Source organism: Strix uralensis, chromosome 5 (genome assembly GCF_047716275.1).
Source record: "Strix uralensis isolate ZFMK-TIS-50842 chromosome 5, bStrUra1, whole genome shotgun sequence".
Classification (NCBI taxonomy): Eukaryota; Metazoa; Chordata; class Aves; order Strigiformes; family Strigidae; genus Strix; species Strix uralensis.
In genome coordinates, this window is record NC_133976.1 from 25,172,119 (window position 1) to 25,460,476 (window position 288,358).

Here is a 288,358-nt window from a genome sequence, read left to right on the forward strand (position 1 = left end):
TTCCTTAAGAGCTGCAAAACAAGAATTGAAAACAATCATAAGATTCCTTAGTCAAGCCACCAGATGGAGTTCTGTATTTGTCATTGATGTGACTATCTAATTGTGCTTCTAAAATAACAGACTTTGCACTTGCCCAAGTCAAAGCTGATCTGCTGGTGGTGTTTATATATTTATTTATGGATTGACTGATCTAAAAATGCATATATAAAATATTAATTTATACATAGATTTATATATAATATAAATGATATATAAAAGTTGTATATCATTTACAATGTGTATATATAAATTGTGTGTGTGTCTTCTAATGCATCTTAACTTTTCAAACACAGAGGTAATAGTCTGGTAGTTTTGATACTTTTCTGTTTTAATGGGATTTTTACTCCCATGCCTTCCAAAATATGTTTCATTTCATAGCAATGCCACCTGACATGCCTTCAACTCAAATGAGTACTCCATGTGATCACTTAACAGCCTGTTATACCATTCAGAGCTTGCTAGGAGACTTTTCCAGGAGTCTTATGGAAAGCTTATGTTGTTGGAAGGTATCAAGAACAGCAGTTTTGGCTCACTAAACTATGTCTTAGTGCTGAGAGTAGTACACAAAATGTTGTCTAACAGCTGCAAGAAGAGGCAACAGTATTCTGCTCTTCATTACTCGGCATGAAATGCACTGGAGTATACAGACAATTTCTGAGTAAGTGCATCTGGAATTCCAGAGAGGTGAAAGTTTGGCTCCAAATAGAGAATGTACAAAAGCTTGCAAATGTACAAAATACCTAATAGAGAATAGAATGAGGGAGAAAGGCAGAGAAAGAATTATTGATGTGTTGTATTAATCTTTTTAATATGGTTTTCATCTAGCTAAATTCTATTTTTTTTTTTTTTTTAGTAAATTAAATTCTTAACCTTAGGTTAGGAAGAAATTACTATAATTGGTTAATTTCTCTGGTAGACTTACTTAAATAATCTCTCCGTTTACTTCTTAAACTGATCCCAAATAGTTCCCCCGGTAAGCAGGGTGAACACTGTTTCTCTTCTCAGTGCTTGCAGTGTAGTACATTCTCACTTTGAGTATTCTTGCATGTAGGTACTGTTAGTTTTTATTATCTTGTCTCAGAAATGTTCATGTGTGTACACACACAACTGTCCTCTCCACATCCTTAGCACTCAGCCATAAAAGGGGAGCAGAGACTTGTAGAACAGAGCCTTGTTCTTAACTGCCTTTCTGAAGTAGGAGGCTTCTTGACTAATTTTTATGGACTGCATGTAGCTCATGGATGGGAGCTCTGTTAGCCCTCTTCAAAGCTGCCTTTTTCCTCCACAAGCTTTTAGCTCCTGATGCCCTTCCTAATGCACTTCGTAAGCTTCAAGCTGGATTCTTAATATGGAGAGCTATTTTTTTTTTCTGTCATCTTTGGTCACAGCTTTTGTTTTTGCTGCTTGGGAGACAAAAGCATCTCTGAAGTCCTCAGCCTGCATTGGATTCAAGTTTCAGCAGAGATCATTCTTGTTTCCAGGAATATTTACTGAAGGGAGCTGTGGTTTTTGGACATAGGCAGCTGGTGAAGTTGATCTCTTTTGGATCAGTAGGCATCTCCATCTTCAAACAGGGAGAAATCCACCACTCTCCAGTCAGGTCATTTGCACTTCAGAGCAGGAGTTCATATTTTCTACTTAGCACTGGGAAACAGAAGAACAGATCTGGACTCTTTGGGCCACAAATTAATGTTTTATATACCCAGCAAAAATTACAGGGAGTCTTTAAAATGTCTTCCTTTGTTTTCCGCTATCTTTTCTCTTGAACTCTCTTCTAATGAAAATTGTAATGGATTCCCATGATTTGGCACAAGGCCACTTAACACTTCCTGTGAATACCTCCTGCTTTTGCCAGCTTCTCATCCTGTACCAAATGACTTGCAGTCAGTCCTGCACTCTCCGTTGCTGTCTCTGAGTTTTTGAATAAAACTAAGTATGTTGCAAAAGTTGAGTTTGGGTTGGGGTTTTTTTTTTTGGCAGTACAACATCAGTGGTTTCTTAAACTGAATATTCTAGGAAGAGAAAGTGCAGTATTTGGCCAAAAAAGAGTTGGTTTTGGTTTTGTTGGTATTTTTTTTCCCCCTTCCTCAGACCTGATACCTTTTGCTGAGGCACCCTTGCAGAGGTTCTCCACCTTTGTGCCTAAGGCTAACCTTCTGTGAGCCAAGAGACAACTGCTTGTCTTTAGAAGGCTTGCTCAGTAACAGTTCATTCTCAAGGGGTTTTGGTCACCTTCCTCTGAAGTTTTGATGACCATGACAGCTTCTTTATTCCTACCTGAAGATTAGCTGACGGATATGAGGCTGACTTGCCTTGCACACTTAGGGTTGTAGATTTTTTTTAAATATTGCTATGGCAGGGTCAACACTATCTGTGGAGGCCCCTTCCCCTTATGTTTCTGTGTCTCGAAAAATATAGTAAGTTACCAGTTTTTCTGGGGCTTGCTGAAGAGTGAAATGTCTGTTATGAATTCTTGCTACAAAACTCTTGGGAGTACCTGTTAGATTTCAGATTCTCCAGATCTGAAAGGGAGGGATGTACAGCCTTCCTTATGGAGCCATGTTTTTTGGTGCAGTAAGATAACAAACTGCTTGCCCATATAGGTACTGCTAAATCCAAAATTCTTGAGAGTGAGTGTGTAGGTACACAAATAGCGTAACTGTGTACTGGCAGTTTTGAAGGATGGTTGCAGGGTAGGCAAATGTTATTTGTGGTGGATAGGAATTAATAGTGAGGGAAATCTCCTTTAAAGAAGAATTTACTGTTATAGGTGGAGAATACTGGGGTGTGAAATGTTTAAAACTACATTTTAAATCATCAAGTCAAATTCTTCATGGTCTGTGAAACAGTTTGGCATTGTGAATAGAGTATCAGATTAGTACTAAGGAGATTCTAGTTCTGTTCCATATTGTTCAGTTACTGGTTGGATAACATAGGTGAAGTGTCTTGCCCCTCTGTGTCCTATTTTTCTTTGCATAAAACCAAAAATAACTATAATATATTTCAGGTTCTGTGAGAGAACAATACTGTATAAAAGCGCTAATTATGTTTCAGAGAAAAATGAAGGAACAGTCTAGTTCCGTGGAAATCAGAAAGCATAACGCTTCAAAAATCTTGCTGTGATAGGTTGTACCAAAACAGCTACCTTTTGGGTATTTCACCTTACTTTGGAGTCAAAATGTCTGAAACCAGTTCAGCTATTTCCTTATGCTCCTACTCTGTTTACTCACTTGAAATCAGTGCTTATTATTTAGGATTAGGTTTTTATTGTTCTGTAATGCTTTTTTTCAACTGCACAACAACAAGGCTTTAAGAATATTAATAGATTCTTAAGTTTGAGTTCAAGGTCATTGAAAGCTTTGCTAGAAACTAACATTTAGAATGATTTTTTTTCTGTGATACCTATGAATAAATAGCTCTTTTTTCTTTTTCAACAGAAAAAAGACGAGACCCACCAAATGGTAAGCTTTTTGCATGAATCACTGCATTTTGTTTTTTATTACTGCTCTCATTTACTGTTTTTGTATAGATTTGTTTTGGACTTGTTCCAGATAGTCATGTGGTGGCAAAAGCAGTAAACTCTTACTCATAGAATTGTATCAATCATAGAATGGTTTGGGTTGGAAGAGACTTTAAAGATCATCCAGTTCCAACCCCCCTGCCATGGGCAGGGACACCTTCCACTAGATCACGTTGCTCAAAACCCCATCCAACCTGGCCTTGAACACTGCCAGGGAGGGGGCATCCACAGCTTCTCTGGGCAACCTGTTCCAGTGCCTCACCACCCTCACAATAAAGAATTTCTTTCTTACATCTAATATAAACCGATCCTCTTTCAGTTTAAAACTGTTACCCCTCATCCTATCACTACACTCCCTGACAAAGAGTCCCTCCCCATCTTTCCTGTAGCCCCCTTTAAGTACTGGAAGGCCGCTATAAGGTCTCCCTGGAGCCTTCTCTAGGCTGAACAACCCCAACTCTCTCAGCCTGTCCCCATAAGGGAGGTGCTCCAGACCTTATTCTGGAGGTTAGTATATTTGTTTTGTTTCTGTTCTTTGGCATTTGTCTAGTTGTAGCTTGAAAGATTTGTGGCTTAGCTGGAATTTATAAAGAATGCTTTTGGAGGAGCATGTTTTGTTGTAAATAGGACAGAGACCCTTCAGCTTAAACTGAGAAGAAAACTTTGTACCTTGCAGTTGCTGCTTGGTCTTCAGAATATGCATATATAGGATCACTATGTAGAACCTTGCTGAAACTGAAAGTTAGCCTATTTGTCTAAAGGCAGGCATAATGATGACAGATATAAAACATCCATAAAATTTCAATTGCGTATCCAGCTAACCATGTAACATAGCCTTTTGGTCATACGTCATATGTTTGTCAGTATTAAACGTTTTGCATGAAGGATTATTTTAATCTATTTGCCTCTCAGGAATACATCTCACTGGCATGAAGATACATGTTCCTCAGGAGATGCCCTCATTAAATTGATGGAAGGAATCAAAACTGTGTATCAATTTGATCCAAAATTTTTTTACCATCTAATTCTAAAATCAAATGAAAAATGTACATCAATGAATATCAAGTTTGGAGTCTCTGTAGTTCTGAATTCACACTGAAGTTAAAAAGTGTTTTTTCCTGTGATATTTTTGTTGGTGATCCAGATAGATCATATCACTGTATCTGTTAGTTTGCTGCTTGAGCAAGGGTATAGTCAACTGATCATCTGAGGTCCCCTTACAGCCTGAGGAGGTAGTCTTAAAATTGTACTAACATCCAATCCTTAACTAATACTGAATTACAGGAACTGCTGATGTCTTTTATATCCAAATAAAGCCTCCCTCATGTGAAATACTTCTCAAAAAATACTCTTTTCGTAAACACTCAGTTTTGAGGAAGTTCAGGCAATCATCAGTTTAGGCCAGGCATTTTTAGTATCAATTCTTTCAACTGGGACTGGGTTGTTTAGTTTCTAAACAATCATAGTAATACCATCCATGATCATCTTACCAGCTTTTCTGAGCTTTCAGAAGGTTTTAACTGTTCTGCATCTTGAGTGACAGTTGCTTCTGCTCACCTAAACACCACATCCCTGATGGCAATGTCTGCAGAGCAGGTAGAATTTAAAACAGCAGTGGTGACTGTGTAGTGCCACCTACCACAAAAAATTTAGCCTTTGTCTCTACTGTAAATGTTACCAATAGTAACACAAACAATTTGTTTGTCTAGGTTGCTATCTGTGATTGGAGTAAGATTTAAGAAAACTAAATCTGTAAAAACTTTTGTGCTTAAAATACTCTCATAATTAATCCTGTAAAATATCCCGTAATCCTCAGGCAACGATTTTTTTCTGAGAAAAATATTGCATACCAAACTTGCATCCATTGCCTTTATTTTGAATGTTCTGTGGAATACATAGGTTTATGACCAGTGTTTCAGGTTTATAATCACTAGTCAAAGCTCTGAGCATCTCTTCCTTTTTATTAAACTGTTTCACTGGGAGTCCCTGTACTCTTTCATGACCTGTCTTCTTTTTCTGATTCTGTCCCAATTCTGTAATGTGTGGCTTCTCAGCTGGCAGAGTTAGCTGTGTTTGTGCCCTCTGTAGTCATAGGTGAGACATGCTAAGGGCATGGGTTATAGCCTCTGCATTTCAGCATTTGGAATTCAGACTAGAGCAGATATATACTATCAGCATGTAACTGGGAAAAAACTATTGTAGTATCAGCTGGTTTTTGTTTTACTCTCCATATGCAGTGAAATTCTATGGGGGAAGAGAAAAAAAAGGGACACCTGCTTTTTTTGTACTGAGTATCAATGCATAATGACCTTTAAAACTGAAAAACAAGAACAGACACTTCTGTACTGACATGATCCGAGCTTGAAATACTGTGGGAAATTCTGTTTTAATGGGTCTTGTTTGTCTGGATTTTCTGCATACGTTGAAGCTTCATGGAGAAAGAATTCTGTCTTTTCGTATGACGTTTTCAATAGTGTGGATTTAAGCTTGGTTGTGTGGTTTTTTGGGTTTTTTGAGTTTTTTTAGAATTGCAGGATTAAAATCAAATTGGTGTTAACAGTTATGTAAAATGTATTAGTCTGTAATTTCCTGGGATTTATGTTCTACTCATTTGTAATAGCTAGGTCTATCTATGCAAATAAAGAAGAGTCATTATAGTTGAACTGACCTCTTAGTGAAGTTCTGGATGAAACAAGGATTTGTCAGAGAATTAGGTTTTGAGGGAATCTTTAAGAACCATGCAGCAGAATTTTGTTTCAGCTGTTAACTAGAACAGCTGCATTTATTGTAGGGATGTCTGTAGTCTGGGACAGATGCCTAGAGAGGTTCTAAATAAAATACCGATAATTTCGTAAAATTAAGATTTCAGAATGATCTGCACTGCATTTTCTGGAGCCCCTTCTGAAGATGGCACAGATATTGATAACAGTGGATGCTTAAGGCCACTGTACCGTCAGGTACTTCCTAGTGATGAGCTCTATATGCCCCTCTCATCTTCGTTTGTTGAGCTATCTACACCTGATGGGGAAGGTGCATGTCTTATGATGGGAAAAATTTTACTGGATTATAAATATGGCAGTTCTAGAAGAGTATAATTCTTTCCAAGGTTCTTTTATCTCTCGTGGACATCTAAGGTCTAAACTTGACGGTAAGAAAAATTTTCAGCTCTAAGAGTTTACTATGATCACTTGTATGACTATTACTAGTATCAAGGGGAATCAGGCTATCAGTCCTTAATTTGAGCTCATCTGAATAAAACTTCAATTTGCAAATGGCTGCTGATTCACATGGTTAAAACCATGTATGGTTAGTTCAGGATTTTACATGTAGAAAGGTGCATTTTCACTGTTAGGAATTATGAGAAGAGTATCACAAACTTCCTAGCATTGCAGAAGTACGTCTTGCTTTTTGAACATCAGTTCAGCTGCTGAAACTACAAGTATCAGTATAATACGTAAAAATAGAGAGGATATCATAGAGAAAATGTAATAGGTGGTTAAAGTGAAAATGAACTCCTACAGTGTGTTTTGGTTTTGTATCTAATGAAATTAAGACTGTAATTTTCAATTAATTCTGAAGATTTTACTTAACTCCACTTGTTAAGTTTTGGGTTGATGTTATTTGATGATTAGTGAATTTAATGCTAACTTTAAGTGGAACTTTAACAATGCAAATTGTTTTGCATAGTTGTATGTGGTCAGTTTGTGCTTTGGTGTTCTCAAAGGACAGTTGTTTAGATTATAACATTTCTAGATCAAAACATTTCTGCTTAGCAGAAGACACTTTAGAAACTCTTCTTCCTGCAGTTTTAAATCTTGTTCTTTGACTCCTGCAGGAAGGTAGTTGTCATACGTTTTTAGATGAGTTTTGTCTAGCCCAATGTCGTGTTTCTGTTCTTGTTTCTTGTTCTGGCCAGTACTAGGTGCTTCCCACTGAGGTGTTAAACTGCAAGTGTCAGCTATGTTATCCATTGTATTGTCTGCTTCTCCTTTCTGAGTTGGACTTTGGACTGTAAAACCTAAGGCTTGTTAACAAGTCCTTTCTGAACGCTTGTAGAACTTTGAATTATCCATACAAAATTCAGTTATGAAAAAATAGTGTCAAAATAAGGTTCAGGTTTATCAAAGTCTACTTAGGCTTTTTTATCATCTGCCCAGTAACAGTGGGTGCATGAAGCTTATTTTAATTGATTTGCTAACCATTGGGTGGTAACTCACAGGCAAGAAGTGGATGTTTTCAAACTATTTCTGGGTGAACTGGTCTTAAATTAACTGCTTAATCTCATTCTTCCAAAACTAAAATCACTTATCCTCTTTGCAGGTTTCTTTAAAAATACATATATGTACATATGTATATTTATGAAAGAGGCATAAATTGCCTCTTAGTATTTAAATTCTACTATCACTTGCTTATGTCAAGAGTTATCCTCTGTCAAAGCTAAAAGACTTGTGTGGAAAACATGCTACTATTACACAAGAAACATAATGCTAAAATTGGCATGAGTATAATTCAGATGCATTTTAAATAACTAGAGTGATAATTCAAAAATCGTTTATAATGAAGAACGAGGTTTGAGAACATTATTCGTAATTTCTGTTTAATTTGTATTTCTGGTGCTGTTTTTACTGTCAGTCTTCAAAACTACTGTTTAGTCTTCAAGCTCTGTTTCTTATCTGGGAGTTCAATTATTTTGCCAATCTGTCAAAGAGTAAGACATAAGAAATCCTGAATAGTTCCATAGATATTGTCCTATACCTGAAGACAGGAGTGTGTCCAGAGCAGCCCTCTGAAGTTCTTGTGATGTCCAGGTTCTGTGTGCGGTGGCAGAAAGCATTCCTACTTGGGGCTGCTTAAGCAAAGGTTTCCTCTCCTTTAAAATCAGTTTACTGTGCTGCCAACGTCATGGTGTGCTGAGTGTTACTGTTTATGGCACTCACTTCTTTGATCTTGTCTAGGATTGTAGCTATGCTGTACCTTAATGGGTCTCATTCCATGTGTCCTGTGTACAGAACTACTTAGTTTAAAATTACTTTCTTTGCCAAATTTGCAAAAAAAAAATTCTAGTTTAGAAAATTTTTCTGCCATTGCTCTGCTCTAGCAACATTTATTTTTTTTTTTCTTCAGCAGGTAACTTAGTCTATGTATTTGACATCCAGAACCCAGATGGATAGTGGATTCATGTAGCATGTAGAGCTATGGCTACAGTATTTTACCACTCAATTAAAAAAGTTTCTAGGTTAAATATGGCTTTCTTGAAACACAGTAGTAAAAATCCTGTACTTTACCTTCACAGGCCCAAATCTACCAATGGCAACTGTTGATATCAAAAACCCAGAGATTACAACTAACAGATTTTATACTCCACAAGTCAACAATATTTCATATACCAAAGAAAAGAAGAAAGGAAAGACTAAAAAGAGAAGATTGACAAAGGCAGATATTGGAACGCCATCTAATTTCCAGTAAGGACTCTTTTGAGTTTGTCTCTGGTTTTTGGTGGGTGGGGGGTTTTGTTGGTTTGGGAGGTTTTTTTGGGTGTGGCAATTACACTTGCAAATACTCAAGACTTGAATGTGTGACTGTTGTGTGTAACCTGAACTACAGTGAATGCTAGCTGGCATGCTGTGGGTTTTAAAAGCAAGTTAGCTTCTACACAGGTGAGGAGTTTACTGTAACAGTAAACAAAAAGTAACTTGCTACCCTAAAATAGCTTAGAAAACAATTTAGCTGCATAAGAGATGCCTTATTGGAGTAGTCAGCTCAGTGCAGACTCGTATTCAGCCTCAATGGTCAACTCTTTAACACTTATACTTACAACTGTGCCTGCTTATCTGTGCTTTGTCATGCAAAATACACGTGCAGGTCCTGACTTGTAATAACAGCAGAAGTGACATAGCCATATTTGTATCTCTGGTTTTCTGTTTACAAACTTACTTATTCTGATATGTGGGCTGGTACCCATATCTTGTGATAAAAGTACAGCATGCATGTATACACCTCTTAAGAACAGGTTGGACTTTTTGTAATACAGTTTCTTATGTATCTTCAATCTTTTAGGATAGTTATGTATCACTTTAAGCTTCACTTTTGTGAAACTTGGTTTTGGTCACTACTGAAATAACTGTTGTTTTACTGAACTATAATTTGGTATTTAATCTTCTGCCTTTTAAAATAAGTGTATTTTATTTGCTAAAGCAACAGGAATTTAAAGAGCTTGAGTTAGTTACAGGAAAGTTAAGTTTCTGTGAAGTATTAGAAAACCAGTGCGAGGTTTACATCCCAAGTGAATGTGTTGTTCTTTTGAACCATTATTTTGCATCACTTCACTGATATGCTTTCCCAGAATAAAACTTCATAAAAGTAATGCTGGTGTTACCAGTTACAGTAATGTTACTGCACAGTGGTTTGAGAGACTGCTGTGTAGAATGGAATAGTGGGCAGAAAGTAAAAGGAGAGATGGGCTAAAATGCTTCCCTGACCAGACTGTGCTTAGACAAGTCAGACATCAACTATGTTCTCTCTGATCTGGGTATCAGTGAAGTGCTGCATCTGTTAGTGTCGCTTAAACTGAAACATACAGGAAAAGAAGGAAGAGTGAAGTGAAAATTGAAGAGTGATTGGTAGCTGGTCACTGTTGTGGCTCTACTGATGCAGACTTCATACACGGACAAAATTGCAAATAATGATTTGCATTAGTGTGTCTTACCTCTGATCAGAATTTGTGGAAGGAGTTGTGCAGCAGTGTAGCTATAAAATTAATTTGAGACTTTGTTTATAATGTCTATCAGGTTCTGACCTAGAAAAGCTGAGAATAAGATGATTAAATATTTAATGAAGTTCAAACAAAGGATACATTCTAGTATCATTAAATGTAACATTAAATTATAAGTGGTGAACCTTCGCAAAAGAAGGTTGAAAGTCTGTTTGGTTCAGCTTAAGGTCTAGTTAAGTTTCCAGTAGAGAGCAGCTATGTGTCATCTTACTGTGTAAAATACTTCAGTTGCTGGTTTTGTACAAACATATGGGAACTGGTGTTTGGTATTGTTAGGCAAATATACCAGTAGGATAACTTGTATATAACTTGAGCTATGATACTGGTGAAGACCAACACTGTCACTGTTTATGCTAAATCAAAGTTGCAATCAGTACATAAAATTTTTAAATGCCTTCTGTTAGACAGATGTGGACTTCCAGTGTTCTGAGAAAAAAAATAAAATTCTAATATTAATATAACTTATTGCTGTATACATTCTTTTGAGTAACATAAGAGTTGTAGTTATGTGGTAAGTATGCATTTTCATTGAAAAGACCTCTGAAAACAAATGTGTTGCAGTCAATGTGTACAAGTAACTTATTTTACTCCAAGGGATGAAAAATAAATGAGAAATAATGCTAACACTACTCCATATGAACTTCAATATGAATTAAGTGCACTAAGCTCTGAATTGTATGCTCACGACCTCTTAAAAGAGCATCCTGAGTTGCACAGATTTACAGAAATATGTGGGTAAGATTGTACTGGCCAGTAAATTTCTGTCAATTTACATATGCCAGTTAATACATTACAGTCAGATATGAGACTGTATTAGGAAATGCATGTCTGATGATGTGAAGCAAGCTGTACAGAATTCTGTAATCAATAGATCATCCCATATTTTGATAGTGAAAGTCATTTAAACATTTAGGCAAAACAGGGGTCTTTCCTCTTTTTTTCCTTTTCTGTAACATAATGTCATTTTAAACCAGATCTTTTCTTCTTACCCCTCAGGCTAAGTAGTTAACTAATCATAGTTACACCAAGACCAAAACTGATCATTGAGCTTCAGTGTTCTCATTAAGAAAACTTGTGTTGGTGGTGGTACTAACAGACCCAAGCAAGTTGCTCTAGGTACTGTATAAGGACAGTGAAACAGTCCTTGTCATTTGACAAGTTTAGCCTAAACTTCGTTGGCTACTAACAGCTCACCTGGTATTCTTAAAACTCTGAGTTGGACTTCCTGAATACTGCATTTGGTTTCTAGAACTGGCCATTGGCAAAAAGAAACCCAAAACATGGAGTGCTGGTAACATTATGGTTTTGTCTTCTATAGCCAACAGATGTTGCATGAAGTAGCTTGGAGGGGCACAAACTCTTCTTCCTTTTTAGCTGATTATAGTATCACATAAAATATTCCTCCAGTAGCCACATGAAATGGCTGTTAGAAGCCTAGGAAGATGGCAACTGAAAACAGTCCTGACTTTTCTTTGAAAGAAGTGAATGGGAAAAGGGCGATGAGAGAACAGATAGTGATGACAGGGAGGAAGTTTTCCAGCTGCATGACACTGAAGACCTTGGCAGTAGCTTCCAGTCCAGTTACTGTATAAAGGCTGAACTCCTCCCTTGATCTCTGTGCAGTCCTTCCATCACCATCTATGTGCACCACAGGGTGGCATGCAGCCTTCATGTTTTACCACAGACCATAATCTAAAGGGGGGAAATGACTTCTCCACTTGGTCTTTTGACACAAGACAAAAAGTGTGAATAAAGGAAGTTTTAATATTCTGTTCTTAAGTGGGGCACTGAGGAGTAAGAATTGCTTAGTGTCTTAATGAGACTGGAGGTTAGAAGCTGATGGTAATCTCCAGTTACATTGGTGTCCTGTTATTTTAGTTAACAAGGTCTTTTTTTATGCTGATTAAATGGACTTTTCTGGTTTTTTTAGACACATTGGACATGTTGGTTGGGATCCAAACACAGGTTTTGATGTAAGTAATTTAATAAGATATTCAATACACTGAACGATTAAAAGCTTTTGAGGCTTTTTAATGCAAGTTGTGAAGATTGGCATTAAATAAAAAGTTAACTGTACATCAAAATAGTTATAAATTGTGATTTTATGATGCAAACATTGAGAGATGTTGGAGTAGAAGGGAGTAGGAGGGATCTGGGATTGAGGGGAAAAGATGCAAAGCTTAAGTTTTTGTGCTAGGTACTTACCTCTCCTAAAATAGTCCTTTCTGATTGAAAAGTCAACCCAGAAGGATATGTATTTGGCTTTGCTGTTCCTTTTAACTACATGGTTTGTGGGCTTTTTCCAATGCAAATTATATTTAAAAAAAAAAAAATCTTCTATTTCAAGCTACTTAAAACTAATGTATCTGACTTGCAGGTGAACAACTTAGACCCAGAACTGAAAAACCTGTTTGATCTGTGTGGAATTTCAGAGGCTCAACTAAAAGACAAAGAAACTTCAAAGGCCATATATGATTTCATTGAAAAAACAGGAGGTGTGGAAGCTGTTAAAAACGAACTGCGCAGACAAGGTGGGATTCCTTTTATTTCCATGTAAAAATTAGCAGGACATTTTTTACCTTAAGGATTAGAGTAGAAGCAGTTGATGATGAGCAATTTTTGATTCTCTTTTCTGGACTTCATGTCACTGCAGTTGCACTGGATTTCATAATGTTTCTGTACACCATATGCTATGTAAAAATGTTCATGCATGACCTATGAGAGTACTTGTTCCCTAAAGAATAAGAATCTTATCTATGTCAGTTATTTCCAGTAGCACTTTGACTGCAAAGCTATGCAATATGTTCAATATAGATTCTTCAGACTGTATGTTTTGCATATTTATTTATAATCTCAGTCTTATAAATAAATTAAAGTCTTAGAAGCCATATTGCTGTTGTTAATTGTAATAGTAGTACATGATTGACCCGTGTATGTATGGTGCCTGTTTACCCTGGCAGCACTGTGTAATGAGCTTTGCAACAGCTAGAGACCTGCAAATTTTATATGAATTTTTTTTTTTAAAGTAAAAAGTGCTAGTTTTGAGAAGGCTTCTGCTGCAAAAAAATTCTCAAATAAACCATTTCCTGCCTAAACTTTAAATGTGATCTTAGCTGATGCACTATCTAGTGGAACATAGCAAGTCAGTCTGAAAATTACACTGCCAATGTCAAACTTTCAAAAATTTGCCTAGAACACTTCTCAAGAGAAATAGGATATAAATGCCATTGAAATTATAGCAGTTTGAAACTAGTGAATAAGTTGTTGGAGTGACTGAAGAGATACAGATTCAGGGTACAATGACTTGTTACATTTATTCCTTAGGTCCCCCACGGTGGAGTGGTATGTATTTGAGCTGGTGTCTAAGTATATGCTTCAAAGTATTCATGCTGCTGTGTGATTTCTTTCCTAGATGAGAAACCTTAGTCTACATCTGTTTGACTGCAATACTAAAAATTATAGTCAAACTTCTTAGTTAAATTGCAAGCAAAATTTTATTTATGATATTTTTTTCTCAGGAAGAAATCTGTCAGTTTCTTTATATAATCTTAACTCTGTTTAAATGTTTACGGAGTTGTTGATCCCAGGCTGCTGACCATAAAATTGGATTGAGAAGACTTGCTTTGGAGTCTTATGACTAGCTTAAAACACTTTTAAAATGTCTATTTTTCTATTATATATGTGTTAACTTCACGTTATGGTCACTTGCATGTATGCAATTGAAAGAAAAGCTGCCTTATCTTTAACATGCATGATGATAATGTGCTTTTTGATAGAGGTAGATAAATTATTTCAGTGGGTTTATCTGCAATTATTTTATGTGTAGGCTTGACTGCTGTTTGAAGTGTTCTTTCTCAACTGAAACACATTTTTCTGTGTTTATTGCAAGAATTTCTGTGCTTGCATATTCAACCTGCTAGGATGCTAACTAGAGAGTTGCAGACACATTCTGCTCAGATAGAAGTTAACTTTCCTGTTTTTCCCCACTCTTTTGCTAGTTTTGGTGCTGTTGGTTGTTTTTTTTAGTGGCAATACCATCAGTAGAAGATTTTACAAAGTTTTTGTTAATAGCAATCTTCAGATTAATGTGCATTTATTAAAAAAAAAATAAATATTTTATTGCTTTGCTTGTACCATTTGTTTGGGGGAAAGGAGAGAGGATGAGGTAATGGTGTTCCCTCCTTGCTCCTCCTCGCTCATTTCACTTCATTTGAGTGCAGACAAGCCTTATAAAAACTCCTGAACTCTGTTTCCACAGATTTGATGTGGCATAGCGCTCTCTCTAGAAATGATGCAAATAAACCCCTTTCCCACAGGAAAACTTAAAACTTGTATTCAAAATCTGCAGACACTATACACTCTGGAGTATGATCTTTTCAGTAATACAGAAAAACTGTCCGTAGTGCTTGAAAATACTGGCCTCCGATGGCCGAAAAGGAAACTACAGTCATGCCAGCCAAAAAGTGGTGGGTTTTTTTTTTTTTAAGTCAAGAATGTTGGCAGTATGTCTCTAGGTAAATATACGAAGTCTGAGAGGAGATTCTCCCCATGTTATTCTTCTGAAGAGATGGAAAAAAACAGAGCAGTTTGTGGAACTTAAGAATATAGCACATAAATTTTGGAGGGGTATGTTTCTCTAAAATGAACAGGGAAGGAGGCACTGAGGCACTAGTATCTTCTACTTTCTCAAAATCCCTGTTTTAGGAATATCCCCCCTCTATTCTAGTGAAAACAGACTGCTTTCTCAGCATGTAACAGGAATGAGATAATAGAAGAGGTAAAGAACTCTCTTCCTGAGTGTTACCCTTTTTGTTATCAAAGGATATGAAATCAAATGTGAATTTTCATAGTTGTATGACAGCACCTGGATTATTATGTAGTTGCGTGCAACAACCACACAACCTGAAGTACCATAAGCCATTAGATGCTTAATGGAATAGGAAATGAAACGGTGCTATTTAAAATGCCATTAGCAGACCAAGTACATTTAAAGGCCACTTCATATAGAAATGATCCTGTGCGTTGAGGTAGCCCTGAAGTTCTTTCCTTTCTGCAGTCCCAATAAAGATATGGTTGGAACTAATTTTCAGTAAAAGGGACTAAGGATCAGTTTACTCTGCATTGTAATGCATTAGTAGGGGGGTTTTTGTTACTAGATGATGTTGCTTAAAAAAATATTTGCCTCTAATTCCCTAATAAAATAATGGATAGATTATAAAGTGGAAATTCTGTATTTCACTCTTGTGTATTTTCTAAAATCTTTCTCTTGCCTTGTGTCCTAGCTGAACAAAATTTTAGAGGATTCTTTTGAAATTTTTTCTGCATTTTGTCATGAGAAATTGAAACACTGACTTAGCATACGCTTGGATTATGAAGAAAATTACTACTATAGGAACAAACCAAAATTAATGACCAAGCTTGGTTTGTTACTTTCATTAGGTTTTTTATGTATTGCACTTGCTTCCTGCAGTGTTGATTCTTTTACAAAATACACAACAGACATAGGGGCTATATTCAGCTTGGTTTGCATTCATATAAGCATAGCTTATATTCAGCTACGTTCAACTTAATCCAGAATTGGTAAAATTTGCACAGGCACAGAGATCCTTGCAAAAGGCAAGGCAGAGCCTTTTGTCTTTTTCTGCTAGTCTGTGAAAGACTTATGGGTGTTGAGTAGCATGTAATTGTAAATTGTTTTGTTTCATTTCAGCTCCACCTCCACCACCACCGTGCAGAGGAGGACCCCCTCCACCTCCACCACCACCTCCCCATAGCTCGGGCCCTCCTCCTCCCCCTGCTAGGGGCCGAGGGGCACCACCTCCACCTCCTTCAAGAGCTCCCACAGCAGCACCTCCACCCCCACCTCCATCTAGACCTGGTGCAACAGTGCCCCCACCGCCTCCAAACAGGATGTATCCTCCACCACCACCAGTGCATTCCTCATCTGCACCATCCGGCCCTCCTCCACCGCCGCCACCACCCGCAACTGGGTCATCTGTTCCTCCGCCACCCCCTCCTCCTCCACCCCCTCCTGGTCCTCCTCCACCACCAGGCCTTCCTTCAGAGGTTGATCACCAGCTTCCAGTTCCTGCAGGAAACAAAGCAGCACTCTTGGATCAAATCAGAGAAGGAGCTCAGTTAAAGAAAGTAGAACAGAACAGTCGACCAGTGTCCTGCTCAGGAAGAGATGCACTGTTAGACCAGATACGACAGGGTATACAGCTGAAATCCGTGAGTAAAAGCTGTTTTTCACCTGTGTCCCCTTGGGACTTGCAAATGGCTGCAGTATTGGAGTGTGAACGGAAAATTGTGGCTCTGTTTTTGGCTGGATCTTAACTTTCAGAAGTGTTGAAGTGATGCTTTAAACAGTAGTACTGAGAAAATGCTTAGAACACGTATTTGCTGTGAATGAGTATTGGTGCATGAAATTATTCTTGTTTTCAAACTCATTTCTCACTTTACTGAAAAGCTTTAAGCATAAATCCTACAACGATGATACCACTGTAAAGAACTTTTGCAATAACTGTGAAAGATCACTGGTCTGAATACTTCAGTAAAATTGTCTGAACAACTGCAGGGGATGACTTCAGCAGTAATGGTAGTGGAAGACAAACACTAGATTTTTTTATTTTTTTTTTTTTCGTCTTAAAATAGACCCATGGTCTGCAAACATTGAGGCTTGTAAGAAGGTGGCTGCCTGTGTCTGGAAAAGTGCCCCCCGTGAGGGATACCTCTGCTGTTCCTGCTGTAGCTCAGGCTATTACTATTTCTTCTTGATGTTACTGAATATCTTAAAAATAATTTACCTGTGGGTATCTTTTTTTTTTGTCACTCTTCTGCACTTGAGGCTTCTGAAGTAAAAAGTGTGAGGGCATGTTAATATTTATTTGTCATTACAGGTATGCAGCATCAAAGTCCCCTTCAGAAGGGATTATCAGCCTAAGCAGACCTGGTTAACACACCCAAACAAGAAAAAGTATTTTGTGGTATATAGCAAGGGCAAAATAAGTAATGATTATGCAGCCACTCAAGTCATGCCTGTACAACCATATTAAGAAGCTTTCTTTTAGCTGAGCGCTCACTTCATGATAGTCAGAGCTGAAATATTTAGTCTTGAGTATGGACTAACTACAGTTGCGTTATATGGTAAAAGAGAAAAGGTTGTCTTTTTCCTAAATAAAATCTTAGCTTGAGCTGAAGAAACAAACTGGAGTTTCACTCTTCCTTCTGGCTGAAAATAAACTATTAATCTTATAAGGAAGTTTGTCTCAAAATACACAGGTTCTGTTTTGCTAATTGCATCTTTCTAATGTATCCTTTTTTCCAAGGTATCTGATGGTCAGGAGAGTGCACCACCTACACCTGCACCCACCTCAGGAATTGTGGGTGCATTAATGGAGGTTATGCAGAAAAGGAGCAAAGCCATTCATTCTTCAGGTGAGTCTGATGGAATTTTTCTGACCTCACTATGTTGGGTTTTCAAGAGTTAACACTTCAACATAAAATATTGTTGGAAAAAAGCATGGATTTCAGCATATAGCTCAACACAGAATGTGATGGGTTGAATGGTTATTTCATGTTGCTTTGAATTACTGGTATTATAGTAGTTTGCAGTAATACTGAAATAAAAATTACTAACCAAGGTTAATATCCTTATAAAGATTTTTTTTAATGACTTATTTTTATCCACTAGTTGTCTGATGAAACAAGTTGTCAAAATATTTTGAAAGGAAGGTTTTTAATGCTTTCTGTTTCTAGAAGCCAGTGCTCTTTAAAAAAGATTCATGCGCTTAAAACTCTGGCTTCCAGTGTGCTTTGGATGCCACCTGCTGGATAATAATCAGATAAGTAGTGTTACTTGACTAGTCCCATACTAGTACTGAATCAACTTTTCACACTTCAGTGCTCAGAAAAAATAAGGCTGCAAGAGGGTTTGCATTTCTCAAATACCAGCTTGTAATAAATGCAGTTCAGTAGCTGTAGTGCAGCTGTTCACATCTCTTCTGTTTAGGCTTTGATATATTTTTCTCCAAGAGTTGCCTTAATACCGAAACTGCACTTGCAGGCTGCAGCCCATTTGACTAAGTGCAATAGAGTTTGTTGATTTGCTGCCCTATGTAGTAATCTCCAATTTTGGTCCTTTACATAATTTAAATACCAGAAGGATGCTAAATACAGCAGTTTCTTAGCGAAGGAAATGTTCTTGACTAACCAATTTTTAAATTATGATACATATCACAATAGTAGAAGGCTGAATAAAGTTAACAACAAACATTGATATTACAGTTGATGTGCATTACACAACTTAGAATATTCTGGTTACCACAGCAGTCTTTAGCTCACAATTTATTTTTTTTATCTGCCTGTACAGTAAACAGAAATCCCATTATGTAGTAAACCTGGGGAAGCAGTTCTTACATTTCATTAATTAATCTGTCCTTGAAGTTTAAAACCCAGTCTAGAACAAGCTGGCCACTCTCATATTATCTAAGAAAGAGTTACAAGTAGTAAGTGTTTAAATGAGAACTTCTGATTCTTTTTCTCATAGCAGAAAACAAGATACATTTTTCCTAGCTGGGGAAGGGAGTGAGAAAGGAAACAAACTAAATTTAACTTTCAGGCAGTATCTATCTAAACTGAATGTCATGTGTAGAAATCTTAAAATAGAGTATTACCAAATATATTGTCGTGACCTCCTTGCACTGATTGCTGTTTTCAGAAAGTTGTGGGAGAAATCAATAACAGTTTTGTCATGTTAATTCAGTGTATGCAAGTGACTTGCCTTTTTTGTCTTACAGATGAAGATGAGGATGAAGATGATGAAGAAGACTTTGAGGATGATGATGAATGGGATGATTGATCATATATTATTATATATATATATTTTTTAAGGTGAATGATATACTAAACACTACTTTCTGTCTATGGATTCTGTAAAATTATCATGTAAATGTTCTACCAATTTGCTGTATATTTTTGTTGCCTTTTGCTTTTTTATTAATCTGTGCAATACCTCATTTAATCTGTAAAGGTTTGTCATAATCCTCTACAAAGCTACTCCCTGTTAATGTGTGCAAGTTTACACCTGGATGATCATGTACATGTGAATACTTTCCATTCCATCAATAAGGGAGTTTAAATGTAATATGTGAGACTGACAAAAACCTTAATGTAATTTAGCTATAATGCAAGAAGGAAAACACTATTTTCATACCCTACTTTTTCTGTATCTAAATTTTCTTATTAAAACCTAGTATAGCACTATGTTCTTTAAGTGATGCAGCTCTTAGTTTATTTAGCCCCTTCATTTCAAATGCAATGCTACATGAATGTGGAGGCTGGTTTATACTATTGCATGGTTTCAAATACATCACAACATTGCAGTTCAAATCTTAGCAGTATGCTTTACATAGAAGAAAATCACTACAGAAATGCACAGGTAGTTGTGAAGATTACCTTGCCCTAACTCTAGCAATACTGACTGTTACTGAACAGCAGTAGTAATTAAATCCTTAAATTAGGGAACTCTCTATCTGAAGTTAAACAGGGTGGCTTTACATTGTAATAGTTGTAAAGGCATCTTTGATGCAGACAAGTTCAGTCTTTTTTTTTTTTTCCCAGCTTTTACTTTCAGAATGAAGAAGTGTAAATTACTGGGGGCTATACTGGAGGCTGGCAATTGCTACAGTTTGATTTATTTTAAAAATCAATTTTATGTGGTTTTCAGGCTGAAGGGCTGCGTTTAATGCTTGCTTCAATAATGTTTAATTACTTTTTAAAATTTGTAGGACATTGGTGTACTAATAAAGTAAACATAAGTGGTATTACTTTGCAGTCTTTGCGTTATGGTACACAACAAATGCTGAAACACCAATCCTACATCCATAAAGTTGGAAGGCCATTAACTCAGAATATACACTTTGAATAAGTACTGAACTTTATGGCAATATTCTGTCTTCATATGTCGGCTTTAAGACCAAGGGTTGTGATGAAGATCAGGAACCCGATTCACAAGAATAGTATTTGAATAAATGGACGGAAAATGGGTTTCTCATTTCACAGCTTGCACATTTAGATAAGTTGTACTTTGTAGTGCAGTAAACATTGGCATATCTGCCTATTACAAAATACTAATCTATGCTACGTGGGTATTTAATATCTGCAGCATTAATTACTGTACTTACTGTAACTTTCAGGTAGAAAATCTTTTGAAAAACCACATTATCTGACACAGAATGTTTAGTTAAGTCAGTCATACTTGGAGTGTAGTTAATGCATAGTGTCCTGGGTCTTTGACTGTAGTCAAGCTATCAAACTAAATTTATCGGAATTGTATTGACTGAAACCCAGTGTTGACCTGATCTTGACAGGCTGGACCTGCATGATACGGCTTGGATTTCTAACTCAGTTATAACCTAGTCTTTAGACAATTAATTTAGTCATATGAGAGGAAAGGAAAGTTGCTGAAAAGTAGTGGGAGAGGTAAGGTTGTAGTTAAATTATTCGGAGGATGCTAACTTCCTTCGAAGAGTAATTTAAGCACATAACTTGAGGAAAAAAAAATTCCAAGTGGTCTCACTTTCTTGCGGTAACTTTTGCATTGCCCTCTGCTGCTAGAAACACTTCCTTCTAGCTTTGCTGCTGTAATGGCTTGAGCACTGGATCAAGTGCAAGTGCAGCCTGGGGTGGCTAATGGCAGTGGAGTTAAGAACTTATGTATAAGGAAAATATTTGTATGGCTTTCATGTAACTTCTGGCACTGCTCCCTTATTTTTTACTGCATATAGGGCATTTTAAAATTAAGGAGATGAGGCCTAGAGGTTCTAACATGCTACTTACTAGATATGTTTAGCTGTTATGTTCCCAGAATTGGAAGCTCTGTAATATAGTTAATAATTAAGCATCACAGTTCATTAATCAAACTTTTATTCCAGGTTTTGGGAACTCTGAAGTTACCTTATTGAATAAAATTTTGATTTGTAGATACTGGCCAAAGAAAGCTTTTGGGTTTTCTATTTCTTCAGACAAAAAGTACACTCACATTCTGTGGTGTCCAGGTCAATATTTACTTTTAAGTAGTGTTTGTACATGATAAATTTCAGGCATAAAAGACTGCAGTGGCAGTTAAGTTAGTCATAACTGCATGCTTCAGCACTCTGCCACTTGCACTATGAGCAGAAGATAACATTTCATGATACTGGTGCACTGTTGCTAAACATTGTAATGAAGGCCTCTCTTATATATTCTGGTTAAATGACTGTCCAGATAGCCTTAGCAATTAACAAACTAGCATGAGGCTTTTGTATCTCAACACTCTATGTGCATAGACAATATCAGCTAGCCACTTGTACGTATGAAATCCGTAAGAACTTCTCAATCATTCAGTTTTCCATTTATCAAACTGAAATTTTTAGTATGTGAATTTTTGAAATGTACAGTGAATAGGATGTTGCACTGGTGGCAATTCATCATGGAGCATAATAAAATTAATTTGACCCAACTAGTGTAAAACTGTGTGGTTTTTAAGTGCTAATTGTGGCATAGCTTTTAAAAATAGGTCTGCATATTGATTACACACTTTAAAAGTAACTTTGGTTGCCTAGCCAAGTTCACAAAGCAGTAGTTTTTATGTCTCTGGAAAGTTGGATTGTGCTAGTGAATAAACACAATGAGTAAGAATGTGACACCCTGTCCTGGCAGATCTCACAGCTGCTCAGCAGCTTCTCTGGAAACAGCTACTGCTTCAGGCAAGTGCCATAATCCAGTTCAAGGTCAAACAAACATGGCTTCATTAATAAACACTCTAGAAGTACTAAATAGTTAACTCCTGTTAATGAATGCTCTAATTTAGGAGGGTTTTACAGATGTAAATCTTTGTCTTGCTGTTGTAATGTTTGAGCTCAGGACACTTCAGAACTGGTCTGCTTTCCTTTAAAGCAGCTGAAGATTTTTATCTGGTGTGCGCTTTCTTTTGAAGTTTAGCACTTACCTGATTTTTAGGCCTTAAGTGCAAGGCGAAGTTGGAACTGTTACGTACCAGGTCTGCTGAGTTATATAATTATTTCCTCTCCACTTAGTAAATAGAAGCTTAAAACCTGCTTTTGAAAGGAGGCTTTTCTTTCAATTTTTTTATTTGACAGTGGTTACTTTCCCAAGTAAGATGTATGTAAAGAGGAAAAAGGAGGAGAGATCCTTTTGTTTTTGTTTAAGACTGTTAACAATCCATTACAACAGCCTTTATCTAATCATTAGAGGAATTCCTGGTCTAATTAAAGTTCCTGAAGCTTAAGTACAGTGATAAGCAGCTTTATTTATAGAAAAGTGAAAATGGTGTAGGGAAGCTTAGAAGATACTAAACCTCTGTCTCTCAGAGGACCAGTGTTACCCTCTAGCACTCAGTGAGGACTCCTGTTGCTAGGTATTTGTTTACTGCCTGGAGTTTTCTTGTAAGTGAGAAGGAAAGGGTAGGGGAGTACAAACTAGAATGTGAGCTGCGGAGGTTTAATGTCCATGTTTAACCCTAACACTTCTCTCTAAGGTGGTGTTTGAAAGTTTAAGGATGTTTATACAGTTGTGGAAGAGACTTTTTAATCACCAAACTGCTATGGCACATGTGCTATTTTGTGCTTGAAAAAATAAACCATTAGTTATTTGAAATCACAGACTTGAATGCAGATACGTGTTGAGAAGTTGAATCATTGCATCAGTATCGAAATATAAAAAATTAGTTGTTCTCTGCCAAATTTTATTTTATGCTGAATTTTACAGTATTTGTTGAGTAACCTGCTAAAATGAGCTAGAACAGTAATTTATCAGGTATTCAAATTTTTCTCTTATGTAGTTTTAGATAATACCTGCAGGACTTATCCATCTATAAACAGCTTAATACACACCTGAAATTCTGAAGCGTGATATATTTATTGTTGGTTTTATCTGTTAGTATAATAGACTGGCAAACATACTTAAAGGCCTTTTTGCTAGTGCTCTGAAGAGTTTTTGGAGTATTTTTGGAGTGAAATTCTTGAGCGATTACTTCATGTGTGTGTGGTTTCCCTCCCTGAAGCTTAATCATCTTTTTGTTACTCAAGCAGTATGAATTTGAAACTTACTACTTGAGAATTAGATGAGAGGGTATAAGGTTTTCGGAGGAAAAAACTTCAGAGAACTTTTAAAAAACAGAACAAGTTCAAAAACAGCCCTAACCCACATTACATTGTGTGTGCCAGCTGGGGGACACAATACGATCTGGAGTTTAAAGTGTAAGAAATATGATAATGCTTGTATCATATATCACACACAAAGTATTTGCTTAAATGGCATCAGCAGGCACACAGATTCGGGAACTGGCTCTTCTGGATGTTGATGCCAGAGCAGTTGAGCTGGATTTGGAGCCTTTTGTTGGTAGATGGGGCTTTCCCAGATGCTTAGGACACAAGTTACACAGACTGACTGACTGTTGAGAAACCTGCATTCTTCTTTTCTTCCCTTTGTTTTTGTTACTAGATGCTACTATAGAATTTTTCTGGTCAGAATAATCTTTTGGACCCAAACAGTGCTTATTTCTTCATCAAGGGAAGAAATGATCTTCAGCATATAGTGCTTTGTCAGGGTTATGCCTGTTCAACTGTCAGCAGAGAATCTGTCTTTACTTTTAAATTCAAAATGAAATGGAAAAGTCAGTCTTAGACCCAGTTAACATAAAACATGTTTTCTGTGGTTAAGTCTCCTGAGGGTAATGTGTGTAAGCGTGAAAGGCAAGTGACTAAAGCAGAAGTCTTCTAGGTACTAGCATTCTCTTTCAAGGTCCTACATCAGGAATTAAGTTTGCACCAGTAGTAGCTTTAATACCTAATCCTTAGAGAATATATTACTAAAACTTACCTGCTGCCCCCAAGACAGGTAAGAGGAAGATTAGTTTTGGAGAGCAAGCGAGCCCCTCTGCTGTCAGTTGTGTTAAACAGTGCTCAGGCCTGTGGTTTGTATTTTTGACCTGGCTAATAGTGGGTCATCGGGTACAAAAACAAATAGCAAGCACTTTGTATCAAAGTTGGTGCCAAGAGCACATGACAGGGAAGATACCATGATACCATGACATTGCTGTTGGGTTTGGTTTTGAAATGGGGATGCTATTAGTTCTCAGCTTCCCATCCAGCTCCTATGTAGGTTCTGTGCTGCCCTTTTCATATATGAGTCAATACAATTCCTGGATTAAAAGTATAGCAGGATGGTATCTGGACCTTTTCATTTATTCATCATGTCTACACTTTGCCAAGCTGAAATGATACATCTTCAGAAGTGTTTCTAGATGACTTTTCCAAAAATTCTGTCCGAATGGCATACTGTGGTTTGGAGAGGGAAATACTGATTTTCTTGGCAGGAGGTCTTCCTTCGGACTGTGTTCTTGGAAAAGTGTTTGAATACGGCACAATACATTGCTAATCTGCTCCTCAGCCAGGCAACCCAACACATGTGGGTTACTCCTTATGGAGAAAATAGTTCTTAAAAACCTACCATATATTCCTTATGAATTACCCTAATTCTAATGCAAACTATCAGATAAAGCAGAATTCTTACTAGACTAGAAAGAAAGGAAAGCTACCAACAAAATTGAAGACCTTAACCAGCAAAATGCCTGGGAAGAAGGCACAGCCCTACCAGGGTTTTTAGTGGCCAAAATGGAGATAAATACATACCAAGAGTGTTCACAGACCTTAAAAAAAAAAAAAAAAAAATCTGATTACAAGTCTGCAGAAGGACCAATAGCGTCCAGTAAAGCAAGATGAAGACAACAAAAACTGTATGAAATTACTCTGTAATGTTTAAAGGATCCCTTCTGTGCTATAACACCTTTCATACTTGCCTTACAGGAGCTAGGACTTACAGGAGCTTCTGACTCCTGCTAAACTGATGTCCTACCCAGATAACAGAACATTATCACATCTCAGCCCTTACTACTCTCAGCCATTCTGGTCTCCACTACCGATGTCTTATTCCTGGACAGCTCTCCAAACCTCATGATAAAAATATAGTTAGCACCATTGCCTAACACATACCTTCAGCAGCCTACAGCATGCAGCTCTAGTGTAACACACAAGCCATCTCAAAGTGAACAGTTGTCCTGATGTGGATTCCTCTTTGGGTCAAAAATGGTCTTGCCTACATACTTAGCTGAAATATTAAATGACCAATAGAGAAGCTTTGCTCTGATTGCTCCAATAAGCAACATGAGAGATGGGTGGCTGGTCAAAGGATAGCTGTAATTCAGGATGCATTCTCCAAGGAGTCAACCCATCATAGATCACTGCTGGCATAGAAAACAAAAGAATACTGGAATCTTTCTTTGCTGCTGGGCATGTAGCCTGGTCCAATAGCATCCTGAGGCTATGGACCTCAGGAAATCACAGGGACCTTGGGCAGCGTCTGCTCAGGATGATCATCATCACTGGTGAGGCCGCACCTCGATTACTGTGTTCAGTTTTGGGCCCCTCACTACAAAAAGGACATTGAATTACTCGAGCGTGTCCAAAGAAGGGCAACGAAGCTGGTGAAGGGTCCGGAGATCAAGTCTTATGAGGAGTGGCTGAGGGAACTGGGGTTGTTTAGTCTGGAGAAGAGGAGGCTGAGGGGAGACCTCATCGCCCTCTACAACTACCTGAAAGGAGGTTGCAGAGAGCTGGGGATGAGTCTCTTTAACCAAGTAACAAGTGATAGGACAAGAGGGAATGCCCTCAAGTTGCACCAGGGAAGGTTTAGACTGAATATTAGGAAGCATTTCTTTACAGAACGGGTTGTTAGGCATTGGAATGGGCTGCCCAGGGAGGTGGTGGAGTCCTCATCCCTGGAGGTGTTTAAGAGTAAAGTTGACTTAGCGCTGAGGGATATGGTGTAGTTGAGAACTGTCAGTGTTAGGTCAATGGTTGGACTGGATGATCTTCAAGGTCTTTTCCAACCTAGACAATTCTGTGATTCTGTGATTCCACTATTTAATGTGAGGAATCTGCCTCCTCAATCAAGCTGCCCATCCAGTCTAGAAATGATACTTGGATTTAGAACGAGTTTAGAGCAGCATTCATTGTACCTCGTGCTGTGGATGCTACAGGTTACTTCAGCTACACTGCAGTGCAGAGGATTTAGTAAGACTGTATTCTGCCAAGTGGAAACGAATTGTCACACTGTTACCTGTAGAGATGTGTCTCTGTTTCCTGAAAGGCTGTAGCTGCATTGATATCAAATGCTGTGATAGTTGAAGTTGTTAGTCATGTTCCTTGTGTTTTCACTGTCAGAACAGCCTTTCTGTTGGTCCTGAAATCCTTCAGAAGTGTGATATGAGATCATTACAGATCTTCGTGGTTCCTGACTTTCCAATAAAACTAGGTTATATGCTTTCTTATGCCATTTTCAGCACTAAGCCTCTTACCTTTGGCCCATTCTTCAGATGTTCCCTCTCTGCATAGACAGAACTAGTGCCTTCTGGAAGACAGTAAAAAGTCAAACTATCTGAACATTTGCCATCTTGTCCATTCTTTGTCATAAAATTCATTCAGGTTGTTAGCAGGAGGACAGTGCCCTAGATGAAGCTACTCCTGTGTGTGGAAGAAGCATCTTGTCTAACCTCAAGCGGATTATCTCTTGGTGTTCTTTTGGAGGTGACTCTAAAGAGTGGTGGCCATCAGGTAGCAGAAACCTATAGCGTGTACAGAAACCTATAGCAAACATCATGGGGGTCAAGTCCCCATGCAACAGACCCCATGGCTCAGCATTCAAGAGATTTAGCTGTATTCTCAGAAATAGATGATATGTTACTGAGAAGTCAGGGTTGGATGTATCCCAAAGTCAGCTTCTACATTTGTCCAACTCAGTCACTCTTCAGACAGTTTATCTCCACTAGCTGTAATGAGAGTGTAGACATCCATTGAGCAGGTAGACATCCATACTTCAGACACTTAAATGTAGGTGTCTTAGCCTGAAACCAGATCTCACCCCAGCCTGCCCTGTGCTTTAGTTGCCCATCTGTGTAATGGTGGTAACAGCATATCAAAAGCAATGTATGTAAATACATATAGACTGTGGTATTGCAGTCCAGACATGCGACACTTTAAGTATTTTTGAACGACATTTTACTTGTTAAAATTTAGTTATCTCAATTCTCAGAACAAAAACATTAGGCAAGACTTCTTTATTTCTACAAGGCCTGTTTTTCAGAATCAGCAGCTATTTTTAAGCTCTCAAAAAGAAAAACAAACCCCACCTGAATCATGTCTGTAAACTAGAGTTAATCTGAGCAGTTCAGTCATCTGTGTGTGCAAATACTGGATCACACTCTAGTGTTGTCTTAAACTGTCCTTTTGCATTCATTATGTCCTTTGTGATCAGAACACTGGAAACCCAGCCACAGCATGCAGTTCCCCATGGATTTAGTTTTAATAAACTAAAAAAGTTTTAACAAACTATGTGAAAGACGTGAGGTTTGGGACTTAATGTTACAGAGCAGTTGCTAATCCTCTGGTTTACAAGCCAGGTTTGCAGCACACCCTCTCACCCCTCCCATCCAGAGCACTTCACTGTGATTGACGGTGTCAGGAGCTTAACTGATCCTGAACAGGGAGTCCTCCCCACGGCAAGCCACCTGAGCCTGAGTGCGTGGTTATTGTAGGCAGCGTTTGTACGAGCGGCAGCAGCTATGTATGGCCCTATCGTATGGCCGTTCAGCTCTGCCTATTTAATCTACCACACTTCTTGCTGCTTGGCCACGAACGGTCACATGTTTCTCCCAAAAGATGTAAAGAACATTAGTTTTATGGGTGTAAGTCTTAATAAAGTCGCTGGAATTGGTGCCTCTTCTGAATCCCTGCAGGTCTGCAAGACCAAAGGGTGCAGCAATGCTGCTGCCACGCTTTCATAAAGCTCAGGGGCCTCAGAAGATTTTAAGTACAGGAGGTATTCTGTTTATGTCTGGAATTTACTGCAGCTCTGTGTGTGCTGGCTCCTGCTGGTTTCATCTTGCTGCGTCATCTGTCTCTGTCATCCTGGTTTGAAAGGGGCCATCCTGTTTTCATCAGGGTGCACCTTTGAGGAAAGGCAGCCAATAGCTTTGAAGTGTGTGATAATATTTTTGCTGCAGGATGACAGTCACACTCTATATCCCCCAGCCTCCCAGATCACCATGGGACATTAGGAGAAACTGTGGCTGGACACCGCTGAAATCAGATTGATTTACTTTCCTCTATTAATTTTTTTTTTTTTTATTTTTTGAACTTGGTAAATACTACAGCCACAGGGTAAAAATGTGTCAGCTATTTCAGCTGAACAATATGATCCATGCTTACTTAAAACTGTTGAACTTGCCATATATTTTAAGATCCCAACTAAGATTTTATGAATCTTTCTGCATAATTTTCAGTGAACAGTTGCCCTGTCAACTTAGAGACAGAGAGGTCTTCGAAGAAACACACAAGGGCAAATGTGGCTCTTTAAATCTGACCTCCTGTTTTATTACTACAAAGACAGTTGGATTCTAATTTAGCAGCATCTATTTTACAGCATTAAATAAGGGAAAAAAAAAAAAAAAACAAAAAACTTTGTCTTTTGTGTTGCTAATTAGACTGAAATTGGCAAAATGTTTCTGCCCAGTGCAACCTCTCAATGTGTTGCTAGAAAGAAGCTCATCAGCGTACTAACCCCAAAGTTTTTCATTCCATTTAAATACTGGTTATTCTCTGCACGCATGTGCCAGCATTTTGTTCAGGATCTCTAAGCATTTTCCTAACACTGAACAGATCAAACTGCGAGAGGTTCTGTAAAGTGTTCAGGCAATAAAATATTACGGCTCAAGTTACAAATGGGGAAGGCTTATTTCACCAAGGCTTTTGCAGAATTTTGTGATAAAGGTATGTGCTTTACCCATTGTTCCTTATTTCCAGCAGCATTAAATTTCATCCAGTCATGAAATCTCTCCACCAGGCTGTATTTAGAACTACTAAACTGGAGTGAAGTCATGGTATGGACTCAAATCAGTCAAACTGTTGGGATGTTCTGGAAATAGATGGGATGGGAGCTCTGCTACAGCAAATGCAGTGGTATGGGGGTACTTAACTGGCAGTAGTCCCAGTCTCAGAGAAGTATACGTGTTTAATTGGTGTAATACTTCAACCGCAGTTTTGGTAAGCAATAGAGCTATTAATTTTTAGAAAGTGAGTCCCTATAGGGTTAGTTTTCATAATGTTCATTGAGCATATCTCATGTACTATAGCTACCTGCTGGGGACAGATGGTATAGGGTTGTCTCTGTGTGTCATCACTGTTTCCTCTTAAATGTATGCTATCTCAGAAAAGAACATAGCTGATGTACAAAATATAAGGTCACATTGGAGACGGGAGCATCTGAAGCAACCTGCACAGTATGTACAATCGAAGCCCCCAGACTTCTCTCTCTGGGGCACATGAGCATTTGGCAGAATTCACAGAGCAGAAATGACTGGAATTACAGGCTTGAGAAGGGATTTGTTAGGCTCTCTGAGGCAGTGCCCCATTGCACAGAAAGACATCAGTGTGTACAAGAATATATCAAGAGATCCATGAGTTCATATTACAGTTTTGGCCATTCTTGCAAGCTGGCAAAACATTTGGCCTTTGTAACAGGGGTGTTTGGCTACCCAGAGGCTGGAGCTGCATAAAAAACATACCCCTATGGTGCTGGAAAAAGCATTTAAAATAAAAATCAGGCTGATTCTTATCAAATTCTTATGATGGAGAATTTTTAATACCAGAACAAACTTTCTCCTCCAAGTTGCATTTAAGTATTTTATATGTGGTGCAGGTGATTATGTAGCTGCTTTCCAATAAAATCTGTAAAAGAGATTTTTAGAATACAGAAAAGCAGCAAATCTACACTAAAAATGCTTTGTGGATTTTTTGCCTTAGAGAAATTAATGCTGAAGAACATTTATTTAGATTCATTGTGGAAGGTTCAGTTTTATCTTTCTTTATCCACCAGAAAAATCTCTCATTTATTTTTACCACATTTCCAACCACCAGAACAGGACCCTCTACCTGAAACACATTCAGGGATTTTAAAGTCTGTGTGATGTCTGCTAGGAAGTATATTCTTCTTTGGTAGTGAGACGTAAGATGAAAAGATGTCTTATTCTTTGTTATGATTCAGAGCCAGTGCGGAGGAAAAGCAGCTTGATGGAGCTTTGATTCAGACTGTCTTGATGGTTTAGGCTTGGCTTTTCCTTACCTCATATACTTACATCTCCCATGACCTGAGCAATGCCAGAAAGGAAAGAAAAGGTTGCAGGGTGTCTTTTGACATGACAATGTGGAGTCCAGCACAGAAACATGTGAGGAAAGGACTGACAATGATGAGAGCATCCTGAACCCAAGCTGATAACACTTGGATCACACTGAGTATGTCTCTGAGAGAGTTATTAGACGAATATCCCAAAACACAGATGGAAAAAAGCAAGCCTCTTCTATGCAAAACACAGAAATGAAAGGAAGGGTCAGCAGGAGAAAATAGAAGTGATGGGGCATGCTTCCTCCATAATTTTGGAAGTGGTAATTGGAAGAATGGGAAGAGACATGGAAAGAAAAAAGAAAAACTGACCACAGTTAAACCTTTCTTTGTGCCATGCAGTGTGGAGGCCAGGATGGTGAGGCAGCCCTTCAAGTGAGAAGTCTGATCACTGCCAGCTGGTGCCCACCTCCATCTCACAGCAATGTGCTCTCTCACATATCTCTTGCTGGAAAAGCAAATAAAGGGATGTAGCATCCTTAGTTCCTCATATATTTTATGCAGCCTTCCCCCATGTACTGCAATGGGAATCCTGCTCACAAGCAGACGTGCTGAGAGCGTACAGGAAATTCTGCCACTGGTTAGCTCAGTGTTTGAATTTTAAAGCATTATAGAATATCTGGTGTAAGAGGCAGGAAATCAGGGTAGAGCTACAACTTCAGCAGTGTTTCCATACTAAACTCCTAATTTTACTTAAAAGCTGACTGTAGTAAATTATGCAACTCCTGATCTGCCTTTAGGTCATTCCCAGCTGCTTTCAACTAAATCAGATGTGCTGCTTTTAAAGTATGATGTTCTGTGTAGAAATAACATACCCACGTCCATTACTTGCTTTTGAATGCTACCAATGGCCCTGGAGACTGACTGGAATGAGGTGGACACATTTGAATCTTCTCTCTTCTTTGCACATGATCAGTGCAGCTCTCCCAGTCCCTGTGAGAGGACTGAATGGCCCTGCAGAAGTTTTCTATCCCATGGCTTGTTGAAGAACTGAATGGTTTCACCATTTGCCCGAGGAAGAAATGAACCCTTTAGACTTCTTCATGAAAAGCAAATGAGAGAGACACCCGGAATCTGCCCAAGAGTTGCATTAACCTTGAATTTCAGATAAGGAAATATCCTATAAACAAAGCAAATTTAAATTCTCTTGAGACCACCGCTCTGTCTGGAGAAGGGGTAAACACTTATCAGCTCAGAAAGAGGCTGATTTGGCAATGAGGTCTTTAAGCATTCATTAAAATATGACAGAATGAAGTTCGCATCTTTGTTTTGAGCGGTCTTGGGCATGTGAGTCCCACCACAGCAGCAGCACTCGAGACCTGGAGGGTCAGGTTGGTTCTCTCACTCTGATCAGAACTCCACTCTGGAAGTGACGAATTGGCCCATACCTGATGAAAGAACCACCTCTACACCTATGACTCCATTCCCACTTTATCCCAGGTGGCACTACCAGCATCAACACAACGAGACAGTATCAGAAAACTGTCAGATGAAGCAAGTGGTGGGAGAGCAATCTTGGGTCATGCAGACCCTCAAATGTGATAATGACCCCATATTCCCAGTTACTCGCCACCACGTCTCTTCTGGCCGGGAATATAGCTGAGGAGCTGCAGAGGAGCACACTGCAGGGGGAACAGTTGACTGCTTCAGAATTAATCATGCTTTTGATGGGATCACAGCTAGCTAACCATGCAATGAACTGTGGGTCCTATTAGCTCTTGAAAGGATGACTGTCAGAGGATCCAGTACCTTTAACATTGAACAGGTCTGGTCACCCTACATGTAATTAAGTGGTAGAATGGGATACAGCATTTTGTAGTATTAACATGCTATACAGTCACTCGCAGATGAGGCCACGCATTGCCATTCTGAGGTAGCCAGACAATGACTATCCAGTGTGAATAGTCCTCCATGTCCAATGTGGATGGTACAAGAAGTAATGGGCTTGCTTTCCACCTGAGAAGATGATGAAGCACTAAAGAAAACTTTCCAACGGATGGTTATTTAGGGAGACTAGGAGCTTTATCTACTACGTATTTTTAAGGACTGGTTTAATTATATTTGATGTTGTCTTGGAGCAAAGGCAACTCTGGAAGTGCTTTCTATAATAATTTTAATGCTCTACAGAGATAGGAAGCTGGCACAACCTGCCCAATGCCCTTGAGGCACACCGTGTCTCATAGCACTGAGCTGGCAGAGCGGAGTTAAAGCTCGGGATTGTCAGACACCCAGCGGTGAGCTCAGTTCTCCATGTGACCTCTGGGATTCATCTCAGTGGGAATTTGGGAGCAGGAGCCAACGACACAGTGGGGTGATGCAGGCTGCTCAGCTGTGCTGGGCTATCAACATCCACGGTTCTGTTGTCACAAAGAGCTTAGGGTAAGGATCCAGAACAATTTAAGCCAAGCTAAATCCATGCTGCCCAACACTGTCCTCCCTCTGTTCCTGGCCAGAGGTTCCCACCACCTCACCTGCACCAGCAACACAGCACTGAACCTACAGTGAGAGGTTTGGGGAACCAAACCAGAACAGTCTTCCTTTTTGTTTGGTTTTCTTTTTTTTTTTTTTCTTTTTTTTGGTGCTGGTTTAGCTCCCCAAACTGACTGATGGCAGTTTTGGTGTGAAAAAGGGGGCAGCAACACACAGACAGGCAGGCATGAAGGAGACAACAGGGACCACAGCAGTGCTGATCCAGAGCTGCAAAATTCTCCTGGAGCTGCTCCTGGTGTTGCAGCTAAAATCCAGCAATCAGGATGTTTGGAGTGATTGGATCTCACTTAGACTGTTTGGGGACACTCTGAACTGAGAAGTTTGGCTCATGACTGGCTAGACAAAAGATCAGCCTGTCATGGGATGTGACAGGGAAGCTGTTTTGCTGATCAAGGATGTCAATTAAACTCAGACACCAGAGTGGAAAGAGTAGGCTTATTTTACTGTTAATAATTAAAGGATATAACCAAGTAAAACAGAAAATAAGCAATAAGAAAAATACAGAATAGTACACTTAATTATTACTACATACAGTTAATTATAGAAAATAAGAACAAGCAAGGTAATGCACCTAATCATTACTACACAACAGGGAGAATAGTGATTAAGAAAGATCCATCACCACTTGCATATGTTACCAACATCCACATCTGCAGTTGCTGGGGACCCCCAGTTACAGCGAGGATTTGGACAATCTTTCCCTGCAAGTGGGAAATCCTACGCGGCACGTCCATCGGTAGGTGAAGCATCCAAAGTTGCGGGGTCCAGCCTTACATACTAAAAATCAGCAAGGCAGAATAACTGGCATCTTTTCTTTGAGCGGAAACATCTGGTTTCATCCTCCTGTTGGATTCCACCCAAAGACTGGCCAGGGCTCAGAGGGAGAACCAAGGGAGTTTCTAACAAGGCCAAACACTTGGGTTCTCAGCCTTGAACAAGGCTAAACAAGGGAGGCTGGATACACATTCTCACAACATTTCATCCTCACTACTGATTATATTTTGTCTAAGCTACATCTTTCGCTAGTGAGCATACATATCAGATGCTAATAATAAATGCTAATGGTAACACAGATTTTACTAATTAACAGATACTAATAAAGGATAACATTTGGTTGTGAGGTTCACCTAGAGGTCAACTTTGTTTCAGGGTCTATTATTCAGGCCCTAGCACTATAGAAGCCTACAGAGCCCACTGCAGATGAGTGAAAGCAGACCAAAAGTCATGTAACAGGGGCTAATGAGGCACCCAAACCTGTGCAATAAACCCGGATGAAAGACAAGAATATTTGCAGCGTCTGAGAGATGCCTGTGCAGTCACACACCACCTGGACTGGCACTGGTGCCTGTCTCACCAGCTCACAAAACAGGCAGAGTTTGCCTGTATCTGCCCACCCTACACTATTGAGACTAACCTGCCATGGTCAGGGCAGACTTGGTGAAGAGGAAAACAAAGAGCTGGAGTTTGGCAGAAGTGTTCAAGAGCACATGAAACATGAGCACTCTTGCCTTCCAACTTGTTTGTGAAACACAGCAACACGGGCATGTATCATTGATTTAAAGAGCAGTAAGCTGAGACCAAGTGAAAGGAGTGACCCCACTCTGTGTACACATAAACATTTCGTTCAGTTACCTGTAAAATTCACTGCATTAACTGTAACTCATTGACAGGCCTCAAGAACAGTCATGAGTATGTTAATAAAAAAATAAAGCTATGGCTCCAAATGTTTCCCAGAAAAAGCCCTGGAAAGAAAAGCCCAGGAAATATTTAGCCCTTTACGGGTGGATTGACCTAATGCTCTCAGCAGAAAGGCATAACAGGGTGCAGAAGTGACGAATTTTTTACCTAAGGAATTGAAACGTCAGGTATCTCCCACACAAGAAAAAGTCTGATGGATAGAGGTTATACTTGGTTAGTCTGGTGAAATTGTCTCCTAGGCGACTGCTAGGGAGAAACAGCCCCAAATTATCCTCTTTAGGGTGCGTAAACATCTCTGAGTGTCCCTTCTGTTCCTCATATGCTTATTTCTTAGGTGACTAAATGACAAATGGCATGTCTTCCTTTTGATAGCATTCTTGCATGGCCAAGTCAGCCTCGGGATTCCTGTCCTCATGGCTTGCTTCATCTGCATTTACAAAGTTTCCTGCACTGGGTCATGGGCTGTGCTTCTCTTACTGCTTAGAAATACACTGATACTCATCATATTCACTTGTATTCAGCCAGTCAAAACATACCTGTTAGCAAAAATAAAAATAAAATTAAAATTAAAAATAAAAACAAAATAATGATGTCTGAGGATCTTGGAGCACAGTTGAGTCTATATGAACATAGCCTTGCAGTATTGTGAGGCAGATCAGTACTGATATCCCCAAGGCAAAGTAGAGGCACAAGAGATTAAGCAATATACCGCGGAGTACACAAACAGCAGAAGCACAGCCCAGGACATAACCTTCAGTCGTGACTCTGGGATACATGTTCTGGCTCCTACCAGAAGCCCACTGAGAATTTTTACTGTGACAATATTTTAAGGAAAGAGAAGCATCTTTCCCTGTGTTAAGAGTTCTGTAGAAAATCATTCATTTTTTGCCATTAAAAAGGCTTTATAAAATTTGTATTAATTTGAAGCTGAAAAAAGTCAAATGTTATAGATAGCAATAAATACACCTGGCAGGCAGACTGTTGCCCTGTTTTCAACAAGGGCAGAATCTTTCCATATCTCCATTTCTCTTTCGGACCGATCTGTCCTCTTCACACAGAACAGTTACATCTGGGGTTGACAGTGCACCAGCTACCCCACAGCCAGTTGGTGAGAGTTTCCCTATTTTTCCACTGTCTTCACAGAAAGAAAGTAAGCCCTTCAACTGCTGCACACTAACTGCAGTTTGCTCTTTCACCTTTCAGTTTCAGCACAAGGCTACGACCACTCAGCAGACCCAAAGCTGCAACGGACCTTCGGCCTCCACTTCCCTCACAGGACAGCCCTGGCAAGCTGTGGAGGAGAAGGTTGGTTCATGCTGGGGGCTACCCTGCTGCAGCTAACCCTTACCAGTAGCCCATTGACTTCATCCAGATTCATTCTCTTTGCCTACCCGAGCTGTGACAGCACCCCTTGCCCGTAATCCTCCTCCTTCATGGCTCTGGGTCTTGGCAGCTTGGGGTGAGGCTGAGGACTGGGAAGCCCAAGTCCCAGCTGAGAGGTGAGATGTTGAGATGTCTCCCCTCAGATGATGAAGGTGTTTTCTCGGTAGCAGCTATTAAACATGAGACCTCTGTGCTTCCAAAAGCAAGAGAATTATCTGATAAAACAAAATGATGAAAATACTGCAAAAATCACAGTCCGGTTCAGAAACTTCATTTACAAGTGCCTAACAAAACTGTGTTAATGTGCTGACATTTTGTACATCTGAAAAGAAAAATATCCCACACTCCTTATATAAAAGCAGCCACTCCAAATCACCAGGTCCTTCTAAAGAGTATCTTCTCAGTAGACAACGCACACAATTTTATTTCTGAGCAAGGCTTTGTCTCCTGATAACAGGTTTTCTCCTAGCATGTAGGGCACCATGATCACTATCCCATTTAAGAAAATAACATTCAAAATTAAGTCATTGAACAGGCAACTCAAAGGAAACTTCAGTTGTAACTTTTCAGGAAGGAGTCTGAAAATTAATTCTGTCTTAAGTACATTGTTTTGGAAATGGAGATCTGCCATCCAAGTACAGTGTTGGACTTCTCAATATATGAACCAAATTCTGCTCTCTAAGTATTTGGTCCCTGTTGGTATCAAGTGTAGATGGTATTAATCCAGCACCAAGCAGAAGACTTTGGCTTCCATGTGATAGTCGTTTCTAAAGTTGACTTGCATGGATTTGAAAATAAAGCATCTTACTACAAATTGTAGGAGAGTTTTACAACTTTCAATACTATTCTGGCTTGCAGACCCTGTGGAGTTATCACATCTAAGAGTGAACAATGACAGGAGCTTCTGTGTTATCACAGTTTCAGGCTTCTGCTGCTGAAAGCACCATATCATATTACCCTTTTCATAAGCTTCTTGCATTCTTTTAACAGTAAGGTGCTGAATTATTTTTAATGGGAACGCTGTTCGAAGGATCTTCTTGTTCTGAGAGTTAGGAAATGTTTTCTAATTTCTGATCCAAATGCAGCCATGCACAGTTTCTGTCCTGTTTTGTTTTGTTTTGTTTTGTTTTTCTACTGCTAACAGTGTGCTGTAGCTCTTTCTCCCTTGCAGTATTTATAGATGTGAGCTGAAATCCTTCTGAGCCTTTGTTTGGCTAGACTGATCCCACCACCTGTTCTCATGTCTCTCATAGGACAGCCTCTCCATTCCCCAATTATCCTAGCCATTTTCTGCCCCTCTTCCGATTCAAAACAATTTTTTCCTGGCTGTTGTTAGTTACCAGAATTGTACAGATGCTGTTTCACTTGGGCCTGCACCCAGGAATAGTTCTTGGAGCTACCTCTCCTCTTATACCCAGGGACTGCAGGTAACCCCCTCAATTTAAGGTGTCACTCTCTAAACAGCCTACAGACAAATACCCTCTATTTTGGCTGTGGAGCTGCTCTGCCTTAATCATTACTTTCATATATCTCATGAACTTCTGAGGAAACTGTATGCTGTATGAGTGGTGGTGTAGAAGTCCTGAATACTCCCATCTTCTCTTCTGTGCTGGGAGGGTTTCACCTGTGCTGTGCTGGCATGCGGGCAAGGGAGAGATCTTGGCCGTAACTTCCCCCTCCCCTCCACCTCGCCGCCTCCCAGGCCCCAGGCCATCCATCCTCCCACCATGCCATGCTGGGACTGTGTTGCACCAGCTCCTCTGGCTTCCTGGCTGCGTGCAGCACAGACTCAGCCCACAGAAATGGATGTGGCTTCACCTGGAAGGAGCCTCGTTGGCCACCTGCCCTGTTTGGTAGGAAGGAAGCACCTCTGCCAGTTGAAGGAAGCACCTCTACCCCAGCTAAACCCCCAAGTTGCAGAGTAACGTGGGTCACTATCCAGAACATCTAACAGGGGATTCAGCAAGAGGCAGGAAGCTTCCAGAAGATGTGGAAATAAAATCTCTTGGGCTTTTATGAACTCCTTTTCTTTCTGTAAGTTCAGACACTTCCCTAGGTGACAAGGCACAAACTAAAGGGCCAGATACTGGAATTATAGGTAGCAGTCAAGCTCTTGATATTTCTGGTGCTTTGGTAGGTCAGCTCTTTCACGCCATCTTACACAACACGGATGCTTATGTGGACACATGTTATGGGAAAGGGCCAAAGCATGAAGCTGCAGTGGAGGCAGTGCCTCCTTCTCAGATAACATGGAGCATGGGGCTTCACAGGGTGGCACAGCTTCCAAACACCACATGAGGCTGAAGCCCTTGCCCAGTGCAGCTGGTGGCAGATCACCACAGTGGCACACAGGAGAGGGTGGTTGTGATGGGGTAGGAGGATCCCGTGTTAGTCTCAACCACATTGTGAAGCTTGTGTAGTCTGTACAGTACCCAGCCCTCCCTTCTCACCCCCCAGCCCAAATTTGGGGGAACACTCACAGGAGAGATTTCACTCAGTGTAAATAGGGAAGGCAGGTTTTGGGTTTTTTCTTCCTTGGGAAGCTACAGTATTTCTGCTCTTCAATGGACTGGTTATTTCTGCAACTCATGAAGAGATAAATGATGTTCCTAAAGACATTGTAACCCATTATCCTCTCCTGTCTCTTTACTTCTTCAGTGACAGCAAGCACTTGGTTATCCTTTGCAGCTCTTTTATTGCTGACCAATTCATTTTGACAGATTTTGGTGTGTTTGTTTCTCTGACTGATCTTTGAAAGAAAGTGGATGGCCACTCACTGCAGGGAGCCCTACGTGTCCAAACGATGAGCATCCTGGGGACTCCCTTGTCCAGACACCACATCCAGCTCTGACGGGGGCATAGCACTGGATGTGCAGGAGCTGACCCAGGGGCCACCTTCCTTACAGGTCAATCAAGAGGCAGTCAGGCCTTCAAAGGAGATGATTTTCCTCCCTGTGACTCAAGGGAAAGGTACAGAAAGTGAACTGAGCTTACAGGCAGGACCTGGGCCCCAGGGGAAATGCGCAGTTGTGGGGTGTTTGTTCCCCAGGCAGGAACACGACTTGGCACCTCCTGACTCCTGCTAAACCATCTTCCAGTCCAGGAAGTACCTCTCAGAGGGGGTTTGTATGCTTGTCATAGTGCTCACTTCCCTATTTGGAAGGAAAACAGGTTGCTCCTTGGAAGCATTCATGAGGGAGCTCAGCGCTGTCGGCAGCAGGGCTGACACCCACCCTAGGAGGGAAGGGGGCTGCCTTTCACTTCAGAGGGGCATCAAAACCTTAACAACGTGGTTTTGGGGGCTCTGCCTCATGAAATCTGCAAATAGGAGTCAAGCCTTGAAATGCCTCCAAGAGAAACTGCTGTGAAATTTATGTAGGCAGAAGGTAATTACCCAGATTAGACTTTGGCTAAGGCACAGGACTGACACTTCATGCAGGAGCTTAAATAACCACACACGGCCGCCACTTCCGTGACTACATTTTAGCTGAAATACTAATCTCCATCATCAGAGCAGGCCTCACACCAGAGAGAACTGATGAGCTGCTTGTCAGCAAGCACAGTCAGCAGCTCTGGCCGAGCCTTCATCAGGGCTGTGCCCATCACCCTCCCCCTCTGCAAAAGAGCAACTCCAACAGCTCTTACTGACCTGAAAACTGAATTTTGCCTTCCTTTTTTCCTTTTCCTATGTTTTCTTCTTCTTCTGCATTCTTCTCTTCTCTCATCTGCCACTTTTCAGTATTCATTTTCTTCTATATCATCTTCTTTTCCCATATCAGTTTTCACCTCCCATGCAGATAGTTTCCTCACTTCTCACTCTCCCTCTTTCTTTAAAGGTTTTGTTGTGTTTTTTTAAAGCATTTTCTTGTCTTCCTCCAAATCCTCTCCACTGTGCTTTCCCTGAGTTCCCACTCTATCTTTCGTTCTCCCTTGCAACTGCTTAGCTGCTTCTGGCATTTGATTAAACATTTTGCTGTTTCTCACCCTTCACAAACCTGCTGGGAACAAGGTCTGGGGTCATAGGTGTCCTCCTGACTGTGGTCTGCATTCCAGCATTGCTTCCATCCTCAGAAGATCCCAAGCTTCAGCTTTCATTTGGACATGGGAGACGGATCATAGGTTGATTTTTATGCCATGGGAACCTATGCAATTATAAAGGCAGCTAAAGACTAATTGTACGTACCATGTTTCCTGCGATACTGGGCCTAGAAATACTCATGAGTTGTGATCCTGAGGCAAGAGGAAAAATGTTGGAAAGTGTTTCAGTTAGTTATAAATTACTTGTGGTATGTTGTAGTCAGTAAATAAAAAAAGCAAAAAGATATCTTCACCATTTTCTTGCCGTAACAGTAACACTCCTGACAGTTCACTAATGGATCCCCTCTTCGTTATACTTCATTTCCCTCCAGTAGTTTGTTCCTCTTTCTGGGGAAATCTGTCTCATTAATATTTCTAGATACAACCTTACCTGTATTTTTTCAGTACCACTGCAATGTTGGGTAACTTTAACTAACTACTTCTCTTTGGTGTGGTTTTATGTAAAAGAAATACTAATTCTGTTATTTATTGTTGAAATGAGCAAACCAATCAGTATTTAGTAGTGCTTCTAAACATGTATCTCCTCTTGCCTTTCAACATTTTGGCCACTGCTCAGTTTTCTTCATGTTATCACTACCTTCACACTAGCTGAAGCACCCAGAACCATAACTAATCTGACAGAGGGAGATGTCTAGTACTACACGAAGAAGGGCTACTCATGCCATCACCTGTGATGTGATACCTCCAGCCGTGCATCTCCAAATTATCATTTGGCACTGCTTCCACCATATCATATTGACAGTTCACACCCCGCTTGTTGTTGAGCTGATATCATATGAAAGTTTTTTTTCATCTGAATGCTAGACTGATTTTTAAGTTTCTCTGTCTGACCGACTGTCTGCACTGGGGTTAGTTCTGCCTAGATACAGCAGTGTGCACTTGTACTAAATGACTGAAGTTGAATGCTGCATCCTTAAAATATCTACATTAATGTTTAACCTCTAAGTCAACATGAACTGCAGCTCTATTCATCACCTTTTCTGTTAGATCAAGGTTGAGGACCTGGTACACAATATGAGTGACCTGACACAACCCACAACTTAATTTTAGTTGTGTATAGACTTATGAACCATTTTTTCCTATGTCAGTATGCAACTGAACATATGGGCTTGGGTACTATCCTCCAAGCAGGCCTGATGGGTGCAGCTGAGAAAGATCTAAGGTTCTTTTTCAGGAGACTTCCCTAATGCTCATGAACTTGACGCAAACATCTGATAGGTTTTACTCACAGAAACCCAGGTCTGCTTGAAAGCTTCAAACCACATTTATTGTAAATTAATGGAAAAAAAAAAAAAAAAAGAAGAAACCACAGGTTGGTAAACTATTACATCTCAGTGTGAAGATCTTGTCCAGTGACGTGCAATCAGATATTGAAAAGAATATCTAAATAAGCAGCAATTTCTCAATAGAAATCTCATTAAATAAAAAAGAAAATTATTTCCATATTTACAGATTACAAGTCAAATGTATCCTTAAAGCATTGTTTTGTATTTAGCGGGTTTATTTCTTTGAAATAAAAGAGAAAAGTTTTGAATCTAAGAGTGTGCTTTGGAAGCAGCTTGCTAGACAGTCTATGTTACCACCAGTGAATGGACGAGTAGCCTCTCCTTGACCACTGCAGTGCTCTGCCTCTTCTGTATTCCAGGCTTTCACCGAAGGGCTTCTGGTACCTCCACCTAGGAAAGGGGGGTGGGGAGGGTGTTCATTACATTTGCTGTACAGTCTGTATGGCAAAATTCCTACCAGAGACACACTCCAAAGAGCCCTGTGTCATGCAGCATCTCCCGTAACAAGCCTGAAGTTGGGGAAGTACCCTACTTTCTGTCAAAATCACAGTTGAATAGAAATCAGTATGCTGAGAAAAGCCCAATCAGAGAAGAGCCTCCTTCCAAATGTTTTCTTATGCTCACATTTCTAAGAATTTTTTTTAATTAAATGTGCATGCACTAAAATTAATGGAGCTTGTGCTATATCTGAGCCACAATCAGTTACTTAAATATAATCTCTTACTTACCCGCCTTAATTGCTTTATGCTGCTTGCCCGAATTGCTTCCATAAGGTTGTCATGGAGAGACCTTTGTGGGGTGGAGGGACGGGTAGAGGGTCGTGAACCTTCCTCTGATTTTCCGTCCGAGACTGATTTTAGGGAATCTTTAATTTCTTTCAATATACTGTTCTCATGTTTTTTGCTTTTTTTGCCTTTTTTCTTTTTCTGTCCATTCTGTAAGGCTTTTTTTGAGCTTTCTTGCTGTTTGATGACTTCAGCTATATTCCTGGTTGGTGCCTTCTTCTCTGGAATAACTGGGGGAGGAGGAGGAGGAGGAGGAGGTGGGGGTGGAGGGGGAGGTGGGGGTGCAGGAGCTGGAGGCTGACTTTTCACTGGCTGTGCTTTCTTAGGGAGCTTTGGAGAGGACCAAGGTGAGCTCTTAGGTGACACATAAGGTGAGGACCGAGGAGTCCCCTTCTGCAAGACTTTGGTCTTTGTGATGGCTCCATCACAACCAGACTCTTGTTGCCGCTGCTCCTGCATACGCTTTTGTCTTTGTTTATCCATATTTCTTGTCAGGATACTTGTCATGCTCATTCTTGGGCCAGCAAGGTCAAAGTGGTATCCAAGCTTGACCAGAGTGGTGTTCTCTTTCAACAGTTTAACTATGTCCATTTCCACCTGGCTGCCCATGATGTGCCTTTGATTGTGGAACCGCAGTTCTGTTAGAACCTTATTGTTCTGCAAAGCTCTCATGATGGCCAGCACTCCTTTGCCTGTGATAAAATTTGACTCAATATTCAGACTAGTTATATGCTGATTTACCTTTAACATACCAGCAATAGCTATTGCAACGTTGTCATCAGCATGCGTGTTAGCCAAGCTGAATGACTTAACCACCGTGTTGTCCCTCAGGGCTTGAGAAAATTGTATAAGCATCTGTGAAGTGATGTTTTCAATGTTGTTCAGATTGACCTCTGTGGTGTCAGGGTCATTGCTCCTAACTTTTTCCAAAGCATCCTCAATAACTGTTGGATTTCCACAAGGGTGGATGGCACTGCTTTTTACACTCAGATTATCAGTGTCTTTTCCATCATGGCCATTGAGTAAGTTTTCATCGTCCTTTGCATCATTAGAATTTTTGCGTCTGATGTGGTCAGAACTCCCGCCATCGTCAGGTCTTTCACCAGCTGCAGCATTTTGCTTTTCCTCATCCTCATCATCACTGTCATCTTCATCTTCCTCCTCATCTTCTTCTTCTTCATCATCCTCTTCAGTACATGCCTCCTCAGACACTTCACTATTGCTTTCTGTAAAATATTCTTCTCGAATGTCTTCTGAATTGTCGTCTTCTTGCTCAGTATCCTGAACAGGAAAGTAGGTGTGGGTGTTAAACTTGATTGCAGTAATGTAGCTACTGCCTTTTTGCACAAAACTAATTATCTGGAAAGTATGTAAGTTAATACTGAAAGCTAAAAATAAATTCCCAGAAACAGAGACAGTTAGGAGAACAGAAAATGTCTCAGTACCTAACACCTTTTTAACAGTATTTCTTTCATATTCTTTAGAAGAGAAATGCTTAGCATAAATTGGAACAGATTTAATGACATGAATTATTTCTGCCAAGAGAAAATTTGATACAAGATATTGCGACATGGACATAGTTCATGCTTTCTATGTGTTGGCACGTCCACAAGGGGATGTTATTTGGATCCTTGCCAGCAGAAACATAAGACCGCAATTTCAGAATGGACATGATCTATGAGCAACAAGTTTCTTGATTTCATAGGATTAGACATCTGTGTCTATGCTCAGACTCCCTTGCTTATGTTAGTACATCTAAAAAGGCTAAAGACTGCTGTGATTTAGAACACCAATAGTATTTGCACATGTAAACATGGATATCAACATGCAAAATAATACAGAATTGCAGGAATCATGTCAAAAAGACTTTAGATGTACTGCATGGGCTATACACACTTAGAAGTTATTTGTGAAGAAAAGATTCAGACACATTCCCGCAGGTAACAAGTAATCATACGTCAGTAATCCCCAAACGTTTGCCAAGAGCTAAGACTGTGCTCACTGACAGCTGTCACAGGTCAGTTGCCATAGTGTAACTCATTATAGCTCATTGCCTGTAGAGTAAACTGACTTTTTCTAAACCCCAAGGTTATTTTAGTGTGTTTGATGGGCACCAAAATGGCAAATTTGGATCTGCTTCTCAAAGTTCTGCCTGGTGCCCTCAGCAGTTACGGTGGCAGAAGACAATTCTCTGTGTAGGAACAGCAAAAGGCCTGCACCCCAGGGAAGTCTCACTCTCTATCCGGAAGACTCCAGAAGCATGTAGGCCATGACTGAACCCTCACACTATGACCAACCTTAAGCCTCTTTCCCCAAAAGACCTCCCATGTCCCTGTTTTGTCTATTGGACAAGCCATAGCATATGCCTTTTTATGTACATTTGTAAATGTTTATAAATTTTGGATGAAATATAATTGTTCTGTATGCACTACTTTAGCAATATTCATATTTTAGTCTTTGTAAAATACTAGAGGGTATTTTACAAAGTGAGTACGCTCTGAGGAGACACAGCGATTCTGTTTTGTGCTTTTGGAAAATGAAAGTGTTACTAACATGACAGCCTATTTTTAGAAAACCCGTGCAGTTTTAGGTTTGCTTAATTATCTGGCTCTAAAAATGAAGGGAAAGGTCAAAATAATAGTAATGACAGATTGTACAGTACTGTTTCACAATCTTAATCAGATTTCTGTGTTGGGACACATGCAAAACAGACGGTAATTGTAATGTGTGCAGAAGTGTGACTTCAATGAAACCGGACATCGAGCTGTTCCAGCCTGTTGTTCATGAGCATTCAGCAGCTGGAGGGCTTGTAGGGCCCGGCCCCGTTGCTTTTCCTGCAGATCATGTGCATGAATGCCCTTACCCTGAGAGACGCTGTGCTACATACAGAAACAGGGCTGTGTTTCAGCCAGGCTTGTTATGGGACTAAGATTTATATCTGTATCCTCTATACGTATATGCAGACTTTTAAAAGCTGAATACACAAGATATCCAGGAACCTGTCTTCATGGCTATGCTTTTATCTATCCAAGAATATATACTACAGCCTTCAACACAGCTGCAGATGAGCAGAAGTTGGTGCCTCTAAATGAACTGTCAATATGCTTGATGACATTACATTAATAAAAAAAAAAAATACTTGGGTTTTGTTTTTGGAGTGGCATTTCTGGGGTCAAAGGGGGAATTTAGTTTCCTGTCACATACATCATTTGGTGTCATAACAATCTGCATGATAATTTTGAAATCAAGTACTCCTCTCTTTACAGATCCATAGAGACATGCTCTGTTATTGTGGCAGCATTTCCATACAGGACTGATGCAGGCAGCCTGCAAGGCTTCATCTTACTTTGTAGCAGTAACTCAATGAAAAGTTAGGACTAAGATAGTCAATGCAGAGAGGTATCTTTGGAGGGCAAGTCATTTACCCTAAAAGGCTATCAGCAGGATGTTTGCCTTCTGGAGGGGCTGACCTCTTACCACTAACTATAGAAGGAGCACAAATAACCATCTTAGATGAGGTGTCTGATTTTCAGACAGTTGAGGGCAGCAAGAAAATTGCTATCAAGAAACGCAGAAGGAGTTTTCTTACTGCCTTCAGTGCCCTCGACATCAGCGTGTCAATATTTTCATATTTACAGATGCATTTAGGAAGTTTCTTCTCAGATCAAAAAGTACAGAGGTTTTGCAAGTGCTTAAGAGTTTTAGCCAGTACCCATTGTTAATGCTGTATAGACATGGAAAAAGAAAAAACAATCGTGCCATTGTATAAGACACAAAACTAGACCTGTTCAGAGGGTTTTTTGGAACTGTCCAGGTTTTGAGTTCTAGGCTCAGCTGAAAATAAACATTAATCTTGCCATTGCCTCCCTAGGACTTGACAAACAGGGAGTGAAGTCAAAATCTGCAAGCTGATACTAACGGTCTGTTGACAGCTAGTGGTCTGTGTGCTTGCCTACAAAGACATTACACCACCATTCACCAGCAGGAGAGAACAATTAAGTGTAAAGAAATCCTGGATGTTATTATTGCAGGCTAATTTAACCCAGGTGGTTTTTCTTAAAGAGAGTATTATATCTAATGTACAAACTGCAATTATTGCCTTGCAAGTGAACTGAGCTCCTGAATCAAGATTGTTAGAAGTTCTGAGTCCAGTTTTGCTGTCTTTACATTTTTGCATTATTTTCTACTTAAACATGGGAAAACTTGTCCTTTTAAGAAGAGTCAGAGCTTGGTATGAAGCAGTGCTTAAAAATCAAAAAGCTACTCACATCCCCAAGTCCTCACTTTGCTTTGAAATTACATGAAGCCAATGGGAAAACAGAAGTTGCTTGTTGATAGAGCTCAGTCTCACAAATTGTTTTAGCAAGGGCCTGGGAGATGCTGACATGGACATTGGCTTAGACTGAGAGTGCTCATCACCTGCTAGGACTGAGCCCTTCAGTCCTGCCCAGCTGTACTGTTCATTTCCAGTTTAGGGATCCAATTTTACTATTAAAATTTTTATTCTGGGGGACAAATCGCCTAACAAGCACTATTGATTGTTTTTGGGGGAATACAGATGAATGGTTTGGCTGATTACTCTACCCCAGGCCACTTTTTAAATAACTTACAGCTACTCTCTGACAACAGTTGCCAGAAGACTCCCGTGCCGTGCCAGGGATCCTCAGCATGAACAAAGCAACATAAGCTGCTGAATGCAATGCAGCTTCCTTCCAGCGAGCACGAAGCCTGGAGTCCGCTTACTCAACTTCTGACATAACATGTAGTCAAAATTATCTTCCTAATATGCTTCTCAGCAGTCAATACAGATTATTTTTTTAAAGGAAAGGAAAAGTCAATTTTTTAACTTTTAAACCGAATCAAAAGTTACCCCAAAGTCCACATCACTACCTGGAAATAATTTGTAACATGCTCTTTAAAATTTATTCCTATTGATTTAAAATTTATTCATATTCCTATTCCTGTTGATCACTAACAATAGTTTGTACATGATTATCTTCTGTTCTTAACTAAGCTTTTAAGGTACCTCCAGCGATAGAGAGCATAACCTTCCTGAGCTAACATGTAGTGCTTTAGCAGACACAAAAGTACGGCTAACAGTGTTCCTAAAAATGCTACAAGGGGCTGAAAGAAAATGAAAACTGTGAGCAAGATTATACCAGGGAAGAACAAGCCCAAATATTTCAAGGAAACAGCAAATTCCTTAGCATCTTACCTTGTCGCATGCACCCAATCTCTCTTCTTCTAAGAGTTTCTTGGTCTCCCTCTCCCAATAGGCCATCAGCGCTTCCCGGCTGAAAGTCCCCGTTGGTGTTTTCTCCGTCAGGCTCTTCTGCCGTTGTCCCACTGGAAGGTTACGGTCAGGCTCTATGTCCTCCAGCTCCCGCTCCAGCTCCTTAAGCTCCTCTTCAGTGAGAGAAGCAAGGAGCTCATCTTCATCAATGTCTTCATATTTACTGAGCTCTCTTCTGTAGCCAAAGGTAGACATGGTCCCGCTTAGTCAGGCTGGTACAAACCTGAAGTGACTAGGCATTCAAGAAGGCTGAAGCAAGCAAGCTGTGTCTCGTTTGGTCAGCAACTGTTTCCCTGCGTAGTGGAGGCACCCTTTTAAGAGTAATCATCAGGGGCTTACGACAATGCATGGAGGGATGAAAGCATGCTCCGTTTTAAGCATCAGACGTCAGCTAGACATCTGAACAGTAAGAATGTCCCAACACTAGTGTTTGCAGGTCCCTTAAAGAGGGGGATTATTGACACACTGGCCATGGCCATATTTAGAGCAGGCGGCTAGCGGGAGAATACCAGCCTCACAGACGGGGGGGGCAGCAGCAAATAAAACCCTGGGCACATTTACACCAACTTCATGTCCAAACTGCAGTAGAGAAAGAACAATGAAAATCCATTTAATCCTGAGCTGCCACAGGGGCTGGAAATAAAACACCCTCGCTGTTGTTCAGCAGACTTCCTCTCATTCTCACGGTTTTCCAGCGGAACCGCACTGTTATCCTGCCAAGGCGTTTGCGGGAGGTTGGGATCGGTGGGAAGGCAGCCCGAGGGGAGGAGGTCAGCATGCCTGCGCCTGTGGGCAGCACTGCTCCTGCAATGTCACGCCACGCCTGTAACAAATCACACAACTGGATTATTTGTTAATTCCTTTTTTTTTTTTTTTTTTTTTTATTCTGAGGATGATCGGGGGGAGAATCAGCTTGACATGTCCATTTGGAGCGCCTGTGAGATTTTTTTTCATGCGGAGAACTGTGCTCTGCTGGGGGAGTAAGTAGAGTCCCCCAGAGCTTTAGGGGGAACCAGTCCCGGGTGGGCAGTGGGGCTCTGTCTTCTGACAGCCCCTAACAAATGAAGGCCTCTAGTGGCTATTTTAGTCAATGGCTATTGCTTGCTGTAGCTGACTGATGTGCAGCTGGAGAGTGCCCCTAATTTTAAATGTCTATCTACATTATCATGTCTGCTAATAAATGATACATTATTCTGATATTATTTTTATAGATGGGTATCTTCCAATGTAAGAAACTACAGAATGAAAGGTTAAACTTCACAATGTTTTATTCTTCTCTCTATTAGCAGTGAATGATGGTGAACTAGCAACATTTTCTGAAATATTCAGGTCAGCAATACCTGCAAACCTGTGTTAAGAGGGAGAGGAAGACGGAAAGACAGAGAAAAGATTGTTTTTCATACAGGGAAGTAGGAACACATCTATACCAACATATATCAACCTTATTAAATGATAACATACAGAGGGTTTATTTTTAGATAGTCAAGTCAGTATTTAATGGAAATGTAAGTGAAAATAATTTGAAGTATTGTTCTTGTCCAACATCATTTGTTTTTGGTTAGTATGGGTTGGAAACCTGATGCATGATGTTTAGCCAAATCGCTCATTCAGTTTTATTATTATGCATATTGCTTTACTGGCAAGGGAGAGAGGAGATTGAGCATGATTTTCATAAACAGACTTGATAAAGAAATTACATTTTTCTTTTGGTCATTTTCCTATATGAATTTCATGCAGTTTAGCTTGCTCAAGAAGTGGGATGAAAGCTTACAAGCTTAGTCTTCCCTAACACAAGAAATACATTAATAAAGCAGACTAAAGAATATTGTGAATCTTAAAATAAAATAAGTATTTGCAAATCATTTACATTGGCCAAATCTTTTCATAAAATAAAAAGGAGGAAGATGCAAACCAGTTTGGCTTATGGAGCTAAGAGTGTTACCTTCATGGTATAAGATCCTGTGATGGGTCACCTGTGCCTAGAGAAGTCAATGGGCAATGGGTCAGCAGAAGTTCTGCTCACTTTCAGCTGCACTTACAGAAATGATGCTTAGGTCAAATTCTCTAAAATGTGAAACAACAGAAAAAAATAATAATAAGTACCTTTTTTCTTTTACTTTGTGTTATGAATGCTGACTTTGGCATTAATTAAATGTATATAACAGGACGCCAAACAGTTTTATTCCTTCAGTATGTCTAGGGCAATGGTTCACTTTGTTATCATTGGAGTTAGAGAAGCAGCACAATAAAATTGATGTTCTTGGGTGCATTTTTGCAGACAACATTTTGCTGAAAACCTTTTTAGATGGAGTTGATTAGAAAATTTGCACTCTGTTGGAAAATGCTGATTGAAACTGAAATGCTTTTAGAAATGTGCTATATTTTACTAGTACAATGTTGACATGTACAACACTGATATGTACAATATTAAAAGCAAAAACATCTGCTTAAAATGAAATCTATTCAGATATACTGTTTCACAGAAAATTCTGAGCTTTCTGCTTTTCCTTTTTTCCTCAGATACAACAAAATTTGTAAGTCTCTGAATTTTCCTGGGCTGAGAGTCCGTAATACAATGTTCAAACATACGGATACCTGAATTGTCTATTTAAAGTTTTCTATGTATAATTCAAATTTTCCAAACTCAAAGGAACTTCAAAAAGCAACATGCACTTGTAAAATAATATTCCAAAAGAAGACTTAGTCCAGCCCTTGGCAGCAATATGAATGATACTATGAGGCATGATACAACGCTGGGACAGTGGTGATGTTTTTTTGTATATAAAATATCAGTGATGTCCATTCCAGCCACGAGATAAGAGAATTTAAAGATGCTACTAAAGATGGACAAGGTATTTCTCCCCTGATGCAAGGGAGAAATTGGCAGTTATAAGAGGTTTGGGATCCTTTCTTAATCCTGTACATGTCACTCATGGTAATTTAGGACCCATTCTTTATACGGAGATGGCCAAGGGTGAAGACCCATCAACAGTCTCTAGAACAATTTTAATAAAAGTAATAAGGCTGTAGCACATGCCAAATTAGACAAACAAAAAGGATGCTAAGACTGTAAAGCTAAATACTCACAGGTAGAAAATGCTGGGATAATATTTGTCCTTGCTTGTTGATGAGCACTGAAACACGGTCCTTAATTCCATAATTCTGTAATCATGTACTTTGATCTTAGACCCATGAGTGCCCAGGACCTTTACTCTTGTTCAGTAGAGATCATGCACATTTAACAGCCTTTCAGCATTCTGTTTTGCCCCGTTCTTCAGCATATCAAGACTAACAATGGCTTTATTTGTCCAGTGGCCCCTTCAAGAGATGTGAAGGTGTTACTGCCTTCGTAACAAGGAAGAATACAGGTACAGAGATTTTAAGATTGAAAGTACCCACTAATCTGGAGTTTAGGATTCCTTGTTTGGGGGTATTTGGCATTATGCAGCACTTCAGCTGGTCAGGGCTCAGTTCCTGTGGGCACCAGCAACTGCTGAAGCTGCCCACCACTTCAACAGTTCAGATCACAGGTTAACACTCAAATGATTTAATTACAATTAAACTGACTTGTCCAACTTCTGAGAGGAACTTTGCTGCAAAGACAGGAGTGATTGTATTTTCCTGTTATTAGCATTCCTGCCTAAAACTTTTTGTCATTCCACAGTCCCATTTCTCAGGCATTATATATGTTCGTATTTCTGAAAAAAAAAAAAAAAAAAAAAAACAAGTAAAAAAATAGCAGTTTGAGCATCCTGTTACACGTCCCATGCTACATGATCGATCACACCATTATAAACAGCTTAGGAAGAGACCTTGTGCTAGTGAGGTGGCACAGTGAACTTCCCTCTATCACAGAAGGCTGGAGAGCAGAGCGTGAGACGTATGTAGTACATGAGGGCAGGTTTATACTGGCTGTGTTGACAGCTGTTTAGGATGAATCCTCTGAGGTGCTTCAGCACCTCCCAACAGAAAACCCAAACTCATCTCCATAATGCCCTGCTGAAATTCTGTATGCAGGGAATAAACTGTTTCACATGTAGGCCATAAAATCTCTTCACTCAATCTACAGGATTATTAAAAAGTTCCTTTAATAATTTTCCTTTAAACCCTTCAGGACCTGGGATAAGATGAGAGAAAATAAGAACTGGGAGCACCCATTTAATAGGAGCAGGATGCACTCTGCCATTGCAGATACATGGCACCCACGTTCCCAGCTTCGAGTGGGATGGACCCCACTCAGCAGCAGCTAGATTGCAGACAAGACTTCCAATCTTTTCTAGCCCGGGGGATCTATTTTCCTGGTTTTAAAAGAAGAAGCACTTCTAAATGTGGTGGGTTTTTTTCCCTTTCCAAGAAATTAACTATTTCAAGCTGCACCCTACGAAACTTTGTTCTGCTTCTCACACGTTTCCACACTTTGGGCACGTTGGCCCAATGACTGAAAGGATGCAAACAAAACCCAAGGAGTGGTACTCACCCCCCAGCAGGACAAAGCCCACAGTTTAAATTTTACTTCCACTCTGATGAGTGCAAGAAAAGCTACAGGGAAGGAGAGAGGGCTGCACAACCTTGTCCTCAGGCGCAGGACACAGCCAGCCCCAGGACAGTGGCTATTTCAGTCACGGCTCCTGAGGACAGCCTGTCAGACAGATGCGTTGGCTCGTACTGAGCTGCAGTCCCACGCTGCAGGAACAGGTCCAATTGCCATAGAGCACATTAAAAACAATGCACCACAGCATGTCTGGGCTTTCCTCATCTCTCCTGCTGCCCTTCTGCCTGCGGTGTTTCCTCCCACCTCCCCCATCACTTTTGCACCCCTCATTTCTCAACCAGCTCCTTTCCTCCCACCATCCCTTCACGCAGAACACAAAGCGCCAGCCCCTGAGCTCTCCCATCAGACCCTTTCCTGCCTCCTTGTTGCTGCGCCGCTTTCTCCAGCTCTCGCCCTGCAGACCCCCCTCGCCTGCCCTCTCTGCTCAGCCGATTGCTGTCCTCTCCCACCTCTGCAGCCTGTTCGCTGACCTCACCTTCCCTCCCCTCCTCACACATCCCCTGTCCTGCCCCCGTGCTCCCGCCTGCATCAGTTGAGAGAGGTATGTGTAGTGTGTCTCAGTTTCTGTATACTGCTTGTACAGGCCCAGGTTGAATGCAGAGTCCAAATCGGCCTGGAGAGACAAAGGGTCAGCAACCTGGCATCTAAACAGGACCGCGAGGCAGACTGATGGGACAAGCTGTAGCTCTTTTCCCCAGGAGATTAGCATAACTTGTGAAAATTGTGGACACCATACTGTTCCTGAAAAGGATGTGTCATCACCTACATTTAACAGTGGTATCAGCAGAGAGAATGGGATAAAGCATGCACTGAAGGCATTTGAAGGAACAATTTTTCAGCTGCTTTTCTCTATGCCAGATGATTCTGTTGTCCAGTCCATCTCTCTTGGTGATGTTGTAAACAGGGAGTCACGCGGGAGAAAAACATTTTTCCCTTCATCCATGCTGGGGAACCAAAAAGTGGGGTAAGTTCAAAGGTGACCCTGATCCAAACCCAGTCTTTGCTGGGGAAACAAACTCAGCTTCCTAACTTAAAGATGGATTTTTCCCACTGTTCCTGTGTAGTGCACCCCAGCCGACCAGGAGGGCAGATTCCTGGTCCAGATTGTAGCTTAACAACTCAGACCCATCACAAACAGTGATCAGCTTTCACTCAAAAACATGTGCATGTGGGCTGCCTTACCGCTCAGATTAGTTTTGAAAACAGCATTCCCAACAGCTGCTGCGGACATAACCAGAAGTCAATATACAACACTATATACCAACAAGCCATGGGGCAACCACTAATCTAATGTGTTTTGATGGTAGGGGTGTTTGGGTTGCCTTGTTTATCAAGAAGACAGAAGAGTCATACATAGTGAGTGAAGAAGTGAATGCGCTCTGATAGTGCTGTTGATGGGAAAAGTGTAAAGATGTGTCTTGGAAGAGGAGTCAAGAGGTCAACCTGGCTGCAGGGAAGCACCAGGGGAAATATTCATCTGGGTGCCAATAAGAACATTCTAGACTACCAAATTCCTCAAGCTTTGATTAAAAGAAGGAAAACTCACTGCCTACATTGCACAGGCACCCAGTGTCCTTCAGGCACAAATCCTGAAGGTCTATTTGATTATACAGAGAGGCATGCAGCTGGGTGCCAAGGGTGCAGCAGACTTGGGGTTTATTGCCCCTTTTGCCTACCTGAATCACACTAAAATAGGGAAGGCAAGGGGTACAAATAAATTCTACTGAATAAACATGATTCCCATTCCCAGTTTTCTTTTCTTCCTACACAGCCAATACTTTTTAATCATCTTGTGTCAGTACAATGTCATGTTCTGTAATAGCAACATGAGATGAATCTGCTTATCTTTGACAGCACAAACTATTCCTGCCAGCGTTTTGCTCAAAGCAAGTGTTTCTCCACATCTCTGTAGACTGGCTATTTCCTCGGTGCCAGTTTCTGCCACACCAAAAAGATAAACTGCTTTGTACACAATGATGATCTTAATGCTCTTGCTTTCATATAGCTGTTCTTATCCCTCCGGAAGAATCTCAGTGTGCTTCACAAACATTGCCAACAGATTTACAAACTATATATAGAAATCATTTCAGTCTCTACTGATGTACAGACATAGGGTGATCACAGCAGCTGTTTGGAATTACATTGCGATATCGCTCAACAGGTTTGGACAGGAAGTAGAGGCCACTGTATTGCAAAGAAAGTAACAGAGGAACTGCTGCATGCACAAAAAATGTGGGTTTTGGAAGTACAGTTTGAATGGGATGCTGTTTAGACATGTGCCGTTAGCCTATTTCCCAAAAAAGCATGACAGAATAGGTAACATCTGCCAATGTAAGCATTATATTATTCATGGTGGTATTTGCAAATATACCGTATTTGCATGTCCAGGTCAGGTAGTTATTCAATTATAAGCAATTATAAAAAGCGTATGGACTTTGTCCTGTGTTGAATGCCTTAGTCTGAGAAGGTTTGCCCACGTAGCTTAGCCAAACCTACAGTTTGCCATTCAGATAAAAAAATTTGCTTTATTTCTTTATACACAAAAAGCAATACAGGTACCTACTTCTATATTTAGTTTTGGTCACTTTTTTTTTAACAGTGTGTGTTTTATGAAGATTTTTTTGAAAAGGAGATCCCAGCAATATAAACAAGTGATGTAATTCATAGGGAATGAAATACAAGCAGCAGTACTAAGTAAATTGTCTACTTTATTGTCTTTATTTATATCTATTTTTTAAATAGTCCATATTAATGATGATAGGAATTCTGGGCACCATATCTACCATGTGCAGAATATGCAGACAAAAGGCAATGGTTTTGCGAGATCGAATGTAGAGGTTTCTACTGAAAATGTGAATTTAGAAAATTAAATGTAAATGCCTTGTACACGTCACCAGAGCTACACTGTTATATCAGACTTATGACCACTAACAATTTACTAATAGATTTTTACAGCTTTTCAGGAGAACCACAAAACACAGGTTCCTCAGGGAATATTTTTCCTGATCTAAGTACCTCTTTTGCTGGTGCAAGTGACACTTAAGGGAGCATTTTAGAGAGAAAATGCTTCCTATTGCAATATACACTTTAAAATATTTATATAGTAATTTGGTGCACTTACCCATGTACTTCTTCCTGATTTATCCAGCATTTGTCCTGGTAAAGAATCACGATGGATTTCTCTGAAGACCGCTCCATGCATTTGGAGACAGCCAGCGTATTTTTGAATCAAGGTCATTATCTGTAGGGTGCAGAAAAGGCCTCCAAAGGATAGACAACTTGGATGGCAATGTGCCAGCTTTAATTACTGCAGCCTAAACAAACAATTTCCATTGGAAAGGTCAGAGAGAGAACAGGCCAGAATAGGGCCATTAAGGTTGAAAATCACTTTGGTTGAAATTACTTTTCTTGATACCATTTTCCTGAGCAGAGATCTACCAGTCCTAAGGCTTGCAGGGAAAAACAGTGGGGAGAGGCTTTAAAAGGACTGATTCAGCAGGCAGAGTACACCAGGGAGGCAAAGCTGGCTACACAGAAGACACAGAGATGAGGGCAAGAGGCTGTTGATTAGGTCCATATTAAAGGGAGTGATCGAAAAGCAAAAGAGGCGAAACCTGTTCTACAGAGATAAGCCCTCATAAATTTATGCCATTTTTCTCAATGCAAAACATAGCTAAAAGCTGGATATTTTAGAAGACTTTTTCTGCCCCAAGTAAGGGTCATAAAAAATTCCTGTGCTCTACCCCACAAAAGAGCCCGTGGCTTTATGACTGTGTTTTTCCATGCATGACTCCTGTACTAGCAGTAGTCTGAGAAAGGGCACAAAGGGCTCAGGCACAAAGAGCCCCAGCCAGAACACCGACTGCCGCAGTGGAACAGTAAAACTGCCCCCCCCCTTAATACCCAGAACAAGGATCTGCTGTGCCAGCACCCAAGATTAGATGGTAGCCAGTGCATGGAAGTTTTATGGAAGACACACAACATTATAGTCCCTAGATAGAATAGCTGGTCATATACAGAACTCATAGCTATGGTTTGGTCCTTCACCGAGCTATGAAAACACTTACAGCTACAAAGTCCATCTCGCTGGTGCTGCAAGGGCTGACGTAACCACTGCTGAATGTCTGGCTCCTTGGAGAGCTCATCAGTCTGGTGCAGCTGCTTGTGTCAGATTTTATGAGAAACAGAGACCAAGTGATACCTCTGCTTTCAAACATTGTCCCCAAACCGATAGGAGTCCCTACCCCAGAGCATGCCTGAATCAATGCCAGGGCATTTAATTACTTCCAGCCAATGTCGCCCATGGGGTGGGCATGCCATGGAATTGGATTGCAGTGGAACACCCCACAAGTCACACCCAAATAGCAGAGAAAATGAAATCTCAGTGTTGTAAGGGTTCAATCACAGTCCAAGCAGGGAAAAAAATAAGCAGTTTTTTCCTACTGATTTCTTCTTCCAGCTGGGGCTGCTGCCTTTGCCTCTTTTCACACAACCACCAGTCGTGGACCAGTTACATTTCCTGCTCCCACCACCACCTACTCAACACCAAGAAGGCAGTATTCAGTGATCTGGCTGCAAAACATGTGAGTCGAAAGACTTGTGTCCAATCCCTAGCAGTGCCATAAGCATGACATGGGATAAATATCTCCCTTTCCATGTCTATCTCACCTTATATTCCATTTAAAACAAAGTCTTGCCCCTCATGTTTCCATTCAGTTCACAGATGCCTTGAAAGCATTAAAGATGCTTTCTCATAATGTTGTACTTCCTTTACCATCCGGAGGGAGGGGGAGGGGAATCTTCAATAAATAGACAACTTCAATGTCGAAGGACAGAAAAGCTTTAGAACAGGATTAGGCCACCTTCTATAACAGGCTACCAAACAACAAAAATGCCCCGGATGTGTTGTTTAAAAGATAAACACAATAATATCATGTCTTTTTAGCTTACCTAATGATATTCTAAGGACAAGCTCATGATATGTTAAAACACTGTCCTAGAGCTGAATGCTTTGATGCCACAGGCAATGTAACTATTGCCTGAAGTGTGTATAAAGTCCTAAATATAAACCTTGGCCCATGAACTAAAATTACTAATGGAATTTGGCTCTAGCCACAGAAAGGGTTTAAAATCTCCTGTCTAAAGCCCTATTTGATCATGTTTCCTCTGCTGGTTGCAGTATACTGTATCAGATACGTGACTACCCAGATTCTTGTGTTGTGCTCACTGTATTCATTAAAAGTACCTGTATTTCTGCTTAGGAATTATCACATAGAAATACCAGTTTATAGGTTATGGAGCATACATGCATTTAGCTCGTTATGTCCCGGATGTATTGGCCAGTGGAGCCTTACTGCTGACAGCCATGCTGGGTTCACAGGGCACTCTGTGCTCAGGCCGTGCCTGGAGTCACCAGCCACCTGGGGCATCCTCCTGCCAGGGGCCTGGCCCAGATGCCAGATACCTAGAAATGTTTCACAAGTGACCAAATTATTCTTTTTCATCCTGGTCAAAATTTATGGCAAAAAAACCCCAGGGGACACGTCTTGGAAAGCCAGATGACTAGTAGCCCTAGTGAGAGCAGAAGCAGCAATTAAGCCTTCTGTTCAACCCTCTACATGTCCCAGACTAGTAATTTTCACTCCATTTGCTCCTGTAAATCTGTTGCGAGGAAGGACAGACCCACAAAGGACTGATATAGCTGCCTTTGGGAGTGGAATTTATATCTCCGACTGAGGTGTTAATAAGTTATATATGACAATGGCATCCAGTAAATAAGGAGAAGTTCTGAAGAACAGAGAGAGCCAGTGTAGGGAGCAGGGCAGAAGGATGCTTGAGCTGACCTTTAGTTTGTGTGAGTGTGTGGATGTGTGTCATAACCAGCATATCTCTTAAATTACATGTTTAGCTAAACTCTGACTATGTGCTATGTAATCCTGACATCCACCAACTGAAATATTTTCTGCGTTTAGAGGGTTTCGATTCTTCCCCCCCCTCCTCCCCGAGATGGAAGGGATGGCAGAACAGCAAAGGGAGTAAGTGCAATCCACTTTTAATAGAATAATTTAAAGAAGATTTAATTGGATGTGTTTTTCTCTAGACATGCAGAAGCATACTGCCAAGTGCATCACAGCATGAGTGAGGGTGTTGTTTAGTCTGGTCAAGAAGTGATCTGTCAAAACTCTGTGGGAACCATAATTAAAGCTACAACATTGCAACATTTCTCAACCAAGTGGATATGCTGCTCCATTTCCTAGTTTGGTTGTCCATCAAAACCTACTCTTTCTTTAAAACAGCCTGCTTAAAGTCCCTCAAATTTTGCCAAGCCTTGAAACATGCAGTACTGGCACACACAGCAGTCATATCTGGGAGCAAACACTTTGCAAAAATAGCTAAAAAGAATCTTTTAAGTGTTTGGAGAATTTTATAATAGGACCACTATCTTCAAAGTGTTACATTTCAGGCCAATAACATGACAGATGTGAAGTTAATGGTTTAACTTTCTTTGCCAAGCTAAATTAGAGATTTACTTCCTTTTATAGATAAACTAATGCCACAAAATGAGAGCAGCAATTGTATTTTTCATCTTAATTGGCAAGTCCATCATGAAAATTCTTCTTTTATCCTTCATTCATCTGAATTCCCATTTAGAGTGTACTGTTCTACATAATTATTATAGTGTCTTTATTATGATTTTAGTCTATATTCAGATAGTACAATGTTGTGCTAAAACATGAGCTTTAATGTGCTAGTTTTGAAGAAAAATTTGTTCCCATAAAACAACTATTGACAAATATCATAATGTTGTGAATGTATCTGAAACACCAAGCAGCTCTTTAGCTAGTAAAAAATAGTGAAGAAATGAGTCAAATTACAGATTATACACAGTTATTTTTAAAAACTATTCTAAATGTATCCCTTTTCCATACAGATCATATTCTTTATATAGGATATAGTTCTTGAGAACTGGTGGAAGTGGAAACTTCTTCATGGATGACAATTTCTGGAGTCTCCTTAACCCCAAGAGTTTACGTATTTTCAGGCGACACAGATGTTTCAATGGGCGAGGGTTATCTAAAAACAATAGTGAGAGAAAAAGGGTGAGAAAATCAATGACATTAACAATGATCGTAAGCTAGTTCACAATCTCAAAACATGCTCTGATAAAATTAATATAAAAATCTATTTCCTTGGGATGTTACTATTTTGCCACTTCTGAATAAAATACCATTCTTTTCACATCAGAATTGTGATGATACACAATGATGTTACTAGCAAAACTTTTTCTGTCAGGTGTCTGTTTAACATTACTGTCTCACTTTGGAAATATGCACACTGTACTCTGTCTCCAAAGTACTCATCTGAACACCTAAACCAGGACTTTATTTAGCATAATCAATGGTAACTGATGAACAATCTCTCCTTTCCCTAGGTGCACATCTTAAAAATTGCATGTTGAGGCCAGACACAGCACCTTCCATTTCTGCTGTATCAATAAGGCACCAGGACCAGACTTTACCATGCTTGGGCCTGTTGAGTCTTCTAAACAAATACATCTTACCAGAATATACATCAGTCAAAATGCTCAGCTTAATTTAGCCTTCCTGAACATAACAAAAACTTTCACCATAGTTAAGATTAGCAAATTATTTCGATGTTCCTGTGACACTAACAAAAAGGAGTTCCTCAGCATGCCAATGTAAATTACTGAAGCAAACTTAAATACAGGGTACCAGTTTTAAACCTAAATATTTTGGTTTTTAACAGCTGATGTTAAATCAAATTCTATTTAAAATTAAACAAAATAAAAAGTCAAATAAAATTAATTCATGCAAAGAGAACATTTAATACATTCCCCAACAGATTTTTTTACGTTAAGATAGGTGAAACCTGGTCATTTCACCTAAGGTGGGTGACTCTGGTGTCACCAATGGTAGAAGGTCCAGACTAATGTGAAGAACTTCAAAAGTAAAGTTATGCAATTATGCATATTACGCAATTATAGTACTAGTAATGGCAACTCTAGATGTCTATCATGTAAATTGGAGTTAGGAAATGATGGTACACAGATTGGTGATGGCACACTCTTTGTCACCACCTAGCACCTTGAACATAATGGGATCTCAAACATGCTCTTACAATAATCCTTGAATGATTAATAGACTTGAGAGATCAAGGAAGCAAAAAGAAGGATGGAAGTATGAGCAATATTCCTCAATAAAAAAAGTTGTGTCCCATAGCTGTGCAATGACTGGTGTTACATGGGTTAATGAGTTTGAGAATTACCTCAGTGGTCTTGCTTAACTAAAAGGGCTTCCCACACAACAGTGACATTCCTTATGACATTAATTCTCACCAGGTGCATGTTTGCCATATTCCAGTCCGATTAACTAACTTATGACCAGTGGCAATAGGTAAAGATCTGTCCCAACGTGAGGAGTGGATAACAGGCACAACCTGGTTCTTAGGTAGTACACATTGGGACTGCTACAACACTTTGGATGAATGTGACCTCACATAAGCAATTAAAGTCACCTATAATAAATCATAACATCAATAACTGTAAGTTAGATATTTACCCAATATCTGACGAATCTCTGTCCATTCTTTCTGTGTTTCTAAGACAAACTTAATTTTTGTGCATAGAGGAACGTAATCCATGTAATCTATAAAAACACGAACCACTTTTCCTGCTAAATGTTTCAACCAAGGAACAGCAATAAAGTCACAGAACTGAAAGGGAAAACACATCAAGTCGTAATTTCAAAATCTGTGCAGAGGAATGCCAAAATAACACATCTTAAAGCAATTACACAGGATAATTTCAAGAAAGTATTAGCAATGACCTTTAACAGTCATAAATTGATGCCTAGGTAGGTTACTTTAAAAGCAATTTTCTTCCATGCTTTTGTGATACTTTAGTTTGTCTGGATAGGCCTGAAAGCCAGTAATAATTATAACAATGCTGTAAATTGTGGCACTGTTTTGTTCAACAACGATACCTATTTGGAAACACACCTACTCTGTTGGTTAGGACAGAAACAGAAATTCCAGAATCCTGCCTCATGATTTCTTAAAATGTCTTTCCTAAATCTCTAACATATGAACTTCAAACTAAAACCACTCTATGAACATAAATTTCTCTATCTCAGAGTAGAAAATGAAAAATGGCTGGTTTGTTTTTAGAGTGTTTTAAAAAAGGATTTTGCTAGTATGCTAATCTTAAATTCTGCACAATCATCTGGAATGTTTAAAGCTGGCTAATGAAAAGAGCAAAATGAAGAGAAGGAAGGAAGGTTATGTATTTACTGGATTATCCTTTACTACAGAAGAAGTCCACCCAGGGAGAATCTCTTCCTCTGGAGTTGACCACACAAAAGAATTTCCAAAGATATCTTGATGCATACAGTCAAAACACATCTCCACATTATATCCATGATTGAGCAACAGCCTCAGCATCACCTCATCATTCAAAGCATACTGAATGGCGCTGGGGAAATGTGTATCATTAACCAACATAAAGTAGCAATTGACGTTTGCTCCATAAGACAGAAGCAGCCTTACAACTTCATGGTTGCCAGCTCTCACTGCCACAAGAAGACAGTTTAAAGGATCCTTGTTTGGATTTGACCCTGCTTTGAGCAATATTTCAGTGCAAAGAATGTCATTGTTAGAAACAGCAAAATAAAGTGCGGTTTTTCTTTCATCATCATAACTATTTGAAATATGTTCAGCCAAGAGAGTATTGACATCAAAACCATTTTCAATGAGGAGCTCTAGACATTGCGAGTTCTGACCATCTGCTGCGGAGTGAACAGGGCTTAACCCACTTTTCTGGATTGAGGTTTGGGACGTGACCGGAATGAGATACTTCAGGGCCCTAAAAAAAAGTAAATAAAACTAGTTAGGCATCGCTTCCCTGCGTGAAGAAAATGACCCTCATCCAGCTGTATACTAAATTACCAGCTAGACACTTTACACAGGAAGATCCAAACACAGAAATGCCAGTTTTGAGAACTGTCAAATAGGACCTTGTGTTTAAGTTGTTTCAGCAGTTTTAACTTAGTTCTAAGGAGTATGTTTTGCATTTTGCTTTGTTTACACTAAAAAACACTTAGAAGTTAAATCAACCTGATATAACGGGCACTCCTGAAATATAAATGATCTATACATTTGGAAGTTTATGACAATCTTCTTCAATGTGACCTTGTGCCACACTGCATCTTAAAGAAAATGTAAGTCCAAGCTCATACTCACAGGTAATGTCCTTCATAAGCCGCTTTGTGTATGGGAAGCAGTCCTGCCTTAGTAGGCACATTGCCACTTCCTCCATATTCCAAAAGAAGGGCTATGCAGTCTGGATTACCACCTCCAGCTGCTTCAAACAGTACTGAGGCACCATCATCTGCTAAGGCCTGGACATCTCCACCTTGAAGGAGGATACAGGGTTTATAATTATATCCAAAATTATTTGCAGATCATCAAAAAAACAAGCCCAGAGTACTTTCCTCTTAGTTTTCAGACATATTTAAGTTAAAACTTCACTAAAACAAGACATACTTCTTATGACAAATTTAAAACTCAAAGGCAGAACAAGAGTTGTACAGATACATGTTCAAATGTTCACCTGAACAGGGTCTGCTTTGACCATGTGTGTTATAGTTGAGGATTTCAAAAATTCTGGCATATTTCAAAAATACTTAATTTCATTAATTAATACCAATATAATTCTGTACAAGGAATGAAGGAAGGAAGAGAGGAAGGGGAGGGAGGGGAGTAAAGAAAAATAGAGGGCTTACTGTATAGCAGTAAGTCCCTCCTTGACTGAAATGGATTGTTATCAACTCTGCCACTCCTCTCACATGCATTATTGGAAACGTTTAAGCATCACTCCAGTCTAGCAGGAAAACTCATATATGGTTCCTCTCCTTCCAAGAAAGCAAATCTTCTCCTTCATCACTACTCTTTCCTTCCTTTTCCATGATCACCCTAAAACACCTGAGCAACCAGGCAAGACGAATGTCAGTGCAGAAGTGTATTTCCCTTTTACCTGACTACATACCTTTATGAATAAGATGCTCCAGCACATCACAGTGACCATATTCAGCAGCAACACCTAATGGTGTTACTCCATATCCATCCTTAAGGTTCACATTTCCACCATTCTTCAGAAGAAGAGCAACAATGTCTTTGCGTCCCTGTTTTGCAGCTTCATGCATTGCTGACCAACGTTTTACGCACGGCTGGTGGATACTACAGTTGTGTTTAATCAGAGTGGATACCATTTCAAAAGAGCCCCTTCTTATAGCTTAAAGACATTTAAAAAATGAATAATAAAATTACATTTTCAGTTATGCTGTCATGAAAGTTAAAGACATCTAGTAAGTTTAGAAAAGCTTTTCCTTGTGTACTGATATGAGGAAATTAAAAAGATTTCCAGGCCTAGAACTCTGGGAATCCAATTTACTGGTAAATAAATGCTAACATCAGCTGCTTGGGAAATCAAGGTAAACCAACACAAGCTAGAAAATACGTCAGTTTGGATCATGGAGGGCAAAAGCAGCACCTCTTCGATTCTGAGAAAGCAGTCGGAGGTGTATCACAAGGAAAAGCAACAATAAAAATAACATAATATTCGAATACGATCCTTACTTCTAAAGTTGGTGCAAACATTCTAGTGTTCCCAGAAAATTCCACTTGTGACTTTGTCACCTGGTAACTCTAACCCTAGCATGTATTGTTGTCAGCCAAATTACAGTTGACATTTGTCATATTTAAAGGCCATGTTCTGCCCTTTTGAAGTTCCAGGTTTGAAATTTTCATGGATAACTACACCTGCAAATTATTTACATATAAAATAGTGATCCTGAGTAAGAGTCTAATTTTACTTCTGAACTACCCTTTGGAATAGCAGATCTCTCTACTGACTGGTGGGGCAGCTGAAGGAGATCAGAGTCATAGGGTTAGTAAATTTAACTTTTGTTAATGTCCCATTATACAAGTAAGAAGGTTTTTACAAGGTAACACTCTTCATAATTATCCACAACTGCTTTGGAGTAAAGTATTACTAAATGTACCTGGAAGCAGAAGCCATCCCACTAGATAGATACCTCTTCAGCATTTAACTTTGTTCAGAAGAGCCCTTTATTCCAGAGCTTTAATATTAAAAGGAGTAACCAAATCATGAGCATCATCTATTAAGTGTTAAGCACCTGATCTCTATTTCACTGAGACTAAGATTGAAATGTATGATGAACGATATCTACTTCCACATTTTCAGTGCTAAGTGACACAAAAACATAAAAAGGATCACATAAACAATACAGAGCTGACAAACCTCATTTTCAGGAGTTTGTACAGATAAATATTTAGGAAAATAAACTGTCATTACAAGGGAGAAAGACCCTTTGCATAAGCTCTAGTTAACTCTTTCCAGGATTCATTAAAAGCAAGGGCTGAAAACAGCTTAAAAGTTTCGCAGACTTACAATTATTGAAAAGAGCTGAAACAATGCAAAGCAAGACATTGCAGAGGAACCCTCTAGAAATGCCTCAGGGTCTTAAAATGTTAATACGGTCATCACATCTGGAGAAAGTTAACAATTCAGAGAACTGAATATTTTAATACTGATAATTGTATTATATATTGTATTTTCTTATATTGTATTAATTTCACAGATTGATTCTCTTCAGAAGAATAAAGATGTTTTGACATTCAACAGAAATTAAAGCTAATATAGCTAAATTACTCTTGTACAGTAAAGCTTATTTAAGTCTACTAATACCATAAAATCTTTCAAAGGAATCACTTTTCTTTAGACTGGGGTATTACCTAGAAACGTAGTTGAACCTTATTTTCAGTGCAAGAGGGGAGGGAAATAAGATGGGAGATTTTGAAATTGAAAATAGCTGTCTCCTGAAGAAATCATCTAATAAAACTAAAAATCTCCAATAAACTCCAGACCTCCAGAAAAAGTACATTCAAGTTAGAGCAACAGCTTATTCCTGTATCGTACTTGTACCTTAAGATGGTCAAATAGGACCAGGTTGTTAAAGGTCTTATAGCACCTGAAGAGACAGGAAGGTACCTTGAACAAAAAAATAGGTCCCATTTTCTTAGGAGAAGCTCAACAATCACCTGAAGGAGAATCTTTAAGATAAGAAAGCTTAATGAGTGCTGATCTGAACGTTGGGTACATTTCACCAAGTGCTGGGCATTTAGTTTCATCTAAAAAGATGACCAGCATCTAAACCACACAAGCCCACCGGAGTACTCAGGTGAGTACTCAGTAGAGGGGAAGTGCTGCCATTCACTCTGCTTAAACCCAGGGAGAAGAGGCAAATACCGATAAGAAGTGGAGTTTCTCCTTTGTCATTTGTGGTATTGGGCCAAACACCCTTTTCCAGTAACGTTCTTACATTTTCCACAAAGCCAGTTTTTGCTGCCAAAGTTAATGGTGTTTCTCCATCACATGTTTTGTATTCCCACATTGTTTTATAAGATGCTAGAGGTAAAAAAGTGAGAAAAGATAAAACAAAATTAAAGCACAAAGCTGTTAACACAAACACATATACCAGAAATCCTTAAATACTAAGCCTTTATGAAAATTACTTGTAATTATGTTTAACTTAACCTAACTAGTACTTCCAAACACACTGAATGCTGAACATTAATTTTTGCTGTGTCTGTAGGTTTCTGAACAAAATGTTAAAAACGGTCCAAGTTCTCTGCTGGTGTGAATTGATGCAACTTTCCCAAAAGAAAATTTGCCTGAATATTTAAACAACATACCCAAGATGCTCCATGGAGGATCTGATCGTACTTTTTTTAGTAAACACTTCTAGCCTATTGTGGATGGCTGTTTATTGCTCTCTGTTTCTGTACTGCTCCCCTTATCTTGTGGGATATTTTTACCTTACTCACCATCTAAAATGATTTCAAGTATTTGCTGAATTGGCTGAGCTGCAGCCTCATGCAGTGGAAACCACCCTCTTTCATCAGCTTCATCCAAAGCATATTTGTGTTTCACAAGTTCTTGGAGCCCAAATACTTGACCTTAAAAATCCAACAGATAAATGAGATGCAGTTGTAAAAATAATATATGGTAAGCTCAGTCTTGTGAAGGGACTACTTTATTTTAGGGTTTTTACCTTGCTTTATGGATGTTACAATTTTCCTGTTTTCCTCACTAGGTGGTACAAAACTATCCAAAAAAGAGCAGAAAATAGAAAATACAAACAAAAAGTAGATGCATTATTTATTCAATATTTTCCATTAGGTTCTCATCTGAGCCAACTTTCCTTTGAATATATCAACTACAATCTTGATTAGCCTTGTGACCTTACGTTACACCTGTTCTGTGGACCTTCAGAGTATCCAAAGTTCTTGAGTTAGGCACAATTCCTGATGCAGGCTGATGTGATAAAACTCCTAATTTGGCAAAGAAATCTGACATGGACTAAAAAGCTGTATTTGCCCCACACTACAGAAACAAGCCCTTCAGATTCAGAAACCTTAGACAGTGAATGAGAATGTGATGGCGTCAGAATGTCAATATTAACCAATGAAGGGGAGTTTGATGGCATCAGTAGTACCCTTTTCCCTGAAAAAGAGTTGTAATGTTTTTAACAATATCATTTAAACCTCCATGAGATGGAATTTAAAGGCTGGTGTCTGCTAGTTCCTTATTTTGATGATAAAAACATATTAAAAAATAGATCAGATTTAATTAAACAAAAAAGAAGCTAAGTAACATGAGTACCCAGTGGCTCTGCTGAGAGCTTTCAGTGAAAAGGGAGATTCCAGTCCTACAACAGCAGCCCCATGACGACCCAAACCTTCATGCGATCCCACAGGAAATAAGGAAAGGTTAACAGTGCCCCAAGACTTACAGTTCTACGTCCTTCCATTTCAGACAGAGCAATCTACAAAATGTATTTATGGCATTATTGCTGAACAACTTAAGCCAAAACTTAGCTTTGCCTGACACGTACACTTTTCATAAGAAGGTAAATGGCCTGAAAAGCCAAGGGAAGTATTAGTTTAGCCACGTGAATCTCATTTCCCTAAGCTCTCATCACCCCACATAGCTCAGCTGAGCCCTACATTTCCTAATCCTGGCAACCACTCTTAACCATAACATTAATGTCATATATGAAACCCTGCTTGAACACCCCTGTGGGTTTTGCTGTTGTTCTGGTTTGGATTTTTCCTGTACATGTATGTATCCAAGTGCATAGGGAAAGACTGGGACAATTACAGAGCAGACAGATCACTAAGAAATCCAAATTTATTGTCTTTAAAGTTTGAGATTTAGAAATGTTTGAGAAAAACAAAATCAACATTTCTATTTTGTTTACTCTTTTCAATCATTGCTTCAGACTGCGCTCCACTGAGAAAAAGGAGTAATAGTCAAACTAGGAACATAAGGCACTAAATATTGACGTCTCAAAACACTGTTAAAATATGGCATAATCTCTAACACATGGAATTGACAGTACCTGTCATTACAGCTGGAAGACACTGGTGGTTTGGCCCCATTTGATTCTTGAATGCTAAGCTGTATGGCATACTCAGTGAGCAGATCTTCAACCAAATCTTCTCTTTCATCCATCATTTTTTACAGTGAGCTATAATGATGAGCTATTTTGAAATACACACAAAAAATACTGCTAAAGATCATATCTTGTTTAAGGTATTTTTTATAATAAAATCAGGTGTTTCCATAAATTTATTTTAATATAATAATGTTTTGGTGAATTCCTGTTTAAAAATGGTGATAGAAATCAACCCTGGAAACATTTAGTCTAGACACACCATTTGGGAAAAGCTCTTTATTGTTCACACACTACATTTGTCATCTACTGACAAATACTGGACAATTTGTAAACCATAAAAAGAACCTTTTCCCTTTAGAAAGCTGTGGCCATCAAGCCAGTGAATATATGATTTCCATACAAGCACGAATAATGAACAGTAAACAAAGTTACCACCTCATGAATGATTCCTATCAAACACAGGCATTCACAAAGAATTAATGAACACAAACATATACATTTTAAAATTTTAGACACAAAAAAGAAACACTCAAATTGTTTAAGAATTATTTACAGAGCATCTGCAATTCAGAATTAAACACACAACCAGTTTTAAGGGTGTTCACACATTGTACTTATTCAGGATTTACACAAACATCAAATTATTTCAGAGAAATTCTGAACTAACTTGGTCTTTTGTATGGGGAAAGAGCATTTTTTCCCACTTCCTTCACACAGGGTGGCACTGGCAGCAGATGCAAGATGGATCCACCAACCAGTGCCATTAGGACACAGCATTTCGACGTCCCAAAGCCCACAGCATGTCATTACAGTTTAGATGGTGACACAGCATCCAGTTCTGAATGCAGTTTATTATCTTTTAATACTTAAAGGGGGCTTATAAGAAAGATGGGGACAGACCTTTTAGGAGGGCCTGCAGCAATAGGGTACAGGGGTAATGGTTTTAAATTAAACGACAGTAGATTTAGACTAGATATAAGGAAGAATTTTTTTACAATGATGGTGGTAAAACACTGTAACAGGTTGCCCACAAGCATGGTAGATGCCCCATCCCTGGAAACATTCAAGGTCAGGCTGGATGGGGCTCTGAGCAAGCTGATCTAGTTTGAAGATGTCCCTGCTCATTGCAGGGGGGTTGGACTAGATGACCTTTAAAGGTCCCTTCCAACCCAAACCATTCTCTGATTCTATGAAAAGTTTTCAGCTGTAACCTGTATTCACTTCTCCTCTCCTGGAGCTGAATGCGGATGTTTTCTCAAATGAAAAAATAAGGGTTTTGAGGGAGACAATACCAAATGCAAAACCTACTTTATGTTACTGTAATAGCATACAAGATTTTTGGACTTCACAGACAGGTAGTTGTACAACAAAACATTACAATGGTCTCGTGTCATTATCACTTTTAGTGGTCATTCATATATTAAAAAAAAAAAAAACCAAAACACAAACCAAAACCACAAGCACTTGCAAATCTTGTTTTATTTTTACATTGCTAAAGCATGGTCTATCAAAGCAGACTAAGGACTTCGAGTCTCTGCACTACTTCCGCAGTCACGAAGTTTAATGGACATTCACAGGAGTTTGGAACACAAACCCGGGTGATGGTCAAGCCATGCCAGTTATTATTTTCAAGGTGTGAGAGTAGATGGAAGGCTCAGTGGATCAGTAACAGAATATGTCAAACCTTTTAACTATAGTCACCAGCTTAAATTCAGTCTGCTCATATCACCAACTTTAACTGTGGCTTATGTTCACTATGCTTTTTGCTACTGATATCACATCAACTGAATGCCTTGCTAGTAAATTATAACTATAATTGGAAGCTCAGTAATGTTGCTCTTTACAACATCTTCCTGTAGGTTCCTGAAGTGTAAAATGTAGTATTTATATATCATATATATCATAAAAGATATATAAGGAACAAAAACTTAATATATGCCTAGCTGTACCTACCTAGGTTTTCACAAGTGGGCTTTGCTTTGGGTTTTGCCAACGTTTTTCTGTTTGATTTGATCTTAGTGGCTTAACACATTTGTCCTTTAATCAGACTTAGGACACTAGATGCTGAACTATTTTTTTAAAAAGTTTTCAACTACTAGTCCTACAGTTTACACAGTAACGTACTGTATCTACCACACAGAACACTTATCATCAAAGTGTTGCACAAATATTAATTATACTAAGCATCTATGGTATGTTTCTCACAGAACGATCATTGTGTGCTGTCCTAGACATTTTGCAAATAGAGGAGGAACATTGTAGAAAATATGTGGAGGCCGTTTTCTGAAAATGATCTTCAAGGGAAAGTGCTAACCAGACTTCTTTTTAGACTGATTTCTGCATTGTCCCCATAAATAATAAGTCAATCAATGTACCACAGCCAAGGTTATAATCCCATCCACAAATACCTTACTACTTGGTGTATTATTATACAGCTTGCAAACCAAAATGAAATTAGTAAGGACGTAGAGTCAAGTTGACTCAGAAGCTAAAGGTCTCTTGGATTCGGATTCCCACATAACGTTTCCTCACCTCTTTCAGTAGGTGCTGGAACTGTGGCCCAGGTTTTTAACTGCAAGGATGGACAATCTGAAGGAAATTGGACAAAAATTTCCACTTCAGTCCCGTTTTCTTTGAAGGAAAAAATATACAACTTTGGTCTTGAACTGCCACCTCTCATTGTAAAAATCTTCCACAAATAATAATAAAAAAATATTCACAGACACATTTTCTTTTGAGGCTTAGAAGAATAGACATTTATGTTGTTCATAAAAGACAATGCTTTTCTGAAGGTCTCTCTGTTCCTTCCTTTTGTGAAGGCTTCAGCGTAACAGTCCAAAAGATTTCACACACAAGTCAGACTGATGAACTGGTCAGCACAATGCAGACACACGTACCAAAATCTTACACATGCTACCTGACGTTAAATCTGCTGCACAACATATTAATGCTTAGAAGTCCTCACAGTTATCTTCTGGCATACTGAAGTTTAGGTGGAACTTCTCATACAAAAAAGATTTCTGAAATTACAGATAATGCTGACTGACTGACATCCTGTTGAACAGGATGGACAATATGAACTTCTCTGTAATTCTAAAAAACAGTGATAACGATGTTCTGAAACTCTTATGATCCAAACAAGCTTATGACAGCCTAGCAAGTTTGTCGCAGAAAAAAAAAATTATTAAGAAATTGTTTTTTTTTTTTAAATATAGTTTGCTTTAGCAGAAAGGAAGATATCCCATGTCAAACTCCCAAGGTGTACTACAAAGCAGCAACTTCAAAAAGCTATACAAAACAAAGCAGCTGACCATCTTTTTTTTTTTTTTAAATGCTGCCACAAGTTTCTTCTAAATCATAATGTAAAATTCCCATCATCAGTAAGGCCATGAAACTGAGACTCTTTTCCTCATCTCTTGCTGGCAACGCACTTTGCTGACAGGCAGGAGAATTATGAGTCAAGGTTCTTTTGAGCGTTTATCTTTACATTTTCATAAACACTTCTCTAATTCTGATGGCACCTGAAGGCTTCCATCATTTAACCCACAAATACGCACTGTTTTGAAGACTGACAAACCTTTTAGACGGCAGATAAAATCTCTCTTGGACTAGCAGTTATAGAGGTGTATCTAAATAAACATATCTACAACCTCTCCTACCATCAGCTAAAAGGAAAGTACATTTTAGAATAAATTAAACATTTCACTGGCAGCTGGGAGGTGCTCCAAATGAGACCAAACAGTTAATTTATGTAAGAAAATTTATTAAGGAAATTTGGGAATAAAGAAATTAAGGAATTTACTAAGAAAAAATGTAAAATTCTTAATCTATTTCCTCAACAACAGCTTAAAGGCAAACAGAAGCTATCTTCCCTTTCTTCACACCTTTTGTTTTGAAAACCCTCCATTTGAAGACTTCGTGCCAGTGCTGAAATTCTGAAGCATCTTTTTAATGAATCACGCTCACCCTACCAGATTCACATGGGTGGATCTTCGTGCCCTGCAAGCCCTACTGAAGTTGCTGTCCTTAGGAGAACTGAAACTGAACATTATTACATTACAGTCAATCATATTATATTTATCTTTGAGCCTGAACCAAAAAGACTCCTGAAGACTTATATAGGCCTTAGATTAGACCCTCACATTGCAAAGTCTCTGAAAAAAGGCTCTTCTGGTATATTACAGCATCTGTATGAAGATGTTCACTTATAGTTTAGTCCTGTGAGGTGATCAATACCCTCCAACATCACTGATTCCAAGAAGAGTTAAGAGCACATCTTGCACGACAGTAATTTAGTAAGAAAATCCTTTTATTTTCAGAAAAAATGTATTGCCTTTCTACCTCACCTTTATCTCCAGATCACAGGAAGAAATCAGTTTCCAGGTCATCATAGAAACTTGCTTTCTTTTTTCTGGTCATACAACAACCATACCCATTTGGTCAGCAATCTCCTGCTTTGCTGTATTCCCCAGACTGACCATGCTCCAGGCAACACAGAGCTCTGCCTGAATACACACTTAACCAGAAAGGTCTCAGATGAGCAGTGTTTCAGAATTGTTGGGTGTACTGTTTTCAAATTATCTTAACCTACAAAAATTAAGAATATACTATAGAATGAGAAAGCCAGTAAGGTAGCAAGTGGCTGTGATATGGTAGAGTAAGTGTAAGGCAAACAGCTCACCACAGCACAAGTGCTGGACACACTGCCAGGGGTCTATACGTGCTTTGAGAGCCTGATTTGCTGTATCACTGCTGGTAATACACTGTGCTGAGGTGACAAGGTCTGACTGAAGCATGGATGTTCCACTAGGATCACAGAGGAATATAACAGCACGGCTGGTACACTGACCAGCAGCAGAAGACATCCCTGGCACATTACCTGATGTGGCAATGGAAAGGCTGAAAAGCTCAGCAGCAAAATCTTCTTCCATTCACCTATGGAAGTTTCGCATTTACCAGACCCAGGCACTAGATCACTAGAAACAATGGCAGATGCTTAGTCTAAGCCAGTTTTACTTTTTGTATTACCAAGAATATTTTCCTTAAACAACATACTAAGTAGTCTGATATTTTTCTGGTATTTTTTCCATTTATGCCTGAAAAACTAGACATTACTTCTTGCTGTTTTCCTTAAAAAAGAAAAAAGTTTTGCCCTCTTAAATTAAGTTAGTGTTTCTTAATTGAAAAAAATCTGAACTACTTGCTAATCATGGAAGTTGCATCTTTCCTGTGAAAGAAGTGTATCAAGCATTCATTGCTTTTAAATGCATAGATATAAAGTTAAAGTTATGTCAGTGTTAATGTTATTCTAATTTCTTATCCTTAAAATAAACTAGACAATCCTAGCTTTGCTCTCTATAAATAGAAGGCCCTTAGGCATGCAAAGAGCTTATTCATAGCAATAAATTAATTAATAGCAGTCTAAATTTGGACTCAAGTCTATTAAATATTACAGTTTTAAACTATTTCTCTGTTAGTCTAATTGGCGAGCATATAATATATTCTCACCTTTTCAACCCATTATCTTGCCACTGTTACTCTGGGGCCTGCATTTTGAACCGCCAGGAATGGTGCCCCGCAAGCTGATGTGTCCTGTGATACTTCTAAAATTAAATACGCAGTTGCTAGATAAATTAAGGTCTGACCTTGTACAACTGTAACATAAGCAGACTCGACCCACAGGGAAGTATTACACATGACTTCTCTAAAATCTCATCAAATGTAACACAAGGTCTGAACGGTATAATAAGATTATCTGTGCCCTCATTGGTTCAACAACTCTCATTAAGAAAATAAATTATTTGCCAACTTAGTCTCAAGGGCTACATTAACAAAATCTGGTAACATATTCACCTAAATTAAAACAAATCTGTGAGAAGGTTTAGCGTTTAACTAGTTGTAGATCCCGCCATATCACATCACCAAACACTAATCTCTCCCTCTGAGGCTGCTATGATGCAAAGCTTCATAGATTCAATGACAGCCACTTATAGTACTTATTTGACTAGATTCAGTAACTTGAAATTGGACAAAGAAGCAGGAGGCACAGCACCACAGCGAGCAGTGATGCAAAAGCAGAATAACCCAAGTAACACTGAGAATAGCAGTATCCAGCAAGTTAAATCACAGGCACGGGATGTGGAAGAAGCTCGATACGTATCACTGATGCAATACCTCTGTCCTGTTTTAGTTTTAACCAATTAGTTCCTATCTTTACCAAAATGAACAGACAATAAGGGAATATAACTAAGTGAAACGACAAACTTCCAACTTATCTTTAATTGTTCTGATGAAATGAAATTGTACACTGTGAACTCTTCTGTGCCCCATGATTCACTTGCATTTATAGAACCGTAAAACTGTAAGCTTAAGTCAGGCACTACATGCATCTCATCTCTGGACACAAGATCAAGAAAACCATTTAATGACAATAAATACTCATTGCAACTTCTTTTGCCAGTGCAACCTAAGTAAGCATGGAGAGCCTCCAAAAAAAATCAGAACAGACGCAGACAGAAACAGTGCTGAGACCCTGCTCTACTGTTGACTAAGAGGTAAGAAGAGAAATATATTCTTATATAATAAAAAAAAATACCTAAAATGTATAAATATATATACAGATAAACAACACAAATGTTTTAATTGCTTACCTTGAGTTCTTTCATTTCCTTTACATAACCAGGACACTATCAGAACTCCTACATGTCCACATTAGGAGCACAGTATTGTTTAGCTTTTCAGATATTTTTAATATTTTGCATTGCTATGTAAAGTGTCTGATTCTGCTCTTGCATAGTTAAAAGGTATAAATCCATCAGTCAACTATGTTCCATGCACGTAAAGCCAGAATAAATGAGACTCTTCTCCAGATACCAAATCATATGGCAATTAGCAAGACTTCCCAGTGAGATAAATTCATTGGTGAGACCAAAAAGGGAAGAGAAGTCACAGCTATAGCAAGGCCTTCTTAGGGTGCCTACGCGCTATGTATTAACACACAGGATAATACTCTTAACAGAGTACCCAGTGCTAAACAGATATTATCTGTGAAATGCTGTGTGGGTGGTTTTGGGGTTTTTTTTTGGCTTGTTTTCAAAACCAGATAATTACTGAATGTACTCTGACAATACGTCTTAGGTCTTGGAGTTGTTATATTTTAAAAAAAAATATGTATTGAAACAGAGTTTGGCAGTTTGAGGAACTTCCTACTGTGTCACTCTGGATTGATTTCATGAACCATCTCATCAACATGGCTTACTATTTTTTACTCTTTGTACTAGGGTCTGTCAAAGACACCTACATACTTGGGTTGTCTAAACAGACAGAACTACTGTTTGAACGATGCTAACTGAGCTAATTTGGCTAAAGATTGACAGGCACAGAACAATTTGTGCTGTGGTCGGTTAGTGTAATCACGAGATAGATCATCTCGTTGGACCATCACAGAGAAGGTAAAAATGCACGGATGATCCAATAAAAAAGGCAGAAATTTTTAAACAATGTAATTTTCACATGAAAGAGAGATTCTCAGTGCCTTGGAAAGAAACCCCAGGTCTCTCTGATGCAATCTTGAAGAACACGTGGAAGTGGTGAAGCACAAACTCTGAATTCTGATATAAACTGTATTAACAACTTTGCTTTAGTTGTGGAATGGCAGTAGTGCATGTCTTATTAAAAGACTGGCTTTCAGGGAGAACTCTACGATATTCTGAAACTCAGTTTGTTGCATTTGCTTACCAGTTATAGAAAAGAGGACCTCAGGAGCAGGCCAAAGGAATTATAAATTTGTCCAGAATAAATACTATATAAAGTTACACCACAATTATTATCAAATCTTACTCACTATGCAAAATTCACCCTTTAACTTAGCAGCTAGGCCATAAAGGTAAGACAACTGGATCTTCAGATGAACACCGTGTTCATCTCCACCAATAAAGTCAATTAAACTGTCTTTTTATTGCTGTTTTCTCCCACTCTATCTCAAGTCCCTTAATTAAGTTTTCTATTTTCCATCAGTATTTTACAACTTTTTTCACTTTAACTCATTCCATTAACTCAGAAATTACCTATTTGCCATATTCTATTACACTGATCCTTAATTTTGATTCTGCAGTTAATTACCTATTTTTAACACAATTTCTTGGTCAAATCAATCTCACAGTTAAAATTCATAGAAGGTATATGCATGCTTCTGCTTATTAAACAAATTCCAGAATACTTATGACTAGTCTCAGAGGTAGAAAATTATCAACCTCGGGAAGACTTGACTGATAGCATACATGCAGTTACAACCTTTTAATATATGAATTTTGCTAAAAATATATAATCTCCTGATTGTTTATAAGTTTCTGCATTATTTCTAAATTAGACCCTATTCCCAGGCATAAAAATGTTTAGTTACACACTGTATCAGTTATCAATCAGAAAGTATTTATTTTTTTACATGTATGTTGCAGAAAACTATAATTCATGTACTAGAAACTTCTACAAACCCTGAACATGTCAGTGTTTCATGAAAGAATGACAGAAGCTGACACATATTCAAATCACATCTACTACATGAAAATCTCACCTTGTGTGGACATAAACAGCTTTATTTCCAAGTACGTATCACACAAGACTGCTCTGAGCAGCAGCCAAACATACTTCTGAAGCTTTAAGGCTTGACACAACTGACTCACGAAAGGGAGCTTTGAAATCAACTCTGAAGCTTGGACTACACTTGGACTCTGCAAAACATTTGGAAAATAAATCAGAAATTATAAACTTATAGTAGTTCTGAGAACTCATTACTGGCAGTTATCACTTGGCAAAAATCAGCTGATTCCGAGTACTGTCACCAGCCACACAAAACACATCAATCAAATGCATATCACATCTTTACTAGAAACATGCTGAAAATCTAAATACAACATACAGCACTTACAACTCCTCTGCAATGCATTTCTAGTAAGCACATCTTTCAAGAGAGCATTCCTCATCTAGAAACTAACTTCTGCAAACTGACCATAAGCTACCTTTAGCACTTTCACGCAGTCAACCTATACTTAAAAAGGGATATTCAAATCTACGTAAGTGCAGCAAAGCATTAACTGTAGCATACTGCTATAGCATACTCAGCACATCTCAAAGCACTGGGCTTCAAAACTTGGGCTGCCTTTCAATCAGACGCCTCTCCTGAATAAACACTGCAGACGGGCCAGTCTGTGATGGTTTCAGAGGCGCGGATCTGCGAGCAGGTCTGGCACCCTCTCCCCACACCGGGACAGGCCACGCGGGCGAGGCCAAGCCGCGCCCTGCCCTGCCCTGCCCTGCCGTGCCCGCAGTTCCACAGCAGGGGCCTAGCCGCCTGCCCCCAACAGCGACCGCCACACCACACCACACCACAAACAGACTTTCTTCAGAGGGTGAAACGCCGTCGGGCCGGGCCGGGCCGGTACCCTCCCCCGCGCCCCCGCCTGAGAAGGAGGCGGCGGCGAGCACCGGGCCGGCTAGAACAGACGGCAGCCGCACCGCGCTCGCCGCTACGCACACGCGCGCAACCTCCGCACCACCTTCAAACGGCGCATACGCCGGGGGGATGCCCTCGCCTCGGCGCATGCGCTGGTAGGTGCACATGTTTCGGCGCATGCGCGTTTTCCCCATCCTCCCGCCCTGCTTCGCCTCGCTTCGCCTCGCTGTTCGCCGGGATCGGGAGCCGGGGCGGCTGCGGCGCATGCGCGGTCGGGTGTCCTTTGCCATGTCCTCTAACGGGCGACCGCACGCGCCCGGCACCGCGCATGCGCCCGGCGGCGGGTGGCGGAGCGGGGCGTTTGGCGCGGCGCAGCCATGGCGGGGGCGCTGAGGAAGGTGAGGCGCCGCAGGGGTCCTTGAGCCTGGCAGTGTGCCGCGGCTTCGTCCTGCGCTGCGGGCTCTCGCCTCGCCCCGCCCCGGCAGGTTTCTGGGGAGGGGGTAGGGGGCGCCTGAGGGGCGGGGTGAGAGTGGGGCGCCCCGCGGGGAAAGGGCCCGGTTCCCTTCCCGGGCCCACGGGGGACGGCGGGCCCGGCGCCAGCTGCTCGCGGGGCAGCAGCGACCCTTAGCGGAGGGGGCTGGCTCGTTGTGTGGGGAGGAAGGAGGTGGGTAAAGTGGAATGCACCCCACCCGGGAGGCTTTGCAGCAGCCGCTTTGTAGTGTGAGTTGCTCCCTCTCATCGCGCTGTCTCTCCCCTTCGTGTGCGCTGGTCAAAACGCAGCAAATTTGTGGGGTCCCGTGCGTGTGGTGGGAGGCAGAGGCTTATGTCCCAGGACGGTCCCCGTCAAGTGTATGTTGAGCCAAACCAAAATAAGCTGTATGGGATTCTATGCTTTGGTATGTTAGACATGTTTATGCTTTCTGTGCAGACCACTGGACTTGTAGGATTGGCTGTATCTGAAAACCCTCATGAGGTATGTCACGTGTTGTGTTCTGCATTTAATGGGAATTGTCACGGAGATCAAAGCTTTTTGTTACATATTTGTGTATGTAGGTACGCTGTGTACCTTAAAGCGGTGGCAACTTAATGAAAGTGTAAAAACGTTCCAGAGCGATAAAAGGAAGCAAATTACTTCTTAAAGGTTTAATTCATATCATTAGGAGTTACTTTGCACAGGTACTTTTTGTTGCATGTGCCGATTTCAGAAACCTCCTTTGTATAAGTACTTTTATGAACTGGTATTTAATTTCTCTTATCTCCAGTGCAAAAGCAAAGAAATCTTCAAATTTGGTTCTTCATAACTGTAATTTCTACATCACAGGCATACAGATTTTTGCTGCCTTGCTATGTTGTGTTTCCAACAAGTACTGAAATAACTTAGACCTATACTAAGAGGATAGGCTAGCCTTACATGATAGAGGCTAACCATGTGGTGCAAAGCCACCTCAAGGCCCTGTAATGGCAAGCGCTGTGGAGATTGGAACACTTAAGTGCTTCTCAGGAACCACATTAAGTGATTCTTGTAGCAGTTTAGTACTTTTTTTTACCTCCACAGGCTCAGTAGTGAAACTATGTTTGCCACATCTTGCTTGCTTATTCAGGAGGCATGAGCTTTGAAAGGACTTCAATAATTCATTCATTTCTTCATGCTTTGACATTTCCCACCATGCAATGATTCTATTTCAAAAATGCTTTTGCCACCAAAAGTTAAGAACACTATCAAAAAGAACCATAGAAAAAATCATTACTGTTCTGTACAAATGAATCCAGCATAGTCCACAGCCTTGTCAGACACCTTCTGGCTGAACTTACTACATTTTTTTTTTTTTTTTTTCAGTGACATAAAGCCATGAGTAAAGAAATCAACAGTGCTTTAGTTGAAGTATAGATTCTGTGCCAGTCCCCTTTTCATTTCCTGTTTTTTCTTCTTTGTATTTCTTTGACTGCAGTATCTGCTTCTATTTTTTATTGTTCCTGTATGATATCCATTCTTCTTCAGTTAGATACAGTTATGCAGCCAACATATGGCCCAAAAGCTGCAATTTCTTCAACCCAATGTGTCCTTTATCACTGCATTTAAATCCAGCAATAAAAGTTTCACTTTTTAGTTTAATTCAGATCTGTCACTCAGAGCTTTGTACCAGCATTAGAAGTGCCAAAAAAAAAAAATCTCATTATGCTTTGGTAGCTTATGTGCTTCTTTGTATCTTTCCCAGGTAATTTTTCAGAAACTGATGGTTTAGACATGAATTCGCCTCATTTTTTAGAAGTATGGTTAGTATTAGAAACACAGCTTTTATTGTTTCCATTTTGCATCAAATGTACTTCAGATTGCAACTTTTTTTTTTTTTTCCTTTTTTCTTGAGGAATCTGACAGTGGTAACTTCCCAGTCCTGATAAATCCCAGTCTTACCCAAGACAGTTCTGTGGTTCAGACTTAGTTATTTTGTTAATCCTACATTTCTGGATTGAATACCATAATCCTCTATATTTTGTGTATAGATAGTTAGCTAGTAGGTTAAGTAGGACAAGAAGTTGAATAATTCTAGTTGTGTATTCTAACAATGTCTTGTGGTCACTTCAGCGCCTACGAATACTGTACACAAAAATCCTTGGTGTCCTGCAAAATATTCCTAAAGATGCAGCATATAGGAAATACACTGAGCAGATTGTAAATCAGCGATTTAATTTGGTGCAAACGGTAAGTACAGTGATGTTTCATAAATGTTACACATGAAAAGATTTTTAGGATGAGAAGAATGATTTTCAAAATGAGTGGGTGTTTTTCTGGAGTATATGTAACTTTCAGGTATCAGTTCTGAAATAATTGGAAGTCTTGAGGTTTATTTTTGTTATTGAATGGAATATTTTGATGGTATATTAAAAAGAATAATTTCTTACTGATGTTTTCTGTGAAAATTAGAAGAAAGCTTTTTTTTTTTTTTTAAGATTCGTAGAACGGTGGTAGTTTCCACACACTTGCACTAAAAGATGCATGTTCTCTTACCAATGTAGTATCATAGCACAGTCCTTGCCTTTGACATTTTAAAGTTCTTTTTGGTACATTAAACTGTGCTGTACTGGTATTGTATATTTAAGGTGATAACTGGAAGGTTGCATATCATTTTATAAAAAGCCATGATCAAAATTTTCTTACAAGATATATACTAAAGCCCTTAGCTGCTAATGCTTCTTTGAATGTCATTTAATAGTATGTTTTTCATATTTTTGATGTTTGTTTTCCAATAAGAAAAGTGTGTGAGATTTCTTTGATAATGTAAAATGACAGAAGCCAGCTAATTTGATGGTAGTTCTGAGGAAGACTAGAGTGTGATCTGGTTAAATTATTGTTTTCATGCTTTATCTGAGCTTTCTACTTCTCAGTGAAACAAAGCATTCATTTATACGTGTTTGAATACACAGGAGACTGATGTGCAAAAACTACAGGACAAACTGAATAGTGGTCACATAGAAGAAGTCATTGTGCAGGTAAAATCTGAAAATGAATCGTCATGTAGTGATTGGGATGACCGTACTAAAACTGAACACGTTTTCTGTATTATGTTTACATATATAGCATGCATACCTTCTTACAGAGTCTAAATCAGTGTAAAGGGCAGATGATTGAATAATATTGGGGGATAATCCAAATAGACTGGGAGTATGAAGTTGTCATTGGGAATGACCAGGTGAAGAAACCTGTCTTTGTATTTGAGGGTGATTCAATATGTTTTTTAAAAACAAAATCCAAACCCCCAAAACACACAGTTCCTTTTGCTGTTGATAGATTAAATTGGTGGTAGGCTGTGACTGTGATAGGTAGTGACATCACCGAGATAATGAACTGAAATAGAGGTCATTTAATACTTTGGCAATTGTATAGAATTTAAGAATTTGTGTATGGTGTTTATTAACAGGCTGAAAATGAGCTTTCCCTGGCAAGAAAAATGGTACAGTGGAAACCATGGGAGCCTCTAGTTGAAGAACCTCCTTCTGACCAGTGGAGATGGCCAATATAATGTTCAAAATGGTGTAACCTCTTGAAAGTTAAAAAAAAAAGTTAATTATTAATCTATTGTTACTGACAGTTGTCTTTAAATTAAAGATAATAACTTGATAAAAACATGTTTCGTCCCAATGTCCACTTACATTTAGTAATCTAAAGACTGCTTCCAATTTCTTGAAAAAATAGTTTTAAGAAAATTCGCAGCTGTTGTACTACCCAACCTTTGGTTTATTTCCTTTTGTAATTTATTATTAACAGGGTATTTGCATCCTTCTTATTTTTTTTAATCTGTATTTGTATGTTAACAAATACAGGTATTATAGGCCATTTGAAATCAAAATCAAAGCTGTAGAGAAGTATGATCCTGCTCTTCTCTCCCACCTTTGGTTGCGTATTTTTGCCAGCCACTGCCAGGGTCTTTATGACTATGCAGATACTGAGATCGGGGATCTGATGTAATGAAAACTAGGCTTACCAAAAATAACAGTTTTTTAGATTTCGGCTGAATCACTGTCTTGAACTGGCTGACTTCGCGGCCCACATAAACACTAATTCTGACTCAGGGGAAGCACTGGGAAGACCCAAGATTGGAGGGGCGAGGGGGAGAAGGAAGACCACCCCTTAAGGTGACAGCAGGAACAGGTTTCTTGGTTAGCTGGTAGTTTACCATGTTAGCATCATACACATGGTACAAACTTTAGTACTGGGGTCTTACAAAGACTTTGTATATAAACATGTGTACTTTATAGATTTAATTGTATATTATTGATGACCTTGAATGTTACTTAGTAGTATGAAAAAAATAGTGGATCTTTCTTGACACATCTAGGTTCTTTCAAACATTTAAATGGAAACAGTGCCTGACTCTTCTGAAAACTTCTGTTTACTTAGCTTACAAGCTTCTGTTTACTTAACTTACAAGCTTATAAGCCCTGATTAAAATATCCAAACTAAGCTCTAAAGATACTTTGCGAGTTTGCCTTTACTCATGTTTTTTCAGTACCATTAATAAAGTTCTCGCAAGTTTAAAGGTAGGAATATAGCTGTATGACAAAAATCTGCAGTTTGTTAAACGTTTATGATAGAGCACCACTGCAGTACCTTACATATTTTGTCATAGCCGTTTTTCATAGTCATTAGGCCTATAAATTTACCTGTCACATCATTATTATTAATGATTACTTACATCTTTATATAATATCTCATACAATCGAGGTATTGGGGAGGACAGTAGAAGAGAAAAACAGTATACCTAAGGTATACTCTAGCAACTATTTTCACTGCATTCTTTAGCATTTTTTTTCAACTATTATTACTATAATTACAGAAATCTTTAGATTTTGAAAAAGTGGAAAGTAATTTGCCTCATTGTTTGGTGTTGAAGGCTTTTTCAGCCTTGGAAAAGGCAGAAGCTGGTCTCTTCTGAGAGAAAACCACTAGATGGCATTCCATAAGAGGACTTCGCTAAAGTTAACCACAACTTTCACATTATAAACATTAAAGGATTACAAACTTTAATGAGGGCGAATGATGTCAGATGAGAAATTGTTTTAGGTAATAACTATTGAGCTGATGTGAGAGAAAGAAAAATAAAAAATAAATAAAACTCCCTGAAGTCTAGTATGATACTGGCATGCAATACTTGGGGGGGTGGGGGAAGTTGCCAGAATAGTGACAACTATTGGAATTCTTTCTGTTCTTTTGTAACTGAGACATCAGCTGAACTCTTTTTGCTCATTTTCTCCACTTCAAAATCATATTTGTCATGTGTGTGAGAATAGCTTTCCTATAAGCTCATGGCAGGGGAGAGGAAGTTTCTTGGCCAATTGCTGCTGAAATTTGCTATCTGGTCTCTTAAAACTGAGTTTCACTGATCAAAACTGTGCCCGTATCTTCTCCCTTTCTCAAATGCACAGATATGTCCTCAGTACAGACCCTAATATGAGTTGTTTACTACCTTGAGGGAATTTATTTTTTTTTAGCTCTATTTCCTCATTTATATTCCCAGTGTTTTTTCTGGTCTATATGTGTTTCTTTCATGTGACTCAAAATAGGATAATTTTCTAAATCTTTCTATCTGAAACACTGGATTAGCTTTTACAAATGCTTTAATTTAGGAATCAATTAACTTGAGTCTTAAAAAGGTTCTACTGAAGCCAACTCTAGGAATCATTAATAAGGATTTTTCATCCTTCTGAGCTTTTTATCAAATTCTCAAAATGTGTTACTTCATTATTTTATCATTGGTTAAATTTCATTTCATTATCTTAGCATAAATTAATCATCTGTGCTACATAAGATTGTTAAATTAATTAGTATTATGTTGTAGCATCGACTTTAAATAGCAGTTATTGAGAACAAACGGAGGAAAGAAAATGCATTGCAGTTCTGAGATGTCACGGTGTATGACTTTCGTACAGTGTTGTGTAGTTCACGTCGTCCTTGTTCATGGCTAATTTAAAAATACATCTTTGCCAGGAAGGGAAGCAGTAATTTTTACCTTGCTATTAACTCTGTAACTGTGTATCTGATATTTAAATCCACACTGTAGCAAGAAAACAGTGCACATATTTTACAGGCAAGAGAGAATCTATATTAGAAGTACTATGTTGCAAATAATTTGTTTTAAGATGAATGTGCTAGCAAGGCATAATTTGGAGACTACCTGTAATGATTTTACTTGATTTTTCACCATTACCAATGTTGGAAATACATGATGATGCCAAGGATGTCATCATTATCAGCTGTAATATGGCAAGGTAAATCACTGAAAGACTTAAGAGTTAATAAACTTTAGATCTTTAAAACACTTTGAGATCATCTGATTGAGGTCATTATGGGAGTGAAAATTGCCCTATTTGCAAGGATGGGACATAATAGAGGCAGAGCCTGTAAAACCAGAAAAACAACTTTCAGATTGCCAGGTAGCAGTAGTACTGAGGTTTTTGTTATTCCTAAAGTGCTATCTGCTGCTTAATCTATTTGGAGTAGTTGTGTTCTGAAAAGGACTCCATTTTAATCTCTGAAATAATTTCTGATTGTGTTCAAAGGGAGGATGAGTGAAAGCAGCTTTTTAAAAATTTACAGCATGTATGCTTTTCTTTAGAAAAAAATGTAAAATCTTGCAAACTGAAAATGTGTTTGCATCTTTAATCAAGTTGACTATATAATAGTGACAAAATGACACACTGTCTTTCTAGAGTTACTCCCGGTTCTGTTCTACCCTGAGTTCAAGTTTGATCCAGGTTTTAGAGAAAAGAGCATAGGAAAGAATGAGAATGAAATTTAGAGAAAAGGTAGTAATGGGAAATTTCTGTCCTTTTGATGGGAAGCAGGCTATGTTCAAATGCCTGACAAAGTCTGTGAAACTTGGTAACAGTGATCATGGGATACTGTTACCAACTATGGATATGCTTTTATGGATATACCTGCTGAAAGAGAAATTTTTCAGGATTCTCCTAGAGTTGTGACACAGAACTGTGTATTTCAGCTCTAAAATGGTTGTGTGAATTGAGTGTAGTCTGTTTTCCTGTAGTGTGCTGAAACACTTGAAAGAGTTGTCTCAGAAACCACACATTAAGCACCAAGAAACTCAGTTTCATGTGGTTTTAATTCTGGTGTGTCTTTGCTTCCACTCAAAGCTTCCACTTTGCTTCCACACCAGAACCGCAGACTTGCCAGGGGAGAGCACCACTGTTCAGCTGAACACATCGTGCGGCGACGTGCTGACACGGAGCTGGGAAGCGATGGTGGGGATTGTCAGCATCCAAACACACCTGCTCTTCCTAATATCCAGGAACAGTTTTGCGTATTAGCGCAATTTCTGCTACAATCTAGGGAAAATGGTGTTTTCTTACATTAAGGTCACTATAAACCCCTAAGAGTTGATCTTCACCTTGCCGTGGATCACAGCGTAGGCCAGGGCAAGTGTCGGGAGCGTGGGTGTGCCCACACTGGCAGGTGCCCGGCGCAGTTACCGACCCAACAGAGGTCGGGCAAGGCCGCCCCGGAGGCAGCAACCACAAGCTGCTGCTGGTGCTACGGTCTGAAGACCTGCGGTAGCTCCGTTAACCGCGCAGGAGTGGAATGGAGCCAGGAGGGTCTGTCAGCCTCTGTCCGTCCCACCGCTTCCCTTCCCCCCTCTCGGCCTTCCCGGCCCGTGCAGCCCCGCGCGGTCACCCCCGCCCCAGTGCGCATGCTCGCGGCCCCCGGCCCTCCCCGCCCAGCGGCCCCGGGCTGCGCGAGGCGCCGCCCCCTCCGGTTGCTATAGCTACCGCGACGCACCGCCGCCAGGGAGAGCTGCGAGGCGGGAAAGGAACGGGCGGGGGGCGCGGGGCGGGCAGGGGAGCCCCCCCGGGCGCCGAGCAGCGGCCGCGGCCCTCCGGCCCCCGGTGCGCCCCGTGCTAAGGGCTGCTGCGGGCCCCGGGCGGCGCGCGGCGGTGCCGGCGGAGCTGGGCGCTCGGTAGGCCATCACCCGTTTGCTCGGCTCCGGCCGGGAGCTGCTTCCCGTTTGCTGCTGGGTTTTTTTGTCATGAATATGGGTTTTGGATTCTTCCAGCCCATGTCACGTCAGTGGCAGCACGGAAAGCCTTAAAGGTGTGCTGTCAGCGGGTAATACTGCTCTGTGGAGGCTTGCGTTAGGAAAGAGTCACGCTGCCTGCCTGCTGGCAGCGCTAGGGAGCGTTATGTTTGACACCGGTGAGAAGATGTCAGGTGTATTGCGTTTGGTGGAAGCAGAGACCTCACGCTGTTATTCTAAATAGGCTACGTGGGAATAGATACAGAGAAAGCTTTTCAGGATATTGAGTCACCCATACGTGTGGTAGTAGAAATGTGCTAGTATGCAATTTTAAATAGATACTGTGATTATTTTTCCAGAAAGGTTAAAAACGTGCAACTGATACTTTAGGAAATGGAAGATACATCGGATAGTTGCGTTGAAGTTGTTATAACGGAAAGGTCAGGTGCAGAGCAGCCACCTGCATCCTCAGAAGAAAGAGCAGTCAGGGAGGCCGGGAACGGGGACCCCGCACAGAAGCCTCTGCATTCAGAAGCTACAGGCACGGCCCAGTCGGAGGAGGGCTGTGGGCAGCAGTCTTCTCTGGAGCAGTCAGCTCTGAAGGAACAGGAGCAGTCAAGTTTAGCACAGTGGGAGTTACCCAGCGAAGGACTAGGCAATCAAGAAGTGATCAGAAAAAACGAGCAAGATGTATTTGAGCCAGATGCCCCATTCAGCGCATCACCTGAGAGCACATCTCCTGTAACAAATGAGAATTATTTTACTTTACCCGAATTAAGAAATTCAGAAAGGGAAGAACAAACATCTCAAAACTCAGTACTATCAGAGAATACAGCAAGTGGGACAGTGACAGGTAATGAAGTTATTAAAATATTGGACATTAATGCTTTAAAGACATTTTTTTTTCTTCAGCTTGATCATGGCTTCTTGTACCCCCCCCCCCCCCCCCCCGTTTATGGTTTTTGGTCTTGAAGTGACTTTTAAAATTCTTACATAAAACATGCTCGAAAAGGTGAAGAAGGTATTCTTTATCTCAAAATGCAGTAGCAGTTTATGGACTAATACAGCATTTTATAGTGATCTTCATTTTCAGAAACGTGAATACGTATATGTCTTTTGTACACACATTTGAAAAACAGCAGTGCATAATTCATGAGTACATGGGCTACTAACAGTTTAGACTAGATCACAGCAATCACCTTACTATTTTACGTCTCTCAGATTCCCCTGTCACCTGCCACCCTTCCATTCTTCATGCCTTTCTCCGGCAGTCCCTGAAACACTCTGTCATTTCCTGCACTTGTTCCTCTCCATTCTGGGCGTCCTGTGTTACTTTCTCTTTCGAATTCAGTGCCCCGTTTCCTTCGGTCTTCAGAGCAGACAGTAGCACATCCCGTTCAGCAGGCGAGCACAGTGAGTGACCTTTGGAGGATGGACCTGCTGACCGCCTTCCTCTTGGCTGAGCTGCCTTCAGGTGCTCTCATTCTCAGTAGCTGGTGATCGCTTCCTGGGAAGGGCACTGTACCAAAGCCAGATAGACTCTTATCTCTAAATCAGAAAGAAGTAGTTTCTGGAGCTTTAAGTAGATCTGGTTCAGAATGTAGTCTTTGAATAAACACCATGTCAAGTATTGTGTGAAAGACAACAGTGATTCAGCTGTTGTATACTTGGATCAGGTCTAAACTGGAGCAGGTTTAGTAAGTTGTGGTATGAATGACTTTTTATGTGGTGGCAGTATTATGTTGGATAGCTCTTTAAAAAGTGTTTCAGCTTTCAAGTAGACTGTCTTTTCAGCTCAAAAATCTATGGTTATTCTGTGTTGCAGTGTTTCAATAAAATCATCTCAGGGTAAACTCGAGTTATTTTATTTATTTGTTTGTTTTGAGAAGCATATTAGGAATTAATTTTTATTTTATTTTTAGGAAGTATGATTGAGGATGATGAAGCTCTTAGGAGGACTAGGGCTGACTTTGATGAAACTATCCAGTCTGAGAAGTTATGTCTTGATCAGAAATATTTTCCTGGGAAAGCAGTTCAACAGGATTACCACATGCCTGATGTCGTAACTGTCAGAGTACAAAGAGGTAAATGCTGCTTTTATACGAGTGTCATTATGTATAATCATGCTCTACTCTCAATCTGTTACTAAAAGAAACAATATCCTGGAATTTCCATTTTAACAGATTCTGATTCATTTCAAGATGTGGTTGTTAAAATTGAAAGACCTACCTATCATAAACCATTTCTGGGTGGATTTAAGAACAGGATAACAGGAGTTGAATTTCATAACGCAGGATCGCAAACGATACCCAAAAAGCAACCCGACAAAGGAATTCAGTTATTTTGTAGGGAAACACAGGTAATGGCTTTGTAGTGTCTTTTTAGAATGCTGTTTTTACCAAACAGAATAGAATGTTGACACAGTTATTTCCCATAGGAATGAGGAAGTATATCAGCAATAAGTGTGCAACTGAGTCTAAGTATTTAGTGGATGAATATCATTAGTCTTGTGATTTTTGTTATAAATAGCCAATTTTGCCACTTACTGTAATGAGGAAAAAAAATCTAATTATATCTTGTTATAATCTGACATGCATTTTTTCCCCAGACGGCTTTTGAAAAAAATAAGACACAACAAACAAAAAATACAACATCAACACAGATGGCTAAAATTGGCCTGTATGTGTCAAACATGACTGACAAGTTAATAAGTCCTGGGAAGTATCTTACAGCAGAAGAATACCATAAACGTAGACTTGAAGCAGTAAGTTCTCATCTGTTTGAAACTGTATTTGTAAAATGAAGTATTACAAAGGTTATCTGAATATTTAATGAGTGTTCAGAGTGTTCAAAGAGTGAATTTAACAGTGAGCTGCAAAATGTCTGCTTAATCTTCCCCTTTTGTAATCTTTCAGATATGGGGGAAGCGTGTGTCTGCTCACTTACAATATTAGTGTTTTTAATGACTTTTGAGACCTTGTGGTTTTTTAAATGTTAATAATTGTGATTTTACTGATTTCTGACTTACAGTGACAGTTAAGCTTCCATATAGAGCATTAGGGATTAAAATAGGCTTGTCCCTATGGCATTCTCATCATCTCTTTAGAAGGACCTAAGGTACAGAGTAGATATAAGGAAGAATCTCTTTAGGACGAGGGTAGTGAAACACTGTAACAGGTTGCCCAGAGACATGGTAGATGCCCCATCCCTGGAAACATTCAAGGTCAGGTTGGACAGGGCTCAGCAACCTGCTCTAGTTGAAGATGCCCCTGCTCATTGCAGAGGGGTTGGACTAGATGACCTTTAAAGGTCCCTTCCAACCCAAACTGTTCTGATTCTGTGATTCTACATGCTTAATATATGGCCTCAAATGGGTAAAGTATTGGGTTAGGATTTAGGAGACCTGCATTCAGCTTATGGGTTTTGTGGTTTTTGGCTTTAACAGGCCTGATACGTTACCTTTGGCATACTGCTCTGTTCTGGATTGTGTTCAAGCTCCTGCTTTGGCATTAAGGTAGAACATGGCTGTTCAAACACATGCAACAGGCCTGTGGAGTTCTTTGGTGCGCTGTGTCGCCTCATGTGGGCGATTCTGATGATGGATTCTGTATAGTCATTGTGCAGAAGATGCCATTTAGGTGTTCCAAATTGCTTTTTGAAAACCATGTGTTCGGTGACTGCACACCTAAGTACACCCAACATCATTTACTGCTTTGTAAATGGTCTAGTTATTAATTTGATTACTTAAAATAGTTTGCATGTAATTAAATGGTTCCCCATGTGTCCGAGGATAATTATATTGACATGATTGACATTATTCTGGGTAGAAGTTTTCTGTAAGAACTTACTTGGTCAGCATCAGCTGACAGCAATAAGGGTCTTGTAGAAGTGAAACCCAGATAGGTAGCCGTTTCCTCAGGAATGCCAATATGTTTTACTCTGATCATTACTGCCACTTACTGAAATCTGTAAGGTATCTGTAGGTAATCTATAATGCACGGTAGAGAGACATCATCTTGGTGTTGGTTCAAGTTGATGGATTTGCACAGTGCAGTGTAGTTCCATATTGTAATACTAGCTGAAGATGTATTCAAGAGAAATGTTAGGTTAAGATATCTCTAGAGACAGCGTAACTATATTAGTGTGGGTTTGTGTTTGATAGCCTTCAATGCTGAACAATGCTTATTAGCTCATGGTATCAACCTGGCTAAACTGCTTGTGGTGCAAGTGCTAACTCAGCTGGCAGAAGCTCAGGCTTGTGCATTGTGCACCCTTAGCTTAGTATAGACATTTCCCTAGTTTTTAATGGCCACAGCTTTGGAAGGTGGATTTTTAAATTTTCTTTTTTAAGTTCTGTCATAACAGCATTGGTAATTTCACTTTCATTATTTGTTTACAAATAAAGTGCAGTTGATTTTTGTGTGTATGTGTGTTGATTTTTGTATTTAGAAATTTAAAAGAAATTTTGCAAACATGTCTATATTCCTAATCTAGACACTATATAAATGGATAGTAAAATGAGAACCTCTGCCCGCAAGGCTGAAAAGAATAAAAACAATACATGAAAAAGGTGTTTTTTAAGGAGAGATTTGAAAAAGAAAAAAAAAGTAATTGCAGTTTATACATTAACTTGATTACTTGAACCTACTTTCTCCACTGTACTCACTGATTAAACTCCTGCAGTTACCTAAATAAGTAAGCATACTAGTGTTTAGAGTAACAGTACATGACTGTTTTTGTAATGTTTAAATTAGTTTGAGTACCAGATAAGTATTAGAAAATGTGGTTAAGTAGGTAGAAAAAATAACTGTTAAGAAAAAAAAACCCATTCTGTATTGTCATGAATTCATGATTCTTTGGTATTGTGTCACATATAGGTAATAGTATTACAGACGTATTTCCGTCGTTGGCATGCTATAAATGTCGTACAAAATCTGAGGGAAAAAAAGAGGTTAAGGCTGTCATGGGAAGCACAAGAAGAAGTACGGAGAAAAAAAGAGAAAGATGAAAAACTGAGAAGGGAACAGGAACGAAGACTGAACCCTAAAACAAAAAAAGACTTTGAGCTACTGTACCATGCTTTAGAATGTAAGTTTTTTCTTAAAGGGATACTCTTAAATCAGCAGAAGAGTACAGTTTGTTTAAAACAAACTCTTCTGGTTTTGACATGTTTCTATAGATACTTCCTTGATTTTTTTGACTTACAGTGGAATTTCTTTCATTTTAAAAGAATTACTTGACTTTCATATATTTCTAGAAGCAGAAAAGGCCTTGACACTGTGTAAGCACTGTTTAGCAATAACTAAAACGTCCCTATGTTATCAACACTGTTTTCATCACAAATCCAGAACATAGCACTCCACAAGCTACTGTGAAGAAAATTAACTCCATCCCAGTCAAAACTGTCACACCTTTTTAGGAAATAATCTGCTTGTAGAATAATGCTATTTGGCAGGGGTTTTTTCTGAGGTTGTTTTTTTTCATTCATCTCTAGTGTTCAGGTCAGCTGGAGGAACAGCAACTGTTTTTTTGGATCAGAGTTACTTTAATCTTTCACTCTACATTTAGGATGCTGAAAATAATACTGTGAAGAAATTACTATTAAGATCCATCTTTCGTCATTTAATATAGACATTTCTTTATAATGGATTAAATTTTTGGCCAGAATTTTACAATACATGACTGAGGTTATCCCTTTTGTCCTAGTCTTCTTTTCCTTCTGTTTTTTCTCTGCTTTAATTTATTCCATGTTTCACGAAACGCCGTGGTCAAAATTTTAAAATCTGTTAGGTATCCTACAGGGCGTCCTGAAAGACTTACTTTTCCTGTTGGAGAGGATGGTGTCTAATATAGGCAAGCATCTCTAAATTTTCCTGGAAAAATAAGGTGAATACTACAGATAATTGACATAACTTACAGGAGAATAATGTTGCAAATGTAACAAAAAACCTAGAGAATGTGCTTTTGGAAAAACAAAGTAATAGAAAGAAGTGGACTTGCACCAGCATATAATGTAATTGCAAGAGTTATTTTTTAAATGTCTCCTTTCAAACAAGATGCTTGCATTGTGACTTGTAGCAACTCATATGTTATCCAAGGCTACAGTACTTGCTTATGGTATAACTTTTTGTCAGTTTGGACATTACTGTCCCTATAGTAGAACTGGCCTAATGGATTACCTGCTTTATTACAAAGCCACATGACCTACCTTAAACCATTCCAGCTATTTCTTCCATGATAAACTGAGCATAAATTTGGTAGTGTGTGTTATTCATAGAGCTTAGGATCATGATTCAAGAATTCCCAAGTTATACCCTAATCTTTTAATGCTCTCATACTTTGTGGGGCATAGTTTGTCTGAATGTATAAATGACTTACAAATATTACTGTTTGTGCCAAATATAAAAATTATTACTGTTCTTAAACTTTAGAATTCTGGGAATGGTATCTTCATAACATTTGTGGTTTGTTAGGGGTTGTTTTCCCCACCCCCAAATTTCTTCATAGCTGGCTAGCTTTTCACTCCACAAGACTCAAGCCCTGTTGAAGGTGTCTGACTAGGTAATCAAAAGCCAAGGTACTAAAGTAACAATTTTTTCCCTCCCTGCTTATGGCAAGTGCTATTATTTGGTATCTGATTTCCTGCATTATTTTCTTTAAAAAACTGCTTCCTAGCTAATGTGCTATCAAATGTATGATCCGCTTTTTTTTTTTTAAAGGGTAATGACTCTTATTTGCAATAGAAACAACAAAGCAGACAAAATTGTGAATGAGTGCTGATATTCCCAATATTTTCAGATTTAAAACTTGTGTTTATTTACGTGTCTCTTTTTGCTTAATTTAATGTCATTTGATTCACAAATAATGAAACTTTCAGCTTTGCATACTCAGGAATTTAATATCTAGGCAACCTGAAAAAGCATGTGCCACTTCAAAACTGGAACAGAACAAGCCCCAGTATTTGAAAGTTCTTAACATTTTGTTAAAAATAATGGTCTGCTATCAGTCTTTTTGGTTTGTGTTTTGTTTACTGGTGTTGATTAGTTGCTTCTCTACATGGAGACTTGTAGTCACGCTGTTTATTTTAATAGAGCTTAGTGGTTCTAGGAAGTTGGGTTTTTTTCTACCTGCATCTGAAACTACTTTTACATTCTTGTAGTGTCAGCAGTCTATACAAGCTAAATCATTGTGACAGTAATAGAATGAGACTTGTCCTCTAGAGAACTGTGAAGGTTATTGCTCCTGATCACAACAGGGGGATACTATTACAGGGTCAACCAGTACAAGCAATTCCTGTTGGTACAAAAAATTGCCTGTTGACTGTATGGTGCGTCTGTATATTCAGTGTGTCTGCATATAGAGACATTCATTATTTATTTGAAAAGCATGAACTACTTTGTTTTATAAAAAATGGAATAAAAATGATAATGAGTAAAATGTCTGTAAAACATAATCTAAGAGAAATGCTTTTAACTTGATTGCATGTACATGGTGAATCAGGAGGTGAGTATTGATGATAACTGACAGCTTCTTCATTTCTGTAAGTACAGAATTGCTTACTGTATTTATTAGCTCTACCTTTGAAGTTGCTGCCCCCTTCAGGCATATAAAGCTTCATGTAAATTAATTCTATACAGTGCTTTTGTTTGCTGAAATGGCTTTATTTAAAAATATATCTCTGGGTACTGAGAACTTGTCAGACAGCTGTCATATTAATACCAAAGCTTGGAGAGCCTTAAGGAAATTAATTAAAATGTTTTAAAATGGAAAACATAAGGAAGCACATGCAGAAAATAAACCTTCCTCTTTTCTCTCCTCTTGCCTCTAATCTTACCTGATACAGGATGTTATAGGCTTTTTCAGTAAGTGTGCATCACTTATTAGATTGTTTCTTTATGTTGGATTTTGCTTTTGCATAACTGTTCTGGAACGATAACAACACTTTGAGAGATTATTCAGGAATGTTGAAGTGTTGGATCTTATAAATTTCCCTGCAAAACTCCAGATATGTTTGGCTTTCAGAAAAGCCAAAAATTGTTACAGTGTATGCAAAGGAAAACACGATTCAGTAAACACAGTTTGATTTTGCTAACAGATTTCTGTAAGGGCATATAGTCTGTGTACTAGTGCTTCTAGTAAAAATATGAATACTACAAAATAAACCCTGATAGAAACACATCTGTATGTTTCTGTCATTAAGTAGTCTTAACTTGTAAGTGCAGCATGTACCTGTGGTTTTGTGATTTGACCCTAAGAGTCAGAAGGCCAGATTCTTACACGGCGTATACTGATTCACGTGCTGCTGTCATTATTATCTTGTGGTTTGCATGCCACTTCCATTTGAAGGGTTCTGCTGTAGAAGAGGAAAGGGAGAGTAAAGCAACATCTGTCTAGTTATTAATGTGCATCCTTCTGCCTTAGATAGCAAAAGATAGATGCCACTCAAACATTCAGTAAGACCTGTCAGTCAAGTTTTATCTCAGTTTTGGAGGACTTCAAGCTTCTTTAGGTTTTACTCATTTATGCAGGGAGAAGCAGTAATATTGTCAGCACTGAGTACTAGTGGTACTACAGTAAGATGCTGTCCTTAATCTGTTGAGAAGATCTCCATGGTATCTTTTCTTGTGACTTTGATGAGCAATTGTTTGAAAAGTTCCTATTGCTCATACCTTTTGGAGCTGTTTGAGTCTGAAACAGTTATTTTAGATGCAAAATCGTGAAGAAATAATTTAATCACATGTTTCCACAGGAGCTAAATTCTTTTTTTCACATAGAGCTCCTTTTTATCCTAACCCATCTTTGAGTTTGTAGTATGAATTGGCAGTTTGGAATTGATGTACACACACATACTTTCACAGAACATCTGTATAATTTACATTCATTTCTGGGCCTTTTTGAGTGTATTAAAACTCTGCATAACAATCAATTCCCTAGCATAGAAACTGGCTTTTAATGAATATTGAAAATTAAGTATTTCTTAAATATGAAAGTAGACGTTTCACTGGAAAACATCTTATAAAAATACCCAAAATATTTGTATCTGTAGTATGGAGGCAGGAGGAGACCGAATGGATTAACAGAACTCTTACTGGAGCTGAAAGAAAGGCAGCATTTTGTGGACTTCTGGAAAAAGAGACACAGCTGATTGCTGCCATTGGGAGACACAAACTAAATGCAGATGAGGAGAATCAACAAAAAGCAATACTGCACTTTCTGGATAAGGTCAGTGATGTAGTTTAAGCTGAACATAAAGAATACCAAAGTAACTTTTGTAGCTTTAACAGTTAGTCATGTGAATGCTAATGTTATAAATATCCAGATTATCTAGTTTTTCATGTCAATACAATTCAGTACATTTCTTTTTCCAAGCTAAGAATTTCTTAGCCCTGTGACTGGCTGAAGGACTAACAGTGCATCGTTAAGACCGTTAACTACCTATGTCTATGGTAAATCTCAGGTGTGTATATATAATATAAAACAATAGCGCTGAGTGGATGAATTTTGTATTATTCTGCATAAAGAACATGATTCTGATGGCACTCTTAACAATATTAAAGGCTCAAATTCTAACAATTCAGAATGGTTATCTGAGGTTATAAAGCATCAGGATATTGCATACCATTCTATATTTTGTATTGTGTTCATTGCAATGATGTAGGAATTCATGCATGAAACTATGCTCTTTCCTACTCTGTTTTTGAAACTTTAAAAATCTGCCTATCAGCTTCTTTCAAAAACACTCAGTTTCACTAATCAAAACTAATGACTAAGTGATTTTCCCTCTGGTTGTTCATTGTTCTCTATAGTGAAAAGTTTGCTATTTCATTTAAACTTATATGCAAATGTTTAAGCAAGTATTTGCAAAATTAAACTTTAACCCTCCAGAATGATTAATTGATTCTTTTTTTTTTTCTTCTTCTTCCCTCAGAAATGTTATCCTTCAGAAACTAGATTTGTCATTTGATTCCCCATTGAGCACAGGCCTGGTCATCATATGTCTGTCTTTAAAGAAAGCATTTACTCTGTTTTAATGTACAGGATAGAAACCCGGAAGAGCTTTGACTGAGTCTTATATCATATTGAACTCAGTTATTAATTCACTAGTTTCAGTTGTGTTAGAACTTGAGATTTTATTCTTGAAAAATCTAGCGGATGAAATTTAACACAAGTGTTCTTCAGGCTTTTATCTATAAAACAAGGATGAGCATTCATACACAAAGATGATTTAGAATGGCATTAGATACAATGGCACCTTGATGTAAAATACAAAAAAAGTCCTTTTTAGGTAGATGTCCCAGCAGTCCACCCCCTCAGAAAAAAGAAACAGTTCATTTTCTGGCTGTTTTCATAGTATGTGACATAATTGTGAAACAAAATACTGCAACAGAAATAGTTTATTTATTTATTTATTTATTTTTAAACTTTGAATATTTAGTGCTCAAAAGTAAAAGTGGCTGTTTTGGCCAAAAGAGACTTTTTTTCATTCTTTTTATTATTGATGTATGGGAACTGGGCTGTAAAAAGTGATTTGATAAAATCTATTACCTTTCTTCATTACGAACAAATTACTTATCTGAAATGTTGGTGGAAGTATTACCAAGTTTATTGCTGTGATGTTACTGCTTTCAAGAGTGAAAAAAACCAGAAAACTAAATATTTCGATATGATATCAAAACCTGGAATCATTTATATGTTAAATGTTTGCTTTTGCTATTTACAGTCTATTCTGTTATCTTCTCAGAAAAAGAAGCCTGGAACAGTGAAAGTAAATATATTTCTCTCTTAACTGAGTCTCTATTTTTCCTTTAAGGACTGCTTTCCACTGTCCTAACGTATATAGTTTACTTCCAGTATATATTCTCACAAGTTGTACAGTTTTCTTACCTTTAGGAATCAGAAGCAAAATGTTCTTCACTACCAGAATTCTTAGAGACAATTGATGTTTGGAGATTCAGGAGACACAAGAGAGACAAGAGATGCTCTCTTTTTCCAAACAGTGGACACTTTTCTGCAGCACTTACTACTAATTTGTTTATACATACTTTAAATTTATAAATTATGTTTTTCATTAAAGAGACTGGTTTCTTTTTAATTTGAAAATCTAGTGAGCTTCTGAACTAGTGCAACTTTTTCTTTTCATGTTTTTTTATCATGTCAGCTATAGGGTTTTTAGTGTTGTACTAAAATGTTGACATAGGTAGCAGCCTAACTTAGAGGTAAAGAAAGTAACCATTTCTGCATTTCTTAAAAAATAAAATAAATAAAATAGATTTTTGGAAATCTCAAATGGTTTGTTATGACTATAACAATGGAATTTAAATACTTTAAACTGTAGTATGAAATTTATTGTTGGAGTGCTAGATTATAGCTTATTCAGTTATTTCTTGAACTTTGAGCTGGTAGTGTTAATCTGGACACTTGCCAGTTAAAGCTGAAATAACAGCTTTCACCTCTGAAGACTGCAAGCATTTCACTTTGCTGCAATAGCCAATGTGGTATGAAACTTGCTTCTCCATGGAAACCTTCGTTCCCTTCTTTGCTACTTAAAGCATATTCCTCCTCACGCATGTGTGCTTTTACAGTGGTTGCTACTGGTTGTGTGTACGCTACATTCTGGGGGCTTCTTTTTTTATGCTGAGCTCGTTCTTCTTCAGCATTTGTATTTTGAAGAGGAAGTACTTGATTAAGCTTTTGTACAGCAATAATATTTTCTTAAAGGATTTTGTGTAATTATTAACTATCACTCAGTTCATACCTTTCATGCTTTGTGCTATTTCTGCACCCAGCCTATGGATTTTTTTAACTTTTCTTACCTTTTTCTCTTACCTTTTTCTCTCTGTGTCTGTGGTGGTGTGTTTCTCTCCTCAGGTGCTTTTCTTTGCTTTCATGCATTGGCAGCAGAGTGCAGTTGTAGTAGTCTTGCTCTCTGAAGTAATACAGATAACAGGATTATTGTAAATTCCACAGCACTGCCACAGACTAAAATGCAAGAAGAAGATGGCAAAAAATCTTGAAGTTTTAGTTTTCTTGCATTAATCCTGAATATATGAAACTAGTCCTGAAATCAGAAAGCATGTGATTCTTTCTGAAATACTGGAAATCTTTATATTGATGAGACCTCTGTATTTTTTTTTCAGTAAAAGCTGCATAATTTCTAATTTATTTTATTTTATATAATACCCAGTTATGATGAGGTAGTAAGAAAAAATACAGAAGTTACAGATATGATATCTTGCTTTGAATAATTTAGATGTTATCATAATATAATTTGACTGTGTTAACGGTCATTTGCAGAGTGGAATACCAAGACTGCTAGCTCATATATGGTTTGTTGCAAATTTATCAGAAGAACCTAGTTTTAATAACCATTTCCTAGGGTAAACTCTGCCCATTGACTCTCCCTCACATAAGCAAATGACCTTTCTGTCTTATCATGAAAGTGATTTCACTGAAGAGAATCAAATGTAGGTACAGTCCACCATACAAAGGAGGGAGTTACAGCATGATATAGCTTCTAAGTTGGTGGGGTTTTTTTGCTGTTTGCTTGATTTTTTTGTTTTGCTTTGTTTTTTTAGAATTTCTAGTACCGTACAAAGATAGTGAAACAAAGTCATGAAGTTATAGTAGAATGCTCCATTTTCATGACAGAGAGAAAATCGCCTCTCTAATTTTGCAGAAGTTCAAAGATTTTACTGAGGAATTAAGAGTTTTATTTTTACTAATGTCTAGTTTTGATATTGCATTTCTTAATCAGTTTTGGCTCTCAACTGTGACCTCTGATTAGCAATACCTCCTTTAATTAGAGTTCTACCCCCACTGATAATGTAATTAAATGTCAGTTATTCAGTGTTAAATCCTTTTTTCAATTATTTTGTCCTTCTTTTGCTTGCCTAACTTTGTAATTTATTTATTTAAAAGTGAGGAGAGCTCTATTTTGATTGTGGTGGTGACTAATCATATCTGTTCTAACTATCTAATATTCTTGGTATTTTTATGACTTATCACCATAGCAAGTCTGTATATTTGGTCAAAATAATGATTACGTCAATGCTGGAGTCATATCCAGAAAAATACTGGGCATGTGAATGCTGCATGAAGTGCTGCTGTAGTTAACTCGCACTGAGACTGCAAAGTTCACAAGTGCTTGTGAACACTCAAGTTGCAAATACAGTGAAAGAGAATAATTAATACACAGAATGAGTATCTTTCTATTTGTTTTAGATACCTGGCTCCCTATGTAACAGTGTGTTTTGCAACCAAAACAGCCCTCTTGAAATGGTCAGACTTTTCAAACTGAGTGGGGCAGCTGACACCGTGTACATCCTCACAGTGTATAAAAGTTAAAGGTGTGCAGAGAGACAGTTGAAGTAGTAGGCATATGGTATGTGGTTAAGTTGGCAAACAAGAAGCTAGGTGAATTATACGATAAGCTGTAAACTCATACTTTGCCTTAGTCAGCTTTAACAAAGTCTATGCCTTCTATCCAGCTGTATAACTAGCATAAATAGAACAGTTCCCTGGAGATATTTTGTACCGCAGTAGACTCTGAGGCCTTAAATTTGCAATCTTTACACAGTCAACAGTCCCATTGATTTTTACTGATAGTTTAGAGGGATTTATGACTACAAGATGAAATACAGAGCAAATGTATTCTAACACTACTGTCACTAAATTCACTTCAAAGAAGTAGAGCATATCCCTGTAGGAGAATATTATTTACTTTTAATATACCGTAAGTCAAAATTTTCATGTCCTGCAACTTTAAACAAAGTGTGCAATTGACTACTTGCTCTGGTGGAAAAGGTACTGTATAAAAATCGACAATAGAATTAGCCTTTTGTATTAGTCAAGCATTGATGTTAAGTCCCTATTTCCTGTGATGAAACTTGATGTAATGTAATGCACTTGTTCAGCTGGCGATCAGATTATAATAGCTCAGAGTTATATAAATTGTTTCTGAAGTGTGCACAACCTAAGAGATGGAAAGCATATGATGGAAAAATCACTGAAATGGATACACAGTACACACTCCATGCCAGAGAACTATTTGAAATCTACCGCAGCATTAGCATGAACGACATCCCAAAAGATGAGAGAATAGATGTGCTGTTAACACTCAGACGTACAGTGAAGGTATGTTTTATTTTTCTATTTATGTTTAGTTTGAAGCTGTACTTCCTAAAGATACAGTCACTTAATTATGTTGACACATAAGCAATCCTTCTGGCAGACGGGTGCCAGGATGATCAGCTGGCAGCAAGAGAAAGCGTAGTGTACCACCTGTCATAAGAGTGTAATTTACATTCTAGTTAGATATACTCTAAATTCATATTTCATTTTGTGATGGGCACATTTTTCTTCAAGTTGTGTTAGAATTTTAACCCCATGGTTTTAGACTTTTTTTGTATATTAATAAAGAATACAATTTTAGTACAAAGTTTAGCTTAACATTTATAACAACTTGATGAAAACCATGGCAGAGATTTAAGTGGCTATTTCTGTTTCTTCTTCTCAGTTCTTTGAAATGTCTGTTTAGAACCTTATCTCTCTGTTGGTTTGAGTTACCAGTTTTATGGGTAGCAAATACTGATTTTTAATCATTTTTTCCTTTGCCTCTCAGTCCCCACTCTCATTGCTGCTGCCAGTGTTCCCAGCAAATTAGAAGCTGGTTGCATTTCTTTTAGTCTTTCATATTTGTTTTATTTATTTACTTATTCTTGTACAAAATAATAATATGAGTTTCAAGGTACTTTCAGGATGATACTGTTGATGTCAAACTAGAATAGAATGCTGCTTCCTGGTCTTATTAAATAAACATCTTGCTGTTTACTTTGGTAGTACCAGAATTTGATCTAAAGCCAATATAGCACTGGGAGCACTGCTGGTTTATGAACTCCTACCTGTCTTGATACAAGTTGATATTGCTGTAGTGAACAAATTCTAGAATTCCTGTAAATTAGTGCACTATTTTAGGTGAGAAAACATTGAACAAATTTACCTCTTATCTGACTCTGAAAAATCTCCTCCTAAGCATTTGAACTATTCACTGATTTCCAAGCATACTCATAAAGCCCCTCATGCCTTTTGTGGGGTGGGGGTTTTTTATATGTTTGGGGGTTTTTTTAACCATTACTTTGTATAGACATTACAGCTCCCATCACATAGCCAAAGGAAGCTTCTTAGGGAGGTATTTCTTGGGGCTTTTGGAGACTGCAAATTTTGCATACATTATGTGCCTCTGGTTAGCATTTTTTATTGCCTCCAGGTTTACAGTGCCTCACAGCTTTGGTTATATATACAGGCCCCTTAAAGCAGAATCTGTAAGCGTTCTCAGTTTTGTAGTTTACATTCATTTTCTTGAAGGTTGTTCTCCTAAGACACTAAGGGGTTCTTCTATGAACATATTGTTACGTGAACATACAGAGGTATGAATGATGATTGGTATCGAATCCCTAGTTTGCTTTCATACCTGCATTAGAATTATTTTGTTTGTTTGCTTCCTTGTTGTGGAGTTTGTGTTCCTTTTTCTTTGTGTTTTCTTTCAGGAACATGAATGTAAATTAACACAGGAAATAGTGGAATTAATTGACAGGGAAATTGATCTTATGTCGAGAGAGGTGAAAGAATGCAACTTAGAAGGACTGAGGAAAAGAATTTGTACGTTATTTCTTCAGTATATTAAAACTCCAAAGTTCAACCCTGAAGTTGCTAGGATACTTAAGGTATTCTTATTTTGCAGTCTGACATAGTGGCCATTGAACTAAGGTTGGTGTAGAAGGGGAATGGAAAACAATGAAAGGTTTTTATTTTACATTTTGCTGTAGAATCGCTGGAGGAGTTCATCAAGATGTAGAATGTAGCAAGTACACAGGCTTCACACAAATAAGCTTATATAGTCATATAGGAAGCATGGGGCATAGACGTGGGTATAAGAATCTGACAAGTGGCTGATAGCACTGAGAGAGCCCAGGAGCTCTATGTATGAAATAAAAAAATCTGAGAACTATAAATGGTAGATTTTATGGGATGGTAACAGTAAAATGTAATAGCAAATGGGGAACCAACAGAGAGCGCAATTATCTTCTTACCACCAGACAAGGGACAGCATACCATGCATCCAGAAACGAACAACATTGCCATTGTCAAAGGGATGTCTAATGAGTTTGCACCTAAGCAAGAACTGTTACGAGCTTCTGTTGTACAACCAGTTGCTACTTTGTGAGAAAGTTTAGCTAGGAAGTGGAGAAAGTGATAGACATCTCTCAAGTCATGTGATTGTTTTCCAACTACAGATTACAATTAAAAATATAATTCACTCTTGTATGTTGCAGCTTTAGGCAGCAACAAGTATTCTGCATATGTCAGAAGAGGATTCCTCTTACAGTGGTTGATGGTATCTCAGGAATAGAGAATCTGTCAGTAACTGTTAGTCAGATTTAGAACCAACTAACAGTTATTTTACACTAGGTTTATGAACAGGGTTACCTAGATGTGTCATAGCAGAGACTGGAGATGGGAGATCTTTGTCTTCTGTACCTTTTGGTTAACTGTATGTTGAGTTGAAGGCTGAATTGCACCTATATTTGAATCTTGTAACCTTCTCTAGACCACAAAAAAGATGGCAGTTCATCAAGAGACAGTCAAAGTGACCAAATCCTCAGGCTATTTTCAAAAAAAGGCAGATGACCACAATAGGTAGCTGGATTATCAGACTACTCAGACTATCCAATTACAGACTTGGGCCCTCTGCACAGACTACATTATATTCTTTTGAGAACCCATGAAGCAATATGAGGATGAGGAAGTCATTAGCAAGTTTAGTTTATTATCTTCCCCTATATTGTTTTTGGACATGTGGCTCTGTTGATTTTATGTTCTTATGCCAAAATATTAATATGCCCATAATCTCAGGGTTTTATCTTTGACATAAAGGGCAGATTCTATATGAGAAATTAAATGCAGAATAGTTAGTTTCTGTTTCCTCTGTGTGGTCATCTTTCCAGAATGGCTGACATTCTGCATACATAAAAGCTTTTACATATTAGAATACTTGCATGAATATATGTAAAATGTGTGTCACCCTAGCTCTGTTGGAATACAAGTAATACAAACATACTTTGTGGTAAATTAACTTTTTTTTTTTTTTTTTAATCTTTTAGGTTCCACCAGATCCCTTAAAGCTTTATAAAAATGTTAATTTCTGTCATAGTTGTGAAAGTTACTTACCATCTACTGAGTTTCCTGTTCCTGCTAATTGCCGCACCATTGGCAGATGTCGCTTGTGTTGCAAACTTGATAATGAGGCTCGGCGACGAGATGCATTTTTGACATACAAACTTATACTAGAAAATCTCAGAAAGTCTGAAGCTGATTATCAGGATGATGCTAAAATTGTTTACTTAGTTCAGGTACTGTCTGAAAGAGTACTGCTAATAATGGAAACCAATGGCTTTGACTATAATTTTTCCTTTATTTTGTGTATGCTGTTGACAGGTCGAGAAATAGGCTAAAAGCTACAAAAACTTCTTCCCGTGATATGGGATGTTCCATACTGTAAAGAAGAAGCACTTAAGCTCTTGAAGTATAGCTGTACTTTCAAAAGTGGTTACAAGCTATGCATTAAAAGAAAGTAGAAGTCTAGCTGACCGGTCAAAGAATCAGATGATCCAAATAATTCTTCTGGTTCTACTATGGCCATCCTGTTGCTTAAAGACACTAGCATCATCAGTAAATCAACAATAATGCTTTTGTGACTATTGTTCAATACATAATGCTAGTAAAAGATTTTGAACCCCATTATTTGGACTCTTTTAGTAATATAACTAAATTGTTTTGTGTTCTCAGAGGGAAAAAAATAAAAGAGCTGAGTTTTTGACATTCCTGTTCTATGTCAGTAGAATATCTGTATAGTTGGGATTTTTGTGTTTATTAGGAAAGGGATTCACTAAATATTTTAATCTTCTAAATTTTTTACCATCATCTGTAATCTTCTGCAATATTATTAAGTAGCTAATGTTTCTTAATAATCATTACTGGTACAACTCAGTTTAAAGCACTTCTTGCCTCTGTCTTCAGCAAATTCTCTCTTTTAGTTGTTATTACTTATTTTGTCAACAAAAGAATTTGACATCCAACATCCACCGGGAAAGTTTTAAATCTGAGGTAATTGCAAACTGTTATTTATTGAAAATATTGAACAGCATAGATTTATTTGAACTTTCTGACACTTAGTAATAAAAATCTCTACAGCATCAACATTCATAGAATAGATTTTGAACTATATTTTTGGTATGTCTGAAACATCAACCAACCAAACAAAAGCCAGTCATGAATATCCCACTGCTATCAAAACAAGCCATGCTGTGGTTTGGCACTTTGCCCGTGGCAGCTGTCAAAAGGAAGATTGGGATTCTTTAATTATCATGCCTCTTTAAGAAATATTCTCAAAGAACCTGGATTTTGTAGATGTTGTTCAGCTATATTGGTTTTCACTTAAGCTGAAAAGTTTTTTGTCTGTGTCTAACTTAGTTTATCTTAATATGTAAACATCCTCCAAAATCTTTTAGAGCTCTCTCACATCACATCATATCACATCAATTGTGATGGCTGGTGGCCATTGATGCACTGAAACATGACTGCTGCTTAACTGCTGACACCGAAAGCCCTCACTTGCAGTTTCGTTTGTGGTTGTACCACTGCAACAGCTCTAGATACTGTGTCATTTTCATCCAAATTAACTTCTTTTCTTTAGAGCTGTAAATATCTAAACAACAGAGGTTTGTATCTTAAATCATTAATTTCCTTGGGTTTTTCCCTAACATTTCCTTAAATTATTAATTTTTTTCTGAGCTACTTGCTTTTTTTTTCCTTCCCCTCACAACTGTCTGTCCCCTTGTGTACTTATATCCAGAAAACATCTCTGGGCATCTAGAAATTACTTGGACACAATTAAAAGTCTTTTGGAGCAGCTATGACAGCTTTATTCATTGTCCAGTGCAGTACCATTACTGACTCTGATTATATTGTCTGTGGATAGATGCAAGACTTTTGTGATAAGATAAAAGATTTTTCTTCAGATCTCTTGCATACTGATTCTGTGTTTGGGTTGACTACCTATATGAGTGCTGATAAGGTTTAAAATGCAAAAACCCGTTGGTGAGAGTTAAGGTAGTTCCAGTAAGTTCCACTTACTGCAGCTAAAGACCTTTTTTGTATCAAAATGAACTAGTTCAGCAAATATGTCAAGGCCTGAGGCTACCTTTTATTCTTTCAGAAGGTTTAACTATGCCATACTCTTTACAATCGATAGTACATACTATGGCTTTGATTTTTCTTGATGAGCTACATCCCAATGGCAATGTCTTATTCATTTGAAGTTACAAATACACTTAACTCCTTTATCAGTTTGCTGCCTACCCTTGTTTCCTAGTCTCACCTGCTGAGCATTCAATGATACAATAATACTTGCTCCCAACCTGTCAGACGACAGTACTTGAAGGCCACTTCTGTTTCTTGTGAGCACAGAACAAATGGGGGGGAAACATAATTTGAAATGAATTAACTGTAAAATTTCACAGCAAAATGCATGCCTACCTTTAGAAAGTGCAGTAGTATCTTAAATCAAACTCTTTCACATAACCTGAGAAGTTTTAACATAGAACAAGCTTTTGCCTATTTTTCAGGGAGAAAAAAAATTGTAATCCAGGAAAAAGGAAGAGTAAAATTGTGGATCTGTTCTACATGGACCCTTATACGCCTCAGTATAGATTTTTGCAAGTTCTGATAACTTTTGAGATGTGTAGCTTAGCACAAAAATAGTAATAATTGCTACTATGTCTGCTTGCAAATTTCTGTCTTCTGAGAAGATACAGAAGTTATTTGAAATTTTGTGAAAAGGAGGAAATACTGAAAATAGAAGCTAGTTAGTGAAACCTAATAAAGGAAGCCCTGTGGAACCAGATTTAAGACCAGATGTAGGACAAGTCCTATGTTCTTGGAATCAGTAGTAGTAGTAGTTTATTACCAGTGGAGGGTCTAAGCCCAGCTTTTATCTTACATTTTCTCTGGCAAGAATTTACATGGGCTCCTGGATTTTGGAAGCAAGATGGATGAGAATACATGAGGCTGCATTTCACTAAAACACTGAGTTGGTATAGTTTCATTCATCCTTTGTCAGGAATTTAATAAGTAACATATAATCACCATTATTTAATTAATTAAGTCAAGATTTCTTTTTAGAAGAATGAGTTGTCTTCAAATGGCTAGCTTGGAGGAAAATCTATTTAAAAGTCTGTTGTTTACACAGTCCTGTAGATAAAAATCTTCTAATAATTTTCCATGACTAATACAGAGAAGAACTAATGGAGAGTGACAAGAAAACTTGCCAAAGTTCAGTGGTAACTGCCATCCCAATTTTTTTTTCTTTCATTCAAGAGGCTGTGTTTATCAAGATTTAGCAGTGATTTCAGATGACTAGTAGTAAATGAAACAAATTAAGATTGACATAAATTAACCTTAGACATAGGTTAAAAGTACATTTAAAGGCCTTTCTGTACTGGAGAACCTTTACAAACAGACCTTCTATTATTTTTTGTTAATATTGTAGCATAGCTACCTGATCTTATAATCTTATTTGGCAACAGTATCATGAGCGCAATGAACTCTCCATATGTCAACAGCAGAGTGAGGGGAAGAAAGCAAAGCAGGCAGTGATTTGGGGTCTGTCACAGGTGGAAGTTTTTCTTGTCCTAATTTCCCACATTTTCCAGGGCAGATTATTCTGATTATATGTAAACTTTAAGTAATTTAGTAGTGTAATAACTCATTTGTTGAATAACATTAATTCTGAATCCCAGAATGAAATGGGGAACTCATCTGAGTAATGACAGAGATGGATTACTGTTATTAACCAGAAAGGTCTGAACAGGCTTAAGCATGCTATATGAGAAAAAACATGAGATTTAAGAAGCTTTATAAGAGCAGTTAAGCATTGAGGATGTCAGTGGAAGATATGAATTGCCATTGGCAGAGACAATCAAAGTAAGAATGTAATATTTTAGACATGATACAAGAAAAATATAGTTAACAATTGCCACACCATGCTAAGGGAAGATGTGTATGTCTAGACATTCTTTAACCAAGTGATTATATGATATATGCATAGAAAAATTTTTTACTCAAATTTGCATTCTTTTATGGTTACAATGCTTTTGTTGTAGAATGAAACGTGCTTCTTCCTTCTTAACCTTGTTTTCCATTTAAGTATCAAGATCTGCAGTACCTGACTGAGAACATATGGGGCTGTCGGTCAGCTCTCAGTGCTTGCAGTGACCTCTATGATTTGGTCATGGTCAGATGGGATAAGCACCGTGAGTGGTCTCCCTGGAACACTATTCTCCTCAGTAGAGACGAGGCAGATGCACATGTTAAACTGTGTGACCTTCAAAAGGTAAAATTTGATGGGATTAATCTTTTACAATATTTATGTTGTGTTTTAATAGAATCCTGTGACTAAAGATGTTTGGCCAAATTTAGTCCTTAAACTCATCCATGTTTAAATTGGCCCATTGTGACTATTTAAATGATTACATCTGTACTATTAAATAAACCAGGCACTAGTCCAGAGGGCAGCTGGCACGTACAACTTGCATCCATGTACCTGAACTCTGCTTTGCCCTGATTCTCCCTCCAGAAATGTAAGAAGCTAAGTGGCCTTATCCATGCTGCCTACTGAGAACAGTGCCATGCCTATGCTACTCCCTCAGCTGAGATCAGACAAGAGCTGGCCTGGATGAAAAACACATTAAAGACTAACCATATGACAACTGTGTGCCTGTGCTCTTGCACATGCTCTGGCCTCATTAGTTTCTGGCCATATAAATTTCTCATCAAATAACAGAATGGCGCTTTGTCTAGAACTTAAACAGTTGTTATAATAAAATTTGTCTCAATTCATTTTCTTACATAGATGTCATTTAAGTACCCTTGACAATGTAATCTTACAGTTTGCAATTAAGCAATAAAAACATAATTGCTGTTCTGAATTAAAAAGCTTAATAATTTGTTAAAGAAGTCATTGAAACTGTATTTTTACACCACTCTCCCCAAATTCCATACCTAAACGTGGTAGTCTGATAAATATTTCACTCCACTGGACAACATATGGTAGAGTATTTAGTTTTCTAAGGCATGGGAGAATCCAGTGAGCTGTGTTTGTCCTGCAATTAGTAATGGATTATTAAGCCTTTCACCTCTCGGTTATTGATTTATGTAAGTAGTGATCTGAGGGCATTGTTGTATAGTGTCCTTTTATTCAGGGTGTTCTTAATTCAATTTCTAACACAAAATGTGTGCATCACAAATGCAACTTCAGCTGTTATGCATTGTTCTTCTTTTTGGAATTCTTAAGAGTATGTGATCACTAAACTGACAGAGCAAATGAATTGCTCTCATAATGAAAGGTTTGCTTTGGGGATGAAATATATCAGTCAGGGAATTCTAAAGGTAAAGGGAATTCTGCTATGCATGATATTTTCTCTGTGTGTGCCCAGCCTGTGTCTTCAAGCAGACACGTGTTTATGTGAGCATTACCTTTAAAAGGTAAAATCAGTTTCAAGCTGGAAATTCCTGTATTGACTCCTCTGTCTCACTTTCAGTCAGCAAGGCTATTCAGGCAGTCTGAATCTAGTGATGCTTCTCTGCATCCATAAATGTATGTTACTAGAATTACAGCAGGCAAAGTTTCTGATTATGCACTTACCTGGTTTAACTTCATAAGTCTGGATGTCATAGTCAAAGAGATGCCATTAACTTGGTTAGGTCCAGAGCTTCAGTGGAGATGGGAATTAGGCCAGAAGAGCAACAGGTTAGGTATGCAAGCCTACCTAAAAATCGTAAGTATTTTCACTTAGCTCTTGCTACAAAAGTAGAAGTGGACCAGCTATAATGAGGAGTCACCTTTCTTCACTGGTAATGGCCAAACCTTTCTTAAAAAAAAAAAAAAAAAAGAGAAAAAAGAGTGTGAAATAAGGAAAATGAAACAAAGTTAGAATGTCATACATGAGTGATGTTTCTCATTCGCTGAAACAAAAAAAGGCCTCTCAAGCACTTTCTTTAATCGCAATTATTCATAACAATGACTATAGTGATAGCAAAGAGCTTTTTCAACTAAATATTCTGGTTATTTATATTACATCATCTGAGCTACTACTAATCACTAGAAATTTAAGAAAACATCACCACTGAACACAAAGGCTGACTGCAATGTGGCAAAATACTTGCTGCCATGATTATTTGTAAATAATCACTCTGATTCTTATCAAGGAAATTTCCTATAGTCATCACCTTGCAAATGTTGATATCTAAGCATTGCCTTTTTTAATTTTCAAAGGTAAGTACAAATGTTCTTACCTGAAAAGAAATAAGTAAGTTTTATCTTGAACAGATAAAAAATGCTGGAAGTTTTTCTGTTTTCAAAAGGTGACTAATATTTCACAAGGTATAGTTAGTCATTTTCACTACTGGGCCATAAGGTAGCAGTATAGAACTACAAAATATTTCATTAGGTATCATATATGAATAAATTATCTGGCTTAGTTTATTACAGGGTCACTGTTCATGCTGTCTAAAATATGAAGCAACATGTAGATTGCTAGATATTTTAATTGTATTTAATGGGATTTGCATTTTTTTTCCTTTCAGGCTTATGAAGCAGCATTTATTCAAAGAATAAAACATAAGCATATCCAGGCAAAAACCTATTTTGCTCAGATTCCAGTGATGACATCGTTTTTGCATAGGAGTGACAATCAGGCTAATGCCAATTAATTTTTAATAGCTACACCTATTCCTACTGGTACAAAAACATAACTCTTAAGTGAAGTTAACTGAAGTTAAAGAAGTTAGCTGTATTATTGATTAATATAATTTCCTTGGTTTTAAGGAGATGTACTTTTTCATCAATTAATTGTTTTACACAGATCAAAATAAACTTCTGAGGTTAAAATAATTTGATCTTGACCAGTCAATATAACTGCATTTCATGTTTTGTAACCTCATTATTTAAAAAGTAAAGTGTTGTTGATGGTCTTCGTAAATTCTAAATTTTCAGAGCAATGACTTTCTTTCTGTTTATGCCTGTGTTGTTTGGAACATTCTGTCTGTAGTGTAATATTCCTGTTGGGGGAATGTAGATAATTCTTTGTCACCTTTTAATTAGAAAAATAATACTATAACCATTGTATTACATTTATTTCTCTTATCTTAGGCATATAAGGCAGAAAACCCCTCAAACCCTAAATTCGTACAGAACAGAATTGATATGCCCTTCCAAAAATAGCTGTTTTGCTTTGAAAATATTTGTGCAAAAAAATATCTTCACATTTTATAGCTCATCTCGATGGTCATAGTGGAACTTCCAGCATGTAATTATTGTATCCAAGATCTTGAAATTATTGTAAATCAGACTTATAATTTGAAATACACAATGAAGACTGTTTCGAACAGTCTTGTGTTATTTAAAGTAGAAGTCAATTCTCTCCATAACCTTAGTTATGTTTATGTTTGATTATAGTTACAGAGAAAAATATTATATGGTCTATATTCAATAAAGTCCTACAAAAAATTGCAGTGTTCTTCTTGAAACCTCTATTCTATGACATGTTTTTGACCTAGGACAAAGCCTTTTTCTCTGACAAATAAAACTGTCTAGGAAAAAGCAGTAGCATTTGCAAACAGAAATAAGCATATATTTGGCAGCAAACAGCTGTAAAGTGGATTGACTCCCTCAACAGAACATGAACTGTAGAACCAGTAACTGAGTGACCAGTGCATTCTAACATCAGTGGAGTCTTTCCATTGATTTTACCATTGCATTCAGATTCTGGATTTTAGTTCAGTACTGAACCAATCAGTTCAAAGGCTTTACTAAAGTCTAGGTAACAACATCTACAGCCTTTCCCTCATCCACTAAGCGGGTCACCTTGTCATAGCAGGAATATACAGAAGCACAGAATGATTCAGGTTTGAAGGGGCCTCAGAAGTCCACTTCCTACTCAAAGCACAACCAGCTATAAGGTCAGACTGAACTGCCCAAAGCTTTATCCATTCAGGTCTTGAAAACCTCAAGGATGAAGAATGTAACATGTTCCAGTGCTTGACTGTCCTTACCTTGACAGAAATTTTCCATTTCAATAGAGTATGTTGTCTCTCATCCTCTAACATGCACACCTGTAAAGAGCCTGGCTTTATCTTCTTAATAATATCTTTTTAAGTTTTGGAAAGCTGCTAGCAGTTTTTCCCCAAGCCTTCTTTTCTTCAGGCTACACAAGTCCAGTTCCCTCAGCCTCTCCTCACATGTCAAGTGCTTCTGCCCCCTGATCTTCTTGGTGGACCTCTATTGAACTTGCTCCAGTTTATCAAAGCCTTTCTTGATTTGAGGGGCCCCAAACTCACACAGTATTACAGATTTATGCTTGAAGAGTTCTGAATACTGATTCAGTTCAGTATTCTCAAGCAAACTAGTGTTTTGGCCTGATAGACAATTGCTCAAACACACAAATTTTTTGGTTCCTGCAGAAGTCCAGAAGGTAGTCCCTGATAACGGCAGTGCCATTTAATCACACTGTGAAAGCTCTTGTATAAGTAGTTAAAAATTTGTGTCACAATTATAGTGAATTGGATACTTGACTAATATTTGGGACATGGCTGTCCACAAAATGAGTGACTACCTGTATAAACTGAAAACTCATGTCTTCCTTCAAGTCAGTGTCCAAAAATGGCTTTTGAAAGCATGGAAACTGAATGTTTTGGAGGACATGATGTATTGAGAGTTGCTGAAAAATTGAAAAAGTATTTTCAATATTTTGGATATGTAATTGAATCCTTTTGTTAGGGAAAAAACAAGTAAAGCCAACATAATTCAAAAATAGGATAACACTTTAAAAAAAAATCTAGTATAATTGAAATTAGTACAAAATCCTTTATGTTAGTTTTCTTTAATTGCTAATTTCATCATCATAAATGTTTTGTTGACATTGTTACTGAATTTAAAAACAATTACTTTTTACGCCTTTTTGTCCATAGCATTCATAATTCTATTACATTTTGAAAAGAAATTAATTTAAAACTTTTCTTTAGTAGTTACTGTGTTGCTTCGCTTGTTTATGTAGCTTACAAATGATACTAAAAAAGGTACTGGACAAGTACGAAGAATGAAAGCATTCTCTGTATCAGCCAGTGATGAATACTGGAAAACCTGACTGAAAGGATCAGAGTCAGATTAAAGATTATATATATATCCTCTAGTATATATACTTAGGATGCTATATATCCCAAGCACAGTTACAGGCTGGGTGGAGAATGGATTGAGAGCAGCCCTGAGAAGAAGGACTTGGGGGTGTTGGTTGATGAGAAGCTCAACATGACCCAGCAATGTGCATTTGCAGCCCAGAAAGCCAACCAGATCCTGGGCTGCATCAAAAGAAGTGTGGCCAGCAGGTCGAGGGAGGGGTTTCTCCCCCTCCCCTCTGCTCTCGTGAGATCCCACGTGGAGTACCATCCAGCTCTGGGGCCCCCAGCATAAGAAGGGCATAGATCTCCTTGAGCGGGTCCAGAGGCAGGCCATGAAGAAAAACAGTCGTCTGGAGCACCTCCCGTATGAAGACAGGCTGAGAGAGTTGGGGTTTTTCAGCCTAGAGAGGAGGAGGCTCTGGGAAGACCTTATAGCGGCCTTCCAGTACTTAAAGGTGGCCTACAGGAAAGACGGGGAGGGACTCTTTATCAGGGAGTGTAGTGATAGGATGAGGGGTAATGGTTCTAAACTGAAAGAGGGCAGATTTAGATTAGATGTAAGGAAAAAATTCTTTACTGTGAGGGTGGTGAGGCACTGGAACAGGTTGCCCAGAGAAGCTGTGGATGCCCCATCCCTGGAAGTGTTCAAGGCCAGGTTGGACGGTGCTTTGAGCAACTTGATCTAGTGGAAGGTGTCCCTGCCCATGGCAGGGGGGTTGGAACTAGATGATCTTTAAGGTCCTTTCCAACCCAACCATTCTATGATTCTATGATTTCTAGGAGAAGTAGTTGCATTTTATCAGGAAAAGAAAACTGTTCAGATAAATGGTCAAATCTGACAATTTCCATTAGAACTGAGTAAATTCTTTAAAAGCACAGTTGATCATCTTTGCTTAAATTTCAATGAAGTACTCACAACATGGTTTTGGAATCTGTTGGTAAAAAGGCCTTGGCTTTGGAGCCTAGATCTTGCCAGTATAATGAGAACAAATGATTGCAAAGTATCAGTGCCTCTTCAAAGGAGAATAACTGTAAGGTGAAATTCTAACCCTCTCTCTTCACTTCTGAGAAGTGGCTAAAGTAATAGGCTTATAGAGTCTCTTAAATTGTAGCTTAGAGGTTGAGATCACGAGGAGTCCACACTCCTGAAACACTGATCAGAAATGCTGGGTTCATCTCAGTTCTTTGGCAGATGTAGATACTCACTACCAGGAAAAGGGGATCAGTCCATGTGGCTTGTATTTCTCCTGCAGTAGCAGAGACACGTGGCCAATTAACACCTGCAGCTTACCTCACAGGACTCTTTTGTGAGCAAGACTCTTCAAGCATGAAGCAAAATATGCCTTCTACCCACCTCCAATGCCACTAATCCTTTTCCAGAGGGAAAGGTTCTGGCTTTCTTCCCACATGCACAAATAGGTAATAATAGCTAATTTGGCAAAACATTCTGTCTCCCCAGTCCCAAGATGAAAGTTCATGCTATTTCCAGGATGTAATTTTCTCTATTTATGTCTCAAAGGAAGAAGAACTCAGAGTAATTTCTCCCTTCACCTCCTTGCCCCAAAAAGATGTCCCAATGAACAAAGCATTTAGTCCCCTCTTACATAATAAAATTATTGTAAAAAGTGATAAAACAGGATTATAATTTAAATGTGTGAGGGTAGCAAAGTAGTTGCTGACCAGTATTTGCCATATGGAAAATACTTTTTCAATAGGAAATAATACTAATAGTAACTGAGATTTTTTTAAAAAAGTATCCAAATCTTGGATTCTTTTAATTATTATTTATTTTTTTAAAGAGCCTAAATTTGAATATGTCTATTAGTTGAGCTGGGGGAAGAGGTTCTTTAATATGCTGCTGTAGTACCATGTTATCTCTCAAACCTATTGCTCAAGGATCAAACTTGCATGCAAAATGGATGGCACTTATTTTTGTCACCTATCTATAGATAGTTCTTCTGGCTTATCCTGCACTGTAAATTGTCCTTGTTACAACAGTCATCCCTTTTAGCCTGACTTGCAGTCTTAAATTTACCTTCATCCCACACAAATCTGGAATTCACACTTCTCTTTATTAAAAATTTTTTACATCAGGAATGTAGAATTCTGAGGTTGAGATGATTTTTTTCTTTTTTCTTTTAAAGAAAAGGATTCATAAGAAAAAGTAATTAAGCTTCCATCATATTGGTCTTTTCAGTTATTTTTTATGAGTCCTATATTTCAACTTGGACAGGATAAGAAATACATAGGATATATGAGAAGCATACAGTTGTAAAAGAAAGCATGTATAAATCCAGAGAAATGGGTAGGACTAGAATGTTAATACATGGTATGTCAATATTACAGCTTCTCTTAATAAAATTATTTTAGTTAAGCTGAGATACATGGTAATGGAGGTATTTTTTTCTTCATTGCAGTTAATGATTTGACAGCAGTCTGAGTTTCAGTATTTTGAATTTTTGCTGGATTTAAAAAAAAATCTTCATGTACAAACAGTTCTAAACCTGGACTCAGATCACCTATGGGTTTTCAAGGAAAAAGCCCTATGGAAAATGCAACAGTAAACTGTGTGTGCTTTTAAGTATACCAACAGACATCTATCAAAAGCGGTTTTAGGTTCCTGCTCACAGGTAAAAGAACCACTGTGATCTCATCTCATTTTAATTAAATGAAAGAAAGGAATTGTTTTGAAAATTCTCTTTTCAATAGGTATTTTTTTTTCTTTTCATTTGGCAAAAAATCTTTATTTTTAGGAGTGAAGAAAAAAAGAAAAAGGAGAAAATATATGCAGATGCATTTGTGAGCCAAATTTACTGAGGGAGCGAAATTAAAATCCCACTCAATAGGTTCTTCTCATTCCTTTTTTTCAAAGCTTTCTTCATTTCAGTTGTTCCCAAACTGTGGTTTGTGGAGAAATATTAAAAAGGAAAATTCAGTTTGTTTTCAGTTAAAAGTTTGTTCATAAGTAATATGGTAATCTGAGAGAAAACAATCTGGGTTTGTTTCAGAAGTTCTAAGACTGTTTCTATAAGGCAGAATACAGACAGTATACCCACCAACTGTGCTCCATCTCACTTGTGTGTGATTTGGTTAGTGTGTGCAAATACCCTCCAAAAGATATAGCTTAAAACAAGGTATAATCTAGTTTTTGAGATATTACCAGCTGTAAAGAGGCAGGGACGATATACCTTTCTTTCATAATTGTCTCCCTAGTATTAGCTTCTCTTTTTTCCCATTAACCTACTTTAAGTCAGACACTTTGGATGCAAGAAGCCAGGAATCATAGAATCATATCATAGAATCATATCATAGAATCATAGAATGGTTGAGTTGGAAGGGACCTTAAAGATCATCTAGTTCCAACCCCCCTGCCATGGGCAGGGACACCTTCCACTAGATCAAGTTGCTCAAAGCACCGTCCAACCTGGCCTTGAACACTTCCAGGGACGGGGCATCCACAGCTTCTCTGGGCAACCTGTCCCAGTGTCTCACCACCCTCACAGTAAAGAATTTTTTCCTTACATCTAATCTAAATCTACCCTCTTTCAGTTTAAAACTGTTATTCCTCATCCTATCACTACACTCCCTGATAAAGAGTCCCTCCCCATTTTTCCTGTAGGCCACCTTTAAGTACTGGAAGGCCGCTATAAGGTCTTCCCAGAGCCTCCTCCTCTCTAGGCTGAAAAACCCCAACTCTCTCAGCCTGTCTTCATACAGGAGGTGCTCCAGACAACTGTTCTTCTTCATGGCCTGCCTCTGGGCCCGCTCAAGGAGATCTATGCCCTTCTTATACTGGGGGCCCCAGAGCTGGATGCAGTACTCCAGGTGGGATATCACGAGAGCAGAGGGGAGGGGGAGAATCCCCTCCCTCGACCTGCTGGCCACACTTCTCTTGATGCAGCCCAGGATCTGGTTGGTTTTCTGGGTTGCGAGCACACATTGCTGGGTCATAGTCAGATTTTCATCCACCAATACCCTCAAGTCCTTTCTTGCAGCGCTGCTCTCAATACACTCTTTGCCCAGCCTGTATTTGTGCTTGGGATTGTCCTGAGCCATGTGCAGGACCTTGCACTTGGCCTTGTTGAACTTCATGCGGTTTGCACAGGCCCACCTCTCAAGCCTGTCAAGGTCCCTCTGGATGGCATCTCTTCCCTCCAGCGTGTCGACCGCACCACACAGCTTGTTGTCATTGGCAAACTTGCTGAGGGTGCACTCAATCCCACTGTCCATGTTGATGACAAAGATGTTAAACAGCGCTGGTCCCAGTACCAACCCCTGATGAACGCCATTCTCCACTTGGATATCGAACTGTTGCTCGCAACTCTTTGAGTGCAACCATTCGGCCAATTCCTTATCCACCGAGTGATCCATCCATCAAGTCCATGTCTCTCCAATTTAGAGACAAGGATGTTGTGTGGGACGGTGTCAAATGCTTTGCAAAAGTCCAGCTAAATGACCACAGTTGCTCTTCCCTTATCCACCAGCACTGTAACCTCGTCGTAGGTGGCCACCAAATTCATCAGGCACAATTTGCCCTTAGTGACGCCCTGTTGGCTGACACCAATCACCTCCTATTTTCCATGTCTCCTAGCATAGTTTCCAGGAGGATCTGCTCCATGATATTTCTGGGTAAAGAGGTGAGGCTTCTCTTACATGACTTATAGGCTTTTCATCCAGGGTGTCAGCATTTGAGTATGAACTTGTAAAAGAAGTTGCACGTGCCAGCAGTGGAATTTTTGAAATTATGTAAATGCTTTAGACCTATGAGAATGCTCTGTAATAAAAGAGCTGAGCACTAGTCAGCCATTTAAAAGGTATAGAATTGTCAAATATTTAGTAATGGATCATTTGCTCTTGTGGTGAGGTTCCTGTCAGGTTACAACACATATTTATACAGCACTATATATTTGTTGGTCTTGATTTCCATAGATTCAGATCAGATTGTTGAGGATTTATTCTGATGTGGAAGTCCTGGCAGTGTTGGTCATATTTATGAACTGTATTAGTAATGAAGGAGAGCTACTAGAACCTACTCTTCATTGGTTCATGTTAGAAGAATAGTAATATATGCTGCTTTCTTGTTGTTTCACAAAGCAAGGATCTCTGCATTGTGCAAGCTAAAGAATGAAAGGAATCACAATCTGAGAAGGCATGGGTTTACTGGAATAAAAGTGTAGTAGTAATGCACTATTTCTCTAGACTGCCAACTGCAATGCAAATCTAGCAGGTTCTGCAAAATTGAAAGTTTTGCTTAAAAGTCTGACTCCTTTAGTATTCTGTGGGCAACCACATTGTGCACTCCTGACTTATATAATCGTGACCTTCAATTCATCTTCATTTCTTATGAAGGTTAATTGTAAGAAGCCGACAGGAAGACACAGTTGATTGGCTTTGTGGGCAGGAGATGCTCACAAAAACTGTCAAGACTATTCTGGACAGTTATGGGAGAAACCAGATCTCTCACATTCTGGAAGATACCAGGGAAAAATCAACCATTTAGAGAATTACAAAGTATTTTGCTTGTCTTGACCAAACTATTCCAATTCATACTAAATTCTCCCTAGGGCATTCCATTTCTACCCCTGTCTTTGTGCTCTGGATTGTTGTTTTACCTGTATGCACCCTTAAATAGATGAACAAGCACAGACTTGTGAAAAGGAAGATGAAGGATTTCTAATATCTCTCTGAGAAGAAGAGGAAAAAGTGCTATTAAAGAGTTAAATTCAGTGTTATGTAAAGGTAACATGGAGAAGAAAAGGAACACATAGATGACTGGGTTTATTGCTTCCCTCAAAATTATTATTTTTGTCTCAGAAATCCGATTTCAGATTGAAGTGATGAACAAATTGTCTTATATTAGACAACAGCACTTTAACAGTATGCTGTGAGTTAAGACAAATGGATTTAATTAATCAAGCTAGGTGTGCTTAGTATCAAAAGTGCATATCTTCTGACATCTGTTTATATCTTCTCTTATTATTTTCACTGTGCTTCCTTATTTTTCCCTTATCACAACTTGTTTTAACATAGCTAACAATTTATTTTGTGTATTATCCCTAATATCTTATTTTGACTATGACAAGGCATCTGTGCCCTGTGCCAAACACGTGCCGAGTGACTGCTGCTGCCTAATGTAGTCACAAGGTGTAGAAACAGCTCGATGCTTGGCAGGAGCAAAAAAGTATGCTGGAGGAATTTGCTTCCCAGCACGAAGAAATTCTCTATGACTATTTTGATCTTGCATGAGACTTGTGAAATTACTGAAGTCATGTCAGGTTCTGAAATGATTATCATTTGCTCCTGACTTTTGGTATTTTTGATTTTTGGGACAGCATTCCTCCATGCAAAAGATAGCTAAACAATTCCATGTTTCAGTGGATACACTCCAAACGTACCATTTTCTCACTCTCTTCCTTCTTGCTGGAATCTGCAATGGATAGATTTACTGCAGATTTCAAACCTGTCAACACCCAAATGTGTGACACCAGCTCTCAATACATGTGAAAGAGCTAAGCTGAGGGACATGATAATATGTAGCAAGCGAAGAAGACAGAAGTTGGGCAGAATACATTTTGTGCAGTACAGAAAACTTTTCTATAAACTCCATTTTGAAGTTGAGCAACTCTGTTACCAGTGTGCAGTTATCAGGGTGTTAGAAAACAGTAGGACAGGAGTTTGGACTTCTCAACTCTCCCTTGTACTAGAATGTTAGAGGAATCTGTCTATGGTTATATTGTGGAGAGTTTTATGAGCTGCTTAAATCATAAACCTGAAAGTTATTAAAAATATAACTCCCTACTTCAAGCTAAGGAAGCAACATGTTTTGAAAATTCCCACTGTTGTTAGGGAGCAACCTCACCCAGCAGCCTGGTTGAATCCGGATAGCTGCAACTGAACCGGGAAGTGCAGCTGTGCATCTGCTCGGACTTTCCTTTGCAGCTGGCCAGTTATGTATGCACTTGCCTGGAGTCATGTCGCAGCCCTGCTCTGCTCTTCCAACCTCGCTGTTGTGCACCCTCGCTGTGCTGTTCAAAATGTCTCTGTCAGTGGAGCATGTACCGATGCTGCTCTGGTCAACTCAGAGGTAAGAAATCTAATAAAAGAGTATCTCTACTTATGCTACTGCTCTGTGTGTGTGTGCAGAATATGTTGTATATCATCAGTTGTGGCAAATAATCTCTGGGCAATAAAATTACCCAGTAAATAAATTTGCCTCTCAGCAGTCAAACAAGCTAACAGATTAATTTACCCATTTTTATTTATAATTTTAGTGTCCTAGGCTAGGCAGTAAGAAGTAAATAAAATCCATATTCTTCAAATCTGAAGTAGGTATGCTTTATTCACCCTAAGGCAACCTTGAATTCCACTGTTAGAGATGTTTTGACTTAAAGTCACAACATAAGGCAGTCTCACAAAAAGGAGCTGACCAAAAACTGTGTGGGGAGCCTCAATCTTTGCATTTTCTAACACCTAAATCCTGGGGTTTTTTACTTTAATGTTATTTTTAATGCAGAATTTTTAATAGAATACACTGTTGTATGTACAGACATCAGTTAGAAACAACTGCAGAGTCTTGCAGATCCAAAGAGACATGTGAAGTTCAGGGGTTTGTACATATTTACAAAATAAGACTTTGAACCTGCCTTGAAAGAGGCAGATATAGACCTCTTTTTTCCAACCAGGAATTTTATTCACGCAGACTTTAAGGATTTTATATAATCACTTGGGATTTCCAGAAATACAGCAACTTGGGCAACGCAGTAGCTTCAGGTGGGGTACTGGATGTATTAAGTTATCACAGGACTGATTGGAAGCCCTAAAGGCAAAGTCCTGTTCTGGGTGGGAAGGTGACAACAGATCTGCTGTACTCCAGGTTTGCCTAAGGCATGCTTTGGCATGAGTATATCTGACTCTCTCCTCCCAATTCCTAAATCCTCCACGTTCTTAACCCAGTTTGTCTAAATTGTAAATTCTCTCATGGAGACTTCATCTAATACCCTCTGCAAGCACATATGTATTATACCTAGTTCAACAGGCCTGATCTTAGTTGTGTATTTATTCATTTCTCTCATATAAATAATCCATAACACTAACAGTATTTGGAATTTGTCACAATCTGTCTGGGTGACTTCATAAGCATGAAACATTTTCCTGTACTGTGAATAGCCTTGATGCACAGGTTAACCCTCACTTTTACTGTAAACAGAAGGGGCTGCAGTGACAGGGATTCCTGTTGGGTCCCTTTGCTGGCATGAGCGAGCTGTGTGTGCTTGTGCAGTGGGAGTTTTGCTTCTGAACTCCTTTGGTCATCAACTCTTGTCAGGTCTGAATTAACGGGATTTGTTTCTTTTGTATCTTTATTGCTTTTGTTAATTCCCAGAGTGTTGCTTGTGATTTCCTGTTCTGTAAACTGAGAAAGGAACCAAACAATGGCTTCTTGGGAGATAATTATCCTTTCAGGTAGTTGAGCTGGATTCACTCTACCTTTCATGAGGCTTCAAGTCATTCTTCAACACATTTGAGAGGGTGAATTATCAAGCTGTCACTAGGAAGAGAATTAGAATATGTTCTGCTCTCATTTATCCCACTGTAAATATTTTGTCTTTAGGAAAGATTATTAAGATTTAAATCTAAGAGCTAAATCTTGAATCTCATTAATTTTTTTTTTTCCTATTGCTTCTAATGTAGTAATTTTAAGACAGCAATAGGAGGATTCAGAAATTTTATGAACATCAGGAGTTAGATAAAGTTCTTCAGGAGATCTTCTTCCCTGTATAGTGCCATATAGACAAGCATGCTACTTTTCTGTGTTTTGATATGTTGTGCTGTAATGTTGAGGGGTATGGAAAACAGATGTGAAGGAGGTGTTGATTGTGTTTCTTTCATACATATCCTGGACATTGTATTCTTTTCCCAGTACTAATTAATATCAGCTTTGACGTATGACTAGCCATCTCTTCAGCATTTCCAGAAACTGAACCTCTGGTCCTTGGGGAGCCACAGCTGAAATCTGAAAATTTTGATGAAGTTTGATTTGGTAACTTTTTTTTTTTTTCCCCTGAAAGAAATAAATGGATGTCTCAACATCAAGGCTTTTTTTATATTCGAAATACTTAATCAATTTACCTCTATATAAGACAGACACGTTGTATGAGTACTAAACCTCTGTATTTAAAAACAATGTAAATGTTGGAAAAAGTTGTTCTTAGGACAAAAGTGATCCCAAGAGTCTAAGAAAAGATCAGTGATTCCTTTGTCCTACCTCCTAGTTTATATATAAACAACACACCTGTTGTCAATATAAGCAAAATATATAACCCCCAGTGGTCATAAAAGCAAACTTTCCACCAAGATGCAGTTAGAAACTTGCTCTACTGCAGGTTGTTCAGGTTTATACAAATCTAGAGCAAGAATATCAGGATAGTGGACTGATTAAACCAGTTTCATGTTTCCACAAATAGAACATGTTCTGGAAGAACTCTTCCTCCTACCATGACCTTTGCATTTTCGAAAGGTGAAGTTCTTGTGGGGCCAAAATTAGTTCTGGTGAAAGTCAATGAAGCAACTAGAAAGAAGATTTATGTTATCTTATAAAATAAAGAAACAGTAACAGAAACTTTTGGTTACTAACCCTTAACTTCGTGCTTTACATCTTGGTACTCTGTAGTGATGCAAGGTTTACAGTGTGCAATCAACGGACTTATGAAATCTAGAAACTACTATGAAGAGTTTTAGGAAGGGTAACTAAAAAAGTGCAGCAATTATCAATGGATTTCTTTTTACTTTGTGGAAACATGTCCCACCAGTTTAAAAGTTCAACAGAAGCTGAGACTTCTATTCCATCACCCTCTCCCAGGTTATCTGTTGGGATATGATATTGAATAGTTGAAGGATGATACATTTTGCACTTCTTTAGAACTAGCCAGTGTGTGTAAGCCATATTTCAGAACAGCTATATTAGAAGAATGTAACACTTCAAAGTCTCTCTTTTATTCCTCATTACTGTGCTGTAATCATGCTATTAAAGATGATGTCAGATACAGATGAAACTTGCAACTGACAAACATGTGCAGTGTGCAGAGCATACGGGGACATTAGTAAATCAAATACCTCTTTCCTCTAGAAAGAAAGATGCAAATCTCTACTTTGAGAAAAACAAATGTTTTCTACCAAACAACAATCTTTCTACGTTGAATTCAGGAGAAAGATGAAGTGGGAATAACTCAGTAGATCACAGTGTCCTGCTTTTCACAAAGAAATACTAATATATCAGTGGATATTCCCCAAATAACTTTGGCCTGGAAAAATTGACCTTCATCTTAAATTAGCCTTTAAACTAATATCCCCTGGTTGCTTTTAGAAGCAGGAGAGATGGGAAGGTTCCTTTTGCATATAATACGCAGAAGAAACTTGACTTAGTCATTTTGAATTCAAAAGAATTTCTTTCCCTCCACAGATAAGACAGGGAGTTTGAGGAAATAAACTCATTAAAATTAGCTTTTGCGATTGCCCCCTCATGTGTTTGTTTTAAGAATGATTTTTGCTTACAGTCATTGAAAATGTATTACTACCTTCATTTATGCTATGCTTATATTAGGAAATGAATTCTTTTCTGGCAAATCCAGATTATAAGTGGCTTCAAGAAGGCATTAATGTCAAATACATTTGCAGTGTTTCCTAAAACTGCAAGGATTTTACTGAAAAATCTAATGGAAGAAGGTGGAACATAAAAAGGATACAGCAGAACAGAAGAATGTTTTAGCTTTATTTGACTTCTATGTAGCTGCCATGTACTAGCATGCATTCCAGTTTACTTCTGCTGTGCAGGAGAAAATATTCTTTCTTATATGGTAATCACAAGGTGACTGAAAGAGACAACTGACAAAAATAACTTGTAGGAAAGAGTTCAGAAGCCAGCTACAAATCAAAACTGTAAGCTCACAAGTTAGAATAACAGAAGTCCTGTTATCTTACCATCTGCCCTTTCTGGTGGGTTCAGATACAGGAAATCTTGAAATCTTTGCTTCCATCAAAAACAAGTGTTCAAATCCCAGTTCTACCTAGAAAGAACACTGGTCAGAGAAGAATCTGTATGCTTAAATGTTGTCATGCCAGAGCAGTTAGGGACAAGAAAGAAGCAAAATACCAAGCTAAGATTTCTTTCCTCTCTTTAGTGCATTGTCTGGCTCTTTGAGGAAAGAGAGACCAGCTGAGTTTTAAGTTTCCTCCTTTTTAGCCAGCAGTAAAGCACATGCATTAGCAGAGATGTTTGTCATTGTGAGCCCCCACAGGTGAGGACCCCAGGATGGTTCTATGGTGGGGAGGTTAAGTCTGATGTGCTTAGCAGGCAGCTGATCGCACAAGGCTGTGAATCTTTGGACATAAAATTTTGGTTGAGCAATCAATAGTAGTAATCAGTATGTGTGTTAGCCTACTGCCTGTTTCATCCTATGCCATCCCTTACTGATCTCTTGTTGACCACTTGAGGTGAAGAGTTCAAAGGGATGGACCAATCTATATGTTCCATAAAGCACATCATCAGCCTATCAATGATGTACTGTCTGTGGCAGTCACATATCAACATTTCACTCTACAGTTCACAGTAAACCAGCCAGTAAAACATACTGACATTTCCTGCCTGAACCATGGTGAGAATATTGTTGCACCCAGCTGACAGTAGGAGCCCACTCAATGAAGGGTGCAGTCTTGCCTACTGCCATGCATAGTGCTCAGCAAACTATTTAAAAGAAGAATAATAAATGCATATATAATATGGTGAATACAAGTATTAGTCAAACGCTGCATTATAACAGTATTATTAAAAAACTGATGCTGATGTATATTTATTTTTCTAATAATGATGCTGGAGTTACTAAAGTTGATGGCTTGGAAGCCAAAAGGTCTCACAAAAGGTGCTTTTCAAGGTTAGCTAGCAAGAGCTGCTTCAAGGAACAGGGAATACCTTAGAAGCAAGTATGTTTTAAAACAGGATAATTAAATTTCTGAGGTTTTCAGTTCACAACAAAAGCCTTTGCCATTGTGCTGCTGCAAATAACTTAGCATTGTTTCATGTGCTGTTACCTTTTATTCTTAATTGCAAGTCCCAAAAGCTCTCAAATCTTCAATTTTTTCTAATATTAGGCATGAAATAGATTCATTTAGTTAGCTTTTTAAATAAATATACCAAGATATTCACCAATATTTTCTTTCACACAAGCCATTTTTTAACACCTTTTAATTTAATCTATCTTCTTTTCCTTTAATATCATTAGCATTTTGGTGTGACCATGTAATGCATGAAGTCAGTATGAAAGTCAGTCCCTGGATAGTCATTCAGAATCTCTGGGAGTTTTTGTGTTTTCAAATATCTTATTTTTAAAGGTTATACTTAAATATTTGAGATCATGAGGTCTGACTTTTCTGAAAAGTTGAGGCATGTCTGTTACAATTTCAGAGTTATTTGGCTTCATAAATATAAGTTACTGTGGATTTGCAAGCACAAATTAACAAAGAAGTTAATGCCGAGTAAAACTAAGAAAATATCAAATGATAATTTAAACCAAATAGAAAAAAATTTCCTTCCTGCACAGCAAGGTTTACTGCTAGACCTTGAAAAGTGACAGGCAGAAGATCTGCTAGAATTTGATTTTAACATCTGCAGCACTTTGTCTGAAAGAGTCTTCTACATGTACGGTTTGCTCTAACACTCTCCCAAAGCCCCAGATCTGAAGTGAGCTATGTATCTAGTACTGCACGACTGCACTGTTTTTATCTCTGCTGTGGGTGCAATTAGAGGCTTTCGATTTACTCTCAGCAATCTTCACTGGAATTACTGGAAAGTCTTGAATTGAAATACAGATTTTCCTTATGCAAGAAACAACACTGAAACCTGTCTATGTGTTCATTACCCCTGTTCTGCCTCCATCTTAAGAGACTGCAGATTGTTCTCATTCATAAAAGCTTGCTGTGCAAGGGTCATTTCTGAATCGCTTTGGGGTTAGAAAATTTAATCAGCATCTCAACTTCACCAAATTGCAATCATATAATAGCTGATGCTACAGCACACAGCAATTGTCTATATTATATTCTTTGTAATTAGAACCAGTTAGGGGGTCTGGAATACCTGATTTCTCAGGCTTTAGCAACTGATGTGAGATGTGTAAAATGTGAGATTATGCTTCAAGCTCTGGGTTTTCTACAGAATGACAATTTTACCTTAGTCAAAACACCCAGGACCAAAATTTTCATAATAAATTTTATCCCTATAAACCCATGTTGCATACTGTTAAAATCCCGATCAGGTGTTGAAAGAATAATGCCACCTCTTGTTTTGTCCATAACTGGTTTTTTGTAGCAGCAAAACTAAATACATGAGTTATTTCTCTGTCCAATCCTCACAATGACAGGCTGACAAAAGAATCATAAGCTTTCTTGGTGTCTTGAGCCATTCTGCTCAGAAGAGCTCCTGCTTCTGGAAAGGTGGCTCTTCTGAGATGCTTCTATAGAATGGTTCCTTCATCATGAAAACCTTCAGAGAGAACATATTGTTTACAATAACACTGAAAACCCACTTTTACTTAACAAAAGATTTATTAAAAAATATTGGTTTATGACAACTTGTGGTCTAGCCTGAGTTGTACTCCTCTCTGGCCACCAAGATATCTGACGGCACTGGAAAGTGTTTTGGGAGTTGGGATTCCCTCTGGGAATTCTCTCTGAACGTTTTCAATATATTTGTCTTCATTTCACTTAGCAGATAATTTTTTTGAAAAATGCAACTGTGCTTTTGTACACAAACAAGAAAGTAGAGAGAGACAGTTATCATGATTGAACCAATTTTATTCCTGCTGTAACACAGTTAATGTAATATGGACATAAATGGGCAAGTTCTTTTCCTCTTGAGTAGAATGAAAGTAAACTGAACTGTAAACCTGATCTTAATCCAAACATGATGATATCATTACCTGCTGCTGCATATTTAAAGAAAGAAGAGATGTCATCATTGGCAGCAAATTTTACAGAAAAAAAATAATTTCTTTGTAGATCACAGTGGAATCCAGACACTGCTTTGCATGAAGGACATGTTGTCTCAGCACGGGAGCTGACTGTATTCTTGCAACCTGTTTTTACCCAGAAGTCCAGAAACCTCATTTTGTTTCTGCAAGATACGGTATGTAACATTAATTCCTTTTCTCTCACCAATGCTGAGTACAAGTACAAGACTGTACCTAAATGAGATGCTGTTCCTCGTTCTCACCAATCTACTCTCTTTGTTTTACAGCTTAGCGTAGATGATTTCACATACCTCAGTGAATCCTATGGTAACAAGAATCCATTTCAAAATGTTCAGGCAAGCATTTGTCTCTTATATTTCTTTATATGCAGTATTTAAAATTAATAAAAGATGTAAGAAAGATGCAAACAGACAATAATAAGGAAAATTAAACTGAAGTGCTGCAGTTTTCCTATTTAAACCATTTATTGAGATTATTCCAGTTTAAGCAGATGGGTTAAAGAGAATCAACTGAGTTTGCAGAAGTCTGTCTTGTAGCTATTTTATTTCAAGTTTTCAGAATTCATCATAACTGACAAAATTCTTCCTAAACATGCTGTGATTTTGTACCATAAAAACCAATATAAATGTCAAGACTGACACCCCAAAATTCTGTTTTGAAGCCATAGAAAGAAAAGAAGTTATAGGAATCAATTATTTATTACAGATTTTCAGAATTGAACACCCATTTTATTTTCATCGAAATTGAAGCTCATGCAGGGAGTTAACTGTACCATATTTGAATGTGGTTACTATATGACTGGATACTGGATTGCTTTAATCTTCACGAAAAAAAAAGTCATGGCATTTGAGTGATTTGAAATAAACTCCAGGCACAGAATCTAAGACAGAATCCTCCTGAGCTGGTCAGCAGCTTCAACTTCTGTCCTCACTAAGGAGGTTTAAAGATTTTGTGCACAGCAGCTATGCTTGTACTTACATGACAGTTTATTGAACCGTAATTAGACAACTGAAGTGTTCACGTGTGGAAGTCATAAAGGCGTTCCTGCAGGCAGTGCGGAATGAACAGAGCTATTAGTAATGTAACTGTTATCAGAGCACACAAGGAAGTGTAAATTCCCAAGCACCACACAGCAAGCTGTATGTGTAATTCACTACATAAATATTCACATATTACCTGTCTCTACATCTATACTGTGCGAGAACCTCATCTCTTCCTTGTATCACTGATACTGGAGATCTGAATCTCTTTGCCATCTTACAGCATTTTAACACTGATGCTGGAACAAAAACAACTATTCAGAGTATGTACATGGGTTTTCTGAGAAATGAATGGGAGCAGTATTCATTTGTAGTGTAAGGATCAGCGGCTGTGTCCACAGGCAGATGTACTGGTATTTCTCTGGTATGGCTTAACTTCTCTGGGTTTAAAATCTATGCAAGGCTGCATCTGGAGCAAATTTTGTTGCTGCTTGACTGAAAAAGTGATTTGATTTCAAAAGCTGTGTGAAATGTACATGTGGCATTACAAGTTCCTAATGATGTGGTGGTCTTATTTAAGTAGGTTCTGGATGTTTAAGAAGAGGGATATTAAAGTATTTAAAACTTCTTTTGCCTTGTAACCAGGAGTCCATCAGCACTGCAGGTAGAGCTTATAGCCAAAGGGTCAAATGAGCCCAGAGACTGATGGGTTTAGAAATCGTGTGGTATACTGAGTGGATTTGGGACCTACCAAGGGTTAGTGAGGAAGTACTCAGCTAAATGAAGGATCATGTTTAAGTAAATCTTTGGTCTGTATCTGGCAAAGCAAAGATTTAAACCCAGGTTTTAAACAAGCTGAATAAATGTCAGTAATTGTTTGCTTTCTGACCTTGCATCTGTTCCTTTTCTGTCTTGGAGCTGAGAAACTTTTTCTCATTACAGCTTCTTTAAAACTGTAAAGTTTCTTTTGAAATTGCTCACCTTAACTCCAGCACTTCCTAGATTTCTTCTGTTGGACTTGGCAATATTAATACTTTTCTGGCATAGTATTGTGGGAGTGAGGTGCTGTAACTTGAATGAAAGAAAATGAGGTGTATAAATGAAATATTTCTTTTTCACCTAGGTGCCCATATGGAGAATTCTGTCAATATCTATTGCATAGACTTGTAGCTTTTAGGGCCAGAAAGGATCTTTATAATGATCCAGTTCTATCTTAGATGTAACAGTGGGTTCAAAAATTTGCCCAGTTGCTCTTGCATCAGTTGCACTCCCCTTGAGCTGCTTTGGGAAAGAAATACATTCTTAATCATGCTATGAAAGACTCTGTCATAATATTCACAGAACACAGGACAAAATGAAGGTCAGGTCTGAATTTTGTCACTGGGGAAATTAGAATCTTTGATGTTGCATAATCACAAATTTTTATACCTTCATACTCTGTATTATACAAGTGATTCATTAAGCTATAATAGACATTCCATGTCACTCGAGTATCCTCCTTTTGAACTTCAGAAATGCAAATTTATTCACAGACCTAAACTGGAGATCTCATTTACAATGTATATGTGCATGTAGCAGCATGTGTACTACAAGAAGGAAATGTTATTTGTAAAAGAGTTATACGCTTGTAAACCACAGAGACATTTGCAGATATTAGATTTGTTCAGCTACATTAGCAGCTGTTTTGAACTTTTGGGATCAATGGGTTTGTATGCACTAAAAGAATTCTATTTCCAGTTAATACAAAAAGAATCTTATAGGTAGATCATCTATCTTAAACATTCAAAGAACTTTTAAATTAAATAATTCAAATACAAAGATTAGCACTTGGGGAACTTTTTGTCAAACAGTCACCTACCCTACAAACTATTTTTCTTTAATAATAGCTTTGGCTTTCCCCAAACAATGCTCAGCTCCTTAGGAATGCAGTCTATAGTAACACACTCCAATTAGTGGCCAGCTGTGCAGCTGCATAATTATTATTGTAAGTCATTGCCATTCGTGGTTCTAAATCTCCATCATATCCTCAGTCAGTGGTCATAGACTGAGTACTATCTAGTCATGTGTGATACAGATGTCCTACTATAGTTTTGATTTTCTTTGTTTCCTTTCTCTTTACCTCTTTTAGTTTATCATATTATTTCTTGCCAAGAGGGCATGCAGTACTGCATAATAATCAAGACATAAGTTCATCATAGATTTATTCAGTGACATGATGATATTTTGTACTCTAGCCTTTTGCAAAAAACTACTAATATTTGATTTTTCAATTCTGATCACTGTCAGCCACTGAATTGCCATTTTCAAGGAGCTGTTGTGCCTCTTAAGATTTCATTACTGAAGGGTAACACTCAGTTCTGAGTCTATTATCTATTATTGTGTACGTAAAACTAGTTGTTTTTTTCTCACCCTGCACTCTGCTAAATCAATTTACATCGAATCTCATCAGTTACTTTGTTGCCCAAGAGGTTGTACCAGAAGTTGCTTCTGCAATTCATCAGTCAGTCCTTGCCTTTACTATCTTGAATAATTCAGCATAATTATCAGATTTCATTAGCTCAATATTTATGCCTTTTTACTAGATAATTTATGAACATATGGAACAGAACAGATCCTAGTGCAGTAACATACTTTTTTATACTTCTTGCTTGCTCTCTCTTTACCAACTCTACCTATCCTTTACCTACCTCCATGTGAAGACTGCCTCATGCTAAAGCAGCTTAATTTCTTTAGGAGTCATTGCTTTAAGACTCTGCTGAGTGCCTTTTGTGGATCGAAGTACACTGTATCAGCTAGAGCTCCCTGGTGTACGTGCCTCTTGACTCCTTCAGAGATTTTCAGCAGAACTGTGAGGCACATTTTTTGGCAAAAGCCTTGTCACCTTTTTCCCAGTATAATCTGTCCTTGTTGTTATATTCTGTATTTCATTCTTTGGAATAGTTCCTCCTATTCTTGGACTTCAGGTTTGCTTCTCTATAGTTCCTGGGATCTGTCTGTAACCCTTGAAAAAAAATCTGGTGTCATGTCTCCCACCATACAGTACAGTAGTAAGGAGATTTATTCAACAATATTTTCTGTAGCTGCAACATATTTTATCAGCTAAAGCACATCAGATCAATTTTCATTAAAATCATAATATATAGCTTTATGCATACGTTTGGAGAACACAAGTACAGTGTAAATCTGTGAGATTAATAGTAATTGGAAAGTTAAAATGCAACAGTCGTAATTTTCTTTATAGTTATCACTGTGTGTAGAAACAGATGTGCTTCCAAATCTGTTGGAATAGACTTTTCTTTTTTATAGATAACCCATTGACCAATGCTGTAGAAAATAAATACAATAGTTTCATATTTTAAATGACATACTCACAGGTGAAAGATGAAGATTTAAAACATCTCTTTTACATGGAAGAGCCTGCCTACTTTGGGTGTAGGTTCCCAGATATTTCCAGAGCCAACACGGCAGCCTTTTTCCTAGCTAATACTTTTATTACAGGACTGTCTAGCAGCTTTGATACCAAATGTAAACTAGTTCAGAACAATGAGTACTCCTACATGATATTTGATAGATGGATGCATGAGTCTTTAACAAAGATTTTAACAACAGGTTTTTAATGATAGACCTAAATTTACTCCATTCCAACTTCAAATTGCTTAGGTGTAATATCAATTTAGTTAACGTAACACTGAAACCAGAGCTGGGCAAGTAAGTCCAAACACAGATTTATCATAGTGCAGCTACTTGGCTTCAGGATGGTTAGAAATGTGGACACAGTAATCCCACACCTACCTTCCAAAAAACCTGAACAGTGATATATGTAATCCAAAAGTGAAGTTTCTTGCAATATTTCACTCAGGAGAGGTGTTTCAGGGGACACTAAAGAAGGTAAATGTACTTATAAGCAGAGTAAGTTGCCCATAGACAGGTTATAGATTCTGGCATTTAATGTAGGAAGTTTTGCTATCAGTCCAACAGCTCAATAGGAGGTTTTCTTCCCTCTCCCTCTCCCTACCCCTCTCCTTATCCCTCTCCCTTTACCTAGCACTGTGTGGTTGTACCTCTTTGATTAGTCCTTTAGCAGAATGCAAAATCAGGTGTTTCACAGTAGTCCTCTTCATTCTCTGCCCTCTTTTGGAGTTCTTGTGTTTTGAACACGCATGGTAGTTGAAATCCTAAAAAGCATAAAGCAACCTATGGGTATTGTAAAAACATGTGTGTAGTGACCAAATGTCAAGCAGGACAAACAAGAGGCATGGGATCGGAATGGCTATCTGAGGCTAATGAGTAGATATCCAGCTGTGTCTGCCCTTCAGATGGAAAACAGTTGAATACCAGTGGCTGGAAGCTGAGACAGATGGCAGTGCAGGATTGGTTAGGAGCAGAGGCACAATTCAGATGTTACTCATTAATGACACATTTTATATCTTATTCTACAATAAATGAGTAATCTGCTTATTATATATCCTTGGAAGAAGTGGTTGGTGCCATTCTGGCTGCTGATAGGGGGCAAGGGATTAAAATATTGAAAGTAAAATAAAATAATTGACTATTGCTCAGAATTTTAGCTCTAAATTCATATAGGCAAACAAACCAACATGAAATGTATCATCCTTTCCTTCCAGGCAGTGCTAAAAATCCTACTCAAAGACCTGTGAACCAGATCAGGTTCTGCTCTAATTTCTGCAGTTATTTTTCTATCATTCTGGAGAATCAGACAATACTGGATAATCCTCTGTTATGAGCATCTATAGAAATGTGAAAATAACTAGCCTTTGCCTAGGAAGGAAAACATGTGAGCAATTAGAAAGAGCCAGAGTAGGTCAGAAAAGTGGTAGGCAGTCAGAGAACAGACAAAAAGGAAAAAGAGTAGGTGGAGAAAAGTGTTAGCAACACCACAACACTTGCATCAGTTAGAGGGGGAGAGAGAGTCTATAACAACTTGAATATCTGCATGTTGGATCAAGTGACAGACTCAATCTAGACTTAAATGTAGAAAATGGGAAAGCAATGTTAACAAGTTGTAAAATAGGACTCAGTGAAAAAATACCTTCTAATATTCCCATTAAATTTGGAGTACATTAATTTTGATCATTCTCAAGTCTCCATCTTGCATTTTCTTTCCCTGAATATTTCAAGTTAATTTTATTATCAAGAAAAATCTTTGGAAAGATGTTTTTTCACTATGCAGGTTTCAAATTTATAGAATGAGAGTGGTTTTTAACTCATTTCACTCAGATATTTTCATCAGAAACTCAGCTACAAGAATTATGAGTAGTGATAGATACCCTGATGCTTGATCATCTGAAATTGTTCAGCCTGAGCTTTATAATTTGTATTTTGAGTAGAAAGACAGAAAGTACATGATATGAAGTTTGTTTGTGTGTCTAGAGGCTCTGTAGATCCTGAAACATGTAGCTTGCTTTAATTAATAGTTAAAAATTAGACACTTGTCTCTACCGTGTGCTGTACCACCAGGATGTACACAAAGGAAGGGTATTTATTAAGCAAAGTATGACTCTGTAGTGAATAGAGATGCTGGAACTTGAGGTATCTGACATTGATCCTTCTCACCTCTGAGGGCATCTGATAAGCTTTGCTTCTGGCAGCATTCATAAACCTGTCTCTCCAATACATTCTTAGTTTGAGAACTTCTACATCATCTGTCTCTTCTCTTCCACCACACATGTGGAAAGGACAGTAAGAACTTGATGTCACTAAGTGCCTTAGGCTTGCCCCAGGAAGGTGAACGAATAAGAGCAACACGAGTGTCTCCTTCACTGCCCCTTTCCAGAAGCAGCCTGCAGCCAGCATCAGGCTGGTGAGAACTCACATGGTGTTTACCACGGTGGTTCCTCACCTTGAATATCAAATTAAGGATCCATAAAAAAAAGGTTTGTGTTTAATTATTAGCAAGTGAATAAATTGTTCATAAATTTATTACAGGAAATTCTTCAGTATTCACCTTCGTCTTTAGTTTTGCCAGCTGTTGACTGCGAGGCTACCAGATATCTTCTGAGCTTTCTTCAGGAGTCAGGAGACTGGAATTTAACAAACATAACTAATCTCAGTGTCTCTCAGCTGGAAGTGAATACATCTAAACCAAACTTACTGGTGGTTCAGCTACAACCACTTGTCAGGTAGGAGCTTGTCACAAACAAAACTGACCCACACGAGTGTATGACTTTTAAAGCTTTTGAAAATGTCACTTGTATTCAGGAAATTTAAAAACTGAAGTGGAAGCTTATAGGGTTAGCAAAGTTATTTTTCTTACAAGGGTGAATTAGGTTTTTTTAAAGTCCCCTGGTGAGTTTACCAGGTGTAATAGATTAATTATGTTGAGAAAGTCAGTTAGGCATTCCTATTTTGTCTGCCTCATTATATGAGGACAAAGGGACAACTAATAAAACTAAATGGCACATGCTTTTAGTAGAAAGGCTGAATTATTTTATGCAACACATGATTAACCTGCAGAATTAATTTCTAGAAGGCATTCCAGGGGTCAAGAAAGCTGGCAGGATAAATAAGCAAGCAAATAAACATACAGACAAACCTGAAGTTAATATGAATAAAGAGACTGGTTTTCATCATACTAGAAGGAAGAGGAGGGCTAAAATTCATGTTTCCAGGCCTATGACAACTGTGATCTAGTAAAGGTAGAGAGACACTGTTCCTTCAGGTGAATGTATATTTAGAAAATATAAAGCCTGGGTGTATTGAGTACTTCTGCTCAGCTTCTCCAGCTCTTTCTTCTTCCTAGCCCGTTACTTGGGCATTTGTACATGTTGGTATGCGGTACATGTATCAGTGGGTCCTAAGGAAGTGCAATTATAGCTATCATATCACACAAAAGAAGACATGATACCCGTTTTAAGGAGTTCATGTACAAATGTTAGACCAGGGGCCAACACGAAATGAAAAGAAAGCTGCACAGAGATTGGTCAAAATAACATCAGTAGTCTGGCTTCTCTGCAGTTAAGGAAATTTAAGGGGTTTGATGAATTAGCTGAAGATATGGTCCTTGTCCCAAATGGCTTTGCAGAATAAAAAGGGTCATAAGGAGGAGATGAGAGAATGATGGAGGGACTGATTTACAGTAATCCTTTTACCAGTCAGTATCTTTGTACATTTCTGGTTCACATTGTTCTTGCCTAGAAAAGACTTAATTATTTTTCTCCCATTCTTTTTGTAGTGATTTAAATGAGATTTCCACCCTGGAAGCAATTGCTGAGAATGGTAAGCAATATGACCAAGATATAATTAACATTTCATCATTTAAGTCTGTGTTTTCACTTGAGCAGATTGTATTCTCTAGTTCCTGGGTTTTGCTGTAATACTACTATTTAAAGGTTTTCTTTTCCGCCATCTATAGTACTTAAAAGCAGTCTTAGTGTTGAAGTGCTGAGTGCCTGATTCAAAATCTATCAAAATGCATACAGCTCTGGAACCTGAAATGTAATGATAATTCACATCTGCTTCAGGTATGAGCCTTTGCTCATGCTCTGAGATCCTCCCAGTTCAGAGTATGAACCCTGCATCTCTGTGCAGCTTGGACCGTCACCTTGGATCTCACCTTGCACATCGGCAGCTGGAGGTGTCAGGCTCATCCAGCAGTTTGAAGGTCTTGGTCTCAACAGAGGGTGTCTGAATGAATAGGAAATGTTTTTCTAATCTTTGTAAAACCATACTGATGCCCTTCACAGCCTTTGATTTTAGAGTCTTTTATTGGTTTTGCATGTATTAAAGGCTACTTGATAAAGTTGAATGTCTCTATATAATACTGTAATAAAACTTTTCTTGCCTAGCATCTGATTGAAAAAGAGGTGCTGTATACCAAAGAGGCATTGAGAGGCATCTGGTTTGTTGCAGGGCTTTTGCTTACTATTCTAAATTAGATATCGAGTTATGAAGTCTTCAAATCATGTAGTGGTAGTTTCAGGGACATGTAGTGTGGTGTAGTGTAGAGTAGTGAGCTGGTAATTAAACAGTGTCGTTAGTGCCAATGACTGTTTCTGCCCAGAGCTGGGGGTGTAAAATCAAAAGCAGATTTGAAAATCAGGAGAAAATAACAGTGCTGAAGTCAGTGGTGTGTTATTTTCTCTTTGTTTTTACACTACTCCAATGTGAGTGTGGTTTTTATACTCAAATAAGCAGCTGGATTTCCATCTCTGAACTGTTTAGTTCTCTTTTCTTGTCCCCAGAGCATATTAGATAGGAGAAGCCTTGGTTTAATGTTCGCCTTGGCTAAACATTAGCTTTTTCTTTATGGGACATTTCTTTCATCAGCTGCACAAACTCAAGAATAAGCTTCCCAAACCCTACCTCAGGCCACTTAGTTTTAGAACAGCAAAGTTAATGGGGTCCCTGTGGGATGATGGAGGAACAGGCTATACCATCTTTCCAGTTAGTGTCAGTCACCTGTTGTCAGGAAAAAGGTGTGTGGATCAGGGAAGATGTGTCATTTTGTATGGTCAAGTGCAAAATCTTCACTTAGTGTTCTTCATCTCGGCTGTTCTCTAGAAAAGCGGGAGTGTGGGCTGAATCTTCACCTTCTGGTTTATTTGGCAAAGCAGCCACTCAACGCATTGCTGAATAAAAACTGGAAGTAAGCAGGAAGTTTTAATTCAAATGAAAGTTACTGAGCCACAGTTCCCTAAAATTGTCCCACTGAAGGTCTGTGCAGCAGGTGGGAGAGAGTTGAAAGAGAGTAATTCCAAAAGTAGTGGATGTGTCCCAAACAGCATCTTCCAAGACATGCAATCTGGGCTCCAGCAGGTCTAGGTGTCTAGGTACTGTTTGCAGCACAACCACAGTCATTTGCCAAATGTTGCTGTCAGGACACCCTTCAAGGTCAGAACTGCTTGCAAGGTCATGAGTTATTGGTGTTTGTTATAGAGGGACTGCTGCCAGGTCCTACCTGGTTAAGCAACAAGAAATACTATTTGTCACATACCTGCAATGTAACAAGAGAATTGTTAACCCATAAATATTGCTTGTAATTTTTTTTTTTCAGTATTAACAATAAACTCATAGAAAAACACTGCAGACCTGTAGTAGGCTGTCTAGAAGTTCACAAAGCTCTTACGTTTGTCACAGGAACTTCTTTCAGCTGTAGAGGGTTTTAAAATCCGATGTAATGTCAGAGAAATTTCTCCTGCTGTTTTACTCACTGCAGACAGGAAGATCTGCAAGACAGAACAAATGGGCTCAGATTCTGCCCAAGGAAAATGTGCTGTTCTGAAATATCTTGACGCTGGAGTAAGCAGAGGTTTTTAGCACATTATTAAAATGAGGTTCATTATGAAACCCAAACTAGAATTCAGAAACCAAATCTGCTCATGTTTCAAGGTATTCAGACTTACTGGGGTTTTTATGCTTCTTTTCAGTATTTCTTCTTTCTTTTGCATGAGGTGGAGTTTGAAATTATTACTCAGTTTTTGCCAGTTTTCCTAAACATTTCTCTGCTCAGAAGGTTGCATTCTGTCTTACCTGCTGGATCCAGCATACCTCAAATCAATGGCAAAGCTGCCTATGACTCCATCTGCATAAGATGAGGCTCTTTAGTTTAATACATTGCATGTATTCCTTTTTCCAGTCTGATTCTCAGTGCATTCCTTTTTTTGCTCTTTCTCTTCTCTCCCCCCTCTCATCTCACTCTTTTCTGTTCTTTCTCTCTTGTTCGTAGTTTGTACTCTTCCTTTCTTTTCACTTTTCTCCTTCCAGAACATTTCTTCTCAGTTCATTTCTTCCATCCCTTCCATCCATGTGTAAAATCACACAGAGAAATTAAGGTAGATTAGAAATTAATAATAGCACTAATCCTGTACTCCCTGGTGAAATTCAAGGGATGTGTCTTCAATGAATTAGAAAGGTTTAATCTTTCCACCAGGGCATAGATGCAGGCAGTTATGGTAATAGGAAAGTATTATCCTAGACAAACTGTTTTACATTCATAGACTATGTACTGTTTCCTTGATCCATGCTATCTAAAATTAAAAACCCACAAACTTCAGTAGAACCACTCTAAAATCACTCTAACATCAATATCACCATCTGGAGATGCCTCTTGTTCGATTAAAGAGTGAGCTTGGGATGACTAATGTTCCCATGTAGGCATGTAATTTAGGTGCTTTAAAATATGGTGGACAATCTGGGTACTTTTCCTTGGAGAATCTGTAAATACTTCATAAGCAAGGTAGAGTTTTGATCACAGGCAAAGAAAGACCTGTATCAACTCTGTTGTCATAAGGGTGTTTACAGCAGCTTCTCTGAATGAAGGAATTGCCTCTAGAATCTTCCCAAAGGCAAGAATTATAGATATTACTGGTAACTATAGTTACTCATAGCTCCTTATTGAAGTGAAATGCAAATAATGTGTTATTTTAGCAAGCAATTGGTTGCTTTAATGAAAGAAAAGACAAAGACAGATATGCATTTTTCTGTGTATTATTTTTTCTTCCACAAATTTTAGCTGAGGCTGCTGAGAATTTTCAGTGAGTTGCACTCTGTGCGTATAGAAACAAAATCTACATTATATAATGCCCTGGACCTCCACACCCAATATAATTACACTAGCAGTATATAAGCAGTTGTTTTTCTGAATAATTCCATTTCTTATAGTAGATCATTTTAGCAATAATTTTTTAGAAGGAAAATTTACATAGCTATGATTCTTGACTGATTTGGTTAAAACCCTGTAGAAAAACCAATGCTTGCGTTTTTACAAAAGCTAAACATTTTACTCAGCCAGGAGACCATAATTATTGTAAATATAAGAGGTTAAAAAGGATAATAATATAAGCTCCACTTCCAGTACATGAAAATGAAATACAATTTCTGTAAAGTATAACCTCAAAATCTGAGAAGACTGTATGTCCAGGCTATAAAATATCCATTCACCAGACTGCTACATGGGTGAAGTAGGAAGGCACAGAAACAATAAATGTGAGTCAGCTTGCTTATTTCTCTGTCAGTCCCAATAACAACACTAAAAATGGTTCTTGATTCACAACTACTATGCTCCTTAACATAAGCAGATGTTAATATTTCTGCATACAGCTTGAAAACATTTATCAGTTGCAAGTATTTGTCACAACTGCCTGTGGTTTCAGAACTAAAGGAGGGTCTTATGTAGAGGTGTCTTTGGACATCTTTGAAGGGTCCTCTCTTCCTTACTCGACTTTTCCTTCCTTTTTCAGAAATATTTCACAATATTTCTCCATTGGCCTCCACTGTAGTCAACAGCAAAATTTTCCATATCCTGTTGAGGGTGCAGAATTAGGCTTTAAATCCACTGAAGCAAAAAGGAATATTGCTGACAATATTATGCATATCATGCCCCAAACTAAACACTACATTTTGAGTATGGTTTCTCAGTGATTAGTTCTGTGTACTTTGTAATTCACAGAATAATAATACTTAAGCTTTATTACTTATTTATTAACTGGTCACTTGACTAAGTATATCCATCCTGCTCTAATCTCTGAAGTGATTTCTTCTGCTCTTGCTTTTAATTGCCCAAAGTTCAAGCTTTCAGGTATTGTTCCTACAGTATTTACTTTTCAGTTTCAAAATCACTCCTTTTTCTCAACTGTTGTAATGTATTTGTTTTGTATTGTCTTACTGAAATTGTGCATTTTTCAAGACACTGAACATGTCTTATCCCATTTGTACCTATTGACATAAAAATGGTACGAACACCTAAATTGCTTAAATAAACTAAAGAAGCTTAAACACCTAGCTCATTACTTCTCCAACTACTATAGAATTTTAGCTTTCTCAGCTTACAGATTTTGTTAAATTATACATGTTTCTATTTATAGACAAAATAATTGGAGGACTGACCATGGATCTGCAGGAACGAGGGATTCATTTTTCAGTAATTTATACTGCAGTGAGACCTTCAAGGGTGAGTAATTTTCAGTGCCTAGAACTGTCAGATTTTTGGCATCTAACAACTTAATGTTTGCAGAGGAATGCTGTAGATGATTTTCAAAATTACACAAGCAAGCAATCTGTATTATATGAGGTTTTGACCAGAAATGATTGCATGAATTTTTATGTACGATAGCTATATCACATAACTATTGAAGTTTTACTGTTCTAGGAGACCATAAGTCTGCTGTTGTCTTTAGAACTTATTATTATTTTTAAGGACTGTAATTTTAGATTTTTTTTAAATTTTACTCTAATGGTTTTATAGTAAATTCTATGTGGAACCTTATTGAGCTTCTTAGTGTGTCTGGTCAGTAAAGATGGAGTGTTGTTAATTAACGGAAGGCAACTAATGTATCCATTTCTTAATTAACTGGTTTCATTCCTTTTAGTCAATACTTGGTATTTACAGCTGGAAGGTAAAGTTTTCACCCTTGCTGATAGTCAGAACATCATTTATAGATCACATCATATGTTAGCAGTAAGTAGCAATGCAGAATAGTTATTTATGTAGTTACCTGTTTTGCATGACATACAGGTTGTAATCAAGAAATATTCAAATTTTAATTTTAATGTGATTAAATGGAAGACAGTCATGCCTTGAGGAAAACAGAATACAACTCCAACTGAGAGGCATGTGAGGGATGGGCTGTGTCCTAAAAATCAACAACTTTGAAAGAAACATGTCAATCTGTTCCAATGGTAACACATCTGAGCTTCTAATATGATGTTTAGTTTAATTTGAATTTTAATTCAAACTCAAGATAAAGTCATTTGAGAATACAGAAGGTATAATTTCCTTGGTTTAGGCAACAGAAAAGCCATTAATGGACTTGTCTGATTCAGGTGTGAGCATTGCAGACATGATCTTGAGAAGTTGGAGGGTTTTCAGGAGGGAACACTAAGAAAAATTCACAACTGTTCTTAAGACAAGAACAAAACCTAGAAAACCTGTTTTAAATGAGTATGGAGTGAAATTCCTTTAGCTTATCCAAAAGAAGAATAAGAGACAACTTGACTACACTTCATAAATGTTCTTTAAGCCAAAAGCGGATTAGACCCCCAAAGGTGTTCTGTGTTTGATCAGAAACAATCTGGGTTTTTACAGGGAGGTAGGATCTTGAACCTCTGGCTATCCAACAAGATGATCAGAATAGTCTCTTCAGACTCTAGGAAAAAGGCTAGTTCTACTAAAGAAAAACAAGAACTTTCTTCAGTAATCCACCCTGTGAAGTTCATTTCCAGAGACTGGGTTTTGAAGACCAGACTTAGAATACAAGGACAGAGCAGCATGAGGAAGCAAGCTCACATTGGTATTCTCTGTGATGGATGTTTTTGTGGTAAAGGAGAGGACATGAGTCCAGGACTTTTAATCTGCCTTTTTTGTAATTTTTTTTTTTAACAAAGCTCCAAAACAAAAATAAAAATAATTTTGTTATTGTGGGTCTTAACTGTTTGAAGTCAAAGGATATGGGCATTCTTAGCTGGAAATTGCATTTAGAACAACTGGAATGAAAAATATTTTTAATTAATGAAAGAATTGGTGTCAAGAGAAGGAATTTTTTGAGCAATTCTGAAAGTTTGTTGGATTTTAAATCTATGCATATTTCAACAGGCTTTCTAAATTAAAGTGACTTAGTGAGCACTTTTAAATAATTAAAGCAATGTATTTTAAGATGTTCTGCATTTTTTAAAAATAAGCAATTTAAACTTTTCTTAATTCTGTAAATTCAATGCCATATAAACCCATTTGAAACATGCTTTTTCCCCCACAATAACTTTAAGCTATTTCAGTGCATTCAAGATCATCAGCTTCTGTACAGAGCTAGAAAACGCAAAATGAAAAGTACCTTGAAGGTTCATTGGCTTGAACATATGCATGTAACCTCTTCTTAGTATGTATTGCATATCTTTGGCTGTACTTGAACTGCGAAAGACGTGAACTGTTTTGTAACCTTAAGCTAAAGAACTAACTCCTTTTGCTTAAGCTATAAAGACTATATTCCATGATCTAGAAGTTACAGGGTCACTCCCCAGTGAGAACCAAGACCACTATATATGAGAAGTAAAAGTCTTTGATCATAGGAAAACAGTTTACATTACTTAGTACATTTGAAAATCAATAGCAACAATTCAGTATGAAAGATTTGCGTTTACTAAGTTGGCTTTTTCTTGTTTATGAAGGAAATGAACTTTAAGCATGACAATATATATATATATATAAAAAAAAAGGACACATCCTTCTGATCAGGTAAATTAATTTTAATTTTTATGCAGTGAAGCTCCCAAACAGTGGGGCTGAGATACTTCTCTCCTGATAGCTCTACCTCCTTGCTGTTGGGCAGTTAATGGCTTGTAGCATCATCTTGTTACATTCGCTCATTCTTCCATTGCCTCAAGCGGAGAAAAATAAATGTGAGAAATGCATATATTGGAAAAGATTCCAGGCTGGCACTGGCTTCACAGAAAGTGAATTAATGAGACAAGAAGCAAAACTCCTCTATGATTGAATCTGTTTTCTGATTTGATAAGAAAGAGCTGTTCAGTTTAGTCAGTGCAGCCACAGACCCCTTTGGGCTATCATAGTTGTCAGTTAATTACCCCAATACACGACGGAGATTTATTCAGGCTAGTTCTTGCTCTGTTCCAGTTTCAGCATTTGAAGCTGGAAGACAGAGTTAAGATCCTGAAACAGAGGCTGTTTGGTGACCTAAATGAAATGGTTTCACTAACCAGTTTATGATTCCTCTGGATATCCCATCATGTCATAAAGGAGCTGCCTTCCCCTGACAAGGCAACTGCCACATCTTGCGACTCTTGTTCTAAAATGCTTTGACTTCAAGATCTGGCTGAGTTGAGCTGACACTGATTTCTATCACCTAATTCTTAGCAAGTGAAGTGTAAATGTCTACATCTGCAGTCATCAACCAGGGTTCTCTTTACAAAGACTTTTTAGAGTGTGATCCTTCTGACCTATTTTTTAGGGGACTGCTGTAGGATGAGATGAAACTCACCCTTCATAATCTCCTTTGTGTGTGGCAATGATAAAGGCAGTCCTCGTGCTTAGGTCAGATCTCAACATATATATTTAGTCAGACAACTCTCACTCAACATTTCACATCTTCTTTTTCATTAAAAACCAGAAACTTATCCCAAGAATTGAGGAGTCTCCTGCCAAGACCTTTCCTCTCTTTGAAACACATTTGATAACTTATTTTTCTTTAGGAGAATGAACCCCTCTGCAGTCCTTGTTCCACTCTTACATCAGGAGTTCTCAGGAATACATGAAATTTTTTGTTCTTGGGGACTATGATCAAAATCAGCCCCCTACTTGTGCTTGCTGCTAGTTATGTTTTTTTGGCTTGTGGTTGTAATGCATAATTTTACCTGTGCTGCTGTAATTGGAGAGGTTAAAAAGTCTGTAGTGATTGAAAGATTTATATGCTTCAAATCATAAATCTCATCATGTTTCCCATCCTTCAAATCCACATGATGTCTATGTCACATTTTTACAAGTTTGCTTCTGAAACTTCTACAAGACAGTTTTATAGTTGTTATCTCTACCCAGTTAGATTGAATGCTAAGGAACCACATATTGCCAAAAGGAGATCTATGGCTACTTCCCAGCTGATATTCATTTTGCTGACTCTACTTTTTACAAATGCATTGTGAAGTGCTCTTTAAACCTTGTCTACTGCCTCCACATTTTCAGAGAGCTTCAGCTACTGTGGGCTTTTGACTGCTTCATTCTACAAACTGTCTGCTCTAGTTGGCGTTTAAGTGAGTTGAGTCTTTGATCCCACTCAGAGCCAAGAAATATGAGTTATAGGAACTTTATTCAGCCACAAGTAACATGGGCTTCTGTGATACAAGTCATTGCATTTGACTCTTAAAAAGTGTCTATTGAAGGTATCTTCAGGTGCTATTGATGTGCACCACAGCTGAAAAGAATATGAAAAGTTTTTATCTTCTTTAACAAGTGCTTGTGGTTGCACTTTCTTTATTTCTGTCCTTTACCTAATGCATTTAAAAAATGCATTACATTTTGCAGTGCTGCATCTTCCACTTACATCTGGCTCCTCTCTTTTTTTGTTGACTATTCAGTTCACCACTCTGAGGAGACTAAACTCTGCAACAGCCACCCCACTGACTTCACAGCTTCTGATTAATAGAATGTTTTTCACCATTTAACATACCCAAACATTATATAACGGGAGCTTTGCCATGAACAAAATGTTAGAAAAATGGTTATAATGCCATTTGCCGGAGTTGAGGTTGCAGGGTTAATATCCTTATGCATCCTTGAATATAGGAATTGCCTTATTCATTTACCCTTGTATTTTTTACATTTGAAGGAGCAATTATAGCTTGACATAAGATAATGAAGCATCAGTGCTTCCAACCTAAAAGAATAAACAGCAGGAATTCCTCATCCTTTAGTCCTCTCTTCACTTAAAGAATTCCATTATAATAAAAAATAATCTTTAACTTGTAGATGAAGAATATGCACTTAATTATTTCCTAGCTAACTCAGGGGGTTGTTCTGGTTTTTTTTAATTTAAAAGAGGTAGAGTCTTTTTAAATCATTACAAAAGAACTGCTTAAGGCTGGTTGAAGCCAGTTAGTTGACATTCTAGTGGAAAAAAATGAACAAACACGTAGCCAAATTGGTTTGGAAATTGAATGCTAAGGATGTGAGAAATGTTTCTTAGCAATTCTCTATGATTCATTCCATGTGTTAGTGGGGAATTCAGGGAAATAACCGAAAACTAGTGTTTCACCTTTAACTCTAGACTGTGCACTAGGGCATTAAGATTCGCTTACAATTTTTGCAACTTTAGCTTTTCTTAGTTTTTATATATATGCTTATCTACTTCACTGGGAAATGAAGGGCAGCATAGAATGAAACTATTATTCTTATTTAATCAGCAACTTTTTTATTTTCAGTTGCTAACTAACTTTTTAAGGTATAAATGAAGCCTATACAGGTGTTCCATATACACAAAATTAGAAAGTTGTATTTATTTAAAACTAAGGCCCAGGAAAACTGGAGTGGGATAGTAGAGAAGGACACAGGTGAGGATGGATTCTGTCTTAGGAAAAAACAGAAAATGGTAAAATGTATGTGTAAAAATTGCGATGAATTCTTTTAAAAATACAGTCATATATAAGCAGAGGTCATGAGCATAATAATTCAGAATAAAATTAAGGTATAAGGCTAAAATAGGATAGAATAAATGGAATGCGTAGCTGTAAACAACCGTATTGATATGGCATGTTGGTGGGCATGCTAAAAGCTTTCTGGAAGGAAAATGCCAAGGTAAAAAATTTATTAGAGTGACAGAATAGATCTGTAAAGGACTGCTGTTGTATCTTAAAGGAAGTTTGGATTCAAGGAGACAAAGATAAGTATTCTGGGAATTCTAGATTCCCTTTCTAGGAACAGATCCTCTGAAGACTGAGACTGAACAGACCATCCAACTTTAACCTAAGGATTGAAATGATCCATGTATCTGTGATTTGGTGAATTGCCCAGTAAGCTCCACTAATTATGTTGACTGACACTGTGTGTAGATGGAATGCAAACTGTTTAAACACAGCATATTAAAAACTCAAACTATATGTCAAACAGCATTTTTGAAAGACTGTTTGTTTCCCCTCACCCTTCTCCCCACATGGAAACATCCCAAACTCTGTCATAATTAAACAACAGAATGAAAGATATGAGGCTATTGAAAGTAATAAAGCCATGCTTCAAAAAGCAAGTCCTGTATGCATACAGAAAATTAAACGGAATATAAATTCTTGCAATTTTAGTGCAAAATCATATTGCAGACTTAAAGAGATTCAGAGGAATAATGTGCAAAAGACATAAAAGCTATTAATAAAAACACATTAGACAGGAATTCTTTCAGAGAGCATTGGATCTAATAAAAAAGAGGAACTCAGAAAAATGAGTGACCACACAAAGTCAAAAGAGTGTGTGTTGATCATCTCTGTTGTGGAACATAGAGAAGTTCTCACTTCAAAGACTTTTTCAGTAATCATCAAGCCTCAAAACCTTTTGCTGTTACTGAGGGGGTAGTAGAAGAGATTTCAGAATAAATCAATAAAATTAATGGTATCATATCACCAAGGCCAGATAATTTTCACCTGAGTTTTAACTAAAATAAGATAAGAAACTGCCAAACTATCAATTGTCATGATTTCTAATATGCAACTTACAATATATAATTTATATTTTATATCTATATAAAAATTATACATCAGTTTGGCCTTAATCCCAGAGGAACAGGAAGTGGCAAGTGTGACATGGGGTTTGAAAAAAGGCTCTATATCTCTGGAGAAATACAACAGGAATCCTACCTTCTGTACTGACAAAATTAGTTGAAACTAAAGTAGTAAATATGTGGATATATGAAGAAAATATGATATGGATTTGGTGTTCTCTGAGAGGCATAAAATACATAGGTAAAAGTGATCCTGTTGCTATAGTAAAAAAGGTTAAAAAGTGAAATTATTTTGGGGCAAAAATAAAAAATATAAAGGTAGGAAACAAAAGATAAAAATAGAGGATTGATGTTTACAGTGGGGAGTAACTACCAGATTTTGTGGGGATTGATGTTGATGCCTGCGCTGTTCAACAGAGTTGTTGTTAGTGTGGAAAGAGGACTGAAATCCGAAGGTGCCAAAGTTTGCTGATGTACTGACAAGTTGGAGAAACCACTCACAGCACTGCATTACTGGGTGATAAAATGACAGATGAAATCCAGTATGAAGGAAAGTAACACACATAAGAAAAACCTTAAATATGCATATTACACTGTGGTGAGTGGCTGTTATTTCTCAGAAGAGGGATTACAGTGCAAATGTGGGTAGATCTCTTGGAACATCCCAGCAGTCAGCAGCAGAATGAAGAGTGAACAGTGTTACCAATCATTTGGAAAGGAAGAGGGCAAAGCAGCAAGCATCAATTAGTTCACTAAGCCCTTGGTGAGTGCAGGACTGCCAGTGGCATGGTGTGTGTGATTCTGGCCACTCCATCTCCAAAGGGATACAGTAGAGCTATGAGATTAAAATATTTTAGTTAGGAAAAGTGACAATTCAAGAGGGAAATAATAAAGAAAACCATTAATAACATGGACAGGCTAAACAGGAAATAATTACTCAATGTCTCTGGCCAGTATTCACGATTATCACCACTCACAGATCATAACACATGAATTCAGGAGCACCAAATTACTTTAAAGAAACTAAATAATCTATTTTTGGGTGACAAAAGTGAAGAAAGATAGGAAGGAAGGATGAAGGAAGATCCTATTACATGTGTTCATTTGCAGCCTTCAGCTCTGAAGGTTTCTAACCCAAAGATTACAGAAATCAAGGAGGGTATACTGGGACAAATATTGTTTATATTTACCCTTTTCTTATTTTTAGCTGCCAGTTACTATCAGTAACACTGGCAGTGATCTAGACCTTTGATCTCACACAGTTTAGCTGGTCTTGTGTCTTGGTAGTGGAAGGCTGGGATATTGACATAGCATTTCTCTGGGGCAGGAATGTAAAAGATAATATGTTACTCACTTAACTAAAGGCCATGAGCCAGAAGAGACAGACAACAGGCTAAACAAAGCTCCACCAAAGGAAGCTCACAGACTTTCCTCCTCACGCTCACCTATTAAGTTGTAGAAGCGACACTTCTGAAAATTAAAATAATTGCCACATTAAAAAAATGCCTGCTGCACATAAAACGTTGTTCTGCTGGCAACCAGGAAATCTATAAAAAAAAAAAGCGACTTTGTCAGCTGGATATTGGGTAGGTAGCACCCCAAGATTGGTGCAGTCTTCCCTGCTTTCAGTGCAGTGAAACAGGTTGGATTCTTAACATCCTTGTGATTAAGGATCTGCAAGTTGCCTCAGGGAACTCTGAATCCTTTCCCTAGTCATTGCTACTGGTGAGCACAGAGACTTGTATCTTCAGCACCTTCTCCAGACACCAAAGCCCATAGGCATGATCTTTTTCAGAGGCAGATGTACATTCCCGTTTTGGGGAAGCAAAGTGTTAGAAACAGGTAATGATCCTATCCACCCAGAGGATCATAGTGTATGTGTCTCCTCCCAACATCTTCCTAGGGCTGAAGAGCCAGGAGCTTGGTGCTGTGTGGCTAGGTACCTCCTGCATGTGGTCAGAGCAGCCTTGACCTGAACATCTACCTGCAGTTTTTCTTGTCTTCCTTCCATCTGTAGGATATTAAATGAAAAAATCTGGTAAAAGAACCAGTGAGTGCAACCACAGGGATGCCCTATGCACTGGCAAAACATTTATATCCTGCACCATTTGATTTCTATTGCAGCCTCCATTGTCTGTGCTAAAGGAATAGCTGTTAGAGGAACAAAGATATGCTTTGCCAACACATGACATAAAAATTTGCCAATAATCACTAAAATGCATATCCCTGATCCTGGCAAGTGTGTGTGATCTGATGGCAGAATAATAAACCCCTAAGTTCTAGTGCATGCAATCTGTAACACAGTTAAGACTAGTTAGAAGAAACCTGGATTATTTCATTTTAGTCTCAACCGGTATATCATATTTTATCTTTCTTTTCACTTTAGCAAAGAATTCATTCACTTTATGTAGTGCCACAGAATGTTCCGATTTTAGAAATTCAATGTTTTGTGGTAGGAAGACATTTTGTTGCACAGTTCTAGATCTGCTATATTTATGCATGTAGTGGTTGTGTTCTTCTCTACTTTCTAACTGTTACCCTGCCTGGTATCCCCTGAAATATTAGACTCTCTTCAAAGCATCAGCTAATGATTTTCTGTCATTTGAAACAGAAAAGAGGGGCTGTCATTATTCATATGTAGCCATTGTGCATATGCAGCCATTAAACTCATAAGTACAGCATACATACCTCTAAAATTAGGATAGAGAATGATATTTTTTTCGTGTAATTTTCAAGCATATTTATGACTTCAACAGAGAAATATATCCTTGCTTCAGTAGTGGATAGTTCTGTTGAAATGTTCTCTCTAAAAGTTACTTTTATTAAATCCTACAGGCTTTTCCTTAAAAATCTGTGAACCTGGAATTGCATACAAGCCTCTGTTCACGAAGTTTGCACATTAGAGCTTTAGCAGACAAAGCTAAGAACTAGGCCAGGGTGTTAATAAAATGTTGACAGACTGTTACGGCAGTGTTTGAAATACAGATCTTATTTCTTTCTGAGGACCATATTACCCCATCCCTGGTAGATGACAACTTTAAATTGAATCAGATTTCAGTCACCTAACATATGATATCTTTCTTTTTAGAAAGTTGTCTAATTAGAAATTGCCTGATTACAGAAACTTGTGGTGCTAATATCTTTTGAAGAAATAGCCCTGTACAGTCAGGCCCCTGTGCAGTCACTTGTGTTAGCACCAGTCAAGCTACAGCAGACCCAGAGGCAATGGCTCTAGGACTTTCCAGTGGACCCCTGGACTGTTAGCTGGGGATGCTGGAAGAGAAGAGGCAGATTTGCCCAGCATGAGGTTGACAAGTCTTTGTTTCTTATCCAACCTATTATTGTAACCCTATACTGATCCATGCAGGTTTACCAGCTCACTCCAACCTTGCATAAGAATCACTGTTATTGTGTTGTTGTATGATATACGTCCTTAGTGTCACTGGTAGACAAAAAAAAAAGGCAAGAAATTCATCCTTTTCCTGCCAAAATGCCACAGGCCTCTTATTTAATTTATTAATTGAAGCATTGCTGTAAAAGCCATACATGAAATGGCACCTGACATCAAATTTGATATTACATTGCATATTTTGTTCTTGTTCTGTCCTTTTCATTTTACTAAACCCTCAATGTTTACAATTTTATTGAAACATTGCAGCTGTTCCTCTGTGGTGGGATTTTTGTTTTAGCCCAAATGATTGAGTGACTTCACATACAGATACTTAATGAATCATAAAAACTATCATTCTACATTTTAGTGCACTATGGTATGAAAGTTAAACCCTAGATATTCTAACAGCTAGATATTTCTGCCTCTAGGGCTTTCACCCAAATCACTTGCAAAATCTGGAACAGAATAAAGAGGGTTTCTTGCCTTACATTGAACAGAACTATTACAAGGTGAATGTTGAATCCCACTTTGCCTCCTCATTGTTGAAAACTCCTTCCTTCTCCTCAATACATGATTTCCTTATGACCCTAATAATATTCCTTGGTACTGCTCCACAGTTTTTCTCAGGATCTCAACTGCCAGCAGGAGCAGGCTTGCCGTTACCTGGCATTGAACTTGGCTATGGTGTAGGAACAGCCAATAGGCATCAAGCTGCTAAAGCAATCCCACAGAAGTGCTAGAAGGAGGTTGGTATTAGAAAAAAAGTACCCCTCACCTTACACAATTCGGTTTTCCAAAGTTTAATTTCAAAGCATCATGACAAGGGTCAATTACTACCAGCCACAGAGGTGGCAGTTATACCTAACTACTAGCAAAGGTTGCATGCTTTGGTCTCATTTTGTTTGAGTTGATGAGCTAGAGACTGGTAAGAGATGAAGGAAATTACGAAATTGAGATTGATGACATTGGCTGAGATGTGTTAACTGGAAGGGTTAACTTTGGCTTTGGTGGAAATACATCTATTTTGAGACAAACTTTTATCAAGAGAAGAGAAAGCATGGTGATCTCCAAAAAAGCATGGATGTTATTTCTAAGATTAGCTTTGTCTAGACTTTGTGATGTGGGTTTCATTTATATATGTACCTTCTAGCTTACATACACTACTGTCAGAAAAATTAAGTGGATACTGAGTGCAAGAAAGCAGAGTAGAAGGTAAGCACCTTTTTATTGATTTTCTGTGAAAAAAATGCTTGTTTTAATTTCCCTGTCAAAGAGATCCAGTTTGCTAGAATTATTGGTCTTTGCCTTTTGATTCAGCAAAACTAGGAAGACAGAACCTGAGTCCCCTCACAAGGTGTTGCAGCACAAATTCTGCCTTTCTGTTTTCCCCAAAAGAGTTGTCACACAGATGGAGATGCTGAAAACAAAGAATGGCGTCGTCACATTGAACACAGTATTTTTACAAGGAGAATCTGACTATCTGAAAAACATACTGGTATTTAGACTGTGATTTATTACAGTCAGACCTGAGGAATTTTAAGAGTGATGTGTAAGTTTTTAAAGTTAAAAATTCATGTCCTTGAAGTGTAACATGTAATACTATCATCCTGTCCACACCTCCTTCTTCAAGTTAGGAAAAAAAGGAGACAGGCTCCCTAGTTTTGCATATTAGTTCTCAAAGTGCTGCAGGATCAAAACGTTAAGTGGAAGGAGGGAGACTTTTATGGATCTTCATATTTTTGATTTCCCTGTGACTAGCCTACATCTGGGACAAACAGTGCTGGCAATTGTCCCAGCACTGTGAGTAACACATTTTGGCTCCTGTCTGTATTTTTCAATCAGGTAACCCACCAGACCCCAACCTCAGTCCAACCCTCACTACATATTGATTTCTTCTTATTGCAGCAGAGGCTCCTCATCCTTTTTCACATCTCCCATGGCAACTTGGATTCCACATATGGACATAAGAAAGTGGGGAAAACAACCAGGTGGAGTGGGTATTCCCCTCAGCATGATGTAAAATCTGTAGCTTTTTTTATCTTTATGGCACAATTGCCTGAAACAGGGCCCGAAATCTAATGTTAAAGCTGGGGAGCTTGCCATCAGCAAATACTCCTTGAGTGATATATCTGGTAGATTCCTTTCAGGATTAATTCTGGTTTACAATGCAAGTTCTTAATACAATTATATTTTTTTTCTCTTTTGTATATTAGATTGAAAAATCTAATTAGCTAAAAGGATGTAAATGAGTTTTAACACTCTGGTAGATGACCAAGACATTGTTTTAATTGGAATAATTGTATTTGTGTTATTTGTCCTAAGTGAAATTTAAGGTGGAGAATTAAGTATAGCAGCTCCTTTCAGTGCTACTCCAGCTTATACATATTCTGTTTGACTTTCTAAAATCAAGATCTTTTTATAGGCCAATTCCTACTCTTCCTTAAGTTAGTTGAAAAAGTTTGGTATAAAAATCAATTAAAAGTTGGAGTGAGAAAATAACCAGAAAGATGCATAATTTTCTTCAGAAATTTGGGACTACTGTGGCATTTATGGATGTACTTGTACATCCCATACATGCAAAATTTCCTTGCCTTATTTCAAGGTCTTCCAAGCAAAACGATTGTCACAAGTGCTGCATCACAGCACCTTCCTCTGCTCTGGTTTCTGTCACTTGCATGGTCCCTGCTAACTCACTCGTCTCTGCACCATATTCAGTTGCACAGAGTAGTCATATTCTCTATAAGTGACAGTCAAGAGATCTCTTATACAGCCCAGTGCTGCAACAGGATGGGCCTATGAAGAAACACATCTAGCCATAAACATATGAGCTGACACTGCAGATTGTGTTTATGCAGATCACTGAACTGAGCAGTATAATAAATATTGCAGTTTTATTGTCCCTTCTAATAGAAGATCTCCAAGTGCTTGATCATGACTTGGGTACTCTCCACAATTCATAACAGTACTAGCAGTTGTAAAAGAGAACATTATCTTTCACAGTGAGATCATTATCTCTTACAGTGGGACTTATATTTGACTTTAACACTCATGTCCCAGCCTCGCTTTTGTGAAAAACCCTTGGAGATGCAGAACACCAGGTAGGAGATGAGTGTCACAGTCCCTGAGCCATTTGGCTTGCTGGTAGAAGTACGCATGGTTGGACAGGAGAACCATCAGATGATAATGTGAGACAGTAAGCTTGGTCATATATCCTGCAGAGCACTAAAATTATAGTAATCATTGTTAATGATTGCTATTGATATAATGTACCTCATTTCTGTGCATTCTTTTTCCCCCGATTTATCAGAATGTTAATAAAGAAGGGAAAAAGAGATGAAGGATTCCTCTGGGCAAAATGTCATGCTATTGATATTTATTCTGATGTCTTGGTTAGGCTTATGGTTGCTTTGCAAATGTGCGAAATAGCATAGAATTCACTTCAGTGTGATAGCAATCAGTGGCCTAATGATTTCCTACCAGCTGCTGAAGTGGAAGTAGAAAGGAGAAAGTATAGTGTTAAGGAGGAGACCATTTTCTGGAAGTTTAACGCCCATTTTTTGTGAGGAATCCATCCTAGTTTCAGCAATGCAAACTTAATCCTGGTTTGAAAAGATTTTAATTGGTGTGAGCCCTTAAGGATGACCACTTTAAGCTCCTTCTCTCAGTTCTCTTGTAAATGCCCTCAGACCTGTGTTCTCCATTTGAATCTACTTATAGATCCATGTGGTCAGCAGGGAAAAGAATGAGAAATTCTCCACTTCTGAGTATATTTCCACTCTAGTCTTTCTGTATATGTGTATGTGTGAATGCACGTATGTATGTGAGCAATACAGGTATTCAAGTCCATACTTATGCCAAGTATTGTCATAGTGCAATTATGCATGGATTTTGAATTAGATTATCTTTATTTTAAAGCATGTTTCTCTCTTTGCTTATAACTTTAGAACAAATTTTCTATTTTGTGTTTCGCTGAAGAGAAGTGCATTACATACTTCCTTGCTTGTTCTGCATAGACTGGTGATTCTGGTCAATTTAAAGTTCCTACTCCAGAAAAAAATCATTAATGTTGACAGGAAATATGTCTGAGTCAAAACGTAAGGACCCGGATCTTACAATCCAAAGACCTTACTGTGGCTTATACACACATACAAAAATTGATTTTTCTAAGCAAGGTTTATAAATTATCCTGAATCTATTAAATGAACATTTTTATCTGCTTTGTTTCCCTTGAAAACTGTGTTGTAGCTTTACCTCATGCTGTTTGCATTGAAGAGAATTAATGCAGAAGGAAAGAAAAATTTCAGAAATTGAATTCTGGTTCTGATTACACCTGCAAGTGAAATTACTTGGAATTTGTGCAGTCTTTAGATATGTAAGTTTTATTGTATTATATGAAAGGTATAAAATTTCAGGTGATTTAGTATGGACAGAAATTTCAAATTTGAAAAACTACCTTGAATTTGTGATAACCTACCACCTTGAATGAGATAGGTAAATGAGCAAGAAAGATGTATTCAAATGAGCTTCTGGTAATTCCTGATAAGCTAAGCATCTCCACTAGAAATGTTTGGGGGATTCTGAGTATAACTAGGTCACCTTACAAACACTGCTGGTGGAAAATGCAGTTTAATCATCCTCTGGGTTCAGTTGCAGCAGAGCAGAAATTTTGTCTCTGTCAGTTTTAGTTATAAAGAATGAAAGTCAAAAATAGTTGCAGGTAGGTAAGATCCTTTGCAACAGAGCACAAAAGACTGTAGTTGCTGCATCAAAGCTTGCATTTGAATTTGAACTTAGAATTTTGTGCTGCTCTGAACCATTGGGTTTTCTCAGTACTATGCCTAATTTCATATCTTTGTAGGTGACGGACTGACAATATCTCATGGTTCACATTTTGTACTGATAAGTTAATTCAGACTTTAGGAGTTTGAGAAAGTAGTAGGTAAAATATGTGTAGTTCACTTACTAGTCAGGAAAATACCTAGAGCCAGTTGTCCAGTACCATGTCCAGCTGGATTTTGAACATCTCCAAGGATAGAGACTCCACAACTTCTTTGGACAACCTGTCAGTGCTCAGTCACCCTCACAGTAGAAAAAATGTTTCCTGATGTTCAGACAAAATCTTCTGCATTTCAGTTTGTGCCCAATGCCTCTGGTCCTGTCATAGGGCACCACTGAGAAGAGCCTGGCTCTGTCTTCTTTACAATCTCCCTTCTGGTAATTATACACCTTTGTGAGATTCCCTTCTTGAGCCTTCTTTTCTCCAGGCTAAACAGTTCCAGCTCTCTCAGCCTTTTCACATAGAGATGCTCCAGACCTTTCCTCATCCTTGTGGCCCTTTGTTGGACTCTTTCCAGTATGTTCATGTCTCTCTTGTACTGAGAAGCCCTGCACTGGACCCAGCACTCCAGGTGTGGTCTCACCAGTGCTGAGTAGAGGGGAAGGATCACCCACCTTCGACCTGCTGGCAATACTTTGTCTAATGCAGCCCAGGACACCATTAGCTTCCTTTGCCACATTGCTGGCTCATGTTCAATTTAGTGTCCACCAGGATTCCCAGGTCCTTTTCTGCAAAGCTGCTTTCCATCCAGTTGGCACCAGGGTGTACTGGTGCCTGGGGTTGTTACTCCCCAAGGGCAGGACTTTGCAGTTCCCCTTTCACGAGATTCCTGTCAGCCCATTTCTTCAGTCTGTGGAGGTCCCTCTGGATGGCAGCAAGACCCTCTAGTGTATCAGAAGATGAATCCAGGACAAATGCAGTCTCCTCAATAAAACAGAGGGAGACAGCTTGAGATTTCTATGGAGTGCAAGATTCTCCAAATCTAGGGCCAAAATTGAAATTATATTTTAAGATAGCCTAGAAGGGAAGAAAAAACCAAAACCCATAAAACATTAGAAATCATAAAAATGTAAGCAGATCAAGCTCTCAAAAATAGAGATAATTGGTAAGTCTTTGCTTAGTGTTCTAGATTTTGACAGCTCAAAGCACTGTTATGCAACAGTCTTGCACCGACAGATGAATGAAATAAGTGTAATCAAATACATTCCTTCTGCTTGCTATATATGTGCTTTAATAAATGACATTGCAAAGAACATCTTTGTAGTTATATCAAATTCTAATGCTTGCCTTTCCAATTTTTGACCTTTATCAGTGAGATATAAACAGCCATTGCCTGCATCACAGATTTGTGGTACAGTACCTTTCAGAAAAACTGATGTATTAGCAGGGGTGGTGGTGACGCTGTCTGTAGTGAGGCCATGATGCTACAACAGTTATAAACATGGAGGAAAACTGACCTGTTTGCGTGAGAAGGAAACTGAAATGGTAATTTCAGAAAAAGAATTTGAAATGTGCTGATACTTGTCTGGGATGTGAATGCTGAGTGGCTTCTGATGTGCCACAGCCAAACCCTGGCAAGCAACCATTGATCTGCCATTCTGCTGGGAGCAGCACCCCTGCACTCAATACACAGCAGCCTCCTAGTGTCATTTTTAAATTATATAGAAAAAATATAGAACATGGAATATCTCACAAAAAAAGATTGTAAGTATCCCTGTTAAAGCAAATTGAGAAAATACAAGAGTACAGTCAACCTGGTGTCCTGTGAAAAGGATTACTGACGGTACATTATGGGTAGATGCAGTTCAAGCTACCAAAACCAAAATCTAGTTCAGATAGCAGGTGTTTGTCTTTGGGGTACTATGGTAGCAGTTGCAGTGCCTGCCCTCCCCTCCTCAGATGTTACACCTCATGATTCAGGACGTCATAAGTGACCCAAAAAGATTCTTTGACCTTCCCTTTCACAATGTATTTTGAGCTTTTGTCTATACCTGCATGCCCTAAATATTTTCAGGCTCTTTTCTGCATTTGTGAAGTTTAATACCATTAAGCAATAGCTGGTTCTTATACTGCACTTTTTTTTTTTAATAAGCTAAGGTTTTTATGTAGTTTTGTGAAACCAACAACTGGTTTAATTGTGTTATGACTAAATTTGGAAAAATTACCATTTGCCATCTAAGTAGGGTATATACTGTGCAATGTAGTACACAGTACAGTATGGAGGTAGGGACTAGGGTAAGATACAACCTCAAAAGAGAAAGGGAGTGGACCCTTCTTCCTCACCTCCCTCCTTAAAAGTACAAAAAGACCTTCCCCTTCCTCTGTTACAATAAGAGCAACAACTCCACAGAGAGGATGTGGTCATATATCCATACTGTCAGAAAAGAAACGGAGTAACAAGCACCACCAGGACAGTTTTCTTATTCTTGATGTGCACACCTAAACATAGCAATAAAAAAGTCAAGAAATACAAGACTGAAAAAGAAGGCATAACCATCTGTTGCATTGATATCCAGAAATCCCACGTTGAAACTAGTGTGAAATGTAGCCTGTTTCTATGGTTCATTACCATTCATCATTTCAGCCAATGAAAATTTTATCTTCCCAGTATTTTTTATTTTTCTTGTATGTGTTTGCAACTGTTCAATTTATATTTGTTTGTAATTTCAAATATATAAAATGGCCCCAAATCTTTTTTCTTGTCTCTAGCCATTCTAATTTAGAACAGCCAACAAAACCTCAGCAACAACAACAAAACAAATGAATAATTTTGGATGCAAGATCTGTTTGCTTTGAAAAATATCAGTATGTTGGTGCATCAAAATGTTGCCAGATCAGCTGCCTTTCTCCTTTCCAAGAGAGATGATTCTGAATTAGGAGGCTTGTAACACATATCAAAGGGAATAATTTTGTCCAGGCTACTTCTATTGCAGGTTCAGTTAGTAATTACAGTGTTCAATTCTGGTCTAGGACAATGTAAATGGCAACCTTTCTTTTCTGTATCTTATTTAATCAGGTCTTGTGATTGATCACTGCATATCTGAGATCAAAAATGTCATTCATCAATCCAGAGAAACAAGACAGTGACTCTTCAGATTAGGTAAAGGGAGCACTAAACAACGGAATAAAATATGGTTTATTGATTGATAACACTGCCACTATAGATTGTTCTGAAATAATCTAATTTGATTTACAAGAATTCAATGTAAATATAATCCATTTCTCAAGGAAATATCTTGTAATGTATAGTTTAGCATGAAATATATGTCATGGGGAGAATGATTTTAATTCAGTAACCTCATGTTTGTCAGCAACAAAAGAATAAGAAAATGTGCCTGAAACAGAGAGGCAGGGATGTACTGGGGGAGCTCTCAGCTTCCCACTGCAGGTCAGCTAGGAGAAATGACTGCTGTCTTCAGGTCTCTAGTCAGTCCCAGATTGGGGTGTTTCAGAGATCTTCCTTCCAGGCTCATGACTATATTTTCTTGAATCTCTGTGAGGTAATGCTTTCTGATTTTGAATGTGATAAATTACCTCACCCACAGATAACTTACAGAAATGAATCTCCAGGCTGAAGGGATACAGGCCAGTAAGTGTTTGGGGGACATTTCTGCAGAGAGCTGATACCTTCAGGCTCCCATTTTTAGTCATCCTGCCTGCCTATAGCTGTACAATGAGGACTCGCTGGGCTGCACAGTCCATGACTGCCTGTATTTTCAGCCGCAAATATGACCAAAGCAAAGCCCACTTTTAGAAATGTTTTTGACAAGCTGTGTTTCTGCCGTTCTTCCTCACGGGTAAATTTGTTAAAATAGGTTTAAGCATGGGCAACTAGTGGATTGCTTCATCCCTGACACCCCTTCTTCACAGGCAAACACTCTTTCAGTTCATATGCTTTTTCAGAGACGAGAGGGAATCTTTATGTGAGAGTCTTATGACAAAGTACTGGCAGCAGAGCAAAAGAAATAAAGCTGTAGTCTCATGATTATATTCTAATAGCTTTCTTTTTATTTTAAGATACTTAAACCTAATCCCCCAAGTTAGCCCAATCACAGTCTCCAATGTAGCATTGTTTTCAGCTATTAGCAGGTGGTTTTCAAAGCCCTCTTTAGATGATGCACGGGGCCCACATAGTGAAGTCAATTGTTAGACAGGATATAATTTAGACTTCAACTCTTCCTCTCAGTTTGAAATGAAATGATTACATTTCAGGAGAGCCTAAGGGAAGATTAAAAGTTTTATATCAAAAGTGGAATATTTTCTTTTGTTGTGCACTCTTCTTTTAAAGAAAATGGTATTAATTTAAAATAATGCATGTTCTGATGTATTTGAAAAGACACTACTTTGAATTAAAAAGAAATTCATAAAGTATGCATGTATGGGAGAGGAAGATTGCAATCTTCATTTGAGCATTTAGTCAAAGGTTTTTAACTCAGCCCATTGTGCTTTGTTTGTAGAATGAGGTATCTGCAAAGATGTGTTGTAAATAACAGATGGCCCATAGCGTTTAGAGAGCAGCAGTTAAGGTGACAAAATCTTCTGGGCCCCTCTCCACAGGCAGGTTATAAAGCGATATTATAGCCTCTGTTCCAGACTGGAAAATGGTCCTTGCCTGTCTTTAAACCCATTAAAAGTGGTTTCAGGCAATAGCTCCACATAAATATAGTTCTGATAACCCCTGTGATGCCTCTCGTTTCTTGTGTCCCAAAGTTTTTCAAGGGCAGAGGCCACTTGTAGAATACAAAGTTGTAAAGCTGACATGGGTCTTAAAAATAAATGGAATAGCCCAGTATGAACAGAGTAAGAAGTGAAGAGTAAGATATGAACAAGAGGTTTAAGTTATTGTCTGATAAGGTCCACTAGTTTTTACTGTTGATATCTATGGGTCTGTTTTATCAAGGATGCCCTGGGCACATTTGTAAAAAGGCATTAGCTATTAAAGGGAATTTCTGGAAATGTCCTAAAAGCAAATATATATATGCAGTGAAGTCTCTTATCAGAGTTCACTGTATCAGCCAAATGAGCACAGATCTTTTTCCACAAGCCATTTAAATCTAAATATAACACTGCTGTAGTTAAGTAGCCTGGTTTCATGCCTATTAAAAGGACGAGTGCAAAAACTGTTATTGTTACTAAGGGGGGCGGTCACTGAACTGGCAAGTTGAAGTTTTCTTGTTATTTCATTGCAGAAAAAAAGTTAATTTATTTCAGTGTAATCTTCTGTAAGAAAAAAAAAACTTCTTCTACCTGTTAGCACTAATGCATACAATTCTTAAGGCAACATTAACATCATGATTTTACGTTCATTGGTCTAATGTCACTGGTGCTTGTTTTCACATGTGGACACCTGACCACGGGAACCTAGGTTAACACCACCTCGTTTTCTTCCATACTGCCAATTAAATAGACAAACAATAATAAATTTTGAGGTTGACTGAGGATTTAAGAGGTAAGGGTGCTCATGGTACAGAATGGTGAAGGTCTGTGTTCAACTGATATTTCTTGCAAGGCAAATGAATTGTTAATGTGTTGTTATTCCAGATTTCTAGAAAAACTGATGTGGTGTGGGGATTAAGACGACAGTTAATGGCCACTGAGGAAGAAGACAGTTTATCATATCCTCCTCTGAATGTGACCACTGGAAATGATACGTGCATCCTTTTTTACGCTAGAAATTTCAGCCTCAAAGCCAACAATTCAGTTTTTATAGATTTGACAAATGCAACATTTATAACCCAGAATGTGGATATTTATTCCTCTGAGTGCTCAGACATCAACACAACGTGAGTAGCACAAGAAACTTCATATCATAATACATGTGATTCTGAAAACTAATCAGAAATGGTGCAATGTCAAGTTAATACTAATTTAATTTTCTTTTTCTAAAGCATCCAAAATAAAAAAATAATAAATTGGATATTCTTGGAAGAAAAAGATTGAATCAAAACCACAAAAATTGTTCAGATAGAGCCTCTTTTTTTCAAAATATTTTTCCTCTTACATTCATTACTTCCTTGTTTGTTTATATTTGGTCCAAACAGGTTTCCCTGTGCCTGATCTTACAATCACAGAAATCTCCACAGCATTTATGAGATCATAGTTTCATTGTAAAATTCCCTTGAAGAGGAGTATTGCCAGTTACTAGGTAGTAATTCAGCTCAAAGTACATTAATGAAACATGATCTCTGTTTTCCTTTGCTCTGAAGCACCTGCTCTTGGGTAAAAAGAACTATAGAAATATTTTGTCATATTTTTTTGTGTACTGAACCTTTGCTATATGACTTTTGTAATTGCCTATTGATTTAGAATATTCCCTCTGATTGAAATGTCACAATGATCTAATTAAAGCTGACTACTCTAACATTAAAAATCTGTTTCTTATTCTTAGACTGTCATTAAAATACATAAAGCCAGTGAATGGAATCAGCAGCCTAGAGATAAGGTAATTTATGATTTATTCTTAAATAGATCTTTGTGACGTGCAAACCTGTTTGTAAGTTAGGACCAAAAGAAGAGGAGTTAAGTGAAAATGCTTTTGAAATTAGGATTTAGTTTCTGTTCTGATGAGTTACTATACAGGAGAACAATAATACAGTCTTTATAGAGAGAATATATTAATATGCTCACGTAAAGTTCTGAAAAAGTGGTGTAGGCAAACAACCATACTGTAAGATACTGGTATACGAAACATCCTGTATTGCTAATAGGATCAAACCACGATCCTGTCTCAGGGAAATCTAACTGTGAGTTGTAAACAGTTCTAGGGGCTGAAGTCTACTTGCATGGCCAGGGTTGTATTTAGTCCTAACGTGGATTACCGGTGTACTCTGTCAGAGCTAGCTTGTGGCTAATGAGGGGTGCAAAACCACATAGTTTTTCTGCTCCATGGTGACAAGGCCATTTTTCTCCTACCATGAGAAGAGGGAAGAAAAGTTAGGGAATGGGAAGAAAAGTCAAAGGAAGAACTTGGAGCTGTTGCTCTCATTAGTGGATTCTAGAGATGGGAAAAGCATCTGCTACTGCTTGAGGGCTGTCATACAGCTGCTGGTCCACAAACCTCAGTTTTCTCCTCAGCAGCAGGAACAGCCGTTCAAATTATTTTAAGCTCTGGCAAAGATAATGTGGCCTGATTTTTTCATTTAGGTACCTCAGTTAATTGCTTAAACTTGTTTGGGAAGGTCTCAGGCCAAGGAATTTACACTGAATCAAATTTGCATATATCACAGGATGAACTCGATGTTTGCTTGGGCAGCAGAAAGATAAATGACTTCTGCCATATAAAATGCTTCTGACATCTTGAATAAGGGAAATTAAAATCCAAGGAAACCAAAGAGAAGAAGTTTAAAGTAATAATGTAGGAGACAATCAGAGCTTGAACAGCATTTTGGTAGGAGATTAAAAGAGGCACATGGCACAAAGATTATAAGCACAAATTAATAAATACCATTATTTACACTGAGGTAGAAGGACATTCTACATGTAGGTAAAAGGGCCCCCAGAAGGACATGTGTTGAAGAGAGTCAGTGAGGTGTTTGGATTTGTATTTAGAGTGCACAGAGACACTTGCAGTCATCATCAGAGACCATGAAAGGTGGTAAAAAAACAAACATGCTTTGTTATTTAACATCTCCCCTCCCCACCAAGCATCTAGAGCTTTGTGAAAGAACATAATGTACAGATAAGATTGTTGTTAGTATAGTATTTTTACTTTTTGGAATATTGTAGTTAGCTGCGTATAGGATCCTTGAGACTTGTCCTCGGTGATGGAATCAAACATTTCTGGGTTTCAATACTGTAAAATTATCAAAGGGGCATGCATTTCCCTGCACACCATGGGGAATTAAGGAAACATTTTCCTTGGATCCCATTCCAAAAACACTGTTCTCAAACCAAGTTGTGTCTTTACTTTTACTCCAAGTCACAAAATATCACTTTCTCTGGTGTTGCCTTGATGCTTCTCTGTCTACTGTCTGCTGCTCCTGTCTCACTCGCATACAGACAGATCCACCAAAACAGTGGTCTAGTTTCTCATTCTGTGTCTTTGCTCGTACTAGTGCAGGTCTTCACTGCTCTCCTGTAATGTCTTTCTGTATGAGTGAATCTGGTTACTTTCTACGTTTGTCCTGAATGTGACCATCCTCAGCATAATACTGTGCTTTCTAGTAAAATTACAGTTCCAAGAAAATAATATGAATCATAAAGCACTTGAAAATCCTATGAAGCATGACACTCTGCTGCAAAACTAGCTACCAAGTTAATTGATAGATTTTAGAGGGGTTGTTTTCTTTAAAGTAGTCAACAGGTTTTGCTCAGCTGTACAACAGCAAATTTCAAACCTTAGGATGTTACTATAGAAACAAAATGTTTTCGGCAGTCGAAACATTTATCTTAGATTTTGATTGCTGCAGCAGGTATAAGATCAAATGTGATGTTAGTGAATGCATATGGCTTAATGAGGATTATTCAGATTTATGTTTAGTCATCTGTTTGTTAAAATCTTATAATTTTAATTAATTATTGGAAGAAAACTTTGATGTGGTCATGAGTCCAAGATGCATCTGAAGAGAAGAAATTTGAAGCAACTTTACAGACTGACTGTAAATTAAAGGAGAACATCAGTACAAAAGGTGAATGGTTCATGTTTTCTCTCTTATTCTGGAATATTTTTTTACATTCTTTGAGGCTGTTGTAGTAAAGGCAGAAATACTCACAAAGTTTCTCTTGACCTGTGCTTCTACTTGAATACATTATAACTAAATACCAAAATGCATAAACAGCCCTGAAACTGGGATAAGAAACTCAGGCTCAACAATAGGTGAGGACTTGAAAAGAGAGTAGGTGAAGAACTGACTGCTGTCATGCCCAGTGAGTAATTAAAGTAGCATAGACTGGCTGTGTTTTGCAGGAGAATTTGATTTATTTCACTGGGCTAAGCGTGATCCAGGCTTTTAATAGGTTCTCAGGACATTTAGACAAAAAAATGCCTAAATTGATTATTTTTCATGTGTGACACAGGTGCTTAGCAATAAAAGTAGAATAGAGGAAGAAGGTGGGAGGTGGCTTCCAGGGCAGTCATTGCTTGGGCATTCACTGTGCATTGGCCTGCTTGTGGGAGGTAGAGAGGGATTGCTTCTGTGCCTCTTTTTTCCCTCTTTCCTTCATTTATTAAGCTGTCTTTATCTTGACCCACAAGTTCCCTCACTTTTGCTCTTTCCTGTCTGTTCTGTTGGGAACAGGGAATGAGCAAGCAGCTACATGGGTGCTTGGCTACTGGCTGGTGTCAACCCACAACATCTCAGAAGCCTTTATAAAGAAAACTTTCTGCTAAAGACACACCTGGTTATTTGTGCTGTTTTCTGTTGGATTATCTCTTGATTTAAGAGACAATTGAGTCATTTCAGGCCTCTATTAGCTGCCATAATACAATATTGCATGGAATATAATGCAAATAATAAGAAATACTCAATAGAACCAGAACAATCCATTGATCTTTTCATGATTCAGGAACACATTATTCACCTTGTTGATCTCAGCATGTCTATTGTCAAGAGCTTCTAAAACCCACAGAGATACATTACAACCTCTGTTTTCCCCTTCTGGTTCACTCTGATTACATTTCTTGTTCAAGATGACTCCTTGGTAAGATTACAGTCTGCCTCAATAAACAGAACATAAGCAGGGCAAAGAGGTGGGAAACAACAGAGCAAACAACAATACTGCAGTATTTTCCCCCGTAAAGGCTATTTACTTAGGTATAGGAGAGCATCCCTTGAAGACCGAAAGTGACACCAGAGAGGACCACATTCAAGTATCTCAATTTATTCATCAATAAAAGAGTCTCTAAGTTCAACAGCATGAGCTGGATCCAGAGCCTGCCCTTACCACCACTAGTCTACCACTTCATGCTGAGCAGCTAGTCGTATCCCACCTCTCTCCTAGCAGCTGAAATAGCTGCTTCATCCTAGTCAAACAGCTGCCATCTCCCTTCTCCCTGTCTCTAGCAAGAGTAGCAGTTCCATTCATCCTCCTGCAATTGCCACTGAGACGTGAGCTGTTAGGGAGTGGTTATGGAGTGTTCCTGGTTGTACTAGTTTTAGAAAAGTGATCTACTGCTGCAGGAGGGCTAGGAGCAGTGGGCAGTAGTTTTTGCTGGAAGAAGCATCATCTCAGCTCTCTCACCAGCTGATGACATCCAGCTTTCAAGCACCTGTCTGTCATCTTCTCTGGGAAAAGGTGTCAAAGTGGATGGAAGTGCAGAGCATTAGTATTTTCCCCACTTACACTGATAAGTACTTGACTGTTGTTGCTGATAGCATGTGTAGAATAGAATTGACCCAAGAATCATGTTGAAAACGTAATAATTCCGGCTAGCTTCCTTTCCAGAAATATCTCTCCTTGTAATGAATAGCCATATGAGATGGTGATCGATAAGAGGTGGTGGCATTTAGAGTTATTTAGGTTATCTGGCACAAAGGGAGCCTGGCTTATGATCAGGAGTAGTTTGTGCCACAATACATAAAGTACATAATGTCTGCATGAAAGTTTGCTTCCTGTATTGTCTCTAATGTTTAATACAAACAAAACATTTCCTATAATAGCCAAGGTAGTTTCAGTTCTACAGATAACATCACAGAATGAATCACAGAATCATAGAATGGTTTGGATTGGAAGGGACCTTAAAAATCATCTAGTTCCAACCCCCCTGCCATGGGCAGGGACACCTTCCACTATATTAGGTTGTTCGAAGCCCCATCCACCCTGGCCTTGAACACTTCCAGGGAGGGGGCATCCACAACTTTTCTGGGCAACCTGTTCCAGTGTCTCACCACCCTCACAGTGAAGAATTTTTTCCTCATATCTAATCTAAAGCTATCCCCTTTCAGTTTAAAACTGTTATTCCTCATCCTATCACTACACTCCCTGATAAAGAGTCCCTCCGCATCTTTCCCTTAGGCCCCCTTTAAGTACCGGCAGGCTGCTCTAAGGTCTCCCTGGAGCCTTCTCTTCTCTGGGCTGAACAACCCCAACTGTCTCAGCCTGTCCACATAAGGAAGGTGCTCCAGTTTCCCAATCATCTTCGTGGCCTTCTCTGGACTTGTTCCTACAGGTCCATGTCCTTCTTATGTTGGGGGTCCCAGAGCTGGATACAATACTCTAGGTGGGGTCTCATGAGAGCGGAGTAGAGGGGGAGAATCACCTCTCTCAACCTGCTGGCCACACTTCTTTTGGACATCTTCCAGGATACAGTTGGCTTTCTGGTGTGCAGACACACACTGCTGGGTCATGTTGAGCTTCTCATCAACCAACACCCCCAAGTCCTTTTCTGCAGGGCTGCTCTCAATCCATTCTCCACCCAGCCTGTATTTGTGCTTGGGATTGCCTCAGTCCATGTGCAGGACCTTGCACTTGGCCTTGCTGAACTTCATGAGGTTCGCACAGGCCCATCTCTCAAGCCTGTCAAGGTCCCTTAGTTATCTCTCCTCTCCTTGTCATTCATTTGCTATATTGTGCTCATTCTACTTGCTACCTACTCATCTGAGAAAAACTAAATGGAGTAATTCTATTGATTTTTGTTGTTTGAATGTCCTTTTTTTTGTAATTTAATGAATTATAATTGTATCAGTTATCAGTTAAACACATGCTTGTTGGAGGCTATCCACTTTGAGTTGATTGGAAAAATACTAATAATAAAAGCCTGTATTAAGTTAGCCATGCTCAACTAGTTCACTAATTAGAACCTTAATTCTCATAAATCTGTAAGTAACATAAAATTTTATTCTTTGGTGCCATGTGAAGAGACTGCGTTCTCTTGGATGTCACTTCAGACTGTATTCACATACATAGCCTTATAAACTTGTTTGTTCATATGGTAAGTCTCCAAAGAATTTCCTTGTTTACCACTTTTCTTATCTTGTCAGCAAAAGTACAGAGCACACCCAGCATCTGTGGTTGGCACAAACATTTAAGTAAACTTCTTTGTGCTTATAACTGGCCTTCAGCTAGTGCCTATAGCATTGCTACTGAGACACTATGGAAATTCTGTTCAGATTTTGCTGCATATCAGGAAAGAATTAGTTTCTTCTAGCAATTAATATCTAGGATAATACATGTTTTAATTTTCTAACTTTATCACTATAACAATAGGATATTTTTCATAAGTATTTGTGAATGTGAATGTGAATAGCTGAAATTCAAATTTTTTTTCTTTTTCACTGGTGCTTGCAGCTGAATGTTGTATGGAAAGAGATGTTCGATCTCAAAAAGTAAGGAATGCCATAAGACAAAATATCCTTTTCTTACCTGAATGACACTTTGAGTTCTAGGATTCCTTCTGAGCATTTTGAAACTCTTGAGAATTATGAAGTTACGTGAATCAGAAGCCACAGATTATTAAAAAAACAAACATACAAACAAAAAAAGTAAAAAGAAAAGGCTCAATTACTGTAGTAACCTGTCAAATTTTGTGTTACTCCTAAGAAGCATTTTTTGTGTTGAGTTTAGACTCTGTGTTGTGTGGATGACATGCTACTGAAAGCAATTGATTTGAACAAACAGAGAAGATTCTCTCTCTATATGTATATACCCTATAGAATATAAAATATTCTGTGTTGTGCCACATTTACAGATGACTGCTTATTCTCACCCTGCCCACCTGTTTTTTCCTCAGTTTCCAGATTTTTGCTGTCTTCCTGCTTCTTGAGCAATCATCTGGCTTCTGGGGCAGAAATGCTCACCTCTTACCAGTTCTTGTCACCTCTTCAATGGCAGTCGTTAGCAAGGCCTGCATGGCAGGCTGAGGAGAGGGGCTCCGAAGAGGAGGATAGCAGAAGGGGAACCTTCTGAAAGCCCCCAAAACCCGCGGCAAAACCACAAAACGAGAAGGCAGAAGCCCAGGGAAGAGGGAGAGCCTCAAGCTGCCTCCCCCCTGAGCAGGAAGAGTGAGCTGCTGCTAATGAGGGCAGCGGGGACTCAGGGCGGGTGGAGACTGGAGTGATGACGCCCAATATCCCTCACGTGCAATAGCAGACGCCAGGGAGTGCGAGTGAACAGGAGCGCGGCAACAGGGTGGGCAAACAGGGCGTGGTGCGTCAGAAGGGTGAGGCGCGGCAGTTGGCGCATGAGTTGGCACAGGCAGGGCGAGCGGACAGGGCACAGTCCATCTCCGGGGTCTAGATCTTATCTGAGCTAGTTGTCATCTTATCGTCCTCCATGAGCAGACTGAACCATGTTCTCCACTCACGTCAAATACACCACCACAAAGAACATGGTGACCCAGATGGAGCTGCCATACAAACATGCAGAGGTCCAGGTCCCGGGCTGCAGGGAGTGCCTGAGCCTGTCAATCCTGTCGGAGGGCAGCAGTGACAACACCTGTGTGCGCTGTGATCAGCTGGATGACCTGCTCAGCCTGGTGGCAGAACTCAAAGAAGATGTCACAAGATTAAGAAGTATTAGGGAGTGAGAAAGGGAGATTGGAAAGCAAATGGAGGCTCCAAACAAGGCAGGCAATGCCTCATCCTCCTGCTACCAGGCAAAAGGAGGGGACCTAAGAGATGGGGGAGACTGGAAACAGCTCCCTGCTCAGGGAGGCAGGAAAATGTTCTCCTGACCTCCCTCACCCTCCATGGTGTCCCTTCACAATAAATTTGGGTCCCTAGAATTTTTGAATGAAGAAGAGAAGGATGAAGAAAATGAGACAAACAAGGAGGAAGACCAAGGTCCACCAAGGCCGGGTCATTCTGGACCAGGTATTAAAACCAGTTCTAAAAAGAACCCCAGAAGAGTCATTCTGGTGGGTGACTCCATTCTGAGGGGTGTTGAAGGCCCAATATGCAGACCGGGCCCGCTTCATAGGGAAGTCTGCTGCCTCCCTGGGGCCCGCGTCAAGGACCTCACGGCTAAACTCCCCGCTCTAGTGAGACCCAAGGACTACTACCCTCTCCTGGTTTTTCAGGTAGGTAGCGACGACATTACCAGGAGAAGTCCTAAAGCAATGAAGAGAGATTTCAGGGCCTTGGGGAAACTGTTGAAGGGGTCGGGGGCACAAATTGTGTTCTCCTCCGTCCCTTCAGTTGGGGAGATGGATGAAGAAGAATACCGGAGAACTCAACAGATGAACTTGTGGCTCCAAGACTAGTGTTACCAACAGGGCTTCGGATTTTTCAATCATAGGTTGGTATACAAGACGTCAGAACTTTTGGGATTGGATGGGAAGCACCTGTCCCAGAGGGGGAAAAGGATGTTGGGGCAGGAGTTAGCTGGGCTCATTGACAGAGCTTTAAACTAGATTTGAAGGGGGAAGGGGGCAAAACACCAGCCCATCTGAAGTGCATGTATACCAATGCACACAGCATGGGTAACAAACAGGAAGAGCTTGAAGCCATGATGCAACAGGAAAATTATGACATAGTGGCTATTACGGAAACATGGTGGGATGTCTCCCATGACTGGAGTGTGCCAGTTGATGGCTACAAGCTCTTTAGGAGGGATAGACAAGGAAGGAGAGGTGGAGGGGTGGCACTGTATGTTAGGGACTGTTATGATTGTTTTGAGTACAAGTGTAGTGAAGACAGGGTGGAGTGTCTTTGTGTTAGAATCAGGGGGAAGGCCAACAGGGCAGATGTTGTAGTAGGAGTCTACTATAGGCCACCCACCCAGGACAGAGAGGTGGATGAAATATTCTATAGGTATTTAGGCAAAATATCACGATTGCTTGCCCTTGTTCTTGTGGGAGACTTTAACTTCCCAGACATCTGCTGGAAATACAACACAGCAGAGCGGGACCAGTCCTGGAGATTCCTGGAATGTGTGGGAGATAACTTCCTGACACAGCTGGTGAGTGAACCGACAAGAGAAGGTGCCCTGCTGGATCTCCTCTTTGTGAACAGAGAAGGACTGGTCGATGATGTGACGGTTGGAGGCCGACTAGGGCAGAGCGATCATGAAATTTTAGAGTTCTCTACTCTTAGGGAGGCCAGGAGAGGGGGCAGCAGAACTGCCATGCTGGACTTCCAAAGGGCTGACTTTGTCTTGTTTAGGCACCTGCTTAACAAGATCCCTTGGGAGACAGTCCTGAAGGGTATAGGGGTCCAGGAAGGCTGGACACTCTTTAAGAAGGAAGTCTTAATGGCACAGGAGCAGGCTGTCCTCAGGTGCTGTAAGAGAAGTCAGCGACAAAGAAGACCACCCTGTCTAAACTGGGAGCTTTGGCTGCAACTCAGGGAGAAAAGGAGAGTTTACAGCCTTTGGAAGAAGGGGCTAGCGACTCACAATGATTACAAAGATGCTGTGAGGCTATGCAGGGTAGAAATCAGGAGGTCTAAAGCCCAGCTAGAAATTAATCTGGCTTCAGCAATCAAGGACAACAAGAAATGTTTCTATAAGTATGTGAGCAGCAAAAGAAAGACCAGGGAGAGCCTCCATCCCCTGCTAGATGCAGGAGGAAACATGGTAACAAGTGATGAGGAAAAGGCTGAGGTGCTTAATGCCTTCTTTGCCTCAGTCTTTAATAGCAAGACTAGTTGTATTGAGGGAATCCAGCCTCCTCAGCCAGAAGACAGAGACTGGGAGAACAACCCCCGCACAATTCAGGAGGAGATAGTCAGTGACCTACTGCATCACATAGACATACACAAGTCTATGGGACCAGATGAGATACACCCAAGGGTGCTGAAGGAACTGGCTGAGGTGTTTGCCAAACGCCACTTTCCATCATTTACCAGCAGTCCTGGCTGACCGGGGAGGTCCCGACAGACTGTAAATTGGCCAGTGTGGTGCCCATATATAAGAAGGGTTGGAAGGATGATCCAGGAAATTACAGGCCTGTCAGCTTGAATTCAGTGCCCGGGAAGCTGATGGAGCAGCTCATTCTGAGTACCATCATACGACATGTGCGGGACAACCAGATGATCAGACCCAGTCAGCATGGGTTTATGAAAGGCAGGTCCTGCTTGACAAACCTGATCTCCTTCTACAACAGGGCGACCTGCTTATTGGATGAGGGAAAGGCTGTGGATGTTGTTTACCTTGACTTCAGTAAGGCCTTTGACACCATTTCCCACAGTATTCTCCTGGCAAAACGATGCTCACGGCTTGGATGGGCACACGCTTTTTTGATGGCCGGGCCCAAAGAGTTGTGGTGAATGGAGTTAAATCCAGTCGGTGGCCAGTCATGAGTGGTGTCCCCCAAGGCTTGGTTTTGGGGCCACTCCTGTTTAACATCTTTATTGATGATCTAGACGAGGGGATTGAGTGCACCCTCAGTAAATTTGCAGCTGACACCAAGTTGGGTGGGAGTGTTGATCTGCTTGAGGGTAGGGAGGCTCTGCAGAGAGACCTGGACAGGCTGGAGCGATGGGCTAAGGCCAACTGGATGAGTTTCAATAAGGCCAAATGCCGGATGCTGCACTTGGGCCACAACAACCCCCAGCAGCGCTACAGGCTTGGGGAGGAGTGGCTGGAAAGCTGCCAGTCAGAGAGGGACCTGGGGGTGTTGATTGGCAGCTGGCTGAACATGAGCCAGCAGTGTGCCCAGGTAGCCAAGAAGGCCAATGGTATCCTGGCTTGTATCAGAAATAGCGTGGCCAGCAGGGACAGGGAAGGGATCTTACCCCTGTACTTGGCACTGGTGAGGCTGCACCTCCATTACTGTGTTCAATTTTGGGCCCCTCACTACAAAAAGGACATTGAATTACTCAAGCGTGTCCAGAGAAGGGCAATGAAGCTGGTGAAGTGTCTGGAGCACATGTCGTATGAGGAGTGGCTGAGGGAACTGGGGTTGTTTAGTCTGGAGAAGAGGAGGCTGAGGGGAGACCTCATCGCCCTCTACAACTACCTGAAAGGAGGTTGCAGAGATCTGGGGATGAGTCTCTTTAACCAAGTAATAAGCAATAGGACCAGAGGGAATGACCTCAAATTGCACCAGGGAAGGTTTAGACTGGATATTAGGAAGCATTTCTTTACAGAATGGGTTTTTAGGTGTTGGAATGGGCTGCCCAGGGAGGTGATGGAGTCCCCATCCCTGGAGGTGTTTAAGAGTAGGGTCGACTTAGCGCTGAGGCATATGGTCTATTTAGGAACTGTTAATGTTGGGTTGATGGTTAGACTGGATGATCTTCAAGGTCTTTTCCAACCTAGATGATTCTGCGATTCTGTGCATCTGGCTTACACAATAGAGTCACAAAGTATTGGGCTTACACAATGGAGCCAGTGATTAGTGGTCTGTGTGCCTGATGGGAAACATTTGGTTTCACTCAGTCCACATTTCCCCCCTTTGAGGCTTATCTAAGGAGTTTGTCGATGCACCTGCAAGGGAGTGGGGGGGTCCATCCTTTAATACATTCCCACTTCCTCGGGTGACATTCCTTAGGCTAATCACAAAGGCCACAGCTTGTCCTTGAGGTTTTCTGTGTTGATGAATATTTGAGTCATTACTTCCTTCAGTTCCTTACATACCCCAAATTTTACAGTCCCCATACAGTGTTACCCATTGTGGACAGACATATTAGAATATTTTATTTTGTAAGAAGTCTCACTTATTGCTAAAAATATTCCTCTTCTAAATTCTTTGTGGTTATCAATAAGCAAAACAAACCTTCAGCAAACTTTATAGAGCAATCCATACATAGACCAAGTAGAGTTAAAGCATTAAGCAACATGCAATAAGGAGAAAAGTTTACCATTTCCTTATGAGATAACTTGAATAAGTAAAAGTAACTGGGTAAGAAGTGGTAAAGACTAGGACATAGTCCTGAACTGTAAAGGATCAGGATGTACTTCTGGGTGTTCCCAATTATTTCTGTTTCAGAACATTTGGGAGGTGTTCAGACTGCAGTGGTAGTAACATATATATAAATCCCATTACTATAAACTTCTGGAAACTGCTACAATACTGCACATACACAGACCTTTTCAAAATGAGAAAATATTTATTTGTGCTTAACCCACTACAAACTGGGAAACTAGGACTGATGACCCCTCCCCACCCTCCAGTGAGAAGAAATTCTGTCTTCTACTGGAAATTCAGACATTTGCAAAGGCATCTGAGCCAAGGAAGAATTGCAATGATAAATCAGAATGGTTATCATGCCTGTGCCTATCATAAAAGCAATTTTCAGAAAATCCCATAAAATATTTATTGAGAGCCACTGCAGGCCTACTGACAGTCTCTCAGGTTCTGCTCCACTGATTATAAACTGTTCATAACTGATGAAATATTGCACTGGCAGAAGCCCTTGAAGAATGAAATTGCATTTGCTCCTTGCCTTCCACAGCTATGGAAAACTGTGCTTGTGAGGTGAAACTCTAAGAAGTAGTAAAAATGTATTCACAGAGTCTCTTCACTTATGAACAATCCTAATGACATGGGAGGCCAAGATAAGATGCCAACTGTGATGTCTGCAGCTAGCATTAGTGAACCTTTATCTGCCACCAGTACTTTATCAAATGAATATTAACTTTTTCCTTCTGACATTTTCACTTTTTTTCCCCTCTGTTGTCTTTCTAGGTTTTTAATGACCAACAAGTTCTATGGAGGTTCGGCTAGAAATTGGTCCACTTTAGATTCAGTTGAGATTGTACAAGATGGAGAAAAGTTTGCTAAATTTAATGTTTCTGTCATGTCTTCTCCTGTGGAGTATTCATTTCATTGTCAGCTGGTGGGAACAAGCAATCTCTATCCTGCAAGGCTGATTCCATCCAACAATGAGGCAAAAAACTGGGATGTTTTCATTTCCAGGTTGCAAGTGAGTACACATTGCCATTTCAGAGATAATTCCAAGAACTATTACTTGCTATTGTAGATGCTGAACGACACACATTCATAATGCCCTTACTTTCATTTCAGCCTGAGGGAAAATGTAAAAGAAAAGCTGTTCCCCCTAGGTGAGCTATTCAATAAAGGGGTAAAAAGGACAGCAGTTGCTGAACAATAAGAACATGAAAGCATAGCTTTGAAAAACAAAAAAAACTGTGAAGTTGTCCACAGAAAAGCAAAACCAATAAAACCAAATGCGCTTAATCAGGCAAAGAATGACTAAGTCCCCATGCCTGTTTAATGAATTGTGCTGCTATGGGAAACATGGGCCTCTTAGGTGGGTGGCTTTATGCTGCTTATTTTGTTTTTATTTGATTTCTATGCACTTTGTTTACCTAGGAAAGTACCTCTTAGTGTGGTTACTGTTTTCAGTGACATAGACTGTCTGTACTCCTACAGATTGAAACAAAGCCAGGTGCAATTAGATTTAACAGAAGGTTTGCCATGGACTTCAGTCAGAAGCAATACTAAGTCCTGCATGGCCCAGAAGGAAAGCAGTGGCTTTTTTTCTTTTTGAATGAGGCATGTATTTTCTGTGTATTTAGTTCAGTACTACAGACTATATATGTGAGGTGTAGATCATTGTATCTATTATTTTGAGCATTGCTCTTGACTCAGGAGAAGCACATCAGCATTTATATCTTAATATTGTACTAAGGGATGTCGTTGATTAAAGAGATCGTGGAAATGACAGGAATAATTCCAAACAGGACTCTTTTTGTCAATGAGCTAACGCCATGATAACTGGATACAAATGCTGATATAATTGTATTTATGATTTTGATAATAAACCAAATCTCAATAATCTAAGTCCAGATTTCACATTTCTGCTTAAATGATGGGAATCTCAAAGATACGGCATTGATGCTGAGATTTATTTTCCATAAATTCCAGGGTCAAGTCCCACAGTTTTTTGAGAAGCAATGTTGCAATACACACCAATGTTGCGAAGGTTCCTCCTGGTGGTATTTTTTATGGAAAGGCCTGAAAATACCTGAGTCCACACAACTGTACTTTGCCTAGTCAACTCTTTGAATTTAGACTTTGGCATCACTAGGCTATGAAAGTTCATGGGCTATGAAAATACAAAGCATCCACTTACAACATATATTTTCCTTGAATTTCTATATACATTAGTACTGCTGCCTTCTTAAAGCTTAGAGAAAGGCCTTGCTCCATCCTTAGTAGGCAACTTTTCGCTGGGGTCTTGATCAAGAGGAGTAGTATGTTTCCCACCTTCCTTACTGATTTGGAGCAGCTGTTGCTTCTACTCTTCAGACAACAGAACTTCCAGTTCCTCTGGGGAAAGACCTTTTTCTCTGATGAAGTCCTAAGCATGGAAGAACCTGTAAAGTCTTGTTCTGATCTTTTCTGTTGTGTGAGAAAACAGAAATTCACTATTCTGGGCTTGTTTGTACGTTCTATCTGAACTAGATCATACCTTTCCAGATGTCTTCCACTCATATGAAGTAAAATCTGATTGATCTCAATATCAGTCTTTGTTCTAGATGAGGTTTAGAAAACCCCAAGCTCTATTGCATGGTGAAAAAAGCACATGGGATCTGCTCAGTGGTTGTATCCAGCACAAAATCTTGTTGCTGAAACTCAGGTACATGATTTTCATGTCAATGTTATGCAATCAGTTAGAAACCAGGATCCAAATGCCAATCTAGCTGGTACAGTTGCACTTTGCAATGCTGGGTCCTGAAAACATTATCCCTGTATAAGAGGGACACAGCACCTGAACAGTGAAACCTTGCATATCTTGTTTTAAAGCAAGGCTGAAATGGTGCAGCCTTTTACCTTAGTGCTGGAGGTAGCTCAGTCACTACCACCTTGTTGTGGTTTGAACTTGGCCGGTAGCCAATCACTATGTGGCCTGTCATTTACTTCCCGCCCCCCCCCCCCCCCCCGGTGAAATAGGGGGAAGAAATTCGTAGATTGAATAAAAAAAATGTAGTAATAGTAACAAAAGAACAAGTCCAAACAGGTAAAATACAGCAGTGGCTCACCGACCAGTGACTGGTACACTGCCCGCCCCCAGCAGCGATCCCGACCACACCAGAAATCCACTGCACCAAACAGGAAACCAAAAACGAAATGGGCCATGAGAGAGCACTTGTCCACCTATATACTGAGCATGATGTCACATATGGAATACTCCAATGACCAATCCAGGCCAGGCCCAAGGAAAGTTAACTCTATCCTGGCCGAAACCAGGACACACCTAAAGAACCTCCGTGGGATGCTGTCTAGGCATATGCATAACCTAGGATGTCAGCACTCATAGCTGCACACAGTACCAAAACTGCTCTGGTTTTGGCGGCATTTTTTGTTGGTTTTGTTGTTGTTACAGGACTAGTTGCTCTACCACAGATACATTTTATCCTTTTGAGAATCTCAGAATTTTCTTTGACGTTAAAGAGGAGGCTGCCACCAGAAGCACTGCTTTTCTTTAGCATGTGTCACAGTGGTTTACAAGCCCCTTTGTTCCTAAGAAAAACTACCAAAAACTTTAAAATCAAGAATATTAGGATTCTTTGTGGCTGAAATATTTCTAAGTTCAAAAATTAGATGTTCAGTGTACGCTTAAGAGCCATGAAACCAACAGATTTTACTTGAAGGCTTTGTCAAAGGTCAAATGATGAGAAAACTCCATTCAAAAAAAATATTTTTAAAATTAACAGTAACTGCAGACTAGTATAACCAAGACAAATTATGCTGGTCCAAACACTAAAATTAAAACTTCCACAGTACAGAAGCCTGTGTCCAAAAGGCTTTTACATTCATAAAAATTAGACAACCATATGTGAAAGTATTTTTAACTTTTCTATAGGTAGAAATGCTGCTAGGAGTCACATTTTTATCTTCCACCTGGGATCTAACACCCCCACAGAAATGATATAGCTTCAGAAAAACAATAAAAGAACACTGCATATACTTCATATCCTGCCTAGAAGTAGACATAGCATTTTAAGAATATACAATTAAAGCTTTCGCCTCAAAGATTCAATAAGAATAATCCTGCTTCCAAAAAACCCACAATAGGATTGACATAATAAAATTCAGTATTTCTGGCTCTAAATCAGAAGTGGTAAAGCCTTTCTAAACCAAATTTACCTGTTAAATGTTTCAGAGAGTTCTTGTAAATCTAGTAACAAGTGTGTATTGTTTTCCAGAATTTCCATCCATTTTTTGAACATAAATGACATAAATCATCACTTGCTTTCTGTTTTTACTGTGAATAAGTCTTTCAGACTACATTTCATGACTCCTATTCACATTCTCATCTGTTGTCAAAGCAGTGGCTTAACAAGTGAAGCCGTTGGTAATCGCTTGTATTCTGTAAAACTGCACAAACAGTTACCAACGCAAAAGGTTATTTTTGGTAATCCTGCTTTAATCAGAAGTCTGACTGCCTATAGTGAAAGCAGGCAGTCTTTGCAAGTTAGCTACCATGATCTGACTGGAAAGATTCTTCTAAGAGGCCCAGAAAAGCTTGAAATGCTAAAATTGCCTTCACCTCCACAGTACCTAAATAGTCCTTAGTTCTGAATATGATCATAGTTTTATTAGTCAGCATTCTGGAAGGTATAGATATTAGTCTTAACACACATATTGAGTACACATAATCTTTAGATGCCTGAACCACGAACGAACTCAAACCCAGAGTGCTTACTGGTGTAGTACAGTATGCAAGCCACAAACTAATTTCTTCAGTGTTTGTACCAACACCTTTCCTAGGAAGTACAAACTCTTTTATTTCTACAAAGCTTTCCGTTTAGTTTATCGTAAAGCATACAGTAATCAAGAAGTGGGAACATAGAAAAGTAGTAATCCATGATCTTCTGCTTCCTTATTGCCTGGTGAGGGAAGTGAATTAAATAAAATAATCCTTTTTTATTTTATTCTATAACATTTTCTACAAAATAGTCAGTTTTAAGGTCTTGTTTCTTTACTGCTGGATTTATGATGTTTGGTGCTTTCTTAGACAGCCATTTCAAAGAATCAGTAAATACATAAGAATCCCAGTCTTCATTTGTCTTTATAAAATTATTTAAGAAAGACTCAAAACCACAGATCACACTAATTCTTTCTCTGCTTCATTTTCTTCCACCAGTTAGATTCTCTTCCTTCTCAAGGAATCAGTGCTTATGTCATTATGTGCATGTTTGCAGAGGAGGGATTGTCTTCCCTTTCCTCATAGTTTTCTAATTCTTTCACTACTTTTAAATTTTTTGAAGGATAGTGGTCTCAAAGGCATACAGTTTGTTAATACTTTCTGCAAAATTGGTATCTAGGCAGATAATAGATCCCCAAATTAGTTGTTTTTTCTGAGGCAAATAATATGGTAGGATCTCAGTCAGTGGCAGACATTGAGAATCCAGTCAAAGAAGAGATATTACATATTTTTCTAACTGCTGGAAAAGCTACTATGGGTTTCATATGTTAATAGACAACACGAATCCAACACCTCAATAAAGCAAGCCCTCTCTCCTGTTTTGAGTCTCTGATGTCTAAGGAGGGGGGAAGAAAGGTTTCACAACTGTTTTCTCCTTGAACTTTTACTAGAACTCAGTCAAAAAGGTCATCTTCATTAGATGCATTTTAAAGTAGGTTTCAGGAGTTCTGCTTGTCAAGGAGTTATTAGCTAAAATCTCAGAGTATTTCAACATATCTCATGATCTGGGAGTGACCTTAACTCTCATGTCTTTGAGTGCTTTGAGTTTCCTGGTTCTTAAGTGGTCGTTCAGTAATACTGATCACACATCCCCTTTGGGACTTCTAAAAGTAACAAAAATTTCTGAAGTGGGAAACCTTGCCAAACAAATTAATTCTGCATCTTTAATTTCCTGGGTAAAGAGGAGACCTGGAAAATTGTTATGCAGAGGATTTGGTTCTCACTCTTTTTTAATGGACAGAGTGTGAGTGGTAATTAACAGGTGCGTTTTTTGTAATCACCACATATATCCTGAAAGTAGGGCCTACACTCCATGCTTAATTGCACTCATCTATCTACCTTTTTTCATTTTCAGATTCAAGGCTTCAATGTTGAAAACAACCGGTTTTCCTACGCTAGTGACTGCACAGGTTTCTTCACTCCTGGAATCTGGATGGGCTTGGTGATATCTATAGTTTTGCTGTGGATCTTGGCCTATGGAATCCATATGATCACACAACTCACAACAAACAGCAGATTCGATGACGCCAAAGGTCCAGCTCTGTCAGTTCCTCAGACAGAATAGCCATGGATTGACTTAATGCTGCTATGGCTTTTCCTGGTCTGATATTTATGATTTTTATAATCTTTCTGCTTCATAATATGTGTAACCTAAAAAAATATCATAACAGAAAGGGATAATTAAACTCCATATAAAAAAGGTCCTTATGCTTGGAAACAATATTTCTTGTATTACCATCATTTGTTAACGGCTATCTGTGTCAAGAGTCTGAGGTGAGACTGTAGAGGTTATTACTCTATCTGCCTATTAGAAAGAGCATTACAAACTGCTTTCAGATTAATTATTATTATTGGCAAAGAAAGGATATCACAACAGATATAAATGGCAAGGATAAATAGCTTATTTGATAGGAAACTATATATTGAAACTATTGATCTCTCTAAAGGCTCTTTAGTAAGTATGTCATGTTGATGTTACATCTTAAGAGGGCTGAACTGTGTTTTGTCATTTTTTCTCTTGAGAAAACCATCCAGAAATGTACAGAACTAATAAAGTATAGGTCACTAAATAAATGGTCTTGAAAAGTCTGTTCAAAATACATGTCTTTGTTCAGATGTGGTATCACAAATGAGAATGGGTGGCTTAAGGTTTAGCTTCCCTCTAATGTTATCTTATGCCTGTGAGAATTATGTTGAGCAACACTAACCTACGTGTTTGTTTTAGCCATGGATAGCTAATGGAGTTACTAAGCAAGATAGCTCCTTGTCCAAACTGATCACAAAATTATATTTGGTTTCATGACAGTGAATACAACTGTTCAAGCTCATAACCTAGTATGATTCAATGTGCCAGTCAGACAGCATCTTAACAGAGATAAGGTAATTTTCATAGCATCTCGCCTTTTCCAGGTACCTTTGGGGTAGTTACAAAGTTTGTACAAAAAAGGAAAAAAAAAAAAAAAGTCATTAGAAGCACTGTGCTAATGTACTGTTTAAGTCTGAGCATGTTTATGGTCATCTTAATGATTCCAAAAACCTGAAAACATTCAGAGTGTGCTGAATTCTTCTGCAATTAATAAAGACACTACATCTTCTCATTGGGCAATCTGGCTATGAAGTGAATTACTAAATGTTATGAAAAACTAGGAGATAGTAAAAGAGCAATGGTAAAATGGTAAAAAATGGTAAAATTAACATTTTGATTTTTCTTCTGTGATGTTCTGTTATGACTGTTCATGTTCTATTAGTAGTTAAAGAACAAAAAGTTATAATTTTGACAACATTACATGTCACATGAGAAAAATTCTAACTTTTCTGATCTTGTTCCGTGTCATAAGACAATGCTACAGAGGAAAGACAGTTAGAATCAACTATTTAACTAGACCAACAATAGTATCTACCCATCATTCCTGGATGTCACATTTTTATTATGCAGTAAAAGAGGTAAATTAAAAGCTGTCTGAAGCTATTTCTCCTGAATGATACAAACCTGACCTGGAAAACAAAAAGAAAGCTGTCATGTAACTAGCAGAGTTGACTTCTCTGCTGCAATATTTTTCCCAAATGTTTTTCAAAACCTCAAAGAATACTGGCATTTGATCAAAAACACAAAAACACTGTGTTAGAAAGGCACATTTTATTTGCAAAAATTAGTTTCCAGGAGAGACAACTGGACTTGTTTTATTAATTTTCCCTTCAAAGCAAGTTACATGAATGTGACAGTTGAAAACTGACATAATAGTCATGTAACTGATAGCTAGAAGAGAGGAAGGCTATTACAAAGGACTTGGTTTGTAGAAGACAACTTTCTTATGACTTTTGTCTAGATTCAACAACATCTGGAACAGATTTTGTTCAACAGTAGTGACATATAAGAACTGAAGAACAGCTTTACAAGGCCACACAGCTCAGGATCCTATCTCCAGCAGTGGTATAAGTATGGTGAGCGCATAGTAGTACTTCCTGCAGATGTTCTCCCATTCTTCACCATTTAAGATCAGAGACTTTCTAAGCCAGAAGCAGTATCTTTGTATTTAATAACTCTGGGTATAGTTACAGTCCATGAATTTGTCCAGCCTCTTCTTGAGCCTGTGGACTCTCCTAGAGCTCACAGTGCCCTGATTGTAGTGACACTGGAGATACCAGTATCCTCTCTTTCTTGTCTGGGCCCGACTCTTGAGAAGAGGAGGAGGAAACAGTCTCATATAGGCTGTACCATGGGGAAGAGGTAAGCTTCTTTCAGAAGAACTCAAATTGGAGGAGATGTTGGAAGAAATGTTTGTTGGATTGGCTTTTTGCTGATTCAGTAAAACTGAAGCCCTCTGAAAAGGACCAGACTGAACTGTCTGCTGTGTTTGATATTACACATTCCAGGGTGAAGGGGAAGGTGGTTTTCTGTGGGAAGAACTTTTTCCTTCTACCTTCTCTCACAACAATGATACCATGAATCCTTTGGCAAAGCAGGGCCTGTGGGGGCATATAGTCTGTTTCTATAGTGAGTTGGGATATCCCTGACATGGAAAGCTCAAGCCATGTGTTGTAGCTGATGATGTGGTAGGGTTATCCTTGTGAGGTCTGTGCTGGGAAAGACAGCAGAAAGCCCTAGCTGTTCTGGGCTCCAGGCGGACTGGGATCAGGGGACAATAGCCAGTCCCTCTTAGAAGAGGATCAACTGCTATCTGTCCACATGTAATGGGTTAACCTTGGGTGGCTGGCAGATGCCCACCCAGCTGCTCCAGCCTCTTCTCACAGAGGCCACCGCTGCTGCCAACATCTGGACATGGACATCCAGTCCACCACCTGTGAGAGACTGAAATGTCATAAGAGTGTCTCAAAGCTTGCTTGTGTCTGTGCAAACCTCCAAGACAAGCTGCTGCATCCTGTGAATTGGTCTGGGGGATGTTGCCCAGGGAAGCAGGAGCGTATTAAAGGATACACCCCCCACTCCTTTGCAGTTGCATTGTCGGACATCTTAGACAAGCCTCAAAGGGGCAGACGTGTACTGAGGTGCCCCATCGTGTAGCCGTTTGTGGCTCTATTGTGTATGCCAGACCCCATGCATGCATTGCTAATGAACTGATAAGGGGCAAGCCTTCCGGCCCAGAAGCTGGGTGCAACAAAACCTGTGGGACCAGAGAAAAAAAAACCCTAAAGGTGGGCAGATATGTTAATCAGTGGATACCATGAATTTAAAAAGGCAACAGAAACTTTGCTTGGTGTGCATCCACCATCGAAGCCAGATCCATGTGCACCCACCACCAAAGCACTGAAGACTGAGGGCCAACAGAACGGCACTGGATCCATGGTGGTGACTATTCTTGAAACCCTATCCTGTACCCTTGCTTTATTTCTGTCTTTTCCTTTCATTCTGTCCTATTGTTACCCCTCTTCACTTTTTTTAATAATAAAAACCTGTTTTGGGTATATGGCATTTGACCTCGTTTGTGTCTTAATCTCGCTCTTGGGATCATATCGAAACCTCCCCTGACATTGGATCGGGACATTAAATTGGCGTCACGGACAGGATCCCTAGAGACCAGAGTTCCATATTGCCTCACTGTGGGACCTCTCAGGATCATAAGGGGGCAGGTTCGTGTTGTGTTTTGGAATGTGCTGCCTCCCTGAGAGGATTGCTTCCCTGTTTTATACATGAACAGGGCCATGTGTGCTGCTGGAGTCCCCACACCATCTTGAACCCCTGCAGCTCCACATCACAGGGCCCTGTGGCTGGAGACAAAGACAACTGATCACTGATTTCAGCAGGGCTGGAGTCCTTCCTTTTAAATAGGGCTGGCCCTCAAAAAATTCTAGCAGGATTTTGCACCTGCCAGTTTGTTTACCTTTCTGAATAAAGTTAGAAACCTGTCAGGGGCCTTCCAGTTCTGTATACTTCTGATTTCACAATTCAGCTTAATCACAGGTGTACTTGTTAAAACATGCCTGCTTTGGGAGCTGTTCCAGCCAGAATATTAGCTCTGTCTGGAAGGTGTAAGCCTTTAGGATTTTCCCCAGAGCTCGCTGAAGTTATCAGAATTACTGACTTCTGTCAGTGCTAGCTCATTTCTCTACAAAGTAAAAAAAAAATAAAAATAAAGATAGCAGGGATGATGGGAAAGACCATCAGTTAGAAAAGTAGAAACTTTTTTTTTTTGCTTTCAAATATATATATAAATGAAACTTTATCAAGAAAAATATCAAACACTGTCAAAAAACTATGGCACAACTTGAAAAAATCAATTTAACTGTGAAAAATCAAGATTAAAACCAGAGAAAACCCAAACCTAAACACAAAAGTCCTGAAGCCTTAAGTTAAGGTATTTCTTTACAAAATTCAGCAATGATCATTTGTTGGAGGGGGGAGCTGAGATGGAGCTGGAATCTGAACCTCCTGATCTGATACAGGTTTGCTTTGTGTCCTGGTCTGTTGGTTTCTCTGCTTGTAAAATTTCTTATTTCATAAATCATATGGAGACCCAGCAATGACTTATAATGAAACAGTATTATATAAAAATAGTCCAAGAGTAGTATTTTTATGTAGGCGGTAAAGGAAGATAAATCATTCCGTCTGTCAAGGCAAGACTTAATGAAGTAATTGGCTCCTCCTTTCTTTCTGTGTGACTGATAAATAATTAATATGCAAATCTTAATCAGCTGAGTTATTAGGCAATGTCCAGGCATTAGAGGGTTCTGTAATTATTTCAGCATAAACTAGGGTCAAGCAGGGGAAACTAGAGATGCTGAAAAGAAGGAATGACCATGAGAAACTAGCTCCTAAGATAATCAGAGATACAAGAAGCAGCCTGAATGTTGGATACTGGTCGCTGCTGGCAAAAAAACTAGCAGTGGTCTCAGCAGGTGGTGAAGATTGTGGGGGCAAGTGTAGTGATAATCTTATCCTTACATTGACCAAGAGGATGAGACAACCCAGACAAGGTGAGTAGGGACTTCTTTTCCTGCAGGCTGTTTTTCTCTCTTGCATCCTGCAGTGGGTTGACTTTGGCCAGCTGCCAGACACCCACTGGGCTGCTCTCTCACTATTCCTCCTTCTCAACAGAACAGGGGAGAAAATAAGATGGAGAAACTTGTGGGTCAAGATAAAGACAGGGACACTGCTTACCAGTTACTATCATGGGCAAAACAGACTTATGGAAGATTAATTTATTGCCAGTTAAAATAGGTTGGATAGTGAGAAACAAAAACAAAATTAAAACACCTTCAGTCTTCTCAAATATCAAAAAATTCAGTGGTGTCTAGTATCTTGCAGTAAAGGAACATGATCTTCAGTTTGCTAATAAAGGTTCTGCTCTCAGATTAGTCCATTCCCTATTAAAACATAATGTAAAATCAAGGAGAAGAGAGCTGTTTCTTCAGAACTCAGATTTCTAAAGGCTTAAAAATTATTGAAGTGCAGGGGACCAAAAAAAAAAAAAAAGAAAAAAAAAGAAAGAAATGAGATCTTGCCAAGGGGTGGTTCCCTAAGTAAGTAGTCTCTCACTTCACAATGTGGGACGGTGTCTTTCTTGTTCTTCCTACCTGTGTGGGTGGAAAGGAGACTTATGACAGTGACAGCCCAAGAGCAAATCATCTGCTACTGATGTCCCACAAATGAAGTGGCTTCCTTATCTTCACCACAACTTTTTCTATGCCTCCTGTTTGAACACAGGTTCCCTGCTCCAGATTGGCTGGATTTCTTTATAAGCCCCGGACCTGGTATGTGCTTGAATTATTATAGTTGAAGTTAGTTTTAGACTGTTTTATGTATCATTCATTATTGCCATAATAGAAGATAGTTTACTGAATGATCATATATTTTTTGCTTTGCAAATGGCAATGCGGGTTTCCAGTGGGAGACTGGGAAACCCATTTTGAGTCTGCCTTAATACTCCTTTAACTAGTTGTGTAGAAGTAACACAAAATGAATGGTGTACAGTCACCATGACATCATATGCAACTTCCTTTAGTTAATTAAAACTGTGCAAAAGTAATGTTTGCAACATAAAAAAAGCCCCAACAAATGCTTTCATAAAAGTCCTTCTGGAAGGTGGATAAGTTAAGGACTTTCTGATGTAATGTTTGAATTATAATTCTGTGTATCCCATTTATTCTGGATAAATATGGATACATGTGGATAGCAGAGTGATCAATTTATCTAACGGATACCTTTCACTGAAGCATACTGGCATGATTTAAGATATTACTGTCCTTAGCTACCCTGCCTTTCTTTCACATATACTTGCACCTCAGCTGTTGATTAAGTTCACACCACTGTGCTCTCTTTTTCCACCAAGGATGTAATATATCATATTTTGCACTAGAGTAGCTGAGATGCAGGTGCTTGTCTGTCATTCCTGCTGCTGAGTAATAAAATCATGTCAGAGGAGCAAAGCAGATAGCTGCAAACACTGATGTCTTAACACATTATAGTGACATTAGGGAAGGATTTTTATTATAGCTGTCAAAAGGGGAAACCAAAGCATGTAAGCAGCCATGTGCCTTGTCAGGGTCAAAGACCACATGGCCGATAGCCTGAGAGGCAGGACTGGCTCCACTTTAGGCAGCGTGTTTTCTGTCTCTGCATGCCTGAACACAGTTCAGCTAATAACATATGTTAGGGCAGGCTCAGAAGTTCTCTGTTTCATAACCTGCTACAAAGACCCTTAAAATCTGCTCACAGCAGAAGATACCTAAAGAGTACCAAGATCCAGCTGTGGCCTTCTTTTCTCACTCTGTATCTTCAGACTACAATCGAACAGGGATATCCCAGGCCCCCAGTGGTCTCAATCCTTCTCATTAGTGAAAAAGAGGAAAAACAAAAGTGGAAGAGGAAGGGAAATACGGATCATCCTCTTTTCCTCAATAGACAGTGAGAGTCCTTGCACTTCTGCATGGTCACCAGAGTCCTTGCCTGGAAAAGCAAGGGTGGCAACAAATGGCCCTGCCACTGCCAGTGAGGGTGTGCACATCTGTGCCATGCTGGGCTGTCTTGGAAGGTCACCCAAGTCTTCATCTTTCTCTCCCAGAACCACTCTTTGAGGCTGTCTGTGAACTAAAGCAGGAGCCGCCGCTTTGGCCGCCCTCCAGAAATTCTGAGGGAGTGGGAGGAGGGAACCCTGCAGCTATACCGCATTTATTGTACCACGTGCACAAAGTGACAGAATTGGACCCCAGAGTGTTTGAAACAGGCAGTTGAATTCTGAATGTAAAAATATGAAGTTTCATCTATCTTTTTATAACTGACTAGTGTTACAATTACAAAATAGACAATCTGCTTTTGCTTGTAGAGCTTTCATGGATGTGTACTTATACAGCAAGAGTGGAGTGGTTGCATCAGTTTTCAATGATATAGGTTTTCACAGAAGTTTTTGTGGGTTTGCTGGTTGGTTTTGAGGCCAGAATTTAGACCTCAATGGCTTACTGCTACCAATTTCTGTAGTCTAATAGTGATTAATAGATACCTAAATTGATAGAAATTAGTGTGGGTTTTTTTGTTTTGTTTTGGTATTTTTGTTTGCCCTAAATAGCACAAAAATTTCTTTATTGGATATATCAGGACATTTAAAGTTTGTTCATGTTCTGACATAATTTGAACATATTTCTGTTATAATTGCTTTTATAGCACTCTGAAGTTCAAGCGGGCAGAAAGGGCTTAGTGGTCATAGATTGTTGGGCTAAGCACGCGTCTGGCAACAGATAAATGAGCTAAAGATTAACAGTCAGTTTTCTTAATTGTAACATCTGAAACTCTTCCCTGGATAAAATTAGTGTCTAAGAATTAAGAAAGACATAGGTTTTTGCCTAATGAATGACTATCTTCTGTTTCTTATGAAACTCTTGGTTAACATATGAGCTAGTTACTTTTACCACCTTACCTTATCAGAAAGGTGAAGGACGCCTTCAGTAGGGTCATTGTTTTAATCTGGAATAGCCAAAGGTTTCACTTCAAAGATTCAGTAAGATTGCATGTTACTCATTAAGTAAAATCTGCACCTTGTCTAATCAGCAGTGTATGCGTCTGCTGCAAATCCAGGACTGGATTCAGCTGCTGTGCAATAAGACTCTTGTTCTAAAAGCTGTTTATGGTGAGCCTGTTGTTGTATCTGGAAATTACATAGAGATAAAAATTATAGCTCATGTGTTCCTCTGATATTGTAATATACTGGACCTCCTGTCTCAAAGTATTAGCACACAGCTTCAACTGCAATATAATGTGTTCCAGCCCTTTGCACAGGAAGTCTAAATGGCACTTACAACAGAGGAGATGATGTCTGTTACTAGTGTTCTAAGTGAAAGAATTTCATTATTGTCATTACATATTATTGTTCTAGTGTATTTGAAAGGAGGATGATCTTTTCCCTTTAAACACTAAGTCCAATGTTAAAAGATTACCTATTAGATACTTCTGTTAAGGAACTTAGTAACCTTGCTCTACTGGTGGTGCTGTGGTGATAGTCATTTCATACCAGATACTAATCCAAGACTCTCATATGGAAAGGGTCTCCAAATCAAAAAGTATTGTTGGAAATTACTTCATGTGTATGGAAAGACTGCAGCTTTTTGACAGAACATATCCTCTATTTACTGGTGTGCTACAGCACAGTGTGAAATTGTTTATTAAGTGAAGAACACAGCTTATATCCGAGATGACACTGGTTGTACAGGCCATATGGTTTGGCCAAGACACTAAAATTATCACATTTCCCCCAAAACCAGAAGGGTTACTGTGAAGACTATACAGATTTATGACCCTCCCTTCTTCGGTGTGGTGCTTCCAATACCTTTCAGGAATGCTGCTGCTCCGGCGCAACCCACCACTGCAGCTCCCAGCAACAGTCACCTGGTCTGCTGACCTCACTGACTGCACCTGGCCTTGCTTAGCTTGTTCAGTCCTAACCAAGGTGGCTAGGTCTGGAGATCATGAGTCATTGCCTAACTTTTCTAAAGTTCAGTTTTTGTAAGCTCACCAAAACCACAAGCAGCCCAGAACTTACATCTGCTCAAAGACATTTTAGCCAAAAAGCTGGAAGGATCGACGGTCAAGGGCCAAACCTTAAGTCTCCTTCTGATGAAAAGAGCTGTACTTGCTCTCACCTAGATAAATTCAAATTAGAAATTAGAAAATGGAGAAATGGAAAAAAAATTCCTTCTTATATGCAGTAGCTCTGGAATGAGATTTGAAGACCTGCACAGGATACTTTTGTATAAATCTATGAAATCCTGCAAAAGTTTTAATAAGAAACCTCTAAAGAAGAAGATGAAATTCCTTTCTTCTTCCCAGTTTCCTTCTTATGGGGAATAATACATAAATAAATAAATGGGAAACCATAGCAGCTGTTTTTAAATGTCAGAAATGTTTCTGTCACCATATACTTTGTTCAGTAGGAATGCATATGTTGTGAAAAACAACATGCAAGCAGATTTTTCTCCAAGTTAAGCTTTTATTCTGAGAAAAGATCTGTCCCTTCTGAAAAAGTAAGCACCGCTATATTTGTTCTTTGAAAACAGACTCCAAGGGAGACTGCAGTGTCAGACTGCTCCCGGTTTTCCTGTTCACTTGCTCCGAATGCGTCAGGCAGGGAAAACAAACACCACGCTGCGCCTTTCAGGTCTACCCCCTTGCAGACTGTGGGCTGGCTTGCCTCATGTCGTCTTGCATTTTAGGGAGTGGGGAAGCAAGATGTCCTTCTCTCTCCCTCTCTATCCTTGCAAGCAGCAGGCACAGCAGCACTATCTATGCTCTTCTGAACACAGTTTCTGACAAGCACATCAAGTGGTGTCAGCCCTTTTGTCCAAAAAAAAAAAGGTATCATCCTGCTTCCTAACAGGCAGAAGTGGTTTGGCAGCTGAATATCGAGCCTTCTGTTGTTTTATCCTTTTTGCTCATGAGGCTATGTTGTCCACCTGGACATCTGACTTTAAGCTTTGCCTGAGTTGAAGCTCACCTGGTTTCCCCTTTTCTTCATGTTTGCAATGGGTCTGTTTGCTGGTAAACAGCAGAAGTGAGGGATGACCTGATATGATTTGGAAATACTGTGAATTCCAAAATTCCAGAACATCCCCCTTCTGCCCACAGACAAAGCAGCACCTTTTAGTTAGTTCTTCCTGTTAGGTGACCCAATTGCTTAGAGCTGAGCTCAGTGCTTAAAAGCATTTGGCAAGTGCAATGCATATCTGAGAGTATCACAAGTACCATTTGTGGTCCTTTGCAGATGGAAAAACTGCTTATTTGTTTAGGAAATAGAGGCTATAGTGCTTAACTTGTGATATTTCAGACACTTCCATGGCAACAGACTTTGAGAGAACAAAGCAGGACTTCTCCAGATCACATAACAGCTTGAAAACAGAATAGAGAATATTTTACATAGCAACACTGTGAAGCTTCCGTTACTTTTGAATTTTACCTCTGTTAGTTAATTGATGATTTAATCAGTAAAGTAACTGCTGTTCTGCCAAGCAGTTATGAGCAAATTGCCATTGATTTCTTTCAGTTGTCAGGCATCCCTTGTTTCTGTAATGACAGGGGATGTGCCAGCACAATGTGGTGGCCCTCTCCCCCTCTGCCCAGGGATAATACACACTGTCCGGCAGATGCTCTGAAATGATAACTCTATTTAACAGACAGCATCAGTTAGAAATGATGGACTGGTTCAAAAGCATGGGAATTTTTCCATCTTCTTTTGTGGGCTTCAGATTTGGCCTGATCTTAGAAATGTGGCATAGCCCATTGCACAGTTTACCAAATAAGAGGTTGCAAGGCACATGGCTGACTGACGGGATTGTGAACCTCCTGTGTTTAAAGGTAAACCCTTTATGTTTCCAGGCTTAATTAGATCCGGTCACTGGGATTTTAATCCCCTCACCACAGTCACGGAGAGGGAGAGACTTCTTTACCCCTTGGGTCCTTGTGTTATGAGCATCACTTGCTCCATTTCCTTTGGCTGCCTCATGCAGGTAGTGCCAGAGAGGGCTACAGTGCCCGTGTATCAACGGGCTTTTTGTTAGGCTTGCACATACTGCAGGAAAAGGGAGGGTTATTAAATGAAGTGCTGATGTAGAAACAAATGCACACTGTTTCGTTAACAAAATCTTCTCTCATACTTCTCTAGTAAACAAATCAGAAATTGTTTTTGCAATATGATGTGCAAAAGAAAAGCACCAAAGCCATCTTCATGCAAATGGCAGCAGATGAGTCAATTATGATGCAAGTAACTGGTTAAATACCTCCATAAGTGAAGCTTGAACTTTTAAAACTTTAACTTCAATTAAGTTTGTTGTTAGAAGTGTACCACTTAGATGAACTAATTATTCTTGAAGAGTATTTCTGTCATGTCTCTGACAGCATAGCTTTCACTCTCAGCAGAACAAGTAGTCAGTGAGATTTGGTCATTTTTTAGCAGACAAAATAGGGACTGTTAGATTTCAGTGACTTTTTATTTCTGAAATGAATGAAGTGCTCACCAGCCATGTTAGACAAAAAATTTTTCAGTTTTTCTCTCATTCAGTGACTGCAAACCAATTGAGAAGGTTAACCATCAGACATTTCAGCTCTATGACATTCTTCTGTACTTGCTCCTACTCAATCCTTGCATAGCCTGGTATTTGCCCCACCAGCCTGCCACAACCCTTTTCTAAGGCAGCTTTAGGAGTAAATAAAAAAACTTGCTGCTCCTCAAAAGCTCTCTGTATAAGTATGTAATTTTATACTCTGCCTTGAACAGCCTCAGTTTATACAGTAGGAGACACATGATAAAGAGCTGCGATTTCATTCCCGTTGCAGAAATCTGTAGTGCAATGTAATGTTTGGTCCAGCATGGAGGTAGGTGTCACTGACAGATGTTCACATATCAGCATGTTTTGATGTTCATCCCTTTGCATTATTATTTTGTATTGCTCTTCTAATTTACTCTGTATGAAGCAGAAACTTGAGATAAAATGTTTCATTCTTAGTTTTCTTTAGGTCTTAAAATATTAAACTCCTAAATATAATTCTTCAAAGAGGAGTACATCAGGAAGACTTGGAGTGGGGAGGCAAAATTACCTAGAGGTTAGAACTGGGGAAATTCATTCTTTCTGACTGTCATGTAGTCTACCAACAATCTACAACATGTCATTTAGTGGTAAATCATCAGTCTCAAATTTTGGACATAGTTTTATGATACCTGCAATTGGAATTTAGACAAAGAGCTGAGATAAAGGCCCTCAAACACCAGACTGGTTAATAAAAGCAGATGTTGTCCAATGAAGCAAACATTATGTCAGTTGAACTTAAACTTTCAAAGACTGGAAGTTAACTTTGCTGAAAGCTAACCCTTCTAATGTGAAAGCACTCCTAATTACAGGCTTCCTTCAAAAATTCAGACCTTCCTCTTTGTGTGCCTCGATTTCTGCTTCAGTAAAATGGTGAATCACCGAGATGTGCCATGAGATGCTCAGGTAAAGGATGCCATGTAACTGCAAAGTGTTTTATGCTTCTTTTGATAGCTGAACATCCACTTTTTCAGGTAGAGAATCTGAACCATTATTTCTTTTGTGCCAGTGAAGCAGCATTAGTTTAAAATAAATTGGAAAAGGAGAAGTTTTTATTTTAGATTAAATGGTACTTAGACCCTTGACAGCTGTCCTAATTTTCCCCTCACTTATCGTAGTGGTAAAGCAAGGTTTGTTTCACTGAAGTAAATGAAAAGAAACTTTTAATGTTATTTTGGTTGTTTTACTGCAGGTTTTGATTTTTTTCTTTCAAGACAAGTTTTCAAGTTAAAAGGAAACCAGACATTAAACCTCCAGTGCAATGTGTCCACAGTTTCAGTTTGAGTCTTGTAGGCCAGACTGTAATATAAATAATTTAGCACACAGATGAGGCTGATTAAAAAAAAAAAAAAAAAAGCCCCAAAAGAACATAAACCTTGATCATAATTTATTTAACTAAGTTACTTCAATGAATTTAAAAAATTATATCTTGTTCTGTAGCGGTATCTAAGTTGAACATTTCTCTGGAGAGAAGAGGTTTTCCAGCTTGTTTTGCTGGTGAAAAGTAGCTGGAAAAAAGGATTCCCAGAATTCAAAGGAATCTGTAGCAAGTTGCATCCTTGTTTGTGTTCCAGTATGAAGTAATATGAAAGTACTTGGAAGCCATGAATTCTGCTTGTTGGGGGTTTTTTACTGTCCTCCCCCCCAGCTTTTTTAACCTTCTCTTGAGAAGCAGAGCAAGCCTTGCTAGTTCTTTGCAAAATTATAATTCTGTCTGCTTTTGTTTGTGGATGTTTGCATCCAGCTGCTCCTAAAAAGCATCTGGGAAGGACAAGTGCCCTGACATTCAAATCATTGGCAAATACTGACATTTTATCCTCTTATCATTTATCATGTCATCATATTTTGCCTAATCATAGAATCAAGATGATAAGAACCTAAAATAACAAATTCATATTCTCATGTTGTCCATGCTTTCAGTTCATGCAGCAGTTTTCTTAACACAGTTAATTTTGAGAACTACAGAAGGAAGGCAATTTTAGAGCAGAAAACCCACAATATTGTTATAGTCCTGTTAAGGAGCCTGGCTCTTTTCAGCCATAAGCTAACTGCATAAAATCATGGAGTTTGGACTTAAAGTGTTGTTGAAAACCAGACCCTCAATCAGTATTTATTCAGTTAAATATGTAGGTTACTTTACAGAAATTTGGGGAACCCAGATGCTGCTATAGAAGCCAATGGCTCAGCAAAGCCGCGCACGTTGCTGTCACTTAGAGGGAATTAGAGATGCCGCCTCTGCTTTGCCATTGCTATGCTCAGCCACATACTGAGCCATAACGAAAGCTCATTGTGTCACCATCACTTATAAGAAATCTCATCATAATTTAGTCTATTCTCAGACCTTGAATAATTGTTTTTACTGTTTCCACCTAGCTCTCCCATGAACTTCCCTGAATATCTCCTCTACTATCTAATTGGTTTTGGTGTTAGGAACAATTTTCATAATGTCAGATGTTCAGAACATTTTAATTTCTTCAATTTTCTCCCTGTGGTTTTCCTTGTCAGTTTAACTCCCTGTGTTCAGTAAGTAACTGTAACAGAATCTGACCCTCAGATATTTAATGCACATTGGTTCCTTACAATTTGCTGAGAGAAGAGAAACTTTCTGACTTCTTAATTGTGTATGAACAGAAAAAAATGAGGAGAAGCTCTGTAAACAGTCCTTTATTCAAAAGATTTTTAAAAGTTGCAAGTGGAATAAGTGACATGCATTTAATCCCTTATTCTTTCTGCAGGAGAAGTCCATCCTCCTCCTTCAACCTCCCTTTGAGCAAGTAATCCTTAAAACCCAGTAAATATTAAAACCTAGGGAGCATGATACTAATTTTTATATTTCATTGTCTGAGGAATGAATGAATGAAAATTAATAGGATGTTTTTATACCTAAGTTAGATACAAATGACCCAGAGGGTTCAATTTCTTGTGAAGCCTGGAGACTTCCAACAAGTCGGTGAAGCTGAGTGCTTTGAAAAGTCAGTTTTGAAAACTTCTCCCTTCCTCTTGAAGTAATACTGTTTGCCTAACTGTGACACAAATCTCACTGTGGTGAAATGAATTGAGCTGGGAGGACTGTGTCCTGTTAAGCAGAGAAAGAATCCATTTTTAAATACGATTTTTCTGCAGGTCAGCCTGCCAGCAATCCACTGAGGAGCAGATAGAAAGGAAAGACAGAGCAGACAGACAGAAATGATAGGATGTAGAAACACTGGAAAATCTCATTCTTCCTCTGAAAAAGCTGCTTCAGATACTGTAAACAAGGCACTGGTCAGAGGAAGTAAAGTTGAATATACGTAACAGCTAGATCTGAATGAACACCATGGATAGTCATTCACCTTCTAAATGGATTTGCTTTGATTGTATTCATGACATCTTTTTTATTTGGTTTTGGTGCATATTCTAGTGAGCTCGTTGTAAACGGTAACTACCACTTGATTAATATAAACTGCTTGAATATACGTATGAGCTTTAATAAAGTAAGAATAATTAACAAAAGAGACATAAACAAACATAAGGTACGGTTCCCCCCCCCCCCCCCCAACTCCCTTTTTCTTTCCTTTGGTGTATGATAAGACACACAGAAATATATATTAGTGAAGATTACTGAAAAGTTTTAACAAAGAAATCTTGCCTGTTATGTACTAACACTACATTGTGTAGCCCATAATCTTACTAAACCCTGCCTTAAGTGGTAAATATTATATACTTATAAAGGTTCGAAAGTTTACTATCATTCACATTCTACTGACCTTTACAGTAACAGAGCTTATGAGAAAGTTTGAGTATCAAATATAGTTTGTGTTGCTGTGTCATAACTTGAACTTTATACACACTTATATTACAAATACAGCACGTGCTTTCTGTAGAGTATGGTTTTACTGCAATGCATTGACAGCCTGTTGACCTGCTGTTTTCTGTAACAAACATTTGTCAAATCATGCTACAACAAACAATGGAGAACCACTGCAAAGAACAACCTTGGCAAAAGATAATGTAAGTGCAAAATTAGTTAAAATGAAGCGAATTAGTAGGTAATTAGGGAATCCTGTGTACAGACTTTTGAAACTCATCTAAGAACACAGCGTGTGTATGCAGTTATACTCAGCTATAACTCACCAAGCTGCCTGAATTTGCCATAGCCCCTGCTAGTGACACATTGATTACTAACTGTAAACCAAATATGTTCAGCTATAGAGATTAGTCAATGTTAATTTGCATTAGGTAAGGAGGTTAATTCCTAGTTATTATATTTATAGTTTCATTGCTTGCAGTATTGGTAACAGTCGGCATGCACTTAAGAAGAATGTTGTTTTGTGGCTTAGCCGATACTGATTGTGATTTTTTTTTTTTTTTTTTTTTTTTAAATTAAGGGATGGGCCTTAATTGCAATGGTCAGATCCACAATACCCCTGACCTTCTCTGCAGGTCTGCAGCTGCCTTTCTCAACGTTTGGTGATGCAGTTCAAATTCAGGATAAAATACCAGCGCTTTCGCAGTTTGTTCGCAGGGAGCAGGGCTGATGTGTGTCACCCTTGTGCGCACAGGAGATGCACAGGCACGGAGGGAGGGTCCTGCGCTTTCTGCCTGCACCATCGGGCTCCGCACGGCCCCATGTGGCCCCGCAGAGTCCCACGTCCCAGACTCGTGCTGCCTGTCCTTGCTGCAGGCAGCTGTGTGCTCCAGGCTTTGGAGAGCTGGAGCAGGACCTCAGCCTTGGAGAAGGCAGCCAGGGCACAGAGCAGACTACTGAGGTGAACAAAATGTGGTGGTGATGGCACAGCCCAGGTGACTCTGCCTGCTCTCTATGCAAGCATCTCCCAGAGCTGAGACTGCTATGTGGCCTGTCAAGAGAGAAGACAGGTGAGGAAGATATTAACAGAGTTAAAGGCTTTTAATGGGGCTGTTGACTGCACAGTTCCCTTTGCCTCCAAGGCTGAGCGGCAGGGTCTAACTAATCTTATCCTGAGGGCTGGCCACCAAAAAGCCATTTGGTCCACACGGTTGAGATCTTGAGCCAGACAGATTTGACATTTGGTTTGTTAGTATGGATGTTTTCATGCTGATCCTTTAAATAGAAACTGTTTGGCTGCAGCCAACTGGAAAGAAGGCAAGATGGGGAAAATTGCTCCCGAGTGAGCAAGTGTGCTGAGGCTCCAGGCAGGTTCAAGAGCCATCAGGAAGAGACAGCAAGGGAGCAGGGCACGGAGCTGGTGACCTGCAGCCCAGAGATGGGAACTGCTGTGAGGAGCAGGGAGCAGCCGGTCAGCCCCTGACAGGGCCAGGGGGAAGCCTCTCCCAATCAGGGGAGGCTGTGCAGAATTTGCGATGGTCGGAAAGCCACAAAACTAGCTAAACCAAGTCCAGAATAAAGGACTATGTTGGAGAGGAAGAGCTATGTATAAAAAAAATATTATTTATATATTTAAATTTGTGTCTTAATTAGCTGATTTTTTTCAAATTTAAAATGTTAGTTGACTCACTTTATAATAAAGTCTGTTTGTTTTTTTAAAGCTTTCAAGCCACTCAGTTTCCTTTGAGAAGCCCTATAAGTGGTCTAGGGAGGAAACTGCTGTGGACACCTTTCAGTCTCATCTCCTAGCTGTGGTCAGCTATTCTCCAGCCCCAGTTATGTGAACTTGAGCCTGGCTGAAGACCAAATTCTTATAACACAGAGAATTTCTCTCCTTGGTTGCTCTGCAACCAGCAGCAGCAGGTTTCCTGTTGTTAAATCACCCTGACACTCTGCAAAGGAATGTGGAGGCATTGAACCTTGTGATAGAGGAATTTGCACACCACTTGATTAGCCAGGAGAGAGTTTCCAGAATCTGACAGAAACTCTCATTAACCCCCCATTGTCATTTTTCAGGATACCTGGGGAAAGGGGTGTGTGTCCGCATAAACATACAACGTGTATATCCTATAAGGGGGAGTTGTCATAACCACTCAGCATACTTTGCTGTAGTGGGTTGGCAGTGTTTATTGCCTGTACATAGCTAGAGCACAAGGATCCTAAATGAAATGGTACCCCATTGGTGGATGTTGTTAACACTCAGAGCAGAAATCTCTATTGCAAACTGTCTCAGCCTCAGCAGTCAGAAGAGACAGATACAGTTTTGAAAACTATAGGTCAGGCTACCATCCCTCCTCTGGACTGTGGCTGCAGAGTCAGCCTCTGCTCCCCGCTGGCAGCTGTGGGCAGGCAGGAGGAATTTGGCTGTTTGAGCAATGATCACTGTTAACCAACAGTTGCCCCTTCTCAGGGAAAAGCAGCAAGCTCAGCAGAGGTGTCCCGTAGGAAAAACTGAGGTGCAGGATGAGCCAGCACTGAGCTGTGCCAATCTCAATATAGGAGACAGGAAAAAGGGACAGGTATTGCCCCTGTCAGGGGGTTAAACATAGAGAGACTAAATAGTTGGTAGTGTCAGTCTGGCCTGGAGTACCAGAGCTGGGAATGTAGTTCTTGTTTTTAAGAAGTATTTTCTTTATATTGAACAAGTAGGTGTGTTATAGTGAGATTAAAACTGCTGAGTCAGGTAGAAAACAACATTTTTCATAAAATAAGGGAAGTTGACCAGGGATTGTAAGGGTGGTTTTGTTCCACAAAAGTTACTGTGTCACGCAACAGGAAAGGAGAGAAAAGTTTAATTTCATTGAAATGTTGACAATTTGTTAAAAGTGTATGCAACAGTTGTTCAAGAAGTTCATTTAAGCTACTGCTGTTCAGTTTGTGTGTAAGAATCCAGCCCTTGAGAGCCCAGAGCTGCTGTGTCTTGCTACCCAGCAGCACACAAAAATACATTTTTCCCTGAAATATTTGCTTTTGCCTTCTTCATGAGTAAAGTTATAATTACTCAGGATATATTTTAGAAAAAATGATGCTGTTCTGAAATAGAACAAAATACAAAATTTTTGTATTTTTTAAAATTATTATTCCACTATGGCTGGACAATTTATTTTTTTTGGGGGGGGGATGTGGGGGGCAGGGGAGGATGGGAATAGAACATAATCCAGGGTTTAATTTGGAAGAACCAGAAAGACGGGAAGCTTGCAGTGATGTCTGGAGCTCATTCCTACAATCTGAACCTGTAAATCTTTTACAGAGCTATATATGTAAATTGGCTGATTGTTAATGATTGCAAAGATTACGAGTAAAGGTAGTGACCTGAAGCCAGGTTAGAGGGTACAGTGATTAATGTCTCTCCATAACTAATTTCTGTAGGGAATTCCAGACTGCCATACTTTACATATTTGTGGAGTTGTATATTTCTCCTCCTTCTCCTTCATATTTTCTTGGGAATTGGAAATATATGGCTAATGAAGCCTTTCATATAAATGTAAAGAAATACTGTTGATTTATAAAACATAAAAGACATTTCTCTTTTCTGACCTGTAAAGTATGTTTTGTGTCACTTTCTTCCTGACTTACACTCACTGGATCTGACGATTTGACTTCCCTCACCTAAGCAGATCCTTCAGGCAAGCACTCATTGGCGTGGGTCAGTAGAGCTGCCTCTTTTTAAGGCATGAGGTGTTTCCAAAATTAAACTGTCCAGCTGGCATTGGCATTGGCAGGTGCTGCTGGAAATGTAGCCTGGCTACCTGAACAAGCTTCTGTGCATTACTGCTGCTGATACGGCAAGATCTAGAGCATGCTCGTTCATTCCTGCTTCATATCTGCTGCACAAAGGTAATAGCAGACATGCTGTAAATCCATCTCCTAACTTTTGTTGAAATCACTTATTGGAGAAGCCTTGCCCACCACTGATGTAAACTTGTGTGAGCCCATTGACCCCAGAGGCTGGAGGCTCAGACCCACGTGACTGAGCTCGCAGAGAACCAGGCAGCTCCAGGGCTCTTTTGGGGGACAAATTGCATAATTCTGCTGGAGGCTCAATGAAAATTCATCATCAGGACTGAGAGGCTTCTGCAGAATGTTTCCAGGTGTTGGATGGGGGATGTTAAATAAAACAGCACTTTTCAGAAATCCCAGCCCTGCTCCTTTTCTTCTACTTAGCCATTTCTGTGGGGAATCCCCAATGGCTTCTATTCTTTCTTCCATCATGGTCAGCTCCTGAGGGAATGTGAATATTTCCCCAGACTGCAGTGTAACTGAACATACTTGTTATTCATTAGGTGCCCACTGTGTACTGAGAAACCCCGTTGGCTTCAAAGGATGACACAGATAGGCTTTAAATGAACAATTGCTGAAGACTTGGAATGCACACACAGGTTAAAAACTACTCTTAAAATATCATAAGATCCTAAGTACAGGCTCAGAATTACTTCTAATAACAAAGTAATAGCATCTTTCTGTGGTTTTTATATATCCTCTTAGTTACAATTAAGAAGAATTCTGAATCTTTCCACAAAATGTCATGGTCCTACAATGTTAATTTACAGCTTGCTTTGAACCTGAAATAAGTAATTATTTCAGAATAAGGGACAAGGGGATGGGTGCTAGCCAAATCTCGTGATTACTGCTCCCTGATCTTTCAGGCTGTTAGAGTTCAACACTGGTTCAAATTCAGTGGCAACTGGAAGAGCCTTAAAATCTGGTTCAGTGCAACTCTGGACCTGATCTCTGAACTTGGTCTATTTTGAAAGAAAATATTAATTAGTGGTTAATAATTTTCTATATTTTTTCTATATTACTTTAATAAACACATTACAGGATTCAAAGGGAGATTTATAGTGTGATTTAACATCAGAATTTTAGTTTTTAATCATTGAAATATGTTTTCCTTGAAATATATTTTTTCATTGAAATACATGTTTTCCTTTACTGTTGATTAAGCAACATTGATACAAATATGCTCTCTTGTTATGAAACTGCACTTGTGTCCCACAAGAAAAGGTTTTCTTGAAAGAAAAAAACATTTGCAGCATGGCACATGAAGTTTCATGTTACTTACGACACATTAAGTGGGTTGCTCCCAAACTCAGTGAAACTTCCTGTAAAATAGTAAGTCACAGACACATAGACGCTTATTCATGCAGATTAATTCTGTGGATGTAAGAGAATTTACATTTGGTCAGTTTTCATCTCAGAAGCATTAATCTTTTCAAAAATAACTTCTCAGGTGATTTTTTCCTGCCACTCCATTACTCCTTCAGAGAATCCCTGTGATAATGCTGAAAAAATAATCTATGAAAATATATTCTTATCAAGCACAATTTACTCTTCAAAGTTGAGCTGCCTTTCTTTAATGTGACAGCAGCAGGTTTTGCTGGGGCTGCAAGCCATGTCCTTTGACATGGACAGTGTAAACACTGGGAAAATGCAGAGGTAGATGCAGATATCCCAGCACTGCATCTGCGTTTTGGACTATTAAGACATGTTATTAACCACATAGCTACCTTAATTTTCTGTGATTAATTTCAGTCAGTAGTAAAATAAGTACACGTGGACACGGGCGTGAAGACAGGAGCAGAGACTGTCTCTATCCACTTCTAGCCCACCCCAGTGGAAGTTGTGTGGCTGCAGCCTCCTCTCATCGCTGCAGTTTCAGCCTGAAATTTAAACTTCATTAACAGGAAAATTCTTCAACCATGCTGAATGGTGCTGCTGATATGTCATGTGTGCTAGTACCTTACTCTCTTGTTCAAGCAGCAACTTGCTCCACAAGCCTGGCCCATTTCACTGGGACTGCCTGACTTGGGGCATGCTACGAGCTCACATTTACTACCAGCAAGGCACTCAGCCTCCTGGCAGCAGAGGAGACACTGCCAAGCCAAGCTTGTACAGTGTTTACTAGGTGTTGACACAGTTCACACTGAATGAGTAAGAAGAGGAATATGTTCAGCTAGCTCCAAGACTTCACAAGCCAATTTTATTGTGAGTTTGCTTGCTGCAGCATGGGGAGATGGGAGTACTTGAGTGGTTTGTTTTGCTGGTAGTTGTCATAGAAGGTTTTTTTGAGAGAGTTTAGAATACAAAGAATCCCTGAGTAAATATATCTGTGCGTTTATTGTCCAAAATTGGTGAAAGATTAGGAAGTCTTGATTAAGATAAACCCGTCTTTGATCTGGCTATGAAATATTCTCAGGACCTTATAAATGACTGCCACAATTTTATTGTTGATGATAACCTGGTCACTTAAAGGGGGACAGGGGTGACTTGGATGACTGAAAATTAAAGGAAGGAACAAGGAAAATGAAACTTATTATTATCTAAAATATATGCCTGTCAGTGAGAAGAATCTGGATGAGCCCATCTAGCAGTTTGGTAAACTTTATAAAGACAAAAAGTACATAAGAATATTGACAGAGAAGACATACGTCCAAACTCAAGCGTATTATAAAGTTTAACCTTTACACATAACTAACCATTATAAGACATATTTTTTCATGTGTTTTTACATGTGGACATTTATGAAAAACAGATACCATTTTGGAGAATAAAGTATTAATGTGAAGTTTTGGGCCAAGACAGGAAAACCTCTGATAAAGAATTCCAAAAATCTGTACCAAAACCAGAAAATGTAATTATATTTCTATAGCTTGAATGTGGAGAGCGTGTAATTAATATAACAGAAACTTGATCAGTAAAGTGCCACCTGAGGGGAAAAAAAGAAAAGCATTTATTTTCCCACAAAGTTAAACATGATGACAGAATATTAAATAAATGTAAGGACTTTTAAAGTGTGTTAATAAAATGGAAATAAAAATGTCTTTTACTGAAAGGAAGCAAACTGTTAAAGTTACTAGTAACTATGAAATGAAAAAATAAGATTAAGTCTAGGAATGATCAGTTTAGAATAATTACACCACTGAGAAATTTCACATAGTGACATTGATTAGTTAAATCTTCCTACATATTTTTGACAAACTATCTTTATTCAATTTTGTGTTTCACCAGAATAAATTTAGTACTCTTTAGATTTATCCTCTGGTGTTTCCAATGAAGTGGAAGTTGAATTTTGTTGAGAATATAAATCAAAGATAATAGTTAATGGTTTTGGTTGATGAACATCTTTCCTCAACCATAACAAAACTGATCAAATATCTTATACAAAAGTCAGCATGGTTGATGACATCAGCATGTCATCCACACACAGACAACATCAATTACAAAATGTATAATTATACCACTTTTGATTAGCTGTCATCACCTGAAATAATTAAACAAAAAGCTCTTAAGCTAGCAAACAACTGATGAAATGATTTAAATATTTTCCCTTCTCATGTTGTTTCTTGGCAGACATCATTATGGTACTATTGTCTCAAATTTTAGTTGATAGAAGACCATGTAAAATAGATTTTGCTGTCATGAAGGAAAGCCCCCTGCAAACAAAGCCATATTTTATAGTGCCATTCTGGGCAGACTTTTTTACCTGCTGCTTTTGCATTCTGTATGAGACTAAACATTGTATGGTTTGGATTGGAAGGGACCTCTAAAGATTATCTAGTCCACCCCCCCTGCTGTGTGCAGGGATATCTTTCACTAGATCACGTTGCTCAAAGCCTCATCCAACTTGACCTTGAACATGTAGTCTTCCAAAAATGAAAATCCTGATCTGGAAGTTATATTGTGCAAATAATTTTAAAGCAAAGTTCCTTCTCCAAAATGATAAAAATTCAAAGCATAGTATGGTGTTTAATCAGGTGACATCTGCTTTTCTGTGCTCTATTTTCAGAAATATATTTTGAAATTCACTGCCAAACTTGTGTTATTCTGTAAGTTTGTGGAATATTATTAACACTTCATGAAATTAAGAGGCTTACAAATCTATGTTTACTCTAACGCAGTCTCTATCACCTTGTTATATGAGGAATGTACACATTCCAGTGGGAAGAAGTCTGAAAAGTCTGTGCTAAAATCTTCAGGAAAGCAAGCAGGTCTGCCATATAGCCACGCTGGTGTGCACACAGACTCGGCCAGGCTTTGAGAGTGTCTATTCTGGTAATGAGACTTGTCCATGCAGATCTACTACAGGTTAAAAGTTTTAGTACACACAGCAGCCTTGGATTCACACAATACCAACTACACAACAATCTTTCAACAAGAATAAATATGAGGGCCATATTTTAGGGAGGCAAAAAGTTGTTAAATGGTGAATTAGGCCTATAAATGATCCAAGGTTGATGTTCTGGTTTCGTGCCAGAGTCCCATGACAGCAACCCAGAGGGCGTGTCTCTTAGTGATATTATTGTTCATTCAGTCAGTGAGCAGGATATGCCAGAAGATGGTATGGTTTTGAAGGCTTTTTTGGTTTTTTTGTGACATACTGATAATTGGCATGGGAAGTTTGCCAGAATTTAGGAGCATAGGTATCAGTTGCCCAAAGGCAGAATGGCTGTTGTCCTTAAAAGGAGCGCAGTGAACAACCATGTACAGGCAGCTGAGGCATTCAGTGAAGCCTCTGGAATAAGGGTGGAGCAAAACACTAGACAAAGTGGAAGCATGGAAGTTCCTTCATCAAGAGGATCGTACTGAGCTCAACAGAGAGGTCCTGACCAAGTTAATAACTTATGCTGTGGAAGCTGAGAAGCAGGTTCCTGAGACAGGTTTCCAGGATGGGTTCCAGTATGTGGAATTGAACTCACCTGGTTAATGTCACGCTCCGTCCAGGTAACACTCTCAGAAGAACTTATTTACTGTAGGCGCAGTATTGCATTAATGAAGCTAAACTGCTTCCATTTCTGAAGTTAACTTGCTTACAACTAGTTCAGAGGTGAAGAAAAGCATTATCAAGGAGTTGTTTGGGAGAAGCAGATGGATGTAGTCTCAAGCAACTGGGCCTTTTAAGTTTAGGTATGAGACCAGTACCCAGGCTCTTTATTGGTTTAAAATCTCATTATTAATTTGTATTTTACATTTTTACAAGAAGTTTATATGTAGTTTACATCTTGGAAATACTGCTTTGTGTCACTGGCCAGTGATTGCAGTGGGAAGACTCACAGGAATAGAGTACCCAGGGTGAATAATGAGTATGTTGGAGGAGCTCTGTGCTATCTAGTGACATTTGAAGAGAAGATTCTGCTTCAGAAAGATGGAAGATTATATAGTAATTGCTGAAGCACTTGAATTGATTCGAAGAAAAAGGCTGTAAGTGCAGGTCATCTTGAAAAATCATGGCACTAATGTGCTTCAGGCACAGTGGGTTTCTATTCAAAACTGAAAGGAATGATATAATGTGCTTACAACAAATAGTGAACTTTTTAGTCTTTACAATTTTCAAAGTCAAGTCATTGGGTTTTGTTTCTTTTCAGTTTGTTTGTTTTTATGCAGTAAGGAGTCTGGAAATTTATTCAACATGTCAGGTTCTGTCCATTCAGAAATAGTCTGAATCTAGGTATGAAATGTGTTTCTTCTTCTCTCATCACATGCTGAAAATAGATTTCATCTGTTTTCTGTGAGCTGCTTCTTCAAAAGTTGTCAATAATCTCTTCCAAACAGCACTTTCCCAGCAGTTCTGTAGTTTAGAAACAGAAATGCAAGGAAAATTGAAAAGAAAACATCGCTTGTAGGTTTTTTTAACTATCACTCTTTAGTAAATCAGGCCAAGATCATAGCAATACAATATCCAAATCATTTCAGAAGCTTCCATCCTCACTCTGAAGATGAAGTTCACATATTGTTCAGAGTCTTGAATCTCTCTCTCTCTAGTTAAAAGTCTTGCAGAATATGCAATATCTTGGGGAATTAGTGCTTATGATTTAATGTTTTCTGTTTAGTAAACATTTATTCTCAGTGGCATATTTCAAAAGGTGACAATCAATATTGGGTTCATACCAAAGATATTTAATTTTTCTCTGGTAATAAAGAAACCCCTTGATCCCCACCACTGGTAAACTAATACACAAATAACATTAGAGATGTTTTCCATTTTTTGCAATGATGAAGAGGGAGTGAATGCTGATTATTTAATAATAGTAATGAAGTTTATAATTCCAATGCAAACTTGTTTATTGATGGGTACATGCTGTAATCTGTTTGCTTAAACTCCAAGACCCAAGGAAAAGAGAGTTGTTTCTTTTCTCAGTGCTCCAGGTCTTTTGCAGCCATTCTTGACTTCAGATAGCTTCTTAAGACTTTTTCCCAAACAGGCAGAGGATAGAACAGATCTGTCCTAGCACAGACATCTAAAAGTTAGACTTGCTCCAACCCATTTGCCTAGGGCTTTTTATAGTCACTGAAGAGAAACAATCATCTTTAGAGTGTAATTCACCTCAGCCTGGTATAAACTCCTCAGTTAAGCAGGGTGAAAGTATTTACATCATTCTGTAGATTATGAAAAAAGGTTATGGTAACCAGTTTAGAGATGGATGTGTAAATTTAGAAGTGAATCTCACCACAGTGCTTACTCAGGGCATTCCTGGAGCTTTCTTCTCTGTCCACTACATGTTTTAGAACATGGTAGCTTCAGAAATCAAGCTCTCAACTTCCTATATAAAAAACATAACCATGTTGATAATGCCTGTCAATTTGGTTATCAATAGGTATCCTCTTGAGGATCATTAATAAAATTTCATAAAAGTATAAATCCCTCAAATATCTTCAAGAAGCTGCTTTTATAACATTCCTTTGCCCTGATTGTTCTTCCACTGATGTCCTCCCTTTGGGCAGTACCTTACCCATCTTACAGCTCTTGTAGTGATATATAGCCTTTCTGTTACAGTAATTAGTCATATATTGGTGTAACAAATACTTTTGTGCTAGATTAGATGTGCTGCCCTAAAATGTTGCTTATCTCATTCTATAAAGGTATTCTGCTAATCCCATATGATCAACCTTTGACAAGGAAATACTGCTTTATTTTTTTTTTTTTTGTTCACATTTCCAGGGATCCTGCCCTGCTAAACAGTCTACTAAAATTTTGCATGCTTTTGGAATTCCCAGGAAGTATCATTTAACTGATACTTCCTCTTAGTTTTGTACAGTAGTATTATCATTGTACCTGTGCTGGTCAAAAGATAAATGCATGGTAAAGTAGAGAGTGATAATGTAACTTAGAAGGCCATTAACAAGGTGTGGTGGGGTGACCCAGTTCAGCAGCTAAGCACTACCCAGCTACTACCTGCTCTGTCCCCAACATTACAGGGAGGGAATAGGAAGAGAAAAAGTGAGAAAACCTGTGGGTTGAGATAGTTTAAGTGGAGGAAAGTGGAAGAAAAAAACAAAATAAAACAATTGACACAAAGGCAATCACTGGCCACCTCCCACAAGCAGACCAATGCCCAGTCAACCTCTGAGCAATGCCTCCCACCCCAAAACATCTCTCCCGCTCAATTTTTATTGCTGAGCATGATTTTATATGGCATCAAATATCCCTTTGACCAGTTTGGGTCAGCTGCCTTTGTGTGTCTCCTCCTGACTTCTTCCCCCAATCCACTCACTGGGAGGGCAGAGTAGGAAAGTCTTGATGCTGTGGAAGGACTGCTCAGCAATAACCAAAACACTGGTGTGTTATCTACACTTTTAGTCAGAAATCCAAAACATCACAAGATCTAAACCAGCACCATCCGGGCTGCTATGAACAAAATACATCCATCCCACCCAGATGCAGTGTAATCTCCATCCCTTATTCCATATCATTTATGTCATGCTCAGATCTTATACTATCTAATACATCCCCATTAAGTACCACGCTCCTTCCTGTCATATGAGATATATATATATATAGAGAGATACCATTCCCTTAGTCTATAGATCACCTCTGTAAAATGTTCATAAAGTGTCCATTGAGTTCCTTTAATTCATAACTTGGTTTTCATGTGTTATGGTGGTTGCTCAGGACAGGAGAGATGGCATATCATGTTAAATTATTGGCTCAGATTGGGTCACTGCTGAACTTGCCTGGCTTCTTCTGAGGCTCATTCTCAGAATTCTCAGATCTCTTACATCTTTGATCACTAAGCTAGTTGCCTGTGGTGGTTTAGCCCCTGCCGGGGTCTGAGACCACGCGGCCGCTACCCCTCCCCCACAAAGGGAGTGAAATACAAAGCCCCAAGACTGAAATAAGGAAAGGTTTAATACAACAGTGCAATAGCAACACAACAAACCACAACAATAACAATAACAGTAATAGTGATAGCAATGAACAGAGCAAAATAGCTACCAAATACAGCAGTGGGAAGCACGATGTACAAAACCACGAGTGCACCGCGCTCCGCGCCAGGAAAATGTGACCTGCCAGGATGTGATGTCCGCATGGTATCTGAATAACCCGGCTAGAGCTCCCCCCCACTGCTGGGGAAACTTAACCCTATCCTGGTTAAACCAGGACATTGCCCCATAAAAGAAGATTAGATTGAGTTCATGTGACATATTAGCTATATTTCATTTCTATGTATGTCTGACCAATTTTCTAAGAATTTGTAATCTGTCACAGTTTTTCAAATGTATGTCATATCAGAATATATTCAAATATATTCTAAAATAATTTTCAGATTACTACATGAATTCTCACCCATGAATTATGGGTGAATTTCATCTGGAACCATTGACTTGAATACAGATATTAAATCTAAATATTCAGCACTACCACCAGCACCGTGCCCATAGTGCATTCCCTTTTCCATGTTAAAATTAATTTCATTAGAGAATTGGCTGCCATTTACCTTTGTGAAGACTCAAGCAAAGAAAGTGTTGAATACTCCAGCACTATGTGCAGTTTGTCTTCCCTTCTGTATACTAAATCCCTCTACTCTCCTCTGTTTTCTTCTTCTGACATTTTAACAGAATTTTTCTTTGACATCTCCATCATTCTCCATCACTCAGATTTTGCATCATAATCTTCCTGAATTTATTTGTCTATATTTTTGTTATGCCTTTATAGCAGTCCTCAAGCACATGCCAATTTTTCCAGATCTCATACAATTTCTTTTTCATTTTTGGATATTTGAAGCTTTCCTAATGCAGGCACCATAATGGCCCTCTCTGCTCACTGTCTCTGAACTCTTTAAACCAGCTTTGTCATTATAATTTAGAATAGCCCCTTTCAAAAGCTACCAGTTTACTTGAACTTCTTTATCCCTTACATTATCTTCTCAGGAGGTCTGATTCATTATCTTCTCAGGAGTTCCCTAGGTTATGTCAAAGCTGTTTTCCCAGTTCTTTCTGTGCAGTAGCAAAGGCTGTTATTTCATTGCTACTTTCATCCCCAAATTATTTCCCGCCTTTGGGTTTTCAATCAATTCCTTTCTGTCAGTTAGATTTGAAATATTGTTTTCCTAGTAGAACCGAAGTCCTACCTTCCTGAAACCAAAAGTTTGTCCGCAACACTGGCAATCTGATCACTTGGTTTGTCTGTTTCCCTGACACAAGGGATCCTTATACTCAAAAAGTTATATGGATAGTAAAAAGCTTACCTTATTACCTGACCTTTGAATGGTTCTGATGATAGCTCAAAGACTCCTTCATCTGTCTCCTCTTCCAATTTGCTTCTTCATGTAAGATCTGAGCATGAAACAGTGTGTTCTCTCCCCTTTTGATCTTCAACCACAGATGGTATACAAGCCTCTTTCCTACCTTTTCCTCTTCTTTATTTGATGTTATTCCGTTGTATTAAAAAGATTGTACCAAGTTTTCTTTTATGGAAAACAGGAAAATTCACACAAAATATTTATTTTCTACTTTTGTCTCAAAAATTCTCCTACTCTTCGCCTTCCTCAAAGCTTTATATGATGTACATGGAACACCTTATCCTGTTTCTGCATGAGAAGAGAAAATGAATTATCATATACTCCCTGCCAGGCAAGACAGAAGGAAAAACCTGATTTTCTCATATATTTCAAATTCTAGACAGATAGAATTAATAGAAAACCTAAGGCTGAAAGGGACTTCTGCAGGTCATCCAGTCCAACCTTTTGGTCAAAACAGAGCAAAATTCAGAGCTAGGTCATGTTGCTCAGGACCTTGTCCTATCAAATTTTGAATATCTCCACAGATGGAGATGAAGATGAAGAATTTTTAAGTCTGTTCAGTAAAATGATCTTGTATATGTTTTCATATATGCCATAATTGGTTTTGAACATATTAGATGTTTTGATTTCCTACTGAAGCCAACAGTGACTCGGAGAGCACCTGAAATTTTTGGTTACCTGGTTGTTTGAAACCTGCTCTGATTACATAAACTTGTTATGAGGAAGGGCAAGGAGAGAAAGTCATGAGGAGTCTGACATCTAGCCTTGGTTTATGATGAACACTTATCTTATCAACCTACTGTTAATAAACTCACTAAAACAATAAAGAGCAAGATTTAATTTTAACCTGGTTTACTGGCCTGCTTTAGCAATGGCTAAAGGTGACAACTTGGGAAAATATTAATCAGAGTCAGCTATTTAAAGTCAGACCTACTTTTTGGCAGTTTCTGCAAGAAAATTCATCAACCAGCTATCAACCATGAAGATTCTTAGCTACCTCCTGGCTTACCGAAGGTTCCTGCTCATTGTCCTCACCCCACTGCTTTTACTTCCACTTCCACTTATCATTAAAACCAAAGTAAGTGACCTGCTCCGAGAGGTAATTATTTTGCAACTGTATGTCAAGCCTGAGATTCCCAGATCTTTTCAGAATTATAGAATCATAGAATGGTTTGGGTTGGAAGGGACCCTGAATGATTTAATTATGTTTGCATTGTGGATTTTTTTTTTTTTTTTTTTTGTTCAACTCAGAGTATTTGCATAGAAATGTAGAGAAGACAACAACTTTAATGTAAGATTCTGTGCTGGGTGCATGAAGTTCTGAATGATATATTTGTTTTCTTGTTCAGGAAATGTTTTTCTCATTTAACATCATCAAGACGGCCTTGAAAATCCTGTCCTTACTATTACATTTTGGTCACTTCTAAACATCTCAGCATGATTACAATGGAGATGAATTGTCAGAAAGACAGTTGTAATTACCTTTTTATTTGATGATGGATTTTGTTAAGTTCATCATATATTGTGTTGTCTGATAGCAAATGACTGGAACCAATGATCTGAGAAATTCCCTCTGGTTCTTAAATAGAGCAAAGGTTATGGCAGGACACCTTAATTTTATTTTACTTGAAATAAATTCCTATGGCATTCAGTAACTCTTGTGACAACTCCATAGCTGATGAAACACATATCTAAAAATTGTTTTAGTGATTCTATTCGGTACAGCTCTGATGTCAGCAAAATGAAATGGAATTCTCCTGTGATGTAGTATCACCCATGCATTATACGCATCATGTAACAACACATGAAAGTTCAGTTCAGAATTCCTTGCATCACAGATAGATAGTGGCTACAGAGTAGCATGCTTCACACTGTCTCACATCACATTCTCAATATTTCATTTTTCTCCCTGAGAGGAAATTTTTGAGAAATTCTAAATGCAGTAGGACTTAAGTGAGATCAACATTTGCTAGGTGATAAATGAATTCACACTATTAAATTGTTTCATACATAATGCGAGCTTCCCGCAAAAAATAAATGCTAGCCATAGCTGACTGACTTGCATTTAATATTGTTGTTTTCCAGTCAGAATTTCCCAGAGCCATTTCATTAAGCTATTCCTTTCGCAGTGCAAACCATGTCTGCTGCTGTTGAGTAGTTTCATGCCTTAACCAGTGACATTAAAAGATCTAAACAATTTTCTTCAAGAGCAGAAATATAAATCAAAACTCCACAAAAGAGGTTTCTAGGATTCTAGAAGAAACTAGCTCACTTCATTTCATTATATTTGTCTGTGGCTACATTTTACAGGCAACACTGATGTAAATCCTCCTGAAAAAAAAAAAAAAAAAAAAAGGAAAAAACTCCTGTTTTCCAGGAGTTTAAATAAAAGACAATCACTAAAATTACAAGTCTTAAAAACAACAACTGTGTTTCTTGTCAGTCTTGCACAATGTTTTTTATATTCAATGGTATCCTTGCCTTATTGATGCTGATGATAAAACTTCATTGATTACAGGAGAGACAAAATTTGACCTACTGTTGACTGCAAGTACTCCTAGAGGTGTAAAGCTTTGCTTACAACTGCAGAATGTTTGTGATTTATGTTAATTCATGGTGGGACAATGCTCCAGAATGATTTATAGGATTAATTGTTCGTGAAGGAAAAGACAGCTGACCTTTTTCCCACCTTTATAAGTGGTAAAATTTAAGTAATTTTACTATCTCTTAAAAAAAAATCTTTAAAACTATTTCACAGACTATGTTCCATATCTTAATGGGATTATCAATAGCAGACAATAAGTACCCTAAATCCAGGCCCCTTGACTCATACTTGTTCCAGTTGTGGCAAATGTCTCTACTAATATAGCTGGACTTTTTGCAATTGTGATTTTTTTTCCTGGATGATCAATTCATATTTTTGTTGGTGCCTTTTGTATTCTAGGAAGCAGAATGTGCATACACGTTGTTTGTAGTTGCCATCTTTTGGCTCACAGAAGCTTTGCCGCTGGCTGTTTCAGCTTTGCTCCCTGCCTTTATGTTCCCATTGTTTGGTATAATGGAATCCAAGGAGGTAACCATTTTTTTCCTCTCCATCGTATTATGGATTTCAATTATAAGATCTGCAAAGAAAGAACCATACAGTGTTGAAACCTGATAGGCTAATCCATGGATTTGCTGAGTGTCAATCACAGTAGGTCTGCCTCAAGACTTGTTTACATGCTTTGTCGTCAGGACTTGTTCATATTTCTTTAATATTTTTTTCTATCTTGTGATTCAGCGCTTAGATGCCAGTAAATGGGAAAATGCTAGATAGATATAAAATATCCTTAATGTTACCAAAGTGAGATGACAGACCAAAGATCGCATGTGAAAAATGCTGAGTATACATCTTCATGTCAAAGAGAGGATGCCACAGATGATCATACTCTGTGTTTAAAGTTGTTCTTTTATCTGTTGAAGAGATGACTAAATTAATAAAAGCGGCATTTCATAGGTGATTTAGTTCACATGTGAGATGCGACTGATGATCTTAGGTTGTTCATATCATAAGCCTAATTTTTAATTTTGTTTTAATGCTATACACTTTAGTGTATTTACTTTTGCATCATTTGGCTAAATGAAATTAACAGTCTAAATTTAAGTCAAAAATATTTCTTGGTACTTGTTTCAATATATACCCTTACTGAATTGTTTTTTCATTAAACTGATAATATCAAGTACTAATAGAAAGTCACCATTTAGTTAACAAAATATTTTTTCTTTTTATTTCAGGTGGCATCTGCTTATTTTAAAGACTTTCATCTGCTATTGATTGGAGTAATTTGTTTGGCAACATCAATAGAAAAATGGAATTTCCACAAAAGAGTGGCTTTAAGAATGGTGATGCTGGTGGGTGTCAACCCTGCATGGTACGTGCTAAACAATGTCTTGAAGGACAATAAAACTTGTGGAAAGCTATATATTCCAGAAATAATTGCTTACTGCTTTTTCTGTAGTAGAAATCTAGCCTTTCTTTTCTACTGAAACAAAGTAGATATTTGAAATTATATGATTGATTTGTAAGTGATATTTTATTATTCTGCTGAAATCCTAATTGAAAGTTCCCTGCAGTGATTCTGTTCATAATAAGGATCCTTTTGAACAAAAAATCCGATGAATTTGTGTATAATGTAAGGGTCCTGTTTCTTAATAGTGTGTATTACATATCTGATGCCTACAACTGAAAATCTGTGCTATGCTTATTATTAATTTGTATTTCAATACTGTTTTCAAAATTCTGGACACTTCCCAAAAAATACAAGAAGAGTTCAAACATATGGTGAGGAAAAAAAGCTATAAAACTAAAAATGTGGTAGGGAAGGAAAAACACATTAAGCACAGTGTCTTTATTTATGTTTTTTTTCTTTGTCTACCTGTGAAGAAAATATCAAAGGAACAGGGACTTCCCCAGCTGGATGAGGTGATGAGGGAAATGAAATCACATACTCTCTACCTACTCACTATCAGCATATATCTTATGAAGGGAAAACTCTGTTCTTTGCTTGCTTTACAAGCTTGCAGAAAAGCTTTAGGCCCACGGACTCATCTGTCAGCACACCAGTAAGGCTGCAGATAAGATCCGTAGAGCAAGCCTGCCTTCCCCGAATACATGATGCTTATGACTCCTTGTCAGGAAGCAGACAGTGACAGGAAGTAAAAAGCCAAAAAACCAGAAACCTCAGGTCTAAACAATGAGATGCCTCTTAAGTGATCTAACTAATAACGCCTCATGGAAATGCTGGGTTATTTCTATTCCTCAGTGAATTGTCTGTCCTAATTTTAAATATCACATATATTTTGATTTTTCCTGCATCTTTTGATAGCTGGTAGCTTTCTTTTTTGACAAAATGCTCCTTATATTTTTGTTCAACTGCCTCCCATTATCTTTAGCTATATTCTTGAGCTATGCAGTTTTAGTTATTTCAACTTTCTTTGATCACTCCTAAATCCTCACATTTTGGCTGAAATCTTGAAAAGGAGAGCACAAGTGGATGGTGTGCTGTGCTAAACTGAACACTGCTGGGAACTTGCTGTGGATACAGAAACCCACAGCCAGCTGCTGAGGATACCTAGAGCAACTCCACAGACAGCTTTGTAACCCTGAGGAAGCAGTATCCCTCATAACTATCTCAGCTCTATCACATTTCCTGATCATGACAAAAGGATGATAAGATTATGACAAGATGATCTGTGAAGGAGAGGATCCTCCCACCTCAGCATCTGCTGCTCGTTAGCTGTGCCCACTACAAAGTGATGCATGCTGTTCCCTGTGCACAGCCCTCCTCCTCCGTTAGCAGGAGTCCCCAGCCAGCCTGTGCAAATTGGAGCCTCATCCAGCCCAAGGCAGAGATATCATTGTAGGAGGCTTCTGCATTAGAGGACGTGGGGGATGCAGCAGTGGATGTAGAATAGCAGGAGTCTTCTGGATTCTGCATTCTTCTGGAGAAACCAGAAATAACATGGCTAGCAGGACTAGGGAAGGGATTGTCCCTTCGTACTCTGCACTGGAGAGACCACACCTCACATACTGTGTTCAGTTTTGGGCCCCTCACTACAAGAAAGACACTGAGGTGCTGGAATGTGTCCAAACAAGGGCAACAAAGCTGGTGAAGGGTCTAAAGAACAAGTCTTATGAGAAGCTGCTGAGGAAACTGGAGTTGTTTAGCCCGGAGAAAAGGAGGCTGAGAGGAGACCCTATCACTCTCTACAGCTACCTAAAAGGAGTTTGTGGCGAGGTAGGTGTTGGTCTCTTCTCCCAAGAAACAAGTGATAGGATGAGAGGAAACAACCTCAAATTGTGCCAGGCGAGGTTTAGATTGGATATTAGGAAAAACTCCTTCACCAAAAGGGTTGTCAAGCATTGGAACAGGCTGCCCAGGGAAGTGGTTGAGTCACTATCCCTGGAGGTATTTTAAAAGATGTGTAGGCGTGGCACTTGACACATAGTTTAGTGGTGGTCTTGGCAGTGTTAGATTAACAGTTGGACTCAATGATCTTAAGCGTCTTTTCCAACCTAAATGATTCTATGCGTCCCTAAAGGCCTCCCATCATTTGAGCTATGCGGTCTGGCCTGCAGACTAGGAGGGAAAGGTGAATACGTCTATGCAACCTGCAAGGACTAGAATGAGTAATAAAACATTGATTGTGCATTACATAGCAAAGAGTGACTTTATAGTTGAATGTAAATGAAATTATCATCCAAGGTTCCATGCAGAATATTTTTTAACACCACCACAGGAAAATAATGTAGAAAAACTGGGGTTGAAATGGTTAGGATATATTTTATTTTTTAAATCAATTTTAGAGTCACTCATTAGAGTACACCACATTGTACTAAACTGTCACCTGCCCATCAGTCCATCAAATGCTGGAAATTCATGATGAACAGTTCTGAAACACATTAGTTAATGTCTTGATTTGCTTTGGTTTTAAATCCTCTTGCAACTTGTACTAAAATGATATTTCTCTACAATGTGAACATTCATATTCAGTGAGTTTAAGCTGACCAGTATTTTCTGCATAAAAATTTCTCCTGAAAACACAGTTTTTCCCCAACTTCCAGCTGAGGACCTGTTCAAAAACTGCATAAAGTTAATATGTTTTATACTACTGATGACAATTTGTGTTGAATCAGGTCCACCACTTGCAGGTCTGAAGATCATTTCATCATTATGCAATTAAAAGTACACAGAGAAAAGACAAGGTGCCCCTGTTGAGAAAAAATCAAGTTTGAAATGTTGAATTAGCTGACATGAAAGGCTATGAGAGGCATTTTAAACAGTGTTTTTATGTCATAAAATATTGTTTACATTATTTTTGTATAATTGTCTTTGTGTGCTGAGTAATCCTTATACAGATTTTGTGAAGCTTTTGATCAAGGCTAGGCAAAGAGCTTTACAAATCACACAAATGACTTCTCAGAAAATGCTGCAACACCACAGTCCCTCCACTCACAGTTGTTGTCTCAATGTGGTGATGCATGGCAGGTGTTTAATGACACTGCTAACACCTTGGGACAGAAAGTCAAGAGGACTACTCATTTACAGCTCCAAGAGATGCATTAAAAATGACAATGTGGCCTGTATTCTAAGTTTACTGTCCAATTTCACCATACATGTCATGAAATATTTGATTTTTTTAGTGTAAAACTAGAGGGACTCCAGTCACTGATGCAATTCAGTGCATTGCATCAGTGCAATTCCTATTTGTACAGTAAACTTAGCATAAGTTGTGCCAAGACTAAAACTAAAACATTGTAATGACCTTCACTTTCCTATTTAATATCAAATATGATGTCTATTGAAGCACAAATAATCCCTACACCTGTCATGGGGCTCTGATTAAGAACTAAGTTAAGTACCACTTACTGAGTTGTTAATATTTCTTCCTATAACACCTGGACTAAGATCTAGTGGACTTGAAGCCGAAGCGACAAGTCCAGGGTTTTGACATAGCTTGTACATTATGAGAGCAATAGCATTAGCAGTATAGCCATTTTAACTTTCATTTGAACTTGTGACGTGCATGGTGCTCTTTCTTCAAAGGTAATTAAAATATAGTATTTCTGTAAATAAACATTACTACTTCTGCTACAATTTATATTTCATCCTTTAACTCTAAAACACAATCATTTCAATGTCTTTGATCAAGATAATTTTAATTCACGAACTTCCTTAGAGGTCGATTACAAGCTTTAAATTTTCAGTGTTTCCTACATTCAAGCTTTATGTTGAAAAAGCTTTCCATTTATATTAAATAGAGTGGTGACAGGAGGTGTTGCTGTAGCATCTACAGACTCTTCTCTCCTGTTCCAGGCTTATGCTGGGTTTCATGGTTAGCTGTGCTTTCTTGTCAATGTGGCTCAGCAACACCTCTGCTGCTGCCATGGTGATGCCAATTGTAGAGGCTGTAGCTCAGCAGATCATCAGAGCTGAAACAGAAGCTGATGCACTGGAGATGTCTTGCTCTAACGGCTCTATCAACCCGGCACTGGAGCTGGACGGTAGGCATGCCGTGCAGTTTTTGTCTTTGCCCACCCTCACTCTGCAGCAGAATGAACACCACATAACATAAAGTTGAACAGCTACGGAAGTACTAGCATCATTACATGCTTCATTGTAAGACTTCTCTTGGACTGTGTGTGAGGTCTCTCATGTTCACAAAGATTAATTAAAACTGAACGGGGGCAGAATATAGCAGTTATATGAGGGGGGGGGCGGGGGGGAGAAGAGAAGAGGCTGGCTTGTTCAGCCTAGTAAAATGTCTGAAAAGAAATATGACTACAGGTTATAAATACACTGGGGGTTAAACATTAGCAAGAGAAAAGAGCTTTGTAAGCTCTAGGGTAATGTTGGAAGAACAAATTAATTTAAACTGGTTATGTACACAGTTGGATTGTAAATCAGAAAGATTTCTCCTCATTAGAAGATTCAGACTCTGGGAGATGGGAGTCATGAAGGAGTAGGGTACAACTCAGCTGTTTTTAAGATTGGCACTTGTAAATGTATTCATGGGATGAAGTTGAAGTGATTGCATGGAATGGAACATGCTGATGGAGCCTTTCCAGTTTTGCTCCCTTAAATCTGTCTTTGCATTTGTCTTACAGAAAATATAGGAGAATGTGAAAGTTGTGACTGGAAAGAGAAAGAAAAACAAGCTAATGGGTAATAGTTATTAATTTAGTGATTTCTGTTCTAAGAATTAATCTAAATAAAATGTCTGTTTATTGCAATACATGCCTTTGTTTTTCCAGATACAACAACAATGTTGGTAGTACTGTGTGCACAATTGAAAAGGAAAATGAAAAAGAAAAGAAACAGGTACTTAAGGTGTCTTTTTATTATGCAGCTAATGTGTGTAACTTAGTTTGAATCTAAATCTCACTTCTGTGTAACAGTTAGCAATTAAGCTAGTTTCATGTGAATAAGAGATATACATGTAGATACACACATACATACAGTTTGCTTATGTAGTTATTTCATTAGTGGTTTTGTGCTCCCAGTGTATTTTACACAAGTTAAACCAACCTCATCAGAGTACAAACTCTCTATATCAGGTGTGTATGTATATCAGTATATATAAAGGAAGTTCTTGTGTAAAGACTGAGACAGCTCAGGAAAAGGACTTCAGAATTTGACTCTCACTCCTTTTCCTTTGCATGAATAACTGTAGTACCACTGTAATAGCAAACCAAACCACACTACATACAGCTATATTGCCAGAAAAATCTCTGGCTCTTCTGTGACATCCTTGAATCCTATTTTTGTGCTTGATGATGAGCCCTTCTTATATATTAACTGGTGGATATTCCTTCTAAGCAGAACTTACCACCTGCTGAAACAGGGAGAAAAAGCAGAGAGGACAAATACAGTGGGATTTTCAAAGTGATGTGCTTATGTGTTGCTTATTCTGCTACCATTGGAGGACTGACCACAATCACAGGAACATCAACTAACCTGATTTTTGCTGAGCACTTCAATACGTAAGATACTGTATTAAATTATTTGTATTCCTCTTAATCCAGAATTTTAACTGTTCTTTCTTGAGCTCCCACATGGGTCCCCTAAAATGCATTAGAAACCTCAACCTTTCATTTGATATTTTTTGATTCTATTACTTTATTTTGTTATTTTTTGTTAAAGAGATAAAATGAAATTTCATGGTTGTATTTGCCTTACGCTGGGAAAGGCTGTAAGTGATCACCTAACACATGCAACAAGATGACCATTCTTTGGTTAAGCAGTACTTTACCCTTTGAATAGCTGCATGAAAAAAGATGGGCTTAGCTGAGGAGAAAGACACTAAGCATGAATATAACAGACACTATCTGACTGTTATTCATTTCTAAGTACAGCAGGAGTTAAGTTCAGGTCTTCTTAACAAAGAGCATCTGGAGATTTTCAGGAGGCTATGCTTAGTGCATTGTTGAAATGAGGAATTTAGGTCCATTAATCAAAGAAAAAGTGAATAATTTCAAATCAGTCTGAAACTTTGCATTCGGTGGAACACTTTGTTTTCAGGTTATTAAAAACATTCTTTAATATTCCTTTTCTTTTCTAAGTAGAACTAATTTGAAAAGAAAATTGGCAGACTTCATTCCAAAACTTTTGAAAAACCAATAGTTTCTGCTGAACATTTTTTTCTTCTGCAAACTACTAATTGCCAGAAATATTCCAACTCTAATTTTAAAATAGAACAAAATAGAGCACAATCCTTTTATTACCTTCTGCCCACTATTCTGTGTTGCATACGGCAAAATGGTGAAAGCCCAGTTCTCGATTGCTTTTCTTCCAACCTGTCTTCCTTGAATGGATGAAATTTGTCTTCAGCATGCTGCTAAAGAGAACTAAGGTGGTACAGTCTGTAAATGAGGCTGTGCTATAACGGAAACAGTATGGAAATTATAAGAGTGCCTGTTATTGGGGCCAAAGAACTACACAGGGCAGGCTATGGCATTATAAGTCCTTCAGACTTAAAGTTTTAGACACGTAAGCATTTCTGGTTCAAGCAGGCTTCACGCTCAGGAGCCTAGAAGAATCCAGGATTGATTACTAGGGATAAGAACTGTTCTTGTTCATTTCCCTGAGTTGTAGGAAACTTGAAGAAAACTGGCTTGCAGCTGTTTTTTCAGTTTGTCTTAACTGTTAACTATCTCTTCAAGAATGCATAAGCAGATTGTTGTTCTCTCCCTTGGTCTTCACCCTCTGCTAGGAGCATGGGCCATACTTCGAGCACTGCATGTGCAATCCAGTTTTATACCCCACCTGGATTTTGTTTAATCTTACACAACCACTGAGCCTAATCCTTAACTTAAACTGAATCTGCCACCTAATTGTGCAAATCTTTTTATCTTTAACTGTCTTTCTGCCCTTCCCCTTAGAGGCCTCGTTTGTATTTATGCCCTGTCTGAAGTGGGAATTGACCTGTTAGCATGACTTGGACTCATTTGCAGACTACCTTAATGTATCATAAGCATCTGAAGTAGAATAGTTCAACAAAAGAGCTGTACATACAACATATTTCTGGGTTTCCCACTCAGTGACAAAACACTTAAAATGGCACTGAAAAATTCCATATTCTTCATATCTTCCTAATTTCAGTATTAAATAAATTGGAATTAGTGTTTGCTGTTCTCTACTTCCCTCATTTTCATTTGTCACATAAAAAGGAAACCAGTATATCTGTGTTAGCATTAGAGTCTGTGTGTTGCTGGCAATCCTTAGCCTGCTGTTCATTTAGGACATGCAATTATGCTGTGTTCCACAGGGCAGAAGCAAACAGTGGAAATGTTGATGCAATGCTAAAAATCCCTGCCAGTGAGACCAACTTCCATAAGGGCTCTCTTTCAAGACAGATTTGTTACTGATCCTCTCAGGGTCACTCTATTCATTCTTCAATTGTATGCAAAGAGACATTACAGTATATTGTCTAGAATATATCCAACTGAAAAAAAAAAAAAAAAAAAAAAGAAAAGAAAAAGAAAGGGAAAAAAAAGTATTGGCTAACACACAGAGAAGTTGTGTAACCAGCTAGTAGGTTAAACATTAGTCTGCTCACCACCGCCCATAAGATACCTAGAAGCCTTTATTGGCCAGGAAGACATTAGTGAGGATGAGATGGGTTGGTCCTCACTGTTCCCTGAAAGAGATCCTTAGTGATGCTGGGTCCCTTTCTTCTGACTCCATATGTTTTTCCTTTAGTTTTATCCCTTTCTGTATTGGCACTTTTCCTCTTGAATCCTTCAGGCTGCTGCAGATCCCCATGTCTGTTATCTCACATCTGCAGTTTTGCCTATCTAATCGTACATAGCTCTGCTGTAGAGATTTTTCTCACAGCTCTTTCCCACACAAAGCAGTTTCTTCATCACTGCAAGCCAGGTTTCACAGCTGGGCCATGTTAGAGCAGGGCCATGGATCCCAGAAGCACAGGCAGCTGCATCCCAGTGTGAGGGGAAGGTTGTGAGGAGATTAGAGAGAGAAAGGGTCACCTGACATCACTGTGTCAGGGGGAAAACTGAGTGGTCCTATGCTTGAGGAAGAGTAAATAAGACAATGAAACCCTTGGTTCTCCACTCAGGCTCACTGACAGGTTACTCAATTTCCTGAATTTTATTCCGGTAATTGACTTTGACCTTCCAACATGAGGAATCAAACTTTGCCAACATTACATTATTTTCAACCTGAGCAATTTTATAAAAGTCATAAAAGGAATAATCTTACCTGGATTTGTTCTATGAACCAAATTTGTTGGCATTTGTAGTGCTTGCCTGGAAAGAGTTTATTGTTATTGGCACTGAATCACTGTAAAATGAGGATTATGAAAATTAATCACACTTTTTAATTTTTCAAAGGAAATAGGTCTAGAAAATAAATAGTTCAGTGTGTCCTGTCCATCCTTGCCTCAGACAAGACCCATAATAGATAATCCAACAATAGCAGATAATCCAATCAGCACTATATAATCATTTTTTAAATCATCTAAATCTCTCATCTGCTCTACCTGAGGAATATTTGCTCTGTAGATGAAGAATACCTAACTTTAATATTAAGATTACTAGAAATATTTACATATATATTCAGCCCTGCAAAACTGACTGTGAAACCTGACCACAATAATTTAACATTTTATAATGGAATTGACTCTTTAGTATAAAGTTTTCCAGGGCTTATTTTGTTGCTCAGTAAGGAATTAGCATATATCATTCAAGAAAGATCATAAACACTTTAGCAAGTGATGAAATGCTAAATCTTTGCTATGCTGATGTAATTTTTTTCCTGTCCTGGAATTCGTACATTCAAAAATTGATGTGGCTAATCATGTAATAAAAGCTAAATAGCCATGTAATCAGTAAATTATATATAATAGCCCAATGCCTTTTCTTGTTCCAGTTTCATTGTCTCATTGCTATGTACAGTTGCAATTTAGATCACCTCAAGAAGTCAGTAGGAGTTTGGTTTCAGTCCCTGTTGGCACTTTGATTGCAATATATGTAAGCATCATAATAAATATGGATCAATCCTAAAATTGGCACAATACTGGAGAAAGCATTTTTAATAAGCATTTACTGCCTCAAATACCTATGTGACCATCAGAATTCCTTTTCTTCTAGCAAGGCCTGAAATACAAAAGATTGGCTAATAATTGGAAATAGTCATTACAGCCTCTGGCTGGGTATTGTGATTTCCCGTCCATCTGATTTTTGCATCAAGGAGGAAGGCTGTTAAAGGAGACTAGAATTTTCTCACTTTTAGCATTAAAAGCTCTCTCAGCAGACCTGGAGGAGATCAAAGGAGGAATAACTTCTGTTCATAAATTAAATTGGAAAACAGGATTCATTTACCTCACCTTTTTGCCTGGCATCTATCTCATTCAAGATTAAATTAATTTCTTTCGTAAAACCAAAGCCCATTTCTTCTTTTCTTAAATGCACATGACTCTGGTTGAATGGCCCACATCTGTAAATAGTACATAAGGCAGCCTCAAAGAGACAAGGTGACTGGAGAGACAATCCACCTAACAAATCAACATTCCTTCCTTTCCTGGAAATTAGTAATAATAATTTTGGTTTTAATCAGTTTTGAATCCCTTATGGAAACTTAAATAATACAAGTCTCAATGTTATCTCCACTGTTGTCTTCTAAGTTAATTGGAGCTTGTTCATTTGAGTATATTTTCTTGTGTTAAAGTCTCCTCTCAAGGAACTGCTTTTCTCCAAGTTCTGTTTCTTTATAGTCCTAATGGTCCTTAACGCTGTGAGTGGCCCTTCCTTGCCTACTGAACTCAGGTTAGACACACCTAGATGGGTGTCAGATCCTCAGACCTGTTGCTGATCCAGTGCTGTCACAGCTGGCACAGAGAGTTCCTGTAATGGTCATGATGATCAGGAAAGGATAGGAGGGTGAGAGAAGAGGACATGAGAGGCTACCTCATGCTGAAGTCAGCTGCCAGCCAGAAGCACTCTCGCAGCAGGGCTTTCTAGCACTTCTCACAAGTCTTCATTCCTTTGCAAAGCTCGACTGAACAGGTTTTTTTACTTTCATCCAGACGTTACCCAGGTTGCCAGTGCATCAATTTTGGATCCTGGTTTATCCTTTCCATCCCCATCACAGTTATTATTCTGCTGCTCTCCTGGGTCTGGCTCCAGTGGCTTTTCCTTGGGTTTGAGTAAGTAAATGTTGTAATCAATAAAACTAAAAGTTGATGATTTAAGAGATATTTTGTACCAGGAGTAAATATTGCATCTAAGTTTAACAGGCTCAATAGGATGATAATGCAGCAGCAGTGAATTTGAATCCTTGATTAGTATGGCTGAATCTCTGGACTGAATAAGAATTTTCTAAAATAAGGATTGATTACTCAGCCCAATGTGAAAAGTCCATATCACAAATGATGATACCCATTCCTTTAGAATATATACACATCATCATTAAACAGTGCATATGCGCAAGACAGAAGAATACTGAAAATGTATACATTTTGGTCTAAGACTGGGAGATTTATAGTCAGGATGTTGCCCTTTGCTGGAGTCAGGGATTGGCTTGAATACTTGAAAAATATCTGTGTTATAAAATGGATGACTATATTTTCCAAAATTTATATGTGGTGGCATGGTGGGTTTTTTTCCCCTCAGAGCTTGTGCTTTTAAGGTTTTGGAGATGACAATACTTCTACTGAACTGATTCTTCAAAGCCTTGTTCTCCATGAGATCGCTAACATCTGCAGAAATAACAATGGGGTCACCTGTCTTCCACAATTACATTACTGCTGATGGTGCAAGAGATGAAGAGTGAGACTGTCTACTCTTAAGCAGACTTAGAATCATCCCACGCTTACCACTCTAGATGTGAACATTTATTGTTTCATTTTTCTTGATTGTTTTGATAGTGTTCTTTTTAACATTATGTAAGAGTTATTCAAGAATGAAAACCAAGCTCATAGCAAATAGTCTGCTCATCAGTATACAGACTACTCATGCGATACAAACTTCTTCATTACAAAACAAAGTCATAGATGACTTTCATTAAATAGCCAGGTTATGTATTTGATTGTTTCAATTAGTTTCCATGATTAAAGTTTCATCCTTCCTGTGCAAATGAGCTAGTCAATAACAGGACACATTTTGTTGCTGTCTCTGTCAATCTCTCACTGGGCTTTGTCAATTAATTTCAATATGCTCAGTTTGGTGTGTGATAATTAAATGGGAGATACTGCTTTGTAAAGTGAAAATTTTACTTTTGTAAAGTGCTATTGGTAACTGGAAAGGTTGGACTTTTTTTTTTTTTCTGTATACACTGTTAATTTATGGTTCAGTATTGTTGATTTACATTCCAGTTTTAAAAACATGTTCAAGTGTGGCAAGAACAAAACAGCAAGAGAAGAGGCCTCAGCACAGGTGATTCAGGAGGAGTACAAGAAGCTTGGACCAATGAGGTATGTCAAACTATAAATCTGTAAACAAGAGCAAGTAAATCCAAGTGTGAATTTAGGAAAATGTATAACCCATTCTGTTTCTGCTATAGCTACCCAGAAATTGTTACACTTGTCCTATTCATTCTAATGACCCTGCTGTGGTTCACCAGAGAGCCTGGCTTCATCCCAGGATGGTCTTCACTTTTCCCAAAGTAAGTAATCTTTCTGATACACCAACAAGAGCTGTACTGTGTCTTAACTACATACCTTCTTTTCTTCTCAATTTAAAAAAAAAACTAAAATACTTTCACTACTTTAGAAATATTCCAGGCTGAAGTTGTTGAAAAATTTTGTAGTGTATATAGAAGAGGTAAACTCCACAATTTCAGATGTGTGTGTGCAATATCTGAAATGTGCTAAACCCATTACAAGATAAAATAAAGTACCTCCTAAGAGGAATTACGCCTCAGTTTTAAACTTGATGCAGTGAGGGTGAATGCATAATGATTGATGTTACAGTATCCTACTTCCTCATCAAATCTGCAATTTCAAGAATAAATCTTTGGTTAGAATCTTTTGATCTACTGCCCTTAATGACAGCCACACTTATATGCATACAGGCCAACATCCTCTATTTTGACAGCTCTAATTAATGATATAAATTACTCTCTGTTCATACATAACTCTCTCAACGTTACAGTTCAACTAACCACCAAAAAGCCAGGAACAATTCAGGAACTACTAAAGATTTTTGTTTTCTGCTGAAGCTTGGTTACACAGTCCCTTCCCCAAGATCACCTAGACTTTTTTCCCTAAGAAATCAGTCGGTCTTGCAAGAACTTCTAATACTTTTCTCTTGCTGTAATTACTGTAATTTCAGTTGTGTTCTGTGATAAAGGTCTGAGTTTTGCTCTGGAGTACTGGGAAGTAGTTGCAGGATTGGGAGGAGCAGAACTTTGTGCTGTTTAGGTCCTTCTGGATTTACCATTTATTACTGGATGGGTCAAAGGCCAGTGCTGGACTTGGATGGTAATTTTCCGTTTTGTTTTCCTGTGTGTCTGTCATAAATTACATGTGACCATATATCACTCATGCTTCCTCTCTTTAAATATATTCCCACCATTCATACACTTACATACCCTCCCCAGTGCTCTGCTGGAAAGTCTGGTAAGGGATGTTAAAAAGAATAATTGTAGCCCTTTGAAGATTTAAAGTTCAAAGCAAAATTATTTTGTGTAAAAATAGCATTAAAAAGTGTGTTAAAAACTAAGGTTGTTCTAAAATTATTTACTTTTTAATTATCAAAAAACATGCAAAAGAACATTTTTTTTCCCTTATAGCAACAGCAGAGCTGATGATCATTGCCTCATATGAAACACTGTATTCTTGAAGGGGTTCTGGAGTGTTGACTTAAGCAAGCAATCAGCTAGCTAAGCAGTCAGTCAGGCTGCCTTTGCTTCTCTTTCTGCTTCATATTAACATTCAGTTCTCATCGAACACTGTTTAACAAGATACATCTGATACTGAAAACAGACATTGTAAACAACCTTTAAAATATGAGACTTCAGGCTCAAATGAATTATTTCAGTCCAGAGATCCGCATTTTCCTATTTGAAGTTGTCTGGTTACTATTGTCTGAGGATTTTATTCACTGGCAGGGAAAAGCAGAATATTCTCATGTGTAGTTACAGGTTCTGCGCAGGGATGTTACTTTGTGGATGCTTTCTAATGTTTTGCTTGGAAGGGAGTGCACGCACGTGTCATGTCACATTAGACTGAATCATAATATAATTTGGGTGACATAAACTGAAGAGAAACAAAGCCTGTGTTACTCCCTAATAAAACCTTTAAGGGGAAAGAAAGCATTTCTTACTACTCAGACCTTGAAAACGTTTCTTACTCTTCAGACATTTCTATTCAGACCTTCTAGATCGCTTTCATTTATCAATAAGTTGCATTAACAGACATGAAATGAGGCAATTAGGTTTTACTTTTCTGAGCAATGAAAACTTCTCAGCCAAGAGTGGGACAAGGAGCCAGCACAGGTACAGCTGGGAGTAGTAGTAAGTCATCTTCTTTAAAGAAAACAAAGCAGCAGGAAAAAGTACTCAAACCCCAGGAACTGTGGTTCTATCAGTGATTACATGGCACTCATCGCTGTGATGTCCAAGAGGCTTCTAGGAGTGAATGAATTGCAGCTTACATCTCTCATGCACTTGTTCCTTAATGCCTCTGCCTACAAAATTTTCCAGTGTTTTGGATTTAAATATACTGATAGGCATGTGCACAATGTCCTTAAGTTTATGTTACAGGAAACAAATGTAAGGAAATATTCTCTGCCCTTAGAAACCTGATTTCTTATCAGAAATCTGGTAGTACTTACTTTCCACAGGATCTTATCCCACAGACTCAAACCAGCCTCAGGGAAGTTCTGTCACCTGCACAGATGAGCTTTGTCCTTATGAAAAGCCACAATGTCAGAGCTATAAGTAACCTTGAGACCCTCCCAGACCAGTGAGTGGGTCCTATTAGGTGGCAGTCACACTGCTTCCAGGGTCTTAAACCAGACAGGACCATCAATTCTGAAGGTCAGAAGAGCTACATCGTTCTCTGTGTTAAACCCAGTACAGGATTTTTTTATTAGAACACAAATTCCCAGAAAGCAACCAGGCTTGATTTCAGGCTGGCAAAGGCCAGGTTCCTCAGATTTTGGAATTTACTGCTTTCCTTGATAGTCTGTCCTTGTGGATAATCATCTCTGTTGCCAAACTAAACAAGACAAACTCGCATCTAGTTTTCTGTCTGAATATACTTTCCAGCCATCTGTTTTTGTCTTTCCCTGTTGGATTAAAAAACTTTTCTGTGATAGATGCTTTAAGGATATATGTATCTGGTTTAATTATATCACATTATAAGCTTTGTTTTGACAAATGAATTGGAATGCTCGAGGTTTTGTTTCCAGAAACAAATTCCCATTGCTCTCACCACCCATGTTCATGTTCTCAGACCTTTGTGTGCATCCTCACAAGTTACTGAATACCCCTTTAAAATACAAACACTGATTTTTTTGAAATCCCAGCAGAAATATTGGTATTTAATGACGATACCTCCCCACTTTTAAGGGCTACTTTTTGAAATGTCAGCCAATTTTTAATCCACATTTCTGCTGTATCAGTATTGAGTAGAGCTCGTTTCTAAGCAACATTATCAGATGCCTTTCAAATATACATTACCTTTACCAGTTAATTATTCTTAATAAAATTTTGTAAATCTATTAAAGACTAATCCTTTACTGTTTTGCTCTGGTCCCCTGTTACCTCCTTCTGGAGGCAGACATCAAGATGTTTTAATAGATGTTGCATAACACTAGAGAGAGCAGCACACAGGGTAAAAACGCCTGTTTCCTCCCCATCTGTTGACAGCACAGGATCACACATCATTTCTGCTACAGCAATTTCCTTCCATGTTCTGGCCTGATTCCAGGCTGTAGGGTATAAGCTTCAATTAGAGGAGTTTCAGGTTGGCCTTTGGCCAGGACTTTATGAACCTCACATGAAATAGAAAGTTCAACGCTGGGCTGCAGCTGATTACAGCTGATCTATGCAAGGTGGGCTTCCCTCACTCTTCCTCAGATTATTCCCTGAGTGTATTCTTCCTTTCTTCTGCATGGTTTATACATTTCTTTACTTCTAACATAAGGCCACTATGTACTTTCGCTCTGTTCTCTACAATGATCTCAGTTGGAGTTATTGTGAGATCTCCTTAATCAAGAGCTTTTTACTTCCTTATAGGACAATCAGATTTGCAGTGTTATAAGCAGGTAGATGTTGTATGTGAAATTGTATTACAGCTTGAATAAATGGACTTTGAAAGATGTTTATCTCAAAATTTGATAATGATTGAAAAGCTTCTGTTTGGAATTGTGCCATGTGTGCCTTCATAATAGTATGACTAACAGTAGGATGTTGTGTGTATCCCAAGCAGGTTTTCTGAGAATGGTGTTTTGCATCAGGAATACTACGTTTTTGTGAGCAAAAAACTGCACTTCCCTAGTTCAACAAGGGGAAGTGCAAGCTTCTGCACCTGGGGAGGAACAACCCCAGGCACCAGTACACTCTGGGGGCCACCCAGTTAGAATGTAGCTTGCTAGAAAAGGACCTGGGTGTCCTGGTGGACACCACATTGAACATGAGCCAGCAATGTGCCCTTGCCACAAAGAAGGCAAATGGTATCCTGGGCTGTGTCAGGAGGAGCACTTGGAGTGCTGTGTCCAGTTCTGGGCTCTCCAGTACAAGACAAGGATATACTAGGTCCAACAAAGGGCCACAAAGGTGACTAAGGGACTGGACTATCTCTTCTATGAGGAGGGGATGAGAGAGCTGGGATTGTTTAACCTGGAGAAGGGATGGCTGAAGGGGCATCTTGTCAATGTTTAAAAATACCTGGGAGGATGCAAATAGGACGGATCCGGGCTCTTATGAGTGGTGCCCAGTGACAGCGCAAGAGGTAGTGGGCGCAAACAGAAACGCAGGGTGTTCCTCCTGAACATTAGGAAACACTTTTTACCCATGAGGTTGAATGAACACTGACACAGGTTGCCCAGAGAGGTTGTGGAGTCTCCATCCTTAGAGATATTCGAAAGCTGCCCAAACATGGTCCTGGTCAACTGGCTCTGGGTGACTCTGCTTTAGCAGGGGTTTGGACTAGGTGACCTGCAGAGGTCCCTTCCAACCTCACCTATTCTGTGAAGAAATTGCTGCCTAGAAGAAAGTGACATCATTAATTGTTTCTCTGTCTAAATCTTGCCATCCTTCAAAACTCCTAGCAAGACTTGGGAGAGTGCAGGATAGGATCCTAGAGAAAGACAATTTTGCTCTTTAGATCCAGTGCATCTGGCCCTAGGCTAAAGGTGATATGTAGACAGAACCATCTGCCTTATGAAAATATAACAAAATAATAACTGTTTTTTTAAAGGTGTTTTCTGTGCTAGCAGACAACAGGAAGCAGGAGAAAGAGAGAACCACTTCAACTAACTTCTATGGCAGCTTCATTTTGAGGCAGTGTTAGCTAAAACTATGCTGGTTGTGCTATGCATGTTAAGGTTTTTTGATTCTCACCTAACATGGTTGTTAAAACAAAGGGATCTACCAGATTATACATTTGTAACATATAACCGGGAGATAATTTTACCCTTTCAGTGAAAAGTCCTGGTTTAATATAAAACCTTAAACTGCTGGGAAGATCTGCTGGGAAGTTATGATTGGACCTGCTGTAGCTACTACATATGCAGAAAAGCATATGGTATGAGGCTGAGAGGACAAATATCTTGGTATATTGGTTCAGGAACACTTACAGAAGAACTTATAGAAAATAGAAAAATAATAACAAAGCTTAAGAAAATGTTGGTTTTAACTTTCTTCAGCAAAGTTCTTACTCATTTGAATGACCATCTTGACAGAAATAAGACAGACTGGGATATGCTACCACCTAACAGTGTGTAACAGAATCAGATGGATGTGTTAAAATGGTCTTAGAGCTCAACTTTGCACTTTACCTGATCTTAGGGCTACTCTGTACAAGTTAGAAGGACATTGGATTAGTTTAACAAACACTAGTGCAAGCAGGTCTCAGACACTGGAAATGACCAAAATAAACATGGCCCTTATGTCTATGACCCTAGTAGTGACAGCCATAGGAGGATGATAATAAAACTCTGCTGCCTTCTCTTAGCTACAAAAGCATCATCCTTTGTGGGTATGCACAGTGCTCTTAAGGCCTGTTGGACTGAATCTATTACAGAGCATATTAAAGTTATCAAATATATCATTGAACTGTGAAAATTAGTGTTTAAGCATCAGCTATTCCCAAACATTCCCATCTTCCAGCTTATTTATGTGTGATAAATAACACGTTTACTTAAGATGTTTATTTATTAATTTAGAGGGTTTGCATCTAATATTTCTACAGATGTGGTGAACTGACCTTGGCTAACTGCCAGATGTCTACTCAGTTCCTCTCTCACTTCCCTTCCTCAACACGACAGGGGTGAAAATAAGGTCAAAAACTTCATGGGTTGAGACAAAGACAGGGAGATCTCTCACCAGTTACCATCACAGGGAAACAGACTTGATTTGGGGAAAATTAATTTACTTTGATCACCAATTTAAAATAGAGTTGGATGGTGAGAAACAAAGACAAAAACGAAAACACCTTTCCCCCACTTCCCTTTCTTTCCAGGCTCAACTTTACTCCGTCATTGCTGACTCCTCTACCTCTCTCCACTGCACCAAGTGGTGCAGGGGGTGGGGAACAGGGGGTTGTGGTCCATCCATAACAGCTCCTTTCTGCTGCTCCATCCTCCTCGTCACTCTTTTCCCCTGCTCCTCCTGACTACATATATTTATGTGATTTTTTTCTTATTAATTTTTCCTTAGGTATAAAGGCTATGCTACTGATTCAACAACTGCCTTAGTGATAGGCCTCCTGTTCTTTATTATTCCAGCAAAAACATTGTCTAGGACTTCAAATGGAGAAAACAGTTGAGTATATTTTGATATGGATTTTACTACAATAAGGTATCTAAGATGCTACCTTAAATATAACTTATTGCACTTGTTAGAGGAATGTTGTTAAATACTAATGTTACAATCTTAATACAGGATAATATCTTACTGGGATATAAAGTAACCCCGGTCTGGAAGTCAGTGCCAACAATTAAGCAATGTGAGCTGCAGGAGCTAGAACTGTCCAGGAACCTGCTACCTGCAGCTTTCTTCCAACAAAGGAAACCACCTTTCCATTGGCTGCAATGGGCTTTGAATGGGACTGCATGGGGCAGGGTGTGGGTTTATTTTTCTAAAATGTTACTGCTTATTTAAGGTACCCTATAAAATTCAACATGGTAAATGAATCCATTCTCATTTAATTTTTCCCCTTCAAAATGGAATTTACCCTGCTTGTCCTCTTTATACATTCAATTCTGCTGCTGAAATCAATGAGATCTGGGGGTTCACAGAGAATGCAAGATCAGAACCTAAATGAGTCTAAGCAAAACAGCATTTGCTCAGCAATCTGCCTGAATAGTGCAGTTTTACTGAGTAAATTAAACTCAGTGCTATCCCATAGCTCTCTTCCATGTAGGGAAGGAGGAGAGAGGGGCCAGTGCTCCACTGGTGAACACTGTTAGAGCTGTATTGTCTTCAGGCTGTGACAGTTTTCACCAGATAAGGACCTGTTGCAGGAAGTGCAGGTTGTTCACGCCAAAGACTTTCTTCATGTTATAATGATGAGATTTTGCCTTTGAATGTTTCCCAAGTACTTCCTCAAAGAGCTTATTTCAAGATGTTTTTCAATATGTTTTTAAACGTTGGTGGGTTTTTTTAATTTTTTTTTTTTTTCTAGCTGTTTTTGGTTACACTCCACTGATTACTTGGAAGGAATTTCAGTCATGCATGCCCTGGGAAATAGCTATTCTTGTTGGTGGCGGGTTTGCACTGGCAGACGGCTGTGAGGTAATGCAATTTATAGAGGATACTGAACAACTAGCATGACCCACATCAGGAGCAATTCAGATATGCAGTGAATTCACAGTTATTCTCTTGTTTTAACAAGTTATTCTGTAGCAATATTGAACACAATAAATGTGATGAATATTCAAGATGTCCAGAAAGCAGGGTTACAAAAAAAGGAGTTTGCTTTGTCTTCAAAGACTATGCACAACCATGACTACTGTTTGTTATTTAATTTAAACCTGATGGTGGTAAGAGTTGTGCGACACACTGTTTCCAAAGCCTTAGGGTTAACGTCCCATGTGACTGAGGTACCTCCCATACGGAATCCTGCTGACTACTCCAGTAAATCCATCAGGTTTGGGTCCAAACTCTGGTTATGCAGCCTGGTATATGCATATTACAATTCTCTGATTATGACTCCTCTAAACATCTCAGAGGACGTCTCAAATAAACGGAATATCATCTGCATGGGTTCCTATAGGACATCATTGAATGAGAATAATGTGTTTAAAAACATGTGGTAGGAATATGGAAAATATTTCAGAGTTTTTCTCTTTTACACAAATACTTCACAATTAGCAGATAAGTAAATTCCTGTTCTATATCATTTATTAAATTTTCTTTACAGTGATTTTTAAAACATAATCATGTTGTCATATTCCTTATGCAGGTTTCAAAACTTTCTGAGTGGGTAGCAAGTAAATTGACCCCTCTAGGATCATTACCCTTGTGGTTGGTTATCCTGATATCATGCCTTATTGTCACTTCAGTAACAGAAGTGGCCAGCAATCCAGCTACCATTACAATATTTTTGCCCATATTATCTCCTTTGGTGAGTATAACACAGGTTGGTTTTAATCAGAATCTGCTCTATCATCCTTGTAATAATACAGCTGCTCAAAGAAGCAGTTTTTTAAAAGTCTCCATAAAATACTTCATGCATCTTTTTGCTGTGCCATGTTGTGCATTGGATACTTGATTGTTTTGATGTTTTCTTACAAGAGATGTTGAAAATTCAGTAAAATTAGGTTAAAGTTCAACACTTAAAAATTGATATTGTTATTTCTATTTGCAAATAGTTGAAAAACTTAAAAAGGACAGCTCTCCTAGTGTTGTTTTGGGACCACATCTTCAGCAAAAATGGTTAACACTGCAATTTTCAATGTCACCAAAGAGCGGAGAGGGCTAATAGATGTGCTTTATATGTATTTATATGTCATCATCTTTATCAAAACACCCAGTTCTTTCTTCTTCTACAAAACTTACTGATCATCTTCTAGCCTGTAGATTTTCCTCTTGGGCAGCCTAGACACATACTAATGCCCTTTCCCTCTCTTACAAAGAAACTTTAGTCCTCACTTCATTGAATCCCTCCATGCATTATATACAAATTCAATTTTATCATCTTTCTTGCAGTGTTTTTGCTTTTTGTGCTTGTGCACTATGCATACTCTTTGCAATAGTCTTATTTTATGGACTCAACTACAATTAGAAAACATCAGGCATGAATTTAAATTTCAGTAGCTATTCTGTATTAGAATCACCTTTTCTCCTCTGAAGCATTCCCAGATATAACCTTAAAAATAAGTTAACAGAAAAGGTTATTTCTCACTATTTAAACTGGTAGTTCTGTTCACAGTTCACTTGTGTTAATGTAATAAGTTTGTATTCATGTATTTCATTTAGCAGATGTGTCCCTTGACAGATGTCCTCTCTCTTTTATTTTATGACAGGCTGAAGCCATACATGTGAACCCACTTTTCATTTTGATACCTGCTACCTTGTGTACTTCTTTTGCATTCCTGCTTCCTGTAGCAAACCCAGCCAATGCCATTGTATTTTCATATGGTCATTTAACTGTTATGGACATGGTGAGTTTTAAGCAAATCTCCCTAAAGGGGATTTTTAGCATTTTAAAAACTTTCTTCAGTGTCTTGATGTGAGTTTCTGCTTTCTTTTTCCTCTCCTTTAGGTGAAAGCGGGTTTGGGCATTAACATCATTGGAGTTGCTGTAGTTATGCTTGCAATTATGACATGGATAGTGCCTATATTCGATCTCTATACTTACCCAATTTGGGCACCAAACATGACTTCTACAAATAGCACTGGGCTGTAAAAAAAACCAAAAACAAGCAAACAAAAAAAAACAACCCACAATCCTGGGGATTGGTTTGGATTGGTTTTGTTTCTTTTCTTTTCCACTGACATGTGGTGAGTCACTTAAAATGCTTTTTGTCACCACCACAATAGGGATCCACATTACTATAAATTCCATATTTTACAGTCCCGGAGACTGATGATCCAGTTTGAGAGTTTAATCAAAAAGAGTGCTAGACTTTCTAAATATCATAAAGTTATATCAAGTTTCTAATCTAGTTCAGCTAGTCTGAATTTTTATATCTTCATGTTATGAAGGAAAAAATAAATGTGCATAGCCATTATCACTGGCAATTTGCCCCCATTCTCAGGGTAGTGGAATAACAAGATTTAGATTTTATTATTTCAAATACATTTTCTTACTATTACTTTGGTGATATTTGGGGTTTGTCAAAGAACATACTGGTTTTCTGTTTTCTAGATTCAAAGTCTGTTTGAAATGGTGTTGATCACAAACAAAAGATCAGGCAGGGGATTGTCTTGAACCATAGTTTACAGACCTGTCAAAAATGCACAGAAAATGGAGGAGAGCAGCACAGCCACTTACACAGCACTTTATCTGTTAAGCACCTTGTAATCTGGAAGGAGAATACATACTTAAGCATATGTTTAGTCTACCTCCTTCCAAGACCTCACTGAAACATGTCATTGTCATTTAGTATTTTTCTGGATAGACATGTATTAATAGATCAGAATTGATCTGTATGAACGGAGAGTAAATTATCATCAGACCTTTCTGCCAAAAATAGACACATATCCCCTTGACGAGTGAAAGCACAAGATAGAGTGCTGAAGATGTGACGCTCAATCCATCAATCAAGACTACAATGCATCTTCACCAGGAGGCTCATGATCTCTACAGGACAGTTTAAGGTTACTAGATTGTTAATGTTGTAAACACAAAACAGTGCAATGTAGTCAGAATGGAAGTTTGGAGTTCAAAGATATCTTCAAATAATGATGTTTTATATGGTTGTTACATGTTTTTCACAGTAAGGACTACAGCGTTGTTCTTTTCACCTGATGGGAAGACCCGTGACAATTTATAAAGAGCGTTTAGTTAATAGTATGAATCAAAGCTGCATGTATTTAGCTTGGGTCATCCCTTGTGGCACATCTATGATGGCTGCAAATCTTAATCTGTCTTTTACAGTTAGTGTAAAGTATCAGTTTTTCCTAACAACAACAATACGCTTTTGGTTTTTGATTAAATGGTTTACATCTATTTTTGATAATGCATATTTAGAGATGCCAGTCATGACTTCTATAATGCCAGAATACAGTGCATTAAATTGTTATATAGTTTGCTTCCATTAGCTACTAGTTGCAGATTCAGCTGCAATAAATTATTAAAGAAGCACTTTTTCTTAATGATGATGTTTTTGTGTAAGTGCATGCTATCTGTACATGCTACCACACTTTTCAGCCTGACTGAGGCTTCTATCTCTTTAGGATGGCTACCTCCCTCTTAGTTTTCTTTTTTTTTTTGTATTTTTTATACAGTGCTTGGTAAGAAAAGGCTATGTCCATGACTAGGCCAATGAGGAGCTGCCACTGTACAAATAATGTTAACTGATCACCTGCAGTAATAATTATGATTACAGATTTGCAACACCTGACTAAATGAAGCCTCTAACTCATCAGGTAATAGAGGGAAATGCTTATGCAAGTAGCAAATCCAAGATATAGGTCTTGGATTATATCACATGGTGTTTTCCCAGGAGGAAGTGCAGCAGAAGCAAGGAGCTCATGGTTTATGCAGGCCTTTGGTCCTGCAGGCATAGAGAGGAAAACCAGCTAAGAGAGTACTCTTATTTTAAGGTTTCCAGGTATCACCTTTCCAGTTCCGTCAGTGATTTCCAGATTATTCAAGAGCAGTGGAAACAGTGAATCATAGAATAATTCCGGTGGAAGGGATCTCAGAAGACCATCTCATCCAACCTCTTGCTCAAAGCAAGGTTAGCACTGAATTCAGACCAGGTTGCTCAGGGATTTGTCTAGTCACATCTTGAAAATCTCCAAGATGCAGGCTGCACAACTTCCCTGGGTAATGTTCTCCAGTGCTTTACTGTCCTTGTGGTGAAATGTTTTGTCTTTAAACAAATGAACAAACATTATATTAATTTTAGTGGAATAGACTAATTTTTCTTCTATTTATTTGGGATAGAATTTTTTCTATGTGTAAAACTGTTTTTTTAATATTTTAATGAAACATGAAAAAGGGAGACAGTCCACTTTGTGGCCTTACATTGACCACTCCCAGTGGATGTGATATTTTCAGTCTCCACTGGTCTGCTCTGCAAAGAATCACCAGTAGTACAATCATGTGGCCACTGTTGCTCAGCTAGAGGAAATTTGTTGACTGCTTATGAGCTATCCCCAGTTTTATTAATGTTCACAATACAGAACTGGCTGTTGCAACCTCAGCCTTGGATATGACATTGAGGCCTACAGAGGTCCATGCATGCACTGGTCTGTGAAGTCATGGTTTGACACCTGTATTCTCTCTTCAAGTTGCATATCTTCATGGAAAAAAATACTCATCTTTCTCCATGTAAGAGAATTCTTCAGAAGTTGTCAACTGTAGTAAGTGATACAGTTTTCAGTGTAAGCTGAAGCTCAGTTTGTGCCGGATGATTTTCAGCTCTTCATTTGCTTTACATTTTGGCTTATTCATAGGATCATAGATAATATGATAAGAAAGGTCCATCGTATCTGAATCCTCACATAAGGCAGACCACAGAATTTCCCTAAACTATTTTTTCAGGATAGACTGTATGATAAAGTATTTTAGTAAACAAGAAAGAAGATTCAACTTGTTTAATGAAGGATTCGCTTTTAAAAACTATTTTCACTACAATCTGTGTATGCAGTCAATAACATGCACAGAAAGAAGAGCGGGATTTGTAAAGAAAGTTAGTCATCTGTTGGGCCATGAGTATTTATAAGTTATCAAAATGAAATGCAGAATTATAAATAAACTGACTTTCAGTGACCAGCATCTTAACTGTCACAACATACCAAATTAGTGACAAAAATGAAATGATCAATCATAAAGTTTTTGAGAGTATCCTGTAAGTAAACCAGTCATGAATAAACAAGTTGGTAGTAGTGTGTATGTAGGGTATCACCAGGATTTTTTCCCCTAGTTTTGTTAAAAGTTTAAGGAACGGGTCAGACACAGTCTTTGAGCTGAGTTGTTATTATTGGTAACATTTTTAAAGCTTTTAAGAACCTTTTAATTTAAAATGAACAACTGTGCAGTGCAGAGATTAATACTGGTAAAAATTCCTCACCCGAGAGAGTTGAAATGGAGGAAAAAGAGAATTTCAAAGTGATTTTCTCTCTGGGCACCCAGTGGGTGGATTTGGCTCTGACTGCAGGCATAGGCCACCATGCTGACTGCCAGCAGAAAACGTACTCTTCATATGTTGCTATTATATTTATTGTTTTGTGAGTATTGTGACAAATGGTGGAAATCCATCTATAATTACTTTAAGAGTTGATTAATATATGATGACTACATTAACTATTTGTAAATTGCTTTGTGTATAATTTTCATATAAAATAGTGTGTTTTTTTCTTTGTCTCAGCTTAGTCTAATTAGTATACTGTATTAGTACATAAGTAATATTTATGACTTGCTATTTATTCGTGGTCCCATTATTGCTGAATTAAATGGGGCTTTTGCCATATATTTCATTAGGAGAGATGTCCCAGGTCTTTGTTTTCCTTTTCTATGGCCATGCTATATTTAATATACTTTCATTTTGCTTTTGGAAGATATGCTTTTAGATTACCAGAAACCACAAAACAAGTGAACCCTGGAAAAAGCTTCTTGACTGTTCTATTACTATGATCAGATAGTCAGATCAATCTTGCAGTGTGAATCCTCTTCTGTACTTTTAAAATGAAAGATCTGTGTTTGTTTACTGCAAGGGTCTTGCTTGTTTAAAGTCACCCAGCCTATAGCCTGAGGGCTCACTGAGGAGCAATGCAGTACAGCAGCTTAGGAAGGGTGTAGTGAAAAAAAGTTGCCATATACCCTGGATCTTACAACCTTTTGATTAGGTGTAGATACCAAGCCAGTTCTCATACTAATTACAACAATCAAAAGACTGTTGTATGCTATGTGAAGTTGCTGACAGTACCGGAAGGCTTCTAGTGATCCCATAGATGCACAGAATCCTAGTCCTGCCCCCCTCTCCTGCCTTGCCATTGGCAGCCCACTGTAGGATGCCAACTGTCCCAGAGCTCCTGGGGCTGAGGATGTTCCCCAGTGGTCAGGTCTGCACAGACGTCAGATTGCTTTGCAGCTATTAGTGATAAAGATAACTTCAGTTATCAGCTTAGTTCTTTGTCTCTGCAAAGTTGATTTGATGATTTATGGTTTTTAACAATTACTGAACTCTTTGTCAGTGTTACTCCTTAATACTTTTGCCTTGTGTTTTTGGAAGCTGTTCTATGTTACTTTACCAGCACAATGTTCAATTTTTGTACAACTTTCCTTTACAATACTGATCTACTATTTTTAAAATAAATATTTCCTAAATGCTGTACAGTCCCATAAGTATTTAGTGATAAATTAACAAGAGCTAAAATTGTGGTCTCTGAAGAAAGGCTATCTTTCAATAAAAGTGCCTGAGAGTTCTTAAACCCTTTTAATTGTTATAATATCTCAACACCTGATATACACGGCAGAGAAGAGTACCTGCTGAGACTAATTTAAACTTACTGGATATCAAAAAAGTCCACTTTTAAAATCATTAAAAAAGGAGAAAGTTTTTTTAGCTTTATAAAGCAGTTATAATAATAGTTCTGTTCTCTGCTAGGTTCATCTACAAACACAGAATAAATATATCACAGTCTCTAACTGGTGCTTCATTAGAAAATCAGAAAGTACTGCATACACCTGTGCAAAATAGTCCCTGAGTGCCTGGTACCTGATTCAGTGCCCCTTGAAGTCAGGAAGAATCATTTTAGATCAGGGTGCTGGAGCACACTCACAAGGATGGCTTGAAGACTCATTTCCAAGCATTTCATTTGGCCATCCTTCAGTGAAGGGCCTCAGGTTCCGTCGTGTTCAGTTGTGGCAAATGCGAGAAGTTGGGTGTCAAGCTCCAAGAGTGGGCTTTAGATTGCTGTCCCAAGTTCTCAAAACTCCTGTATGAGATGTGAGGAAAAAGTAGGTACCACATGAGGGCAGAAGAACCAGCAAGCTGGTACACCCAAACCATCCAAAATAAAATGCTAATGAAGACCATGTGCCTGAAACTCTGTTCTCAGGCATCGATGTGAGAGTGCTGCAGGGCATTTTTGTGCAACCTACTTCCTTCACTTAGATACTTCCATTTCCATCTTCCAACATCCTCTAACAACACAGGAAGCATGAAAACTACTTTTGTCATCCTTCCTCAAATGCTGATTTGTACCCACAGCTTTTACATCCCAAAAGAGAGCCCAATGTTACCAGACTGTAAGACGCATTCTCCTTCTGACAGACTCTGTGTAGCCAACAGAGAAAAATTCATGATCCCCAAAAGGACAGCTATAAGCCCATAACATGGGCAATCATCTGTGAGGGGAAGGTCTGGGTCTGGCAGCTCGGACAACAATCATACTTTTACTCTCCCTCACTGGTACCTCTCCAAGGTTGGGGAATGACCTTCACCCTGGGCAGCTGAGGGTGAGAATGTCTTGCTGTAGCTGGATTGTGGTCCCACACTCCACAGAGAGTTATAGGCACAGAGAGATATAGGCACAGTGACATTCAGAGATGCCTAAATTAGGAATCAGTCTGAACAATTTGACAGTAATTTAATATTTGCACGACTAACCAGGCAGTCAGATTCACAGATTTTTTCTTTGGATATAGGCCTTTGGGTAAGCAAGTATGAAAAAAAAGAAGTTCAAAGCCTATGTTAAAATACAGAAGGTGGACTTTCAGGCTAGGTGTTTTTCTTTAAAAATAAACCAAAATCTTTTTATTATAAGTGAGATTTACCACAAGATTCACTGGGATTTTTCAGGCTAAGAGGCTCAGCCTTTACAGTACACAAAGCATCACTGAGAGAAGTTGGTTTTCACTCAGAACATTGTAATTCATGCTATACGATGTCCATCTTAATCTGTGCACATCATGAGTGTAGCTAGCAAAGCAAACATAAAGTGGCAAGCATATGCACTAAAGCTACCCAGCATAAGCATTCCAGGCATGTGTAACTAAGCCACAAACATTCGATAGTTTTTACTATTTAGCTCAGCAGAAGTAAACAGTATAAAAGTCTCTTGTTTATTCATTTGCTTGAATGCATAACAAATAGCAAAAGCATTTTCTGCTCTCCTAGATGATTTCTCTGAACAATTGTACTTTACCAGACTTTTATGTCGTCTTGCAAAACTCTGCCTCTTATTGTAAAGAAATAAAAGGAAGAAAAGAAAAGAAGAAAATAAGGGAGAAGGGCAAGGGAGCAGGGAAAAAAGAAAGGAAGGGATGGAGGGGGAGAGTGAGAGAAAGAAGCTAACCTACAATCTGCAGTTTTGAGTCTCACCTTTCAAAACTGGTAGCAATCCCTGTACAAGACTGACAACTTTTGCTGACATCCTTCATGGATTTGAAAAGTTCAGTTTGCATAATATAGAAAACCATGTGCTGGTTAGTTCTTTCTTTAGATGCTATTATAATGCATCAAAGGAGAAGGAAATGGGTGGCATGGTACCATAATTTTCCCCATTCTCGCTGTGAAAGCAAATGGAGTTTTGCACCCATTAACAACAATTCTTCAATTCCAATAAGCCATTAACCCTTTCCAGGTTGCAACGCATATTTTCAGTGTAGCGATTATCAAATTCATGGCTTAGGCAATACTTCATGAGTGATATTTTTCAACACCACTTTTGAAATTCTTAGGTATGAAGCACCCTTCATACAATAGTGGGTTATGACTAAAGCCTTATAATTAGAGGCAAACTTCCAGTGACTTCTTGCAACCACTTACCCCCTCACTCTCAAGTTGTATTGCATTTCCAAGATGATTTCACAGCCCACACGTTAAAAATAGATTGTGTTACACATGATGCTGACAAGGTCAATGAAGGCTATTATATGAAGTTGCCAGGAGCATAGGAATTTTCTGCTTCTGCTACACAGCCATGATGGGACTAAATCACAGGAAATCTAAATCTTCTGCTAGATAATTGGAGATGAAAACTTGTCTATAATACTCCCTCAAACTGTGTCACAACCAAGTTAGCTAAATGTAAGCTGGACCCTAGCCCAGCCTCTCCCCATGGACATTGCCTTGCTCTGTCACCTGGGAGCACAGCTCTGGGGGAGCACTGGAGATGGTCTTCTGACAGTAGAAACCAGTACAAGCAGCTTGCAGTCCAAGGAGTCATCCTCAACCTGATTCAGCTTCTGCAACAACCTCCAGAATGAGTCTCCCTGAAACACACATTGGGTCTTCCTCCTTGTCCACATCTGAGAAATGTCAAGCTATCTCTGATTTGAAATCACTGGGGTGTTTTCCTGAAAACTAGATAGTGATAGCAGAAAAGTAAAAAATACTAAAAGAAAATAATAGTACTAACTACTGCTAGCTAGTATATTGTGTAGGGCCTTAGCAAAATTGGGTGTCTTTTAGGTTAGCAAAGAAAATGAAAGTAAAAAACCCTTTGAGAAAGTGGTGACAGACAACATTAATGAAAGTTCTGAGTTATTTAGCAGTGGACCAGAGCTAGAAAATCCCACTCATTTTGCTCACAAGAATAGTTGCAAGCCTTTTCAGTGTGATTACCCAAGGTTGTGAGCCACATCCTGCTGAAATCCATTTGTAAATAAAATTCATACACTTTTCCTACATAAATAAAATCACATCACCTGATTATGGTTGCAAATTAACTAGAACTGTTCCCCATGATATGTGCTCCCCTAGGATAAAATGATGCATCTCAGCAGGACCAAGCAATTAATTGACAGCATTATATTGGCTTCTTTCTTAACTGTGAAAATAGCTAGAGATTGATTGGAATGAGGAGTAGCTTTGGCCTTTTTTCATGTTTTTGTCCTGTGGCTACTAAGACTCCAAAGCATAGAAATAGCAAAATGCGTTTGTAGCTACTTTTTACTGCAAATTCAAAGGGAAAAATTTGTAATTTTGATTATAGCCAAGTCATTAATGAAATTATATTAACAGTACTTGTAACAGCAAAAAGTGTGCTAAAATAAATAAATGGTTTGAATTTGGTTAACATGAAGTCCTTCATGAAGAATCTTCATGAAGTCTTTAACCTCATGAAGTTCAACAAGGCCAAGTGCAAGGTCCTGCACCTGGACTGGGGCAATCCCCAATATCAGTACAGACTGGGGGATGAATGGATTGAGAGCGGCTCTGTGGAGAAGGACTAAGGGATACTGGTGGATGAAAAATTGGACATGAGGGGGCAATATGCGCTTGCAGCCCAGAAAGCCAAATGTATCCTGGGCTGTATAAAAAAAAAGAGTGGCCAGCAGGTGGAGGGAGGTGATTCTCCCACTCTATTCCACTCTCGTGAGACTCTACCTAGGGTACTGCTTCCAGTTCTGGGGTCCCCGGTATAAGACAGACCTGCTGGAGCAGGTCCAGAGGAGGGCCACAGAAATGGTCAGAGGGATGGAACACCTCTTCTATGAGGAAAGGCTGAGAGAGATGTGGTTGTTCAGCCTGGAGTAGAGAAGGCTCCAGGGAGACCTGAAGGAGGCCTACAAGAAAGCTGGAGAGGGATTTTTTACAAGGGCATGTAGTGATAGGACAAGGGATAATGGCTTTAAACTAAAAGAGGGTAGGTTTAGATTGGGCATAAGGAAGAAATTCTTTATGATGAGGTGGGTGAGACACTGGAACAGGTTGCCCAGAGAAGTTGTGGCTGCACCATCCCTGGAAGCGTTCAAGGTCAGGTTAGATGGGGCTCTGTGTAATGTGATTTACTGAAAGATGTCCCTGCCCATGGCAGGGGGACTAGGCGATCTTTGAAGGTCCCTTTCAACTCAAACCACTCTATGATTCTATGACTCTAAGTCCCCATTTTTTATTTGTACAGTTGGTGTTGCCTTGTTAAATACAGCTCTTTGCACTTATCATCTTTATTAAATATTTTTTTTTATTTCAGACCATTTATCCAATTTGGCAATGCAGTTTTGAATTCTAAACCTGTCTCCTACCCATAAAACTTTTCTGTTATCCACAGATTTTATTTTATCATTCCCTTACACATGATCTAAATCACAGATAAAACTAACACTACTGGAACCCCGAAACTACAATGCTATCCAAGGTAACCTATTGGACATATAACTCCACTTTTTTGGCAAGTGACACCTGTTATTTGAGAGCAGATTTTGAATGCAGATATATGCCCAAACTATATACTTTTCCTGTAGGTCCTATCACCCTAATTAAATTAGAAGAATGTAATGGAACAAAAGCCTTTCTAAAACCAAGATACATTACTTTTATTGCTGTTTCATCTACTAGACTGGTCAAAGTCCCTGGGTAGTCAGAGAAGTAATTGCTTTGACACGACTTGCTGTTGACAAATTAGGGTTGGCTGTTTCTTATCAAGTTATTATCCTCTAAATATTTACAATTGATTATTTAATTACCTGTTTCAGTAGCTTTCTGGATATCAGAGTGAGTCTGACACATTTAGTTGATCTTTCTTCACTCCTGGCAGACCTCACCATCTGCTATGAGGTCTCACAATCTAGTGCAATTTATTTAGAAATTCTTTCATGCAAATTCTTTAAGTACTCAAGAGGGCGAATTTGATGCATTATCCCTGGTCTGAGTACATCGTACGTATCCAAATGTTCTTTCACTTGTTCTTTTCCTTTTCTGACTTGCTTCCTATACCCTTAATAATTTCCATGTATTGAGCAACAGATCTCTTGTATGAAAATTAAACCAAAAATATTTTGTCTCTCAGTGACATCATGAATTGCTCCTCTTCCCCTGTAAGTTATGACCTACACTTTATATTCCTTCTAATTAATTTGTTAACCAATCTTTTGTCTTATCTTTTATGTCCTTTTCTATTTGTAATGCATTTTGAATGTTGGCTGGGGAGGATTTTGGAAAGGCAGGAACCAATAAGTAGCTACCAGGAAGCAGTCCTAGTTCATGGTTTCTGTTCAGCTTGGTGTCTTTGTGCATGTCAGGCAGCAGAAGTGTGGGCATTATCAGACATCTAGACTTCAGGACCCTGTCATTGCAAAAGCCATGGGAACCCAGAAATTGTACTCAAAGGTCCCCTTTATGAGTCTGTTCCTGAAACGTACACAGAAGTGGAATGGATGTAATTCATCACTAATTTTTTAAGGCAGACAGAAGGTACTTACATTCAATTTATCTGTCAAAAAAGAAATTACTCTCTGAAATTTAATTAAAAGTTCAATATTTTACATTAAGTTCTACGATTTTGTTTTTACTTCACATATGGCAACTATGTGGTTTAAGCTATGGCCTTTCTTTACCCAATTTCTTTCTCATTGGGCCACCTGTGCTAAAGGAATTTTGCTAAAATGAAAATAGAAGAAATATTCTCAGTGTGAAGAGACACTAAATGGGCTTTTTGTCACTTCAAGTTTTTCTGCTTCAGGATGCACATCATTATTGAACTTGTTATTCAGAAGCATGTTGGAAGTTCTTTTAACAGCTGAGCAGAAACTTAAAGGTATCTACCTAGGATTTAATAGAGCAGTAATTTTGTCTATTTTATTTCTGAGGAGTGTCCATATTTATCCATGCTCTGCTAGCCTCACAGAATCTTGATGAAGTGCCTCCAAGAAGCAAGTGCTGGCATCTAAATTATTTAAGGAAACGTTCGCAGCATTATAATGACTACTAACCCATCTCAAGAAGAAAGGTCAGTAAATCTATTAGGGTCCTTGAGCTTTGCCTTGCTGATATTTCCAATTCCTCTAGCTCATTTCCCTCTTATTTTTAAGAAAGTTAATATAATTTGACCTTGAATTTATTAATGGCCTATGCCACTAATTGGATTGCAGGTAACAGTTAGAAAAACACAAGGAAGATAAAACTAAATAACCATCCACACACTTTTTTTAGTTTCAGTTTTAATTGGCATTGCCTCAGCTAATCACAGTTAAGTGAAGCGAATATGCAATATTACATACTCAGCTATAAATATATTTGCATCAGAAGCTGTTTAATGGATCTGTGACCAAATAATAAATTACATTCATGTAGCAACATGGTACTTACCACTCAACTCTTGCTTCATGTACAGAAGTTCAGTGTAGTGGCTGAGAGGACCCTCAGGTAGGAGACATGGGCTTCTCTTTACTGTTTTGCTATAGCCTCATGCTAACCAGTAGCTCAGCTTTCTTGTGCCTTTTTTTTTTCTGGCTCTACCAACATTATCTCACTTTCTTCTCAGAGATTGCTGACATTCAAAATAAGTTGTTCAATATTATTTGAGTTAGAATTAATATTTTCATTGGAACAAGGAGAAAAGCCAGAGAAAACGGACATTTTTGAAGGTCATAAGAAGGTGCATGGAGTGTTGAAATTTTCACTATATTCTTTTGTTAAATCTGTACATAAAAATAAAAATTCTCCCATGTCGGGATAGTGTAATTCAGTACATCACACCACTTTCCAGCTTTAGCAAATTGCAGCCAACTTCAGGATGAAATGTGCAAGCTCTTCTGTAGTAAAGGGGGCAACACGTACTTCTTAACTTGGTCAGAAGGACTCAATACCTGGAAAAAATGCAGAGCCAAGTATTATTGAGAAAGATGGCATCATTCAAAAGGATGAAATATTAGGAAAAAATGATGCAGCACCGTCCAGCTGTAACTCAAAATGTTACCATTCCATGTCACATAAGCAAACCACCACTATTAATCACTCACACCTGTATAATGCATCAGCAACAAATGCTAATGGTCCGTGTGGGACTTGTCTGCCTTAGCCAAATTGTTCAGTCATTTAAAAGGGCTTTAGATGACCTGATCATAAGACTGATTTATATGAAGTTGCTTACCCAACCCATATGTACACTGTGACATGAATGTGGCTGTAATGAAACATAGTATACCACCTGCTGATAACTGAGTAGTGTATCATTCTGCTCAAAAAAAAAAGTAAGGGAAGTAGTTCCTGCATTGTTTTAAAGTAACTCAGATGAGACTTATGTTGAGGATGTTGTGGTAATATTGTATATTATCCAGGTCTACTAAAGTCTGCTAAGGTTAACTGTTCCCCAGACTCAGAAATACCTGTAGGTGAGACAACATCCTCTTGAGACAGTAGAGCTCAGTGGCACCATACATGATCCCTAGACCTCACATTTTGAAGCTAATAGATAAAGAAAACCTCAAATCCCTTTTAGCACCTAAACCAAGGGATTTTGTAAGCTTCCCTACTGGCTGGCTGGCTTTCCCAGCTAGTTCAGTTTCCAGCTACTTTTTATAAAAACAATCCTCTCCTCTGTATTGTCACACTCCTTTTATCCTGAAAGAAATGTTTAAGCACACGCACAAAAGAGGAGGCAATTGTCTAGAGATCCCTCAGGAGACTGGATTAGGGTTTGGCTGATCTTGTTCAAATGCACACAAAACAGTAAGAATGCTTCGTTACATGAAGATGCCACATAGTGAATAAATCCCAAATTTCTAACAGACCTAATAACTGTCTGGTCATCATTGCTTTTCCTTTGATGTGACCCACAACCACACCAGCTGGTATCAGGGCAAATCCCCAACACGGACAAGAATGCTACCATGTGGAGATCAAAAGAAAGTTATGACTTATTCAAGACACTGTCTTCTTGAAATACCCTTAAAGACATAGTACCGAGAAAACTTAATCATTGTAAAAATAACCATCTGAAAGGATTTCACAGGTGGCCAACTAATACAGAGTTTTGTGAGTAAATACAGTTTATTCACAGAATATAGTTTAAATGAATTTTGTGGCAAATCGGTGTCTTTAACCGTAGGAAGAATTACTGCTCTCTGAGAATTTAGGATTGTGCTATGTGGTCAGGCACTAAATGAAAATACTATTAATGTGACTTACAGAACTTAAACTCAAAAGGTGACTTCTGATCAAAAAATCTGTCTTGTCTACGCTTAGAGATTCTGGAGACAAGAGTTTATCCTTTAATACATGTAACACTAACAACCCTTATCATCCGTGGGTTGGATGGTGGTTGATAAGAGCGTGGGCCTTTCATTGTTCTCTGTTCACCTAAAGGAAGATGCTCTGAATTGTGAGTTTTACTGGAAATAAAATAAAATGCTGCGGTAAAATACATTTTTGTTGTTATTCTAGTCATTTTGGTTGAAGCTGGATGAGAAAAGTATCCTTTTACTTCAAAAAAAGTAGGGGGGGAAAAAAGCAACTGCTGACATTTATGGTAAGCAAATGACAGATGTGAAAATCTAATAACATGTTCATAACAAGGTGGAAGAACTAAATATATATTCACAGACAAAATCTCCAGGAATCCTAATCTGACAAGCTGTGGCTATGTATCAGCAACAGCAGCAACAAAAAATTGACATCACAGAAATGCACATTAGCATTCACTTTTTTTCTATTCTCTTTATCAAAAACAGATTCAGAAGAAGTGAATTATTATTTATCTGGACGTTAGGACGCAGAGAAGGCTAACTGCTAACTGTGTTTAGCACTGAAAAAAGGGGGGGGGGGGGGGGGGGGAGGAAAGAATAATCTAGGTGTATCTTCAATACATATTGGTAACATAATATCACAGAATCATCTAGGTTGGAAAAGACCTTGAAGATCATCCAGTCCAACCATTAACCTAACACTGACAGATCCCAACTACACCATATCCCTCAGCGCTATGTCAACCCAACTCTTAAAAACCTCCAGGGATGGGGACTCCACCACCTCCCTGGGCAGCCCATTCCAACGCCTAACAACATATTCTGTAAAGAAATACTTCCAAATATCTAGTCCAAACCTTCCGTGGTTCAACTTCAGGGCATTCCCTCTGGTCCTATTGCTTATTACTTGGTTAAAGAGACTCATCCCCAGCTCTCTGCAACCTCCTTTCAGGTAGTTGTAGAGGGTGATGAGGTCTCCCCTCAGCCTCCTCTTCTCCAGACTAAACAACCCCAGTTCCCTCAGCCGCTCCTCGTACGACATGTGCTCCAGACCCTTCACCAGCTTCGTTGCCCTTCTCTGGACACGCTCGAGTAATTCAATGTCCTTTTTGTAGTGAGGGGCCCAAAACTGAACACAGGAATCGAGGTGCGGCCTCACCAGTGCCGAGTACAGGGGTAAGATCACTTCCCTGTCCCTGCTGGCCACGCTATTTCTGGTACAAGCCAGGATACCATTGGCCTTCTTGGCCACCTGGGCACACTGCTGGCTCATGTTCAGCTGGCTGTCAATCAACACCCCCAGGTCCCTCTCTGACTGGCAGCTCTCCAGCCACTCCTCCCCAAGCCTGTAGCGCTGCTAGGGGTTGTTGTGGCCAAAGTGCAGCACCCGGCATTTGGCCTTATTGAAACTCATACAGTTGGCTTGAGCCCATCGCTCCAGCCTGTCCAGATCTCTCTGCAGAGCCTCCTTACCCTCAAGCAGATCAACACTCCCACCCAACTTGGTGTCATCTGCAAATTTACTGAGGGTGCACTCGATCCCCTCGTCTAGATCATCAATACAGATGTTAAACAGGAGTGGCCCCAAAACGGAGCCCTGAGGGACACCACTCGTGACCGGTCGCCAACTGGATTTAACTCCATTCACCACAACTCTTTGGGCTCAGCCATCCAGACAGTTTTTTACCCAGTAAAGTGTGTGCCCATCCAAGCCGCGAGCAGCCAGTTTCACCAGGAGAATGTTGTGGGAAATGGTGTCAAAGGCCTTATTAAAGTCAAGGTGGACAACATCCACAGCCTTTCCCTCATCCAATAAGCAGGTCGCCCTGTTGTAGAAGGAGATAAGGTTTGTCAAGCAGGACCTGCCTTTCATAAACCCATGCTGACTGGGCCTGATCATCTGGTTGTCCCACATGTGTTGTGTGATGGTACTCAGGATGAGCTGCTCCATCAGCTTCCCGGGCACCGAAGTCAAGCTGACAGGCCTGTAATTTCCTGGATCATCCTTCCAACCCTTCTTATATATGGGCGTCACATTGGCCAATTTCCAATCTGTCAGGACCTCCCCAGTCAGCCAGGACTGCTGGTAAATGATGGAAAGTGGCTTGGCAAACACCTCAGCCAGTTCCTTCAGCACCCTTGGGTGTATCTCATCCGGTCCCATAGACTTGTGTATGTCTATGTGATGCAGTAGGTCACTGACTATCTCCTCCTGGATTGTGCGGGGGTTGTTCTCCCAGTCTCTGTCTTCTGGCTGAGGAGGCTGGATTCCCTCAATACAACTAGTCTTGCTATTAAAGACTGAGGCAAAGAAGGCATTAAGCACCTCAGCCTTTTCCTCATCACTTGTTACCATGTTTCCTCCTGTGTCTAGCAGGGGATGGAGGCTCTCCCTAGTCTTTCTTTTGCTGCTCACATACTTATAGAAACATTTCTTGTTGTCCTTGATTGCCGAAGCCAGATTAATTTCTAGCTGGGCTTTAGACCTCCTGATTTCCACCCTGCATAGCCTCACAGCCTCTTTGTAATCATTGTGAGTCACTAGCCCCTTCTTTCAAAGGCTGTAAACTCTGCTTTTCTCCCTGAATTGCCGCCAAAGCTCCCTGTTCAACCAGAGTGGTGTTCTCTGCCACCAGCTACTCTTACAGCACCTGGGGACAGCCTGCTCCTGTGCCATTAAGACTTCCTTCTTAAAGAGTGTCCAGCCTTCCTGGACCCCTATACCCTTCAGGACTGTCTCCCAAGGGATCCTGTCAAGCAGGTGCCTAAACAAGACAAAGTCAGCCCTTTGGAAGTCCAGCATGGCAGTTCTGCTGCCCCCTCTCCTGGTCTCTCTCAGAATAGAGAACTCTATAATTTCATGACCGCTGTGCCCTAGTCAGCCTCCAACCGCCACATCATCGACCAGTCCTTCTCTGTTCACAAAGAGGAGATCCAGCAGGGCACCTTCTCTGGTTGGTTCACTCACCAGCTGTGTCAGGAAGTTATCTCCCACACGTTCCAGGAATCTCCGGGACTGGTCCCGCTCTGCTGTGTTGTATTTCCAGCAGATGTCTGGGAAGTTAAAGTCTCCCACAAGAACAAGGGCAAGCGATCGTGAGATTTCTCCTAAATACCTATAGAATATTTCATCCACCTCTCTGTCCTGGGTGGGTAGGTAGACTCTTACTACAACATCTGCCCTGTTGGCCTTCCCCCTGATTCTAACACAAAGACACTCCACCCTGTCTTCACTACACTTGTACTCAAAGCAATCATAACAGTCCCTAACATACAGTGCCACCCCTCCACCTCTCCTTCCTTGTCTGTCCCTTCTAAAGAGCTTGTAGCCATCAACTGGCACACTCCAGTCATGGGAGACATCCCACCATGTTTCTGTAATAGCCACTACATCATAATTTTCCTGTTGCATCATGGCTTCAAGCTCTTCCTGTTTGTTACCCATGCTGTGTGCATTGGTATACATGCACTTCAGATGGGCTGGTGTTTTACCCCCTTCCCCCTTCAAATCTAGTTTAAAGCTCTCTCAATGAGCCCAGCTAACTCCTGCCCCAACATCCTTTTCCCCCTCTGGGACAGGTGCTTCCCATCTGATGCCAAAAGGGCTGACGTCCTATATACTAACCCATGATTGAAAAATCCAAAGCCCTGACGGTAACACCAGTCTTGAAGCGACAAGTTCATCTGTTGAGTTCTCCAGTATTCTTCTTCATCCATCTTCCCAACTGAAGGGATGGAGGAGAACACAATTTGTGCCCCCGACCCCTTCAACAGTTTCCCCAAGGCCCTGAAATCTCTCTTCATTGCTTTAGGACTTCTCCTGGTAATGTCGTCGCTACCTACCTGAAAAAACAGGAGAGGGTAGTAGTCCTTGGGTCTCACTAGAGCGGGGAGTTTTGCCGTGAGGTCCTTGACGCGGGCCCCAGGGAGGCAGCAGACTTCCCTATGAAGTGGGTCCAGTCTGCATATTGGGCCTTCAACACCCCTCAGAATGGAGTCACCCACCAGAATGACTCTTCTGGGGTTCTTTTTAGAACTGGTTTTAATACCTGGTCCAGAATGACCCGGCCTTGGTGGACCTTGGTCTTCCTCATTTTCTTCATCCTTCTCTTCTTCATTCAAAAATTCCAGGGCCCTGTATCTGTTGTGAAGGGACACCATGGAGGGTGAGTGAGGTCGGGAGAGGGTTTTCCTGCCTCCCTCAGCAGGGATGTGTTTCCAGTCTCCCCCATCTCTTAGGCCCCCTCCTTCTGCCTGGTAGCAAGAGGGTGAGGGATCGCCTGCCTCGTTTGGAGCCTCCATTTGCTCCTGTTGCTTCAGGGGTGCTATGGTGCTACTCCACCAATCAATTTCCCTTTCTCACTCCCTAATACTTCTTAATCTTTCAACCTCATCTCTAAGTTCCACCACCAGGCTGAGCAGGTCATCCAGCTGATCACAGCGCACACAGGTGTTGTCACTGCTGCCCTCCGACAGGATTGACAGACTCAGGCACTCCCTGCAGCCCGGGACCTGGACCTCTGCGTGTTTGCGTGGCAGCTCCGTCTGGGTCACCACGTTCTTTGTGGTGGTGGTTTTGACGTGAGTGGAGACCATGGTTCAGTCTACTCGTGGAGGACGATAAGATGACAACTAGCTCAGATAAGTTCTACACCCCGGAGATGGACTGCGCCCTGTCCGCTCGCCCTGCCTGTGCCAACTGCCACGCCGCACCCTTCTGACACACCACGCCCTGTTTGCCCGCCCTGTTGCCGCGCTCCTGGTTGCTCGCGCTCCCTGGCGGCTGCTCTTGCCCGTGAGGGGCGTTGGGCGTCGTCACTCCGGTCTCTGCCCGCCCTGAGTCCCCGCTGCCCTTGTTAGCAGCAGCTCACTCTTCCTGCTCAGGGAGGAGGCGGCTTGAGGCTCTCCCTCTTCCCTGGGCTTCTGCCTTCTCGTCTTGCGGTTTTGCCGTGGGTTTTGTATGCTTTCAGAAGGTTCCCCTGCTGCTATCCTCCTCCTTGGAGCCCCTCTCCTCAGCAATATGTTTGAATCAACTACGTATAAGTGTCTCTAAGAAGCAGCAGGATAGTATTTGTTGCAGGGCTTGTCAAACTGCTTATCACTGGTTTGTTCCAATATGCTGCTGGGTATTCTGGTTTGAAACCAGGGCATCATGTCCTTAAAATTTGAAATGTGTAAGTGCTTTACTGGATAGCGGCCAGTGATACCAGGCACGATAAAGTCCTTTGAGCTTTTAATGTTGCAGCTGTACAACTAAAATTTACAGATAACCTAAATTGGATATACCCAAGAGTATCTTAATTTGTTCATTGTATTTGGGAACCTACCCAAGTGTTTTCCTTTCTATTTATTATGAATAGGTTTACTCTGAAGACCATGATATTTGTTCCTTTAAATTCCACCTGTCCTATAGGGAATCCAGCCAGCTGACAGGATGAATGCTTTAAAAAACCATGCCCCCAAGTACCTCTAAAAGAGATACTGTCTTTCAGTAGCAATGATGACATTTTAGAACTCCAAGACCGTCTCACTCAGTTGTTTTTGCTTTCCTCACAGTCACAGAGACTGCAATAATATAAGCAAGGCAGAAAATGAGTTAATATTTTTTCAAAAGTTATCTAAAAACTGTAAAATGATGGTTAGAGGCAATTATTCTCCTGTTTTCTCATTTCTTTGACTACCTGTCCCTCATGCATGTTTTGATTTTGTTTCTGTTCTTGGCAAGCCTCTGGGCTGCTTACACATGTCATACAAACGACACACTAAATCAAAAATAACCTGAATTAATATTTAAATATTTAATTACCTGGGTCCAGAGGCATATATGAGTTGCTGCTATATACCCCAAACGTAGTATGTTTCATGATAGGGTGTTTGGGAAAGTGATTTGAAATAAGCAAGGGAGTTTGTGTAAAATCATGGAATATCCTTGAAAAGTACATTCTAGTAGAGTCAAATTGGAGATAAGGGTGACACCAGATTTGGAAGAGGATCAAACAGCTCTTGCACATTGAGTTTAAATTTTATAAATTTAAAAGTCTGGCTTGCTTTTCTATTGGAAAATTCCAAAAGGCCACTAATGTTTACCAAGGAGTATTTTCCTTACAATTTCATTAATATTGTGTATATGCCTTAAAGGAAAAATCAATATACAGATTATTAGGAAGTCTTCTCCAAGCCCTGCTGGATGTCCATCACCAGTGATGCATTTAACAGGGCACTCTTCCTGCTCCCAGGCTCCTGCAGACTTCTAATGTCGCCTCGGAAAGAGCATTCGGCTTTTGTTTCATGCACTTCCTATCCTCCAAATTTTCTTTTCTTTCTCATCCACCTCTCCCCATTCCCGGTATCAAAAGTCCTGGGCTCTTTTCTCTTTCCCAGCTTTTCTCCTCTGTGCACACACTGTGTACAGAGCAGGGGGGAAGCACTTGGGAGCTGAGAGGGGACAGGACTTCTTCTCTGCCCCCATCATGGCCTGCGAAGGCCAGGGTTTCTTCCTGCAGCCCTCTGCAGGAGGAAACATCATCCATGAGCTGCTATAAATTATGTACAATTCATGAACATGTGTGCAAACACATGCTTAGACAATCACAGTGTAACCATGCTCTGATGCCTACAGAGGCCTACCTGAGCTGTCTTTCACAAATAAATTAATCAAGAACAGCTCATCCATTTAAAATATTCTCCCTGCCATGCAGCGAGGAACCATGCTATCTGCAATACAGTGATCAGTTGAATAATTTCTTTTGTTGCAAATTAAAACTGCCTGAAGGCAGCTTTATTTAATCTAAAAACTTTTTCATGTCTTCATGTAAAATGATAGAGAGAGACTATAGGCATGTTATTGGTTTTAACTGAGTTTATTAAAAGCAGTTTTGTAGTGTTATTTGGACATTGGCCCCTTCTTTACATGTACAAGATAAATAATTCACCTTTAAAGCCATGGTTGCTGTTCAAAGGAAATTAAAATCTGAGGTTCACCAAGCAAAAGTAAGGGCTGAAGTAGGAGCTGAGATATTTAAAAGTCTTGTATTTAAATGGAGTGTTGTTTTTCTCTGCGTGAAATTCTTCTTACTACATTTTAGCCATCTATAGTATAGGTGTTTCAGTTAATCCACTTGCCTGGAGTCCCTTTCCAGTTGAGAGGGAGACAGAGATGCCCCCAGAAGATTCATTTGACTTAGCAGCTATTCTACAGAGCACAGGTTCAGCCTTTTGAAATGGCTCCTTCCAGAGGCAAGGAAGAGAGACTGGCAAGAGGATCCTTCGGTTAAGATATTTAACAGTAAAACAGCTAAAAGTTTAGACTGCTTCAAAATGGTACCTCAAGCTATATATCTCAAAGAGACAAGAAACATCAGCTGGTTAAACCTGGTGGCAGATGTCATCAACCCAAAGTTTCCCACAGGTGCCAGCAGGTTGCAAAGGATGGCTGGATTGTGTAGACCCTGACCTGTCAATACTAACAGGCATGGCTGTGGTCTGGAAGCAAAACTTAGTAGCCATAGAGCTACTGGTTATTGCCTTCTCCATTTTTTGCCTACAAATACCTTCCTGAGAATGCATCCATGATACAGGGCTTATTACTGGGTCTTTATTTGTCCCTTTTTGCAATTCCTTTAGGGCATTTTGTAGCTTAAGGCAGGTAGGAGAAGCAACTGACAGTCAGTAAACTATGGCAATTTTCAGGGAGTCTGTGGCTCCTGAAATGATCATTGTCAGTTGGTTTAAACTGCAGAAGTCTTCAGGCTATTCTATCTGTGTCTGGATTTCTTAGGGTTATGAGAAAAAAAATCAAGGATGTTTTCTCCTCTGCTCAGTAAAAGGAAAAGGAAATTCTCCCTCTATGTTAGCTTAAGACAAAAGAAAAGAAAACAACCCCACCATTCTCATTAGTTTTTTTCATATGAATAAGACATCAAAATCTTAAGTAATGACATTAGAATCTTTTTGATATGGTCTCCATGGCTGTGGAGAAACAGAACAGACATGCACAACCTCACACAACTCATACCATGGTCCCAGTTCCTCCGAACACTATCCCATCAGCCCTGATGCATAAAAGCAGTTCAACAGAAGGAGGAAGAAAGTCATTACTGATTGTTCAGTGTTTCACCCCAAGTTACATTCTCTCAGAAATAATTTTTCCACCCATAATGAGCCCATTAAATAGCACTTATAAAAAGCAAAAAAAAAAGTTTTAAAGATTTTTTGATTCCATCATCTGACTTCATTGTACTTCTCTAACATTCACCCAGCAATTTATTTAACCATAAGTATGAATTATGTACCTGCTAGCCAAAGAGCTCTTAATAAGTAAAAGTGACAGAAAGACAGAAAGACAGATTAGCTGACCAGTTCTTTTCTCCACAGAAACTGTAGCTCTAATTTTAAGTCATATCATATTAATTTGCTTTTCCTTCACAAATTATTTTTAGTCCCAGCCCTTTCAGACTGATGTGTACAGATCGAAAACAAGGCGGGTACATGAGGTCCTTCCTTTTTATTCCTCGGTGTTACATTTTAATATTTACCAGTAGAGAAAGTAAGAACCAACAATGAGATTTCAATGCAGAATTTCACAGTACCTCTTTGGAAAGATATTTGTATGATTAATAATGGTTGTTGAAAGTACAGGATATGAATCAGCCTCTATGTCCTAATGATTGGTTCTGTGAGAGAAGAAAAAATCATCATACCGGGGGAAAAAAGTATTTATGAAAAATTAGTGGAAGTGATTTAAAGCAATCTACTTGCTGACTTACTTAGCTAGATAATCACTACAGCTATGGTCTAAGGAAAGAAAGATTTCTGGCCTGACTTTGGTTTAAAAACATGAATTGATATCTCAGAACATGACTTCTGAGCACGTCATTTCTGTTTCTTATGCACTAGTCAGTTTAACTGCTCAGTGAAAGACGTAACTGCTGTGAATGCAGTTTCCCTAGCATAAAAAGAAAGACAAGACCTTATTGCACAGATCTGAAAACTGGTGCAAATGCAGACCTACCTGAAAAAAAAAAAGATGCTGTCTTTGAATTATCTTGGATCAATAGTGAACCTCTGACTATACACTCAAAATAGGTATTCCTGTGCATTCTGTGGTACAGCAATTTGTGCTTGCTTTTTCTTTGGTAACAGGTCTTATCTAGAGAAAAGTAGGGGTGAACATATTCAATTAGCTTCCTGAAATACAGTGTCATTGTTTCTTTCTCCTACCTTTTTTTCCATGGACATTTTCCCAGTCATTTTTAGTTACTGCCTCCTGTGTGCTTGTGTAGCAGACATGCTGACTCCTTAATTAAAATTGCATGCCAGGAAGTAAGTAACTGCCAGCTGAATGCTTGCCTCCTACTGTTGCATTCTGTCAGCTCAGGGATGGTTTTCTTTCTCCTCCCCCCCATTATATTTTTTTAAAGGAAATGTCAGTTGCTGTTTCTGAAAGTAAATTTGGGAAACTCTGGAAAATGTACTTAATCAGGTGATTAAATCTAGAAAATGTCATTATTTTTTGTATAGAATTAAAAGTATGAAGTCCGTTTTCTAGGTCTGAATAACCCAAAGACCATGCAAATGAATACTGGGATAAAAATATTAATGGACAAACCAAAGTGGCTTATGCTGTGGGTTGGTATCCATCTGTGGAACACTCCTAGAATTAAGCAAGAACTTCCCATGTACATGTTCCACCCCCTAGATATTTCTCTGTTTTCCTGGAGGTAAAGTTCTGTTCAAGGAGGAATGAGAAGTGTGGATGCCTGCCTGAAGCTTCCCAGACTTTGAGAAGAGATGCAGGGCAGCAGTTGGTCTTCAAGAACACACAGGTGAGGCGTACATGTCTCTGCAAAGCAAGACGGCTTGCACACTAGTGGCACCTCTGTGGGCTATTGCTGAAAGGGCCGTGGCTGGGAGGCAGCAGGAGGCCAGCTGCCCCATGCTAGTGTCCTTCAGGAGACTGCTGCTTCTCCTCTGTGCCTGTGCACTGAGCTTCACCTAGGATTTTTCCTTTTGAAAAACAATCACCCTACTTTTGCTCTGAACCAAGGTGGAGTGGAGAGTTAAAAGCCATTTCTAGAGTGGGAAGGTTGAAGACACAATCATTAGGGCCCAAATTAGGCTCTTGAGTACCTCCGGCAGAGGGCAAGATATCCACTTTTCTCTGCCTACACCAAGATTTGTTGATTTTCACCATTGCTTCCCATGATGTCAGGCCCAGGCAGTTGCCCTTTTTGCTTATAGGAGCTTGAACAAGAACAGAAACCTTCTCCAAAAGAGAGGGAAATAAAAGTAGTTTGGCAAAAGTTCATCCTGTCCTAGTTCTATCTTTTTATATTCCTCATCCTGTGAATATAAACTCCCTTACTGTTTGCCCTGATAAGTGAAATCCACGTCTATGTTGACTGCCTGAGAATCTGAATTTTCATCTTCGCCTTAATTAGAACACTACATTGCAGCATGGCATGGACCAAGACTCAGGGCATAAACCAAAGTGTTCAAGCAATCGTGCTACTTGGCTTCCAGTATTTCTTCAGGCTCACCCCACTGCTATGCACGAAAATAGGTGTATTACAAGCACAGTAAAAACTCCAAAATAAGCATCCATTTCACTACATCAGTACATTTGCAATGCCTTGTACCATACTACATTCAGAAGGGTTTCTGAACACCACTGATGTTAAAAAGTACAAACGGTGAGAACTGCTGACTTCCAGGTAACTTCTGCTCTACCAACTCCCAAGAGTGGAGCTCCTGGGCAGTAGGAGGCCTCTGCAGTTTGCTGTTAACATACGTGCTGTGCTCCACAGCTTCCAGGGAAAAACAAGAGCTTAGCAGCTGTGATAGCTGGCTACTTTAGCCTTTCATACCTTCAGGGTATGATTTTTTTTTTAACAATTTCCTTTGTTTTTTCTCACTTACAGACTAAAATTTTGACCCCAGGAAACTCAGTAGGAAAGTTCCCATTGATTTTAGTTAAGCTAGGATGTCAACTTAATATTGTAAAATGGGTAAGCAAAGCAAAGATTTTAGAGACAAGTAACGTCTTTTATCGCAGTAACTGGCATATTTGGAAAAAACAGGTAAGCCTTTGGGCACACAAGCTTTATAGTTCATATTGCACTACGTTAAATATTCATCTGGACTTAAAATATACATGAACATAAGCTAAACCCAGCAGGACTAATATTTTAACTAATTCCCAAATTAATCACACTTTCCAGAATTAATTTTGAAAATACCCCTCAATTCAGGCTTTAATTTTTATGTTGAAACTGATAACGCATGAAGCTCCACCACGACCAAAACACTGAAAAGGAAAATAAATAAAACAAAGACTAAAAATACCCTTGTGATTTGCTCTAGGTTATTTTCTCCGCCTAAGCCATCACAGTACAAATTGAATACCAGCTGAGAATAGATCCTCATGTAGATGAGATAGCAATGGCTCTCTTGCTTTGGTTTGTATTTTAGTTCTGATTTTCCATGTTTATTGCAAGCAGGTAGGAGCAAAGATTGTGAGTTCAGATGTCTGGCTGCATTTAAACTTGAGTTTGAATTCCTGTGAGCAGAAAAGGAGCAGAATAAAACATGGATAAATACATCATAAAATTTGAAACAAAATTTTTAAAAACTAATCATGGTTGCTAAGTAACAAAACCATACTTAACCTTTGCTAATAATTAACAAACCTTATAATTCACATAAACCAGGAAACAAGTAGCAAGGAGTTCTGCAGACGCTCTTTTGTTTTGGGAGTTTTCCAGGTTGCTTATAGTTTTTGCTCTTCTAAAATGTGTAAGGAGATAAGAGGGAGGACATTACCCAGATTACTGAACTAAAGAAGGCATTGTTCCCCTGTGAAATACTAGCAAGTGATATTTGTGTTCTGAAGATATTTTGTCCCCTGAATGATACTCGCCCTGAAATGAGATCTGAGCCTGAATATACCAAGCTAGCTTTAGGGTAGGGGCCTGTTTTTGCAATGTCACCTACTCATCACTGCAAAGACAGTGTGCATAACCTTCACTTCGACTGTTAACAGTCAATTGATGATAAGTGTCTTCATAGAATATATTCCCTGTCAGGTCTTTAGCCTTTTTCTCCAGCATAGGTAATCACAGATGTTGTATAAACAGTATTATTTCTGCCCTTGAAAATGTCTTATTGCATTCACTAAAGTTAAACCCAGTCTATCTCATCTACATATGTCTAACTTCATTTATAAAGCTTTTATCACTAAGTTTTGCTAAATTTCTTGCAGACTTCCACAGAGTACTATGTAAGGGTTCAAATTCATTTCTCTCTAAGGGTCAAGCTGTTAGATAACCTAAGGTTGTAAAGTGAGGTACAAGCATCAGGCCATGAAAAATGCATTCCAGATATCCATGAGACCACAGTTCAACGCACAGCTATCAATGCCTTGAATGCATGTTACTTCCCAAGTAGTTTTTGCCAATAAAAATCTCAGGAAATCGGAGACTTTATAAGAGTCTGTCTCCTTGCCTGTCTAATGAAGCCTAGCTATATTAGTTTAGATTTATCCTTTATTTACAGCTCCTGTAAGTCTGTTGTGCGTATCTGCCTATTTGAGAATGGGAGAAGCAACAACCTGCAGTTATGAAAGCAATCATTTTGTGTCTGACTGATTGTAATATCCTTGATCTCTGCACATTTCCACTGTGTGATTCCATTTCTGCATCTGCTGAGATCTTTTATTGTTCTTTGCTACCCTAGCTTCCTTTTCTGCCTTTCATTAGCAGGCATCCTCACAGTGTACATTGACATCACATAAAGAGTCGGTGTCTTTTGCTATCACATAGCCTTTGTTTGGCCATCAAAGGCAGGGGAGTAGGACAGAGCTTTCTTATTATCTCCAGCTTAGAACAGGTTGTCACACACCCATGTATGGGAAACAAGATAGTCAGTAAAATTGGTTGGGTATTTTGGGGATGATAGGCTTTGTTCTCAAAAAATAACAATTTATGGAAATTTAAACATTGAAAAGGAGTGGTATTGACATTTTTTGATCCAATTTCTTTTATAAAATAAAAATTCCAGTTTCCCAGCTTGAAATTATATTTAGCTTCATAATTTAGGCTAACAAGAGAGATGATAAAAATGAACCAATATCTAAAACCCATTCAGAGTCAATTGGAACATTATATTTTGATTGACACAAACAAACTAACAAACACAAATATGATCATCATTGTGCCAAAAACTTTCAAGATGTCAACTGTTTATCCTGAGTTTGGAAAGGAAATTCTTTTTATATCACAAAAACATTCTTGGGATGAAAAAGCTTACTTCCTGAAAAAGTCAAAAGAAAATTTTGGCAGTGTTTTTTCTCAAAAATAAGCCAAAAGACAAATAGACTAAGAACAGGAATGCCAGACAGATCACTAATACCTTTACAATTTAAGTCTTTATCAGTTCTAAATTTAAAAGCTTATACTCTAGTAGATGGTGGTTTAAACCACCCATGGACTAAGTTACTAAGGATAACTTCCCCACTGATTTTCAGAAGACCCTTTAAAGATCTAGATTTGGAGGATGTATTGTGTATCAGAGACCCAGATGTAAAAAGCAGTTTTCATAAATCTGTTCAATAGGGCTAAGGTTTATTTCCTTTATTTGTGACATCTCTTAAGTTAGATGCCTAAGCCTTAGCTGATATTGTGCTCTGTTTCTAACTGAGGGATAAAAAGAGGCACCTCCCGTTGATGGTTTATCAGGCTTATACTAGAGATGTATCTTAGAATAAACTGAGTTCTCTGCTTGTATATTTGCCCATGTAGATGGTTAAGGCAGCCTAGGATATCTAGTTTACACTTAGAGGTCTACGATTTGGGCACCTAAGTAAAAACAGGTGATTTCTCAAGCTTGTTTCTTTTATTTGAAAACACATGTGAACAAGATGATGACGACTTTCTCAGATTGTCATGATGGTTCTAAATGTCCCTCCCTCATGTTCATGCTTTACCCGTGGTACTGGTTAAACACAGCTGTGTATACTACTTACTCATCTCTGGAGAAATTATTAGATCTTCATGTAGCCCTAGATATGATTGATCAAAAATGTCAGTTTTATTAGAACTTCCAATGTACTAAACTGTTTCCAATGTAAGCAAAGTGAAATTGCCCCAGGATTACAGATGCTATCATAATAGCTTTGAAGCTATTGCCTTGCTTCATAATACTGCTCTTTTTAAAAGCATTAAATATCAAATTGATTTTAAATGCCAAGATACGAAATCAGAAGAGAGTTATAACATAGATTCATTTTACATAAATATTTTCAGAGTTTTAGAATTTCAGAGCAAAACTGAACTCTCTAAATACACTCTTCTTACTGATATTTAGAGTTAAAAGCTCATATTAAACAGGAGAAAAAAATGGCTACATCCTGATTGGGTTAATAAGGTAGACAGAATTATCAAGGCTGACGAAATTAGGTAACAGACTCTGCTACAAACAACAAAAACATTTTAAATGGGTTTTCCTTTTACTCTGAAAGGTTATATGAAACTAGCCAATGCACTGGAAAATGAAAGCACTGATGGACTGGAGAAAGCATGATGCATCAGTTGCTAAATACTCCAGACATGATACTTTGCACATTTGCAAGCTATAAGGAGACACAACTGAAGAGAAATTTCAGATGGCTAAAACTTCCTGCAAAAGAAGTCACCAGGCTGAAAGGTTTCCTGCAAAAATTTTCTGTAGAAAATTATCAGTGCCATGGCTGAAACATCTAGTTGTGTGCTATCAAAAGATTGATCATATAAGCTTCTAAATAAACCATGGTTTCTTGTAGATGTTAATCTACAAGAAATGCATAGAAATGCTTACTGGTCGATACTTTTAAACAGAATAAACCCCCCTGTATTTAAAATACAGTTACTTATGTTTCCAATAGATATATGCCAAGTAAACTGAGATGATGGGAGGCTAACATGACACTGGAAATGTACTTGAGCTCCCCTGCACTCTTTCCCTGGCACAGTCAAAATTTTTGAGATTTTATGTCTTTTATACTAGAAGCCTTAAATTTCTTATAGAGTTGGAGAAATTTTTGTGGGCTTGCACTGGGTAAGATGAGGAGAAAATGACGGGGAAGAGTCAGACTCATTAGTCTAATTGGCCCACTCCTGACCTACATTTCTGAGTATGAGTTATACTTTGTTGCCCCCTTTCTGCCTGCCTCCTACACATACACACTCACTCACACACACACACATCTTGTTCCTGATCATTTCAAAACTTATAGCAACTGCCTTAAATTAATTCACAATTTCAAGGGGCAGTTGCTCTTAATATTGGAAGGGACTAGAGACTTATTTTTTCAAACAAGTTCCTTCCTTCCCCTTGCAGCATCTTCACAGGAGGGGGAATTCCCTGCTCTGGCACAATTCAAAGTATTTCTGCAGTTATGATCAGAATTTGAATGGTCTCATGGCACTTTATAAGTGAAACTCATTCATATTCTTATGAACAGTTTATTTTTCAACATTCTGTTTGAAATTTTGCATCAGCTACCTATGTTCCTCATTAAAAGATTAATTTGCTTTTGAGAACCATTGTCAGAACTCCTGGCCTTATACAAATGCAAGGAAAGCCTCTTAGAAAGCAGTAGAGAAGGGTTACTGTGCTGAGGAAATATGGTCTTTGAGCCAAAACTGTGGGTCAGAGTGGATTGAGTATCTGATGTACACTGGGAAATACATGTTCACAGACCTGATAAAGAAAAGACACTGAGTGATATTTTCATGCTTGACAGAAAATAAACAACACTTTAGTTACAGAAGCTTAACGCTTTTATCACAGAAAACTTAATCAGCCTCCTACTTTGCTACGTGGTACCCCAGAGCCAATTCTTTTTTCTGTATGAAGATTTACATGTGTGTCTGCACAAAGGAAATCTCCCCCACGATCAGATCTCTGGTCTAAAATCTGATTTCATTGCCAAAGCATCATGGCTGCTGGACAGCTCAAACAGAGTCCGAAGAGGGATAGACAGGTTGATTTAATCATTTGCCTGTCAGAATAGAAAATGAGTTCTCAGTTCTATTGCCATTAGCATTTCAAAGAGAGTGTGACAGGCATATGTAGTTTTAAAAAATAATAATTCTGTTTCTTCCTAGATGCAGTATCCAGCTGTTTGAAACTAGGACCAAAAGAAAATCAGAGTGCATCACATATAATCCAAATGGGCTGACACCCCTGATCTCCACTTAAAGGCTGGATATGACAATAATGTTTGAAATTCTATTTGATTTTTGATCTATTAATTATTTCAGTAACAGTAACACTTCAAGAGAATCTGACAAAGCAGTAACAAACCCACAGAGGTTAAGTATGAGAGACAAAAAACCCACCCTTGAAGGACAGTGTTTAAAATGGCCATAAGGCATAATCCAGTATTTAAGATCAAATGGTCCAAAGTGAGCTGCTACTGAACCTAAAATTCACCAGGTGCTTCTATTTTAGCTTTGAAAGTTCTCTTGCCCTTGGCCCTTGATCTTAATCTCATAGAGACACCCTCACCGCTGACAGCACCAAGTCCTACAAAAGGCACAGCTGTTATCTCTCAGACTCAGCAAATGGAGTGGTGGCAGTGATTTGTACAGCTGGATCCTGCCAAGTGCTACCATCCGGGAAAGCAAGGTCAGGGTTTAATTCCCTCCCTAATTTGTTGGGATTCAAAGTCATATCCCCCACAAGAATACTGCAACCATCAGGCTACAAAATACTACCAAGTGGATGGAAGCATCCTATGAGCAGATCGAATTCATGCTTTTGCTAAGGAGAAACAGGAATTCAGATACTGCCTGTGCTTGTTCCTCTACTGATTAGCTTTGAGCAACTCCCTTGCAAAGGGAGTTTCTGTAGACCGTTCTAAGACAGCCAGATGCCTCAAGACACTCATCACTGAATCATCTTTATAAGGAAACTTAACTCTTTCCCCTGACTACATTACAAAGAGTATAGTGGCCCTGGTTTGATCCTCCAAGTTATCCCAACAGTGTTAGTGCCTAATTTTATAATGTTGCAATATTTGATTTGTCAGGGTTTAAAAGGCTTCTTTTCATCTCAACCTTACTGCACAAGGCCCTCAAGAGATTCCTGTAGAGTGGAGATAAAAATGTATTCCCTGTGGCTACATGGGAGCTTAGATTTTTTTTTCTGTAAATATGTCCTTTGGCTTTATGAGCGCCTCCACAGGATGGAATTTTGTATGAATTACCTTGCATCAAAATGAAAAGGGATTCCAAAGAAAAAAGTCTCATTTCTAGTCTGAATGCATAAAAAATTAGTTCCTTCATTGACTGAAAGGTTTCTTACTCTGGGATATAAGCTTGTTGTTTACTTCTGTAATGGCCATATCATTAATTACAAATTATCTTATCCTATGTCATATCTGTGGATGCTTGGTGGGTACTCTTAATATTTATGCAGATCTGCAGATTCATTCATCTTGGGAGGGGGCCTGTTTACAGTCTTACATTTTCTTTCACAGAAATAATTTATTGTACAGATTAAGTACAATTATTACAGGTTTAGAAACCAAATGCTTCTGCACTGCTGGTATTTTCAGAAACTGGATACAGATCAAATTCCTGGCAAATAATTCCGGGCAACACATTTGTGTTCCATTTATTTTCTGCCAGTGCAGTATATGATCTCCACTGCTCACTAAGGCTGACATCTATTTTTTCATATTGATGAGACTTTTGCTTCACATCAACATGTAAGACTACTGACAGCAAGACTGGCTAGCTTTCTACAAATGTCCCCTTCTTGCTCAGACTAGTTCACTGTGTTCTTGTTATCTTGTCAATTTTCTGTTGACAAATTTTGTCCTTATTCATACCAAAAAAAGTCAATGGAGTTTATTACTTGTATGGGAGAGTGGAATATTATCCTAAATCCTCAGTGAGTATTTAGACATTACTACCCAAAACACTACTGGAAGTTTACGTGTTTGGATTTTATAGCATCTCTTTTGGTGTCATGGACAGAGTGAAAGATTCAAGCTTCATCTCCATGCTGTTAATGGTGTTGCTACAGCAGGGTAGAAACATCACATTAGCCCATGTATGTCTATATATGTTGGACATCAAAAGCAAGGAAGTCATAGAGGCAGAAAATGAAGCCTATAGATTAGGCAAGAAATCAAAGCAGTTGCCCAGAGTTCGGATATATCAGAGCTGCTATTTCAGATGTGTATAACACATGCCCCACTGTATAGATGTAGCCAAAGAGCAAGGCTGAGTGTAGCATCTTTCTGGCAGGAGAGCATGTAACTTCTCATGTAACTTTTGCTGGATCACTCAAAAAGCTGCTTTCAAGCACTTTAGTTCTTTCTGTTAATTCAACCCTGATTAACCTTAGATGAGTGGGTTTTAGACCTGTTTCTGCAATGTGACTTTGGGGAAATCAGCTTTTCTTCCCTGGGTCTCTTTCCCTTCCTGTAAAGTGGAATAATAAAAGCTATCTAAAGTATTCCAAGATCTAAGAGGGGAAGAAAGTACAGAAAGAAAACCACTGTTATTACTTCACCTTATCTACACTATATCTCTTCCTCCAAACATCGTTTTATTCTAAACAAAAGAAATTCATCAGAAGTTCAACATTATCCTTGGCCCATCATGTTTCTATGGTTACAGAGCCTGTGTTTTTCATCTGTAGAAACTGGCAAGAATTTTCCCATTTTAAAAGACTGCTGTGCCCTGTCTCTCTGACCCTCCCTCATCAAGAACTGGTTATTCTCTTTTTGCAAGCCTCATCAAGCCCTCTTGAAAGCAACTCTGAATAAGACGACATGACAAAGCATTTAAAGACAAAGTAAGCATTATTTGCAGTAATACCCAGAAGTGTCATTGCAAAAAATAGTAATGTAGGAAGGGATGTTAAACTTTATCCCTGAAGGCTCATCCAGTCTTCATTTTTCAGTAGATTGGGCAAATCTTTGCTTGATGGAGGGAACATGATCCTCTTCCTGCCAACGGCTGCGTGCCTTGGCCTTACTCTCAAGCCTGTCACATAGCTCCTGCCAGAGACAAGCCACCAAGCTTCATTTCAGATCCAGTCCGTCTTGGATATTTTCTCATGTCATTTGCATTTCTATATGAGGTGCAATACAATGCATATACAAGCATAAATATATCTATACCTCTATATATATGCATGTACAGTCACAGTAGCTAAGCAATAAATGTAAATACACAAACACACACAAGCCCCTCTACTGCATGAACCACTGTGAGGCAGTACAGATGCCTTCTCTCACCTCCAACTATTCCTTCCTATGATAAGAAGGCATGCTTATGGATTAAATTTAAGCTTCCCTTAAGCACAAGCTTGCAATTCCTTTAACATCCTCTTAAAATACTACTTCTTCTCTACCCCTCTATGAAGAAAAACAACCCTCCCTTCTCAGGAAAGAAGCAAGGCCCATCCATTCTCAGTGTAACATCAGAATTTGGCTGCTTCTGAGCCAGTTCCCTCTTTATTCCCCCTCCTGACCAGTGTATTCTTATTTGCATTCCTCTCCTTCAGACACCTGTGGGATTTTATCTGTTGCTGTAAGATTAGTGCATATCACCACATTAAAACTCAAAGTTAGTTTGATGCAGTGATCTACCACGACTGCTTCACATCATGCTTAATGGAGGGTTTAGTGATGACCCAAAGAATAACCTCCATGAGTACTGTGCAAGATGTTCATTATGCTCTTGAAAGACTGATACTGGTGCTGGATGATGTATCCACCTCTCTTCAATTTGAGGCAAAAATAAGTAAGCTCCCCCTAGACCAGTCATGACCACCGAGCCCCAGCTTGCAGACTTTGCTGTAAGTTTGTCCATCTGGAGTTGTCTGCATGTAAGCTTTGCTTCTGTGACCACATCGCTCTAACAGAAACCTATGCAGGTGCTTTTTCCAAGGTTTTTTGGTTTAGGGTTTTTTTTGGGTATTTTGTTCCCCCCCTCCCCCCAGTTCTTTGGGAGCTTCCATCCTCCTTGTAAAAAACCCTTTACCAAAATACTATTTGCCTGATCATTCCCAGTCTTATTCCTTATTTTTAGCTGGACTACTGCTAAGTCCACAGGGAACAACCACAGGGCTTAACAAACCTGCAAGAGTGCCTGAAAGCAGAAGCCTAGGAAAAAGTATAAAGCAGAATAAGCAAATATCCTCCCAAGCTTCATTAGAGGAAATGGAGATTTCCTCTAGTTCACTAAAGGCAAATTCTCCATGTTGAATAACTATTACTGTACTTTTATTCCATAAACCAACACAGGTTCACCTTGAACACATGTCAAGCTTCCACAATATTCCAGAGTAAGGAGTTGTGGTGTAATTAGGCATGGGGTGAAGCATCTCTTCCATTTGTTTGGCTTTCTACAAATATCTACCCATGCAATTTCAAAGTGTATTTCATTGGACTATATCTTCAGTGTTAGTTTGTGTGAATTCACAATGAAGCAAAGAGAAGTAATAAATCAATAGCCAGTGTGCTGTTCCAAATGATTGACACAAATGTTTGAATAGAGGCTGGCACAACCAAGATGTCCTTAATTTAAGAAATAGATCAACTAAAACTCACAGAATAATAAGGTGTTGTTCACTCTTTCTTCTAGACTACAGAGTTTAGAAATAGCATAAATATTTAACTGTGGAAGGTTTACCAGGGGTGACATTTGCCACAAAAGGGGTAGGAGATGACAGCATGGGTGCCTTGGAGAAAGACATGTCATGGCCTGTGTCTCAAAAGCTGCCGGTTCAATACAATAACTAAACCCAGATGTTCTACTACTGCTTTACTTTGTGCCCCCAAATCCTTAGAAATACTATCACGGCCAAACAGCTGCTCAGCTTAGCTCAGAAAGAAGCCAGAACAGAACCTGATGGATAGGGACTTTTGGGGGGAGGGAAAAGGACTCTTCTACAAACTTTCCAAGATAGGGAAGGATCTATTCCATGGTGCTACAATGTGCCATTAGAATTTTTACTACTCCTTCAACACATTTGTGAAGGAGGACAACCAACCACTTTCATTTTTTTCACCAAAAATGCAGCCACACAAAATTTAGAATACTAGATAAAACTTTAGAAATTAATATTTGTCAAAACTGTATCAACACTCGGCTTCATTTGTACAATTATAATCATTATCATTAATAATTAATGATTTTGTTCTGGATTGTTTTCCCCTCTTAAATGTATTTTGTTAAGCAGTCTGCAGATTAGAGCTAAACCAAAGATGTCTATCAGTTTTAGAATGTAAGAGTTGAAATATCAATATTTCTACAGAATCTGAATAAACTACAACACCAAGGCCAAAGTGTATTTAAAGGGTCATTTTCTACTCCTTTGGAGTCTTTGAAGAAGGATGTAATTTTCTGGAAAGTTCTGAGAAAGATCAATGAATCCCATTTTCAGCTGATTGATGTAAATCAGCAGAGAAAGGCTACCTTCTGTTGATATCTGTTTACACCAGCTGTAAATTGGCTACCATAGCTTTAGGTCTGGTTATGGTTAAGATTTTTTTTATGCCTCACCAAAACTTAAATTCAGTTTTAATTAAAAACAAAAAATAGTTTGATGAGGAAGTGGTTGTTAATTCCTCCTTGATTATCACATTCACCAAATACTGGAGCTAGCTTGTCAGCATTTTGAATTTTCTAAGTGGAAAGAAAGAGAGGAACTAGATAAGATGTCAATTACAGCAAACTGCAATTAAGATTACTGGCTGATGAAGACCCTCAGGGAACTAGAGTCCCACATAGCAGTAAGCTTGATAATCAGATTGTCTAACCTTGCACTAAAGAAGTGAATGAGTCATGTTATACAATATAAATTAATCATTTAAAAGAAAACTTTAAAAGAAAAATAAGATAGAGAAATACACACATAAAATCCACACACACAAGTTTTTATTGTCTTCTAAGGGACAAACACATTTCTCATCTGATCACAGATTTCTTGACTACATGCAGAGCAGGGAACTCAGGAGCTCCTGGCACACACCAGCCATGTCCCAGCTCTGTAGAGGAGTGAGACCCAGGCGTGTTCCTGCCTGACTAAGATCCAGCAAGGGAGCCTGAGCATGCAGTCCCTAAGGAGACTAACTGCTCCCCAGCTTAGTTGGGGGAGTATCTGCTGGACAGCCTTGCGGGGCTGTTGATGGGAAGTGTGTGTCAGGACTCACCACAGCACACCCCCATCAGAAAAGCCCGAATGCTGCTTTTTCCTTCTGTCATTAAACCTCAGCAAAAACATCCAGCTGACCTCCTATGGAGATTATCATAACAAAAGAGACATCTGAGGACTGATACTGAAGACAATATCAGAAAGTAGAGAGGCTTCCTGGATTACTGCCTTCTGTGGCAAATTCAAAAATTACTGCATTTGCCTTCTGTGGCAAATTCAAAAAAACCCCTACCCTCTGATACTGAAGACAATAACAGTTGTTTAAAAATGATGGTAATCTTTCCACCAGCCAGCGACCTTGTGCAACAGCACTTGTGTCAAGTGAGAAGGGTGAAAACAAGATTGTTCCAATTCATATTTCTTCCCACCACATCTCTCTCAAACAATAATGAGGGTGGGGAGAAAGGAAGTTATTGTCATCTTAACAGCTATAATAAAACATTCACACCAACAGATACCATGAGGTTAAACAAGATGAGATAACTCACTAGTGCAGATAGCATTTCTGTCCTTAACTGTGTAACCACCACCAAGGCTTTGCCATGAGAGATATACTGCACTGCCTTTGCATTGCTTATTCTGAAAGAGGTACACAAAGGGAACTTTACCCATTTTCCTCCTTATTACCACTGCCTAAGGGGGCATATAACTCAGAAATGATCATACGACAGCCACATTCTCCCTCTCCTTTCAGCTTGGAGCTCGATCAAGCTGTGCTGTAATACCTTTTTATTCACTGAAGTCTCTTTTAAATCCAAGTAATACATTCCTTTCCATATTCAGACTCCCATCTACTTACTCAGGGGACAGGAGAAAATTGTCATTCCTTTAGTCAGCAATAAAGCACCAGCGCATTTCAGAGAACATCAGTGGGATTTTATCATGACTTCTGCATTATCCTATGTTAGCTAAATTCCCAATAGTAAAAGAAATCCTGCCCTCAGTTTTTCTACTGACAACACCATGGTGATAGGGACCATACAAGCAAATAGCTTTTATAGACAGCCCGATAGACCATACAGATAAACTAGAAGAGATATAAGTTCACATTGTCTCGTTCATCAGTAAAATTCATCATTGAATTCAACTAGCAGAAAACATATTTTTAGTGAAACCTATGCTGGAAAGAATAGAGCTCAGGTTCCAGAACTAAGATGGACTGGGCATAGAAACTGCTGTTTTGGTTCACAGAGGCAAGACATTGCCACTGTGTCATTTCGTCAGTGGTTACTTGAAAGAATAGGGAGCCTAGCACCCTGTGTGTAGAAAGAATGAGAAAACTTGGCAATTATTCCTAATAGTTGTCAAGGATAAGAGCTGCTTTTTTGCATACCTGGCACATCATGACTTACAGCATCCACTACAGATAAGGGGGTTGTGCAGGTGACATCCACATACCAGTGACTGGTCTTGGGCCATGTGCTTAGAGGGTAACTGGGAGCTATGGTGCCTTATCAGCAGGTGGCACTTATGCTGTATTTTCATACTCTGCTGAAAAACACCAGTTCACCAGGTACAGGGGAACACATCACCCTTCCTCATCCCAATCGCAGTGGTGGGATGCTCTGCAGTGTTAGCGCAGAAGGTTAGAGTAGGCTCAGAGCTCAGGCTGCTCTAGGCAACATCTACTGCTTTGAAAGAGTCTTGAATTTTGAAAGAATTGTTATAGGTCTATACAGGTGATTAATATTGACCCTAAACTCTCAAGTAATTTCTTCTTTATTTTTTAATTTTTGCTAAAACTTATGACACTACTCCATCTTGGGAACTGACACATCTGCCAGCCTTATGCTGGTGATCTCTTACAATAATACAGCATAGGAGTGACAGGTTCACTTAAATACTATCAGAATTAAATAGAATAGCAATGCTTGGCAATTGGTTGGAATTATATACTATATATGTGGGGTTTTTTTAAGTAAGCCTAACTTTGGAAATATGCACCATCAACTGGAAGGAAATGCAGGTTTTCCCCAGTAATCATTAAGTTATACTTTCTGAGGGGCACAGCACATTCCATTTTAGAAAATTAAAAAAATCACTGTGATGAGACTTTCTGTTTAACCAGTGATACAGCACATGAAGGTATTTAGTGGATTTTCTTTTATTTGAAAGCTTTACATCAGAATTATCTTCTCAAAAGACACGCTGTAGTTTAAATGGAAAAAAAATTGATCCAGTACAAAAATGACTAGCTAAATTTTTAAATTCTTATGTGCTCTACTAAGTCAGGTGGTTAGATTACTTGATCATTGTGTCTCTCAGATTGAAAATATATATATTGCTGAATAAAGTTGACCAAGCTTAGTGTAGTTAAAAATATACATAGACTACAGACAAAGGTGTTGCAAATTATCAGGACAATTATTTCACTAATAATCAATTTTACTTTGTAAGTACTCTGATAATCCAGCCCAGATCTCAACTTTTCATTAAATAATAACATAGCAGTAGACTTAGGAAATAGAAAACTGTTTATTTTGGTGAAAGCAACATGGATAAAGTGATGCAGACAACAGAAAAGGACTCAGTGGTAATATTTAAAGATTTTACTCATTTTAGTTCTGATCAAAAGTTTTTAAATCCTAAATTACATTATGCTTCCAGTTATTTTTCGTGTAGCTCCTATTGTCTACATGACATGAATAAAAACCTGCTGTAAATCGTAAATTATGAGCGTCAAAACGTATACTGCAGTTGAAAGTTTGCTCCATAAGTATTCATAGAATTTTGCATTAAGCTACAAGTCAGGAAGTCATCTGAGTAGAGCACTTACAGAACCAAACTTAGATTTAGGTTAATGAATTGGGTTAACCAAATAATTTACAGCTTTATTTAGAGATTTGTGTTACCCTCCTGAAGTTCTCTGCTGTTTTCTCTTGGTAAGTGAGATACCTAGACTACCAACTTCCATTTTAGGTCCTCACATTGAGCTTTTGTGTCCTCACCATGTTGAGAAGTTGAAAAAAAAACCACCCTCTGAAAAAGACTTGGGAAGAAAGGGAGAAACAGATTAAAGAAGTTTTGAGGTAAGCTGAGAAAGAGATTTTCCTCAGTGTTTCAGAAAAGCAGGATCCAATTTTGTATTTAACCTCAGGGAGGAAAAACAAACACATTCTGAAGAGACAATAAATGTGTTTGAATGGAGCTATAGAGGTTTTGATTGCAAAAGTCCTTTTAAAGGTATATATATGCAATTAATTTTTTAACACTCTAACAAAATCTCAGGACTGAATGTAGAATGCTGATAGCCTCTCCAAAGTTAATATTGAATACAGCATTTCATATGCTTCTGGTATTGAATACAGCTTTCAACTTCAGTCCTTTTCTTCTTCCAAATTCTATCAAAAGAGAGAAAAAAATATGCAGTTTATACATAATAGCTGATCCCAGACTAGACAAGTTTTGAAAAGTTTTTTAAAGAAACGTTGGTAGTTAAAGTATTTCTGATTATTTTTTAACATGTTTTGAACTTTGTTTTCTAATTTTCTGAAAATGGCAATGGGAAATAGCATCATGGGGGAATTTATTTAAATGGTTTAATTAAATGAATACAATTCACTATGAACTCTATATCTCACTGAAAGTTTATGATAAATATCTTCTTGGAAGTGATATTAGGAAAGTAGCTTTCTATGAGATCAAAACTAGGAGCTAATTATTACCCTAAAAATAGCTCAAAGTCAAAGCCATCTTTTGACTGTAATGGATATTAGTTGATAATTTCAACACAGTTATGAACTAGCCTCCCAGTCAAACCTGTCACTGGTTTAGCTCCTTTGGTCACTCTAAAAAAGTTCAAAGAGGGTACACACACCTGCTTATGTGTTCCTCTCCAAAGCAGGATGGACATTGTCCTCTCAATGACATGGGGCAGTCCAGATGGTGGGCAGCACAAAAGCTGCAAGCACAGCATGTGAGCCTTGCTATTCCTTCCCTTCATTTTTCAAAAAAATGTAGTTTTCTTTCCCACCATCTACCACTCCTGAAAGGTCCTTCTTCAAAGAGTTCATCCCTCTCTTCAGTCCCTCAAAACTCATTTTGTAGCTGAGAACTAGACAGTATCTAAAACATCCTTGTATCTCCTCCTTCCTAATGGAAGAAAGAGGGAGAAGATCCCACCTACTGTACTGTGCCTTTTACTAGTCCTTGCTGACCCACTTTGTGATCTGATTGACCAGATTCTCTATGAAAAAATACATCTCCTCTTCCTTGTATCAGTCCAATTAAGCCTTCTAACCTCTCTGAGGCAGGAAGACCCTCCTCTCCCTGTCTGGGGAGGTGAAAACTAGAAACTCTGCATGGCAGCCTCCCTCCTGTGTGTTTATTCCACATGCGAGGGGCAGACTGTGGGGCTGGCAGTCTCCCCCAGTACTTTATCTGCAATAACTACAGTGTCCAAACAGCTCCTGAGATTTATGCTGAGAGCGTATGCTGCCCCAGGACTTGACCAAAATATTCTGCAGGGCTATCATGGTTTTCGAACAGGTATGACTCACACTTGTGGTGGTAGAAAACTAGTTATCGTGCTAATAAATGAAATATGGAGGAAGCTTCTAGTGCTGCTGTTGAAATACTCTCCTCTATGAAGTGTACTCTATCCACATCCTTATCTTAATGGATCTCAGATAAAATTGAATGCCTCTTAAACTCTTTCCATCCCTCTCTCTTCATACTCATGCTTCCTTCTTTAGTCATGCTTGTCAGATTCAAGTGGATAGTCACAGTTTACAGATTACAACCTAGCCTTTTTTTTTTTTTCCCCTAGAATACAATAACACTCTAGTTGGCTTATCTTACACATATAGCTGTACAATACAGTTTTAGTTTTGTGCATAGTTTAATTCTGTTGTCCTGCATCTGCCATTAAACTGTTTGTGCAACTCTGTTGTCTCAAACATAAATATAGAACGTATTTAAAAGAGTAGTTATGCAAAATTTAATAAATTATACTAGAAAACATTTATTTCTATCCAAGCTATAAAGAAAGCACATAGCAGAGGTTATTTTGAAATATGGATAAAATGTCTTTACATTTTACTAATTAATAAGGTAGTCTTTACTAACAGATAAGGAAATCTGATTATAATAAATATTTTAGGGCTAATAATAATAACCATTATGTAATTAGAAGATTTTGTTTTCTGTGCATATATTTATACATTCATCAGTGATCACGGGTTTTAAAACATTTCACTGTAATTGTACATTGACCCTTCACTCAGTCTTATCTTTTTTTTCACATTTGTTTATGCAACATATACTTTATATCGTTTATGACAAACTTTTCCCATACAGCTTTCATCTACTTCTCTGTGCCATTCAAATCTTTTTCATTTGGTTACCTCTAGGTCAGGCATTGAAAGGGCTGACTCAGAGAAACCAAAATCAAGCTGAATATAATCAATTGACCTCAATGAGGCCAGCAGCATCCCATTCACATGAAAAGTATTCCCTTCTGGCTCCTGTTTGAATCTTGGTATTTCTGAAAACCACTCAATAGTCTGGAAAGGGAAGAGCAATACACAGAGTGAGGAGTTTTGCAAAATCCCAGGCCACTAACTGACTTAAAAGTGGGTACAGCCTTCGTGTCTGGCAGGGCTGGTGTGACCTGCCACTGCTGGGAGGCATCCATCAAGCATTCCCACAAGTCACATCAGTTTAAGCCACCCTCATCACCACTGGACAAACAAGGTTTAATTCAATCTCTTATCTTACCCTCAGTGAATACAACTGGAAGTGCTGCTTTTCTTTGTGTTTTCCCTCTGACATTTAGCACTAAGGACTTCTGTTTGGCCTTCAGCTTGTATCATCCCTTTTCAGCAAACCCATCCTTTTCTTTCTTTTCTCTTTTTTTTTTAATTTTTCATTTTGAATTTTATTAGTGAAACAGAAGCCACACTTAGCAATTCCTCCGTGAGTTCTTCTTTCAAGTAAGATTTGCAAAGCCCTGCCCTTGGCAGCAAGTGTTTTCCCTGCTTCAGCAAAGCCTCTGTTCAACACTGCTTACTGTGTGACAACACTGTCCTTAGAGGAATCAAGGACATGTGGAAAGATGCAGATTTTAACACTAGGACTTGTATGACTATTTAACTTAACTATCTATCCCAAGCTCTCACTGTCATAATTAGAAAAGGCTTCCAAATATCGTAATGAAAAAGAAGTAGATATGGCTTTCTGGGTAATGTCTAGCAATCTCACTTCAAGTATTATAATTTCCTTCTTACACTTTTCAGTGTTGTTGCTGCTGCTTGTAGCAGATGGCTAGTTTCTATCTTTTGCCCTTTGAGCAGGAATTTTTGTTGTTATTTTAGTTTGATGAAATAACTGGCTTTCAACGGTGTTTTTAATTTAACTGACGTACTTTTTGTGAGATGGGTGAAACTTAAAAATGTTTGTTGAAGCAAAGTGTCTGGTCACAGACACACATATTTAAAATGAAGAACATACACAAGGCAATTGGGTAGGATGTTCAGAACAATGGATTGAAAAAAGCTGCTGTTTATAAATGGCTATTTACATAATCTGCCATTTCTGTTATCTGCAACATTCTGCACAACAAATTTACTGCGAGCAAATGAAATCTAAATGTCACTATATGAACTAATCTTAGCCAAAGCATAAGAAATTTAAATTAGCTCACAGTTAAAGCAGCTTGTGTGACACACTTAGAAGATGAAGTAATCTTTTCAGCAGGACAAGGATGGTGGCTCAGCCCCGATCTTTGCTCAGCTGGCAATTTGGCCATCCCCCCATATTTTGAAGGTGAGAGGTGTCATAGAAGGTAGCACACTGGCCTGCCAAAATGACACACTTCTCAGACGGGGAACCCACCTGCAGGTCAGCTTATGCCTCAGTTTGAACTATGGAACAAAGAGAATGTTCTCCTTTAACTGCACAGTAATTGACATTGTCACATCTGGGGCAACTAACCAACAATTAAAAAAAATTGAGCATTATGGGTTCAGTCCCTGCAAGTGCCTTCTGGCCCTGATTCAGCAAAACAATTAAAGCTATTCTAAATGGGAAGCATGTGAGTAGTCCCACTGAAACTCAGAAGTACCCTGTGCTCTTTAAAATAAGCACATGCTTACAGTCTTTGATGGTGTCCTGGTTTCAGCTGGGATAGAGCTAATTTTCCTTCTTAGTAGCTAGAATAGTTCTGTGTTTTGGATTCAGTATGGGAGTTGCTATGAGAAGAATGTTGATAATACACCAAAGTTTTTAATTGTTGCTAAGAAATCAAGGACTTTTCAACTTCCCATGTCCTGCTAGTGACTGGCAAATGGAATATTCCGTATCATCTAACATCAGGCTCAGTATATAGATGAAGGTTGTCTGAGAAGCTGGGGCTCTCTGTCTTCCAGGATTGCGATTTTGGGATTTTCCCTCCTCTGGGATCACTAGCCAGGAATGGGTCAGAGGTGGTGAGCAATCGCATTATGCATCACTCATTTGTATATTCTATTATTATTGTTATTATCATTATTTTTATTTCATTTCAATTATTAATTTTTGTTAATCTCAACCTATGAGTCTCCTTATTCTTACCCTTCCAATTCTCTCCCCCCATCCCCTGGGGCAGGGGAGGATGAGCAATGGCTGAGTGGTGTTTGGCTGTTGGCCAAGTTTAAAACACAAATGATTAAGGCAAGAATGAGCACAAGTTTGTGAAAGCAAGCCTCTGTCTTGCCCTGTTGATAACAAGGTACTTGTTCAGCAATGTGGGTCCCAGCATGCTTTCTGAATGATCTCACACAGTATCTGTACCACTACCAACAGTATTTCTGGCATAAAGAAAGGAACACAAAGTAAGTTAGACCAGCCATCAGCAGTCTTTGCAGCAGAAGTGATTTTTAAGGAAACATAGTGGGGAGTCGTACCGTGAATAAACCATAAACCCCATCTACGGGGGTTATGTGGGGCAGAGAGGAATAATATGGTTCTAGGTGGTTCTCCCCATCTTATCAATGCATGCCTTCTAGCTGTTGAGGGCAGTCCACTGCATGAACTGATGCAGCGCATTTGTACAGCCAGTACAGCCTGTGCACCTCCCAAGATCTCCTCTTCCTGTCTTTCTTCATCTTCAATATCATTACACACATGAAGACACTTTGTGAACCTTTGCTCCTGCATCACACCAGGGCTGTGCACCTGCTTTACCAATCCTTGGGGCTGCTGTAGGTAATAAAGTCCATTCCTTACATCCCCTGTGGCCTTAATGGCTGAGGAACTGAAGAGGAAGACCTAGGTCTTAAACTATAGCATCTGCTTGTGGACACTCAGCACTCATTGCAGAAGCACACGGACCATAGGACGTTTCTCTCAAAGATCTCATGCAGATCAGCATAGCATGGGCAATTATGTTAAGCTGCAGACAAGAACTGCACCTGTATGCATGTGTCCTTCATCTCTTTAATTCTGGATCCACACTGAAATCTAGTTTATAGAAAGCCGGCTCAATCCAGGTAACCCAGTGCAGCTTCACACTAGGACAGGGGAAGGGAATGAGAGAGATAGAGGAGCTTTCCAATCCCCAAATCCACCAGTGTGAACACCACTTTTGCAGATGTTGATCATGGTTCTTTTTTCCTCCTAAACAGGTCCTTAAATACGCATACATTGTAACAGCCCATACACACCTTTTTATAATGGGATCCATATATGACAATGACACAATCATGGAGATAAATAATGAGGTTACAAAGTCTGCTGATGACAATTCCACTGTAAAGAGGTGCAGAGACACGTTATGGTTCCAGGTGACAGGATGAAAAAATGGCAGAGGAAGTTCAGTGTAGGTAACCCTACATTATTTCCTGCACTTTATCAATTCCTTGTCAGGTTGCTTGTAAAGACTACAGAAAAATCCTGAGGGTACCATAATTATGTTTCATAATACAGTAATTATATGTGCATAACTTTAAAAAGGAGAAATCTACAGGGATACCTTCGCTTTATAGACTATAGCATTATCACAATAATCTACAGTCATATAGAAATTTAAATAACTAAATGTCTGAATTTTCTCATGGTTTTAACTTTTTCTGCTAACCGTGTCACCATGATTTGTTAGTACACATTGTTATACCCACATATACAGAGCTTTCAAAGAAAACCTACTTACAAATGATTAATATTTTGTACTAAAATGACAGAATTAAAATCAACATTTCCTTTTAAATAATAACGCTTTTAAATACTTTTTTTTTCTTCTTTGGTATTAACTCAGGCAGCAGGTACTAGATCACTACAACTGAAATGAGTTTTGTGTTTCTGCGACTGCATTATAGGACTAGATGACCTCCCAAGTCCCTGCCAACCTGAATTACTCAATGGCTCTGTGATCATTGCCTAAGACTGAGCCTGTGGCAAGCTATAACTTGCCCTGTCAGTATTGCCCCGGTGGTTAAATGCAGGAGAAAAGAGATGTGGCCAATATTTTTAATTTCCACTTTTCTTTGTGAGAAAATGAAACCACAGTCTAACTCCAGCTCTATCTCCATTTACATTGTCTGCCTTTTACAGTGGCTTGAGCATGAAATGAAACATCATCCATTTTTTATCATCATACCTACAGAATCACAGAATCACAGAATCATCTAGGTTGGAAAAGACCTTGAAGTATTCAGGAAGTATTTCTTTACAGAACGGGTTATTAGGCAGTGGAATGGATTGCCCAGGGAGGTGGTGGAGTCCCCATCCCTGGAGGTGTTTAAGAGTAGGGTCGACATAGCGTTGAGAGATATGGTGTAGATGGGAACTGGCAGTGTTAGGTTAATGGTTGGACTAGATGATCTTCAAGGTCCTTTCCAACCTAGTTGATTCTGTGATTCTGTGATTGAAGATCATCTAGTCCAATATCCAAAGTCAAGTGATACAGATCAGCCAACACAAAAGGGGTCAGCATCTTAAAAAGCAAACTGCTAAGTTACTTCGATACCTTTCTCCTAAGGAGGAAACTGAACATTTCAAGGCTGAGACAAATGAAACCAGGAATGGTGAGAATCATAAGGGCTCTGGTAGAGAAGGGGAGGATCCCTGAACAATGCAAGTTGTCTGGTCTCTGTGCCTTTTCAAGTCCTGCAATAGGAAATTGTCATAAAACTACTTGTTAAGGAAAGGAGTGGTAAAAATCAGTGGAAGAGGAATTATAGCCTTGCTTGGATTGCAGTTTTATTCCATTTAATTGAATTACATCAGAAAACCAAAATAATAATGTTATTAGCCACTTAGTGATGAAAGGCTATATTTAGGTAATAATGTTTCTAAGGTTTTAGCGTAACAAAATTCAGTCAACATGGAGTTTGTCCTGCTTAACATAAACTCTATTAGGAAACACTTAACTTTGTACTGATTCATACGACCTGGTTCACCATGATAAATGGAGACCCGTGCCTCTCCATATGTAATAAATCTCTGCAGAAGAAGGCCTTCATACAATGAAAACTTGTAATAGTGAATGTCATTGCATTAAAAAGTATTAAAAACTAAAGGAGAAAAAGCAACACAGTCTTAGAAGACTGTATGGTGACTGTTTAAAGATTTATACTAGAGTATCGAGTTTTGACATGTGAGCACACACAGGCACAAGGAATTCAAATGCAAAAAATAAATGTGTCATAAAATACTAGATTAAGGGGCAAGTACAGGCTAAACATTCATTTCCAGGAAAGTGAACCAACAGATAGCAGACGATTAAGCTCTGTCTCTCCAAGAAGAACCTGATTCATTAAGAAATTAAATGTAAGCTAGATAGAAAGCCCTCTGGTAAAGAAGGGTAGCGGCATCCATTTACTGGACTACTTAAAAAATTTAGAGACTGAAGACTAATTTCTAATTTCACTTCCATCAGTGTAAACTCAAAGAAACTTCCCTGATTTCATAGAATCATAGAATGGTTTGGGTTGGAAGGGACCTTAAAGATCATCTAGTTGCAACCCCCCTGCCATGTGCAAGGACACCTTCCACTAGATCAGGTTGCTCAAAGCCCCGTCCAACCTGGCCTTGAACACTTCTAGGGAGGGGGCATCCACAACTTCTCTGGGCAACCTGTTCCAGCGCCTCACTAGCCTCACAATGAAGAATTTCTTCCTAATATCTGATCTAAACCTACCGTCTTTCAGCTTAAAACAGTTACCCCTCATCGCATCACTACACTCCCTGACAAAGAGTCCCTCCCCACCTTTCCTGTAGGCCCCCTTTAAGTACTGGAAGGCCCCTATGAGGTGTCCCCAGAGCCTTCTCTTCTCCAGGCTGAGCAACCTCAACTCTCTCAGCCTGTCCTCATAAGGGAGGTGCTCCAGCCTCCCCGATCATCCTCACAGCCCTCCTCTGGACCCACTCCAGCAAGTTCATGTCCTTCTTATGTTGGGGGCCCCAGAGCTGGACACAGTACTGCAGGTGTGGTCTCACAAGAGTGGAGTAGAGGGGGAGAATCACCTCCCTCGACCTGTTAGCCACACTTCTCTTGATTCAGCTCAGGATGCAGTTGGCTTTCTGGGCTGTGAGCTCAGTGACGTTGGTCCAGACTTTTAGCATTATTAATGACAAATCTGTCCTTGAACTCTCCATTTGTCAGAAAGCTCAATCTTTTTCCTAAACTCTGAGTACTATTGTCTGGTTTTCAGTGCTGGAGAAATTTTGAATAAAATCAGTATTTTATCTGTTGATGATAGTTTTAATATTCCAGGCTACGAGATATTTTCTGTAATGTTCTGTATGGATGCCTCCATAAACTGTCCTTATTCTGAATTCACTGAACAGGTGTTATGTTTATACACCTGCAGATGGTAAGGCTACCAGAAAGGACATCAAAGCAAAGCTAAATAGCACTTCTGATAATATAATGCTGATTCCTCATTCAGTGTGCAGCTATCATGAGTAACTTCAAAATGGGCAGGCTCCAAATGCTAAAGTGGACTTAGATGGAGTAGTGGAGATACAGAGTTAGGACGGATAGTCTAGGAAGTCTCATACTTTTTACAGAAAGATATGCTTTTTTTTTTATCTACAGGAAGGAATACTTACCAGACCCTCACAAAAAAACTTTCAAGAAAAAATACTCTTACATAAAAAGATGTTTTAAATTTTGGTAACAGAACTGCTTGGGGATTTCCTTTATAATTTCATTGCTATGTTTTGTATATATTGAGTTATAATATTTCTTAAAAATCAAAATTATTCCCTTTGATGTGGTTTGAGGAAGACAAGACAAGGCTGTGACTTAAGAGGAAAAGGACTTCTTTGTTGTTTTGATTTATTGGCTGTCTGGCTGAAGGTGTCTCTCCAGCACAGGTTCTTTTATGCTTCTGATAATCATCATTTTTGACTAGATGATGTCTTAACTGCTCCCCTTCATAATCAATTACACAGCTCAGACTGATGCAAAAGCTGCCATGACACAACCGTGTTACCTTGGTCTAGTGCCTTTTTGCATCAAGAGGGTTGTGAGCTTCTTGTAGTGTCTTAGAGATGATGACCTTGCACCCTTCACCTCCTTCCCACTACAATTCTGCTGTTGGAGGCACATGCAGTTCAGGGAGGTTATGGCACTACAGGAAACTGAAAACAACAGTATCTAAACCTATACTGGCAGTTTTCATGGACTGGTTGTTTATAAATGGGATGAAGAATATGACAGAGGTTATGGTTTTCAGAGCAAAATACAATAAAAAGCTATGTCGATCTGAAGCAAATGGAATTGAAGTTCTATTGCATGTCAAACCACAAAATGCAGTCTGCACTTTGGATTTAGGGAATATTTAACAATATTTACAGTACACAGTAAGCATTTTAAACTAAGTTATAGTAGTAGCCTCCATGACATTAGGTGCTACTTGATATGTGCCAAACAAAGCAGGTAGACATTAACAAAGCCTTAAAATGTATAAACAAATAAAATTACAAAAATCTAATACATAAATCTTAAGGGAAAGATATGCAGAAGACCAACAAATATTGATTCAATTTTTTAGGCTCAAGTGCTGAGAAACTTGGACTTTTTTATTTGTAGAATATGCCACCAACAGATTGGGTTCATGCATAATAAAGTAATGGACTAGTACTTTGTTTAAGGACCAATACTTTTCCAGTCCTAACCGTAGGGAAAACATTAATTGCTTTAATGATCAGATCCAACTAACACGTTTCCACTTCGGAATAAACCTACAGTATTAACAAGGCAGTGGGGTTAAACAGCCCTGCTTCTCTCCCATTAGTTGGCACAAAGCAATGACACAGCTGATAGATGTAATTCACCCTACTGGCAACACTTCCGCATCAGAGATCAATCCCTCTATCTACAGCCAAGTCCAAAACAGAATACAGAACTGGTTTATGTACAAATGAACATCTACAGATGAACATCTACATGGCTGTTGGGGTTAAAGCACATAAGGAGTAAAGTCATAGTCACTGAGACTACAGGGAGACTTTGGGGAGAAAATACATATATTTACTCAAATTTGCATTAGTCAGGATACACGATAAAAATCTTCACTTCTGATGCTTTTTGTAAAGAGATGTAAATAACTCTACTTCATTTCTCAACTCAGTCACATTATCAGCCTTGGATCTGAATGTATTTCTATTAATTAATAGTGATTGTTTTAATGAGCTTTACATCACTGTTGGCCATAAATGTTTTACTCCTCCTGAATGACTCAGCATTCTAAGGTTATAAGGGAGTTGTCTGAGAAAAATCACCTGCCATTCACAACAGGTACAGTTTGTCATGAAAATAACAGTTAAGAATTCCCAGTTGACTGTTAGTTACATTACAGTGTTATTAACTAAGAGTTTCCAGGGTAGCAGAGAGAGAAATAACCTCATGATTTCCAAAGTTACTGGCTCCCCAGTATAATGCACTAGAAATCTGGAAGAACTAGATTCTAAAGATTCTAACCAAATAAAACTTTTCAGGCAAATAATCTAAGTTATAGAGGTATATGATGAAACAAACCTTCCTCATTACATGATAATGAACATTAAATAAAGAAAAAGCTAGCTTAATTCTGATTTAACTCTTAGGTCCTGAAAACTGGCATGTTATTTATCAAGTCCAGTTGGAAACAACACTAGATCAGTACACAGACCTGAATATACCTGCAACCAGCTGAACAGGCAGACAGATTATGCAAGCACTCACATTCAAGGCCAATTTACATTTATGAGTGAGTCCTGAATATGCATAGATATGAAGTCTTGGAAAGAGAGTTCTGTATTCATGTGCTTGTTTATTTAATACACAAATGCAACACCAGCTACATTAAGCAAGAAAGCACAATATTTTATTAGGCAAGAATAAGAGCATACAAAGAGAAAGGAAGCATTATTGTCCCAATTTTACAGAGCATGAAATAATGAACAAAGACTTTAGCATCTTATCTTGGGTTACATAGGAGGTCTGTGGCATAGGCAGGAAATGAAACCAGGTCTGCCTGCTTCACCCCCGTCCTTAGCACAAGGTCATCCCTCACCTTTAAGTCTGCATATCTGAAATCAAAGGCATACACATTCTTTCAGACTAAATCAGGGACGGTTTGTACAGCTCTGTTCTTGCAAGTAGTAAACGTTTAACTTAATCTATAATTGAAGAGGCAACATTTCCAGGAATCAAGCCCATGCCAGGGCACTGGTTCAGTACAGAACATGGCTACTCATGAAATTTTTAGTACTTTTTCTAGTATCACCTCTGTGGTCCTTAAAGTTTTCCATTTGAACTCACTATATCTAGTGAGTTCATGACCATAAATAATAGGGCAGCAAGAAAATGAAGCAATAAAGAATATCACAGAAATAGTCTGACCAAGAGACCACTAGCTTTTAAAAAGCAGAACAAGGAATATTACCTAATTAGACCTAAAGCCACAGGTTTGTGAGATGAAGTAATGTTGACAGATTAACAGTCAATGTAAACTCGTGCTCGATATGTCTCTACTGTGAACTGTACACCTACACAGGTCCCTGTTACACAGGTACCTAGATGCCAAGACTGAGGGACCCACTGGAGAGCCCTGCCTGGCCATTCTCTTTCCTTTCTGAGAAAACCAGGGTATGCAGAAGAGTGATGTGGATCAGGTTTGCCCTGATGTAAAGTCTGCAGGTGGATAGACTAGACATATCTACCATACTACAGTCTTACAGTAAACACACAGCTGCTAAGGCTCAGATCTTCCACCATGCCTCCTGAATTTGATTAGGCTTGGCCCATCTCAACACCAAGAATTTTTTTAACCTTTAGCTGCTACTAAAACTTTGTGAGAAATATTTTCATCATCTGCAAAGCAAACATACCAGGAAAAATAACTATATACTTGAAAATACCATTTTTGAATAGCTTTTCCCCCAGTGTAAGACACCCAAGATAAAATAAATGAACTTCTGACTAAATGCAAAACAAAATTATGAATGTAACACATCTGTGTTGTTATTGCTTAGAATAATTCCATAGTAACACTACTGTTGCTAACAAAACATACTTTGAGATCACACAATATAGTGGATTACAGAGCAAACACCACTGAGTTAAAGAGTTGGTGCTACAGAAGTATTTTATGAATGGGAAATCCACACAGGCAGGTTCCATTAATACCAGTGACTTACCAGTGCCATTTACTTGTTTTCCTGAATGGAATGAGAGTCTCTGCTAAGAATAACAGATTCCTCACCTCAAAATGAACAATAAAATCTAAGCACAACTCACACACTCTGCATATAATTACATGTTGCTTGATGGATGTTAATAGAATTGCACTAGCTGACAAGTTGGCTCCTTATAAGAATAGGACTGCATAATCTGAAGATTCATATATTATACATAGCTGGATAGATATACGTATACAACTAGTCTACCCATACTTTATCATTACTACTATTATTATTGTCTGTTTCCCTGTCATGCACAGGAGAGAGATAGCTCTTTAGTTATCATATGGTCTTTACAGAGACTAAGGCAGATTTTATTTCTTTTACCCTTTCCACTTAATCTTAAAGAAGCTCTCACTTTCTGGAAACAGGAAAAAAAGAAAAAAAAAGCTCTTTGGCCAAGAAAATACCATTGCAGACAAAGGCATTTATCCACCCATCAGTCCTGCCCAGGGTGCAGGGCTGCAATTCTGTTTGCTTCTGTATCTGAGGCCTTCAGAGAGGAGCTTCATGTATGTATGGAGAGTGTTTCAATCCCTCTGGAGTCTAAATGGAAATTTCTTTTAAAATCCTTTCTATTCTTTCTGCCACAGCATCTCTACTTGAGCAGAAATGTCAGAGTGGTCTCACCCACCTAGACGCTGTACTTCCAGGGCCTTCTGTTTCCCATGGTTAAGTGCTCTACCCTACCTCCCTGCCAACTATTAGTTGATACCCAGGGACCTTCCCAACACGTCTTCCAGTCCATTGGAAGAAATAACATAGATTGTCAACTAGTTTGTTAAAAGTTCTCCCTGTTTTAATTAAGAACCACCTCGCTGAACTTCAGAAGCTTACCACAATCTCAATGTTGTTTTTCACTCCCTTTAAAAATCTGACAAATTCACCCTGGGTGACTACAGGGCTTTCTATCACTCAGCTGACTCCTCCATGCTCATTGCTTTACCCTCAACTCCTCACTCAGCCCACAGCTTTGATTACAATTTTCCCAGCTGCCATGGGGGCTACACAGCTTTGTTCTCAGGAAGCGCTGCTCTGCTCTGACCTTCTTGTTCCCAGATTCTTCTCTGTCTCCTGCATCTTCTCAGTGTGGTTACCTGTCCTGGGCTCATCAACTTTTTCTGCTCAACCTCTCCTTGACTTTAAATCTGTGAGCCTTAATGACTTCTCACTAGCTCTCCATCCTCTCCTGCTTTGTCTGCCCTTTAGTTTGCTAATGTGGTAGTTGGTCCTGTCTAAGTTTATGTCTCCTCCACCTTTGGTCATTACTATGGAAACCACCTCCATCTTGCCTGTTAGTCAAGCCCATAGCACAGCCAGCACCTTTGGCAAGAACTCCAAAATGCCAACAGTTTTTCTAAATTGTATTTTTAAATTACGATCTTTCTTACTATCCTGCAGCTAAATATTTGACCAGATTCTTATGATCTCAATATGTGATTGCTGTGACATTTTTTTTTGCTGATTTTGACATCTGTCTTCTTACCCAATTGTACCTATAAAATTCTTATTCAAGGAGCACCTTCCTGGCTTGTGGCTACAGCAGCACCACTTTCCTCTCTATCTCTCCATGCACTCTCCTTTTGCTGCTCTCCAGCTACACACCATGTGTCTTGAAACCATTCCAGCCTCTGTCTATTCCACCTGAACCTCTTGTTCAGTGTCAGGAGTTAACTCTCAGTTTCGATTTCCCGTAATACCAGCTTCCACCATGCACTTGCTAATTTTTCAAGGAGGGACCTTTGAGTTGTCTCCCCCCAAAACTTGCACGAAGTTCCCAATGGACATCTCCATCGGTGGTGGTCAGCACTGACTGTTGCCACTGCCCTACTTTGTGTCAAATCTACTGTTTCTTATGTCATTATTGAGAGGACACCTTTAATGTGCTCTGTTTGTTGGGATAAACAAGTCTGAACCAGGGCTTTGGGCTCCTAGGCACTGTGGAGATGGAAGTGATACAAATGTTTCAAGATCTGAGTCCTAATTCCTTTGTAGCTGAATGTAATGGTCCCAGTAGACTCTCTGAACTTAAACCAGATCAAAGGAGAGCAGGAATCAGTCTGTGCATTGTAGGTTTCATTTTAATTTGCATAACATGGTTCCGATCTGAATTTGGTTTTACAGTCTATGCAAGGACCATCTATTTTCTACTGTGTACATCTTTGGCTGAGAAAAAATGAAGTGTCACTTAATCACAGGATCTCTTCCTCACCACTAATTATATATAAAATTTTGTTATGGTGTATTACACCTTCCAAAAATAAAAATAAATATCTGCACTCACGTGTCAACATGAGCGATTCCAGCATTTGGGCTTTTTCACAGATATGTCTACTCCAACCTTTTAGAGTTACCAGTTTAGATTCACTTAGTAGTCTACAAAATTTAGCCAGGAAAGGTCCATTAAAATATTAATCAAATTCAATATTGGATCACTTAATTAAATCTACAAGATAAAAAAATAAGATAGAGTAAGCAAATGAAACTGAAAAACAGATAAGTCATGCAGCTGGAGAACTGCCTTAGACTTAAGGCTTTCCTAAGTAATGGATTCTTAATTTCTGTACTGGGATAATACATTGTTTTGCGTGGGACTGCTCGCTGTTAACTAAAGGAATACAATTTATCCAATAAGGTGAGGAAAAAAATTGAGATTTTATATAAGCTCATAGGAGTAAATCTACTTGGTGTTATCAAGGTGGCAGGTCCATGGAGATGTTTGATTATAACCACAATCACCCATTAAAAACTCTGTGAATAGTTCTTCAGCTCTATTTCCTTTACGGTCAGGGTGTTCAACAAACGGTGCAAAGAAAAGTTCATCTGAAACAACTTCATTACTGCTGATATAACAGCAGTTTAATAGAAGTCATATACGTCAGTATGTAACCAAGTCATAACAGCAATGAACTGACTTTGTGGGGAACTACAGCCCACAGTTAAACAGGTCACGCAACTGGACCAGGAATCATTGCCTTGCAGGCGACTAGATGGCACTAGATGTTCTGCTTAGCACAGCTGCAAACAGAAATACATTTGCTTGTCTAGTGAAACACCCTAAGTCCTGGCTGAAGGCACTTGCGTCATCACTATGAACACAAACGAAAGCAAAGACAAGCTTAGTATCTTTTTATATGAATGAAATACATTTTATTATTTTATTGAAGAATTTTGAAGCCCTTATTTATTGTAAGGCTACTTAAATGAAACTATGCATTAAAAATATATAATCAGGCAGACAGACTTTAGGTATTACCTACAGGTCAGTACACTCAAGTGGAGACTGGTATAAGATCCAAGCAGAATAATGCTTTGTAACAAAATGTAGTTTTAAATGGTTTAGGTAATTCTACACCATATTTACTACTCTGTTAGTCTTGGATATGCTCTCATTAGCTAAATGCTTTAAGTCATTATAGAGTCTGAGTTAAAATCAAGTTGCAGTAAGCAAAGACAGTTATATTAAAAATATATTTTTCATGTAAGTGACAATGGTTTTAAAATGAGCTAATTTTAATATGACTGATGGTCTAAGAGGAAGGCAATATTCCCTGTCATTCAGGGGGAGATTCAAAACCAGTTATGTATATGAAAAATAATTGTATGTATGAAACAGAGGAACTCAAGGGACAGACCCAAAGGACAAAACTGTTAACAGTTAAATTATTACCTTTCTCAGTGCAGTGTTTGAACCAAGATAACAATCTCCGATTAACAAAACTAGGGTTTAACTCTGCTTTGCTAATGACCTAGGGTGAATCTGTGGACTACACTTTAAAGCCCAGAGCTGACCTGCCACTGCAGAGCCAGCCAGAGTTGCAGGCCTGCACAGATGCACCAGCTGGAGCTCATGGGTTTTCCAGTGCTGGTGGAATGAGAGGTGAATTGTTCATCCACCAATTCAGGCAGAATCAGCCAAATTAACTCAGATCACCTCCTTAGCTGCTCCAAAGAGAATGTTTGTATGATCCCATATGTTCAGCAGAAGAGCTTGGGAAGCAAGTATCCCCAGAAGAGAGACTGCAAGAAATGCTTATGGGTTAATAACTTAAAATCATTGCAGCTTTTTGCAGAGTTAATGTCTGTGCTTGACACTGTTTTTCCTTTATAGGGTTTGTCTATCCAGGGATTGGAGAAGACCTAATGTAATTCAGTTTGCACAGGGGGAAGACAGAAAATCTTTATAATTAACATAGACTTTCCTGGTATGCTTCTGTCACTATATGCAATAATCTTGTACATCCCTCACCTCCAGCTCGGACTCGGCTTTTCTTTTCTGCCAAAGGTGTAAGGAAGTCTTTACAGGGAGCTTGATGTGTTTACATTTGGCAAAGGGAGAATCTGCCACATGCCAAATACAAAACTTTTAGGATCCCATTCTAGCACTTCAGTCATTTAATCTGGAATATGAAAACCAAAACAGTGGGTGAGGACTTCTTATCTTATATTTATTCAGGCTTCTTAAGTGTCTTTTTCTACCACATGAAAGAATGCTGCAGGCTGTTATGTGACAAAGGATTTGTGTGGTTCATCAAATCTTTTGCCTGGGAACTTTGTGCCTCCAGTATTTAAAATGAGGCACCTTCAATTTCTAGTAGACACATTATTCTTTAACAAATGTTTGCCCTACTATTACTATAGTCCTAATGTAAACTATTCAGCCATGCCCACAATTAACCGCAGAATGAATTGCCTTGCAGCACAGAAAAAGAAATTATGACTCCAAGACCTTTAAAATCAATTCAATAAAATTGTTAGAATGCTTCCAGCACTTTGCCTGGGAGCAAAACACAAAGCATTTCTCAGCAGGCCCATCAGGTCGGATGCAGGGAAACCAGACACCCCGCTCACCCAGCCTCTCAGCTGGGGCTGGAGCACACACATTTATGCAGAGCAGCCTCTTTTCCAGTCTCTGATCCCAAGTGTCAGACCCCGTTAGATGATGGGTCACTCCTGCATGTTCGGAGGAACATTCAGTTACTGATTTTTTTTTTTTTTTCATTGCAATTCTGTTATACATAGCTTTTGTTGTTAAAACAAGAGATTATCATTATTATTGTTTAAGATGGCTGTGAGGATGGTTTATAAAATCCATAAGTTTTCTGGGACCATAAAACTGTGTTTAAACTAACTTATCTGGGGTTTTTATTATGATTTTTTGTCTCTCTTTTTTTGGTGTGGTATGTTTTCATAGAATCATAGAATCATTCAGGCTGGAAAAGACCCTTTGGATCATCAAGTCCAACCATCAGCCCTACTCTACAAAGTTCTCCCCTACACCGTATCCCCCAACATCTCATCTAAACGACCCTTAAACACATCCAGGGATGGTGACTCCACCACCTCCCTGGGCAGCCTTTTCCACTGTCTGACCACTCTTTCTGTGAAAAATTTTTTCCTAATGTCCAGTCTAAACCTCCCCTGTTGGAGTTTAAAGCTGTTCCCCCTTGTTCTGTCACTAATCACCCGTGAGAAGAGACCAGCACCCACCTCTCTACAATGTCCTTTCAGGTAGGTGTAGAGAGTGATGAGGTCTCAGCCTTCTCTTCCTCAAACTGAACAGTCCCAGCTCCCTCAATCTCTCCTCATAGGATCTGTTCTCCAGGCCCTTCACCAGCTTCGTTGCCCTCCTCTGCACTCGCTCCAGCACCTCGATATCTCTCTTGTATTGAGGTGCCCAAAACTGGACACAATACTCCAGGTGTGGCCTCACCAGTGCAGAGTACAGGGGGACTATCACCTCCCTACTTCTGCTGGTCACACTATTTCTAATACAAGCCAGGATGCCGTTGGCTTTCTTGGCCACCTGGGCACACTGCTGGCTCATGTTCAGCTGCTTGTCAATTAGAACCCCCAGATCCTTCTCTTCAGACAGCTCTCCAGCCACACCTCCCCAAGCCTGTGGCGATGCGTGGGGTTGTTGTGGCCCAAGTGCA

The 288,358-nt window shown here is 38.8% G+C and overlaps 7 protein-coding genes and 1 long non-coding RNA gene across 26 annotated transcripts in view; 5 read left to right on the top strand and 3 right to left on the bottom strand.

Moving 5' to 3' along the window:
* The window catches only part of WASL (WASP like actin nucleation promoting factor), a 51,576-nt gene extending 29,745 nt beyond the window's left edge, over positions 1–21,831 (top strand). Inside the window, exons 5-12 of one of the 2 annotated variants that reach the window (XM_074870124.1) lie at positions 3,477–3,500; positions 8,853–9,021; positions 12,262–12,304; positions 12,709–12,862; positions 13,656–13,673; positions 16,042–16,562; positions 17,660–17,768; positions 19,130–21,831. In XM_074870124.1, coding sequence (XP_074726225.1) covers positions 3,477–3,500; positions 8,853–9,021; positions 12,262–12,304; positions 12,709–12,862; positions 13,656–13,673; positions 16,042–16,562; positions 17,660–17,768; positions 19,130–19,191 — 1,100 coding nt within the window. In that variant the 3' untranslated portion in view covers positions 19,192–21,831. The remainder of the gene's footprint in view (positions 1–3,476; positions 3,501–8,852; positions 9,022–12,261; positions 12,305–12,708; positions 12,863–13,655; positions 13,674–16,041; positions 16,563–17,659; positions 17,769–19,129) is intronic. The other variant, XM_074870126.1, reaches the window with a different exon arrangement.
* A 19,706-nt stretch (positions 21,832–41,537) lies between these two features.
* Positions 41,538–47,975, bottom strand: LMOD2 (leiomodin 2). Its single transcript, XM_074870127.1, has 3 exons — positions 47,582–47,975; positions 42,310–43,647; positions 41,538–41,971 (listed from the first exon to the last, which is right to left on the bottom strand). Exons 1-3 carry the CDS (start codon positions 47,852–47,854, stop codon positions 41,945–41,947), a joined length of 1,638 nt encoding a protein of 545 aa, XP_074726228.1. The 5' UTR covers positions 47,855–47,975; the 3' UTR covers positions 41,538–41,944.
* A 10,271-nt stretch (positions 47,976–58,246) lies between these two features.
* ASB15 (ankyrin repeat and SOCS box containing 15) lies at positions 58,247–77,186 on the bottom strand. Of its 17 annotated transcripts, none has more exons than XM_074870136.1 (13): positions 76,885–77,150; positions 76,341–76,497; positions 73,277–73,371; positions 70,301–72,744; positions 67,712–67,853; positions 66,362–66,414; positions 66,135–66,266; positions 65,557–65,715; positions 63,274–63,519; positions 62,469–62,640; positions 61,521–62,091; positions 60,791–60,944; positions 58,247–59,285 (listed from the first exon to the last, which is right to left on the bottom strand). In XM_074870136.1, exons 5-13 carry the CDS (start codon positions 67,825–67,827, stop codon positions 59,113–59,115), a joined length of 1,776 nt encoding a protein of 591 aa, XP_074726237.1. In that variant the 5' UTR covers positions 67,828–67,853; positions 70,301–72,744; positions 73,277–73,371; positions 76,341–76,497; positions 76,885–77,150; the 3' UTR covers positions 58,247–59,112. The 17 variants fall into 17 exon arrangements, with proteins under 17 accessions (XP_074726237.1, XP_074726232.1, XP_074726231.1 ...); XM_074870131.1 differs by having other exon boundaries at positions 70,301–70,357; positions 72,648–72,744; positions 76,341–77,150; XM_074870130.1 differs by having other exon boundaries at positions 70,301–70,399; positions 72,648–72,744; positions 76,341–77,150.
* A 245-nt stretch (positions 77,187–77,431) lies between these two features.
* Positions 77,432–81,344, top strand: NDUFA5 (NADH:ubiquinone oxidoreductase subunit A5). Its single transcript, XM_074870148.1, has 5 exons — positions 77,432–77,617; positions 78,148–78,192; positions 79,804–79,920; positions 80,643–80,708; positions 81,137–81,344. Exons 1-5 carry the CDS (start codon positions 77,597–77,599, stop codon positions 81,236–81,238), a joined length of 351 nt encoding a protein of 116 aa, XP_074726249.1. The 5' UTR covers positions 77,432–77,596; the 3' UTR covers positions 81,239–81,344.
* A 4,793-nt stretch (positions 81,345–86,137) lies between these two features.
* IQUB (IQ motif and ubiquitin domain containing) lies at positions 86,138–110,366 on the top strand. The gene is made up of 11 exons (XM_074870149.1): positions 86,138–86,597; positions 87,667–87,828; positions 87,928–88,103; positions 88,353–88,508; positions 90,622–90,832; positions 94,791–94,966; positions 99,707–99,877; positions 101,290–101,466; positions 102,904–103,152; positions 107,007–107,192; positions 109,445–110,366. Exons 1-11 carry the CDS (start codon positions 86,138–86,140, stop codon positions 109,568–109,570), a joined length of 2,250 nt encoding a protein of 749 aa, XP_074726250.1. The 3' UTR covers positions 109,571–110,366.
* Positions 110,367–118,987: 8,621 nt separating this feature from the next.
* On the top strand, positions 118,988–178,013 carry ATP6AP1 (ATPase H+ transporting accessory protein 1). Its single transcript, XM_074870150.1, has 10 exons — positions 118,988–119,117; positions 126,077–126,203; positions 126,315–126,383; positions 132,975–133,168; positions 134,221–134,264; positions 138,851–138,936; positions 158,962–159,203; positions 159,809–159,862; positions 171,926–172,163; positions 177,271–178,013. Exons 1-10 carry the CDS (start codon positions 119,005–119,007, stop codon positions 177,478–177,480), a joined length of 1,377 nt encoding a protein of 458 aa, XP_074726251.1. The 5' UTR covers positions 118,988–119,004; the 3' UTR covers positions 177,481–178,013.
* A 24,318-nt stretch (positions 178,014–202,331) lies between these two features.
* Positions 202,332–206,567, bottom strand: LOC141943685 (uncharacterized). Its single transcript, XR_012629032.1, has 3 exons — positions 206,250–206,567; positions 203,244–203,324; positions 202,332–202,351 (listed from the first exon to the last, which is right to left on the bottom strand). It is a non-coding gene; the product is annotated as an uncharacterized LOC141943685 (long non-coding RNA).
* Positions 206,568–207,282: 715 nt separating this feature from the next.
* SLC13A1 (solute carrier family 13 member 1) lies at positions 207,283–235,978 on the top strand. 2 transcript variants are annotated; one of them, XM_074870152.1, is made up of 15 exons: positions 207,283–207,381; positions 209,248–209,376; positions 210,078–210,214; positions 214,160–214,347; positions 214,951–215,008; positions 215,098–215,164; positions 215,663–215,826; positions 220,389–220,508; positions 221,676–221,774; positions 221,864–221,965; positions 228,188–228,291; positions 229,155–229,264; positions 229,935–230,096; positions 230,998–231,135; positions 231,237–235,978. In XM_074870152.1, exons 1-15 carry the CDS (start codon positions 207,283–207,285, stop codon positions 231,378–231,380), a joined length of 1,821 nt encoding a protein of 606 aa, XP_074726253.1. In that variant the 3' UTR covers positions 231,381–235,978. The 2 variants fall into 2 exon arrangements, with proteins under 2 accessions (XP_074726253.1, XP_074726252.1); XM_074870151.1 differs by having other exon boundaries at positions 215,666–215,826.
* Positions 235,979–288,358: the final 52,380 nt, after the last annotated feature.

Bases quoted from the DNA above. Each gene is read 5' to 3' on its own strand.
- ASB15 (XM_074870140.1), bottom strand. From the start codon at position 67,827: ATGATGGATGAAAGAGAAGATTTGGTTGAAGATCTGCTCACTGAGTAT. The intron at 66,415-67,711 runs GTACTGTCAATT...TTTTTTGGATAG, and splicing joins TCTTCCAGCTGTAATGACAG to TTTTGTACCACCTAGTGAGG. The intron at 63,520-65,556 runs GTATTTGCCTCT...AATGTCTTTAAG, and splicing joins AGAAACTCCACTTCTTATCG to CTATAAGAAGGGGCTCTTTT.
- ATP6AP1 (XM_074870150.1), top strand. From the start codon at position 119,005: ATGTCGCAGCCCTGCTCTGCTCTTCCAACCTCGCTGTTGTGCACCCTC. The intron at 119,118-126,076 runs GTAAGAAATCTA...ATTTCTTTGTAG, and splicing joins CTGCTCTGGTCAACTCAGAG to ATCACAGTGGAATCCAGACA. The intron at 172,164-177,270 runs GTGAGTACACAT...TTTCATTTTCAG, and splicing joins TTTTCATTTCCAGGTTGCAA to ATTCAAGGCTTCAATGTTGA.
- NDUFA5 (XM_074870148.1), top strand. From the start codon at position 77,597: ATGGCGGGGGCGCTGAGGAAG. The intron at 77,618-78,147 runs GTGAGGCGCCGC...CTTTCTGTGCAG, and splicing joins TGGCGGGGGCGCTGAGGAAG to ACCACTGGACTTGTAGGATT. The intron at 80,709-81,136 runs GTAAAATCTGAA...GTTTATTAACAG, and splicing joins TAGAAGAAGTCATTGTGCAG to GCTGAAAATGAGCTTTCCCT.
- SLC13A1 (XM_074870152.1), top strand. From the start codon at position 207,283: ATGAAGATTCTTAGCTACCTCCTGGCTTACCGAAGGTTCCTGCTCATT. The intron at 207,382-209,247 runs GTAAGTGACCTG...TTTGTATTCTAG, and splicing joins CACTTATCATTAAAACCAAA to GAAGCAGAATGTGCATACAC. The intron at 220,509-221,675 runs GTAAGTAAATGT...TTTACATTCCAG, and splicing joins TGGCTTTTCCTTGGGTTTGA to TTTTAAAAACATGTTCAAGT.
- LMOD2 (XM_074870127.1), bottom strand. From the start codon at position 47,854: ATGTCTACCTTTGGCTACAGAAGAGAGCTCAGTAAATATGAAGACATT. The intron at 43,648-47,581 runs GTAAGATGCTAA...TTTCCTGTTCAG, and splicing joins GATTGGGTGCATGCGACAAG to GATACTGAGCAAGAAGACGA. The intron at 41,972-42,309 runs GTAAGTAAGAGA...CCCCTTTCCTAG, and splicing joins GCATAAAGCAATTAAGGCGG to GTGGAGGTACCAGAAGCCCT.
- IQUB (XM_074870149.1), top strand. From the start codon at position 86,138: ATGGAAGATACATCGGATAGTTGCGTTGAAGTTGTTATAACGGAAAGG. The intron at 87,829-87,927 runs GTAAATGCTGCT...CCATTTTAACAG, and splicing joins AACTGTCAGAGTACAAAGAG to ATTCTGATTCATTTCAAGAT. The intron at 107,193-109,444 runs GTAAAATTTGAT...TTTTCCTTTCAG, and splicing joins AACTGTGTGACCTTCAAAAG to GCTTATGAAGCAGCATTTAT.